Below are 288,165 nucleotides of genomic sequence, written 5' to 3'. Positions count from 1 at the left end.
GAAACTCCTTAAATGGGCTCATCTTGGCGTTGTGAGCCCCTCATATCCTGCCACTATCATCCATGTCCTCCAACTAATCATGCATCTTCACACATCTGTATCTTGGCATATGCTGCCATTTTTCTGTTTGGAATCCTATTTTCTCTTTGCCCAACAAATCCCTTTCTATAACAAAAACAGAGAGCCTCTTTCCTCTGTGTTCTGGCCTGTCTTTAAGACCTAGCAGGAATTTCAAATTGTCTTGACTCTTTCCAGCTGCTGACATAAAGATCATTTGTCTTCCTGTGCTCCCTTATCCCTTTGTTATTTAAGAAAAGAGTAAACTTTGAATACCAAGTGTTGGACACTAACCATGTGGAATCCTTGGTTACCAGGACATTTCATAGCCTTACAGGTGAAAAATCAAGTTATCTCAAACTCAATGTAATATACTATAAAAGATAAAATAAACTATAGTAAATGTGTGTCAAGTAATTGTGTATCAAGGACTTTCTGCTGAAACGATTTCATTTCTTTGAAATGGTTTTGTTTGGCTAAGAATTTCACATAGGAGTTAGCATTTGACTTGAATTTTTGCATGAGCAAAGAATTAACTCAAAGTTAGCGCTCACAAACCATTTCTGAAAGAATTAAAGATCTTTTCCACCAAAAGAGGAATAACAAAATATCCAGGGAACAGGAATACGTGTGATATTGTGATTTATAAGAAGAAATATATATTTGGTCTTAGTCCCAGTTTCTGGCACAGAGCTCCTAAAACTCAGAATTTCCTAAGTGATGGGAGTGATAAAGGTGTCGATATTTGTAACAAACCCCTTTCAACCACATCTGAGTTTGTCAATGAGGTGACTTTTGGAAAGCATCTAAGGATGGGGGCTGGTTTCCAAGGGAACCAATCATGTGATTAGAGGGTTGGAACTTTCAGTCCCACCCCCCTGACCTCCAGGGAGGGGAGAGGAGCTAGAGATTGAATCAGTCTCCAATAGCCAATGATTTAATCAATCATTCCTATGTAAGGAAGCCTCCATGTAAGGAAGCCTCCATAAAAACCCAAAAGGATGAGATTTGGGGAGAGGGGCATGGAAGAGGGCATGGAAGCTCTGTGCCTCTTCCCCCACGCCTTGCCCTGTTCATCTCTTTCATCTTGCTGTTCCTGATTTATATCCTTTTCTAATAAACCAGTAATCTGGTAAGTAAAATGTTTCTGAGTTCTGTGAGCTGCTCTAGGAAATTAATTGAACACAAGGAAGGGGTCGTTGGAACCTCCAATCTATAACCAGTCTGTCAAAAGCACAGATGGCAACCTGGACTTGAGATTGAGGTCTGAAGGGGGGATGGGGGGAGGACAGCCTTGAGGATGGAGCCCTTTACCTGTGGGATCTGACACTATCTCCAGGTAGATAGTGTCAGAATTGAGTTGAATTGTAGGACACCTAGCAGGTATTGGAGAATTGCTTGGTGGGCTGTTAGAAAAAACACATATCGTAATTTGTGTCAGAATTGTAATATGGGATGCTAGATACTGTTGTGGGTAAAGATACCAATCTAATGTATAAAAACAAAATGTGACTGAAAAGGTTAACATTTACAAATAAGTCCTAAATAGTAGAGACATAATTTCAAATTTCATCATTAAGATAATGCTAAAACTCAAGGTAATTTAAGTAAAACAAAGAAAAACCTGGATGAACATTTGAAATGATGACATAGGCCTTGTTTGGAGTGGAGGAGGATAGATTATAGATGTTGATAAATGTAATAATTATTTTTCAAATTGCAATATGTAATATGTATCTTTTTTTTAAGTCAAATACATAAATCATGAAAAGAGTAAAACCCTGCCCACCCCTTTTTCATTCCCAATTCTCATTCCTGAGAGGCAATCAATTTAAATGTTAACACTTTTACAAAATCATGTTATTTACCTCCTTACATCCAAAGCAGCCAGCCCTGGGGTTTAGAGTGTAAGATTCGGTGCTCTCACTGCCATGGCCCAGGTTCATTTCCCAGTCAGGGAACCACACCATCTGTTTGTCGGTTGTCATACTGTGGCAGCTGTGTGTTGCTGTGATGCTGAAAGCTATGCCACCAGTATTGGGTCACCCACGGTGTACAGGTTTCAGTGGACCTTCCAGACTAGAAAGAAGGACGTGGCCAACTACTTCCAAAAAAATTGGCCATGAAAACCCAATGAATAGCAGTGGAGCATTGTCTGATACAGTGCCGGAAGGTAAGAGGATGGCGCAAAAAGACCAGACAGGGTCTGGCTCTCCTGTCCACAGGGTCACTAAGAGTCGGAATCAACTCAAGGGCACTAACAACAACGATATCTAAATAGCACACTTACATTGTTCATTTTTCAGTTTGATTCGTTGACCTCCTAAAATGACTGTGCATATTTTGTTTCCAGATACATCTTACCTCAACACACACACTGAAACCAGGGTGTTTGTTATGTGACTAACTCATCGTGCTGATAACTATTACTTGTGCAATTTTCTGTAGGTTTTATACCTCACTAAAGAGTTTATTTTTAAATGGACGAGAATGGACTACTTGCTTCAATAATAGGACAAAAGAGAGAGGACTATAAGAAGAAATGCAAACACAGAATCAGAAAGAGAGATTTTCCACGGTAACGGAATCCAAGATCTTTTTAAACATTTTTGTGAAATGTAAGGTACCTATAGAGAATGAATTAAGCATCAATTCCCACTAACCCTAGTCAAGAAACATAAAATTATTGAAAGCAGGGACTCAAACAGATATTTGTAGACCAATGTTCATGGCAGCATTATTCACAATGGCCAAAAGATAGAAGCAGCCCGAGTGTCCATCGACAGATGAATGGATAAACAAAATGTGTTATATATGTACAATGGAATATTATTCAGCTGTAAAAGGAAGGAAATTCTGACATATGCTAAAACATGGATGAACTTTGAAGACAGTATGCTCAGTGAAATAAGCCAGTCTCAAAAGGACAAACGCTGTGTGATTCCATCATCTAAAGTACCTACAGCGGTCAAATTCATAGAGACAGAAAGAACAGTGATTGCCAGGGGCTACGAGCAGAGGGGGAGGGAGCTATTGTTTAATAGGTACAGAGTTTCCATTTAGGATGATGAAAAGTTTCTGGAGATGGATAGTGGTGACCGTTGCAAAACAGTGTGAATGTACTTAATGCCACTGAGCAGTATTCTTAAAATGATTAAGATGGGACGTTTTGTGTTATGTATATTTTACTACGATGAAAAAATTAAAAAGCAAAGAAAGAAAATTGACAACATCCAGAAATCTTTCTGTGTCCTCTCAGGTGTAACCATCCTTCCCATCCTCTCTGAAGCAACCACTTTCCTGGCTTTTGCGTGTCTGTATAATTTTACCACCCAAGCATGTATTCCAAAAGGATAAATTTTGAAATTTTGAATAAATGGAATCCAAACTATGTATTCATGTGTCTGCTTTTGCTCAACATTATTTTGTGTAAGATACACCTGTGTTGTTGTCTGTAGCTGCAGTTCATTTTCATTGTGCAGAGTATTTCATTATATAAATATAGAACTATTGTTGATGGGCACTGAAATTACTTTCACTTTTGGACAATTTTGAACAGTGCTGCTGTAAACATCATTATATTTCCTACTGTATACAAGCTTTTAGGTATATTACCCAGGAGTGGATTGCTTGGATCATAGGGTACACCAACCTTCCACATATTAAATAATGCAATGTTTTCTAAAGTGGTTGTGCCAGTTTATACTCACTAGGAATTTATGTAAGCACTGATATTCCACATCTTAGTCTTACTAGGTTTTGTCAGGCTTTTTCTTTTATTGCCAATTTTGTGGTAGTTTTCATTTCCTGGATTACTAATAAGGTTGAGCACTTTTCCATGCGTTTCTTTGTCATTTGGATTTCCTCTTTCGTGAAGTGCCTAAGTTTCTCACCTATTTTTCTATTGAGTTTTTTTTCTTACTGATTTGTAGGAATTCAATTCTGGATATGATGAGTCCTTTGTCAGTTACGTGTATTGAATGTATCTTCTCACTTACACAGTTTTTCTCTTCACTCTCTCTAATGAATGGATGCTCTTAATTTCAATGTAGTCAAATGCAGTCGACATTTTCAATCTTGTCCTTACCCTAAGGTCAGCTTGATATTCTTCTATTCTGTCTTCTAAAGCCTTACATTTTTACCATTTATATTTTGATCTTTATCTATGTGGAGATTTTTGTGTCTGTGCATTATGCACAGTGAGGTCTAACAGTGAGCTGACTAAAATGATTTGAGATCTTTCTAGAAATGTCTTCAGAGTCCTTATCAGAGAGCTTAGACTGTCCTAAGTGATGAGAAATCCGCTTGAAATGCCTTGAAAATTTTTGTCACTCTATTATTTTTAGTTTATAGAAGTAATACACACCTTGTAAATTATTACAACATGGAAGACACATCTAGAACAGTCAAAGTAGTTCCCCTTTACTACCTGCCTACCCAAAAATCCTTCCCCAGAGGTAATTACTGCTTTGGTGTGTAAAACTTGGTGTGTAAGCTTCTAGACTTTTCTCCTAAGCACAGGGAATATATCTGTAACTTCAGTGTCAGCCATTTTCTCATTTTGTGCTATTTCAATGCCAACTACATGTCAACCTGGGTACACCATCGAGCTCAGCCACTGGTTTCCACAAGAAATCCACTTAGCAAAAGCATTTCTTGATTTGTGTAGACTTCACTGAGATTAAAGATTAGGAAGATATGTTGTATGGTATGCAACTTTGTTGTCCCCCCTTCTTCCACTTTCCCTTCCTCTACCCCAAATTAGGAGCTAATTTCCTTGAACCTCATTTTTCTCTAGCATGGTAACCTCTTGTTTTCTTTCATGGCACTTATTACAATATATGACAATATCCCCAATTATGTTTTTATGCATTCAAGGCTTATCACCTCTTAAGACAAGGGTTCAGCAAACTGCAGCCCATGGTCCAAATCTAGCCCACTGCCTGTTTTTGTAAATCAAGTTTTGCTGGAACACAGTCATTTATTGTCTATGGCTGCTTTCATGCTACAATAGCAGAGTTGAATAGTTGTGACAGAGACTGTATGGCCCACATACTTATCCAGCCCTTTACAAAAATAGTGTGCTAAGCCTTGTTCTAGATGGTGGCAACATTTCATCATTTTATAAACAGCATCCAGCACCATGCCTGGCCCATTCAAAGGTACCTGCCACAGAGAATTATCTATAGTCATGAATTTCAAAGATTAAAATATCTCATTTAGGCCTTTTATTATTATTGTCAATCATGTGAAATGTTTGATGTAACCATTGGTATAAGCCATTCAATAGATGTATTTATAAACCCATTTAAAATTGGTAAACTTGAGAAATTTCATGCACAACACATCCCCAAAGACCAAATCCTACTAGTCTTGTATATGTCTTTTCTTGACCTCAAACTTTAAAGAAATACGTACTTATATACAAGGTAATTCAGTCAAATGTCATCTCCTCTTAAGTAATCACTGTAAAACTTATGTGTCAAGCAAGTAAATAATTGGTTAGTATTAATCTTGGTAGGGTCAATATTTTTAACCCTCTCTACCAGATGACAAACCATTCACTACGTACTAGCCTTCAGAAACACGTTCTCCCTCCTTCTCCAGACACAGGATCATGCAGCAGCCACGCTGCTGTCAGGTTTGGTTTGCAAGTAGCCCAGGAAGGTAGAGCAACCAGGATCATCCTGCTGCATTCTGTTATGTCACTGCCTGTACTTTTTCCTATTCATATGCTGCTTCACATCTTAATATTTTCTCTCTTCTCATTAATGTACATTTATTTTCCCAGCGAGCATTAGCTTATATTGTTTTCTTTTTTATAGAGGTATTATAAAGTTCGCTAGTTTTAAATGTATGGCTTGATGAATTTTGTTAATTGTATACAACCATAACCACCCTTACAATCATGTTACAGAACAGTTCCCTTGCTCTAAGAAGTTCTTTTGTCCCTATTATACTTGTTCTCCTCCCTCTGCCATACCTCTGGCCTCCAGCAACCACTGCTCTACTTTCTCTGATGATAGTTTTGCATTTGCTGGAATTTTATATAATTGGAATCATACAGTACATAATATTTTGTTTGACGTCTTCACTTAGAATTATGGTTTTGAGATTTATCCTTGTTGTGTGTACTAATATGTCATTCTATTTTTGCTGCAGATTAGTATCCATGGTAGACAATTTTGTTTACCCACTCATTAGTTGATGGGCATTTGTGTTTCTACCAGTTTTTGGCTATTATGAACAATGTCCACACATTTTTGTGTGAATATATATTTTCATTTATCTTGGATAAATACCGAAAAGTTGAATTGCTGAGTCATATAATAAATATATGTAACTTTATAAAGTACTGCCATATTTTTTTCCTCTGCTTCTTCTTCTTCTTCTCCCCAAAGCCCCCAGTACATAGTTACATATTGTAGTTGTGAGTGCCTCTGGTTGTGCTATATGGGACGCTGCCTCAACATGACCTGATGAGCAGTCCCACGTCCGTGCCCAGGATCTGAAGCGGCTAAACCCCGGGCCGCTGAAGCAGAGCGCGTGAATTTAACCATTTGGCCACGGGGCCAGCCCCCGCCATATTCTTTTCCAAAGTGGTTATACCATTTTGCATTCCACCAGTAACATAAGAGAGAGTTCAAGTTTTCCACATTCTCACCAAACTTTCATATTGTTGCCCTTTTTACTGTAGTCATTCCAATGGATATAAATTACTATCTATCTCATTGTGCTTTTAATTTGCATTTTGTTGATGACTAGTGATGTTGAGCATCTTTTCACATGCTTATTGGCCATTCCAATATCTTCTTTTGTGAAAAGTCTGTAAGTTTTGTGTCTAGATTTTTTTAAACCTGAGTTGTCTTATTATTAAGTCATGAGTGTTCATATATTCGAATATAAGCCCTTTATTGAATATATGTTTAGCAAAACATTTTTCCCAGTCTGTGGCTTGTCTCCTTATGTTCCTACGTCTTTCAAAGAGAAACTATTTTTAATCTTGATGACATCTATTTTATTGTTTTTTTTCTCTTAGAGTTTCTGTTTTTGGTGTTCTGCTCAAGAAATCTTTGCCTTACCCATGTCACAAAAATTTCCTCCTATGCTATCCTCTATAGTTTGATAGCTTTAGCAATTACATTTAGGTATTTGATCAATTTTAGTTAATATTTACATATGGTACGAAGTAAGGTTCAAGGTTATTTTTTTTTAACACAGATATCCGGTTAGTCCAGTACTATTTGTTGAGAAGACTATCATTTCCAATTGAATTACCTTGGCATCTTTGTCAAAAATATATTGATCACATAAGTGGAGGTCTATTTTTGGACTCTCATTCTGATCCATTGATCTGTATGTCCATACTCACATCAATACTCCACAGTCTTGATTACTGTTTGGCTTGTATTTGCAAAAGAACAGATGCTAAAACCACTTGTCATTTAACAACTGCTTCACATTCTATAGTAGCCCTCGATCTACCTGAGTACTTCCATCTCATCGGTCTTTCAGAAGACCAATAGAGAACAAGCATAGCTGAAAAGCATGTGTCATCCATAGGCATAGAAGGAACAGACTCAACACTTTGAATGTCAGTGACAGCATGCAACACTTTGAAGCAATAGCAAAGTCAGCAAAAGCTGTTAAGCCTACATATTGCAGTCAGTTCCCAGAAAGCAACAGCTGTGCAGAACTCTATATTCAGGGCTTAGTAAAGCAAGACTTTCCAACAATTTCTGGATTAGAGCTAAGGTCCACTCCAGGCAACATTAATCAAGCTTGCAGTATTTTTAGGAGAGTTTTAGCATAAAGTTATATTGCCGCTGAACTTGAAAACGTTTACCAAGCATTTAATAGTGGACATAAAGATTAGTTAATAGATAGATATGAAGGTATGAATATGAATAAGAAAAGGTGTTTATGGTCAATTCTAGGAACAGACTGATAAATTTCAATGACATGTTAAAGTAAGGGTAAGATATAGGCAATGGGCCACAAGAGCACAGAGAAAAATAAGTAGCCCAATCTGATGATTTAAAGAATGGTTCCTGGAAGAGGTGAAAACTGAGATTAGGCATGAAGGATATGGATGACATAACCATGAGAACAGAGGTAAAATGTGGCTTTCAGGGAGAGGGAAGAGTCTGAGCAAAGAGATCGAAACAGCCTGCATGTGCATCTCTAGGGTGAAAGCTGCAAAGCAGGGCATGGTAGATGATGAGGTTGGAGATATATCTGTGTGAGATTATGAAGGTTTTCAAGAGCCAGCTTCATTGCCATCTCCTCCAGGAAGCCTCCTTTTAATTAGCTTCCTCTCTGCCCCACACCACTTGAGCTGGGTTTTACACTTCTCAGCCTCACTGCTGTGCATTCTCTTAGTGCCCACATCATGGCCTGTGTCTACATTACTACTGTGAGACCCATAAAGGAAGTGATGATGGCTTTATCCTAACATCCAGGACAGTGCCCAGATCCAGCAGAATCGTGAAATGTGCTTCCCACAATGGTAATTGCAGTTCGTTGGAAAAGCAACCATTTAATAAATATATACCCACTTACTATGTTCCAGAAAATCATCAGAACAGGTTTGAGGAAGAAGTTAGGCAGGTGTTAGGAAGAGAAGTTAAAGAGACATGAGTTCTAGCCTTAGCACTACTCTCTTATTTGGTTGTTTCAGACCTCCTCTGATCTGCCTAAGTTTGAAGAAGAAACTGCATTATTTTCGCACCTTAGCATCATACACCAAATGGCAAGAATATGGTAACAATATCAAGATACAGATAGTAATAGGATGAGTTATGGGGACTGTGTCTCTGAATAAGTTCTATTACAATTCATAAGATTATAATTCTTTACAACAATGGATACAGCTTCAAGAATAATTGAAACTTAAAGTTAGACTTCTATTAATATATAAAACAACATAAGTTTGTCACAGTTAAAACTAAGTTAATGTCAATCGGAAACAATCGGGCACCTGAGATTTTAGTATATACATCTTTGAACATCTTATAATGTTTTAAGGTACATTTGAAAAGTATTCTCTATAAATAGTGAAGCTGGATCTTGCACCTACCTGTTCATCCAATCACTTCTAATCTAAGTCCTTACCAAGTAAGGAATGCCATCAGTTGAGTTAGATATTGTAAGCAAGGTAACTGTAACAGTTTTCCAGAGACAGAACCAATAAGATATGTATAGATATATGAGGAGATTAATTATGAGAATTGGCTCTTGAAGTTATGGAGGCTGAGATATGCCACAATCTGCTGTCTGCAAGCTGGAGAACCAGGAAAGCTGGTGTTCTAACTCAGTCTGAGTCTGAAGACCTGAGAACCAGGAGCTCCAATGTCCGAGGGCAGGAGAAGATGGATGTCTGAAAGTGGTGCAGGCATTTCTCCTAGTGTGACTCTTCATAATCTCTTTTAGCTACAAGACGGTATCTTAATGAAGGGATTATTCTGCATTATGCAACCTGCTAATGACTAAATCAAGTTGGACAGTTTAGTTATGAAGGAAAGTGCTGCTTCACCTGACCTGCAGCCCAGTCGCCTTGTTTGGATGACGTTCAGCTTCCAAGGACCACGTCAAGCTCTTTCCTCCTCAGGGCCCTTGCGTTAGCTGCTCCCTTAGCCTGCGATGCTCTTCCCCAGGTCTCTTGTCAGTTTTCAGATCTCAGCTTCCATAAGGCCTCCTGTGTCCACACATTCTGAAGTGAGTCCCTCCTTTTCACCTCCATCTCAGTGTCTTACCTCGTTCCTTCATAACACATTGCAGTCTATAATCGCTGTCTTGATGTGATTGCTTCCAGGGATCTGAAGTCAGAACTCTTGTCTATCTTATCCACTATCTCAGGCCCAACATTTAGAACAGTGCCTGGCACATAGTAGGAGTTTTGATAGACAGTTGCTAAGTGAATAAATACAGGTGATAAGGATGTGTAACAAGTGCTGGTGGAGACAGAAAAAGAAAAGAGATTATTTTTGATTAAAAGCTTCATGGAATCAAATGCCAGATTTGGTCAGTCATTTTTAAGTTTTACAGCCATGTATTTTTAGCTATAAAAATACTTTTATTGTTAAAATTTCTACAGGGGGAAGAAAACTTTGTTATTGCAACTCTGAAAAGCTTTAGTATCTTATTTCCCCTTCCAATGGAAGTAATTATTTCTATAGTCCACTTTTTGACCATATGAAATTCATTAAGAATGCCACATTATTGCATAACAGAGTAAAATCCACATAAAGTCCCTTCAAGACACTCCCCTCTTCTTCTGAAAAGAATTATAAAATTCTCTGGATTTTACCTGTCACCTGAAAATAGGAATCAGAGTGTTCAAGAAGACTTGCTTCTTATTTGAAATTAGTCTCAGGACCTCATTTCACGAGTTTGGGGTATCGATGGCTAGATATGAGCCCATGATTCAGCAAATGTCACCTTGCACAATAACTGTTGCAGTGAAAGGTGGTGTGTGTGTGTCTGCGTTTTCCAACTCAGATCACCTAACTCTCTAGGCAAGTGAACCCGACAGGGAACTATTTTGAACAAGATTAATCCTTTTTCTAATTTGTTTGGGCATGTGTAAGCGGCAGGGGGAGGGGCACACCTGGAGTGATTTGAAGCATTAGAATTATCCCCTGTTTTTCATAGTTCTTCCCTCCACACTTTCTCCAATAGATCTCATTTCACGCTTTCCTGGACACCATAGTAAACGCTGTGCGGATACTGAAATAAATACCAGATAGTCGTCACTTTCCTCCAAGCTCTCAGAGTAGATGGGGGAAGGCAGACTTCATGTAACCCTGAATTGCATCAGAAGTGAATTCCTCTCTGTAATCATTTACAGATTTTTCATATCCATGTGTCACTTATAAGTATGTTGCTCCTGGGAACAAGGAACGTAATAACAGCTACCTTTATTGAGTGCCAGCCACTGTATTACGTATTTCACATATAAGAAGAAGGAGGAGGAGAAGAAAGGGGATTCTGGGGTGCTTATTATGCACAAGGCTTTACATACTATATGTTGTATATCTCTGTAATAACCCAATGAGATAAGTACCATGTTCCCACTTTGCATATGATAATACCAAGGCACAGAGAGATTAAGTTACCTACTCAAGGTTACACAGCTAATAAATGATAGGTGTGGGGTTTTGAGCGTAGATCTCTCTGACTCCATGGACCATTCTTCTAAGTGCTACATTGTATTATTATCTCCCACAAGATGAAGAAATTGAGCCTCAGAGATGTAACATAAATTTCCCAAGATCACAGTGCTCATACAGCATGGCAATGGTATCTGAATCCAAATCTGAAAATTAAATACTTGAGGACAGAAAGAAGAGACAGAGGGAGGTGTTGGCGACCACAGGCATGTGTGTGAGGCTGGATTTGAGGCTTAGGTCTAGTCCAGGATTTGTCAGTTGTAGTAAGAGCAACATTTATTGGGGATAAAATAAGTGTCAGGAACCATGTTAACTTTATAGCATTAGCCAACCTAATGCTCACATCAACTTTTTGAGGCAGATAACACTCTCACCCGTTTTACAGATGAGGAAGCGGATGCTAAACATCAAACAACCTAAACATGAAAAGGATTTAAACACCTTTTCAAAGCTGCGCTGTTTATACTGGCTTTGCTTCATCACATTAGCCTTCAAGTTGCTTCTCACAAATGGGACCATTTGTCAAGGGTGGAAATTGGAACGGAAATCTCCAACAGTTCCAAATTGCATGACAGTGAGACTAAGAACCCACAATAGGGCCAGGTGCATAGTAGGTACTCACTTGATGTTTGGCAAATGAATTGAGTTAGACAAATAAAGACTGAAAATTGGCAATTTTCTCTCAAATGGACTGCAGAAGAGAAAGGAACGTCATTCAAATATCTCCATTGGAAATATATAATCAGTCCCTACCGAACAGAAATAAAAAGGCAATGAAGTTTCTCATCAGTGTCTTCTGGCCCTTTTTCTTCCCATCCCAGTCTTTGCTGTGGTTTCCTCCCAGTCATGTCCCACCCCCAACTTCATTCTATCCAAGGCCCTCCTGCCACACACCCCAGTGGCAGCCTCTACTCGTCCACCCTTCTTCCACCTTCCTTTCAAAGGTACCCCTCCCGGGATTGCCTATAAACATGATGATGATGATATTAATAAGTGGCTTGCTTACTGAAATGCCTACTCTATGACAGGTACTAAGTTAAGCACTTTATATTCATTAGGGAAAAAAATCCTCATTCATAGATGAGGAGACCAAAACATAGCGAGTTTAAGTAACTTGGATAAGATCACACAGAAAATGCTAGAGCTCATCTTGCAAAGAGGCTGACATAATAAATGAATTTACCAAAGAATCTTAATGGTTGATAGTAGCCTCCTTGAACCCTTTGCTTATACAGTAATTCAACAAATGACAGTGAAACTCCTTTTTGTGTGCCAGACATTCATTGGTACTTTCACATGCAATCTATTACTGAATACTCACACTTGAGTTAGATTCTAGTTGGATCACACAATTGTAAATAAGGGAATGATTTCAATATAATATAAGTTGTGTTGGTTCATATGTTATTTCTTAGGCAACAGAAACTGGAATAAGAGTAAGGAGAAGAATTCTGTCCTTCAATAGGAATGGGGAAAGCTATTTGCTAGACTGCTGCACAGGCGGAAACTCTTTCAGTTCTGTTTTTATTTTATTTTAAATTAAACTGTTTATTTTGAGATAATTGTAGATACACATGCAGTTGTAAGAAATAATACAGAGAGAGTCCATGTGCCTTTTGCTCACTTTCCACTCATAGCAACATCTTGCAAAACTAGAGTACAATAGCACAACCAGGATATTGACACTGATACAGTCAAGATGCAGAACAGTTCCATCGCCACAAGGATCCTTACCTTGCCCTTTTATAGCCAAAACCACTTCCCTCCTGCTCTTACCTCCTCCTTAAGCCCTGGTAACCACTAATCTGTTCTCCATTTGTGTAATTGTGTCATTTCAAGAATGTTCTATAAACAGAATCATACAGTATGTAACCTTTGGGGACTGGCTTTTTTTACTGAGCATAATTCTCTGAAGATACATCCAGGTGGTTGCTTCTATCAATAATATGTTCCTTTTTATTGCTGAGTAGTATTACATAACACGGATGTGATACAGTTTGTTTAAATATTCATCCATTGAGGCACATGTCTGGGTTGTTTCTAGTTGTTGGCTATTACAAATAAAAATTCTATAAACTTTTGTGGACAGGTTTTTGTATGAACATAAGCCTTCCTTCTTTCTCTGGGATAAAGCTCAGAAGCGTGATTGCTGGATTGCACGGTAGTTGCATGTTTAGTTTGTTTTGGTTTTTTTTACTGCCAAATTGTTTTCCAGAGAAGCTATATCATTCTACATTCCCATCAGCATTGTATGAATGATTCAGTTTCTTCACATCTTTGCCAGCATTTGATGTTGTAACTATTTTTTATTTTAGACATTTTGATAGGTGTATAAAAATATATCCTGTGGTTTTAATTTGAATTTCCCTAATGGCCAATAATGTTGAACATATTTTCATGTTCTTCTTTGCCGACGTTTATCCCTTTGATGAAATGTCTTTTCATGTCTTTTCCCCATTTTCTAATTGGGTGGTTTATTTTTCCACTGTTGAGTTTTGAGAGTTGTTTATATATTCTACATTCCTAGTTTTTCATAGGATATATGGTTTGCAAATATTTGCTCCCACTCTGTAGCTTGACTTCTCATCCTCTTAACAGGATCTTTCACAGAGCAAAAGGTTTCAATTTCGAGGAAGTCAAATTTATCAATTTTTCCTTTTAAGAATTTTGGTGTCAAGTCTAAAAACTCTTTGTCAAGCTCTAGATGCCCAATATTTTTTCCTATGTTTTTATCCTAAAAGTTTTATAGTTTTACACTTTACAGTCTGTGATCTATCTTTAGTTAGTTTTTGGTTAAGAGATGAGACTTAGGTCTACGTTCTTCTTCTTTTTGTCTGTAGATGTCTAATTGCTCTAGCACTATTTATTAAAAGGCTGCCCTTCCTCCAGTGAATTGTTTTTGCACCTTTGCCAAAAATAAGTTAGACATATTTGTGTGGGTCTATTTCTGGGTTCTCTAGTCTGTTCTATCGATCTCTGTGTCTATCCCTCTGCCAATTCCACACTGTCTTGTTTACTATAGCTATGTAATAAGTCTTGAAATCGGAAGACAAATTCCTCCCACTTCATTCGTATTTTTCAAAATTGTTTTAGCTATTATAATTCCTTTGTCTTTCCACATACATTTTAGAATAATCCTGTCTATATTTATAAAACATCTTGCTGGGATTTTGAAAGGAATCGTGTTACACATGTATATAAACTGGGGAGAACTGACATTTCACTACGCTGAGTCTTCTACTTCATAAACACACTATGCTTCTCCATTTATTTAGATCTTTGGTTTCTTTCATCAGTGTTTTGTAGTTTTCAGGATACAAGTTCTCCACATGTTTTGTTAGATTTACACCTAAGTATTTCTCTTTTTTTATGAGTGATTGTAAATGGTACTGTACCTTTTATTTCGGTGTCAACGTGTCAATTCCTAGGACATAGAAATGAAGGTGACCTTTGCATATTTATTGTGTATCCTGTGACAGTGTTGAACTCACTTATTGGTTCCAGTTTTTTTGTAGCATACATGGGATTTTCTATACAAAGAGTTATGTCATCTGCAAATAGAGACAGTTTTATTTCTTTCTTTCTGATCTGTATGCCTTTTGTTTCCTTTTCTTGCATTATTGCACTGGCTAAAACTTCCAGCATTTTCTTGTACAATGGTGGTGAGAGTGGGCATCCTTGACAAGCTCCTGGTCTTAGAGGAAAACCATTCGGTCTTTCACCATTAAATAAAATGCTAGGTTTTTTTCTAGACGATGTTTTTCCCGTTGAAGTTCTCCTCTATTTCTATTTTTCTTCAAATTTTTATCACTAATGGCTGTTTAATATTGTCAAATGCCTTTTCAGCAACAATTTATTTGATCATGTGATTTTCTTTAGACTATTAATATGGGGGATTCTATTGATTGATTTTTGAACATTGAACCAAGCTTGCATCGCTAGATGGAATCCCACTTGGTCATGATGTATAATTCCTTTTACGTATTGCTGAATTCTATTTGCTAATATTTTGTTCATGATTTTTGCCTATATATATTCATGCAGGATATGAGTCTGTAGTTTTCTTTTTTGTACTGTCTTTGCCTGATTTTGGTATCATGGTAATAGTAGCCTCAAAAAATGCACTGGAAGTGCTCCCTCCTATTCTATTTTTTGGAAGAGATTGTAAAGAATTGGTGTTAATTCTTCTTTAAACATTTGGTAGAACTCTCCAATGGAAATTTCTGGGCCTGGAGATTTATTTTAGGGGAGTTTTCAAATTAAAAATTCATTTTCTTTAATAGTTATAAGTCCATTCAAATTATTTATTTCATATTGAGCAAGTGTGGCAGTCTACGTGTGTTTTCAGGAAGGGGTCCATTTGGTCTCAGTTGTCATATTTATGTGCACAGAATTATAGTCTTTTATTACTATCCTTTTGATAGCTACAATGTGTGTGGTAATATCTCCTGTTTCATTTTTGATATTGGTAATTTATGCCTTATTTCTTTTTTCTTTATCAGCCTTAATAGCAATTTGTCAATTTTATTTTTCTTTCCAGAGAAATTCAGCTCTTTAATTCATTGATTTTCTCTATTATTTTCTGTTTCCAATTTAATGGATTTGTGTTCTAATTTTTATTATTTTCTTTCTCCTGCTTGCTTTAAGCTTATTTTGCTTTTCTTTTTCTAGGTTCATGAGGTGAGAGTTTATGTTATTGATTTAAGAATTTTTTCCTCTTTTCTAATGTAGGTATTTAGTGCTATCAATTTTCCTCTCAGCTCTGCTTTAGCTGTGTCCCAGAAATTTTGACATGTTTTATTTTCATTTTCATTTGGTTTAATGTATTTTTTTAATTTCTCTTGAGGCTTTCTCTTTTCCCATGGATTATTTGATCGTTTAGTTACCAAGTGTTTGAAGATCATCCTATGGATTTCTACTTTGATTCAATGGTGGTTGCAGAAGACATTCTGTACAATTTTAGTTCTTTTCAGTTTGTTAAGATTTGTTTTATGGCACAGGAGATGGCCCATTTTGATATATATTCCATCACCACTAGTCAGCTCTATTTCAAGGATATTAAAAACAAGCATCAATACTTGAGACTCCCTTGCCTGGTTCTTGGCTACTGGCTTGTGGCAGGTGACACCTCCTTCTGGGCCCACCTGGTTCGGAGTTCCACGACCATCTGCACTGTTCCAGTGCCTCAAAAGCCAGCATTCCAACTCTGTTGTTTTCTGCATTTTTAACATCCTCTGAGTCAGCCTCCAGCCTCACTGAGGTGCCCACCAGAGGACTAATGAGACATGACTAATACATATATTGTGGTATCCTGGATGGGATTCTGGAACAGAAGAAGGACATTAGGGAAAAGCTGAGGAAATCTGAATAAGTATGGACTTTACTTAATAATAATGTTTAATATTGGTTCATTAACTGTGATAGATGTGCTGTACTAATGTAAGATGTTAATAATATAGGAAACTGGGTGTGAGGTATAAGATCTTTGCAATAATTCTGTAAATCTAGAGCCCTTCTAAAAAAAATCTATTTAAAAAAAAGACATCTACTCCTAAAAATCCTTCTGTTCTTGGTTCATATCTGCCTGTTTTTATTTCATAATTTCTTGGGGATTTTTTATAGATATTGTGTCTTGCTTCATTGTTTTGATGATTTAATCTGTATCATTTAAAGTCCTTTTTAGAAGATGGCTCTAGTACTTAGAGTTTCTCAGCAATAAATTCTGTTCATTGGGTTTATAGCCAGTCTTTCTTGATAATTGTTTGGATCACAGACTGAATTTTTGTTTTCAGATTCATCTTGAATAGTTTTTTATGTTTTTTTTCCCTCTCTGATTCTCAGTATTCTGGGTCTAGGGTTTTGCAGCTGCCACCCCTTGGAGTATTGGGTTCCCCAGTGCAGAACCAAGATTTATATTGGTATCTCAGGTCTCTTACTCAACAGAGTTTTCAGGAATGGAGTTAGTGGCTCAGACCCCACTTTTGTGGGCCACCCAATAGGAGCTGTAACCTTAGAAAGAGCGAAATAAACAAGCAAGGAGGGAGCCAGAGGAATAAACACACAGTATATGAGACCTCTGGTACACCAACACACACACTCTTGCCCTCACCTCTGATCTCAGCCTCGGCTTTGGTGAGCAATTCCATGCAGGTTTTGACCTGCTTCATGATGACAGCGCCTCCACTCATGTGCATGCTTCTCTTCCCTCATGTTTTGCCCCAGGTCTTCTCTGATGCCTGTGACAGCCTGCTCAGCGCTCATTCATGAGAAACACAGAAATGTGGGGGCAAGAATCAGCCCATGGGGCAACCTTCAGGTAGTAGAGACTGGAGACGATGATTACTTGCTTCTCCCTTGCACCGGTCTGGTGGAAAATACTGAGGCATGTTCTCTTTTCTTCTCAGAACCACTGAGCTAGTAGAAGTAAACACTACTGTTCACTGCAGCAGTCAACTCTCAGGTCCTTACATTGACTTTGTTTCTTTCCTTATTTTATTCTCCCTCGTCCTTCACTCCTACTTCCTATTATCCCTCCCAAAATAAACTACCTGCACATAAATCCTATTCTTGAATTGCTTTTGGAGGAATCTGGGATAAGACATGCCCTTATCTCATTAAAACCAATAAGAAATCAGAGGGCAAGGGTGCCCACTGATGCAGTCCATAACAGTCATCTTCTTCGGTCACAGAGCAGGGTAGAAGAGGTTTAAGGGTGCATCTGGAGGGGAAAATGGAAAATAAAAAGAATACTCCCCAGAAGTGTATTACCTCCTGTCTTAGGATGAAATAAATAAATTTTTATCAACATGACATGCTCTTCTCATACAAATACTCTAATTCAGTGATGTATGAAGACTACTGCAAGAAAGTGATATGTCCACCTAGTTCACGTAGAAAGAGCTTTCAATCAAAATGAGGTTGTTTGAAATTGTATTAGATAGCTTATGGACTGAATTAAGGTAGAGCAGGGTCATTACTTGGCCGTAACATTGCTGAGCACTCCAACACATCAGAAAGGAGGTCCACAAGATAGTCTTTGAGGACCCTTCCAACTCTAAAGTCAGTGCATAAGTCTCTACTAATAAAATGAAAACACCCTCCCTCCACGGGGTGATGTGAACAGTACTTATTAAGATGCACTTAAGTTTTCTGGAAAGAATGTGTTTCCAAACAGGCACTACGAACAGAGTTTCTCCCAACCAACAGGAAGGTCCACCCCGCAATGGCAGAGGAAGAGAAGTTTCGAAACAGAGCTGCAGTGTGTGTGACAGGGTGTGGGGTCAGGAGAAGTTTGTAGTCTGTATTCTCTGAAAATATGTACTAAAGGGAACAGAGATGCAACCTGGAGAAACCCAAAACAGAATTTGACCCTTGGTTTCAGCTCTCCAGTGGCAGGACCTAAACAGAGCCTTTGTTCAATATTTGGCACATTGTTCCCAAGGCAGCAATGGCCCATTTTGGGGAGACATATGACACCCTCAGGGAAACTGGACTTGGAAGAAGCAGAAGGACCAACCCATGCAGGAGAAACAGAGTGCCGGTGTGTTCTTTCACCAGGCAAGGCTGCTCCCGGCACACCAGGATGCTTTGACCAAACAAAGGTCCTTTGGAAAAGAAAGAGCAGCTCCTCACTGGTCTTGGTTACGAGCAGACTCTTTTATGTGCAAGGTAGCTGTGAGAAACTGGCTCCTATTAAATGTCAGATGACTCTGTTGATTTGATTTTGTGGAGCAGCATAATTTTACAAGAAGTCAGGTAAGTAACAAAAACAGTATTTACTTTTACGTTTACTTAGAGCCAGAAGGCCTGGGAATGAACCTCCATTCTAATAATAATATCAGCTTTACTCATAATCCCACTTAACCCTCAGAGCAACTTCACAAGGTAGGTGCTAATATTAACCTCATTTCATAGATGTGTAAACTGAGGCACAGAGAGGTGAAGTAACATTCCTAAGATTACAAGCCTGTCAGACCTTTAATCATTACACTCTGCCAACTGAAGGGCCTCAGCAAATTCACTTATTCCTTTTGAGGGCTAGTTTCCAAATATTTTAAACATACCTAACAGTGCTTATAGGATTTATGGGAGGAGCAAATCTATTCAACAAGCTTTCTGGAAAACCAGTTGTGTTCATTCAGGACATTGCACATCAAAGAAAAATTGCCCAGAACGATGTCTGATACATTGATGTGTTTATTTAGTTGAATATGAAAGCGAATATGCCATTCTTTGCCTGTCACAGCATTTAACCCCCCTCTGCCCTCAAACAGCCCTTCCACTCTACACATGCTTAATCTCCATTTTAAAGGATCCTCCACTGACTGTAGACTTGGTGGCAGGCAGGACCTACTTCCCACTATGGAAATTGATTGGGACGTATCTTCCCTCCCTCCGCACCACATTCCCCACCAACCAGCCAGTGCCAGGCGCATAACAAGCTGAGATAACCAGTTCCACCCTTGGGCAGCTAATGGCCCTTTATGATCACTGCAGCCAAGGCGTGGAGACCAGGCTCTTCTGGCAGTTCTGCCCACTTTCCCAGAGTCCCCCCAGCATTCATCCACTTCCTGGCCTCAGTCAGTGCTGATGGGTCCATGTCATCCTTCCCCTTTTCGGTGAAAGGGAACACCTCTCACTTGGGTTGCAACAGCCTCTGCACTTCTCTCCCTCCTTCTGCTCTTGCCTGCCCCACTTTCCAGCCAGCATTTAAAATATAAATCAGATCAAGTCACTTTCCAGCTTGCTATCATTCACTGGCCCCCAGCATACTTAGAGGAAACCCCAAACCACTCCCCACGCCCATAAGGCTATACAGGCTCTCATTCTCGCTCACCTTGAGACCTTATTTCCTATCACAGCCCTTCCTCACTCAGCTCCAGCTACCTTGGCAAGCATGTCCCCCTCAGAACCTCCATGTAATGTCCCATCTGCCTGACACCCTTTGTCGCAGGGCTTGCTCCCTGACTTCATTCAGGTGTGTGCTCAAATACTATCTCCTCAAAGAGGTTTACCCTGACAATGTTATTGAAAATAGCACCCTGTCCTGTCCACTTACTCTCCTTTATCTTCCTTCGTAGTATGTTTCATTGCCTAAAGTTCTATTGTTTTCCAGCTATTATCTGTTTCACTCTCTAAAATGTAAGTTCTATAAGGATATGGATTTTGTTTTGCTGTTTCTCTAGGGCCTAGAACTCTGCCTGGTACATATTAAGATCTTAAGATCATATATATATATATATACATATATGTATATATATGTCCAGTCATGTGTCACTTAATGACGGGGATACGTTCTGAGAAATGTATTGTTACGTGATTCATTGTTGTTGGAAAAATCAGAGTATGCTTACACAAACCTGGATGGTATAGCCTACTACAAACCTAGGCTCTATGGTACTAAACCACCGTGTATGTGGCTCATCATTGATGGAAATATACATATACATGTAAACACATACACAAATATATGTACATACATATAGATATCTATGTAGATATAGATAGATATAGACAAAGATGTATTAAGATATACATACACATATGTGTATATATTGAATCATCAAGTGAACTAATTAGTATACTACTACTGTGATGAAAGATTTAACACCAGTGATCGTTAATTTTATGTGTCAACTCGACCGGGCCATGACATGCCCAGATATTTGGTTAAACGTTATTTCTGGGTGTGTCTGTGAGGGTTTTTCTGGATGAGATTAACACTTGAATTGTAAACTGAGTAAAGCAGATTGCCCTCCGTAACAAGCCTGGTCTTCATCCAGTCCTTTGGAGGCCTGAATAGAACAGAAGGCAGAGTAAGGGAGAATTCACTCTCTCTATCTGACTGTTTTCAAGCTGGGACATTGGTCTTCTCCTGCACTTGGAATGGAATTCACACCAGGGGCTCTCCTGCTTCTCAGGCCTTCAGGTATGGACTGGAACCACACCGCCAGCTCTTCTGGGTCTCTAGCTGACACACGGCAGATTATGAGACTTCTCATCATCCATAATCACATGAGGCAATCCTTTACGATCAATCTCTCTCTCTCTCTCTCTCTCTCTCTCTCTCTTTCCAGCAATAACTCCTATTGATTCTGTTCTTCTGGAGACCCTGACTAATACAGCACCTTTAACATTTTTGAAGGGAACTACTCTGATTTTTAAAATTATTCATTATAAAGGTAGTATTTTACAGAAATTTAGACAGTTAAAAAAAGAAAAAAAACTTGATAATCGCACTATTTAAATCCAACTATTATTCATATTTTGTTGCATTTCCTTCCAGCATTTCTCTACACCTACAGTTGTTTTTCAAGGTGTAATTATACTGTATATAATTTTATGTCATTTTTTCACATTAAATTATAGACATTTCTCATTCTTAATTTAGTCTTCATAACCATCATTTTTAAAACCTACACAAGAGGAGACTATATGTGTCATAATTGACTTAAATTCCCTCTGCTGCTTGCAAATCTAATTTGATTCCATTTTTCATTATTATAATAACAAACATCTGCCTGCATAAAGCATTTTCCACATTTAGAATGATTTCCTTAGGATATATTGTCAAAAGTGTAATAATTACATCAAAATGTGCAGATTTACTTAAGGCTCTTGCTACAAACTTCCAAAAAGTTTTCTAGAAAGATCTTTCAAATTTATATTCTGCTCAGAAGAATATAAGAGTACCCATCACACGCACATTGACCAGCACTATGAATCTAGAATTATTTTTCAATTTTATAATTAAATGAAACAATATATATCATTTCAGTTTGCGTTTCTTCTATTGCAAGTGGGTAATGAGGTCTCTTCCATGCTTTCCATTGTTATTAACCTGTCATATATACTAGCATGTGGACACAATAAATTACCTATTGTGGCTTTATACGTTTAACATTTTATAGGGCTAGTCATATTAATACTTTCTTTCCTCATTAGTTTTTTATTGACTTTTCTGTTTATGTTTCTAGATGAATTTGGGGATCATTTTGTCAAATTCCTAAAAAGTATTCCCTTTGGGATTGTGGTGGGACTTGTTTTCAATAAATAAACTATTCCCATTGACACTCAGTAAACTCTCTCCCAGGATGAAGTCACACAGTTGCATATACTAGTAGTTTCTCACCTCTGGAAGTCTCAGGAAGCGTCATGGTTTCCCTTTCTGGCTTCCCCACTGCATCCTGATCTTTTCTGCTCCAAGTAACGGAACACCCACCAGTGAAATAGCCTTAACCATGGGCAGTGATCATCCCCTCACCAAGAGGAAATGTTGAGGCAGAGCTCTTCTAAGTGTAGCTCATCAGCTCCACAAAGTCGCCACAGCTTTGCGTTTTCCCACTTGGTCCATCCTCAGTGGGTCAGCCATGTAGCTGCTGCAGTCGCAGATCAGGGGACCACGTCATCCTATCACAATCCAGAGCCAAGCAGAACAGTTCTCCCTTTTTTTTTTTAATTAAGGAGGAAAGCTCTTCCCGAGAAGCTCCCAGCCAACTTTACCATACATCTCATTGGCCAGGTGGGTGTCATGTGACCATGCATTCTTCAATCAATGGTACGGGGAAGGAATTGCCATGATGGTTTTGGCCAATGAACGGTCACATATTGAGGCTTGGGCGTGGCCACCTTTTCTGAGTGCTTAAGAGGGTAAACATAAGAATAAAATCCTGGGAATTGGGAGGCAGGAGGGAGGGTATTGGCTGTTGAGTAACAATGGATGCCCTCCCAAGATTTTCTCAAACTGTATTTTGGGAATCACTAAGTTTAGAATTTGTCCTTGCTCGGGTGTGGATCCAAGCTTTGTGGGGAAGGTTATGCGTTTGGGGAGATAAAATATCCTATACAAAATTAGGTATGGAAGTACATTCATTTTAAATGAGAAAAAATGTAGCAAATTATATATTTTGAAAATCTCACAAGTTACCACAAATATCAAAAACTCTAGAAAAATAATATAATATTTTCGTTGTCTGCCCTACCCACCTATAATACATTTTAATTGGTAGAACCCATAATTCTGAAGAATATACAAAATTGGGGCAAACAAAAGTAATTTGAAGCACTTTACTGAACTGCATAATTACGTGTAATTAAATTGCTGTTGTGTTACATCACTGACATTGATGTACACATATGGAATTTTGGTCACTGAAACATCTTTATCTTTAGATGACTTCAGCTCATCAATGGCAATTTTGAGTGCCATTTCATCTGGAATGTCCAGTTTCATCAGGGCATCATATATCATATCTGTGCATGTTGGAAATGCCTAAGATGTGTGACTTCTCACTCTGATGTATTCACTATGAGATACTTGCAGTAGTTTTCTATTGCTGTGCAACAAATTACCACAAACTTGTAGCTTAAAACAACACAAGTTCATTATGTTATGATTTCTCTAGGTCCAAAGTCCAGGCACAGAGTAGCTTGGATTTTTTGCTTGGGGTCTCAACAGACAGAAATCAAGTGTCAGCCAGGATGGCAATTCTCATTTGAGGTTCAGGGTCTTCTTCCAGACTCACTGGTTGTACCGGTTGTTGACAGAATTCATTTGCTTGCAGCTGTAAGACTGAACTGTCATCCTGAGGCCACTATTAGCATCAAGAGGCTGCAATTCCTTACCGTGTGGCCCCAATAGGAAGTTTACAGCATGGATGCTTGCTTTCTTCCAAGCCAGCTGGGGTGAATCTCTGTAACTTTCTTTTCTACTATCAGCCAGAGAAAAACTCCCTCCTTTAAAAGGGCTCATGTGATTAGGTCGGCCCTCCACCTCCCCTGGATAATCTCTATATTTAAAGTCAACTAATTCTGTAGCTTCATCACACCTGCAAAATCTCTTAACATCAGTAACTAGATTAGTCTTTGATTGAATAACTGGAGGAAGGTGTGTGTAGAGCAGGGCCAGGAACTTAGGGGAGCCATTTTGTAATTCTGCCTACTAGAGGCTTTATTCCAGGTTTTTTCCTTACAGATTCATTAATTCTGACATTTTATAGTGTGATCCCCTTCCAGACCATAATTGTATATACTATGTTATCATATATATTCCCGGCAGAAAAGCTTCTATTTGACTAGGTATTGATGATTACTGAATAGTCTGTTGGTGATTTTACATGACAAGACTGAAAGAATTTTCCAAAGATTAGCTTCTGGCTCTACACATTTCAAACTTTGTATCTTCTTCACTACCTTTGTCTAAAAAACGTGTTCTCTGGTCAAATGAGTTTGGGCTGCATGTCAGATCTCCTTCCAGCGTACAACATATAGAGGTCCTCAATTTCTCATCCACAATTCTGAAATCCAGGAAAGTCTTAAACCAATGCTTTACTTAACTCAGATGGTGGCAATACCTACCTTAAACTGAAGTGGGGCTACTTATGGTCCTTGTTGATCTCAGTATCAATTTTCATATGTATCTCTGTAGAAGTATCAGTGATTGGCTGTGAGGTGCTGCCCAGACTCTGCTAGGGGTCTTAGGGCACAACTTTCTAAAAGTTCTAAATTCTGAAAAAAACAAAAAAAACCCTCTAATCTTAAAAGGATTTCAGATAAGAGAGTGCACAGACTATTATTAAAGATTAGGAGGGGCCAGCCCCATGGCCGAGTGGTTAGGTTCTTGTGCTCCGCTGAGGTGGCCCAGGGTTTCGCTGGTTTGAATCCTGGTCGGGGACATGGCATCCCTTGTGAAACCATGCTAAGGCGGCACCCCACATGCCACAACTAGAAGGACCCAAAACTAAGAATATACAACTATGTACCAGGGGGCTTTGGGGAGAAAAAGGAAAAAAAATAAAATCTTAAAAAAGAAAAAAGACTAGGAGACATTGTATTGTAAAACTGTTTAACAGACAAATAAACACAATTATTAGCTCAGGGAAAGGTGTTTTCCACCTATTCTGACACCAACTGGTGTACTGCAATTCCATTCTGGCACAAAACAGCCAGAATTAGTGCAGACCCTCTAAGTTTAAGGGCATGGCTCCAACAAGACTGTCCTCACTTCAGACACCGGCCACAAGTGAAGTCCCCAAGCCAACCACACTTCTGACCAACTGGGTACAACTTTGGGGTTCACGTGACCCCTTCTGGTTTGACAGTTTGCTAGAAAGACTCACAGAACTCAGGAAAGAGAAATACTTACAATTACAGTTTTATTATAAAGGAAACAATTCAGGAACAGCCAAATGAGGAGACAAATAGGGCAAGGGCTGGAGAGTTCTGAATGAAGAGTTTCTGTGCCACCTCCCCATGGAATCAGGACATGTGACTCTTTCAGCACATTGATGTGTTCCCCATCAAGGGAGCTCCAATGAGTGATGGTGTCCACCTTTTTTGTTGAAGTCTCATTATGTAGGCATGATTGATTAAATCATTGGTCATATGAGTAAACTCAATCTCCAGTCCTCTTCCCTTCTCCAGAGGTCAGGCTGGCTCAAAGACTCAGCCCTCCAACCATGTGGTTGGTCTTTCCAGTGACCAGTCACCATCCTGACCACTATCTAGGAGCCAACTATGAGTCATCTCATTAGCATAAATTCAGGTGTGGTCCAAGGGATTCATGAATAACAGACACTTTTATCAGTCCGGAAATTACAAGGGTTTTAGAAGCTCTGTGCCAGGAACCTTCGACAAAGAGCAGACAAATTCGTTATTATACACACCATTTTATGTCTGTTAACATCCCTAGAAGTTTCCTTTACCACTAGTGGGGCCCCTACCTAAGATTAATGGCTCAGTTTGTGACTTCTGTTCTTCTGTTGATGTAACATCTAATAGAAAGAAAGACTTCTAGGATGCCCCCACTGGGTTAGTGCTTAGCACCAATCCCTTTTCTGCTCCTGAGTGGGGACCAGGGAAATTTCTATTCAAATTGAAAGAATATTCTAGTAGAGATGTATAAACATACACAATTCTTCTAGTAAAAATTATCGCTTGATATTTTATAATTAACTGCCATTCTGCTTTTGATTTATATTTTTCTTATGTTTTCAAACTAATAATTGCCAGCTTAGTGGAATGCTACTGATTTTTATATATGTATCTTCCCTCTGGCCTCTTTTATTCATAAATTCTTATTAATTCTAATAGCATTTTGGTTGATTCATTTGGATTTTTATAAGTATTGAATCATATCATCCTCACATAATGATATCCCTTTTTATACTTATAATACTTCTTTCTGGTTAAGGCCTTATTAGGACATGTAGAACACAATTAAATAATAATTGGGATGCTAGAAGCTTAGTTTTAGTCTTGATTTCAGTGGAGAAACTTCTGGTGTTTTATCATTAAGCATAATGTTGGCTGTTTTGGATTATACTTTGTCCTGCTAATGATATAGTCTTTAAGTCTTTACATATTTAGCATTTTTATTATTAATAGATGTTAACTTTTATTTATGGCTATTTAACATCATTAACTTTTTGCATATTGTTTATTTTTAGGAGACTAAAAATCTGCTTTGTGTCTTTTGTATACAAGTATGCCGTAGACTTCTTATTCTAGAATGTGGGATCATCTGTAACAGTGAATTCTGTCTTTTTTATAAAGTCTCAGTTAGAGAACCTCTTCAGGTGTGTTTATAGATATCTTTATTGCATTAGCACAACCCGACTACTGGGCTCAAGATTCTGATGCTCACAGTGAGTAAAATGCATGGTCTTTTCTAGCACGTTGTAAACAGTCAGTGAATAAAATGTAAGGCAACATCACCTGAGCTGAGTTTTAGGAAATAAATGTTCTGCTATATCAGGAGTCAGGAAACCATGGCCCGTGGGCCAAGTCCTACCCATTCACCACCTGTTTTTGTAAATATGTTTTTTTTTTCCTGAGGAAGATTAGCCCTGAGTTAACATCTGCTCCCAATCCTCCTCTTTCTGCAGAGGAAGACTGGCCCTGAGCTAACATCTGTGCCCATCTTCCTCTACTTTATATGTAGGATGCCTACCACAGCATGGCTTGTCAAATGGTGCCATGTGCACACCCGGGATCCGAACTGGTGAACCACGGGCTGCTGAAGCGGAACGTGTGCACTTAACTGCTGCGCCACCGAGCCGGCCCTGTAAATATGGTTTTATTGAAACACAATCATTTGTGCTTATTTATCTATGCATCGTCAATGGCTGTTTTCCTGTTATATGGAAGAGTTAAGTAATTGCAACAGAATATTATGGCCCACATAGCCTAAAATATTCACTATTTGGATCTTAGGGAAAAATTTGCCTACCTCTGTTCTCAACATAAATCAGTATTCTGAGGAAAAAAAAATGGGAGGAAGGGATTCCACCATCAAATAAGTTCAAGAAATGGTGTATCTCTTCTTGGAAGTTTCTATTTTACTCTAACAAGTAAAAAAAAAATCTCAAGTCCTGTGTAAGTACAAGCATACATATATGTAGAAGCTCACACATATATATCAATTTGATTTTACACCATTATTTTACCAACTTTTTTTTGAGCTACAAATCCATTTTTCATTGAAGAACTATTCACAGTACACTACTATTTGTGTATGCTTGGTGGGAGATGTTATTTCTTGTTATTGCCGTACGCTTGTGTATTTCTGCATCTCATCTCTCCCCTCCCTTGATCTTCTGATCTGGTTGATGGCTTTTTTTAAAATTACTTTTGAAGTTTTACCTCTGGTTCCTTTCTGATCTATCTGCCTCAACATTTATTTGTAGTGACCGTGAGTGCTGCTACAGTCAGGTTTTTTTCATAACAATGATTATTAACCTACCAGCAGCATTCATGGGACTGCTGTGTGGGAGGCCACAGGTAGTAAGGACATTTCTTGGGAGTCAAGCAAAGGAGCAGTGGTCCCACCTGCACGTTGACCTTTGGCAAGTTCCTTGACTCTATCAGCTGACCTGTCCTCTTTTATAAACTGGCAATAAGAATACCGTCTTTGCTGGATTAGGAGGGTAACGTGAGTTAGTGTTTGTGGGGTAACCAGCCTGGTTCCTGCGACATAGCAAACACTCACTAAGGGTTGGTTCTCTACTATAAAATTGCTGACACCTTCAAGAGGTAGTTTTACACTGAAGCAATCCGTAGGAGACAAGGTATTGCAGTGGTTGAGAATGTGGATGCTAGAACCAGAGACAAGTGGGTTCAATTCCCAGGTCCCCGTTTTCCTACCTCTATGACACAAGTGAGTTTCTCAACCTCTCCTCCCACCTGGAAAATGAGGACAATCATGTGACTGTGCAGGGTTCTGGTGAGGATTTAGTGATATTGGCATGAAAGATGCTTGATACCCAATATTTAGGAATTACTATAAGTATTAACTTTATGGTCATAGAGGCATCATGCTATAGTACAGAGAACAGTGAACTGGGGGTTGAAGGATGTAGCTTCTGGTCCTAGAGTTGGCTACTACCTTACTGTATGTCCACGGTCTGGTTATTTAACTTCTCTAAACTTCCATCTTGTCATCTTTAAATTGTAGGTTTGAGCTAGACAATATTGCTACACATTTTAGAGCATCTTATGGGCCACAACATATTTTCACAGTGTTTCACCTTGTAATTGTAGCGGTGTATCTAAGTTTCTGTGAAAGAAGTCTTTATGATGACATATACCTAGATCACCACCACTTCTTCCTTTAGCTCTGGACCCTTCCATGATGCTGTTTCTGTAGCCAAGTCATTTCCAACGTCCACAAATGGGGGTCCTTGTTAGGCACTATTTTTATTAACGAGAAAGTGTTCCAAGTTAATTGGCTTCTGGGCTAATAAATTTAATTTGACAAAGAAATTAGTCAGTGCTCACTAGGTTTCTAAGTCATTCCTTGCATCTTTGTGTTTCCTTGGTCTTCATTCACCGTTCCACATGCTGGTGACCCTGGGGTTTCTCGAGCCACTGCAGATCAATGGGACAGACTCAATCACTAGCCTCAAGGCCTCTCTTGAGTTCGCAGTTGGGTTATTCCTATGCTGAACTAAAGGTTTCACTGGCTTCTTGCCCAGCCTCCAGTGTAGCCACCAGCCCCTCTATGGGCTGGGCTTCTTTGGTCCTTTAAGTGACTTTAATATGAATGGAAGCAACTTTGAGGCACAGGAATCTGGCCAAGAAAAATCACCAGGAAAGAGCGGATTTGCCAATGGTAAAGGCAGACCAGTGTTAGCGGTTCCAAGTGAAATTTGCCTCTGAGGTGGCTCAGGCCTGCCTCGTCGTCACACCTGTTTGCTCTCACCAGCGGTCATCAGAGCCAATTTGAGACATCTGTTGGTTCACTTGGTCCACGTAGAATATCCTCTCCCAGAGTCGTAATGTGATGCTAATTTGCAGCGGGGAAAGATGTGAAGATGGCTTCAAGTCAGACTGATTTTACTAAGTGAATCTTTTGTTACTTTTTTTCCCTGCTACATCCCTTTGTTTTAGAAAAGAAATTCAGGGAGTTATTGTGAAATGTAGAAATTTACTTAGTTTTTTGGTTTTCTATTTTCTGTTATTACTATTATTGTATAGTACTTTAGGGTAGCAATTCCACTTCTAAGAATTTATCCTAGGAAAATAATCATATAAAAATGGTAATAATAATGATAACTAACAATTCTCATGCCTAGTATTTGCCAGGGATTGCACTAAGGGCATTATCTGTATCATTTATTCCATCTTTACAATAAGTCACTGAATTTAAGAATAGTGTCATCCCCCATCTTATAGATGAAGAAAGAAGTTTGGAAAGGATAAATCCATTGCCAAAGTCACACAGCTAGTTAAGTATGGAAGAACTTCTGGTTTATCCAACTCCTAATTACTTTGATACATTAAGTTGCATAGAACTGTATACTGTATATTCAAATATAAATATAGAGAAAAAAGCTTGAAAGGATATGCACTAAACTGTCAATCGTGTTAGGCTCTGAGTGGTAAGATGGTTTTTACTTCGTTCTTATTTTCCAAATTTTACCAAATGAACTGCATTCTATTGCTGCAACACACACGTACTCTCTCTCTCTTTAAATGTTTCTCCCCAGTTCTTCTCCATTTTGGCAAATGGCTCTCCCACCTACTCAAAACAAAATAGAGAGTTAGGAGCTGTCCTTGATCCTCTCTTTCCCTTGACCTCACAAGCCTCATCAACAAGATTATATTCCCAAATACGTCTGGTATTCACCCCTTCTCTCCACTTCCAAGCACATCACTGTCATCTTTCCTGGCTACTCCTACTGTCTTCACCATATGGCAGCAAGAGAGACCTTTTGAAAATATAAATCAGAAGAAGTTTCTTCCCTTCTTAAAATGGTTGTGTGGCAAGTGGAATAAAATTCAAATTAAATCCATGTTCCCCACCCCATCCAAGCTCTCCATGTGTAATTGATTCCTACTTCCTTCTCCAAATTCTCCTCCTGCCATTTCCCCATCACTAGGCTCTGTCAGGGCTTTCCCCCAGGTCCTCAGACATGCTAGAACTTTCTCTCACAGGCTATATCGCACATGGCTGTTTTCATGACCAGGGCTCTCATGCCCTGCCTCTTGAGGGGATGACTCTTAGTCATCTCCTGTTCATTCTTCATGTTTCTGCTAAGAATCTTCCTCCCCAGAAAGGGCTTCCTGGCCATCCTATCAAAAATGGGCCCCGCATCCTATTATGCTCCTGAAGAACTCTGTTATTTTCTCCTTCAGAACATTTTTCACTATTTGAAATTGTGTTGTGTTTCAGTTTGTTTTCTTGTTCCTTGTCTGACTCCCTCCAAAAGATGGACATCCCATGAGAGAAGGGACCTTATTGTCTTGTTCCAAGACCTGCACAGAGCCTGGCTCCCAGTGGGTGCTCAGTAATCACTAATAGTTGAATTGTATTGAGTTGGAGACACGAACTGACCCTGAAGTGAGCTCAAACAATTTCAAACTATTGCAAATTTACTCTTAAAACAAGGGCATATAGCTAAGTCTCTGAGACTCAGGGACCAACTGGACACCCAGGAGGCGTCTGTGTTAACTGTTGTGTAGAATACATCATTTATTAAAGAACAAGGAATAAAAATGAGCTGGTCTGAAACTTGCATATATATTAAAACACAATAGTAACGACAGAATTGTTTCCAAACTTCAGCAGCAAGAGATTTTTTTCAGAACAGAGTATTTGATCACTGACATTGTATAGTATTATCAGGGCATAGTGGTAACAAAAAACAGACTCATTTTCACCAGTTTTAGGTTGTCTTCAGATAATGGACCCTTCTATTGCCTGATCTAAATTGAGCTCCTCTCACTGCCGAAATGGACTTGGTACCCACAGGCAATACACAACTTCTACCACCTTTGGCAACAGCTGTCTCTATCCTGACTGTGAGTCCTTGGATGTCATCCTGACTCTTACTTTCTCTTTTATGAAATGAATGTATTAATGGCTTCCTCATAGGATTCTTGTGAGAATTAAATAAGCATGGAGTACAATATTTTAAATGTTTGGTCATGGCATATATCATTATTACCGTAAGTGTAGAGGTGATCTTGTTCATCTCTTTATGTCCAGCAATAAAACAATGGCAGGCGCTTCATTGACATTTTTAAAAAAGGTTGAGTTGAATTTCTCTCTTTCGTCTCACTCGCTCCACAGATGGTGGTCCTTAGGACCTCAGAAAATGTTTGCTCACAGACCTGGTGAAAGGTGAGACGTTGTCCCCATCCAACCTTCCCCCAAGTTGTCCTTCAGACATCACTGAGCTTCTGGGTTGGTTCCTAGGTGGACAATAAGAAGGAAGGATTTTCATCTCGAGTTCTGTTCTGGAGAGGAGCCCCACCACCTCACTCATAGTGTCTGCTTTTGTAGTAGTTCAGCTTTCTGCTGGAAAGGCCAGGTAGACAGAGTAGGGATCTGAGGACAGCTGGACAGGAGTTCCAATCCCAGTGTCTCTTCTTATGGGCTGTGTGATTTTGGGCATTTTACTCAACATCTCTGAACATAACAATTCTGGCCCACCAATAGGGGTAATACCCTCCTTCTCATGGGATTATCATGAGAAGCAAATAAAATAGCATTGCATACTCAACTTGATATCTACCGCACAGTCAAACGTTCAGTAAATATTAATTTGCTAATATCTTCTTTCAAGCCTTTTTGTGTTGTGTGGGAAGAGAATGGGAAAAGGAGGAAGAGGGGAGAAGAGAGAGAGCGGCTCGAAAGACAAATCACATGGTGTCTGTAGAACACAGCAGGTTTCTTGGAAAAGCCATAAAGAGCAAGAAACAACACTCTGCCCAGGCTGTGTCCATGACCACGGGCTCAACCCTGCAGTTTGCAGATGGGAAATTCTGGAATGGCAAATATTAGACCGAGGCAAACGTGGCTTTTGTGGATTTCTCCTGGGCTGCTTTCTGAGAAGTGTCGCTTTGTGTGCCAGCTCTCCACCTCTGCCTGTTCCCTGGCCTCCGGAATGTGGCCCCCACAGCAGAGCCTGAATCGAATCGTTACCAGGGTGATGAAGATGTCCTTGGCTCAGAGTGTGCTGATTTGGGTCTGAATGGCTGGTCAGGACTTAATGACCAGGGACTCCTGATGTTCAAGGGCAGCTTTGGTGTCAAGATGGCATGGAAACTGGCAGCCGCACAGAGGCTTGCTCACACCCCCCGCCCCCAATTCGGATTTCAATTTACTTTCATTTCCAAGGCATCCAGTCCAGGGGCCACAGGGCTTTTGATCACAGTATTTGGTGACGTATCTCTAACTTTGGAAGATCCTCCTGTTATGTACTGAATGTTTGTGTTCTCCCAAAATTCATACAATAAAGCTCTAACCCACGCTGTGATGTTATTAGGAGGTGGGGCCTTTGGGAGGTAGTTGAGTTTAGATGAGGTTATGAGGATGGATCCTCCACGATAGGATTGGTGTCTGCTCTCCCTCTCTCAGCCATTTGAGGATAAAGCAAGAGTCAGCCTTCTGCAAGAAAGGTCTCACCAGAAACTGAATAGACTGGGACCTTGATCTCGGACTCTCCAGCCTCCAGAAGTGTGAGAAAATACATTTCTCTTGTTTAAGCCGCATAGTCTATCGTATTTTTCTACAGCAGCCAGAGCTGACTAAGACACCTCCTTATAAACGTGTTTAATGGAATCATGTATGCCCAGGTTCCAATCCCAGCCTGCTACTTAGTTATGTGAACTTGGATAAGTCACTTCACTTCTCTGAGCCTCAGTTCCCTTGAAGAGTTAGAATAGACAGAGAAGAAAGAAAAGAGAGTGTTCTATTTAGCTCTTTACTGTATAACAAACCATCCAAAACTTGGCTTAAAACAGCAATTTATTGTTATCTCTCATAGTTCTATATGTTGACTGGCCTCAGTTGGGCAGTTCTCGCTTGGGGTGTCTGGAGCTGCAGTCATTTGCAGGCTGGACATCCAAGATGGTTCCTCACATGGTTGGTATTTTATGTTGGCTCTCATCCTGCAGCTCAGTTGGGGCTGACGACTTGAGAACCTACATGTGGCCTCTCCATGTGGTATGAGCTTATCACAGTGTGGTGGGTGGATTCCCAGACAAAATGCAGCCAAAAAAAGGGCGTTCCAAGGAGCTCAGGCAGAAACTTCAAGGCTTCCTATGATCTAGTCTTGAAAGCCCCAGAACATCACTTCCGCTATGTTCTCTTGGTCAAGCAAGTCACTAAGGCCAACCTAGATTCAGAGAGAAAATAGACTTCACTTCTTGATGAGATAGGGGCAAGATTACAATGCAGAAGAGCATGTAGGATAGGTGATATTGGGGAAGCCATCTATGGAAAATATAGTCTACCACAAAAAGACAAAAAATATGGATGAGATTGGTCCCATGTCAAAGTCAGGAGATAAACATTGTCATCTCCTGGTTCAGTTTGATTCTATCTGCTGACAGACACTATTTATAGCTGTATCAATGGTGGATGTGGTTTTAGTCATATGGTCCACATCTTTATTCACTGAGCACCCCCTTAGAGAAAAACGGTGGTGTCTCTCTTCAGCCTCTGCTAACAGTCCCCCATCCCTTCACCAGACATGGTGTCTCCTCACTTGGTTGCCATTTGGGCCTTCTCTCTGCTCTTGTCCCTTGCTCTAATTTCCAATGTTTCTTCAGATAGAACTCAGGAGCCACCAAGATGTTCTTCCCCTTTTCTGAGAATTGGAGAGAGCTGGGGACAATATCAGGGATGCCCAAGCACATTGTACCATTGTCTAGAATCCATAGGTTCCCGACCTGAGAAAGCTTCACTTGGGAAACGGGCATCAATAACTACAGGGTATGCTTGCCTAGCTCTTAAATATCTTCCTATGGTGTTTATTAATTTTCTATGCTGCATTAAAAATTACCACATTTCAGCTTAAAACAATATCCATTTATTATCTCACAATTCTGTTGGCCTAAAATTCTCTGCTCAGGTAATCACAGGACTGAAATCAAGATGTTGTTGACCAGGCTGAGTTCTGATTTGGAGACTCTGGGGAAAATCTTCTTCTAAATGAATGCAGTTTCTTGTGATTGTAGGACTAAAGTCCCCGTTTTCTTATTGACTTTCAACCAGATTTACTCGCACCTTTTAGAGGCTGCCTGAACGCCTTGCTACGTGGCCCCCTACATCTTCAAGCCATCAATCAACAGAAAACTTCTCATGTACCCAAACTCTCTCATACTTTGAACCTCTGACTTCCCCTGTCTCTGGTCTCTAGACCCAAATGTAAAGGTGTCATGTGATTAAGTTCGGTCCAAATAACCTCGCCATCTTAAGGCAGATTGACTTGAGACCTTAATTACATTTGAAAAATCCCTTCACACAAGAACCTAGATTGGTGTTTGATTGGAGAATGGGAGAAGGTGTGAGTACACCAGGGTCTGAGAATCTTGGGGACCATCTTAGAATTCTGCCTGCCACACCATGCTTCACTCCTCTCCAGTTGCAGCACCAGGGAAGGCCCAAAGGTTCTGCAGTTCAGTGACATCCAGTCGGCAAGGGAGGTACCCTCTGCCCCTGAAGTGATTCTCTTGGGGCGCCTCCTCGCTTGGCTTCCAAAGAAGGGAAGTGTCTCATCCCAAACAAAGGTGACACTTCCCACAGCTTCTTCATCTTCTGTGTTCCCCTGTCCTCTGTCTCACAGCTTTGGGAGTGTTGTGGTACAGTGGCTGGTCAGGGGCGGGCCAGTGGCTAATTCTGCCACCTCTTAGGAATCCTTAGGCATGATGCTGGATCTTGGCCTCCGTTGGAGGTTTTGTTCAGAAGGTGGAGTACTGGGGCATCCTTGTCCTCCAATTGCAGGGTTCAGGAAAAGTCTCACTCAACATTCTGTGACATCATTATTAACTGGAATAATGACTACTTTAGAAATGGTGTCCAGGGGAGCAGCAAAAGGATCATTGTGCCGTTAGTGCACCTCAGGCCTTTAGAATAATAGCCCATTTGCTTTGCTTTGGAAAGTAACAAACGCCATCAGACAATACAAGCCTATACTTGCTTATTCCCACTAGAGAAGGTTCAGGAACACTGAGCTGAATTTTTGTGCTATGTGGCGCCCTAGGCCAGTCATTTCTTCCCACTTTATCTTTTACTTTGTGAACAATATTCCCACCTGTCATGGAGAAGGGTGCCACTTGGCAAGAGAACACAGGGAGCCCCCGTTGTATTAGCAATGCTTCATTCCTTTAACTGGGTGTATGATGTTCATTATTAATTTTTTATACGTTTGTGTATGTCTAAAATATTTCATAGAAATTTTTTACCCTGGGAGAATGTCTCCATAGAGCTCTGTAATGTTATATTAACCTTTTTAAGCTTGTTTTCTCTACTGAACTGAAGAGCCAGAAAGCAGGGCAACTCACTTTGGTGTCCCCAGCTACGTGCATGTTGCCTGATACAGAGCTGGCCATGAAGATCTGTTTGTAAACTAAGAGCAGGATGTCCTGGTACTTGTCAAGCTGGCTTACATTTTTCCTTCTCATTCTCCACATTCTACCCAGGCATTAAATTGAGCTCAGCACCTCCTCTCCCCTGACTCTTTCCTGAACTTTCAGTGATGAGTACATTCTTCATTGACATCCCTCTGAACATCTATACTATTCACAGTGTGCGCTATAAAAGAGGGAGAGAAAAGAGAATGGACATTTGATTGAGCACTGAGAAGCAGACACAATTTCATCTCACTTCATCCCCCAACACTTCTGTGAGGTACATTCACGTTATTCTCTTGTTGGAGTTCGTTCCTGATAAGATAATTTAGTGAGCGCTTGCTATTGACCAGGTATTGTAGAAAGCTCTGGAGATACAGCAATGGAAACAAAATAGAGGAAAATGTTGTCCCTTTCTTCAAAGAGCTTTTAATCAAAATAGGAAAATAGGAAACAGGCTCAGAGAGGTTTGTGATCTGCCAGCACAGCCAGGATCTGACCTTAGTAACACAGCTCTTATGGTCTTTGCTGTACACTAGGCACTATGCTAGGTGTGTTTCCTCTGTTACTTCATTTATTCTCATGACCCAATATTACATATTACAAATGAAGGAACTTGCTTTCTGAGAAACTTGCACAGCTGGTAAGAGATTGGGCAGATTGAACAGTGCTCCTTAAAAATTCGTGTCTACCCCAAACCTCAGAATGGGACCTTATTTGGAAATAGGATCTTTGCAGATGTAATTAAGATGAGGTCAAATGGATTGAGGTGGGCCCTGTATCCGGTGACTGGTGTCCTTATAAGAAGGCCATGTGAAGGCACAGAAGGACACACAGGAGGAAGGCCATGTGATGGTGGCGGCAGAGACTGGAGTGACGCAGCTGCGAGCTGAGAATACGAGGATGGCCTGCAAACACCAGAGGCCAGGAGAGAGGCAGGGAACAGATGCTCCCTCAGAGTCTCAGAAGGAACCAATCCTGCTGACACCTTGATCTCAGACTTCTAGCCTCCTGAACTGTGAGACAATAAATATCTGTTGATTTAAGCCCCTCGTTTTGTGGTAATTTGTTACACATCCCTAGCAAGTTAATGCAGAGACTGAGGCCAAAGTCAGACCCACACTTGATTCCAGAGTCCAGGCTCTTGCTGGCTGCTCTCTCCTCCCTCACACAAGGCTGATGAGAGACTGAGCTGAGATGAGAGAAATATGCTTTGCAAATCTCAATGTGTTCTTCAAAGGTTGTGGGGTTTTTGTCATTATTATTTTAAGAGACTCTGTTCCCAAAATGACCTAAGAATTCAGTAAAATTCCATTAGTAAATAAAATGTGATACAGGACGCAACCCCTTCCCACTATTAAGTCAACTCTTTAAAATGATATTCCCAGAATTCTTCCTGCTTTCACTCTGCTCTTTCCTCTGTTCACAATAATGCTGTGGGTCTTCATGCCCTGAACTGTGTCAGAAAGCCCATGAGTCATACTTTACAACCAGTCCATTCTCAACTGGAATAAATCACACTGGAACGTTCAGGGCACCTACCTCTGGATTGGGACAGACATGGGCATCCCAGACTTTCCAAAATTATGTTGTATGTAAACTTGATGTTAGAGTCTGTTGTTGTTCTTATCGTCTAACAATGACTTAAAAAGTCATCTTTGCATGTATTCAGGTTATAAGGAGAAAAGAACTGAGTCTGCTCTCTTAAGAGGATTTTCTTAAGGATGAAAATGGGCTTGAGTGTTTGTGTCCCCTACCACAGCCACACACACACACACACACACACACACACACACATACACTCCCTAAAAGGAACTATGTGCTCCACATTTCCCTGTGACCTCGTTGTCTCCTTTGTCTCTTCGGGGTGGCTAACCCCCCTTCTACTGATCTGTAATAACGCTAACAATGAAAACTGTATTTCCGTAGTGTTACTATATGCCAGGCACTTTTTAATCCCCACACTACAGATGTGTCAGATGAGGCACAGAAACATTATGCCTTCTTTCTACAATGCTTCTCTACATGTGCTCATGCCCTCCTGGGATTTTAAACTCCTGCCATGTTGATGCCTCCAGGATGTCTATTTCCAGCCCAGACTTTGTGCAGCAGGCTCACATAAACAATGGCATAATTGCATCCTCACTTGAATGTCTCAGACATCTCCAATGTAATGTACTGGAAACATAACTCCCTCCTTCCCCCACACACCTACTATAAACTGTTCCAAAGTGGTTCCCTACCCACCCCCAGCTCTTTGTCTCCCAGTAAACACATCCCTCCACACAGTTGCTCAAACCAAAAACAAAGAATGTGCCAAGATTTTTCCTTTTCCATCTCCCCCTCCCTAAATGGCACACATCAGCAACTCCTGTCAGTTACACCTCCCAAGTGTAGCCCTAACTGAGCTACGTTTCTCCAACTCCACTCTCATCACTCTTGCCTAGGCCAGCTGGGAGGCGAGGGTCTCCTGACTGGTCTCCTCGCTTCCATTCAGTCCAAGGGGTCTCCTTTAAACCAAAATCCGGTCAGGTATTTCTGAGTGACACCCTGTACATCACGTCATCCTATTAGTTTTTAGAAAATGGGCTGAGAAATACCATCAAACGCTGCTTTCAAAAACCTTGTGGCCACCAATTTGATAGCTTGGAAATACTAAAAATAAATCACAGCCCCAATGGCAGGGGACGGATGAACTGTCAATTTGCTGCCAATTCATTAGGCTGCCAATTTACATGTCCCTGGACACCAAGGCTGTGTCTGATCATCAAGCACCTCCTCGGGCATTAAGCCCTGGTCAGCATACTCAGAGCCAACGACTTCCCCATCACCCGGGGGAACACTCCAGGCTCTGCCATGGTCGGCCTCATAGGTCGTGGTAAATGGTTGGATTTTATGCCAAGTAGTGAAGCAGGGAGGGGCCCTGTGTAATCCCCCCAAGTGCAAGTGAGCAGTTTGCCTTTGAGGTTTAGTCTTATGGGACAGCAGAGCCACAATGCCCAAATCTCAGCTCAAAGAGCAGGCTGAGGAGCAAGCATGAAGACAGGATCCCGGCATCAAGACAACCAGTGGCAGAGTACAGAAATGGCAGAGTACAGAACATGCCAGAATGGAGATGTGGCAAGAGCTCAGAGGAAAGATCACTTCAGTCTGCCTGAGACATGTCCGTGGGGAATCTGATGTTTAATCCATCTTTAAGGAGATCACCAATGAACGGAGAGATGACTTTCCAGGTGGAAAGAGCAGCCTGTGTACAAGCTGAAAGAGCACGAACACGTTAGTAGAAACCAGAGCCCAGGGCCAGCCCAGGTGTTGGGTAAGTTTTGATGGGTGCCTGGAGCCCGGGACTCAAGTTCAGTCCACATCCTTGGCGATGTTCAGAAGGAGTCAGACTGAAGTGGAGAGACATATGTGTGGAGTGGGGATGCCACCCTGTGACAGGAGGGCAAATGGGTCCTTAAGGGGAATGGCACAAAGGAAGATGGCTCAGAATCCACTTCTGAGATTTCCTGTGGGCCTTAGGGGCCTCTCCCCATGTTCCTACAGCGCTCTGTGCTCACCTCTCCTACCACACAATCTACTGCCATCATTCCACATTTACGTTTATTGTTTCATGACGTCAGAATCTAGCTTTCCTTTTAGGAAACTCAGAACATGGAGACCAATTAAATTTTTTTTAAAAACTTGAAAAGCACTCATAATCCAATCACCCAAAAATAACCCTTGTAAACCATTTGGTGGATGCCCTTTGGTCATTTTCCCTATGTGTACATTTGTGTGTATAACCAAAATTAGGTTCACATATATATATATATCTTTCCTAGCCTGCTCTTTTCAATTCCTAGCATCTAAACTATATTGGACCTATATTGGAACTATATTCCAATGTCCGTCCACATCCATCTATATCATAGTATTTCATAGCAGAGTTTAGGTAACCTATCTGTGGTCTTTGAATATTAGGCTGTTTCTAATTTTTCACTTTTATAAATAAGCTATGGTGAGTACCCTTATACTCATACTTTTTCACAGTTGTCTAAATATTTCTTTAGGATAAATCCCCAGAATTGAATTTTTTTTCATTAAAGATATATACACTTTTAGGGATTTAAAATACGCTGCCAAATTGTTCTCTGGAAAGTTTATCTCTATTGAGCAGTATCTAAAGGTGCCTGTTTCCACACAATGTAGCGAACACTGGGATTTACTGTTCTCCTTTTTTCTCCCAACAAACAACGGTATTGATATTATTTTATTGTAGGTTAGGTTTCCTTCATTCTTGATGAGATTAAATTTCTTAGTATGTTTATTGATCATTTATATTTTTTCCCTTTGAACATGACCAGCCCATATTCTCTGCCTGTCTTTCTATTGGGGTATTTGGCTTTGTTTTCTAATGATATGAAAATATTTTTATAAAGGTAAGCTTTTGTCATTTATATTGCCAAAAGAAATATTCATTCCAGTTTGCTTTTGACATTTTAACTTTGTTTATGGTATCGTAACCATTCAGAATCTGTTTCGTGTGAAGTGGCCATATTTAGTCCTCGTTTCTTTTATGGTTTCTGCCTTTGGGGTCACGCTTTGAGAGTCCATCCCCACCCTGTGATTAGGCAAATACAAACCAGATGTCAGCGCAGTCACTCCAGCTGTGGCATCTGCAGTCACCGGCTCTGCATGTCAGAAGCTCGGCCCATTCACCAGTTTCCACAATAAATCCACTCACACCAATTGTTTTGTTGAGACTAGGGGGAGGGCGGGTTTCATGATGAAGGACACATCACCATTAAGTACAACACATCTCACCATCTTTTTCTCTTCTTGCCTAATCTCTTGATTTCTCTCTCTAGTGAGCATCAAAAGTTCTTTTATTATGCAGAGCAATTAGACATCTTTTGATATGTAAGCATTTCTTGAGGGTCCTGACCTACAACTCAAGCAACTTATCAAGCATGTCTTCCAAACAAATATACTACTGTCTTCCAAAAGATTTTGGTGAACACATATTTCTCCACCTTATTAGACAAATATGTTGCTATATTTTCTTTTGGTAATTAATAGTTGTGTACTTAAAATTTGAATATTTAGGCTAATTGGAAATTTTTTTTGTGCCTGAAATGTAAAACTGCACGATAACTATTGGGATTCTTGTCTCCCCCATCTCCAATAATCATCACTGGACTGGGAGTTATAGGAAGGTAGCAGATGTATTCATTCCTCTTTGTATCCTCGGTTCAGTTCACAGTGCTGGATGCATAGTAGGTGCTTAATAAATACATATTGAAGCTGGGTTATCTTCTCCTCTGAGTCGGGGAAGTTTGTCTGGTAGTGTAGAGAATGGGTGCGTGTGTGTGAAAGGTAGAGAGAGAGAGGACTGATTAGGTTACTTGAGCCCTGAATTAACTCTGAGAAGGCAGCTTGGTCCTTGTGATTCCCATTTATAGGAGGCAATAAATCTTACTTGTCCTTAAGCAAATATAGGTAGGACCTCTGCTAAAACAGAAATGGTCCAATAGGTACAGTCTCTCAAATTTTTAAGGGGCTTTGTAGATGAATATTACCCTCCCCTAACTCCTGATGAATTATGACTATCTGCCAGAGTGGAAGGCAGCTCATTTCTCTCATTCGTTCATTTTGTAAATTCTTATTGAGGATCTGCCCTGTGCCCACATGAATTAATTGTTTCTGCATTGTCTATGACACTAGCCTGGTGGTCTCACTTGGTCACTATGAGTCCCTATTTGTTGCTTTGTAAATCGGTATTAAGTATCTCTGACTTCCAGGATTGTTGTGGTTACCAAAAAAGACTCGTGGTTTGAAAACTCTGAAGTGCTTTATAAATATGAGATGATAGTGCTATGTTCTGGGAATCTGAGCAGGAAACAAGACTTCTACAATATTGTAAATGCTGATTTTACAGCTCCTTTGGGGAGCAGGTAGAATATAATGGCTAGTTAAAACGTCTATGGGAAATTAGACTTACCACAAGGATTCCATATATGAATCAGCACAGAGTGGCGCATGGTGATAAACATGTAAGTCTGAAGTTGTCTATTGATTATGTGAATTATTTCCTAGGCTTTCTAGAGTCTTGCACAAACTCTTCCAAAGGCAGAGTAAAACAAGAGGAACACATTTGTTGCCATCATAAAATAAGGTAGGACGTGGTGAGCATAATAATAAATTTAAAAATGGACTAAATAAGCACTGACTATGTGCTAGGCATCGTGCCAAGAACTCTGTTAATTTTCTCAGTTAAACTTCACACTACCCTGTAAGTTTTCCTCATTTTGTAGCTGAGGAAACTGAGGCTCAGAGAAGTTACATATCTAGCCCCAAATCATAGCACTAGTAGAAGAAAGGGCAAGTCCAGAGTTAATTTGGTTTTCTTACTGAATGTTTCTTGGGAAGCCTCTGTAGAAGGTACAGTGTGGGATGTGGGTGTTTTTGAGTAGGTGGAACTTGGATGTGGAGAGGTTGGAGGAGAACAGAGAGCATTGGGAGTAACGTGAACAGTAGGAGGAAAGATATGGAGTTGAAAAGAGGATGTGTGAATGAGAAACAGAAAGAAAAATTAGTTGGGGAATAAGTTGTTTGAAATTACAGTAAAATGAAGATTGAAAAAATGGCTTAGGGAAAGATTATGGAAGACTTTGAATGGCAGGGTCAAGAGTCTAAGCTTATTTTATAGACAATGGAGAAACAAAGTTAAAGCCAGGAAACGACATCATCAAAGTGCTACCTAAGGTGGCCATGCTGACTGCCATGTTCAGAGCTGACAGAAGAGAATGATCCTGGGGTCAGAGAGACTGAGTAGGAGACTACCTCAGTACTGCAACAAAACAGACTTCATGTCTGCAAAGGAAACGTGAAGAAGAAATTTGATTGTCAATGCCAAGGAGACGTCTTTCTGATGACCTATTTAAAATGTTTTGGTTTTGTTGTTGGCTTTGTTTTTGCAGAGGATCAACTCTCTGGCTTAAAGTCTAATAAAACATGGGATTGCCTTCAAGATTTTGCAAACACATAAGCAGAGAAAAGACTACCCTCCTTGCAGCTTCTTGAGATTTTCTCATCCAAAGCCTCTCTCCCCTTGCCAAGAATGTGCATGACTTAAGCCAGCCGTTTCTGGCAATGTTCCCTTATTCCTCCTGGAGCCCCACCCCCAGCACAGCTCTCACTGGAGCCCACGCTGCATCCCAAGTTAGAAAGCCTGCCAACGCCTCCCAGCCTCCCAGCTGATCCCATTCCCTTCCAGTTCAACAAGTTTGGCCTTCTGGCTGAAAACCGAATATTTTGGACTTTGAAGAAAACATGCTCTGTTTCCCCTGATGGCATCTCCAGTATACAGGGAAATAGACTGGCCTTTGTTACTTTGTCCACGGTAGAAGATTACTGACGGTCCCCAAAGCTGGGGGCGAGGGTGGTGGCAGGAGGTAAGGTCTGGTCACTTGACTTAGCATAAGGCCTTATTGTTCTGGCGGCCTCTTGGAGAAACAAAATTCTTCAAGGAGCTGAGCAGCCCACTTGGGCTCAGAGCCTGGCAGGTTTGATTACCTAGCACTTTCTCATGAATGTCCCTCATCTTCTAGCTTCTTCTTGGGCTTTGAACATAGCTACCACATTGACATGCAGGGTGGCATCATCTTCACATGAGGTGTTTTGTGAAACAAAGGTAAAGCAGAAGAACCTCAAAGATCTTAGGCTATGTGTGTAGACAGCTAAATCTTAAAGACAGGAACATAGAAAGCCACCATTAGTTAGCAAGCACTTATGAAATATCTGCTATGGGATACACACTGTACTGGACATGGCTTGAATTTGAACCTAAGACCACCTATCTTGAAACTCCACGTTCTGTCCACCAACCCAGTGTTTTTCATTTTGTTTATCTTGGTTTAGCAGTGAAGTCTTGTTTTCAAAGAAAATCTTATATACAGTTCAAATATGCAAACTGTATCTAAAACTATCAATGGTGTGCTAAATGTAAACATAACCTATTTGTTTAAACTCATAACATATATTTGAAGACAATGAAACCAATGGGTCATTTCTAATTATACAAAAGATTGAAGTTGAGGGCACAGACAACAGTTACAGTTTTCTGTAAGCTTCAGAATTTAATGTATTTTTGGATTTTGTTTTTGTTGGACAGAATTAAACAAACTTCTTTTCTACACAGATATGTAACTGCAAAAGATTGGCAGTTCCCAAATAGCTCATCTTGGAGTCTCTGTATACTCACTCTTCAGTAAAACTAGTTCAAATATTATAAAGCTGAATTGCTACTAATATTTAACTACAGCTCCACGTTATTTTTCATAAACTTAAATGTCAAAGTCAGATAGGCAGCCCTTAAAATGTACAGTCATCTGAGAAATTGCTTGTGTTGGAATTGTTGTCATGACAGCATGTCTTGCATTTCAGTTTTCCTTGCCTGGTATATAATCATGCAAAGTTGTACTGTACAGGGTTTCTTATACGTACCTTTTTACAGGAGGGGAACTAATTGAACCTAAACTAAAGAAAACAAAAGAAAAGAAACAAACAAAAAATGACAGACATTTCAAATTAATGCTACATTCCAAAAAAGTTCAGATACACACATCAAGATATCAGGAAAGCTTTAATATAAGGCTTCCCCAAAGCGAGATAATCTGGCAAGCCAAAGTAACTCATTCTTGGCCTCAGCTGAGTTAAAATTTAACCTGTAAGGCATTTAACTGTGTCTTACTTTATATAAACAGTTTAACAGAAGCTTAAAAATGTGTAAAAAAACAATTTAGAAATACATACTTTAGGTATTCCTAAAGTATTTTTTAAAAACTGCTCTATACCCCCAAGATTTCCCTCAGGGTCTCCAACCTGTTTTCACACACAAGCCCAGGAATAAGCTGGAGACCTGGGCAAGCGTGGCGTAAAGTGCAGCTCTGAGCACATGAGCATTTATTTAACGATCGGTTCCTGAACAATCAGGGCAGGAGCCTTACGTCACAGCAGGAGCCACGTTGATGCACAGGTGAGTGGACACAGTCTCTTGGAGCTTAAAGTCTGGATTTATCAAGTCAAAAAGCAATTATTGAACACCTTCCATGCGCTAGCTATGGCTTTAGATGGGCATTTAGAGATGTAACAGTGAACAGAAGAAAAAAACGTCCCTTTGCTCATAGTGTGAAAATTCTAGTTGGAGGTGCCAGTGCTTAAATTCTGGGAGGGCAGGTGCGAGGAGGAGATACAATAAAAAACACACACACACCCAGACTGGTAGAAAAACAATAAAATATCAGGCAGAGATAAGTACTGGGGAGAATGAAAGGAGGATGCTGTTTTAGCAAGTAGCTAAGTAGCTACTTTAGACTGGGCAGTGGGAGGCCTCTTGGAGAATGTGATGTTCAAGATTTTACACACACTCACACATACATATACCTTTTTATTATGAAAATTTCTAAGCACACACAAAGGTCAAGGATTAATATAAGGAATCCCATGTACCCATCATCCAGCTTCAATAGCTATCAATGTTTTGACAACCTCATTTGTTTTATCTCACTGACACTTCCTATGCTCTTTTGTTGTTGTTGTTGGAGTATTTTGTAGCACTCATTTATATCATTTCTCCCATAAACACTTCAGCATTTCTAACAAATAAGGACTAAAAGTAAAAGAGCAATAGCAAATTCACAATACCATTCACAATACCCTTAAAGAGGACTAAGGACTCCTTAATATTACCCAATATCAAGAATGTAGTCAGATTTCCCCTTCTTTTCTCAACAATGTCTTCTTCGTTTGGTTTGGTTGAATCAGGTGAGGATATGGGATCTAAACTGAGATTCAAATGCAAGAGGGAGGCGGGTAGGAGAAGACATAGGGCAGGGCCAGCAAAGCACAAGGAGTAGAAAATGCCAAGGCCTGAGGTTGGGGAGCATTTGGTGTTTGTGGAACCAAAAGAAAGCCCGTGAGTCTCAAGCTGAGTTCACAGAAACCTGATCTGCAGTAAAAAAAAATGTAAACCCTAAACTAGAAGCCATTAATTCTTTGGGGCAAGATTATGATCAGTATCATGAATAGCTCAAGGTCAAGGTCAAGGAGACTGGCATGGCTTATAAAGGGGTATAAAGGTGCAGAGGAGGGAGACAAGTCCATGAGCATTGGAGAGGATAAAAATTCCATAAGACTTCCTGAAGAGGTCTTGAAGATTTACAGGGCCATTCTGCCACCATCCATGTGTGCAGAGAGCCTAAACTCACTTACTTTCGTGGTCTCAGCAAGTAAATGAGTGAAGGAGACCAAGGGCAAACAAGAGGGCATGGTGGGGACTGTGGAGTACTGAAGCATTCATGTCCCATCAAAAAGGGGCTGCCAACCCTTAGGCTCTGACCAACTGTTGCCAGGAAGAAATGCTGTCCCAGGGTGGCAGCGTCCTTTTGTTGTTAATGTTTTATAGCTGGAAATCCAGAATCTTCAGTAAAATATCCTGAATTTTAAAAAGGTAGGCAACTAGTATAATTCTATAAAACTGTTTATTCCGGTGAAGACTTGATCTACCCTTCTTGCCATTGTTTTACCATCTTTTGTTGCTGTGTAAAACAGTGGTTAAGATCTTAGGTTGAGGCATTCTGCCTGGGTTTGAATCCTGGCTCTGTCACTCTCTGGGTGTGTGGCCTTGGGAAATCTTCTTAATCTCTCTGAGCCTCAGCAAAACGAAGATAACAACAGTCTTTCCATAGTAGGTTGAATGGTGGCCATCCGAAAGATACGTCCATGTCCTATCCCCGGAACCTGTTGATGTGACCTTATTTAGAAAAAGCATCTTTGCAAATGTAATCAAATTAAGGATCTTGAGATGGGATCATCCAGGATTATCCAAGTGAGCCCTAAATCCAGTGACAAGTGTCCTTACAAGAGACAGAGAGAAGAAAAGGTGGTTGTAAAGACAGAGGTGGAGATTGAAGAGATGCAGCCACAAGTCAGGGAATGCCAGCAGTTGCCAGCTGCTGGAAGAAGCATGGAACAGACTCTCCCCTGGAGCCTGTGTAGAGAAGCATGTCCCCATCGACACTTGATTTTGGATTTCTGGGCTGCAGAACTGTGAGAGAATACATTGCTGTTGCTTTAAGCCATCACGTCTGTGATCATTTGTTATGGCAGCCATAAGAAACTAATACACTCTCCTTCACAGTGTTGTGAGGATGAAATTAGATGCCGGCACACAGTAAAGACTTAGTAAAGGGTAAATCTCTTTACCTCGTTCTCTTCTGTGAAATGATGTGAATACTAACCACCTGGAAACATGGCTGGTTACAAGCAGAGGATTTCCTGTGAAGGTAAGAAACTTCTGCCTCAGGCCCCTCTCTTATATGATCGCCTTATAAAGGGTTCTTCGTGTCATCAGTTTTTGCAAAAGTTGCAAGTATAAGGCATCTTTGCATTCTTTTTCCCAGAGGGCCTACCAAATTGTAAGCCTTGGACCCCACAAGACCTGGAACTGGCCCTGGTTGTGGGTCATGAGGACTAAAAGCCTGTGGCTCTCAATAGATCATCAAGTAGGTATTTTTTGTGCATCTATTATGTGACAGGTAACGTGAAGCTGTGTTTACTGAGAGCTGGAAGGGGAGAGAAGAAGAAAAGGTGGCAGTTCTACACATTACTCTGACTTTGGACCCAACTCTCATGCTCCAAAGGGCTGTACTTGTTTATATCCTACCTCATGCCACCAAAGATGTGAGGTGGCTTGCAGGAAATTCAATAAAACTGTAAACCTCAAAAGTAAGAGTGGAGTCAATAAAAATATCAAATTGAGCAGGAGATCTGTGCACGTGGCCAGTACCTTCACTCCCATCATCTGTGAGGGCCAATAGGAAACCCCAAAGCCAGCATGGATGGGAAGGACACTGCACGGAGACGGACCGCTAGGACCAGGAACACTGGCTGGTGCATGGAGCCTGGGATGTCAATCAGAGGGGCCACACAGTGGTCACTCTGCCAGCGAACTGGTCAAGGGTAAGAGTTCATGGGCCATGGACACCTGCTGTGGAACTTGACTTCACCCGTTGGATCATGGGAGCCACTGAAGGGTTGTGAACACAGTGTTGACAGGACTGGATTTGCTGGTGACATAAGGTGACTCTCAAGACTTCATTTGTGTGATGTGATTTCAGGGTGCTCAGAAGGCCTTCCATCCTCCTTTTATGTCTTTTCCTACATCTGGTTGTCTTACCTTTATGCCTCTTTCTACAAATGTAACAGATCCTTCTCTCATAGCCCCCAGGGTGGACACATGACCCAGGATCAGCCAACATTTTCTCTCTCTTGGGAATTTGAATATTAAGTTGAGACACAGATGTGGAGGGGATGGACAGAGCAAGCTGAGTTCTCTGATGGCAGCCACAGGAGAGGGGGTTCCCCTGTTCTTACTTCCCAGACCCTGGGGCTACCCTGGTTCAGGTATTTCCTGAGGATCTGGTGTTGGTCTTCATTTCTGTGAGCTCCCCCAGTGTTCTTCAAATGGATTTATTTTGTGCTAAAGTTAGAGGTCATTTCTAGTAGTGACTGTCAACCCATGGCATATGTACTACCAAACCTAACCCTTAATCTCTCCCCTACAACTGGCTAATGTCCTGACTCCACAGTCCATTAGCGAGCTTTAGATTTTATCATTTACTAGTAAGCAATGGCTCTAGGCAGAGAAGACTGTGGATTCTTAGAAGTCATTTACATGATAGTATGAATTATTATTAACCCTTCATTCAAGGAGTATTTTCAAAGTGATAAAAAAGACAATAGAGGGAGCATGGAGGATGGGGAGAGCATATCACTGGGCAAGAAAGGGGAAATGGAGGTTCTAGAAAGCATGATTAACAGATTTCAGAGTTTCATCTAATGTTAATCCCATTTTCCTCAGATCCTTCTCTCTCTTATTTCCTCATTCCTGATAACTCCAGTTCTTTTCAGCACTGCTGGACATCTCTAAGAAATTCCATGAGAAGTCTACTTTCAAATAACTTAGATTCTCCCCTGCACAGAGCCACATCCCTCACATCAAGTGCATCTCTATAGGTGGACTCTCCCAGATACAGAAAGCCAGCCATTGCTCCCAGCAGTCAATTCCTTGAGGGTTAGTGTTGCTTACACAGAGTTAAATCCAACTTCCTGCAAGGTCCACCCAGAGGCCCTAAGTTCTTCTTCTGAAAGAGGCCTGCTCCATCGTCCACATTTAGTCTTTTAAGCATTTGAAAATAGCAATCAAGGGAGGTTAAGGATTTCTCTGAGCAAAATGTATTCAGGTCTCCCAAGGCACACTTTTGCATTTGCTGGTGAGCTCCCTGTACTGGATTATTTCCCCACCTTGTCTTTTTGAAAACGTAAGGCCTAGAATTAAACACAGAATGAACTCCAGATAAGGTTTAATCAATGCAGAATAATGAAGGCTTATCACTTCCCCTGATCTGGAACTTAAACTCCTAATGACATTGCCTATTTTGTTAGCTTTCTAAATAGCTGTTTTGTTTCAAGCTTGGTTTATTCGCAGGAAAGGCAATTATGGAGTTAAGAAAGGAAAGCAGATAGAAAGAAGTCACAGAGGCTCATACACTGTGCTAGGGTGTTTTGACTTTTGCCTGTAGATGGCAGAAAGCATGTTCTGTAGCTAGACTAGGTCTTGAGTCCCCTAAATGTGTTATTCCCAATTGAATTTTTGAACCAAAATACAGAACTTTCCTTTCGCCTTGCCTGGATGAGGGGGCAAGGGAGTGCCCCCTGTGGGGTTTGACCCTGTGGGAGCTCCTTGCTAGGGAGGGCTGGATCATTACTAACGCTATCTTCCTCCGTCCAAGGAGGTTTCCATTTCTTATTTTTTAAGCATAGCTATATATATTCATTCATTCTTTCTTTCTTTCTTTTACTTAAAAAAAACAAACCTGAAATGGAGAGTCTTGTGTTTACCCATATCCAATCTCCTGATGCCAATTTCGCCTTGACTTTTGTCTCTCAAGGTCATTTTGAATTTTGATTCTATCATTTACCTTATTATCTTTCCCTCTCGAGTTTGTTTCACCTTCAGATTTTCCCATAAGCCCTCCATATTTTTCCTAAGGCAGAGGAGCCTGGCACAATTTAAGCACTTCAAAAATAAATAAATGTGGGGAGGGCTTTGGAATCCCACTGGCCATGGCATTATGGGATTGGAATCAAGTTACTCAGATTTCAAGGGGCAGTGGGATCCCAGATGATAAGTGGGTCACCCTTGGGAAATCTGGCTTCAAACAGAGCAGCAGAGCCAGGCTGCTATGTACCTCCTGCTAGGAGACTGTGACCATGCTGAGGCCATGGGGCTAGAGAAAGGAGAGTCACAAATATGGAGGCAGAGTGAAGGGACAATGAAATCAGACGCGGCTATTCCCAGGTCCTCCGACTCTGATATTACTCTCCATCTAGCAAAAAGCCCTTCTGCTTCCTCTCCCTCCACGCTCCAGAGAACGGAAAGATCAGCATTCTCCCTGTGCTGATGACAAATTTTTGCTGTCGTGGATTAAGAATGTTCTTCAAAGATAACTGCCCTGTTATCTGTTATTGCCAGGCTGAACAGCCTAAGGTCATCTATTCTAAAACCAAATCCCTTTTTGATTTTTTAATGGTCTAATAAGATCTGCTCAGGAAATTCTCCAGGCTAAGATCATAGCATCCATGCACTAGGGAAGTGGGAAGTGCTCTTGGGCCAGTGCGGGGAGGTTTGGGTGGGTCTTCATCTCCTCAACCACAGTGATTCCACTTCTACATGTTCTCTATATGGGATTTCTGCATTGCATTTTACCTAAATAATAGTTTCTGCATTTTAAAAAGGATTTGAAAACATCTGTTCCTTGGCACTTTAGGAACTCATCTAGCTCCTATTTGTCTTTGAGTGGGAGCAGAGGGAGATAGATTCTTTGAGGAAAATATTGACTCTGCCCATAGACATTTCCTTGATTCACCTGCAGGTAGATGGGGCATGGCTATCTGTGTCTGTGAATTGCAAGAGAAAAGAACTCTCCTCCAGCATACTTAACAACAAGGAGCATTCACCGGCTTATGTAATTGGAAAGTTCAAAGGATTACTTGCTCCAGGCATGGCTGGATCCAGATGCTTAAAGGTTATCATCAAGCAGCTACCTCTGTTCTCATTCAGCTAGGTTTTCTCTTATGTTGGCTTCTTAATTAACCAGGTTCAGGTGACCAATTTTAAACTAATCACATTGTTCCAAAGATGGAGAATGCTGACTGGCCCGCCTGTCTGTGGGGTGTCTAGTAGGTAGAAAAGGGGTAATCTCTGAAAAGAAAAGAAAGAATCTGTTACCAGAATAAAAAGAAATGAATATTGGATGGACAAAACAATAAAATTTATTCATCTAGTTGGAATAGAACAGAGATCCTCGAAACTAAGACACACATATATAGAATCTAATATGTGAATGGGAGTAACATGACAGATCAGTGGGGAAATGAGAAGCTACTTATTAAAGGGTATTGGTAAATTGGTTACTCGTATTGGGAGGAAAAAAGGTGAAATTGGATCACTACTTCATACGATACCAAAAGTGAATTTCAGATGAATTAGGGACCCAAGTGTCATTGCAAGAACTTTCAAACTTATATGTTATATATTGAGGAATATCTTCCTCAGTTTAGGATAGAGAAGGATTTTTTTTTAAGTTATAAAAGCACTAATTGTAAGAGATTGCCAAACCTAAGTACATTATAATTAAGAAATTCTGTTGCTCAAAAAAAGACACATCAAGGAAAATGAGGAGTCAAATTGTAAACTGGGATATATATACTACATATAACCAACAAAGAACTAGTATCAAAATATAAAATATCAAACAAAATATAAAGAACTCTTACAATTTAATAACAATAGAAAAAAATGGGCAAAAGACGTGAAAGACACAAACGAAAACTACATGTAATGAATAAACTTATGAACAGTTGCTCAACTTCATTTGTAATCAGGGAAATGCAAATCAAGATTCTAAGGAGATGTGATTTTATATTCACATAATTGACAAAAACATAAAGATCTGACAATAACAAGTATCGGTAAAGATGTGGAGCAAAAAGTATTCATAGAAACTACTGGTGAGAATGTGAATTGATATAACCATTTTGGGAAACAATTTGGCATTATGTTGCAAAGTTGGACATTCACATGTTTTATGAAGGAGCAGGTCACTCCTGAGTCTATTCCCAAATGAATCCCTTACATACATATATCAATAGCGATGACAAGATGCTCTTAATGGTGCTGATTTTAATAGTAATCTAGAAAGAACTCAAATGCCTGTTGACAGGAAAATGGATAAACAATTGGTGGTATATAGAGACAACAGAATATTATATAGCAGCAGAAATGACTGGATGAGGCTATGCAGAAAAATATGAATGGATCTTAGCAACATAATATTTAGTGAAGACCACACACAGCATGACACCTTTTCAATACAACTGAATAACGACTGAAACTAAAAATCTCTCTTTTAGGTGTATGTATACATGTAATAAAACTGTGATAAAAAAAAACAAGAAAAAGACGAATGCAAAATTTAGGATAGTGATTACCTCAGGGTGAAAAGGACAGGAAAATGAACAGGTGAAAAGCACAAAACTGGGTGTAAAAAGATCTAGCCCTGAGTCCTCGCTCTGGAGTTGCCCTGTGGGCTCATGGGTGTTCATTATATGGATTGACTATGACAGTGTGTAATGAACCAAGGATTCTCATTTATCTAATTCTGTGCTCCAGAGATCCATTTGGTTTTTAAATGGTAAGCTGTTGGATATATGCATGTAAATTTGAAGGCAAAGATCAGTACTAGGGAGATAATATTTAAAGCCCTGGGAAGAGTCAAGATGAAGAGGAGGTGGCTGAGGAGAAAGCCCTGTGGTCACTACCATTTAGAGACAAAGCAGAGGAAGCTGAACCAATTGGGAAGGACTGGCCATCAAGGAAGGAGGAAAACCAGTGGAGTGTGGTGTCATGGAGCCTAAGAAAAGAAAGTATCTGAAGAAGAAGGTAAAGTGGTTAACTGTGTCAAGAAAGGTCAGGTCAAAGACGTGACCATAGGATTTGGCAAGCTCAAGATCTTTGGTGACCTTGAACAGAGAAGTTCCTGTGGAGTGAGGGAAGATGAAACCTCTTTATCTCATTACCACCACCTTAGTCAGACCCTTCTCATCTACCTCCCTAGTGACACCCTGACCCCAATCTTGTCCCTTAGCAGACTATCCTCACATCTTCACCATATTGGGCACAGGCCCAGCCTTGACTGTTCCCTACTTCATCTGTTGGTACCACATCTTATGACAAGGCCCTTCTCAGTCAGGCCCCAAATAAGCTGTGTTGCCCCATTTCCCACACCGTAGTCTCATCACTCTAGACTGTCTCAAGTTTCTCAAGTCAAGTGCCAACCTACCTCTACACGCACGACCATCTAGGGCCCTTCCACTGCAGACAGTTTCTAAGACTTCGCTCATTCAATCCACATAGTCTTCTCAGACCTTCCCTGGCCCTTCCCACTTCTGCTCACGTGGCAGAACTGGGGGGGTGAAGGAGTGGGCAGCACACTGAGACATGTGGGCACCTCACTTCTGATTCTGGCTTTTCCACTAATAAGCTCGGTGACTTGGAGTAAAGCCCTTCCCTGCTCTGGGTCCCAATGTCCTAATCTCTAAAATGAGGGGGTTCGACTGGGAGGTTTTCAGCACCCTTCACCTGGAATATTCTCTGATTCTGGGGGCAGGGGTATAGATTTACATTCTAGACTTCTACTGCCAAACTTGTAGAAAGAGAAGCCATTATCCTCCATCAATTTGAAACTCACCTGGTTTTTGGCTAGTGGAGAAGTCGGTGCAGGAGGGGTGGGGAGGTTCTTAGTGAGGACCTCTATGTGGGATCCAGTTTGCTGAGTGGTTTTCTGTACCTAGGATCTGGACTATGATGTGGCAGTTTTGTTTCCCTCTGACAGGTAAATTTGGCCAGCATCCAAGACTGGCTAATGGACACTCACTGAGTCCAACATGGCCAGATCTTGGTTTCAAATACTTCTTTGGATTGCCACAGCTTTGGGGATTGAAAGAGAATTTTGTTTTAAGCCATTGTCAGGCGACAGTGAAAGTGTTCCTCATTTTGAAATGCCTAGTGACGACTGGTTTTATTTTTATACCGACCATTTCTTTGCGAAGAAATTAAACAAATAAACAGATGCCTCCCTCTCTCCCTTTCTCCCTGTCTCTTTTTTGGCTTGGGTCCACAGACAATACAGTGCTGTCTGCACCATCTGCTGGCTCTGTAAAGGTAATTAACAAATGCACACTATTCCCAGCTGAGGCTGGTCTATAAAGGACAAATCATGCCAGGCAAACGGGAGAGGGACAAAATAAGACCGCGGCAGGCAAGCTCGGCGGCTGCAGTCCTGGACTCCACTGGAGGGTGTTGTTACAGCTACTTGTCAAATTTTAACTCCTGAAAGTGAATTCAAATGGATTTAACTATGGAAATTGCATTTCACCCCTGCTGGGAGGCCCTAAAGAAGGGGTGAGGACAATTTCAGGGTGTCCAGGACTTTTGTCTCTCAGATCTTATTTTCTGTATTCATTTATTGTAATTTTTTTTAGGAGGGAGAAATAAGAAAAGACATCAACGAAAGCTCAAGATGTGTCATCATGTGGGACACTGAACTGTGGCTTTGGAGGCAGGTCAGTTCTGTCATCCACTAATGGTCTGAACTTCAACGTGTCGTTTAGCCCCTCTGTGGCTCTTTCCCGCACTGTAAGTTGGGAACAATAGTAATACCAAACGTTCAGCGTCATTGTAACCATGAACGAGATAACGCATTCAGGTCAGCAGTGTTATCCTGTGCCCAGCTAGGACCAAGCCCATCATTAGCGGTAGTTGTTGTTAACAATATCATTATCAGGTGAGGGTCCATGACAGATGGCCTAATCCACCCTTGGCAGCAGGGAATTAATAACCCTTCTAGCCAGAGCCACATTCTAAAAGGGACAGAAGCACTGTAAATAAAACACTAGAAGAGTTGACCTTAACAAAAGAAGTAAGTCTTAAAAAGACGTGTTTGGAGCAAAAGATACAGTTACAACCTCTACATATTCAAAATACATAAAAACCAACAAAGCAAGTGCTCATTTGGACTAAGATTAAAGGGTTGGAGTAGGAGATAAGTGGTATAAATCTAAAAAATGGAAAAAAAAAAGGTTAAAAGATGGGTTGCCATAAGATTACAATATGAATTCCGGAAATAGAGAATTATCTTCCCAGGACTGAGGAAGTCCTTACTTGCCATACTTAATCTCAGATAGGACCAAATAGGACAGGGTTCTCAGGAATCTTCCAGTAGCTCTTAGGGGATACAATGTGCTGTTGCTGCTGAAGATGATGATGATGAGGATTGCTTCTTTGTTCTCTTTGCCTCTGACTGACCAACTCGGAGCTCAAAGAACCTGCTTCTAGTTGCCCAGAGAAAAACATCCCAGATAATGCTGTTTTATGAGAGTGCTGGGGCTGCTCAAGGCAAAGTTAGAAGGTTGGTGTTTGTTTTCTAATGGCAACAAAAGATGTCCCTAGTCAGGAAAATGATAACATGCACAGTCCACAGTCCCCTCCCTGATGGCTGGAACTTGATATTTCTAGAAGGAAAGAATCTTAGTAAATATCAAATTCACCCACACTTGCCACCCCTGCCAGATCTCTTAAAATGTCAACGTGCTGAGGCACACCTGGCTCACTGCCAGGCTAGCCAGCATCCGGCAGCCCTACCTAGAGCAACAAGAGACATCACCATCCATGGTTTATTTAAGGGACTCTGTCTTCTTCCTACTCGACAGTCTTCAATATTGACATTCTCCTTGGCGACAGCTGAGAATTCAGGGCACAGTGACCTAAATGCATCCAGTTCTTCCTTTGAAACCCAGCTCAGATACCATCTCTTCCTTGTAGTGTTCCCCAAGACCACATCCAACCGTAGAGAGAAAAATGTTCCTCTCCTTGTCCCAGCTCATGTCTGGGACATCCTGGTATCATTGTTCATCAGATAAACCTTCTCATAAGAGAAGGAGCAGTTACAGTAGACAGTACAAGGGTGTGGGTTGGTTAACGGGGCATGTGATGGCTCAGAGAGGCTTCTTGTAAGGGAAAACCCTTGACTTTGAGGTACATGTAGGGTTTTCTTAGATAGATAAAGGGAAAAATGGAATTCCAGCATAGAGACCCAAGGAAGACTTGATGGTGAGGCCACACCCATCATCCTGTTTGCTTGGCTGGACTGTACAGGGGGTATTGATAGGGATTTGCAGAGGTAAGGTCAGAAAGGGCTTTGCATGGCACGTCAGGGAAAATAGACTTTATCTTGTGGACAAAGAAAGCAATTTAGAGTTTTAAATAGCAGTGACATGATTGTATCTGTGTTTGAAAAAGTTCATTCTGGTGGCCATGGGGAGGGTGGACTGGAAAGCAGCAACGGAAACCAGGGTAATGGTGTTTAAACCACCTCTGTGAGAAATGATAGAGGCTTGAAATAAAGCAGCCGCGGAGTGGATGGGGAGGGGAGACAGGTGTGCAAGGAGGAGTGTTTGACCACCGCAAGGGTAGTTGGCAGGAGAAATGTTTTTAGGTTTCAAGGTTAGAATTCTTACTGAAAGCTACTGAGTAACTGGATGGCCTTGAGCATATTTCTCTTGATGAGCTTCGGTTTTAAAATCACTGAGACAAGATTGTTTAAAAGATTAAATAAAACAGTACAGGTACAGAAACTAGCCAGTGCCTTTCATCTAGAAAGTGTTCACACGGCAGCATCACTAGCATTGGGAGTGGCGGGGAAGGAATCTCAGCTGATGTCCAGGTTGCCCTTTGCCATGTTTGTTCACATCTGGAATTCCTCCATCCACCAGGGAGGCGTTTAAGGACAAGGCTTTCCTCATTCACTTCTGCATGCCCAGTGCCTACTTTGGTGCCCTGTGTATGTTTCTCGAATTGAACTTAATTATTGAATTTAATCGAGTCTTCTTTGGAGTGGTGGCAGGAGAAAGAATCAGGATGGCAAATTTAGTGCCTGGAGAACGATCCAGGTGCCAGCACATAGCAAGTACTTCATACTCTCAACATCCGCCTTCCCAGGCCAGTTCAAGACCACCTCCCCCATGTCCCTGATCACCATGCAAAGCAATCTTCCTCCCCTCTGCCTCCTAGAAAAATGATCAAGCTGAGATTTATGGAGCTTTTCCTATGGGCCAGTATTTACAGGATAATCTCTGCTGATATGCACCACAGCCTTATGTAGTAAGCATCCTTATTACCTGTATTTTACAGTCTTAGAAACTAAGACTTGGTGAGGCCTGGTAACTTGCCTAGGGCAAGGCAGCTAAGTGGGAGAGGGTGGATTCCAATCTAGGCATTCTTCTACAGGGCCCACACTCTCAACTGCTATGCTATGCTGGATCTGAGGACATACCTAAAGTGACATTCCTGTGAGACTCCTCCTAGAGTGCCTCGTACTGCTGAGTTCAACTCAGCAGGCACTTATGGAGGCCCTGTCATGTGTCAGCAGTGGGCACAGAGAACAAACATGAGTAAGGCAAGGTCCAGTCGTAAGGAGCTCGGAGTCAACTGAGAGCAGTACAGGCACACGAATCAATGGCATTCAACATTGCAGGTGTGGCAGCTGAGCTTGCATGCAAGCGTGGTCAGTGTCAACTCAATCTGGGGAGGTCAAGGAGGGCTTCATGGAAGAGGTGGTCACACGTCTTCCTGTGATGCCCTTCTCGATAACCGGCATTTCTGGATTGTCCCGTACGTTTCAACTCTTTTTATCCTTCTCCTCTCACCCTTTGTGGGGAGGAGATTTTCTTATAATCTTGGGCTGTTATAATAAAATACCATAGACTGGGTAGCTTAAACAACAGACATTTACTTCTCACAGTTCTGAAGGCTAGAAGTCCAAGATCAAGGTGTTAGCAGATTAATTTCCTAAAGAGGGCTCTCTTCCTGGCTTACAGACAGCAGCCTTCTCACTGCGTCCTCACATGGCAAAGAGAGGAAGCTCTGGCCTAACTTTTCCTTTTCTTATAAGAGTACTAAGTGCACCATGGGGCCCCATCCTCATCTAACCTGAATTAATTCCCACAGGCCCCATCTCCAAACACCATCACCTTGGGGCTTTGGGCTTCAACATTGAATTCTAGGGGAACACAAACATTCAGTCCATAACAGACGTCTTTAATAAAGCCAAATATTGGACAGGATTCTGTTGGCATAATAGCACAGTGAAGTTATACAATGAGAGAGAGGAAATTAGCAAAAGGAAGATATCTATCTGTGCGATGGATGCTCCCTCTGTGAAGAATCTGAAGGATCTGAAGCCCGGAGGATCCAGCATCACGGCTCCGGGCTGGAGACAGAGAGCAGGCAGAGAAACTGGAGGTTCTGAGGCAGCCCCTCTGGGATGCAAAGACAGATGGGCTGTGGAGGAGAGAAGAGGAAGGTTCCTAGAGAGGGTGAGACACTTAGCAGCCCTCCAGGTGGAGTCTGCATAGAAGGACAGGTAAACAATAGAAACTCATACATGTTTTGTACCCCATCTAGACTCCTCAAGTGAGTGTGACCAGCAAGGACTTTTTTTCTAGAATCAGACTGATCGTGCCCAGGTGCCCTTCCTGACACAGTGAGCATGAGGAAAGAGAGAGAGCGTCTTCCTGAAGTCAGGAACCCTGTTTTACTTTGCTCATGGTGGGTGCTCCACGTTACTTTTGTACCTGATCTTCGTGGCTGCTCCCTAAGCATTTACTGAGTGATGACTGAGCACTCACAACCAAGAACCCTGCTCATGCCCTCTCTCCAACGCCCCTCCATTTCCTCTCTTTGATGGTTGATTTTATTACTAGACTTTCCAGCTCTACACTCTATACTGAGCCTCTCCCACACTCAGCAAAGGGTCACCACTCATCTCCCTCTCCTCTGTTATGTCTCTTCCTTACAGTTTTCAAGTTTGAAACTTGCAAGATCCAATCTTTATGATTCTTTCCCAGGGGGCTCTTAATTCTATGTGTTTTTCTCTTTTGGTGGTATGGTGCTCCAAGCTTTGGAGCTCAAAGGACATCTTTACTGGGTGGAACGGTAAAAAGATCATGGACTTGGTGTCATAAAATGTTCCATTTCACACTCAGCTCAGTCACTTCCTGGCAGGGAGATTTAGGCAAGTGTCAAGCCCAGGCCCCCTCCTCCCAGGGTTTTGGGAGGGTCACCACCAGAGCTGTGCTGGTCCCACTGCGCACACTACCTCCTGATAAACAGGGCCGAAGTGCGACACCAACACACCATGGCTGGTGAAAAGAGCCCTATCTGAGGCTCTGTTCACTTGAGAAGGAGGGGGAAGGGGTGCAGCTTCGGGGACTCCAAGCCCTTCAGGCAAACAAGATGATATGAACCTGAAGGCTCTTTCCCAGCCAGTTAGGAAAATAAAGGTTTCCTTTAGGCTGCACCCTTCTCCCAGGGTCCCCGAGCCTCCTCCCTACTTCTCAGAACCTCCTCGGGAACAGGTGGCCCTTGAACAGGTGCTACAAAAAGTTAGGATCAAAGAAGCTGATGACTCATTGGAGGTCCCTGGAAAAAGGGTCAGATCTCTATCTGGGTTCTGCTCTCCCATCACTGCATCTGTTCCTCCCAGCCCTATGCCCCATCTGCTAGTTAAGAATCTGCTGGGTGAAGCAACAGCATTTATGAAACTCCCTTTGTATGCAAAGTGCTGTTGAAATGTGGTTCTAAGGGAAGACTTCTTGGGGGATTTTGCAAGCTGCTCAGAGACAAGGTGACAGATGACGTTTGACCAGCCCTGCATGGTGCTGGGGCTGTACAAAGCAGGTAAGACTGAGTGGAAAAGGTGAGTCTGAGTAGTATTGAGAAGGAGGGCGGAAATCATACGATACAGAGAACATGGAGGAGGCACATTCTTGGAGCAATCTGCCAAATCAGGGAGGTGGGGCCTTGGCAGGTGTGGATCTGGCTACCAACTGCCTCTCTAGGGTCGTCTTGCACCATCTGCCCCCCTGGCCCCCCTGGAAACCAGGGCTTCAGGTGTACTTGTTGTTCCTGAGCATGCCAGGCTCTTTCCTGCCTCCCTGATTTTGTACATGTAGTTCCCTGCTCCGGAGTTGCCCTTTCCTCTCACGTCCACCAGAAGAAGAACTTGGCTTAAGTCTCCTCTTCGATGAAGTCTTTGCAGACTTCTGTCGACAAAGATGACTGCTCCTCCTTCACCCTTCATCTGAATTGCAGTAAAAATAACGAGTTCTTGAGGGCTTAAGGTGTGTGCGCATATGTGTGTGAAATGTATATGTGAAATATACAGAGATAAGTAGACAGATAAAAATCCCATTCAATTCTTAGAGAAACTCTGCATTATTATCTGCATTTTACTGCCAGGCTTCCTGAACAGAGGGTTGGAAAGTTTAAGTAACTTGCCCAAGATGAATCAGCTCCTAAGTTTGGACCGAAACTCAAACTATTGCTTCCTCTCTCAGACACTAGGAAATCCTTTCTGTGTTATGATGCCTATGACATCTGACTCATTTACCTAACTGCCTCCCCTTCTTCAGGGCCTGGCTCTGGAGCAGAAATCCAGTACACATCTGTTGAATGGAATTGATTTGAAGAGAGCTGGCAATTAGAAGACTTCAGAGACGGCGCTGGTGATGGAACAAGGTGCTTCAGAATAAAAGATGAGTTAGGTAAGCAGAAGCCAATTAGGAGAGGATGCTCCAGCCTATGATAAGGAGCTTTAATTTGATAGGAGACAATTGGGAGCCATTCATCGTGGAGCTCGGAGAAAGGCAGTGACAAGCCCCTAACGACACTCAAGGGCCTTTGAAACCTTTAATTGCTGCCTGCAATTTTGCTATTTCCATGCAGAAGTGACGTGACACAGGAGGATAAGCTCACAGCTGCCATATGCCCCAGGTCGCACTGCCCACAGCAAGGTCACTGTGAGAACAAAGTTCCTTCCTTATGTGCAGAGTGGGAACATGCAAAGGATCCCAAGTCACTGTCCCTGCATGTCCCTGCATGGCCCTGAACCCCAGATCAAGGCCCTCCCTGCCTCCCACACCCCCACACCCTGCATGGGTCTTGGGATAGAAAGAGCCTGCAGGGGCCCGCACACACCCCACCCCATCTCGGCCAGCAGTCAACATCCCTGTTAGCCTTTCTGCAACTTCTGCTCCCTCTGTGTCTCACTTGTGAACCCTTCCTGGTCTCTGCCCAGAGAGAACATTCACGGCTTCCCAGAATTTCAATTCCACAGAGGCAGGATGCATCCTTACCTTTCCCAGGACCACTTTAACACACGAATGGAAGGACCAGGATGGGAAGAGAGGAAAGAGGCAGTGGAATTCTGCTCACAGGGAAGTCATGGAAGGCTGTTTTGTTTTTATCTTTTATTTTCCCAAGCTTGGGAGCTCTTCGCTTCTTCCATCTGGCGCAAAACCACTAGGAGCCCAGTGGCTGGGCCTGGCTTTTCCAAAGCCAGTGAGTGCCAACAGTAGAACGGATTCCAGACGCACAGGACAATGGCCTCTTCAAGCCACAGAAAGCTGCCAGTGTTGTATTGTTTGCATGTGATGCAGCTTCTTGAACACACACAAACACTCCTATTTTTACCAGCCCCGTGACGGTGATTTAATTACTGCTGAAGATGTTGGGGCTCATTCAAACTGCAAACCTCTGTCCCCACCCCCACCAAAGAGGGAAGAAAACAAAACCAAGCCCCACCTATGAAAAAGAAAAGCTGACCACTGTGCAAGTGCAGGATGGCAGCTCGGAGGTGGGCCCCAGGTGCGTTAATTACACTTAATTGCACACTGGTTTATGACCGCGGTCACTTGTGTGCTATGCTCCGGCCCAGCATCTGTGCCGAAGGATAGCTTTGGTATTTCAAGAAGCAAGATGAACATCGGCCAGATGGTGACTTCACGAGGACATAATTCACGTAGCGTTTTCCTGCCCCAATGTAGATTTCTGTGAAGGAATCTTGAATGCCATGCTGAACCAAACAGAACAAGAAAACTCAACCCCACAGAAGAGGCAGCCATGAGTTGAAGATTAATGGTCTCAACAGCGACTCCGACAGGAACCCAAATGGTAGTCAGATCTCAGGCTCCAAGCTGCACATTGTGCCAACCCATCTTCCTGTCGCTTGCAGAGTGAAATGACATCATCCTCGGCGTCTCCAGTGCACTCTGCAGGGGGAGGGGGGGCAGGCCCCAAAATGACATGCTGCAGGAAACTGGGTCACTTACCTTTTTTTTTTTTTAATTAACTTTGTGTAGTGACAGGCCTCGTCAGCACCTGCTAGCTTGGTAATTTGATTTTGACGGTGACAGAGTGAAAAATGTGCTTTTGGCTTCAGCCTCCAGGACTAGTTCTGGGGGGCTGGAAGGGAAAACTGAAAGAAGAGCAAACCTGTCTTCTTGGAAACTCTTAACAAGCAACACCGGGAAGCCTTGGTATTATTGGGCCATGAGTTAGCAGGCAAAATAGCCCAGTTCTGAGTTGGTTTAGGAAAGTTCATGCTCTCTAAGAAGTAATGTGTATCTGACCCACATGGAGTTAAAAAAAAAAAAAGTAGGCGTTACACACCTGTCAGTGGCATTTTGCATGCGGTAATCCTGTCTGGAATCTGTGCAATTTCTACAACCTACACACTTGAGTCCTGAACCACGAAATAAGGACATGCAGACGGAAGGTCATGCTGCTTCAAAACAAGGTCAGCCCAAGACAGTTCTGAAGCAAATATAACCAAGGTCAAGTATGTGGCCCAGCTGTGTCCTCACCCTGTGGTCTCTGCCCACAGACCCTCCATGTCATCATGATGTGTGCACTCAGAGGCAAGACGAGTCCTCGCCTCATTCAGGACCAAAACCAGCCTACGAAACAACGCTGCCATGTTGTGTGTTTGCTGTGTTCATTTGTTTTAAAGGAATAAATAGTAGTAGTAACATTGACCAAGGTCGCTTCTTGCACACTTGCTGCATATGAGACTCACTGAGGCACATGTCCACATCAGCCTCTGCAGCCTCCTGCCAGGTAGACCTATCACGAGAATAGACCCTGGTGTCAGATGGCCTGCTCCACCTGTGTGTGACCGCACACCAGTGACTTAACCTCTCTGAGAGTCAGTGTCCTTAGGGGTTAAACAGGAAGAAGAGAACCTAGCTCACAACTCAGTAAAGGATGCTTTGAAAGCTTGGTAGGGAGCCTGGCACATGCCAAGTTCTCCTAAAAGATCAGCAATTAGGGCCCAGCATGTGTAGCTGTAGCAAAGAAAGAGAATCTCCAAAGCCCCACCAAGGACACAGCTCTCTTAAGCGATAAAAATAAGATGGGAACCCACCCCCCCTTGGCTGTTGCTTCCTGCTCCATTCCATGGACGGATGCAAATTTATGGCAAAAAGCCCAGTGACAACAGTCCCTCCTCCACTGGCATGATTTGGCACCCAAGCTTTGGCAAACAGCCCACTATGCCCATAAAAAACCTCTATTGTTTCTTCCGAAGGCTTTTTGCTTGATCCCCCCAAATAAAACGTTATTTGCCCCTCCCTCCACCCTAGAAGAGAAACAGCTCCAGGGGGAGCCGGCTCCTCCTGCTAGGAACCTGGGGGCCGGACCCCAGCCAGGCGAGGCTGGGCAGGGTGACTCAGCAGAAAATGATCTGCTGCTCAGAGCCCGCCCACCCTGCCACCCAGTCAAGGAAGGCCTCTGTGAGGCAAACAGAAAGGACATTGCTCAGGTCTCTGGGCGCAAAGCGTCCTTTGTCCACAGGGACTTCAGACAGGAACCGCCCATGTTGACATTTCAGCTGGCAGAACAGGCCAGGCCTGGCTTGGAGAGGCAGGAACCTCGCTCAGATGCTGGGAAGGATGGTCCACACTCTGCAGCCCTGGCCATAGGCCACTGTCCTTGTCCTGAGTTCTTTATATACATTAATTCACTTAATCTCATAGATGTGAGTTGTTGATTATTATTCCCATTTTGAAGATGGGGAAACTAAAGCACAGAGAGGGCAAATAGCTTGCCCAGGGTAACACAGCCATTAAGTGGAGGAGCTGGGCTTAAACCAAAAACGTCTGGTTTCGAAGTGGGTGGCCACAGTGGCCAGGTCTTTCCTGTTGACTGCATGTCACTCCCTCCCTCTCTGCTCTGCTGCTTCTGGGAGAGCTCAGAGCTGAAGGCCAGCATTCTGTGGTTTCTTGAACCTGAATGTTTCACTCCATCCCCACTACACCTGCTCTGTGACAGGTTTTACTCTCTTCCCTGCATGCTGTCACCACCTCTTAACGGGTTCTTCATTCACCCAGGTTCCCCGCTCTCGGCCACCCTGCCTCATAGTTGATGCTCCAGCAGCAAGTTTTGATTGGAGGGCCTGCACACAAGTGCTGGCTCCACCTGTCTTGGCTCATGCTGTCCTTACTGCCAGGAACCCCTTTCTTCCACCCTCTTCATGGTTGACAGCTCCAGTAGGACTCACCTTGGACACCACCTCCAGGAACCCATCCTCCTGCCCTCAGGGTGGATGAAGTGGCCCGTTGAAGCCCACATACCATCCAGCGAGTATTTCTAATGCAGCGCTCCAGGGAAAAGAACTTGTTTATGACTTTGAATCTCCCTCGATGGGCTCCATTCCTGACATACCTCAGGTGCTCAGTGAATGCTTGTTACACAAAGTGAAGACGGTGTCTCCATTCCTACAGCAAGAGTCAACGCACCACACTTGCATGGATCAATGGTGGGGCCATGTGGGTTTCTAAGGATTTCCAGCCCTCTGCCTCCCAGGTCCATGGTAGGATGGCACTTCCCAGCTCCATGAGGTTGCGGGAGGGCTGTGTGGTCAGTTCAGGCCAATAAGTCATGAACAGAAGTGAGATATGTCACTTCCGGGCTGTGCCTTCAATTATAGGGGGAGACCCTCAGAGCACAGTGACCAGTACATTGGAGATGGCAGCTGCTCCATCAGCCTGCGTCTCCGAGTGACTGTGAGAAACACAGCCCTCAACGAACACATAACATGAGCAAGAAATACACCGTCGTTGCTTGAAGCCCCAGAATTTTTTTCAGCATAACCTGTCTTATCCTGAAGGAAGTAACTTGAATCTATTATTAACCTCATGGATGTTATTTTGGGCATTTGCCAAGAGTGGCCTTTCAGGTAGAAGGTTGGCTGCAACACCTAACACAAATATTAGTAAACATAGCAAGAGCTAGCAAAGTTTCAGAAAACGGTCACGTACCTTCTGTGTGTTCCTCATCACTACATCGATGGACTGCTGTCCTCTCAACCCGTGTTTCTTTTACTCCTCACCACAGACCTAGGAAAGGCACAGGATATGCATCATGCCCTTCACTTATGGAGAAAATAGTGGCTCAGAGAAGTGTTACCTGCCCAAGGTCACAGAGCAAGAAACTTGTGACTGGGATCAGAACTGGGATTTTTGACTCCCCACCTAGGATTCTTCCACCTGGACCAAATCCCCAAACACTTGAGGTTTTAAAATCTTATGTACCGGGAAGCCAAGTTTGAGCCAACATAAGGAAAAATCAGATGCTGCATTATTTCTAAAGGGCATTAATAGCCTTTTGTTTCTAAATCATTCCCAAACAGTAATATTTATTTTTATTATAATCATTGTCATTTTTTTATAGCAAATACCTGGCAAATACCAAAATGGTGAGTACCATGAGATTAACTGCCGTTTAGTTATGGTGATGGGTGGCGAGTGGCCCTGGCCCACACTGTTGAGGGCTGAACCAGAGGACGGTGGCTGATGACTTGAGAAAATGTCTGGGAACTCGAATTGAGTGTCCCACTAGCCCTGGTCTTCACTGCTCCTGCTCAAATGTAGTGATTAGAAACACACAGAAGCATCGATGTAGTGATTAGAAACAACAGCTTTTATCTGGGGTCACCTAAGTTCAGAGTCAAGACAATGGTCCTAAGAGCTCCATCTGGGGCCCAAAGGGCTTTAGAAAGGTGTCCAGCACTGACCTCAAATGAGACCTAATTCAACTGAGGGTCAGAGATGGGAGGGTATTGGGAACCACGGTTCTTCTCCAGAAAATATCTCTTCGTCTTCTTTCCCCTCCTCCTTCAGGTATCATATGGTCCTTTTTCACCTTCTCTCCAGGCTTACCATTGGTCTCCGCTTTCTCTTGTCCACATGACAGCATTGTTTACTAGACTTGCTTCTCTGTATCTTCAAACTACCGGCTTCCTCTCCTCTGTGGTTTATGGTTTCTACTGGCGACATGATCCACTAGTTGAAGCTTACTTTTTCCACCTTTACCACTTCACTCTGCCAGGATGGTGGTTCTGAATTTCTCTCACCAAGGACTTAATTTGGCAATATCACTGGGGCACAGGAAAGCTTTTATAAGAAAATAAGAGGCCTATTTTAGAGTCTTAGCTTCATAAAACCACACTGTTCCCCCTCCCTTCCTTTCTCTTTCCCGCTTTTTTCCTCCCTCCTTCTTTCTTCCTCTGTATACCTCTCCTTACCCCCCTAACCCCACCTCTCTCCCTGTCTCCTTCCCCTTCTCTCTCTATTTCCAAAAGGTAGTCATAATAATATGGACACTGGTGTCCATTATAGGGTTGGGTGTTTGGGACAAGCTCTGCTCTTGTGTTTGTCCCATCTTGCCTTTTTATTACTATTTGAATGGTAAGACCCCAAGGAAAGGCCCAGGATCAGAGAATGAGATCAAGCAATAAGGGCCGATGTGACTGCTGACCTTACTTTGCCCTTGGTGTTGGATAGGCTAGACTCCCAAGTTCGCATGCTTGTCATCTGTCCTGGTGCATCAGCACAGGGATTCTCCAATGGGATTTAGAGTCTAAGCACCTTAATAATAAACTTTGTGGACTGGCCCAGAGTGTCCTCTCTGCCAAGCCTCCTGTGTGACCTCTGGCAACAGTAAACAGTTGGTTGCAATTTAGAGATTTATTATTCCAGTCAGTCCCTGGACTGGAATGTCCCTGTCATTCCAGCCCAGTCCCTCTCTCTTCTTTTCAAGATGCTAATATTCTCAATTATCACTGCTAAAATGACTTAAATATCTTTATTTTTATTTCTTGCTAAAGTTGAATGCTTTGTTTCTTGCTTTCAAGATTAGTAGAGAGCTAGATTTAGAGATGGAGACAGAGAGCATGCACTTACGAAATGTCAATCATTGTACTGTGCACTTTATATGTTTTCCCTTACTTCATCCTCACACCCATCAGATGAGGTAACTGATGCTTAAGAGAGGTTAAATAACTGCCCAAGGTCACACGCTAGGAGAGGTGGAGCTGATAGAATCCTGGAGGCAACCTCCAGGACTCATGGTCTTAACCACCACACTATAGACACCCTTTAGGTCTACCTAATACCCCACCATCCCTACACACTCAACCTACCAACAATCCACCTGACTCCTCCAAAGTGCTTCTCTTTAAGGACTCTGGTTTTCATCATGCTGGCTGCCCACCAGGCTTCACACCTTGCCCTCCTTCTTAGCTCCTCTCTCTCCTCACCCACATCTGCTGAGTCACTGAGGTTTGTTTCTTTCTTTGTGTACCTCTTCATACCTTCCTTTCCTTTTTGGTCTCACTGCCACCCCCAAGTCCAATACTTCATGATGTCATGTCTGAACTGCTGTAATTGCTCCCTACTTTGTTTTCCTGATTCCTCCCTGCACCCTATATTTATGACTTGATTAATCTTCCCAGAACATTACTCAGCACACATTGGCTTCTCCATCCTTAAAATCTTCAGATGTGCCCCATTTAACAAGGCCCAACTCCTCCCCTAGCATCTCCAATATTATCTACCTCAACTTGTCAGTTGAGAAGGAGTTGTTTCTTTAACTTTCTCCAGCTTTCCACATATATTGTGTGATTGCCCAGAGAGTTCTCTCTGTAGTGAATGGCATTTATCTCTCTCTCCACGTACCAGTTCTCTAGCCTCACTTAGGTACCTTAGCTACAATCCCCTTCATGGAGCGTTCTCCAGGAGCTCCAAACTTTCCAGACTATTACCACCTTCTGAATCCTATAATACTGTCTGGACCACGCTTTTGGTTCTAAGCCAAGGATGCCTTAGTCACCTTTTATGAGGATATCTGGTCTCAGCTTCTAGCTTATACTCCCAGAGTAGATATTAGCTTGACTGTGAGCAAACATCTCTAATTTTCCGGGACAATTTGGAATCAAAATATTTTGTTTGTTGTAAGAGCATAAGCCCTGATTTTAGCTTCAGAAAATAGAGTAGAAGAAGATCTATATATCTCATTTTTATCTCCAGGGTCTAGCTTAAGGGTATGTAATAAAGACTGTTCAACTCTTTAGCTATATAACCATACATGAGTCTCCTTCTTTCTTTTGGCCAAGTGTTTAACATGGTGGAATCAGGTTAATTGAGTGGTTGTCAGAGTGTAAGCCTTAGAATTCTTAGAGTTCTAGAGACCTTTTCAAGAGTGTTCTGGAGGGGAGGTCAAGGAAAGAGAGCCAAGCAGGTAAGATTCCCCATCTTCCAGGTCCTCATTCCTCAGAGATACTCCTCTTGGATCTATCTCGTAGGTTTATGTTTCTGCATAAGAATTTCGTTTCTACCAAACATTCTCCATGGCCTTGAAATGTTTGAAAATTACCAGACTAGATTATTTCTAAAGTTTCTTTCAGCTTTTCCATTTTTTATCTGTTGATGAAGATAAAGGAGAGTAATGGTTAACATGTGCTGAGTCTTTACTATGTGCCAAACACTGAGCTAACTACAGATATTCTGATTATTCCCATTTTATAAGAGAGAATAAGGACTTGCATTAGGCCCCACGGTGGTGAATAAAGTCAAGGTGTGAGTTGAAGTCCATGTGGTTTAACTATTGCACTGCCTTTTTGAGTTGTCTAGGGAGAAAGCTTAGGAGCTGGAAATTTGCCTGCTTTGTGATAGGAAGATAGCGCAGAGGACAAAGCAAGGCATATGGCCTTTGCAGAGCTCTTTGGTGAAGGTGGGTCAGCCAGCTGGTCAACCTTAATCTCATCTGCAGGAATGAAAAGCTTGTATCGGGATGTCTGTGATATCCATGGCTGGCCAATGTTCTTATCTTTCTGACCGTATTGTTTGGAGTCTGGAGGAAAACTGGGCTTGCAGAGATCTAACCAGACCTGATCTTCCGAGAGTTTAGTGTCTCCGGCAACCCCACTGACCTCTCCGGCAAACCACAATGTGGCTCAGAACTCAGGGTGTTGAATCGATCTCAAAAGAACCTTCCCTAAGCTAGCCCACAAACCCAGATACCCAAGGCAGGTGTTTCTAGCCAGTGAATATCTTATACATAACTATGCAAATCCAAGACTTTACTGACACTGAGAGACACCAGAGTGTCTTTAATAGAAAATACAAACAAAAGAAACTGGCAGTTCTATTCAGAGAGAACTAGTTATCGCCTGAGAGTGGTTCCAAGACAAGCAAGATTTACCCACAGCCAGATCATTTGCCTAGGAACCTTCATCAGGGACTAAATCACACAATAAAATCTGTAAGTTCCTTGTATCCAGTGTTGCCAAGATGTCTGAGAGGGGCTGGCCCAGCCACCCAGTCAAACCCTTCAAATGATTTTCCCCTCTGCTGACAAGGGTTCTCTGTGTGCTGTGGCCTGATTGGAAACCAGATTAAAATTTAGCAAAAGCTGCTCCATGAAGCCGATTTTCCTGGAGCCACAATGTCATTTCGCTCAGAAGTTGTGAGCCTGATTTTGAAACTGTTGATATTGTCATGGAAATTATCACAGCGCTTGATTCCAATCAATTTTTCTTTATCACATGAGAGCAGAGGAATTGAATGAAAGAGGAAATTAGGCCTTTAACAGAGAAAAAACACAATAGAGCATTTCAGAGGATGAATACAGTAAATTATAAAGCTTAAAAAAAATAAAATATGGCATTTCTCTCCACTTCTTGCCCATTTCCCACCTCCTCCTGCTCCTCCTTTAAGACATCTCCCTCCTCCCCCGAACACACATGGAGGCCTCAGTTTCAGTATCTTTTGTTATGTTGCTTCCCTAGGTGGAAGTGGTGTGACAACGGGGTCTCCCAAGCCAGTTCTTGAGGACAGATAATAACTCTTTGTTGGCTAATGTTCCACCTTTCTTCTGAAGCTTTGAATGGCCTAAAATAAGGCTCTGCCAAATCAGTACAGCAGATGGTATTGAACTTCTATTTTTCTAAAGGAAGTAGCACCCTAGTGGAAAGGCCACGGCTTCTATTTTATTCATTTTTAAAGCCAAACTTGAGGAGTTGTCATTATGTGTATTAAAAAAAAAGGGGGGGGGAGGGGATAGGGAGTTCTGTAATAATTTCTTAAGAAGAAAGCAGTGATTAAGAAAAGAAAGAGAAAGGAAGGAAGGAAGGGGAGAGGAGAGGAGAGAAGAGAGCAGAGCAGAGTACAAAAAATAAGCCAAGATTAAAATCATTCACTGTGAATGAACCCAGCAATGTAGGTTTTTTCCCCTACAGTATCTGTAGTTTGAGAAAGAATATAGAAAAATAGACATGGCCCCATCTTCTGGCAATGCGAAGTAATAGCAGTAGCAATTAGATTGATTTTTCATGTGTCTTCTGTTTTGCTTTGTTTTGTTTATATTTTAAGATTCTCCTCAAGGCTTCTTTCCTCAAGGTAACTGTTATCAGAAGATAACTATTGCCTTATCCATATTTTTATTCCCGAAAGCAAAAACAGGGGACAGTTGAGTGGCTCTGAAGGAAGCTTCGGGATCTGACGCACAGGCCGGGCATCCGTCCAGGAGTCTATGTGAGAAGAGTTGCTGTCTATGCAGAAAAGTAGACAACGCCCTTTGGATTAGCTGACTGAAATAGAGAAACACATGGGCCTGAATGTTCTAGAAAGATATTTGGTGAGCTGGTGCTGGTGCCAGCCTCCACCCTGCGGCTCCAGCATAACTGGATGGTTCTCGAGTTCTCCAAGGAGGATGGGTGATGTGCAGAAACGTGAATCTCACCTGCTTCTCAGCAAGGATTAATCTTCCTGAAGACAAAATCTCAGAGAATCAAGACTCACTCAGGGCTCATTTTTGACCCAGAATTCCATGAAGTGTTTGTGTGGGGCGGGACGATTGAGGGACAGAGCAGTGGTGACAGAAAGGTACGGTAATACTTTCTTTTTCCTGAGAGAAAATAAAGAGAAACATGAGAAGTAGCTGGCTGTGTCTGAGGGTTGGACAAGCACATCGCTTGGATTTTCTTCCTCCGAAGGGGTCTGAGCCCCCCAGGGGTGCCTGACTGTAGACATTGTAGTGGAATGAACCACCAGGGTCTTCCCCACTGAGATGGATCTGGATGGACAGCTGAGCAAAAAGACATGCTCCTTCTCCCGACTAGTCGCACAGGAAGGGCCCCAGCATCCCATGGAAACAGCAACATGTGTAGAGGTCAGAGAATAACAACACTGTAAAACCTGAACCAGGATGGTGGCACAGGTTGTTAAGGATGTACGTGGACTATAAAACCAAGGACATGAGTCTCTTTGTTGTGAAGCCACGGAAACATCTCGAATTTCATATCAAAGTACAAACTAAAACCAAGAGCACCTATATGTGACATCTTGTGGAAACAATGGCCACCATACCTCTAGAGTGTGCTGGCACTGGCTTTCCATCTCCACCATTTAGTCTTGCTCCAGTGGGATTGGGGAACACAGTCAACATAATCATAATATTGGCGACAACAATAAAAATAACAGCAATAGTTAATCTAAATTGTGCTCTTACTACACGCCAGGTACAATGTGAAGCACTTTTCATGAATTGTCTCATTGAACTTTTAACACAAAGCTATGAGGCAGGTATACTTGTTATCTCCTTTTTATAGATGAGAAAAGACAAGATCAGTAAGGGCAAGAACACACAAAAGATCATCCAATTCTTTTTTTCCATATATTCATTAATTCACAGTTTTTTGTTGAGCTCCGATCATGTCAGGACATATTCAAGGCACTAGGGACCCAGCAGTGGACAGAATATAGGCAGGTTCTTGCCCTCATGGAGCCCACACCAGACAGATGATAAAAAGACAAATATGGCATGCCAGAGACTGAATTGTGTGCCCCTAAAATTCATGTGTTGAAGCCCTAACTCCTAATGTGAGGATATTTGGAGATAGCGTCTTTATGGAGGTTATTAAAGTTGAATGAGGTCATAGGGTAGGGTCCTAATCTGATAGGATTGGTGGTCTTATAAGTAGAGGAAGAGAGTTCTCTCTCTCTCTCTCTCTGTCTCTCTCTCTGTCTCTCTCTTCTTCCCATGTGCTCAGAGGAAAGGCCATGTAAGTAAGGAAGCGATCAGACAGCCATCTACAAGCCAGGAAGAGAACTCTCACTACAAATAGAACCCAACCAGAGATCTGGAATTTCCAGTTTCCAGAAATATGAGAAATAAGCTTCTGTTGCTTAAGCCACCTTAAGCCACCTTAAGGTCTCCCAGTCTGTGGTATTTTGTTATGACACCCCAAGCAGACTCGTATATGTTATAAGCTCAGTGGTGATAAGTGTTATAGAGATTAGTATTTTATATTTCAGTGCTGGGAATTTCCATTTTATGTGGGGGTTAGCTATATCCTCTCAGATAAGGAGACTTTAGGGAATAAATACAAAAAGAGGTGGAGAAGCAAACTTAGTGGGTAGCGGGAGAAGGAGTGATCCAGGCAGAAAACACTGACATAGGAGGATATTTGGAATTTGTAAGGAACAGCAAGGACGCCATGATTAGAGCAGAATAAATTAAACGGAAGTAGTAGGAGATGGGTTGGAAAGGAAATGAGTAGGATTTACACCCAGGCAGCCTGCTCCAGAGTCTTGCAAGGTCTTAAGCAATTCACATAGACTGGGTGCCTGGCTTCACTTGTTTATTCCTATTTCCCTGTTAATCTTTGTCCATTCCTTCATTTGTAGTTCTTTTAAAGCACTCATTTAAAGATAGTCTCTTCCATACAGTATAGAGTTGGGTTTTGCTTTATAAACCAGCTTGAAATAATTTTCTTTTAATAGGTGAATTAACCCATTCACATTTATTGATATTACTAAAATGTTTGGTCTCAATTTTGTCTTATTAACCTTATATTGTGATATATGTATATGTTACGTTATAGTTATTATGTTTCCTTCTCTATTTGGCGTGTTGCCTTTTTTTTTTCTTTTTGTATTTAGAAGAATTTTCATTTTTAGTCTAGTGTTCTCTTGGTATTAATACTTTTTATAGTTCCACTAATTTTCTAATTTCTTATTTAACCTTCATTATCTTCTATGTCAGTTTTAAAAAGTATCCTTTTATATCTAAAAGGTTTATTCTATTTTTCACTACCTCTCTTCTCTTCCTATTTTAACATTTTTATTTATTTTTAACTGTTTATTTTGAAATAATTAGTGATTCACAGGAAGTTGCAAAGATATTAAAGAAAACTCTTCACCAAGTTTCCCCAATAGTTGCAACTTAAAAATTATAGCACAATATCAAAACCAGAAATTGACGTTGGTAGGATGTGTATTTTTCACATGTGGATTTGTATAATCGCCACTGCAGTCAAGACATAGAACTATTCCACGTCACAAAGATCTCCCTCGTGCTGCCCTCTATAGTCACACCCACTCCCCTCCTCCCCAAATCCCTGGATACTGGCAATCACTAATCTGTCCCCCATCTATAGTTTGTCATGTTGAGAATATTACCTTTCAGTTATTGATATGTTGAACCTAAGCCTGCCATATTTTTTTGTTTTCTGCTTATCTCCTGTTTTTCAATTCTCTTTTCTTCTTCCTGCCTTTCTGTAGATCCCTTCAACAGTTTTTAGAATTCTGTTTTGATTTAGCTATAGTGCTAGTATATTGGGTACAGTTTTCCAACTCAGGGCCTTTGCACATGCTATGTCATCTGACTGAAACATTCTTTCCCCCAGGTTTTGGCAAAAGTTTTGTACTGTATCTCTTTGCATAGCTTTTTTAGTGGTTACACTAGGGATTGCATTATACATGCATAACTTATCATAGTCTGCTGATGATGACGCTGTATCAGTTTGAGTGAAGTGTAGAAAAGTTCCCTCCCTTCAAGTCCCTTTGCCTCCTTGTTCATAATAATATTGTCTTATATGTTTCTCCCACATTCATTGAGAACTACATGAGATAGCTCCCCAGAAACTCAAGAGGACAAGGAAAGTCTATTGTATTTACCCGTATTTTTACCCTTTTTTTGGTCCTTTCTTCTTTCTGAAGTTCAAAGATTCCTCCTTTTTCCATTTTCCTTCTCTTTAGAGAAGGTCCTTTAGCCGTTCTTTTAGGGTAGATCTGCTGGTGACAAATTTTCTTAGTTTTCCTTCATAAGAATATGTTAATTTCTCCATCATTTCTGACGGATATTTTTGCTGGATACAGAATTCTGAGTCAATGGTTCTTTTCTTTTAGCACTTGAAAAATGTTGTCTAGGCTCCCCACTTGGTCTTTTTCTTTTGGGAGTAGAAATGGGGCTGTGTTTCCTTCTGTGATGTTGTGCTTGGGTAGAGCAGTCACTGTCTAAAAGTTTTATGTCTTTTGGGCTGTTCTGTTCTTGGCCTTTTGACTAGAAAGAGCAAGTTTTCTTCAGAATACTTTTTCCTGCACTCAGTGACATTCCTGGCTTGTTGGTTTCTCCAGTACCCAATCTGAGATATATGAGGAAAAAGAAAACCAGGAAACTCACTACTATGTCATTTCCTGGGTCCTGAGATCCCTAGAAAGTCTCCCTTCTTCTCTCCACTTTTCTGTCTTCTTATGTCACTTTATACATAATGTTCAGGTTTTCTCTCTATGTCATGTTAGGAATGTAGAAAAGTATGTCTTCTCCATCATTCCAGAAGTGGAAGTCTCCCATTTTTAAAGTTGCATTCTTTCTTCTTTGTCAGAACATGTAATGTCTACATATTATTTTTAATCAAGCCAGTTTTTACTGCTGTCTGTTGGTTGAATGAAGCCTCTTCTCTAATAGAGAACGCTGCTCCACCGTTGCTCTGCTTTGTATGCTGTTTTTAAGAAGTCAGGTGTCAATCTAATTCTCTTTCCTTTCTAAATTATTTTGCCTTTTAACCTGGAGGGCCTGAAGATTTCCTCTTTTTCTTTCGATTCTGTTAATTTTACTAGTCCACATCTCAGAGCTGATCATTCAAAGTCAGTCTTCCCTGATACTCTTTGACCCTATCTATGTATAGATTCAATTCTTCTTTTCTTTCTGCAACTTTTCTGTGCTTGCAGTTTTAAATATTACTTCTGTTCTGTTGTTTTGATTTCCTTCTTTGGGGTTTCCAATCATAGGCACGTTGGAGCTCCTTTGCCAATTGCTTTGCATTTCAACCACTTTACTTCTAATACTTATTACTTGGTTCTTTCTCTCATTTCTATTCTTTTGATTGTTTATTTTTCTTCAATATGTTTTATTAAATTTTTATTTGACTCTGTCCTCCTCTTGAGTACTTTGTAATTTCGTCTTCATTACTGATATTATTTTATCTTTTTCTCCGTTTCTCTCCCAAGTCTTCTCCCAATTAACTTTCACTCATTTTCTTTCTTTCTGGGTTTTGGAGGGAGTCTTTTGGGGTCTATTTCTGGTCTTAGTTTTTGTATGTCTGATTCAAGATATTATTCAAATCCCTAAATTAATTCACTTTGGAGTGTTTCTTTACAATTGTTTTAGAGTTTGCTTCTGATTTTTAGTTGAACTTCCTGGTAACAATGTCCATCAACAGAAATGCTTTGATTCTCATGTTCTAATTTTTTACAGTAGTTTTATGTGATCTGCTTTTCTGGATTATTTCTTTCATGAACAGTGTTCTTGGTTTAAGAGCTTTCCTTAATGTCAGTTCTTCCCATGTCTGTGCAGTTTCTTTTACGGATAATTTTAGTTACTGTGGGGTGGGGGAAGGAGGTCTTATTTCTCTCAGAGAGTTCTTAACCTTCCCTACTTATTTCCTTTATTGATTGGTCTCCAAGGTGTGTCACCGTTCTCTATGTATCTGTATCTCCCCTAGAAGTAATGCTTCTCAAATCTGCCTTTCCATGCTCTCACACATTCAAAACCCTTTCCTGCATCCAGTTCTGTGAACTTTCAAGGTACAGCCTGGGTTTCGTATTTCAGCATTTAAAGCTGGACTTTCTATTTCTGGGGATATTGTATCTGTGCTTTAACTAGGTTCTCTGCTGTCCTCTACCATTCTCTTAAGCCTCCTCTTTTGTACTCTCTCACCTATAGGCAGGGACTGTGTTGGAATTCATCCTTTCCTCAACTTGCAGGTAAATTAAATTCCAGGGTGCTTTTGTCTCTTAGTAACACCAAAGGCGTGAGCATACGTACTTTTATTTGCTCTCCTTGTTGTTTCTATGTGTTTCCCTTAGGGGAGGGTGTGGTGAAGTCTTGAAATCAAGAAGCCTCCATTGTTCTCTAAGGCCAGAAATCTCCTCTGCCTGGATTTATTTGAGATAGTCAGCAAAGCGACTGCTCCTACCTAGCTCTAGCCCTTACTCAGTCACAGATTTGGTGAGACAATGTGCCCAAAGCTCTGATTGTCTATTTCTTCTTATTGTTTTTATTTTTCTCAAAAATATATAATGTTCTCAATGATTTTGTCTACCTAGAAAGAAAATCTTATTGACTAAGTAATAATTTCTTTATTGATTCACTTATAGCTAATGATATCCCACCTGACGGCAATATTAGCAGAGTTGATAAAATAACCACCAAGCAAAGAGATGTTTCATATAGCCAGAGCTAAACTCTTAATGGTAGATGTTTGGTATTCATTAAAATTATTTAACATTGAAAATAACTTGTGAATGCTACTTATTGCCTTTGTAAATGTCTGGAGGATCAGTGGTCCCTAGGTTGAGAATTATTGCCCTGCCCGTTCAATGTCATTTGAGCAGCAAACAGTTACAGGCAACTATGGTTACAGAGAGGAAAATTCTACCCCAGCCCATGGAGAAAGTCTTTATGGATAGGGGGAGACAGAGAAGCATAAATTACTATATATGGTTATAAGCACCTTAATAAATGTTTGTTCATGGTATAGTGGGCTCAAAAGAGAGAAAGGATCTAGTTTGCCTGGGTGAATCAGAAAAGGCTTCATGAAGGGTATGCCTAAACAGGTCTTAAGAGGGTAAGAAAGTTTACAAAATCAGCTTGTTCCAGGAACCAGTGCCTCTCAAAATTGCCTTCTAAAAGCAGTGAGAAAAGCAAGTTAGAAGCCACCTCCACACCCTCACTCCTCAAATACACACGCATATACTCCAATACAAAAATCAAGAAAAGTTGGATACATTCTGTTTGTTTTTGTTTTTTTTTAAGTGATAGTTTTAACTACAGGGGTATATCAGAATTGTCTGAAGACTTTTCTGTTTCCAAAACAGCTCAGCAAGAGGCCTCCCTGCTCATAATCTTGCATCGCCTTCAGTGTGAATTGGGGTTGGGGCATTCATTCCCAGGCATCTACAAGGGGCATTCACTGTGTAAATTCAAGGTTTACACAACTTTGGTCTCTAATGCAGAGAGAATTAGGCTAAAGGACCCCTTGTGCACCACTCTAGATTTCCTCAAGGAGCAAAAGACTTCTCCTCACAGAATTAGAAGACTCTCCTACAGAATACAAAGCCACATCAGTCACAACATCTTTGAGTGTTTCCAGGGTAAGATACGAGAAGACTTCAGTTTTCAAAGAATAAGTTCTCGTCCTCCAAGGCAGGGGGCAGGGCTATTTCCCCAGTCCCCTGTAAGGTGATTCCAGTGAACAATACTATCTGAGTGCCCTCAGAAAAACAGCAAGTCACCTCTCCTCATGCTTCTTTCTTCCAAGAATATACCAACCCATTGAGTTGGTTGGTAGGTCAATCCATTTTGTTTGATCAAAGGGAACAGGCAGTCCTCTGAGAAACCTCTCTTAGATGGAAGGACAGCTGACTGCCGCCCATTATCCACCCCTGCTCAGTGGCACCTAATTGTATCCTGGTTAAAAGTTATGGAACTTTATGAGTCAATCTTCCAGTTTGGCAAGACAGCCCTAGAGAAATGATGAGCAGTGTGTGGGCACATATCCCAGGAAGATGCTTAGTATTTTAAACTCAGGAGCTTGTTTTTCAGCTTCTCAAGTCTAAGTACCCTGATTGTCCAAGTGGATGGGGGAGTGAGGGGAGAACAGGGGTCAGAGACAAGTTGAGAGTTGGGGAGTGCTCTCACTCTCAAAGCCTGGACCTTTTGCTGGAGATTTGTCTGCAGCTGTAGCCTTTCTCTCTAACTGCCTCAGGTCTCTTTGAAGACACATAAGAAGACATCTGCTGCTTTTCTCTCCTTTAAAATCTTAAATCTGGCAGGGCTATCAACTTTGCGAAGGAGAGATGAAAAAGCACGGGAATTAACAAGGACCCATTTATCGAGCACTTACTATGAGCTAGCTACTGTATGAAGTGCTGGGGAAGTACCAATGATGAGACATAGTCCTTACCTTCTTCAAGTTCCCTGACTGGGAAGAGAGCTAGACAAGGACACAGCTGGATTATAAATCATTCAGAATTATTGCAGAGCTCTAGGCAGGAATCTGGGTGTCCGCAAAATCAAGCATCCCAGGGATCTATGAGCAGCCCTGCTCATGTCCCCAGCCTCACCTCAAACCACTCTCCCTCCTGCTCACTTTTTACTTTGTTCACATTTATCTCCCATTTGTTGCTCCAAATTGCTAAGCACCTTTCCAGCTCAGGGTCTTTGCATTATCTGCAACTTCTGCCTGAAACAGTCTTTCCCCAGCTTTTGGCAAGTCTGCCTTATTTTTATCCTTCAGCTCTTGGCTTAAATGTCTCCTTCTCAAAGAGAATTTCTTTAGGTCTCCTCAGGCTCAGAAACTATACATTTTACTTTTACCATTCTAATTCTTATCTAAAAACTCTTAACAGTGTTAAAGAAAAATAGGGCCGGACTCTCATTAAAGAGAACAAGACAGATTTTATTCAGACTACTGCAGCGGGGGAGAGAAACTCCAGTACAGACTGAGCTCAACTCCAACTAAGACAAAGGTGACTGAGGTTTTAAAGGGAGACAGAGAGGGAACAAAAGGGGTTGTAGGAAACTGTAAAAGAGAGGAAAAAGAGACCAGAGGGACTATGGGGAAATGGAAAGTTACAGAAGGGGAGTAAGTAGAGAATTACCGAAAATGGCTTGGCAGTATAGGTTGCGACAATGTATATTTTGTGGTTTGGCAGCACATGTGTTTATTTTTGACTCTTTCTTTCCATCTATTCTTTGTGTTCTTTTCTTCCAGAATCCCTCTTAGAACTTCTGATTTCTTTTTCTAGTTTCTTAATTTTTCTTTCGTGTTTTCGTCTTTGCCATTTTACTTTGTGTTCTGAGAAAATCTCTCAATTGGATCTTCCATCTATGACTTCTCTTTTCAGTTCCATACATTCTGCCACTCAGTACATCTAGTAATTTTTAATTTTATTTCAACAACTTTCTATGTCCAAGGTCTCTAGTTGAATCTTTTATTTGAATGCACTGTCCTCTCTCATTTCTCATATTTGCTATGTTAATTTGATTTCCTTCCTTCTCAGAACTTGTGTTGGTTGAGTTTGCTGACTCTGTTTTATTAGATTGACTTTCTTAAATGTTGGATGAGTCTTGGTTTTGTGCTAGTCTTTGTGTCTTTGATTCTCTGTTTGCCTACTTGAGAGCTGGATTATTCTGCCTGTTGCTGGTGATGATAAACCAAAGGTGGATGTAGTGCTGGCTGGGATGGTCAGTAGCTAGTCTTCCGATCATGGAGACTCTTTATTTCCCTTTAGTATTACCAGCCACCCAGGGGAGTATTCTGCTTCTCAGGTTCAATGCCTCCACTTACTGCTCCTGCCTACAGACAGACCTTTCTGCTGCTGCTTCACAAGTGTGGTACATATGGTAATGGTGAGGGAGAGGGCAAAAGCCATCTGTTCTCTCCTACTATGGTATTGTAGAAGTCACCTTGACTGACAAGAGCTCCCTCAAGCTGCCTCCTGCTCCAATATCAAGCCCTCAGCATTTAGACAGAGTATCTGAAGCCAGTCCCCAAGGGGAACAGGTTCCTCCTGGGTATGTTTAGGGAGATGGCTTCATCAATTAATCATATCCTATCTGCCTCAAGCTTTTCGGGAATTATTTATAATTTCTGGTCTATGAAGAATAGTCCTTCTTGTTTTACAGCACTATTATGGATAATTTTTTTTTTCTCGAGAAGGATTAGTCCTGAGCTGACATCTGTGCCCATCTTCCTCTATTTTTACATGTGGGACGCCTGCCACAACATAGCTATGTTATGGATAATTTTATTCTATATATTTGGGGTAGGAAAAGGACATTGCATCATATGCACAGTTTGTCATCTTAATAGCATCTCTTGTATTTAATTTGCAAATTTGTTTTTGATTCATAGCTGTACAAGAACTATAAGCATAAGGTTATGTTTCCAATTTGTTTGTACACATTTAAGTTATGTTCCAATTAAAATAATTGAGCAACACAGGCAAATCACCTTTTTAAACATCTTCTTGGAAATGGTATCTATATATTATCCCTGTTTAAGAAATATTGTTCTGGGTTTTTAAATGAGAATTTACTTCATTAGACCTGATTCAAAAACTACAGAGGGAGAGACTAAAAACAATACTTCCCCTACCTCAGCCTTAGTGAAGCCTTAATGATAGAAGCTTCTGGAGCAACCCCCATCTTCAGGCTATAGCAGTAGATTTTGGTCCTGTCAACCTGTGGGTCAAGCATAACAGGTGAAAGGAAGGGAAAGAAAGCTGAGACATAAATGACAGGGCTTCTGCAGTATTGTTAGTGTGTCAACCAACATTCAAGCATATTACATTGACTTGTCCTGACAATAACCTGGATGTTTTAATGTTAGTGGATTGGGTGTTGTCTCCATTTTACAAGTGAGAAAAGCACTGAAGAAAATGGTAAAGTTTGGTCAGAGATTTGTGGATATAAAGGTGTATTTTTATTTTCCCCATTAAAGTTGACAGATCTCCTGAGCTCTACCCATAGATCCCAGATTAACAACCCCTTGGTTATTGGAACCCAGAAGGAGAAAGTCATGCAGAGAGGCCACCTTGAAAAGAACAGTGACCTTTAGTAGAGGGACACACAAAACACACAGCCAACCTAGGAAAACACTGCCAGGAGGGAACTGGACAATAAATATCACAATGTCCTTCTCCCCCTTCCATCTGATCTCATGCAAGCTCTCTCCACTAATTTAGTCCATATGGATTGGCTTCCCAGGGCATAGAACAGAGTGAAGAAGGCTGGAGAGTGAATCTAGGGGCAAGCTGAAGGCAACCAGACTTCAAAATTCTGTCAATCTGCCAAATTCTTCCCCTCATCCATATGCTACCCCTTTGCTCTATGTAGTTGCAGCTGACTCATTATAGTTCTAGAAAGCGCTCAACTCCTTCCAACTTCAAGAGACACCCCCCAACCCAAGAGAATTTTACCTAACTACCATCTGTATCCTATTATGCATTGTCATTGATTACTTTAATTCTCATTCAATTAAAATAAGTGTATCATTCATATAAGTATTTGTTTAATGTTTTCTATCAATGGGAATTATATTTGGCTGCATGTAACAGACACCAAAAACAAATAACTTTGATTTAAACATATGAAGAATTTTGTTTTGATCATGTAACGAGAAGTCCAGAAGTAGGCAGGACAGGGATAACATATGGTGGCTTATAGTTGTTGATAGAGATCTTGGCTTTTTCTATTTCTGCTCCACAACACTTAGCATGTGGCTTCCATTCTTGAAGTTGTCTTATGGTTACAAGATGGTTGCTGGAATTCTAGCCAGTACTCATTGAGGCAGGAACAGGGGATAGGGCAAGGGGGAAAATTTCATCTCATATTTTTGGAGCTGGAGGAGCCACATGAGACAGCCTGCAAGATGTTTGAGGGGTGCCATTGGAATTAACTGTGTGGAAGGAAGTGGAAGGGACTCGAACTAGAAGAACTAGAATGTGGAAGAAGTAGAACCTCAATGCAGGTTCAAAAACAGCCTTAGCTGATTCCTTGAGGAGCTCTCCAGCTACAATGGCTCTTCAAAGTTGTCCCTGTTGGGTTGAGATGACCAGTGAGACATCTGGAATTCTTTGCTATATCTGGTCCTGTCCTAGATGGTGACCTTGATGATGCAAGGAATGAGTTTGAGTTTCATTAATGAGTAAGCACACTGCATGGACTATGGTAGACACCTAAAAAATGTCTGACAAAAAATGAATGACAAATGAATGAGTGAGTGAATGAATGAATGAATGAGACTTAGAGATCATGCATCCAAGACCTGTGTTTTTCTCCCTGAAAGAAATTGAGGTAGGCCATTTTTGTTCCAAGATGTGCCCTTAATCCTCTTATTTGAGAAGCAAGGTGTAGACTGGGTTGGTTTCATCTGAGGCCTCTCTCCTCGGCTTGTAGACACCTGTGTCTTCACTTGGTCTTCCCTCTGTGTGTGTCTGTGTTCTAATTTCCTTGTCTTATAAGGACACCAGTCAGCTTGATTAGGATACACCCTAACAAACTTATTCAAACATAATTACCTCTTTAAGGAACCTATCTCCAATTACAGTCACGTTCTGAGGTACTGGGGATTAAGACTTCAAAATATGAGTTCTGATGGGACACAAGTCAGCCCATAACAGAGAGTATGTTGTGAAGATGATGGGAGTCCTGTTTCAGCAGAAATCTTCATCCCCATGAGTTTAGTTCCTAGGAGTCTTGGTATTTCTTCATCTGCTTCAAGATAGTCCTACCCAACTTACAGCAGCCTGGCAGTCACCAATCTGACTGTGATGACACTAATGGGAGTGATGGAAAACCCCATCCCAGAGCCCAGGGAAAACAGCTTTTCTCAGAACTGTCTTCCATTACAGTGTTCTTCATACTGACTGTATTAGTTGTATTAACTAATCATTGTATGATGTCTCTTTCTTTGAGGAAACTGTAATTTAAATTGTTATGGATATACATTTGTCTAGAGTTAAGAGGTGGATTCTAGAATTAAAAGAAGTAGCTTTAAATCTCAACCTTTATACTTGTAAGTGCACAGTTATCGAATTCCCTCAGGTTCCTCATTTTACTTATAATTACGTAAAAAATGTATATTCATATATGTAAATACATATATTTTATGTATTATATAAATATATTTTATAAGTTTTATAATATAATATTTATATATAAATACTAATATGTATTATACATAAATATAGTCATAATTATAGTTCCTACATCGTGGGTTATTGTGGATAATAAATGAGGTAATGTATTTGAAAGTTACATAAATGATAGTTGTTATTTGCTAACTATGTTGAATGTGTACTATGTGGTATACAACAGGGCTATAGAAATAAAGGTAACGAAATCCATCGTTTACAAGGGAAATAGCCAAATCATTGTGACAAGTGCTATGCGAGAAGTAAAAACAAGCTAGCAGGAGAATACAAAGGGTGAACATTCACGCAGATTCAGAAGGCTCCCTGGAACAGATGACCTTTTTGCTGAGCCTTGAAGGAAGAGTGAAAGAAGAGATCGCAGAACTTTATAGGCACAGGGAACACTGTATGCAAACCTAGGGAGACATGAAGAGTTAGCCTTCGCAGGGAATCAAAACAGGTTGTTATGCTGAGAAGATAAAGTGTGGTGAAAGATGAAACCAAAGGTGGAAAGTGAAGGGCAGCAGGTCCTGAATTTCTGCAGTGGGTTGGATCTGCCTTCAAAGGGAATGATTCACGTGGGAAACTAGGTCAGAACTGTTTCTGATGAAGGTGAGGATTAATGGAGATCTATGTGTTACTGTTCTTGTAAAAAAAAATTAATAGTATGACTGTCTTCGTGTAGGTCTGATGCATGCATATTCCCAACTTGATCTCTCATTTAATTACCTGCAGAAGACGCGAGCACCAACACGATTCTGCCTCCACCTTGTTTATGACTCAGGATGGGAATTCTGAGTAACAGGTCCTTGTCACTCTGAAACCCTACCTAAGATTAAGCATCAGGAGAGACATGATGGAAACAGTTGGTGCCAACACCCTTGTTTATCTACATTTTCTCTCCTTTTAGTCTCATTTTCTCTCTTTCCTCTTCCCCTATATTTTCATCTTTCCTTCCAACCATACTTTGGCCCTCCTAAAAAGCCTTTATTAGTCTTTTCAATGTGACTTTGAAACTAATGAAGATTTCCTACTGCTTATGATAAGCTGAGAATCAGAATCAACACACTGGTATTAAACACCTCCTTTGTGCTAATTTTTACAAGTGCTCTGTCATTTCCACTTTATAAATAAGGAAACTGACTTTCAGAAATATCAGGTTCTTTGCTCACCAATATCCATGTTCTCCTTACTTATTACACTAGTTTACCTTTCCCAGCCCGTTCGCATCTGGGTGGGGTCGTATGACTAGTTCTTACCAATGGAGTGTAGTGGAAGCAATGTATCACCTCCAGCCCAAGGGGGTTGAAAGTGCATAGGCCTTCTCTACAGTCTTGCTTTTCCTTCATCACTTGGTGGGATTCACTGAAGGACTCCAGGGCTCGAGCAGAAGGCAAAGAAATCCATGAGGGGAAGACTCTGATCCCCAAATGGCTGTGTGGAGCAGAGAACCCCCAACCTCATCCTCTTTCCCTGACCCGCTAGCAACTTACATTGGACTATGACATGAGCAAGCAATAAAACTCTATTGTTTTATGCCACTGAGATTTGGGTTTGTTTGTTACAGCAATTAGCTGACTAGTTGGGGCAAGATTTGTGTCAATCAACTAGTATTTGTGGAATGCCTTCTATGAAAAGGTGCCATCAGTGCAATTCAGAGCATTATATAATAAATTCCAAGTGAGTGGCCCAGACAGGATATATATGATTAGAGCTTGGAGAGATGGCTGCCCACAGGATTTCCAGAGCAAGTGAGTCATGAAGGCTAGGTAGAACTTCAATGGTGCCCTCAACTCCACACAGGCAAAGGTTTCTATAGTGGCCAAGACCCTGCCTCTGGAGCCAGAGATACTAGATTCAATTCTAGATTTACTCCTTACTAACTGAATGACCTTGTGGACTCTGAGCCTCAGTTTTCCCATCTGTAAAATAGGGCAAATAATACCTTTCTTCCAAGGTTATTATGGAGATTAGATGAAATAATGTGTGCCACATAGACATAAAAAACCTTTGGTAAATGATCATTATTATCACTGTTATTGATGTTATAAACATAAGGAGAACTTCAGTATCTCACTAGCTTAGATGCAACTAGATTAATTAGTTACCTAAGTATTTTTTTCTCTGCTATTGGATAGTAGCATAGATGAATCTACCTCAGTTTATGTTTTTATTTTCTCTAAGAATAACCAAAAGTTTACCACATAAAATATTCTACGTACTTTGGGCCTCACCTAATTCCATCCTCTTGCTTTGGATCACCAGTTTATTACATTCAAAACAGCAATCCTCCCAAGGGGGAGTCTGGCCAAGAAAGCAGTTGTTTCTTTGTGGCATGTATATTTTTATGCAAATTGGTGTTTATTTCTGTCATTTAGGTTTATAAGATATTATAGCTGACAAGGACTTTGGAGGGTGTCAGATCCAACTTATCATTTTCCATTTACAGAGGAGGAAACTGAGGCCCAATGTTCGTGTGTGACAGATGTTAATGTGCATGCTTTTTCCTCTCTCCCCCATCTTTAGGGACTCTAGTAATTTAACTCAATGGTCTAAATCTCACCCACAGAGTTTGAAAGAACATCCATTAATCAAATTGCATGGGAAATGAGGGGCCATGGCTAGTCGAATTTTCTGATTAAGTGAGTTAACAGACAATATGTTCTCTCTCTCTCTCTCTCTCTCTCTATATATATATATATATACACATACATATGTATGTGTGTATTTTTTTTCCCTAAAATAGACTAGTTGCTCTTTCCTGACTTATTTAGGACAATCTGGTGAGCAGAATCAAATGTCTCTTTACTTAGCAGTGAAAGGAACCTAGGCTTCATTTAGTCCATCTTTTTCATTTTTCAGATGGAAAAAATGGTTTTGTAATCTTTATAACTACCTTTCAAGACTGCCATTGGGCGGGCCCATGGCCCATGGCCGAGTGGTTAAGTTCCTGCGCTCTGCTTCGGCTGCCCGGGGTTTCACCGCTTCAGATCCTGGGCACAGACATGGCACCGCTTGTTAGGCCATGCTGAGGTGCCATCCCACATAGCATGACCAGAGGACCTACAACTAAAATATACGGCTATCTACTGGGGGGATTTGGGGAGAAGAAGAAGAAGAAAAAAAGGAAGAAAGAAGATTGACAACAGATGTTAACTTAGCTGTCAATCTCAAAAGAAAAAGACTGTTGTCATTTCCTCCGTGATATAGATGAGAAAACTAATGCTCACAACTATTGAATGATTTCCTCTAGATCATAGGACTTACAGCAGAGATAATGACACAGGCACCAAAAATAGCTATCTTTCTTTCCGGGCTCATGAGCTACATTTCCCAGCTGCCCTTGTAGATGGGTGTGGCCATATGGCTGAGTTCTAGACAGTAGAATGCAAGTGGAAGGGATCTTTGTCACTTCCTGGCCGGGTTCATGAAAGCCTCCCACAAGTTTCCTACATATCTTTTCCCTTTTCAGTGGCTAGAATGGATATGACCCCCAGTGTGAACCTGGAAGCCATGAATTAAAGATTATGCAACCACAAATTGAAGAGAGCCTAGGTCCTTAAGTCACTGTATGGAGGACAGCCACTCACTGATAAATAATACTTGCTTTGGACTGTTAATAATCTTCTATTATGTTTGATCCATTATACGTTTTGGGGTTTGTTTGCTGAAGCCATTAGCATTCCCTTAATCAATACATACTTGATAATGGCAGAATCAGAAATACCTACTGCGGGTGAGGCACTATGTTTGTGTTAAAAGATATGAACATGAATTAAAACAATTTGGGACCTTGGGAAGCTTTAAGGCTAATGGGATCCTGAGATATGGACAGAAATGGTGTAATACAGAACAGAAGTTGAAGAAGATATCTACAGAAAAATAAGCATGAAAGAACATAAGAATTAACAAAATTAGTTGTGTCATTGTATAATGAAGGATGATTTTCAGGAGGAAGGTGGGGTCTTTGGACTGGAAGATGAGTAGCATGCAGAAATGGGATCATCAGGAAATGAAGAAACGAAAACAAAAAAAAAGCATGCACAGTGAGTTGTTCAGTGGGATGGAGATGGGGTCCATGAACAAATGAAATGGGGCCTCATAGTGGGAGACACTAAATGCCAGGTTAATGACTTTGAGCATCATTTATGAGGTGGTTAAGGGTCGTCATTAACATCTGTTGGCTGAAAAATCTGGAAAATAAATGGCAAAGCCATGCTCTCAGAGTTTGATGACCTTTTACAGTGATGGTTTATCCATACCCCCTGGAGCTCAGACCACAGAGAGTTTTCATTTCTGAGAGCTGGGCACCTAGCACTGAGGTAGACAGCGAAGGTCAGAGATTGTCAGGGTCTAGGTCAGGAGACTGAAGAAAGAGCATACAGAATCCATCCACCCTGGCAAGGTTCCAGACTCTGAACAAGACTGAAAATAAAACAGTCTGGGACCGGCCAGGTGGTGCAGCGGTTAAGTTCGCACGTTCCGATTCAACGGCGCAGGGTTCGCCAGTTCGGATCCCAGGTGCGGACATGGCACCACTTGGAAAGCCATGCTGTGATAGGCGTCCCACATATAAAGTAGAGGAAGATGGGCAGGCATGTTAGCTCAGGGCCAGTCTTCCTCAGCAAAAAGAGGACGATTGGGAGCAGATGTTAGCTCAGGGCTAATCTTCCTCAAACATAATAAATTAATTAATTTAAAAATCTGAAGAGTTTTCAGTCTTGTTCCATTTAAGCCTTGCTCAGGGAAGTATGTTGAGAGACTTTTCTCCCTAGAAGTACATATATACAGAATAACAGGGTTGGCATTGGATGTCATAGCCAAGAAGGCCACGCTGGAGAAACAGTGTGCTTTGCAATCAGGTCACTTAGAAAAAATTCCTGCAAAGTAAAAGCTTAAACGAAGCTAGCAATTTAGGTACTTTTCACAGCCTGACTTATTGGTTCTTCTAACTAAAAACTGGGAAAGGCTCTTTCTGGGTACATATCTATTTAAAGTTTGTTTGAGTATTTCTTTCATTATTTTTACAGTGCTCACATAGATTTCAAGCCTTAAGTGTCCTTTTTATTACTGTGGCTAGCAGCAAAAAAGCTATCCAGCTGCTCGGTCTGTTTGTGCCAAATCAGGTCTCTTCTGAACGCTGCAGTTCTCATCCAGCAAGATACCCCAGATGAACAGAAGGTCAAGCAGGAAAGAGATAGTGGCAACTCTGAAGTTTCACTCTTTTTTAAAGATAAGTCACTTTTTGATATTAGATTCTTCTTGGCTGAGGAAAACACTTGTCCTTGTCCCCCAGGTCATGTTAAATGTCACTATAGAGAGTAGTCACTGTCACCACATCATGTTTATGTAGAAGAGAGAGCTAACCTTTATTTAGCATATTCTATCTATTACATACTTTATATTCATTATTTAGTCATCAAGATAACCCTATACTACAGGAATCCCTTCTCCAAACTTCTACAGAATGGGAAACCAGAGTGCAGTTAATTTAAGGGACACATTCAAGGTCATGTAGCTGTAAGGGACAGAGATAAGAGCAAATTTGTCCTGACTTGAGAATTCATGCCATTAAGTTGCTTATAATCAAATATATAATCGAATCATAGAGCTTTCATGAAATGGCCTAAGAAGATAAAACAGGCTATACATACATAAGCGCTAAATGACACTGTGTTAATCTTATCCATAAATATTGAAGAAAACTAATGCAAAGTAATAACCAAGTAAGATTATTTTAAGAATGTATCCAGGAAGAGATGAAACTTGAGATTTGAACCTGCTTACTTATGGATACTGTTAATTTGTAAACATCATTACAATATGAGTATTGCAATACAGAATATTAAAATATTTTGCCGTGAAAGCTACTGTCATGCTCTTTTCTCTCTTTTTTTTGTTTTGCTTTTAAAGATTGGCACCTAAGCTGACAACTGTTGCCAATCTTCTTTTTTTTTCTTTCTGCATTTTTCTCCCCCAATCCCCCCAGTATATAGTTGCATATTTTAGTTGTGGGTCCTTCTAGTTGTAGTACATGTGACGCTGCCCCGACGTGGCCTGATGAATGGTGCCATGTCCATGCCCAGGATCCGAACCAGAGAAACCCTTGGCCACCGTAGCGGAGGCCATGAACCTAACCACTCGGCCCCAGGGCAGGCCCCATGCTCTTTTCTTAATGCATTTATTTCAAAAGATACTCTAGAGCTCATTGCCTTTAAGTCTGAATAATCCTAATTAAATATGATTCTTGACAGATTTATGCACAAAGCTCATCCCTATATGAATTCACCAAACACTTATTGAATATCTCCCAGGTTAGGATCAAGATGCTGAAGCTTTGTTTCCAAGAAACTTAGAGTCTCATAGTCAGAAGAAAAATAAATATACAGTCATAAAACAACAGGGCAAGTGCTATAATAGAGATTCTGGATGAGGTATAGGATCAGGATAGGGTGTACTTATCTCACTAGGGAGAGGCTTCATGGAAAGGGTGACACCAAGCACACCTCTGAAGGGTAAGCAGAAGAGAGCAAGGTGGACAGGATGGGGGGGTGTCAACCTCAAGGCAAAAGTGTGTTCAAAGGCTCAGCGAAGTGAGAGGATGGGTGGGGTCCTGTCTAGTTCATTGGAGAATGGCAAGGGTGAAGCTGGACAAGTAAACTAGAGGCAGACCAGAAGAGTGAGTTTGAGTGCCATGGGGTCCACTAGACATGTTGAAACTTCCCTTTTTTTCTCTACATTTTAGAGAAAGGCATCCATGTGTTTACGTATTTAAGTTCTACTTTGTCTTTCAAAGTACGTTCTCTCTCCTCCCTTCACCACAATTCAGCTCCTTCTGACACGGGTCATTACCAGAGAATCAGAACTTTACTTACTCAATCTTCTATTGTGTGTTTTTGCAAGTGAGGGTCTCTGGTCCCTCTCACAGAATAGACGTGACTATGATGGTGGGTCGTACTTCGTTTCTGCTGAATATTTCATAGTAAATACATTCATCAAGTACTAAAGGAATGCCAGAATTTAGAAAGCACTTTGTGACTTATGAGGATAGTGGAATGCTGTATGTGAAATCCCGCGGCAGGTAGCTAAGGGGCATTGAAAACAGTATCCTTCTCCAGAGAAATTAGAAAGAAAGCCAGGTCATTGTCACCTTGCACAGTCTTGTCAGAGAATAAGAATTAAGGCTGGACACATTGTCAGGGTCATTTCAGATCCTATTATTCCACTTCTCTGATGATAATGATAATAAAAATAGCACCTTTTATTTGTGACTTGCACAATTTTCAGAGCTCATTCACCTCTGATCTCCTCTGAGCAGCTGATGGGGAAGGCAAAACGTGGAAGACCAGGAGTCCTCCCAACCAGACCTCAAGGTTAAATAACATTTTAAGTGGGTAATGTGAGATATTGAACACCTTGTGATCCATCCTTCTGCTTTCAATACCAAAAGATACTTGCATGGAAGGCAAAGCTGGCCTCTACATTTCTGAACTTAAAATTTAGGGATATTCCAAGAATATTCTATTCTTCCTGTGTAATCTATCATTTATATTTGCTTACAGAAAACATTTAAAGATACTTAAATTTTCAGCTTGTTTCTGCTACGGAGAAGATTCTTTGAAAACTTGCCATCTTCCCCGATCTACTTTGTTTCCCTTTCATTTGTAGTAAACTTACCTTTGTATAAACGCAAGTAGTATTCCATAGTTAATTGTGACGTCACTATTAACAGAGAGAATGTGTTTCAGAATCATAGTCATTTGAGAGAAACCTAATGATCAGAGACAGAAATGATCTAGGAGACTTGCAGGAACTTTCTGGAAAACAATGGATGAAACCAAGAACTAGAAATCATACAACATGTTTGAGCTATGAGGAAAAGAGAGAAATGAACAGGGCTCAGGTAACGGTATCCTTTCCCAAAGTGTGTTCTGTGGAACCCATTTTGCCAAGTTTCTCAGAAGAAGATTGAGGTCTTATGGTCAAATAAGTTTAATGTATTGCCTTTGAGGGTATGCATATTAGCCTAACAAAGCCTCTAAGAAGTCCTGCAATACAGAAATTTGCAAAACTTTATTTAACCAGAGTTTTTAAAACTTTTTGACCACAGTTACTTATTTTTCCCATATAGCTCTGGACAAGGGTTCCATGAAACACTTTGAGAAATGCTGCTTTAAAGTTAGGGAAAGTGAGAGACTGACCTACATTTTGGCAGAAAACGAAATCTACCATCACTCCTATCAAATACTGAAGCTTATTTTGCAGTGTCCTTCTCAGAAGGTCTTTTAAAAATAAAATGGCGTGCATGGTGAAGTATCTGGGGAGAAGTGACCTGATATCTGAAATTCACGTTTAAGTATATCCAAAAACAGCTGAATGGATGGATAGAAAGAGGGATAAATAGGTAGGTGATAAAACGAGTCTAATAAAATGTTAATTGTAGAATCTAGGTAGTAGGTGCATTAGGTATCTGCTGTAATTTTTTTAACATTTTTGAATATTTGATACATTTTTAGACAAAACATTGGGATAAAAAGAATACAGATCCAATCAACACTTGCATAAAGTGTGGCTTAGAAGGAGGTAGAAAGATGAGTTTTCAACTTTCCATCATAGTTCCCGTCTGTTGACCAATGTACCAAGAACTATGCCAGATACTTTAGATACCTATGTTATCTCATTTAATATCCAAACCAAACCCAAGGAAAATTTGGGGAGCCTTATTTTAATGATGAGCCAAGTGAGACTCAGTAAGGCCAAGTGTCGTGACAAAATTCACCCTTGTCAAGCCACGTTTTTTATGCCAGGTGTAAGAGATGCCCAAATTACCATTCCTTTCTTCCCATCTCAATCTCCACTCAGGAAAACTTGGCAATACCCATGGTAATTTTCCCCTCCCTCCAACCTCCTATCCCTCCCTACTCTTCAGTCTCGTTGTGTAGTTATTTTATAGTTCAGTTGTGGGGAGAAGCAGAAAAGTAGAGGTGAGTTATCTGGCCCAGAAAGAGTCAAGATTTACTGGCTGGGATGGGGGGAGGGGTGAAAAGAAAGAGGGAGAGGAAGTAAAGAGAAGAAAGAACCTCTAGGGGACACATGTGGATTGTGGCGGAGCAGATGGAAATGAGGGAGAAAGAAAAAGGCTTCAAGGCAGTTTGGAGAGGTAGTTGAATGAAAGAAAGAAATTTTTTAAAATGCTGTGGTGGCATATAAATGAGATTTTTCTTTAATATTCTTTGAGAGATGCAGTATAGATTGAGGTTACTTTTATGTCTTTGTTTTCTGGACTAAATTTCTCTGAGTGTGATATTTCTTGCCCCACCTTTTAAGAAGTGTGTATAGGAAGCAGATTTTTGTTACTGTATACACCTCCAAAGGAGCCATATCTCACATAGACCCACCGCATCGCTGATCCCATGACTTTCTTCATCACCTGCTGGGGAAAACCCTGGATTAGATGCTGGAAGGGATGAGTGTTGATAAAGTGCAGGCAATGATGTAGGCTGACACCCTCCTTCTGTTCTTACCATGTGTGAATTCAAACAAGTTAGCTAACCCCTCCACCCTCAGCACCATTACACCAATCAAAATGGTCTTCATCGCAGAGATCTTTGGCTAACTATTTATGGGCTTCCTAGAGTCAACATAAATGACAGCCTACTGAAGTGCTTCTTGAAATATGTAACTAAAAATCTGAGAAAGAGATGTCTGACCTTAGCCATCAAGAAAGATTCGGCTTGGCTTTGGTTTCTGGCTGCTTCAGCCCTGCAGCCCCAAAAGATAAAGTTTCTGGCTCAGCCAATCAATGTCCATGATTTTAGATCTTCAAGCTGAGCCAGTAATTTAGAACTGTGTGCTTAGTATCATCTTTCTTTAAGGTGTCCACTTCCATTAGAAGCAACCATCCACTCACACAGTCTTAGAATTTCTTATTCCAGGCTCTGTGGTGCTTCCCACCAGTTCCCCACACCTCACCTTCACTGGGCACCTTATTACAGTTGACCATGCATGAAAATTGGATCACCTGTTTTGCCACTTTCTGTCATGTTGCCAGAGTCCCATCCCTCAACTGGCGCTGGATTTTCACTGTCCGTAGCCTTAACCAGGCCAAATAATCAGCCCTAGTTTCACTCATTTTCTGAGAGCCTGCTGCTGCAACCACACTATACGTCATCAGGATTCTTCACCTCTAGAAGACGATGCTGGATACTAAAATAGAAAACAAATTTATCAAAAGCATATTGGTTGACAGTGGGGGAGGCTGTGCACACGTGGGCAAGGAGTACATGGGAAATCTCTGTACCTTCTGTTTCATTTTGCTGTGAACTTAAAACTGCTCTAAAAAGATAAAGTCTATTAGAAAAAAAAAAAGGCTCTTGGATAACACAGGCTTTCTAGAGAAGTCAGAGAACCAGATTCGGAGGCTGCACAAGGAAAATGCAAACCACAGAACTGGTCCCCAGGCTGTCATTGCCCCTGGGTGGACACAGGGTGCTGCAACTAGAAGCTCTCCACGCCACTTCTGTAAGCCAGTGTAGCTGGTAGTGTCACTGTGTCTCCTCATGGCCAGAAAGAGTGAATATGGTCCCTGCCTTTGAGGGCCACAAACCCCTTACTCAAAGTCGGGGACAGTTCTGAATGACACCTAAGTCCTTTGCTGTCTCAGAGTGATTTCTCCAGAAGCAGATTCTTAGACAAGGATTATTCTGCAAATGATTTATTAAAGAAGAGCTTAATAACATATGATATAAGAAAATATATTTATAGAAATAAATAGAAATAAAATAATCTCATCCAGATTTAATTTTTGCATTTGAGAGTCAGCGTAGCATAGTAGAAAACTTTGCAATTAGAACAACTTGGGTTTAGATATGACACAAACAGCTGTATTAAGTAAGATTGCCAGGAAAAAATGTGAGATATCCAGTTAAATTTTTATTTCAGGTAAAAAACAATTTCTTTCTTAGCGTAAGCATATCCCAAATATTGCATAGAACGTGCGTGTACTAAAAGTTATTCATTGTCTATCTGACTTTTATATGTAGCTGGGCTTTCTGTAATGTGTTTGCTAAATCTGGCAAGGCTATATTTAAGTCACTTAACTTCTCTGATCATCAATTTCCAATCTATAAAATGATCTTCTGTCCTGCAGGAGACACTCAATGAGTAGTTGTGACTTTAGATTTTCTAGAACAGTTTACTCCTAACTAACGCAGCAGCATAGGAGGCAAGATAAGATGTTGAAAATGCAAGAGTTAAGGTATTTTTATATTTTCTTTCCTCTGTGAAATATGATCCAGACAAATTGTTCCTCTAACAGAGGGAAGCCTGTAAGACATGAGCCAGTACAGTCGCTCAACGCATTGTCTTCGTTACAGCTGACTGCCTCCCCAGCTGGTCAGCTGGTCGGCATACAGTATTCCCTGGGCTCAGTTTTGCTCTCAGCTTGCAGCAGGCGGCCGATGGCAAGATTGGGATGCTCAGTCCCTACTTTCTTCCTGACAGCTCCTCCTCCCCTTGCCTCTTCTGTTCACGCATCAAAAAAAATTTCACCACCTCCACTTTACTGAGCAGCTGCTTCTCTGGGGCCTATTCTCTCAGGCCAGAGTTGCCATGGGGAAACCCACAAAAAACAATGCTTAGACAGTATTGCACACAATAACCACAGAACTCTGATTTTTTAAGTTGGAGAATAATTTATTGAGCTCATTAATTTTCAAAATGTTTCTGTTGTATCATTTCTAGGGATTTTTGGAAAAAGGGGGAGGCAATGTCATGTGCTGGGTCAGTGATCTTAAAATGAAATCCAATTGCTTACAGTAGAGCTTGTGAAATGTTTTCTGCAGCCTCTCATTTAGTCTGCCTGATAACTAGAAGCAGAGCAGGGTATAGTCTGTGCCTGCCCCAAATACGGCATCGATTCACAGCAGCTTGGAGCTGACTGGCCAAGGTCAAGTGGCTGGTCATTGGCAGAGCTGGGAGCACAGCCTGCCTTTCCCATTCCTGTGAATGACCTCTCTCCACTGCTCACTGCTGCCCCCAGGGACACAAGACACTGTCTGTGTCTCCATTTTCTGCTCTGTTCTAGTTTGATCTTGGTCTTTTCCTCAAGACTCTCACGTGATATGGTGAGGGCCTGGGCTCCTTGTAAAAATATGGTTCATAATCTCTTAGGGAAGTTAAGTTCACAGCTACCGGAAAGGGCCTTGCACAGAAGTTATTCACTTTCTGTAGCTATTGACCCCTGAACTCTATTTTCATTCATCCATGTATCAGCGAATTATTGAGCTATGTCTTCGTTTGGAGTCTCCAGGATCAGACCCAGAGAGAAGGATATGTATGAAAATGACCACTGAGACCTCCTGTTGAGGGGTGCAGAATTGATCGGCGGCCCCAGGCTCTGCTCTTCCGGATCCACCTCCAAGTCAGTGGTGAGGCCACGCTTCTCATGGGCTGACCATTGAACACAGTGGGATCTTACATAGGCCTTTTCCCATGTGATGTGAGATTCCTCAGGCGAGTGACTGCGGCACAAGGACTCCCCATCTGCCTGGTCAGACCTGTCATCTAAGACAGTTCTAACTTCACTGCAGCCCAGCAAGCTTTCCAGCCAGCCCTCCTTCCTTCCCCTCTCCTTCCAGGGGCAGATCTGCATCTCCATCGCAAGATTTTCCCTGCTCACTCCCGCTCCTCCTCTTTTTCCAATGCAGGCATTTCCCCTACTGAGTTTCTGTGCACTTGTGCCTGTCTTAGCATTTGCTTTTCCTTGGAGGATGCAAACTCAGATGCCACCCCAGGAAGCATGGAGAGGGGCTGAGGAGGAGGGACAGGGAAGGAAGGCAAGCTGATAGAGAGTGTTGACATGGCTACAGTGTTGACACTGTGGGCCCCCAGGGGCTCAGCCCTGCCTGGAACCTTCTGAGAAACTCTGTGCAGCTCACCTCAGAATTATATCATCAAGGGGCAAGAAGCCTGGAGTATTTATTCACAGCTCCTTCCCCTCTGTGCATGAGGGTCACTCCAGGGCCGTTAATTGTCTTGCAGTTAGTACCTCCAGACGACTGCACTGCCTCTTGGAGTGACTCTGGGTTTGGGTCAGGCAGTCAGATTTCTGAGCCCAAGCTCTTAATCACTAAGTTAGGCCCCTCAAACTTACTACAACATTTGAAACTTGAGTTTGAAACCAACATAGTGTCCATTGGATACTTTTTTTGGGTGGGGGGGGCGTCACAAATTAGGGAAAATTTGAGAGTAAATATCTCGTACTAAAATATTCCCTATCGGTAGAGTGAAAAATCTATCCAGCTAGCTGTTAGAAGACCATGGCTACTTGCTGTCTGTGTGATCTTGGGTAGATTATTTAACCTCTCTGTGCTTCAATTTCTTCTTAGATCAAAAGCAGATAGTAGTCCATCTTGCTGACTGCACAGAATTATTTTGAGGACCTTTGGCATGCATGTATATGAAGGAGCTTTATAAGCTGTAAAGTGCTATCCAAGTGGAATGGATTATGCTTGTTGAATAACCTTGAACTTTCTCCCTACTTCCCTGCTCTGCTGTGTTTCTGAAACAAATGCGTACATTGTCTTGTCCGGCCTTCCCCCACTCCCACCCCCACTGTGTTACAGGAGCCTTCCTCTGATTACAAAACTGGTTTCACAATCTCGCCAGTACAGGATGTTTCATTCTATTCCAACATAGCTTAGATAACACAGATTTAAGAGTTTGTAATTCATCCTTCATTGATCCGTGATCTTGACTGTGACACGCTTTCCTGAACCCCATCCCATTCGGTTGTAACACCAGAGGCTCAAGAACAATGAATGGTTTCACGTCTCTCTCGCTTCAGTTAGGCAGCTTTTTCTTAACCCTCTCTCCCTAAGGAAGTCCCTAAATCTTACTGGGTCATTCACCTCTGTGAGGCTAATGAAAGCTAAGGCTTCTCTCCTCAGGAAAAAATAAAAATCAAAACGTATAAGCCTATTTACACACACACATTAGTACAATTTTGCAGAAATTCACAGTCCCCCTGAAACCCAGGGACTGCAGCTCCTTGGTAAAACATTTGGTCTCTGATGTCATCTAGATCGAGTTTTAAATACTGGTCGTGCATAAGTATCTAACAATGATGCCAGTCCACAGTAAGCGCTCAATAAACAAGAGCTGCCTTTATGATGAAAGTAACCCACCTTCACCAGAAACAGTGCACAGGCCCAGGAAATGTTCCAAAAAAACAGGCTGGGCAGCTTAAGACAGAGATTTCAGTTTTCTAAAGGGAAGAAGTTTGTTCTCATCTGTGGCAGAGGCCAGTGCTGGTTCTCCCTCTGCTGGCCCGTGGTTAACACACACTCTGTTTTGCTTTTGAGTGTCAGTGCGGTCCTGGGGAGAAGATAATGGGAGCAAAAGGGGACTATGGGGAATTAGGGGGCTCACGGGTTAGTTCTGAGCCAGGGAACATATTGGAAAAGCTAAGGACAGGGAACTGCGTCTGTCCCTTTGTTTCTCTCTTTTCTTATTAAGCCCTAAGTATTGTATTTGCTGAGCAAATCCTTTCTGGATATCTGCTCTGGGGACGTGTCATGATCTGACATGAAAAGATACAGCCTGATCCAAAAATGCTGGGTGTCCTCATCAGGAGGTTTGCCTTTACTTTCTGGTGTATGGTTCCAGTTGAAATCAGAAGGCACAGATTTACGCTGCGTGGGGTGATGTTTAAGAGCGAGAACTTTGAACTCTAACTCACAACTCTGCCCTTACTGGTAGAGTGATTGATTCACTGGAGCTTGAGCTCTCTGAGCCTCAGTTTTCTCATGTATAAAATGGGGCTAATCATAAGCCCTACCTTATGGTATTGTTGTGAGGATTAAATAATGTGTTGGGTGCGTAGTGGAGCGTCTACCAATAAAAAGAATATTAGCATTATTTTTATTCTAACTTGGGAACAATATTTTTTAAAGCTTTATCATTTTTAAAATTCCACAATAATACTTTCTTGTTATATAAGGTCAAACCACTTGAAATTGCTAGTGTTCAGTCAGTTTTGACCTACAAACTCAGCAAATTTTTATACAATTCAGCTTAATAGAAGAATTGAAAAATTCATATTGAAAAGTAGAAATGATCCACAGCACCACCATCCAGAGATACACATTTGGGTGTATCCTTCTGACTTATTATCTATATTAAACAAATAATGTTGATTGAAAGTTGGAATGCAATACTGATCAGATCAGGTTTTTTGAAAACTCAGTCTAACTGGTGAAGGAGGGTCAAAGCGTCCCCAGAGGGAACCATGATAAGGGGGCACAGACAGTGGGGACACTGCTAACACCCACTCTGTTTGAGGGAGATGCTGTGTGTTCTGTTTCTGTAGGATTCTCGGCAGCAGAGGCCAGGCTGTCTGCCTGTCCTTCCGCCTGTCCCCTCCCAAGGGCAGAGTGCTGACTCAGCAGGTACACTTGACCCTGGCCAGGGAGGGTTAGATATGGCCTTGACAAGCGAATTCATCAGCTCCTTAAGTGAAATGAATTGTTGCTTTGACTTTATAATTTCCCAACCACTTTGGGCAATCAAGGTTTCTGCTAGAGCACAATTACTTATTAGAGGAAAACTGTGGTAGAGTTCAAGCTGCCATGTCTCTTTATTGTCCCAAGCTTTTTGCTGACATAAATAACACCTCACTGCTTTTAGAATGGAAATGTAGCTACCAGGCAGTGCACAGCTTAGTAGGGCTTAGCAATGCAGATGGAGAGTTTTCTAAATGTACTTCTGCTCCCGTTAAGGGAGAAGAGGGAGCTGGGCCTCGAAGGGTCTGCTCTTTCAGTCTGCTGGCTTTGGGACTGATGAAACTCTCACTGATGTAGACAGTTTAACAACTGTGCTGTCACTTCCCATAGACACTCACTCTGTTCCCACCACTCCAAGTTAATGAAAGAGTGAACGTGGCTGTGCAAGAAGACTTGGCTGGGAGATGAGAGACCTTGGCCTTAATCCTGACTCCGCTGCTCACTGAGCCCATGACTCGGAGCAAGCCACCCATCCTTTCTGGCTTGTAGTTTACCAGAAAGAAAAACTGGGGGCGTTGAGTCAGGCTAAATTTCCTTCTATTATAGTTTTCAAGCTCTTCATATATCTAATGGAAATCCTATCTCTTCTCATTCCATGAGTCTGTGAACCAGGAAGTAGACAGCATCCAAAGGTCCAAGAGAAAATTAGAAATTATGGGAGTTTATTTTGTTCATTAAGAGCATTATTGAGAAAATGAAGAGGCAAGCCAGATTGTAATGCATATATCTGACAAAGGATATATACCCAACATGTATAAAGAACTCCTACATGTCAGTGAGCCAAAGGGCAGACAATCCAACAGAAAAGGGCAAAATATTCTAACTCGAACAGATAGACAAATAGTCAATAAATTTGTGGGAAGGTGCTCAACTTCATTAGTCATCAAGGAAATACAAATTAAAACCACAAAGAGATATGCCTACATGCACACCAGAATGGCTAACATTAAAGAGAATGATGAGGCCAAGAGTTGAAGAGGGTGTGGAGTAATTGGGACTCTGTACACTGCAAGTGGGAGTATAAAATGGTACAACAATTTTGGAAAATGGTTTGGCATTATCTATGAAAGCTGAACATATATTTAATTTATGACCCAGTAATTTCACTCCTTAGGTATATACTCAACAGAAATGCATACATGTCTCTCAAAAGATTTGTGGTAGCAAGTAGCACCATTCCTAAGCAGCGAAAAACTGGAAACCACCCAAATTTCCAACAACTGAAAAATGGATAAATAAATGTGGTGTATTTACACAGTGGAATTCTAAACAGCAATGAGAATGAACAATCTACTTCTAAACATAACTTTAATGAATTTTAAAAAGTAATGTTGAGCAAAAGAAAACAGACACACAAGAGTATATATGATATTGTTTCATTTATATGAAGTTCACAAATAAGCAAAATTAACCTCTCCTATTAGAAGCCAGGATAGTGGTTTCTCTTGGGAGTAGGTAGTGACTGGAAAAGGATACAAGGGGCCTTCTGAGATGCTGGTAATATTCTGTTTCTTAATCTGGGTATTAATTACAAAGATGTGCTCAGTTTGTGAAAATTCACTGAGCTGTGCACTTATGGTATGTGTAACTTTGGGAGTGTGTATGATACATCGACAAAAGTGTTTTTTAAGTAAAATATAAAAAGGTGTAAATTTCATGATACTTTTGGTATTCTTTCCCTAATACCATCCCCAGAGGCTTTTTTAGAAAACCATTCTCGTTTCTATTGATCATCCTCGTTTCCAAACTTTCTCTGCCTCATATAACCCAGGATTTGATAATGGGCTATCTTTTTTCATGGTTCTCTGGTAATTTCATTTGCTTTAATCTTGTCCTGCCAATTGCATTGTGAATTCTAGAACATGGAACTTATGCTTTTTACCTTTGGATGCAGGCAGAATGTAAAGAATGTCAAACCTGCCAATGTATTCCTCTGATCCCATTATTTAGTGGGCAAATATTTCCATGCCATAATACAGTCCTCTGGCTTTTTCTGTGCTTAGCCCATGTGTTTATAAACCTGTCAGTTCAGCCCATCCTTGAACTTCCCATTTAATAACCTGCCCTTTTTTCTCTGGAGTGCTCTGGCTTTACTGGTTCAGTTCTGCATAAATTCAGCAGTTGATTCATGCTGGATACTGTACAATGCCCCAGGGATGTAAAGATCACGAGACTGAGTCCCTGGCCCCAGAAGCTCCCAGGATGGCCAGAGAGGACAGACTCAGAAGTGGAAAATGTCCATGGATTCATTAAGTACATGGAGACAAAAAGGAGAGATATCCAACCCAGCCACTGGTGGCTCAGAGAAGGCTTCAGGAAGAGGGAGTCTTCTGAGAATTGAGTCCTAAAGGACAAGTAGAAGTTGACCTGCTGAAGAAAGAAGAAAGTCTTCTCAGGCAGAGGAAACAGCAAGTGTAAAATCACAGAATCATGAAACAGCACAGCATCTGTATACGAGTGTGCATGTGTCTGTATGCGTGTATGCATGTGTATATATGAGAGGCGCGGGATGGAGTTATTATAACCAGTTGTGTATCTCTGGGTTCTAAGTGGAGGGGCAGGGAAGGTGAAAAGCAAGCAATGATAGTATATGAAGCTAAAGAGGTAAGTAAGGGCTAAATGAGGGGCCTTGAATTCTAAGCTGAGGAGCTTGGAGCTAGTAATATAGAACAGAGGTTGGCAAACTATAACCAGGAGCCAAATCTGACCCACTATTTGTTTTGTCAATAAAATTTTATTGGAACATAGCCATACTCACTCATTTATGTATTGTCTATGGCTGTTGTTGCCCAACAATGGCATAGTTAAGTAGCTATTACAGAGACCATACAATCCATGCCTTCACGACCTCCAGCGTAGAAGATGATGAGCCATTGAAGCCTTCTGAGCAGAAGGTAGAGATGATTCTGTGTGTGACAGGAAAGTCACCCTGACATAGTCTTGGTCCCTGCTGTGGAATGGAGACAACTTATTTTCCTTATGTGCCACAGAAGTATTATTGAGGGCCTTCTCGAGTCGAGCACCATATTTCTTGAGCCCAGGACTATAGTGAGCCCTTCTCTACACCTGTAGAGACTGACTGACATAATGTATGTGACCAGTGACGTAATTGGACCCCAGGAGACTGAACAGAAATTGAACTGAGGTGGAATCTGCCACCCTTGGGATACTGTTCTCCAACACGTAGGTTGAAGTTATGGAGCTAAATGTAACACACTGTTTCCTCTTCTGAGCTTGGAAACCAATTAGTAGAAAATCCTAGGAATCAAATAAATAGAAATAAAAATATTGCCTTTATTGTTAGTATTTCACTTCTGAATAAGACAAACTTACCACCTCAAGGACACTGGCTGGGCTGACTGACTTTAGATTTCTCCCTGTGAAGACTTGTTCCTGAATGTTCACTTCTGCAAACAAGCTGTGACAGAGAAAGAAGACAGAATGAGCTCCTTCTCAAAGCACACCAACCAGGTAAATCACTGCTCTGTCCCTGGAGAGGGAATGAGGTAAGAGGCCAGGAGCATTACTCCAATGGAGCTCTTGTCACGTAGATGCATGAAGGCAGACGAAAGGAGCTGTCTTGCCCCCAGCACTGTGGCATTATTTTCCGTTGAAGAACTATGTCTTCCAGGGATGTTCAGATGTTAGACTCTCATGGGATCATCTCTTTTGGGCCATTAGTCCAGACTAGGCACCTGTGGGTAGGGGTTTCCCTTATAGGGAACTAGGATCCTTGCTGTCAGTAATCCTGGGAAGATACCAAAGCTGAGAAGAGAAGCAAGGGCCAAGCATAAGTTTCAGACTAGATGAGGATCTGTTTGGCCCAGAGCCTGAAGTGTGGAGGTGCCTGGATTGTTTGTGGTGGTGGGGAGTCACCTGGAGGGGCAGACATGTGGAAGACAGGCTGCCAGACAAAAAAGGAGGTGGTCTAAGAAGACACTTTAGGATGGCAATGAGCCCCTTGAGAGGAATTATAAGTTATAACCCACCTTGGATAGCCCGTCCATCATCCCTGAAACTTCAGTGCAATCCTGTTCTACAGCGCAATCCCAGTTGTTTGCTGGGTATCGTATATGGTCCTGTCCTGGGCTTCAGATGGAGTAGAAAAAGGAAGAACAATGCCAACCTCCCCGATGCCAGAATGGTAGAAAGAGTAATAACTACTAGGAACTACTATTCCCTGAAGAAAGGCCATCGCACCAGCCACTAGAAGCAAAGGAGGCAGCACGGCGGCAACATAGGAAACCTGTGCTGGAATCCAAGGTTCGCATCCCTGAGCATATGTAATCACCTGGACCTGTCAGAAATGGCCAGGGATGCCTTGAGAAGGGCTACTTCCCAGAAATAAAGTCAGTAGGACTTAAACTGGCATAATTTGGGCATAAAGGTAAATGAGGTGCTGTTTTGAAGTCACAGGAACCCATACAAAACACTTAGCCCATTTGCCAGCTTATAATGCACAAGAACTACTCAACAAACAAGACCTCTTGTCATTTTTATTGTTATATTATCGTGATCTGTGCTTCTTGGCTTTCATTTCCCTGGGGTGACTGATGGATGGGTCTCTGTGGCTTCAGAGTTATTTGGGGATCCCCAGTCAGGCTCTTGACAAGGCTTTGTGAGAGGGAGATTCCAGGTTGTGCTTTAAGGCCACTAGGGACTCAGCTTTGCAGACAAAAGCAGGAGCTCTACAAAATGTGAGGCAAGGCTCTGGAAGCTGGGCTGTCTTGGGGGAGGTTTGGCAAGAGGCATTGCGTGCAAAGGGCCGGGGGAAGCTGGGAGTCAGGGGAGGAGGAAGAGAAGCAGGAAGTTTACACAAGGTGATTTTGTAGAAGATCAAACCTGACATATTTTTAGGGCCTGTATAAAAAATGCAAAACAGCCATCTCTTTTAAGAACCATCTTCGAAATTGCAATAAATTCTCCTTGACAGAAACTCAGTCAAGTCCAGCATGTAATCTCCCGCTGTCAAGAAGAGTAATGTCTAGTGGTATATGTTCTTCTGCTATTAAAAAAAAATAGGAGGTTGCTGGCCTGGGAAGATGGAAGTTAATTTGCCAAAGCTGCTTTCAAGGCTCTGCTGCTCACCTTATGGGATCTCCTTTTTATCAGACTTGTGAAAAAATGAATATTTTTAAGTCCTCTTTGGCCAATTCTTTCGAATAACACATCTCCCCCATGAAATAGAAATGAGAGGATCTGGAATTAGATAAATTAGGGCGTGAAACCTAGCTCTACCAGTTATTATTAGCTATGTGGTCTTGAACAAGCTGTTTCCAATATCTGAGCCTCAGTAATCTCACCTGCAAATAGAAGTAATCGTGCTACTTACCACATAAGCCTCGTTTTGAGGAGCAGGTGAAGCTAGACATGTTACATGCTTATACTAAGATTAGGTATTCAGTAAGTGCTCAATAAACATCTCTTAGTATTGTCCTCATCACCACCATCATCGTCTTCTACATTATTATTGTTATTCCCCTCCATCTTTAGGTATCACCTAAACCACCCCGTCACCTTTTTTTTCCAGTATGTTTCCCTCATTCAATGTCAGAGCCTTAGGGACCAATAGTCATGTTCTGGGGGCCATTGTGGAGAGTGAATTTGAGATGGAGAAACCAAATGGGCTTTAATGGGCCCTTTCCCCTCTGCTATTTTATCCTGGGCAGTTCTGCTGCGTGTGTGTGTGTCTCTGTGTGTCCCCTCCTCATTTTATTTCAAAAACTCTATTCTAATTCAATCATTCAGAAATATCTGTGGAGAGCTGCTGTGGAGCATCCTTGTCAGCATACAAATATCTCAAATATCTAAGTATTTCAAAGATAAAATAACCTTTCTAGACTGCATATTGTCTCCCAACCACTGCCCATTAATCTGCTCCTCTTCACAGCAAAACTCCCCAAAAGAGATATCTTCAGTTACTGTCTCCTCTTGTTACTGCTCTTTTTCCTTCCAATGCATTCCGACCAGGCTTCCTTCCCCACTATAACTGAGAGTGCCCTTGTCGAAACCAGCAATGACCTCCATATTTCTAAATTCGCTGGTCATTTTTCTCTCCTTGTGGTACTTGACTTCCCGGCAGCGTTCAGTGGAGTTGATCCTCCCTTGTCATATAACACCAGCTTCTTCTGGTGTCCATGTCCCTACATTCTTCAGGTCTTCCTACCATCTAGCTGTACCTTTTCAATTTTCTTTGCTGATTTCTTCCCAATGGTTAGAAATGCCCAGGGCATTTCCAAAACTCCCTTCTCTTCTCTAGATAACCTGTACTCTCCCTAAACCTTCTCATCTAGTCCAATGGCTTTAAGTCCCATCTACACAACTTTTAATTCCAAATTTTACCTCAAGGTTTAACCTCTCTTCCTGATATATACATTAACTTCTATTAAATGTCATTTTCTTGTATGTATTTTGTTCTCAGTATGCCAAAGGAGAAATTCAACCATGTCATAGCCTTATTTAAAAATCTTTCAAAGATCTTTAAGATTTGGCCCCTGCCTCACTCTCTAAGCCTCATCTTTCAATATATTCAGACCCTTCTTACTGCTAATACTCACCCTATGCCATATGACCAATGCAGTTCCCCAATATATTGAGCTATTTTAAACTTCCTGCACATTTTTCTCATGTTTCCCTTTTTGCAGGATATGGTTTCTCCCTTTCTTTGTCTGTCTCCTACTAATTCATAAAGACACAATTCAGGCATTATTTAGTCATGTATTCAGACTTAAATACCCCTCCTTTCTGTTCCCGTGGTAACTTGGTCACTTGTCAAGTACTTATCATTTACTTATGTTGTGGTTTCTCTTTACCTATCTGCCTTAAAACAGTTCAGGCCGCTATAACAGATACCATAGACTGGGTGGCTTCAACCACAAACATTTATTTCTCACAGCTCTGGAGGCTAGGAAGTCCAAGATCAAGATGCCAGCAGACCCAGTGTCAGGTGAGGACACTCTTCCTGGTTTGCAGTCAGTCGTGCTCTTGCTGTGTCCTCACATGGCTGAGAGAGAAAAGAAGCCAGCTCTTTCATATCTCTTCTTACAAAGCCACTGATCTCATCATGAAAGCTCCACCTTCATGACCTGATTATCTCCCAAAGGGCTCATCTCCAATTACCATCACATTGGGAATTAGGCCTTCAACATAAGAATTTGGGGGCCGGGGGGACACACACTAACCTTCAGTCCATAGTACTGCCTCTTTCCCTCACCAGGATGTGAGCATCTCAAGAGTAGGGTCTGCGTCCTTCAGCCATACAGTCCCAGCACTTGGCATAGTGTGTTGCAAACAAAAGTAGCTGTGTCAGCAACAACATTTAACATTTTCTGAGAGCTTACTGTGTACCAGGCAGTGTACCAAGTGATCAGAGGAACGCTATTGTTAGGGAGAAAGTTTCTTCCTCGTTCTTGATGTTTCCTTCCATGTAGAGGGAACGCTTAGTATAGCACTTCTATCCTCTCCTCCCCAGGGAAAAAGGAATAATATTTCTGATTGGAGAGTTTAGAAGGAATAATTGGGCATATGTAGTTCAGCTCCATCTTCTTTGGTTTCTCGTAAGAGCAAGTTGGTTGCAATGAGCATTCGCTTCTCTGTGCCAACGATGCCCCATGACCAGAGGGATCAGTCTTTCTAACCCTGTGGGGTTTTCTATGAATCCCACTTTTCTGATTTTCCAATACCAACTTTATCAGTTTCTTGCAAAGTGACATATTGGCCCCCGAATAATGACTCTTTTTATATTTATTTCTTATTTGGTTCAGAGCTCAGCTGAGGGAAATGGAAACTATTTATTGGGTACTCATTCAAAGATCCCAACACTTATGAAGTCTTCAATATTATTAGCCCACACAGTAGATTCTCAATAAAAGTTGGTTGAACTTAAAGGAAAGGAAGTCCAAAATATGTATGAGTCAAGATAGGGTAGGTTATGCTTCGGTAACAAATTAACCATGAAATTCATGACTTCACAGACACACGCTAGTTTATTTCTTGTTCATGCCATGTGTCTGATACAGCTTAGCAGGGGAGACTGCTCCCCAGAGACTCTCAAGAACCCAATCGTATGGAATCACCACCATATTATGATTATGTCATATGTCATATGTCACGCATGTGACTTCAGGGTCCTCTCAGCAAGAAAGGAGTGTTTGGAAGCTTACACCATCTTTTACTGATTCCAATTGGAAGTGGCACTTTCATTCACAACTATTTGAATGGAACAAGTATTATGGCTGTGTTGTAACTACGAAGAAAGCTGGGAAATGTAGCAGAGCACATGGAATATTTAGTAAGCCTTACTGTCTCTGCCACAGGGCACTTGAATGTCATAAAGCACAATGTTTGGAGACATGGGCCTCTCGACTGGACTTCATGGTCAGTGGAATGCATATCGTATGCAATGAGACTGATGGAAAGGGCAGATCAGAGATAATGTACCGGAAGAGGTCAAGTAAGTGGCACTGGAGGCTTCCCTACCCAGTTCTCAAATCCAAGACTCAGTTTCCTTATTTCTGTAATGAAGATAATATTTCCTGCTTCATAGGGTGTTGTGAAGATTAAATCAGATAAAATATATAGAGTGCCAGGCATAGTACCTGGTTCTTGGTAAGTGTTCAAGAGATATTGCTTTCTATTCCCTTCTTTACTTCAAGGTCATAAAACCCCTTCGATTTCCACTATCTACTACATATAACTAAAGATATGAGATATTCCCCCAAAAAATTGTTCCTCAGAACAAAGGAAGACCTGTTTTCAAGGGCTTACAAAGTCCTTCATATTACAGGAGTCCTTTGCATTACTTTATTTGTAACAAAGCAGAACTATTTGTCAAGATACGTTAGCCTGAAATGTACCCAATTAATGTTAATTTTCAAAGGGATGGAGGTCACCTGACAGTGCTAGATTTTTAAAAGGAGGGAAAGGAATTTGACAGAGATTTAGCCTTATTTCTAGAGAGGGGTTATGATTTTCCAGATAGAAGCACTGGTTAACATTTTAAACAGATCTTTTAAAGATGACTTTAAAAACAAATTTAAATTAAAAAAAGTAAAATTCTGTACATGCTACAACATGGATGAACTTTGAAAACATAATGCTAAGTGAAAGAAGCCAGTCACAAAGAAGCATATTGCATAATTATATTAATATGAAATGCCCAGAATAGGCAAATCAATAGAGATGGTAAAGAGATTAGTGTTTACTTAGGGTTGAGGGGTTGGGAAGAATTTTAGAGTGACTGCCAATGGGTACAGAGTTTTCTCTTGGGGTGAGGAAAATGTGCTAAAATTGATTGTGGTCATGGTTTCACAACTCTCAGAATACTCTAAAACCATTGAATTGTGCACTTTAAATGGATAAACTATATGGTATGTGAATTATATGCCAATAAAGTTGTCATAAAAAACAATTTAAGTGATTACCATGTAAATATTACACATGAAGAATAAAAGAATAAATATGCAAATGGATAGTGATGGCTTGAAATGGAATTTACAGTGACAGTATCATGAATCCAAGAAGTTTTGAATCTCAAACAACCTAGATGGGAGTGGAGTTGATGTAGTCTAGACATCTTCTTTGGATGACTCACAAAGTGAATCTAGTGACGACCAAAAAGAGACATCAAGGAGGTATGTGGAGAATTAAATAAAGTTGTTTCATGAAAAGTAACAGTAGAAAAAACATTTTAAGCTAATATATCATTTTATGTAATACTGTTAATATTATACAATGTTGTGTGTATATTAGTGTGTAATATATATATTATGTAACTAAACTAATAATGTAAATGTTGTGAGTAGACATTTGGCCATGTCATTAACATCCCTAACATTTATTTAATCGGATTGGCCAGATATTTGAGGACATCTTCATATTAGAAAAATGGTGATTCAACTGAGAGTAGTAGCACCTTCGGATCTGGAGTTACATAGAGCAAGGGAGAACCCGAATTGTATTGAGGAATCCTGCCAGCCCTATTGACCACATGCTTCTCCACATCATGAGATCAAGGCCACCCCCAGGTTCGAGCCTGATTTAGAGGGAACATTTCTTGGAGGCACAGACTGCCTAAACCAGTGCATGCCATAAGTAAGCACTGTTAAAAGCCAGTTGTTCAAAGAGTATGACACATATAAATACTGCTCACAAAGTATTAAACCCCTCATTGCTGGAATTGTTCAAATGAAGACTGGATGACCAAACACCTACCAGTAACTCTGTAGTCCCGTGTTTTTAAAACGCAGATTGCAACCCATTAGTGAGACATGAAATCAATTTAGTGGGTGCTCAACCAGCATTGACATACATCTTACATACTCTGTATCTCATGTATATGTAATCAGAATACAATAGAAGAAATTAGAATAAAATTGAATTTATTGATAGACATTGCATATGGTAATGGTAAGTATTGTTTCTGGAAAACATTTGTAAGAAATGTGCACATGTCTGTGTGTGTGTGTGTGTGTGTGTGCACATGCCTGTTTGCCATGTAAAATTTATTTCTTATGTGATTTGCAGTTTAAGAATCTTTGAAATACACCGCGGTAGGAGGAATTCCTGCAGTGGGTGGGAAGTTGGATGCGATAAGCACTAAGTTTCCATCTAATTCTTGGTCAGGAATTCTGGAATTCTCTGCACTGAAGAAGAGAGAATGTCAGGCTCTCCCAAGACGGAGGAGATGGTGTGTCACTACACTGCTGAATCACACACATGAAAAACAAGCCCTCCAACCATGTAGTAATTACAAACACATTGCATGACAGTGTTCGTCAGCTCCAGCAAGTAGTCTTCGGAGAAGCAAAATCCGGAAACTCTTCCACGGTTACAACAGGAAAGTATTTCAGTGGTTTAAGTCACAAATCTAAGGAATGTAAATGGCCAGACTATTTAAATTTCTAGACAGAGGAGATTTGTAATCAGTAAATTTCTTAGCCTCAGTTCCTCCTAGGGGCCCTCATTTGTGTTAATATAATTCTCAACAGTAAGTCCCTTACCACTGATAATATTTTCAGCAATGCACGGCGCCAACTCTAGGCTATAATGCAGCAGTACAATTGGAGACATGAGTACAATCTGACCACAGAACACTGGAACATCTCTTAAAAATTCCAAAACAAGTTTTAAAAAACAAATTGGAAATTTTTCCTCTTAAAGGATGAAGTGTCGCCACTTGGCAAGAAGCTCTGTTAACAGTATGTTATTACAAACATATTTAGCCTTCTTGGAGTAAAGTGACTGAAAAATGAAACAATCTGGTTAAATCATTAATTCTGCAACTGTTCAGCCCACAAAAGCAATGGTCCAACTTAAGAATAAGTTAACATTTATTGAGCACAAACGATGTACCAGGCGTTGTGGTAAGTTCTATAGGTTGGCTGAAAAATCTATCAGACATAATTCCTGCTATGTCAATCTCAAGGATATACAATTTAATAATGAAAATGAGATGTACCTAAAGAACAAAAACAGAGGTCAGGCCATGGTGAGGATTCATCTTTTCTGGGTCAAAACCTTTTCAGATGTGATGAAAGCCATAGGCTCCCTCACCAGAAAAATGCACATACATATACACACACTCTGATGCTTTTGCTTGCAATTTAATTCTGTGTGTGGATTTGGGGTTTTGAATACTTAATTTAAGAGAAGTTCAGTGAAAGTCCTATGGAAGAGTAAACAATAAATTCACAATGGAAGCCATCTTATCCAACTTCCTTTTCACCAAATCACTAGCTTAACTAGTGCTCTTCATTTCCTTTTTAAAAGATACCAATTGATGCTGAGGTATGCTGAGTACCCTCTCTCTATATATAGGCTGCTCTCTGTATGTATTTCTGTTCCCGTCGTTTGGTGCTACACTGACTAAGTGTCAGAGGTATTTGTTCCTGTCGTAGCTCAGGCTGTCATAACAAAATACCTTAGACTGAGTAGACTTAAACAACAGGAATTTATTTTCTCATGATTCTGGAGGTTAGAAGTCCAAGATCAAGGTTCTCAACAATTCGGGTCTGGTGAGGTCTCTCCTCCTGGCTTATAGATGGCCACTATCTTGCTGTGTGCTCACATGACCTCTTCTTTGGAGAGAGAAGGAGAGAGCAAGCTCTCTGATGTGTCTTCTTATAAGGTCACTAATCCTATTGGATCAAGGCCCCACCACTATGATCTCATTTAACCTTAATTACTTCCTTAGAGGCCCACCTCTGAATAAAGCCACACTGGGGATTAAGGCTTCAACATATGAATTTTGGGGGGACTCAAGCATTCAATCCATAACAGCTCCCAAACCTGATTTACACTGGCAATTATGTAATTTGCCTTATCGAATGCAAATCAAGGTAAAACAAGTATGAGCTCTGCAGTAGGCAGAATAATGGCTTCCCAAAGATGCTCACATCCTAATCCCCACAACCTGTGAAATGTTAGATTACATGACAAAGGAGAATTAAGATTGCAGATGAAATCAAGTTGCTAATCAACTGCCTTTAAAATAGGGAGATTATCCTCGATTACCCAGTGGACCCAATGTCGTTGCAGGAGTCCTTAAAAGTAGAAGAGGCTGTCAGAAGTTAGAGAGATGGCAGCATGAGGAGGAACTGACCTGACTTCCCTGGCTTTAAAAATGGAGGAAGGGGGGCCCAAAGCCAAGGAAACTTCAAGGCAGGGAACATATTCTCCCCTAGACCTTCCAGAAAGTATCACAGCCCTACCTTCATTTTACCCCAGTGAGACCTGTGTTGCACTTCTAACCTACAGAAAAGTAAGATAATAAATTTGTGTTGTTTCAAGCCAGTAACTTTGTGGTAATTTGTTACAGAGATAATAAAAAACACAGAAAAAATTTAAAAATTGAAGCCCCAAGGTTTTTCTTTTTATAAGAACTGGGGTAATGCTTTGGAAAAACTTCATAAGTTGAGTCAAAGTAAACATTTGCGGCCATACTACATGTGAGACAGACAAAGTTTAAAACATTGGTGGAAAGAAAAATGGGGCAGAAGCAATATTTGAAGAACTGATGACTGAAAATACATTTAAAAACTATGGAAAGACGCTTAGCCACAGGTTCAAGAAACACTATAAATCCCAGTCATACCATAACAAAATTGATGAAAACCAAATAAAAATAGAAAATATCAAAAAAGAATGGATTTAAAATATGTATTATCTTTAGCCGACTCTCCCCAGAAACAACAGATTCTGAAAAACAGTAGTACGATGTCTTTAAAGTGCTTGAGAAAATGACTGCCAACTCAAACTCCTACATTGCTATTATGTGCCATCAAGTCAGCTCCAACTCCTGGCAAATCTGTCAATGAGTGATGTCCACAAAGTCCTGTTCCCAACAGCCCTACTCAGCTCCTGTAGACTCCTGCCTATGGCTTCCTTTATGGAGTCAGTCCATCTCATACCTGGTCTTCCTCCTTTCCTGCTGCCTTCTGCATTTCCCAGAGTTATTGTCTTTTCCAAAGAATCCTGTCTTCTCATGATGTGCCCAAAGTAGGACAGCATTAGTTTTATCATTTTGCCTCCAGCGATAGTTTAGGCTTAAATTGCTCCAAGGACCCACTTGTTCATCTTTCTGGCAGTCCAGGGTATCCATAGAGCTCTCCTCCAACACCACATTTCAATGAATCAGTTTCTTTCCTGTTCACCTTCTTCACTGTCCAGCTTTCACACCCAGACATAGTCACTGGGAGTCTGAGGGTGCAGATAACATTGAACTTCGCCTTTAATGACACTTTTAACTCCTATACCTGGGGAAAATACCCTTTAAAAATAGAGATAAAATGAAGACACTTACAGACAAAAATGAAGAGAATTTTTCACCAACAGACTAAAAGAAATACCAAAGAGAAGGAAAATGGTCCCAGATAGAAGCTCAAAGTATATGGAAAGAAAAATAATTAGCATATGTAAATCTAAATAAATATTGACTATATTCAATAAAAATTCTTATGGGGTTTGAGCTATAGAGAGAATTTAAATAACCGATAACAATTACAGATACGTCAGGAGTACATAAATGCAGTTAGAGAATTCTCTCGTCCTTGTATGTATTGGACACGATAAAAGCAATACTTTATATTGGACTTTAATGTCATGAAAACACATTGTAAAACTTAGAGTAACCAATAAGAGAACATGTCAGTACATTCTTTAGTAATACTAATTATGTATGTCTCATATAACAATTTTAATATATATAGCACAGTAAGTTATCACATAGTAAGTAAATAATAATAATCTGCTAATATAAGGGAAGATTAGAATAATTTTTTAAAAAAAGAAGACAGTAAAGAAGAGAAAAATGAATATGGTGGGACAAGTACTTAGATGGAGTTGACTCCAAAGAGGCAAGAAAGAACATTATGGGGTGATGGAAATATTCTGCAGCTTGATCGCAGTAGTGCTTACATAGCTATATGCATTTGTGAAAACTCATTAAACTGTACACTTCTAAAGGGTGAGTTTTATAGTATGAAATTTTACCTCGATAAATTGGATTTTTAAAAAATAGCTGTTATGACCTAGCAGACTTTAAGGCAAGAAACATTACTAGAGCTGCAGAAGGCTATTTTATGAGATAAAAGCTTTATTTCACCATAAAGATGTAGTATTTATAAACAAACATGTAACTAATAATATGACCTTAGGACTTCTAAAGTAGTAATAATTAACAGAGCTAAACAGAAAAATATGCAAATCCACAATCATAATGGTGAATATTAATACAGCTTTCTCAGTAATCATAGAAAAGTAGACAAAAGCAGTACAAATATGAAAGATTGGATGACATAGTAAACACAATCAACCTAATTTACTTACATAGAAAGCTCCATCCAACACCTGCACAATATACATGCCATCAAGTATGCATGTGGAATATTCACCAGTATCTTAAAATAAAGCAAGTCTAAAATATTTTCAAAGGTTGAAATCAGACAGAATGTATTCTGACCATAGCAGAATTAAGCTGGAAATTAATAACAAAAAGATAACTGGAAAATAACCTTATATTTAGAAATAAATATTCTTTTGAATAACTCACAAGTCAAAGAAGAAATCACAGTGAGAATTTTAAAATATCTTGAAGTTAATGATAATAAAAATATGATATATCAGAATTTCAAGAATGCATATAAATTGTGTTTAAAGGGTAATTTATAGTCTATTAGAAAAATATAACCAGTTAAAAATCAATTATCTAAGCATCAGTCTCAAGAAGTTCTTTTTTAAAAAACAGTAAGTTAAATCCAAAGAAGAGAATGACAAAGATAAGAGCTGAAATCAAAGAAACAGAAAACAAACACATAACAGAGGATCAACTGTGTCAAAACTTTGTTCTTTGAAAAGACTAATACAACTGATGAACTTCTGGCAAGAATGGTAAGACATAAAGAAAGAAGGTTAAATAACCAGCATCATAAATGAAAAGGAGGACAAACGTAGAAAATTCTAGAAAAGAAAAAATGTAATAAGATCAGTGGTTGCCTGGGGTTGAACAGAAGGATGCTATTGACCAGCAAGGAGCTCAGAGAAATGTTCTAAAACCTGTTTGTTGTAATAGCTCCCTAGGCACATATATTTGTCAAAGGTCATTGAATTGCACATTTAAAAGTCATTCATTTTATTGTATATGAATTATACCTCAATAAAATTTACTTTAAGAAAAAAAAGAGTAACTATTAGGAAGGAAGGAAAAACTGCTATTATTCAAAGATATAATTATGAATGTAGAGAAGCCAAAGGAACTATACATAAGCTGTAGAATTAATAAATGGACATAGTAAGATTGCTGGATACATGATCAATATAAGAAAATCAACTCTATTTCTAATTACCAACAACAAACAGAAAATGAAATTCAAGAGAAAATACTATTTATAATAGCGTAATAGTATGCTCTATGGCTTAACTGTCAATAGAGTTTACATAGTCATTGTAAAATATCCCTTGAATATTGATGTTAGTTTCTGAGCAATTATGACAGAATTATAACGGTGGGTTAAGGGAAGATTGATGACAGCAGAGGAGGGGACTAGGAAGAGCATAAAATACTCATATCCGGTACTTGGAAGTAAGAGGGTGATGACTAAAAGAGATCAAGAAATGACAATATAGGTAGTTTATTTAAAGACATGGAAGTAAATACAAAATAGAAATTTGATTCTTAAACTATGTGCATATATAGTCTTGACAAAAATAAAATAACTTTAAAATGAAAATACGGACTTTGGAATCAGACAGCCCTGAATTTGAAATGTGTCTCCCCTATTTTCCAGCTGTGTAACCTTGATGGAATCACAGAATCTTCCCAAGATTTTTCTTCTGTGAAATAGGAATAACAGTACTTACTTCATATAGTTGTCATGAAGACTGAAGTAGATAAAAGTATAGTCAGGAAGAACAAAATGCTTAAACCCAAAATTGATTGTAGCCAAAAAAAAATTGATTGTAGTCAATTCTTCTTTCTAAGGAGCAGACAGTAAGGAGTGGGGAGACAGAGGGACATAATTTAGATCAGTGATGCTAGCAGTCTCTATCCAGGGCAATTTGTCTTACAGAGCATGGGGTGGGAGGATGGGGAAGAGAAAAGGAGAAGTAGAGAGAGATGCAGAATAGACAGCTTTTCATTTACCAAAGCATTTTAATGATTTATGGTGGCCAGTTATCATGTTATTTGGTTTTCTGGGATCTTGAACTCCTTCTTATGTGTATGGGTCCCAGTGGGAGGCAAGGCAGCCTACGGGAGCAGTGGTGTCTCCGCAGACCCTTGGTGGTGGTGGTGCCAGCTGGGCCACCCACCATCCAGCAGTGTCTCCATGATTTCACTTTGGTCTCCCAGACTCCCATCTTTGCCCATTTCCTGGGCCTGATTTTCCAGCAGCCATAGATTCTTGAGTTCCTTAATTTTCCCTCAATAAGCTCTCCTGCTTAATTCGTTCAGAATCCACTTTTGTTACCTGCAACTAAGAACTGGTGTTGGATACATGAGTCTTTAACATATGAAAAGTGGTCTGGATTTGAACTTGGTGGAGGGAAAAGGGGCTAAGAATGAGTTGGGTAAGTCTGCCAACGGAGATGGAGAAAATTTTGTCTTTTTTTCCTCCTGAGAAGCAGGAGACACGGAAAGGGAAGAAGAAGTAGGAAAAAAAGAGAGAAAATAGTCAAGCGGCATGACAGAGTGGCTAAAGGGACATTTAAGAAAAGAATTTTGGTTACTAATATTCAGTTTTGAGTTATTTGCATTGTGATTATATAATCTTTATCTCCCTCATGCCCGACAACCAGTGAACTCAGATGTAGTCACATGGGTCCTGTGTGGATGGAGATGTTTGGTGGAAATCAAGGAAGGAGGTGGCTCAATGTGGAGCAGAACAAGGATAGACTGTGCCAAACATTGTGACAATTTACAAATCAAACTAAGATAAGAGGAGGAGAAGATTTAGAGATGACTGGAAAAGCCTTAAAGTACCTCGTCCCACCCCACCCTTGAAATCCCTTCAGAGCCTAGAAAAGATGAACAACTCTCTGTATACAGAACGGGATTTGAGTCTTTTCATTTGAATCCCCAAAGACAACCTGTCTCAGATGACATTTGAGTTCAAAACAAGAGATGGACCAGAAAGAAATAAATTGAATCTGCTTCAAACATCATGTCTGAAGCATCTGCAAAAGCTTGCAATTTTTCTCTATTTTCTGAGCTGGGGTGAGAAGATGGGGTGAGCAATGAGGTGGCCTGTGTCCAGGCTCATCCAAGTGGCTCAGTGATTGGATATGAGCCTACAGTCAGAACAATACCACCAGGAATAAACTAAAAGGAGGAAAGGCCAATTTTCTTAGAAAGCACTAAGGGTCAAAGCCAAGGAAGCTTCAAAAAGAAAACCCAACCTGAAGGCAAGAAACAAAGCGAGGTGCCCTCGTCAGGAGCAAAACGAGGAGCACGTGGACACTGCCGCACCTGGAGAGAAGATGCTGGGGCTTATTCTGGTTGCTGCCTGGGAGGTTTAGGCTGACCTGGAAGTTCAGGTTGAACAAGATACCTGTGATGTATGGTGAAATCTCCATCACCTATCAATACATATTGAATGCCCCAGGCAAGTTGTCCACTTAAGTTGGCTCACGATCTGTGGCGTCTCTATCATTCCCCCTACTTCTTCCTGCTTCCATGGAACAGTTCCTCAGCCTGGTATAACTTCCTCCTTCAAAACCAGTCTTACAAATGGATTAATTCTGCTCTTTCTTAACTGCCTTTATCTATATTGTCTTAACATTTATATGCTGCATTTTTCCACTTGTATATTGATGTGATATTTGCCAGGGAAAATTGTGAAAGATTTTGAAATGGGCAGAAAATATTCTTGGTGACCAGTCCAATATACCCTTCTGGATTCTCTCTGTCTTTCATGTTCTTTCAACTATTTTACTACTCTGTAAATCATAGAAAACTGATAATGATGCATATTCTCGTCCAGAGAAGTACAAGTGAATTGTATCCAGTGGAATGCAATTAATTCTTACCCTTTGGATACTGACCAGTTTTCATCTATTAAGCAAATTTATTTCCGCATTCTTGATTACCTCAGAGTAGACACTTTAAAATGTTTGTTGATTGAATGACATTGAAGCTTAAAATATAAACCATAACAACTCACCAAAGTCCTTGATTCTTAGAGGCAAGATGGCATTAATAGTGTACCATGCATCTCTCAGCTGCTAAGGGATGTTGTCCACGATGCGTCCAAGTCCTTCACCCTCCATGGGTTCGGCTGCCCACTGCTGCTAACTGCGCTGCCATCTCAAATGAGAGCACTCTCACTTGCCGTTTCTTTTTTACCAGTCTTTGAGAAACCTTGCATGGACGTGATCTTTGATCTCCTGTTGATCAAAAGCCGCAGGCAACCTGGAAGGGAGAGTTTAGGGTTACAACAGGTACACCTTGTTGTGAAACACTACACAACAATTATGGAGAGACAGAGAGACAGAGTGGAGGCAGATCAATGTAGAACTTATCCAAGATGTGTGAAGTTGGGAAAAGAAAATCCAACTGCAGAGCAAAGTGTTAGTATGATCCCATTTTTTGTGTAGCAAAAAATGAAAAAAGCAGAAAAGACAGCAAAATTTCCCTCCTAATGGCTTTCAAAGTACTCTCTGACAGAAATACAACTGGAAAACTGTGGGCGAAGCCCATCGATAGGGAATTTTCACTGTTTGATAGATTGTTCATAGTTTACAAGGAACGTCATGCCAGAAATACTTCAGGAACCTAATGCCAGAAATAATTCATCAGATAAGACCATATCACTTACGAATCTTGAATGCTTTCTAAGTTTGTAAACATATTGATGTTTAACAAGCTTGCTTTTAAAAGCATCTATTAAACACCTAATAGGTGCCTGGTATTCTACCAGTTTCTTTCATGTACCTTTTCTTACTTATGTGTTGATTAACCTTATTTAGTAGGCATTCTTTTTCTCCTTCTTTAAATTTTTTACTTGTTTATTTAATGAGGAAGATTGGCCCTGAGCTAACATCTGTGCCAAGCTTCCTCTATTTTGATTGTGGGATGCTGCCACGACATGGCTTGATGAGCTGTGTGTAGGTCTGCGCCCAGGATCCGAATGCACGAAGGCGGGGCTGCTGAAGCAGAATGGGTGGACATAACCACTACATCACCGGGATGACCCCTCTCTTATTTTTTTAAATGAGAAACAGAGGTTCAGAGAGGTTAGGAGATTTTTCACGAGTCCAGTCAGTGACGGAAGTGACCAGATTACCAGTCACCTTGATATGAAGTAAAATGCGGAATGTGTATATAAATGAAATACAAACTCCAACTGGAAGAACCACAGTGGGGAATAAACACAAGTCCCTCATTTCGTGGAGGACTCACCTTGAACAACTGGATCAGTTTCCCAGCTATTTGGGTCTGACGCTTCCCTAAACATTTCGAGAATAGGGTTCCCAGGCAAAAGTCCAGAGGGTCCCTGAACTCCACACATGGACTCACCAGGAAACATTCCTGGAATCCTGGGACTAGGATTTAAATATCTTAGGTTTCTGAGAGTGCTGATCCATTACAATCACTATAAACTTGTGAGGAACAATATTTGAACGGAGATGATCTGCTCTACCATAGTGAAAATAAAATGCCCTATCATTGTACTGACTTGTCTGAAATAGTCCTCACTTCATATATTTTAGCCATTTGTCCTTAAGGCCATTCTATTCATACTTTTGGATTTGACGGATGTGGTCACCACGCTGCTCATTTAATCCCGATAGTCCAGTGATGGTGGCATATGCCCCACTGGCATATTTTATCTTAGAGGTAAACAAATGTGGAGTGGTGGCTATATTTTTATACCACCACCAGGGAGCAGCAATGTGCAAATAACGCCTCTAACTGCTCTGGGCCTCCACTGCTTGGCCCGGTTTGGGAGGAGAAAGTGGCTCTCATTCCCCTAACGTTTTTCAGATTTAAAATAATAGCAATATAATCACTTCAGTCCTGCTCTGGGAACCGTCAGAACTAATTCATTTCAGATGAAAATATACTGACTGTTCACATATGCATCCGAATCAGTCTTTTCAGGATTCAGACTCTGCTCATTCAGGCATCTGTTCATCCAACTTTTACTCAGAACCTACTGAACACCAGCACTGCCCTGGGATGACCTGTAGCTCCATCCATTGAGAAAACAGACATTCAATATCCATACCACCTGCGTGGGGCGGGCTTTCCCCGTCACCCCTCCCCTCTGTCTAAAATCACAATCCTCCTTTCTTGTTCAGCTTCTTTTAAGCACTTACTTTCTTATGTTATCTTGTTGTTTTGTTTGTCTACCCCATTCCTTGAGAGCTGAGATATTATCTGTTCTGTTCGTTCATGTATCCCCAGCTCCTAGAACAGTGCCCAGCACATAATGAGGGCTCAAAAAATATCTGTGGAATGAACGAATATAAAGTTATTGACACATGCTGCAACGGAGGGGACATGAACGTCTTCATCTGAACTAGATATTGCTAAATTGCTCACTTGAGTGATTTTCTGTTTTCATCAGCAGTGGATGAGAGAGATGCTCAAAGGTAATATTATTTGATGTTAGCATTTGAAGGAACTTGGGTCATCACCTAGACTCTCCTTTTAGGGAAGAGGGAATTGAAGTCAAAGTAGAGGCAAGATTTGCCCAAGGCTATGACGATCTTGAATGGTTGAGTCAGGTTCCCACCAGGAGTCCTGACTCCCACCCACCCTCCTGCCTACCCAATTTTTCATTTTCCTTAAACCTCGCCTTCTACAACAATGGACTGCATATATTAATAACCTGATTTGCTTACTTGGGAATTGGCAGAGATAAGACTTGGGCATCTACTTCCTGGATCCCCAAACCAACACTCTCAAGGGCACCTGTGGTCAGCCGCTCTGCATGAGACACAATATGTATCTCCTAGCACCTACTTCGTATCAGGTCCTTCAGAAACATCTGGTCATTTGATCCTCACAACAATCCTGTGTATGTGATGTTATTATCCCCAACTTACTGATGAGAAAATGTAATAATGGCATACATGGCACTTAGCATGGATTCGGGACTGTTCTAAGGGTTCCATGACTATTAGCTCATTTAATTCCCTTAACAATATTTGGGGTACCTACTATTGCTGTTCCCTATTATAGATGGGGACACTGAGGTCAAGAAAAGGTAAGAAGTTTGTCTAAGCTCACTCTGCTAGAAAGTGGCAAGGCCGCCATGTGTTTCATTACTGTGCTCTGCTTCTTTGCAGAAAATAGGGGTTCGGGACCGTGGAGTGCCCTGGCACCATCTGACTCCACTTTCCTGTATGGTTTTCCCACAACATCAGGTGGCAGTTTGGGGCCAGAAGATCTTTACAGAGGTCTGAAACTCAGCAGAAAAGAGAAGACAGTAATATTGCAAATGCCACCCAGGCTGCAGACAATATTTCCTCCCTGGAACTGTCCTCCTCTAATTTGGCGTCATCCGCCAGGATCCTTCTGGGGTGCCGCAGCTGCTCACACAGAGCCCTTTTGCATTAACTGGCAAGGGATGGGCTGGACTTTCTGTGTCCACCCTTCAATCTGGGCATCCAGATGCTGGCTCTGCCGTGGGTGTGGGGTGCTCCCCGGAGCTTGGCCATTCCAGTCGAAACTGGACAGTGAACTGAAGTTACCTCATGGTGACTTGGAAGGGGTGTTTGTGGGAATGAAGCTGGTTCGCTGTGTTATCCTGTTGAACTAATCTGGGCTCCGAGCCCCTTTTAAAGTCATCAGGAGAACACAGTCTAGAAAGATGGACAGGAAGTAGATCTTTTGCTGGCTGGAGGTGTTCTTGCTGACTGAACTTTTACATCTGGTGTGAAATAAATAAGCAGAAAAGGCTTGACTTACTAATCCTCTACCCTTAGCTTGTCTCAGATGTCTGTCTGGAGTTCTGACCTCTGGAACTGGAACATAGTGGTAAATCTCAGAGCCTCTTTCCAGTGGTATAAACAACATGATGAACAAAAGCTTTGAGGTCCAACGGACCCAACATGCTCCACTGCGCACTAGGTGTATGAATCTGGGCAAGTAACTGAGCCTCATCTATAAAATGAGTCATAATAAAGCCTTTTCCATGGGGTTGTTGTAAATATCTGGCAGTTCGTATACGCTCAATAAATGATCGCATGGTGTAATAAGCAACAAATGAGCAGATCTGAGTCCTGGCTCTGCCTCCTGCTAGCCACGTGGCATCAGATCCAGCACTTTTCATTTTGCAGAGCTGAATTCCTCCTCTGCAAAGTGAGATTGAAATATCATCCTCTCTGGAGTCTCTGACTACTCTATAAGTGTTCTCCAACCAGATGACCACTGCCTCCCATACACACCCACTCTGTTTTTCTAGAGTTCTCAGAGGAGGGTTGGGGGATAACACAGAGATCACCGGCATCTCCACTGCCAATCTCTGGGAGGGAGACAGTATTTACTGAAATCTCCTAAGTACCAACCCTGATCCAGACACTGTTCCTCTGTTCTCCCACTTAAACCTCTCAGTAGCCCTTGATGTGGATACTGCCATCACTAGTCTACAAAAGAGGAAACAGGCTTAGAGAGTTTATGGCTTATGTGACCTTTCTCAAATCACACTAGCTAAGAGTGGCAAAATCTATATTTCTACCCAAGTCTGCCTGTGTTCCCACCACTCACCCCCAGATGATCTCAAGACATTGGAGAAATGAAAATTCTCCTTCTGTAAAGGTCAAGAGCCTTTGGTCTATGAAGAACTGACAGCAAGTATTGCTACTGATAACAGCTACTTTTCCAACTCCATGGTGAATGCTCAAATGGGAAGCAAATACAAGGGGCATTCCTAACTTTTTGCGATGGACTTATTTACAATTTAATTTAGCCATACTGGTCTTACAGAGTAATAAATCATTTAAGAAGAAACTCCATGGTAAACAATTCCAAGTAGTCGTTGGAATTCTCCCCAGATACAGTGGGTTTTGGATTTCCCATATTTTGTCTGATTGTCCCAGCTGGAGTAACATTGGCCAATTCATTGCACGTGGCAGAAGAAATGGTAGATATCAATCGGAGCAAAAAAACAGAGACGACAAAATGAAGTTGTTCTTGTTTTGGTTTTACCCCTCTTATATATTTTATCATACCTTAAAGAAACGACCAAAAACAACTAGGAAACAACTTGATGTTTCCTTCATTTCATATGCCCTGGGTAGCAGCTGACGGGATGGAGAGAATCAAATTGCTGAAATGCACGTGGTTGTTGGCTAATCAGGGGAAGCATTTTCTGTCCCAGGGTTTGGATGTGATGTAGCTGGCCCACTCTACAGGGCAGAAACCTATCTGTTCTTTCGTAATTGTTAAATTCCTCTCTTAAAATCCTTCTCCCAGGCAAAACTTTAATTTAGAAAGGTCGTCAATAGGATCCTCTGCCAAAAACAGCACAGGCTGGGAGAATAGACAATAGTTTTGCCACAGCAATCATTGGCCACCAGACCAAATGGGAATAGCTTCTTTTTTTTCCCTTCCTAAGATGCTGTTTTTCTATTTGGGTCATTTTAGTGATAACAGCATGTACCAGATTATTAGACATCAAAGCCAATCTGTTTCCTTCACTGAAAGAAGCTCCCTCAACCTTGAACACACTCACACACACGCACGCAGACACACGTCATTGGAAAGATAATATTTAAATGAATATTTCTGTCTAAATATGTACTTCTTGGTAGAATTCTGTTTTAGAATTGGTCAAATTTCTCCCAGGAGAAGCACCAGTCTAGAGATTCAAGGAGGCTGGTATGGAGCCTCAAAGTTTGGGGCAAGTGGCTGTATTGTATTAGGGGAGATCAGCTGCTATAACAAACAGCCCCCAAATCTCAGTGGCTTGCCACAATAAAGGTCTATTTCTTGTTAATGTCACATTCCAGTGAGTCAACAGGTAGGGGCACTGTGTTTTATTTAAAGACTAAGGCTCTTTCACCCAGTGACTCTCCTATCATTTAGGGACTCAAATTCCTTCATCTACTGGCTCTAACATCCCTGAGGGCCTTAGAATCTGTCACTGGATGCTCTGCATCCAAATAGTTAACAAAAGAAGAAAGAGAGAGCATCGAGGTTAGTGTGGGAGATTTTACGGACTGGGCCTGTTAGTGGCTTACATCTCTGGTGCCCACATTCCCTTGGCCAGAACTCAGTCACATGGCTCCACCTCACTGCAAAGGAGGCTGGGAAGTGAAGTTTAACTATGTGCCCAAGAGAAAAAAGGGAATAGGAATTGATGAACACATAGCAGTCTCTCATTACCAGATGTATTGAGCAACTACTCCACAGTTTGGGTGTGTGACGTTTTCTCAGGACAGGTGAATTATGGCTTCTTGTTGCTGAGGACATTTAGATATTCTAAGCACTTTACTCAGAAAACCACTGCCCTTTCATATAGGGGGTAAGGAAATTTGAGTTAGGAATGGAGTAAAGGTCAGGAATGAGATGAAGCTGAAAGAAAGAGGGATATCCATTTGGCACATAACTTGGAGATTTTGTTAAGGTTTCATTTTAGGTGGCATCTAAAAGGGCATGTTTGGGGATGTGATTTCCTGAAGCATGTAGAGACAGTGTGTGAATGCCACCTTCCAGATGGCAATGATCAAGGGACAGTTCTGGAGATGCCAAAGTACCGTTGGTTCCAAGGAGAAAATATGGGGCCAGGAACAGAAACTTTAGTCAAAAGGAGTTAAGAGCCAGGAAAATACAAAGTCAAAATAGGATTGAAGGCAGTGACCAGGAGGAGCCAGGAAATTCTGCCACAAACATTTATTTCCTCCATTCTCTGAATGTTCATTGAGCACTTTCAATCTGCCAGTTTCCATGTCAGAGAATACAACAATGAAGAAAACTCAGTCCCTGCCTGTAAGGAATCCAAAATTCTCTTTGGGTGGACACTGGTCACATGGTAAGTGGGTGGGCTTGTCTGACCTAAAGTCCAGGGTCAAGAGTAGAGGCAGGGATCTCCATGAAGAGATATGAAAAAAATGGCACCTTTAACAGCTGCTTAGATGCCTTCACACACTGGAAACAAAAGACCCTCCTTCTGATGTCATTTTCATCCTTCCTAAGAATTCTAAAGTCATCCCGTAGCCAGCCCACATAATGGAAATGCTGAATCAGGGAATTTTAGAGTTGAAAGAGGTCTCACAAATCACTTAGTTTGTTTTTTTGGTTTTCTGCAAAGGGAAGGAATCTGTGGTATGGCAGTTCCAACCCACAGAGACTCACTTTACACCAAGATCACGCAGTCTGCCCCATTCCCTTGATGTGCTATCTGCGTGGAACAGAAATGATTAAAACTATTCCACTTCACAAGCATGTATCAAACTCCTGCTTATAAGATCCACACACCTTCCTTGATGGTTGGCCTTCACATCTCCTTCATGCCTTTTCCTTTAAATGTGCTGATAGATTTCACTGAAGTTTCTACCCAGACCTCCTCCCTGGAGCTCTACGGAATGTGTATGATCTTTCCTCCATTTTAATATGTGTAATTACATTTTACCAAACAACTACTGCATCCGCTAGACCTCAGCAAGGCAGCGAGAGCACATTCAGATGGAGCCATTGAGAAAAATAATATAAAGGACTTACATATGTCTGAAGTCTTGGATGGGGTTAAAATCCAACAGTAGTGCGATGCATTAACCAGAGCTAGCCACAGAGGGGAGCTATTACCACCTCTACCACCAGAAAGGGGTGGGGGGAGTGGTTAACTCCAGGAGAGAGTCAAAGACTGAAGCTGTGGCTTTGGGTAGAAGGATTCCACCACCACTCTTTGAACTGCCTGGAAGGAACAGAGGAAGGAAAATACACCTTCGTCTTCTCCTGCCTGCACCTCCAATTGGCAGAACATGACCAGAAGCCGGAGTTCGGGGGAACCTATTGACACAGTCAATGAAGGTCAACTTCCCAGCTCCAGAACAGGATGGAGAAGAGCTGGGTGGGTGCAGAAGGGCAAGTGTAGAATCCGAGCCCTCCCTCCACTGCCAGGGATGCTGCCACCGAATGGAGAGGAGCTGAGAAAACAGTCTCGGCCCTCGGCTTCACAGACTTAACAGGGCAGTGAGGGAGAGAGAAAATAAACAAGTACGTGCACTAATGAACTTTGCTGTGTGTACGAAGGAGAGAGTGGGCACTATGAGAGGTAAACATAGTAAGAGATCAACTGTAGACTGGACCTCTTTCTGTGGATGCAGCATTTAAGCTGAGACCTGAAAGATGAGAAGGAGCCAACCAGGTAATCAATGAGAGAAAAGCATCCCAGACAGAGGGAGGGCTTTGACACATGGCAGCTGTTCAGATATCTGATTCCTTGAATTTAAGTTGAATTTCTATGAAATATATAGATGTTATTTCTTAGGAGTTGCCCCCAGAAGTGCCCAGATCAGATGAAAAGAACAGCGCCCTGGGGGTCAGGAGGCCCTTTTCACCAGCCCTGCCTCTGGCCCTCGCTGTCCAGGAGATGTTGCCCAGGTCGCTGGATCTCTGTTTACCTCCCTTTTTTATCTGTAAAATGAAGATAGCTTGCTGGCCTCCAAAGTCCCTTTCAGTTCTAAAATCCAGTGTTGGCCATGGACTTTATTCATCTTTTTAAAGATGCTTTTCGACACTTTTCAAAATTCTATTTTTCACTAAGTGAATGCCCAAGAGCCAGTTAAATTTTCTTTAGATCCTCAGATGAATGATAGTTGAATGAGCTCTGTGCTGAACACGAGCTGAACTCCATGCACAGCTCTAGAGGGATTAAATCATATTCTTTGGTATTTGGCCAAAGGAAAAACACAAAGTCACAAAACTATGGGAAGAGGCTCTAGCTATGGACTTTGGTTTGTAGGAAAAGTGTTTTAAAGGATCAGAGAGTATCTGGGTAATCTCTCTGACTCCCTTCCAAAGCTCAATTCCCCCTATGGCCACCCCACCATGCTTACACACTCCTGGGACAAAAGTGAGAAAGGCCATGATGTCCCTGGTCACCTCTGGCTTCACTGAATGTCCCATCACATCAACTTGAAATCTGTCCCCAGGACGTTCCTTCAGATGTTCCATCACTCTGCTTTGGGTCTTATGGAACTGGATGCTTCTCAAAAACTCCAATTGCCATGTTCCCGCTTCCCTCAAGATTTTCAAACACTCCATTCCATTATCCTGCAACACTGTTCTCTTCCTCCCAGAAAACCCCCAGCTTTTCCCTCAGCAGAGTGATACTTGAGGTCTCAGCAGAAACGTCTTTTCTGTGGGGTAGCCTTCCCACTCTCTAAATTAAGGCAGATACCTTCTTGTCAGTCACGCGGCGCAGCGGTCTGTCACACACATTTGCCTTATTACCTCACTCCCACCTTGACTCACTGCTCCGGAAGAGCCCAGAGCAAGCTGGCTGCTCTATTCCAACACCTAAAGCGGTGAGGGACATTTAGATAATTTCCCTTCGAATGAGGGATTTTTGAGAAGACCTGGTGTTTTGCTAGAATTTTGGAGTCCACAGACAAGAATAAGAACCAGGAACACCTTAGTACGGAGGTTTAGATAAATGACATATCACAGGCATAGGGTGTCTCCAGCTGTCTGTCTCCAGTTGGTGAGAACACTTTAAATGGTATGATGAAAAGCATAGTCTCCATTCTGGCTGAGTCTGAATTATTTTCTGTGTGAAATACATTGCAAACAAAGATATATTGTTAAGCCAAAAGAGCAAGTTTCTGAATAGCGTCCACCGTGAACCTTATTTCTGTGCGAAAAGGCTTATTCACACACACATACACAGAGAGGAAGATCACGGTTTTTGTAGATCTATAGCGGTGGGATATAGAAATGTTTAGAATCTTGCCATAAAGTTAAAATAATGTAACTCCATCAGAACTTTTAAAATACTGTTGGAATTCAAAGAACTTGGGATCTAGAGGTCTGAGCAAACGCTAGTCTATGTTTATTCTATGACTAGGGCCCCCTTGGCTGCTAATCAGAAATACTCACCATCCTAGGATCCACAAGGCTGTCTACACTAGTGCTCACGTGAGGGGTTTCAGAGACCATCACATCGTTAGTCTAAGACACTCTTTTTTTTGTTTTTGTTTTTTTTAAGATTGGCACCTGAGCTAACAACCGTTGCCAATCTTTTTTTATTCTGCTTTTTCTCCCCAAATCCCCCCAGTACATAGTTGCATATTTTAGTTGTGGGTCCTTCTAGTTGTGGCATGTGGGATGCCACCTCACCATGGCCTGGTGAGCGGTGCCATGTCCGCTCCCAGGATCGAAACCAGCGAAACCCTGGGCTGCTGAAGCGGAGCGCTCGAGCTTAACCACCCAGCCATGAGGCCGGCCCCTCACTCATTTTTTTAAATAGTTTTTATTTTTATATCCTGAAACAATGTTGACAAAACTTTCATCAGGCAGTAATACAAGATTGAGGAAACTTTTCTAAAAGTCAACAACTTTGGAACCAAATGTTAGATGCAATTAAGTGTTATGAAGAAGGCCATAATATTGCCTGAAATGATACACTGAAGTGTGAATTTTGGAGTGAGAAACACTTGAAATGAGACAATGGTTTATCAAAGTCATCATATAACCAGGAAAGGACAATGAAAAACTTGAGGGAAAAAATCTGGTTAGCTGGTCACCAGATGCACATTGCAAAGATGTCCTTCACCCTAAAGGCTGTAGATGCAGGTGTTCCAAGAACACATCCCCTGCTACCCTATCTTTAATTCCTATGAGAGAATTGCCTCCAGAGTTTGCTATTTTTAAATTAGGTGAGCTCTTTAGGACTCCATCCCTCAAATCAAATGGAATTATACAGATAAAATCTGGGATGATATACATTAAAATATTAAATTGGGGGGGTTGGGGTAAAATTATGAGTGGCTTGTATTTTCTTCTTTATATTTACATATTTTGCCTAGTTTTTAAAAAGTAATACTTATTGTCTGTAAGTAAATAAATGAAGTGTTGCATAATCTGTTTTTAAGAAAGAACTAACGTCAACAGCAGTAGACCGTTGAAGCCAGCAGCATCTGCAGCATGGGGAATATTTCCTTCATGCCAATGTGTCACGGCCTGACACAGCACAGATGTGGCCCGGTATCCTTCTTGTTGGAAGGAATCTCATCGTCACCACGAGTAGTTGGCTCCTGAGGACACCTGTTATTCATTACACACATCATTGAATGGGGGAAAGAAAAGGAGAGAGGGCGAGAGGGAAAAACAACCATTCCAAACATTTTAGGATTGTTTCAGAACCTAAGAAGCTGTGAATTGGTGTGATAAGACCTTCAAACCAGAAGATTTGAGAAACCATTTTTATTCCTTCAACTAGAAGGGAGACTTCGTTTCTAAGTCCTTTTTTTCCTTAAAGATTGGCACCTGAGCTAACAACTGTTGCCAATCTTGTTTTTTTTTTTTTTTAATTCTTCTCCCCAAAGACCCCCAGTACATAGTTGTAGATTCTGGTTGTGAGTGCCTCTGGTTGTGCCATGTGGGACGCCACCTCAGCATGGCCTGATGAGCTGTGCCTTGTCCACGCCTGGGATCCAAACTGGTGAAACCCTGGGCTGCCGAAGCAGAGCGCACAAACTTAACCACGCGACCATGGGGCCAGCCCCTTTCTAAGTCCTCTATCTGAGACAAATCTCTGACTAAAGCTTCCACGTCAATGTCCATCTCCGAGGTTCAGGTCTGTATTATCCTTCTGTCTAAATTTCTAACAGATATCTCTGGACGGTTCCCTACTCCATGAGATCGCATAGAACAAATTGCTAATAGTAAGAACAGCCAGTTCTGGAGAGGGATGTGGCCCTCTAGGGACTTTTTGGTGATGAAGAAGAAAGATGGAAGGAAAAGAAGACCTCTTATGAGCTGATGTGTTGGGAATATGATTTTGTCTACATGACCATTTCTCAAAACATTCCTCACCCATTCTTATCCCTAGCTCCAGAGATGAGCAACAGACCAGGCCTGGCCAGTCAGAGATACTTTCACCTTCTGGCCACAGTGACTGGCTTAGGGATGGACATCTGAACTAGATCAGGTCAATCAATTATTCCCCAGATGTTTTGCTGAGATTATCTGGAAAGAGATGTCCTCTTTTCTCTGGCATCATGGTCTGGGAAGATGATCCAATTCCAGAGATGTAGGTTGGTGAGGGTCATGTGCTGCTGACCCCCAGTCTGCCTCTTTATTCAGAACTCCCACTAGCTCCTTCAGCTTCCCTGATCTTGACCACCACCCTGTACCAAGATCTATGTGCCAAACATTTCTTAGAATCCCCTGTGTGATCCATTTAAGTTTCCAGAACTGTCCTGATCGTGGACCTCAGGCAGGCATTACCTAACAGGTAAGCTTCCCTAAGCACTTATTGATGTTATTTGTTTTGAACTGCCCTCCTCAGTCCGTTTATCCATCCTGATTCTATTCTGCTTCCCTCTTTGCTAGTGACTTGACTAGATCATTCACCAATTCATGTGGTTCTCCTTCCATTTAGAGATGGGGCTTGTTCCACCTGCCCAGCACCAGCTGTGGCTCCTGTTAAGTGATGCTGGAAGAATACCCCTCCCTTGTTGACTTAGCCCTACTGCCATCCCACTCCAGCCAGCCTCACAGATGGTCGTTGTCCTGGGCTGGTTCTCGTAGGATCCACAAGCAGCAGCCAGACAATTTAATGTGAATTCCGGGAGAAAAATGGGATGAGGCAATTGGCAGGTGTGTTAGTCTAAGACCTCTGAGAAGCAAATGACAAGACAGAATTAAACAGGCCAGGATTTTATTGGAGAAATGCCTGTGTAAGAGAGAACAGGGAGGGAGCCAGGAAAGGGTGGAAGGCTGTCAGAAAATGATGAGAGTCTGACTAAGTGAAGGAGAGAGGGAGATGAGGTTAGGTAAGCATCATACCTGCCTGCAGTCGAGTCAAAAGAGGATTCAGCAAAAGCATCAGTGAGTCCTTGAGATAAAGTTGCCCATCGGAGAAGTCCCTTAGTCTCCTTAACATCTCCATCATGCTTAGTTCTTGGCAGGAGCTGCCTGTGGGAGGCACAACCTGGGCACAAATTTGACAGTGGATCTTAAAACCCAGCAGCTGGGCCCTCATTGGGCTCTGCTCTCAGTGCTCTCTGGAGGTACCTTCTCATGGCCCCCAGGCAGGCAACTCTGGGTAAGATGGAAAGGTTGTCATGGTGGAGTATACTCACTTTTATGTATGAAGTGCCCATGTATATGTTTGCAAATATGTATGTCCAAGGCAAATATGCATGGAGTACTTATGTCCCAGGTACTGTGCTAAGTGTCAAAATCAAGGCCAGTTTTCTATGCTAGGCTACGCCATAGATCTTCAAGGCTAGAAAGTCATTGGAAACAAGCCTCTTGAAAAACTATGGGTTACTTCAAAGCCACTAGGATTAGCCTCTGACTCTTTAGACTCTGTGAAGGCAGTTTCTACATGGAGAGTGCAAAACCTGGTACGCTTCATTGAGTAATACAGAAAGGCAGCTTGCACTGTGGTGCAGTGGTTTTCTAGCTCTTCCAAGAGATCCCCAGGAAGTGAATCAGTAGCATCCCTGAGAATCAAGGGGAAGCTGATTTGGTGGGACTCCAGATCTATCAACATTATGTCAACCAGAGCAGCTGTCCATTTAATATTTCATACTCTGAAATCACGAGTAGGAACCATTTGTTTAAACGAGCATAGAGCTTACAGAATTTTTTTTTTGACAAAGAATATTTGCCCTGAGCAAACATCTGTGCCAATCTTCCTCTATTTTGTACGTGGGACACCGCCACAGCATGGCTTGATGAGTGGTGTATAGGTCTGCACCAGAGGTCCGAACCCACAAACCTTGGGTGGCCAAAGCAGAGTGCGTAAACTTAACTGCTATGCCACTTGGTCGGCCCCGAGCTTACAGAATTTTAAAGTCTAACTTGCAATGGAACCAGATGGATCAGATTCTCGTTCTTCTCTATTTCCCCAGATCCTAGCACAGGGCCTCAGAGAAGCACTTGGTAAATGTTTCTGTTATAAATTAATATATGAAAAAATTAGTGAATGAATGGAGTTGTCCCTTGTAAGCTCATTCTCAAAATGGCTTTTTTAGATAGTTATTATTGTACCCATTTAACTGAGCACAGTAGGTGTTCTTAGAGCTTACGTTAACTGATCATGGTAAAGAGATTGCTTGGTAGGAGCACTGAGACTGAAATCCAGATCATTTGAGTCCAAACCTGGACCTTTGTACTGCACTCCTCTGCAGAAACTGAGTTCCAGGGCTTTCTTAAAAATCCCCACTCTGTCTCAGGAGTGTTTAACTGTGGACAGACTAAGGCTCTAACATTTCCAGTTTTTCATTGTTTTTCTCTGTGGGCCATTGGCGACAGCTACTCTCTCTTCTTGGTTGTCAGCAAGCTTAAAAAATAGTCTGCACTCTGCCTACTTCTACATTCCTCAGAAGACTTTCAAATGCTCAGAGACTATATGCTCTCGTGTTACAGATGGATCACAGGCCTGGGGCGAGGGAACTTGCAGCCTCATTGGTTCTCTTGTTATGAAGTTTTGTCTGTATTTGAGAATGTGCACCATGCCCAGAACAGAATTATTAAACTTTTGGGCTGCTGCTGATGATGATGCAAGAGACTGCTTAGTGAATATGGTGTTTTTTTGCTGTGGCTCTTGAGGAAATAGATCTTCTTGGTACTTGAAAGCTTGGATTGTGTCTTTGATGTGTAATTTACATGAAAGAAAAACCTTGGACAATTGGGCTAGCTTGGAACATTGAAAATAACAATAGTAATAGCTACTCTCTCTGGGAGTCAGATGCTGTGCTAGCACTCTACAAAAATTATAGATTTCATCCTCCAACAGCCCTAGCAATAGCTACAGTTGATATCCTGGTTTTATAAATAAGGAAACTGAGTCTCAGATAGTAACTTGCAAAGGAAATACAGCTGATAAGTAATGAAGCTGACAAGTAAATCTTAGTGGAGCACAATTAAGAACAAATGCAAGTATTAAGGGCAGGATTCTGAATTAATGCTGATCATATTCTATATACCATAAGGAACAAGGATGTTGCTGTTAGTGCATTTTAAAGTTTTTCTTAGATTAATTAGACTCCAGCTCTTAATGACAATAAGGGTGTTAGTCAGTATGTCACATCATTGGATTACAGGATGGTTTTAAAGAGCTAACCGTAGAGACCTCATTAGAGTCTCTAACTTCCCAGTTTCTGAAAGCTTTTACCATATTACAACCATCCTATTTGTCGACATGAAAAATGACTATACTTTAATGAGCCTCAATTCCCACATTTGTTTCAGTTCTACTAAATCCACACAATTCTTTGACATCTTTACAAATGTTCTTGAAAAATGTCTGTTAATGAACTGTAATAACAAAAACTCCACTCTTAAGATACACTGATGTCAGAATATCTCATCTGTGGAGTTCAATTCCTCATTAACACTCTCTTTCAAAACCGTCAAGCCAGTTATTACTATTGCTTCCTTGAGTTACCCATAATAGAACTCACTATATTCTGCCTGGTGTGTTAATATATGTTTACTTTAGTGTGGCCTTCCATTAGGACTTCTTTTTTAAAATTTGTTTATGTATATTTCATCTTTTAGGCCCATACAGAAAAAAGGAAAACATCCCATCAGAGATTCCTTTAACACGAGGTACAAGAGAGATTCCATGGAAGACAACTCCTATTAAAGATGAACTCATATTTTTTAAATTTACGAAGCACCCAATTATTAAACTGTTGCAATGTTAAAGGAGAGAGCCAATAGACTCAGTAGACAGGATAATTTATATCTAAACAACTAGTATAACGAAGTAGTATGGAAAGGAGTTTAAAATACATAAAGCATGTTTACATAGTCAAGGAAAGAAATTAAGGGATAAGATAAAGCAGGATCTTTTGAATAAAATAGAAGGAGATTTTAAAATGAACCAAAAAAATCTAGAACTGAAGAATTAGCATAGATGAAATAAAAACTCATCAAATAGTGGACCTGACACAGTTGAAAAGAGAATAAGAAAACTGCAGATTAGATCTGAGAAAATCAAGCAGAAATTAGCACAAAGAGATAAGGAGATGAAAAACACAAAAGTGAAGTTAAGAGATATGAAGGAAAGAAGACAAGATTGAACAGATATCTAATAAGAGTTCCAGAAGTTGAGAAGAGAGAAAACAAGGAGGGCGATATGGAAAAGAATATTAGAATACTTTCCAAAATTAAAAAAAATAATTGAGTTCTCAAAAGAAAACAAAAAAGCACACCAAAAAAGCATACTCCTGAGCAGGATAAGTGAAAATATACTCACTAATCACATGAAATTATATAACATCAAGGAAAAATGGAAAATCTTAGATTCATGAGACGTCATAGTCAAGCGGCCTTCAAGGAAGCACAGTCAGGAGTCGACTTTCCATGGAGACGACAGATAACAGAAAATACTCAAATAACTTTCCCAAAGGGCTGAAGAAGAAGAAAAACTCCCCAAATCAAGCTTTTATTCAAGAGTAAGAGTAATATTAATATAGTCTCAAACCAAGATGTTCACTGAGAACTTTATAAAAAGATGTAATTCAGTGTATCAGTCAGGAATGCTTTTTACAGCAATTTTGGAAAACTCCAACTGTAAGTTACACATACAGGTAATCTTTCTTCTCTAACAAGAAGTCTAGAGGTAAATAGCTGTTGATTAACTTATTACTCATTCCTTCATTCACTCAACAAATATTTACTGGGCACCCACCATGTATCTCTTATGTGTCCCCAATGTGGAGCTTACCTTCTCTCCTGAGCACTCTATTTATAATTGAAACTAACCTCACACCCTTTACTCAGGAGGCCTCTTCCCTTGTTTTACTTGTTCTCTTTTCACGGCATCTATTTCTTCCTGTATAATTGTGTTATTTCCTATGTTTTTTGCTTAATGTCTGTCTCCATCTGCTGTCTGCTGAATTATAAGCTTGAGGACAAGAATCTTTGTCTATTTTGTTTATTAATGAATCCCAAATGACTAAAGCAGTGCCTGGCCATAGTAAGATAATAAGTGCCCAGTGTGCATGTGTCATCTATATATATATACTTATAGAAGTCAGAGTAGGTTCTGCAAATTTCAACTTATTTTTCATTGGCCAGAACTAAGTCAAATTATTATTCTAGCTACAAGAAAGGTTGGTAAATTAATAATTTCTCTTTTGCAGCCTCTATAATGGAGGCAGCCATAGGAAATGGAGTTGAGTTTGGAGCTTGAGTGAGCCAAGCTATATTTGAACCCAAGAAAAAAGGAGAGGAATGTAAGAAACAATAAAAAACAATCATAGAAACATTATATCTTAAAAAGAAAATAAAGCAAGAGCTTTTTTATTTTTTATAGTATCTCAAAGGTCATTGTTTATCATTGTAATTCACAGTCTAAAGAAAGACATAATGACTGGAAAGAAGAGGTATGAGGAGGAGTAAGACGGAAGAGCGGAACGCTGTCTACGATATCATGGCCATCTCACACAACAGCTGGAAATGTGGTTTCTTCTCAAACTTCTTTTCCACCCAACTTGATTTCACTCCCAAAAGGACCAAGGCCCTCAATTACCAATAGGCAGAGGAATCCTTCCTCCCACATCCAGATAAAAATTGTTTCCTTGGTGTCAGCAGCACAAGCAGGCCTAAGACATCAAGATAAGAAGAAACTAGCAGTTGGGACGGAAGACAGGATACCACTTGGCTAGACAGCTAGAGTTGACACCATTCTCCTCTGGGTTGCTGAGAGACTGGGGAATGCGGTCTGGCCTCATTCATGAGTGAAGAGGTTGCAACTGTTGACTGAGTTTCACTTTTAATGACTTTTTGGGAATATATTTAGAAGTAAATACACCGTACTGGCCACTCATACATATGGGGACCCAACGAGAGAACTATGTGAATGTCACAACATGTCATGTAAATGTTGCTTTCTTAACAGCGCTTATTAAAAATCTGATTTTAAAAGAAAAGAGGCTGAAATGTCTCCTGCTAGGAGGAAAAGGATGTTGAATTGATGTTCAGAGGTCTTGATTTGAACCCAGACCCTGATCAAACCTTCTCTTCCCTGCTTTGTCTCTGCCCCAAAGTGTCCTCCCTAAGTCAGTGCTGTGGCTCTGGTGACCTGATCCTGGCTACATTAGAGGAGGCTGTAAAGGGGTTTGGGAGAGAGAAAAGAAAGCCTGCACCTGACTTAAGACGGATCTGCTTGAAGGCAAGTCATATCAAGGCTTAGATGAAAATGCACTAACAAGAGAAAGAAACCCACGTCAAAGCCAAACTGTGAGAAGTTGGAGCCAGAGATCTGCTTGGGCTGCCTGCTGGGCATCGGCCATCCCGCCAGAGCCACAGCGAATCCCACAGCGGCAGTTTCTGTAGGTATTCCTTTGAAAAACTGGGTCTGGGTAATTTTGCAATCAGCCCTATTTTTCTCACTACGTTTAAACAGGGAGATGCCCTGTGGCTTTGAACACTGGATTCTCTTTATGTAAGTGAGAGAAAGTCATCCTATAGTGGGAACTCTGGATTTCCTTCCATACCATCCAGAATCCACCCTTTCTCAAAGGCGTTTTCAGCATGCAGGGTCTCTCTGCAACCCTGCACTTTCTATTCAGGCAGAGTTTGTTGCTGTTTTTCTATTAAATCTAAAGAACAGTTGTTCCCTTTCCATGCACACTCCCTGCAAAGCAGGGAAAGGGGGATCAGCCCCGTGGTGGAATGGTTAAGTTCACAGGCTCCACTCTGGGGACCTGGGGTTCACCAGTTTGGATCCTGGGAGAGGACCTACACACTGCTCATTCAAGCCATGCTGTGGTGGCATCCCACATAAAAGAACTAGAATGACTTACAACCAGGATATACAACTATGTACTGGGACTTTGGGGAGAGAAAAAAAAAGAGGAAGGAAGATTGGCAACAGATGTTAGCTCAGGGCCAATCTTCCTCATACACGCAAAAAAACTACACCTTAAAAAAAAAAAGCAGGGAAAGGATGAGGTGTATTACTGAAGAATGCAGTGGTGAAAGGAGCAAGGCTTTAAAACAAGCTAGTCTTGATTTTAAAATCTAATTTCTGAGAGTTTCTTCATTCTCAAGGATAACACCCATCCATCCTGCAGTGTTATCATGAGAAGTAAAGACAATGTATCTAATGTTCTCAGCATGGTGCCCTGTATGAACCAGGTGCTTAATCAATGGCTCCTACGTCCTCTTATGTCTATTTTACTGGGCTTTACTCTTTCCTGTTACCTCACCAGCTTCACAGACACAGACACAGACACACACATACACACCCGTGAATTTCCACATCCCATCAGGTAGACAGGTTAAGAAAGTACTGTGTACATATTAGCTATGTTGATCCTGAGTTGCTGCCAGGTTTTATGCTACAGAAAATGGAGTGTGAATTGGAAACATACTTCTAAATCATGTTGAAGAGTATCCAATCCCGTATAATATACTCATTTGTTTAATCGTAGAGGGAACAATAATGGACTGAGGGTCTGGGGTTATGGGCTTGCTTCTGCCAACACCATATATTATTTTTATATCAAGAACATACAGTGTGGTGGGCATCAACCAAGAGCATTATACGTAGCACCTCATTTAAAGGCCCCTAAACGTAAATGGTATCTGAACACACAGGGCCTTTCTCCACCTGTCATGTCCCCTTCCCAAGGGAGAAAGAAAGATTTCCCTAATGTGTGGCATTGAGAGAAGGAATTTAGCGACAGCTCCATGCCCCACCCCCATTAGTGGACACACATCTCTCGGATCCTGGATTTGGTGAGCTTACGGGGAGCACTTTGCCCCTTCCTGGGAGGTAAGAGATTCTTAGGCTCCACCTGGAACTAACAAAGGAAATGCAATTCAGTGAGAACATTTTAGGAAGCCTGTGTGGTTATGGAGTTACACCACATTTCTTCAACTCAGACTTAGTGGTAATAAAACTGAGGTTTTGATCTTCACCTGCGTGACTCTTACAGCTGCCTTTCAACTGGTTCCAGATACATGGAGACAACATGGATGTTGCTTAGTGGTCCCCTTAAACCCATACAATAGGCATTTCCATTCCCATTTTAATATACGAAGAATCTGAAGCTCAGTGAAGTTCAGTAACTTGCCCAGGGCTGCCAAGATAGCAGGGTCGCAAAGGCAGAATTGAACCCATGCCCCTTTGGCTTCAAAGCCTGTGGCCCCTCCACACAATGCTGCCACCCTAGAAAGTAAATGTTCCACCCTTGAGTTAGCTTGATCCACCAATTTTCTTTTCACAGCACAGTCTGGGTGAATTCTTCCTCTTGCTCTCGGTTTTCATATCAGCAAAATCAAGAGCTTGGCCTAAACACCAGGTAAGTTCCTCCCAGATCAAAGATTTTTCTTCAGTTCACATCAGTTCTCCCACTATATCTTCAGAGCTGTGACTCCACAGGTTTTCAACCTCTGACAGCAGAGGAAACTGTTTTATTATAATGAAATGTATAAACTTATAACTTATAGATTGATGATTTTTAAAAATAAAAATAAAAGCAGAGCTGGTCCAGTTAAAGTGGCAGTTGAGCATGTGTAGGCAGATGTTTCTGGCCATCACCACCATCTCATTAGACTTTGAGACATCTCAACACAAATCTAAAGCACTCTGAAACTCAACTAGAATTCACTCAAATATCAGGAATAACATGAACTTTTGGGCCAGAAGGCCTGAGTTTGAGTCTCAGCCACTACATTTATGAGCTGTGTGCTCTGGACAAGTCATTTAACATTTCTGAGGCTCGGATTGTCATCTGTAAATTAGGATACTTACTATCTTCACGGTAGCCATGATGAAATTTTTTTGGAAAATGTCAAATATGGCACAAATGTTAGTCACTAGTGCCAATCTGATAGTATTGTTTTATCATTGATAAAACCATCACTTCCTATGAAAATTACCAGGAATGCCATCTTAGAGAGATATCGTAGAGACTCAGAGAAGCTTTGTGGAAAATCAACAACTCAGCCAAAGAGGATTAAAGGAAGTGGGATTGAAGAGGCTGATCCCTGGGGTGGTGCTGAGACAGTCTCTTCCTGGGGTTGAGCTGTTGGCAGGGAAGGAATAGACCTTCCAAAGCCCGCAACTTGGAAGCTCCTTAAAATGCTAACGCTCTCCATGAAATTGCGTAACACATGTATTTCAATGTCATGCAACTTTGTGCTGTGATTTGAAACTTTTGTGTGAGGCAAAGAGCTCAATTTAAAGGTGGAATGTTGGGATATTAGTCACTTTTCTTCCTTCTACTGCCTTTAGCAAATTGGACATAGTTTTCCTCATGAACTTCTTGTCAACTCTTAGAAAGTGCACCCCCTTTATGACCCTTAACCTTCTCAAAGAGAATTGATCACTTTCACCCTCTTGGTGTTTGTATTGCAACTTGTATTCTTGTATCTACAGTTGATTCTCATTATTTGCAGGAGTTTTTCAATGCAATCCCAATCAGAATCCCAATGACATTCTTCATGGAAATAGAACAAAGACTCCTAAAATTCATATGGGGCAACCAAAGACCCAGAATTGCTAAAGCAATACTGAGAAAAAAGAACAAAGCTGGAGACATCACAGTCCCTGACCTCAAAATGTACTACAAAGCCATAGTAATCAAAACAGCGTAATACTGGTACAAAAACAGGCACACAGATCAATGGAACAGAACTGAAAGCCCAGAAATAAAACCACACATCCATGGACAGCTAATCTTCAACAAAGGTGCCAAGAACATACAATAGAGAAAAGATAGTCTCTTCAATAAATGGTATTGGGAAAACTGGACAGCCACATGCAAAAGAATGAAAGTAGACCATTATCTCATACCATAAACAAAAATAAACTCAAAATCGATCAAAGACTTGAAGATAAGTCCTGAAACAATGAAACTCCTGGAAGATAATTTAGGTAGTACACTCTGTGACATGGAACTTAAAAGGTCCTTTTAGAATACCATGTCTTCTCAGACAAGGGAAATAAAAGAAAAAAAAACAAGTGGGAGTTCATCAGACTAAAGAGCTTCTGCAAGGCAAAAGAAACTAGGATCAAAACAAGAAGATAACCCACCAATTGGAGAAAATATTTGCAAATCATACATCCAATAAGGGGTTAATCTCCATAATCTATAAGGAACTCACACAACTGAACAACAAAAAACTAAACAGCCTGATCGAAAAATGTGCAGAGGATGTGAACAGACATTTTTCCAAAGAAGATACACAGACGGCCAATAAACACATGAAAAAATGTTCAATATCAGCAGTCATCAGGGAGATGCAAATCAAAACTACATCATTTTAGCCATTTTAGGCTATAATCACTAAGACTAAAAATAACAAATGTTGGAGAGGATGTGGAGAAAAGGGAACCCTCATACACTGCTGGTGGGAATGAAAACTAGTGCAGCTACTATGGAAAACAGTATGGAGAGTCCTCAAAAAACTAAACATAGAACTACCATACAACCCACCTATCCCACTACTGGGTATCTACCCAAACAACTTGAAACCAACAATCCAAAGTAACATACGTACCCCTATGTTCATTGCAGCACTATTCGCAATAGCTAAGAAGTGGAAACAACCCAAGTGCCCATCGACTGATGACTGGATAAAGAAGTAGTCGTACATATACACACAATGAAATACTACTTAATTGTAAAAAAAGACAAAATCTTCCCATTTGCAACAACATGGATGGACCTGGAGGGAATTATGCTAAGCGAAATAAGCCAGACTGAGAAAGACAAACACCATATGATTTCACTCATATGTGGAATAGAAACAAACACATGGACAAAGAAAACAGTTCAGTGGTTACCAAGGGAAGTGGTATGGGGCTTGGGCACAGGGGGTGAAGGGGAGCACTTATGTAGTGACAGACAAGAAATAATGTACAACTGAAATTTCACAATGACATAAACTATTATGAACTCAATAAAAAAAATTATTTAATCATTATTTGCAGGAGTTTTTTTCTGTAAAGTCACCACAAACACTAATTTGGTGAATCCTGGGCCACTGCTTTTAGGGGAGGTAAGTCTTAGGTTCCTGCAAGCCTCTGGTCACAACAGTTTTCTCAACTGATCAACACAGAGCCTTGTTTTATGTATGTTTCTGTTTAAAGATGCCATATCTAATGTATTTTGTTGATTCACTAATTCTGAATTCATGGCCAACAGCACTGCAACTTGTACTTGAACAAAGCTTATCTAACAGGTATTTTCTCCAAAAGGAACATCACATCTTATGTGTTCTTGTACTTAGGAACACTAGACAGCACTTCAGCACTGTGCTTGAGGGCCGTTTTAAACAGCAAAATCACCACAAAAATCAAAAAACATGGTGCTAAACAGACCAAGGAAAGGATGCTTGTCTACCGTATGAGAGCTGAAACAAGAAGGCTGAATAACAACTTGTTCAACCTCAGCTGGCATCGTGTGTTGGGCAACTCAAATTTTTCACTGCTCTGTGCATATCTGCAAATGACCTGGAAAGTGCCATGCTTTGGGGATTACAAATAAATTTTAGCAATACTTACAAAGTTTTTTGCAAAATGTTGAGAACCACAAATAATAAGGATAGACTGTATTTATTGTAGAGCTGTCATAAATTAAATCACCCAAACTGGGTAAAATGCCTAAAACTTCAAATAAGACTATTTTGCAGGTACTTTGTACACTTCCTTAGTTCTAGCCCCCAACTTGCTCCTCAGTGCTAGATGCATGTTCCTGTTTGCGCGTCACAAAGGCAACACAAGCTCAACAAATCCAAAGCTGAACTCATCTGCTTTCTTCCTCAAGCTTGTCTTTTCTCTGTTTACTCTTTTGCTATTAATATGGATCTCTCCTTTCTGGGAAGCCTCAATGTCCACAATCGCAGAGGTCCTGGGTGCTCAGCTTTAAGGGAGCTTATCAAAGCATTTCCTTCAACAACGTAGCTCTCCTGCGTAAAAGGATTTGTTACTTCCTGCCAAGAGAATGAAATTTCTCTTTTATAATAGTTAATATTCCTTAAGAGCTTACTCAGAGGCAGGTACTCTTCTGAGCACTCTACATCTATTATTTCATGATCCTGACAAGAACCCCATGAGATAAGTACAAGTGTTATCTCCATTTTACAGGTGAAAAAGCTGGGGTATGGATTGTACAGGTACGCTGCCAAGTAAGCAGCAGAGCTGGGATTTGAACCCAGGTAGTCTGACTCCAAAGAACGAGCTATTAACTGTTATGCTGCCTCAATCTTGATAAATCTAAGTTATTTGGACAGTAATCTGCTTAAAAGTCTTGAATGACTCTGTATGTCCTGAAGAAAATAAGAAGAGAATCTCCTGGACAGAGGTTTAGGACTCTCTTGACCTTGTGCCAAATTTTCTTCCCCATTTAGCTTCCTTTACTCCCTCCATGAATGTCACACTTTCGATGACAAGGATTACTATTTATCATTCCTCCAATGTACTCTGATCTTCCTGCCTTCATGCTTTTATGCATACAGTCCCTTCCACCTAGAATGTTTGCTCCTGTAATATGGAGGTTCTAGTCCTATCCAACGATATGGACAACACATCATAACGTAATTAGAAGAAGAGCCCAACACGAGAGTCAGAGGTCGTAATGTTTATTTAGTGGCAAAGGACATAGAAAGTTTTCTGCAGGGGGAAAAATTCTCAAAGCGGGAGGCATCACAGCACATTCCCAGTTGGAGGGACAGCATCCCACTCCCCGACATGGATATTAATGAGCACAGGATTCAAGGTTCTGCCCTTCTCATTGGGTGCTGGTAGGAGGGACAAGAGTCAAAACCCTCCCGTCCCTCCTGACTGTTACGGGAACCCTGGAAGTATGCCTGCCTGGTAAGAAATGCAAAAGTGCAAAGTAACTCCTATGTATCTCTGACTGTCTGTAAAACTGGTTAGTTACAGGTCAAGTCCTCCCTATTTTTAGGTAGTTGAATAACAGTACGACCCAGGCATCCTTGAACCCTGCTTTCTCAGCCACCATCTTCACTGTCCTTCCATCTGAGTGGTGACCGCTCTGAATTTGTTTGGAGGCCCATGACCCCATATCCAGTTCCCCACAACATATTTTAAAGATAATCTTAACCGCACTTGATCTTCCAACAGGACTTTATTTCTCCAAAGACTCCAAGTTGTAAACTTGGAATCAGATGAGCGTTCTCCCTCATTTGAACTCCAAAATAATTCTGCTTAATAATATACCCATATTTCATATGTGGGGTGGGCAGCCATTTCCTGAGTGCTTAACAAAACACGGTACTGAGAAAAATTTCAAATACACTATCTCACATAAACCTCATGTCAATCCTAAGAGTGTGAAATTATATCTTTGCTTCACAAATGAGCAAACAGAGACTTGAGGAAGGCAAAAGAACACACTTAAGTGCACACAGGCAGTAAATGGAAAAGCCAGGAATTCTATCCATTACATCAAACAACAATATTTACGTGACTATTAGGTCCTAGGTACAGTTCTTGAATACTGAGAATACAATGAGGGCAAGATCAAGCAAGCTTTATGCTATGGTGGAGGAGAGAGATGTCAATCAAATAATCATAAAACCCAATGTGTAGTTGGAAACTGTGATGAGTGAAGAAAGGGGAGCAGGACTGTGGAAAGTACATTTGAACCTTGCCTAGTCTGGGAGGTGAGAAAAGGCTCTTTCTCTAAGGATGAGTTGCTTCTGCTGCAATTTGAACAATTATTTGGGGTGAACTGAGAAAAGAACAGAAAGGGTAGTAGTGACAACAGAAGTGTACAGTGTTGAGAGGTATTTAGGAGACAAAATCATTCTATTTGCTGAGTGGAAATAGGACTGTCAAGGATGACCCCAGATTTGTGACTGATCTGGAAAGACTGCTGTCATTCATTGAAAGCAAAACAGTGGAAGGGGCTTAGGTCAGAAAGCAGAAGGTGAAATCATGAGTTCGGCTTTGGACACAGTGAGTGTAAGATGCTTTTGAACCATCCTAGAGGAGAGGTTGAGTGGAGAGTTAGAAGGGAGACCTTGCCTGATAAACATGTGTGAGTCACCAACATGCAGATGATGAAATTGAAGCCATGTAGATAATAAAGTTGTTTAAGGAGAGACTAAGGAAATGATCTAAGGAATTGATCTATGATGGAGTTTAATGAGCTCCAATTTGTAAGGGACAGGAAGAGGAGAATAAGCCTGCAAAGAATATCCAAAACAAGGAATATATTGTATCATTAAAAACAAAAGGAAGAGATTGGTTCAAGAATGTGGAATTCTTCTGATGTCAAGTAAGATCATAATTGAAAAATATCCTTTGGATTTAGCCGCTTAGAGGCCATTGGTGAATTTTAGCAAGAGTTCTTCTGGTGAGTAATGATGGCCCAAGCCATACTAAAGTGGCTGACCAGGAAATTGAAATGGTGATTATAGACAACTGGTTTGAGAAGTCTGCCTGAGAGGGAAGGTTATCAATAGGACTGTAGTTGGAGGGGATGGTCAACAACAGTGGCCATGAGCCTGATCACTTCACTGTTTCACCTCCCTGTCTTAGAGTAGTGACAGCATTCTATTTTGTGTTGGTTGATTTTTTCTTCCGTTTTCAGCTACTCAATAATAAACTGAATCCTTCACTATTTTGATTAACCAACCAATTTGGTTTAGGCCATAGTCTGACACCTAGTAGAACCCCAATTATTATTTTTTAAAAGAGAGGCAAAAGAAAGGAAAGAAGGAAGAAAAGAAGAAAGAAGAAAAGGAAGACAGGAAGAACAGGAGGGAGGGAGAAGGAAAGATTTAAGAGCTATGCACACACGAATCTCTTTATTCTGGAGGGTGAGGAAATGGTGAGACAGTCAATTGTCAAAAAGAAGCATCTAGGGGCCGGTCCAGTGGTGTAGTGGTTGAGTTCACGCTCTCAGCTTCAGCAGCCTGGGGTTTGCCAGATCCCGGGCACAGACCTACACACCACTCATCAAGCCATGCTGTGGCAGCATCCCACATACAAAATAGAGGAGGATTGGAGTGAATGTCAGCTCAGCGACAATCTTCCTCAAGCAACAGGAGGAAGATTGGCAACAGATGTTAGCCCAGGGCCAGTCCTCCTGTCACTCCCCCTCAAAAAAAGAAAGAAAGAAAAAAGAAACTTCTAGACAACTAATGGCATAAAATGTCTAAATCACACTCTCTTCACCATGGGTTCCTCTCCCCAGTGAGAGAAAAAAAAATATTTTGGGAAAAAAATACCCCAAACTAATGTTTTTATGGCTATTTTTGTGATTATACTATATAAAGTAAATTTTGAAAAAACAATTCGGAGTGGACCAGCATTTTAAAAATTACTTAAGGCATTCAGAAAGAATTTTGCATTGAAGCCAAGTTCTTGAAAAGGTGCTAAGGCAATTTATGTCCATTACTGAGACACACCACTGTCATAAGGGTCCTGGAGGGCTTGGATTCTGCATGGAATGACACTCCTCTGCTCCCTCAGGCTTTCTGCTGAGCACTTGTTTCCAGATCCCTGTTGAGTAACAAATCAGCATCTGTGTGGGGGGGAAGCTGGCTCACCCTGAAAGATCTTACTCGAGTGTGCTCACCTGCTTTTGAACACTCGCATCCTTTATTTTATCGTTTCAAGAAATATGAGTCTTTGCACATAAACAATAACACACGGCAGCCAAGTTTCATATTGTTGGCTCTGTCACTGAACCCAAACATCATACCTTTGTTTATGCAGAGCTTATAAAATCTCCACACATTACTGTGTTGACTTAGCTAAAAACATAAATTTTATTCCTTGTATTTCAACAATGTTTAAATCAGAAAAACATTGTCCAGAGGACAGAATTATATTCACTGTTTGGCCAGGTGATTTGGAGTCAATTAAAATCGTCTTAGAATGTTTGCCTAACTTCTGGAGAAGGAAAATTAGTCAGCTCTATTGTCCCAACAACTTTGTAAGAACTGGTGAGCTCAGGGAAAATTGAGGAAACTGATTTGCTAAGTTGTCAATATTTGGCTGGTCATTTATCCATTGTCTGAGAAAAATACAGTGCGAATTATCTATCCAGTTGTTTTTGCTTTAAGCCATGTGGTATGCAATATAGAGACAGTCCATTTAGTGAGAGAATTAGGGAAGAACTAACCAGCTCACCTTAACAAGAGCCTGTGAATTTAACAATCCACCTCTAACTAATTCTCCAACTTTTGATTCTCAAACTGCTCTTGATTTTATCGTTAGTTTACCCCTTGTCTTTTCTCTTATTCTCTTCTCTTTTCATATGTTTAAACCTCCTCAGATGTAACAATGGAAACCTCTTCTGTCCTGACCTTCATTTTGACCTTTAAAAATTCCTACTAAATCAACAACTTACAGTGGATTCTTGGCTCAACTTCCAGACATGCTAAGCAAATACCAGAGCCCACCAGCCCAGCCCAGGAACATCCACCTCCCCCTTCACATTGTAGGCCTGGGTCTCTTCAAACTGGAAAAGGGGGCCAAACAGAAACAATCTGAGGAAAAGAGCCAAAAGCTCCATGAAGATCAACAATAGGTGTGACCTCAGGCCCCAGCTATCCAATCCACCTTCTGCAGATGAGCAAAAGGGGTCTGCCAAGACGGGAGGTGAAGCAACCTCACGCGGTGGCTGAGATGATACCCTGAGCATGCTCCTGGCTCCCCAACGACCCTCAGCATCTCCAGATTCACAGAGACAGCACTTCTGAGGGAGTGATCAGTCACCCCATCATGGAACTGGTTTTCCTGAGCAATGGAGCTGCACTTGGCAGACGGGCATGATGTGTCTCTTCTCCTTCATCTGTATGCCAGCATTGCTTGGAAAAGGAAAGGCCACATGAGAAGGGCTGCCTCCAGCACATACAAAAGCTGAGTATATGATTCTGCTCTGTACTCAGACAGGGAATTTCTCTGAGGTCCCTGAAGCTTCGAATTGATTGAATTCCCTCCCTAGGAGAAATGTACTGGAGGGAGCAAGCCCTCTACTGGAGTGAACGACCCTTCCCACCAGCATTTCTGAAAACCCTACCAATTCTGTGATTACCCTTTCCTTCTAGAGTGACTATTGTCAAATAAATGTATAAGTTCAAGTCAAATACCATTAACTATGATGCTCTTACATGAAATCTAAAAGCCAAAAATTCAACTTTTTAATGATAAGGAATGCTAACATACTCTGTGTGATATGGACACACTGCAAAAACAGAAGGGTCCCCCCCAACCCAAAATTTGGTTCAGATATTGAGACTGATGATGTCACACACAAACCAAGATGGTTTGAAAAGGTTTGTTACTTACATAATGAGATTTTCCAAGGAAAGCAGAGCAAGTCTCCTAAGCCGGTCTGAGAATGGTTCGAGAGAGCAAGGAAAGGAGGCTGGCTTAAGGGTTTTATTGTGGTTAGGAGGTGGGGCTAGGTGAGGATTTCAGAGGTTTGTAGTTTGAATCTCCCACCAGCTCCACCGGAGGGACCACCCTGGCTTTCTTATCGGCTTGCCCAGATGTGGGGCAGAAGGGGAAAAAAGGAGGGATGAGGCTTAAAAGCAGTCAACAGTCAAATATCAACAATGCTTTCAGCCTATTGCACTGAAGCAGGTTCTGTGCTAAGGACTTTATGTGTTGTCTCATTGGACTCTCTCCTCACTGTGTGAAGCAGCAGGCTAGCTGCATTTCACAGATGAAGAAGTCAATGTCCAGAGAGGGGCGTGTGCTTCCCAAGGCTAAACAGGTAGATAGTGCAGAGATAGGACTCTGACCTCTATGTGTCCACTGACAAAGCCCGTGTCTTGACTCTGAATTTGACCAGACAGCCAGGGCAGCCTAATCCAGCCCAACAACAGGCAGGGTGATGAAAGTCACAGTTGGACAGCCCCAATGCCATCAATTTATGCCTTTGTCAATATACACACTATGTGTGGAAATCATGTTTTCAGTAATGAACTTGGTGGGACAAGGTCCAGTGCTTGGGCAGAGAGATCACATGACAAAGCAGAAAGACCTCAGACATTAAAATCAGAGATGATCTTGGATTGAACCCTACCTTCCTCACTTCGGGGAGATGAGGAAACTTAATTACTCCTTCTGAACCTTAATGTCCTTATCCAAGAAATGAAGGCAATAATACTTACCTTGAAAGGTCTTTATAAGGTTTTTTTTTTTTAAGATTTTATTTTTTTTTCTTTTTCTCTCCAAAGCCCCCTAGTACATAGTTGTATATTCTTTGTTGTGGGTCCTTCTAGTTGTGGTATGTGGGATGCTGCCTCAGCGTGGTTTGATGAGCAGTGCTATGTCCGCGCCCAGGATTCAAACCAACGAAACACTGGGCCGCCTGCAGCGGAGCGCACAAACTTAACCACTCGGCCACGGGGCCAGCCCCTCTTTATAAGGATTTTAAGAAATGTCAAGTACCTAGTAAATAATGCCTAATAGATACTCATTGAAGTAGCTATCATTATTCTTATTTCTAGATACCTAAAATGGATTACTTTTAATGTAGCTTGCTAATTAGCATATAGAGCAATTTCAGAATCTAGAAGTTTCCATCGTCTTTTTCCTGCGGCCTTTGTTGAAATGAAACTTGAAAGTAGACTGCATGCTGCGTATGCCTACACACCCATTTTAGCATTTTCTATTTCCAGATTAATGTTTACTGGCAAAATACTAGAAAAATGGCATCAGGTAGGCACAAAAGGATACAGATAAGCTCTCTAAGAGCTTTTAGCGAGTTGTGATTTATGCTCCTGTTGCTAAGAGGACCTTCAAAACTGTCTTTTCTAATGTAAAATAACCTTAATCTGTCCTAATTCAATTATGGAAGGAAATCAGGAATGGTTTTTTAGTTTCAAATGATTTCTTCTCCCTCTCATTTAAAAACAATTCCTCGAGACAGATTTTATGAAGCTGCCCCAATCTAATTTAAAAAGAGAATGTTGCATTTTTCATTAATTTCATGTAAAATGCAGTCAGATAGAAGTCTCATGGAGAAACTTAGTGTACAAAAATGAAGTTGGCGCATGAGGTGTGGGTCCACTTTGGCAGCCTCATCTCCATTTCCTTACAGCTTGTGCCTGTTTACAACACGCATCAATTTAGTTGGATTTCCTGAGATGAAACTGTAAAATAGTGAGGATAAAATGACTCATAGAGCTACTCTGGCTGGGTTAGATAGCCTGGATGAGAAGCAGGATACACAACTCACTCGTCCTGGGAACACGGGTGGGTTCTTACTCCTCTCTGAACCTCCGTAGCACTATCTGTAAAATGGGAATGATATTCTTTCATGCCTACGGATGCTGTGTGGATTAAGAGAAATACAGAGAGAAAGGTGTCTACCCAATTGCCTAGCACATAATAGGTGTTTTCAGATATATCTCTTTCAATTGCAATTGACAGAAATCTAATTCAAACCATGTTAATAAAAGGTGGAGTTGATTTTGTATGGCCCTCATAACCAAGCTTCTGTCCAAGGGTGGATTCTGTGGATGGTTTCAAGCCAGGCTTGGCTGATGAAGTCAGTGCTCAAGGGAGGAGGCCAAAGCTGTGCCTTCTCTCCATCTCTCAGCTCTACTTTCCTCTGCTTGACTTCATTCCCACGTAGGTTTTCTTCACATGATTGATAAGTTGGCCACACAGAGCCTTGGACCGCCAACTTACTAATGCTAGTGGAAGGAGGCCTTGTCTTTCATAGTGCCCATAGTGAAGCACAGTAAAGACCCTGATTGGCCCTGCTTGGCTCATATTTCCATCTCTGAACCAAACATTGTGGCCAGAGGAAGATGGTACTCTAATTGGTCTGCACGAAACAGAATAGCATCTCTGAGTAGACAGCCGGGTACCCAGATCACAGAGCGGGGAAAAGTGATTTTGAAAAGGAAGAGATACTTTACCTGAAAAGGAAAATGAATGTATAACAGGCTAAAACTATAGGACACAATCTCCTTCCCTAAATAGGTGAATGAAGCCACTAATTGAGAATGTTTCCCTTCACCCTCTCTACTCCCTAGGCACTTCAAACCCCATCTGGCAGAGTGAGTTAAAGCAAATGCAAGAGGAATGAGCCAATACCCACAGAGCAAACATAACATCCAGTACAAGATTTGCTGGTAGATTGTCTTGCAATTTTCTAAGCAGCTAAATACAATTTCTTCAGTGAATTGGGTAAATAGAAGAGCAGGTTGCATTTAGCCAGAGAAATGATAGGATTTTTTTTTCCCCTCAATATTTGAAAAGTAGTGACATGTAATAGTCTTGGCCCACAAGCTTATGGAAATTCATGTAACAGTTTCCTTCCTCTCATAAGCAATTTCCTTCCTGACAGGCTTAAGTGGATGAGTGATTGCATCCCTGCTGTCTTCTTGAGGATCTGACTTAAAAGTGTCTTGGAACCAGTACAGCCATCTTAGAATGCTGTCTGCTCAGATCAATTGTAAAGATTTAAATTCAGTCATTGATGCAAACCTTTACAAAAAAACGTAAGTCTCCTTAACCTACAATTCAGACCATGGGTAAAAGTATAATTGTAGCTAAGTGGACAAATGGATTATCAAATTTATTACGACTAACATTCAAGAAGTTATGCAGCCAATTGGGAAAGCAAAGTGACTCTTTGAGCCCCAAGACAAGTAAGTGGCCGGGTCTTCCCTGGCGGATAATAGCTGACAATGCTAATGGAAAAAAACATCCATGGGAATGATGAGTGGTGTTCCAGAGAACTTGGTTAGCACTCAACTTTTTACAGCAGGTCTGGGATGAAAATGAAGATTGAACCACACCCTCTGGGGGCCACCGGAGCGTGTCACCCAGAAGCACATACATATGTGTGCTGTGTAAAAGGGGACACTATGCCAACAGGAGTGATCACGCATCCCGTGACCTGGGATGCATGTGCAGATGGAGCCTATGATCACTCCCTCAATATGAAAAGTCAGAACAGGAAGGAGGGAGCATGTCTTATGTTGTCCATAGCTTTGTCATTGATGACAAGTCACAGATTAATTTTTTCATGATGCTTTTGTGCCCCGGCAGCTCTTTGGCGTGAGTCTAACCTTACTGAAATGAAAAAACGGGTCTCAGGAAATCAGCCCAGGCTGTCAGCTATGACTGATGGCTTAGAAAAGATTTTGTATTATCCAGGTTACCATCGTAATTGAATAAAAAGCAAGAGACAGAGATGGCGTCATTTGGGGCCCTGAATTCCCTTCAGCGAGTAAGAGCCAAACAACAGATAGAGCCAAATATGTTTAAAGATCTCAAGATAATTTAAATACATAAAACAACATAACAGTAATGATTCAGTGCCTTGAAAAAGTTCTTGTACCTGGTAGGTAGTCTGTGAATTTTCGTTACATAAATGAGGGAGTATCGGTCTCTTTGCTTTGATATCATACAGTGTCCCAGAATCACAAACTGGTTTCAGATTTAAACTAATTGGCCTCTAACAACCTCCTTAGGGAGTACCAAAAGGGTCTATGAAATCCTTTCCTCTTGAGACTTGAGGAATCTGAGATATGAAGAAGCTAAGTGATTTGAAGACAACATTCAATAAATCCTGGATGAGGTTGACAGAAAACATATCTCACACTTCCTCCTTCCCCTCCAGAGAACATTCCCATTCTCTCACTGTTTCCATCAGCTTGTAGCATGAAGACAGTCCGTGGTACAACAATGCTAGTAAGAACCTTGATTTTCAAAGTGACCTGGAGCAGACCCAACTCTTGGTTCATTTAGGGATGGTGCTGAGAGAAGTGTCCTTCCTCCTTTCTCATAAAGCTAAATTTCTCCCTATGCCATCTTTGGAGATTGTTCCTTCCCTGATAAAAGTTCCTACTAAATTGGCAACCTAAAGTAGATTCCTGGCTCAGCCAGATACTCTGGGCAAATGCCAGAGTCCACTACCTTAGCCCAGGAAACAGTCACTTTCTCCTCCACACCCTGGATTGGGAGTTGTCCCAACCTGGAGAATGGGGCCAAACAAAGACAACCAAGGGAAAGAGCCAGGAGCTCCAAAAAGATCAGCAATAGGTATGACCTCAGCCACCATCTGCGCAACCTACCTTCTGCAGAGGAGCAAAAGTGGTCTGCAGAGAGAAGTGAAGCCACCTCCCCCTGAGTGTGCCGGCTCACCAAAGGCCTGAGGCACATCCAGGTTCACAGAGAGCACTTCTAGGAAGGAGTGGTCACTCCATCATGGGGATGGCTTTCTTGTGCTGCATCCTTTTTGAAGTTAAACAAGTCACTGTCCCTCATCTGTATTTGAGACAGATTGGACATCCAGATTAAGTGAAAGATGCCAATCTATGATTTAAAAAGGAAGCACTAAGTGTGTTTAACTCTTGAAAAAAATAACTCAGTAAAGAAAAGAAGTCAGGAGGTGAGGGAGTCTTCTTTATTGTTATAGCAACACTGTACTAATTGCCTTTTGAGTAATTTTCTTTATTATGGCTAGCACAATGGTTGAGCATTTGGTTTCATGCTAATAATTATTCCATCTTAGAAATTTAAGAAACTCTAGACAAAATAGACGTTTTCAAAATCCCTTGGTTCAAATACATAATAGGTGCAAGAGCTTTGGCAAATGAATTCAGAATCTGGAATTCTTCACCTGAAATGTGGTCTTTCAGATTTCCTAGGTTTATTTGAGGATTTAATGAAATCAGGTTTGTATAGGGCCAAACACAGAGATGCACTCCTGATAACACTCCAAGCTGCTGTGTGATGAAACCAAGTCAGCCCCTCTCTGGATCCTATTTTCCTTCTTCATAATGAGAGGATGAAGTTGGGCGACCTCTGAGATTTCTGTGGGCTGTGCTATCCTTCGATTCTCCCCAGAGAAGCTGTATCCCTTGGCGAGGTCCTTGGCACTTTCTGTTCCTTCCCTGTTCTATTCTTGTCACTAAATATATGAAGTATGGCAGTAGTTTTCTAATGCCTGTGGCCATGGTGTTACCTCTTTTGTCTAAAAGGCACAGGAAGGGACAACGCTGGCATCTCTTCTTCACCACATGCCCACACAGGAACTCCAGCTCAAACTGGGAGAAAGGCTCTTGGACTTCAGCCTCCACTTCAGCGAATCTTTAGTCCAAGAGCACTTGGGGATAAGGAAGAAACTATATTGCTATCAAACCAAGTGCAGAAAGCCACCCACTCAGTATTTCATTTATATTTCATGATAAGCATTTACTCTCCATAGACTGTCTGAGACCATAGACAAGAACTGTGCAACTTTGAGAAAATTACCTAAACTCTCTGTGCTTCAGTACCTGCATCTGTAAAATAGGCATTATGAGAGAACTTGCCTCATAGGGTTGTTGTCAAGATTAAAAACATTATAGATGGAAAATTCTTCCAACAGTACCTGACATATGGTAAACATGCTCACTGCTGTGTTTGCTATACCTTTTTGTTTTTGTTGTTCTGTGCCACAGTCTTTGTTTTTGACTAGCCATTGGCTATAAAATGGCCCACACTCTTAAAGAACTTGCAGCCTCACAAGACAGACAGACTTATGCGTGGCTTACGTCCATATGAGATCAGTCTGCTGGTCAGTTCTAGAGTTCTCACCGTGTGCCCAGCACTCTGCTGGGTGCTCGGGACACAAAGATGGACATGCCATGGTCCGTGACTATGTGGAGTCCGGGGAGTCATGGAGAGGCCCATGTGGAGTTGGGCCACCTTGATTTGAATCTAAAGTACCAGTGGCTAACTAGATGTGTGACCTTGAGCAAGTTCCTTAATCTCTGCAACCTTCCACTGCCTCATCTACAGGATGAAGAGGTCAATGACACTGCCCTTGAGCTTTGGATGAGATACTGTGTGTGAAGCCCTGGCACAGGACACAGCCCAAGTACCCCCAAGCAGCTTCTGCTGAGTACTCACAGCAAAGGGTGGGAAATGCCATGAAGGCGGTAGACCCTAGGTGCCATGGAAGCACAGAGGAGGGACACCCAACTCAGACAGAGATGGGAGGAGGTGCCAGTGAGGCTTTCTGGAGGAGGGGATTCTTGGGGTGACTGTTGAAGGACAAACAAGGGCTGACTAGGTATGACGCTGGAGAAGTTTCCAAGTCGAGAGATAATGAGATCCAGAAAACATAATACAGACAAAGTCGTCTGTAGAGTTTTCTCACCATGGGGGTACCTGCAGGATAAAACAACTCTCCTGACTAGTTCAGGTCACAGGAGGTTGAATTTTGAAGTTTAAAAACTTGATCTTGAGGTAATTGTCCATGAGGGACCAGTCTAGCTCCAACTGTACAGCCAAATCCCCCAGATTTGTTTATGACCCTGGAACTTAGTTTGGAGGATGGAAGGTCCATCCCTGGAATGTCATCATCCCTTGCTGCCTGCATTCGATGTGAAATTTGACACGGAATAGACTAGCTTGGCAAAGCTAGTTTTGAGCGGTTCAAAGTTGAGCTAGACCATATCCCTCCATGCTGTTCCTCAGAAAAACAAAATTAGCACAGCTAGGACACACAGCATGAAGAAGGTCAGCACATCCTCCACCTAAGAAATTAGCAGAGTTGAAACTTCTGGCAGCCTCTCCCCAGGCCCAGGAGAATCATACAGACAGACTACAACGCTGAAAGCAACTACATTTTGCAGACATTCGCTGCAGGGGGAAAGGCTGCTGTTCAACATGTCTAGGACACCTTTAAAAACAGAAAATAAGTTTTCTGCAATAACCGACCCTGGAAAACAAAGTTCTCCCCAAACTTCTGGCCCCTGCAGCTTTAAACCAGAAGTCATATATGGGAAAGGTACTTGGGGATGTCCCTGGAGATACAAACCTGTGATCTTCAGGGGATTACTCAAGAAAACATGGAGAGGAAGATGAAAAGAATGACCAATGTAGGGATGTTCTTCTGCTGCCCTTTCTCAGCTTTAAGGATGCCTCTGTTTAGATAAAAAGATATTGCGAGTTGCATCCAATAAGAGTTTTATTTTATTTATCTGTTTGTTTGTTTGAGCACTGATCTGTACATCCTCTCACTGGTTTCTTGGTAAATTCAGCTGCAGAGTATGAGGTGGCCCAGGAAAGCCCAAAGGTGGCAGCTGCTTTCCTTGGAAGTAATTCTATATGGATAAAAACCATTGGTCTCTATCACATTGGAATTTAGAGAGAAAACATAAGGATGTGCACAGTTTCTACCCAAAGGTGTTTCTCTACCATGATGGATTTTGCTGACTTCTCATCCTCCATCTAATTTTAAATGTTGCTGGTACCCCAGACTTGGTCCTGGACACTCTTTTCTACTTTCTTTCCCTTCTTTCCCCAGGTGAAATCATTCATCTCCATGGCTTTAACATATCTATGCTTTTTACTTCCATATTAGTCAGCAAGGGTTGGGATATGCTGCAATAACAAATAATCCCCCAAACCTCAGAGGCTTAAAACAACAAAGGCTTATTCGTTTTTCACACAAAGTGTACTGGGGGTCTGGATGACTCTCTGAGTTGGCTATCCTCCATGTAATGGTTCAACATTTCTCCTCTGTGTCAGATAAGCTTCCATGATTGCTAGGGTAGGAGAAAATTGAGTGGTTGAATCTCACCCAAGCAATTACTTGATTTACCTGAAAGTAACACTGCACTTCCACTTGCATTTGACCTTCCAAATCACAGCACATGGTCTTACATCATGCCTGCCTTTCCATTCTCACCTCGTGCCACTCACCCTTCTCTCACTTCTGTCCCACCAGACTCTGAAGGTCTCCAAAAGGGGCTGCATCCTCCCAAAGACTTCCCAAAGTGTGGTTGACTATTGCTGAAATTGTCCCCCAATGATTCACACCTCCCTGTTCTCACTTCCTCAGTCTCCTGTCACACTGACTTTGAGCTTGACCCCATGATTTGCTTTGGCCACAAGACACTACAAAATGTGATATGTGAAGATACTTGCTCATTAGGGTTTTCTCTCTTGCTGCTCTTTGGAACCCTGAGACTATCATGTGGAGAAGCCCTAACTAGCCTACTAGAAGAAGAGACACCACTGCAACAGAGATGAGGCATCCCATTTCAGGACCTTTAGACCAAACATCCTGCCAATGACTAGACATATGGATGGAGCCACTCTAGACCCTCCAGCCCCAGCCAAGATGCCAGCTGAGAATAGAGATCAGCTAAGCCAACCCCGATCAGAAAACTACCCAGCTGACCCAAAGAATTGTGAGAAATAATGCATTTGTTGTTTACACTGGTTTGTTAAAGATAACCAACACAGGAGCACTATTCTGTTAAGAAGGTTCTTTCTCTTAGCTCTTTACCACACTGGTTCACTTCTTGTCCTTCAGGCCTCGGGTAAAATGGCAACATTTTTGGATCCTAATCATAGTTACAGATTGATTTATACAAAATCATCAGCAATTATACTTGATTTATAGGCTTCTGATTGGCTAGGATCATCACATGGTTTTTGTTAAACTCTTTCTGTTGGTCTAGGCAACAATATTATATCCACTGCATGGTTCGCCTACATTCTCTTTATGTAGTTAAGCCACTGTCATTCCTACATTTTTACCTTAAAGCTTCTCATTTTGTCCCCCTATCTGCCATGTCAACAAATCTTCCTAAGACAGTTAATTTAATTTAATAAATGTTCCTAAGTATCTACTACATAATGGTCTAGGCACAGAGCATTTATAGATGAGTAAAGCACAGTTCCTACATTTGACATTTACAGTAATGGAGCAAACAAGAAGTGAATAAAGGGGCCAGCCCAGTGGCACAGCAGTTAAGTTCACACGTTCCACTTCAGTGGCACAGGGTTCGCTGGGTCAGATCCCAGGTATGGACCTACACACTGCTTGTCAAGCCATGCTGTGGCAGGCATCCCACATATAAAGTAGAGGAAGATGGGCACGGATGTTAGCTCAGCGCCAGTTTTCCTCAGCAAAAAGAGGAGAATTGGCATCAGACGCTAGCTCAGGGCTAATCTTCCTCAAAAAAATAAAAAGAGAATAAAGAGAATGCAGAAAGCAGGATGCTTGTATGGGCAGAAATACGAGAAGGGGCAGAGCTAGCACAGAGATAGGAGAGGCTGTCTGGGGTGAGGAAATGGGAGGAGAAGCAGCATCCATTGAATGGAGGTTATTCTTGGAGCTGCATTTTAAAGGATGAAAGACAAAGCAGAAAGAGGGTATTCCAGGCTTGAAAAATGACCATGATTAAATTAAAGCAGGAAACAACCCAGAGTGGTGAGAACAAGAGTAGGGGTATCCTATAGGTAGCTGTGTGTTACTAGAAGAGAAAGTGCGTGGGTTGACTGAGCAGGCTGGGGCCAGATGACAGAAGACATTGCATGCCATCTCAAGTAATATGGATGCTTCCAATGACCTCTTCCACCTCCCATTATCACATGAGTTATTGGCCAGGAAATGGTGAGTCATCTGTATCTCACACATCTCCACTCTGACATGAAGGTTTTCCATCTGGCTTTAGGACAACAATTTCCTCCTTCACGAATCTGTTTTTTCTCTTTCTCGTCCACCCCAACACCTCCTCCTTCCCATCAGCATATCCCCCAACACCATACACACTGTTTCTCCTGTCATTATTAGTTTCATGACTAATTCTCTTCCTCTTCCATCTTATATCATCCTATATCACAAATGGGATGACTCGTAGAGGAGAGAAGAAATTCCAGGCAGAGTCCAAGGTGTGACTGAAGGTGAGAACCAGCTGACTTAGGGGCAGGATGGAGATCAGAGGGAGAGGAGATCCCAATAGGGATTTATTTCTTGGGCTGGAGTCAAACATTCATGTTTGAGGGGCAGTGGGTGTTTGGGAAGCAGTTACTAGAAGAGGAAGGTTGTGGTCAAACTGTGGTAGACCTTGAATAACAGGCTGGGAAGTTTAGATTTCTCACCTGAAGGCAACAGGGAGCTTCTGAAGTCTCTCACTGGATGATCCTGTGTTATACTGGATGGAGGGGAGAGGAGTCAGACACTGCACTGGCACAAATTGCATGACACCAGAATCACACTGGTTACCAGAACAAGCATGAGATGAAGGGACCAAGAAAAAACGAAGAGTGACCATGCTAGGATTCCATGTCAACTATCATGTGTTGTATGTCAAATAATGTGATAAGCTCTTTACACATGTTCTCTTGTTTAATGACATTAACTCTCATAATAACCGTGCAAGTTAGATACTTTTACCACCATTTAATGGATTAGAGATTTAGAGATTTAATGAATTGGGCAAGGTTACACAATTGGTAAGGGATGGACCTGAGGTTCAAGTGCATACTTATCCTATGGAGCTTGGAATTCTTATAGGAGAAGCCCTTCAAGCCCCTTAACAGGAGGGCCTGGGCCTTAGGGGCTCCTCACAGCCCTAATTTAGATGGGCTCTTCCTCTTCTATCTGTTCAAATAGAAAAATATGCTTGTTTAGCCTCCCATCTGCAACGTCACGTCAAAATAAATTTTATTTTCCCCCTCCCCTTCTTTTGAATTCCAACCTCTATCTCTGTCATTAGTTTTCAATTTTAAATTGACTGCAGAGGCCTCCTTTGCCAAGCCTCCTCTCTCATTTTGCACTTCATTATTATGATTTACTGGCTGGGGCCTCCCTGCTGATGGTGAGAGAAGAGGTGACCTGTCTTCTTGAAGGAGTCCGTTAAAATTCAGTTACTGAGCCAAATGCAGTTATGTCCCTCCCATGACACTCTCTCTCCTTCACACCTGCAACCACTTTCTCATCCTGTCTGATAGTGTTTGTCCTTCAGGTGTCCTCTGTCCTCCCCTCCATCCATCTCAATCTAGTCTAGGGATCTCTAGCATGACTTTCTCCACCTCACACTGGACAGCTCTCTTACTTTGGTCTACTGCCCTGAATCTTTCAATCACTTTCTGGCCAGAAATGCCCAAACCTTCCACTTCTCTCAAGCCCAGCTGTAGCTATTTTCTCTCACACCTGGATCTTTACCATTTCTTACCAGTTTCCCCTTGTGATTATTAATACTTCTGTCACTCAGTGAGATTGACAGAATAATGGCCCCAAAAGATACCCACAACCTAATCCCCAATACCTGTGAATATGTTCCCTTACATGGTAAAAGGAACTTTGAAACTGTGATTAAATTAAGGATCTTGAGATAGGAAGGTTATCCTGGATTTTCTGAGTGGGCCTAATGTAATCACAAGGGTCCCTACAAATGGAAGAGAGAGTGATGCAGTGTGAGAAGGACTCCAAATGTTGCTGCTGGCTTTGAAGATGGAGAAAATGAGCCATAGGCTGAAGAAGGCAGACATCCTCCAGAAGCTAGAAAAGGAAAGGAAATGGGTTCTCCCCTAGGGCTTCCAGAATGGAATGCAGGTCTGCTGACACCTCGATTTTAGCCCAGTGAGCCCTGTGTTGGACTCTTACCCTATAGAACCGTAGAATAACAAATTTTTGTTGTTTAAGCCACTAAGTTTGTGGTAATTTGTCACAGCAGCTATAGAAAACTAACACATCACCTCAATAAATCTTTTCAGAAGTACAAAAAGGGAGCCTAGATTAACCAAGATTACTTCAGAAAGGTCTTCTCTGATTAATGGAAGGTGATCAGAAAACCCTTTTTGCTGGAAGCCTTTCAAGAGATATTCCTGAAATACTGTTTCTCCACCTCAGTGAGCTGAGTGTACTTTATATTCTTGCTACTCATTATGGTCCATAGGCCAGCAGACTTAGCCGTACCCGGGAGTGTACTAGGAAATGAAAAATGACAAGGGGCCTACTGACTCAGAATCTGCATTTTAATAAGATCTGCAGATGATTCGAATGCACATTAAAGTTTGAGATGTCCTGCTCTCCACAATTAAAAATTACACTAAAATAATTGCATTGACTGCTTTCTTGCAGTCAGTCAGCATCTGTTTACACAGGTTGCAGAATTCCTTGAGTCAAAAGATGGACAGCCACTTAAACATCGTCTCATCTGGTGGCTTTCAAACATGTTCACTGGAAAAACTTAATTTTAAAAGAAATTCTCTCAGAAGCCTATGCTATAAAAGGGATTACTGTAGAGCTCCTCACTTCAGGGAAGAGTATAAGGGCCCCAGAACCCTACCTGCCCCATCCCTCTACCCCCAGCCCCAGAGTTACCTCTGAAGAATCTCTTTGAAATCTTAAGGGGTTCACCTCACACACTTTGAAAAACACAGATTTTAAGCTAAATCGCTCTTGATATGTGTGGGAAAACTGAGACTTGGAGAGAAGACACTTATCCAGGGTCATAGGCACAATTACGAAGTTGCAAAGGTGGACCCAGAAGGCCTAGAAGCTTCTCAACATGATAGATTTGTTAATAATCACATTGGCTTTTGCACAATCACATGAATGTTGTCTCTTTAAAGAAAGTCTCTCTAGGTGGCTGAACATTCCTATTGAGGAATGATCCTGCTTTCCCTCCAAACTGACTTAGAATTCTTCTGTGGCTACCTTCTTTACAGTTCCACTGTTTCTGCCAGCTCTGCTCATTAACAGAAGAGCTTGAGACTCAGCAGGGGGAAAAACACTTTCATCTTTGGAAATAATTAAAATCAGTCACAGCTAAATCTTGTGAATCCATAAGTGATTATTTGGGGCCACAGACTCCACTCTTTCACATATCAAGTATGACCAGGGTCTGGAAACCAATTGATGTGTGAGGAATACACTCACAGGAAGGAGGCAGGCTTTATTGAGCATGTCTGTCATGGTTTCCTAGGATGTGTTTAGATACTTTGTCCCATTTGATCTTGACAGCAACCCAATGAGGGAGGGTCTATTTCCATCACGGTTATGATGATAAACTCCATTTCAGAGAGGAAGAAACTGAGGCCAAAGGTCACAGGTGAATAAAGGATGGGGATAGATTTTCCTGGCTCCAAAGCCGGAATTCTTTCTATTAAACCTTACTTCTCTGGTAGGTTTGTCGGAAAACAAATAAGTCTATTGTCTCAGAGAAGTAGAAAGCCTTAGGTCTTCTGAAGACCCTTTATTAAGTGCAGATGCTTCTCCCTGTTGTGCTTACCTATTATCAATAAGTTTTTCCATGTCTGCCTCCCCAGCTCTGGGAGAATTTCTGCATCCTCAAGGCTTAGCACAGTAATCAGCAGTACTCAGTAAAGGTTGACTGAATAAGCTAATAATAATAATAATAATAGCTAATTGTTATTGCAAGTTCACTATAGGCCAGGCACTGTTCTTAGTCTCCTGCTTTATAAAATAATGGATAGATGAATGGATGGATAGACAGTTGGGTAGATAAGATGGATGGACGGATGGGTGGTTGGGTGAATGAGATGGATGAATGAATCATTAGGTGGATGGATGGATGGAATTGGAATGAATGGATGGATGGATGGACAGATGAATTGTCAAAGATATTTGGATGGATGGTTGGATGCTCAGATAGGGGAAAATATATCTTAACATCTAGATTTTTCACCAAAATATTGAATCTGGTTGCAATTTCCCTTCTTTATGTAACTGCAAACACAATCAGCAGAGTACAGAAGCTAGAAATGCTGTTTGAATGGTCTTGATTGAACTATTCTGGGAATTAAGGAGTTCTTGCCCAGAAAATGCTTTAACAATACAGTTAGGAAGAAATATCATGAAGAAACAACAGAATTGCTGGAATCTCTCACCGTATATGCATGTCTCTCTTTTAGGGCTTTTTAAAGTGTTTTGTGTTTTTTGTTTTTTGTGAGGAAGATTGGCTCTGAGCTAACATCTGTTACTAATCCTCCTCTTTTTGCTTGAGGAAGATTGTCGCTGAGCTAACACGTGTGTCAAGCTTCCTCTATTTTACGTGGGATGCTGCCACAGTGTGGCCTGATGAGCAGTGCTAGGTCCATGCCCAGGATCCGAACCTGCAAACCCCAGGCTGCTGAAGCAGAGTGAACAAACCCAACCACTATGCCACTGGGCCAGCCCCTAGTTTTTTTTAAGTTCAACTTTGCGGGGTTTTTTTAAAGCTTATTATTTAGCTAATTCTTCCTCACAATAACTCTAAGAAAATAGATTATGATGATAGTATTTTATTCATCCCTTTATTTCTACTGTGAAGCACAGAATCTGAAATATATTGTTTCAATAAATACCAAATAAATGAATGAATGAATCACCTTGATTACTATCAGAACACAGCTGAACATTAAGAGTTTTGAAATTTGTCATTCTTTCAACAAATGATAATAAAAGTCTGCTATCCCCAAGGCCCTGTCTTGGTCACCTTGAGGGATGCAAGGTGAATGCAATACTTTCAAGGCAGACCTAATTTCACCATGGCTACGTATGGGGAAACTGAGAAATCAGTTCACTGAGTGAATAGGTACATTCATGCAACAAATATCTACCGACCACCAACAACAGGCCAATGAGTTATGGCTACTTTATGAAGAGGCTGGAACATCACGCTAAGGATTTTGAACATCATGCCAAGGACCATGTGTAGTCATTGAAGGGCTTTGCATAACCTGCTGAAATGAGAGCTGAGCTGCAAAAAGAAAAGGAAGAGAATGTGCTGCTATCAAATTGAAAAGTAGCTAAACATCTTCTCCCATAAATGCTTAGCTATGTTTGTCTCTGTTGAGTTCTGTTTTCTTTTTTAAACCTCAAAGACAAAAACTTTGTACAGCATATGCATGGTAATCGAGAACATGAACTCTCAGGTCAGACAGACCTGATTTTGAATTCTGGCTGTGCCTCTTGTTAAGAGTGTGATCTTGCAAGTAAGACTCTCTATGGACCCCACTAACCACATCTGCACAATGGGAGAAATAATTACCACTTGTACAAAATTACGGTGAGAATTAAATGAAGTAATAAATGTAAGCACTTAGCTCTATGCATGGCATAGAGTAATTGTTCAACGAATACCAGACAATCAGAGCCCAGTAGACACTGGGGTGGAGGGGGCCGGCCAATCATTGGGCACTACTAGATGTTTAAGCATGTGTTTATTCAATGAGTTCATTAAGCTTCCACTGGGTACCAGGCACTATTCTAAGGGTTAGTGCCACAGCAGTGAAGGAAACGGAGCAGGAACAAAAGTCCTTACCTTCAGAGAGCTTCCATTCTAGTGACACTGCTTAACCCTCATAATGTGACTCGGTTTCCTCATTTGTAAGATAATAATAAGAGCTGAACTTCCCTCACTGGATTGTAAAGGAGATTCAATTATTAAATATGAAGTGCTTCAAACAGCAGCTGACACAGAGTGGGGGCTATGTAAGGACTTGCTGTTAAAATAATAGTTATTATTATTATTATTGTAGGGATTATTAACTACCTTTTGCACCTTGGCACCAGCTACAGAGCTAATTGTAGGGATTATTATCCATCTCTTACAAAGAGGTTGAGTAGGTTTATTAAAATCACACAATTAGTAAAAGCAGAGCTAGAATTTAAACACAGTCTGTCTCCAAAATCGACACTCTTACTCGCTACAAGCACTCCCCAGCTCCCTCTCCAACCACTCTTGAGAAAAATTTATTTTATATACGCTGACTAGTATAAACAATCATATTACATGCTTCCTTTCCCAGAGTCATTTAAGCTCTTAATAAATGGTTTTTCATGATTTTGCTGTGACGAATGAGAGAATTAGCCGTGCTTTTGGAATTTCTACTCCCAGGTTGACCTGAGGAGCCTTGTTTATAGACCAGGCAGGGCCGACAACGCTATATCCTGTAAAACAAGGAAAAAAGGCCTTATAAGATGGGGCAGCTTGCTTTGATTACCCATTTTGGACCGTGGAAGCCCATACAGCAGTGATTTTTATTAAGTGTCTTAATACAAACCAGTGAGACAACTTTGGAATTCTAAAGTGCAGGAAGGGATGGTTTTTTCTGAAAAGTCATTTTTAAAAGTCTGTAAATTTGTTGTTCTTTCTTTCTTCCAGTAATGAATATTCTACACCTTTTCCCTAAGGACAATTTGAAATCCTCTTTAATCCACAGATTAACACCTAGGTTGGAAATTACATTCTCTCTCCGACAAAAGGGACAAATAAGACATAGATCAATATTGTGTGTGGCAGAGTTTCTCAAAGAACTAAGTTCGAAGTTAAAGCTGAAAACTTCAGGGGGAAAATATGCAAAGTATACAAGAGGAAAGTTGAAAGATAAAGAAGAAAAATATGGATTAATAAAATCTATGCCAGGGCAGGAAATCAACCTAGACATATTTTATTTAAGCCTTTGACTTTGTGTTTGGGTTGAATTCCAACAGCTTTGAACTTTTTCAAAAACATCCAAAAATATTTCTTCCAGAAGGAGGAAACTTTGTGTGAACACAGGAATTCAGTGAGATCTGTTAATTATTTTAGCTCCTGAAGTCCTTTAAAGTGTCTAGATTCTTCTGGTGAATGGAGACTCTTCTGCTGCTTAGAGTGTGCCTGAGAAGCTTAATAAACTGTAGGCTGCCTGACCATATCTGAATCCTTCTGAATTAGAAGCCCAGGTGCAGGGGAGGAGGTTGAGGAGGAGCTTGTCTTCTCAACAAGACCATGGGCGACTCTGAGGCAGGCCAGGATGCTCTATTTCAATCTTTCCTCACTGGTCTACTGGCCTATTTTGTGGATGAGAAAACTGAGAACCAGAGAAGGGAAGTAACTCACCCTTGAATTTTTACTTTTTTTATTATGGTAAAATACACATGAAATTTACTATTTTAACCATTTCTAAGGTTGTAGTTCGGTGGCATTAAGTACATTCACGCTGTGCGACCTGCACCACCATCCATCTCCAGAACTTTTTCATCATCCCCAACTGAAACGTCATATCCATTCAACACTAACTCCCCATTCTGCCTCCCCCAGCCCCAGGGAACCATTATTCCACTATCTGTCTCTATGAATTTGACTATTCTGAGTACCTCGTATAAGTGGAATCATACAATATTTATCCTTTTGTGTCTAGCTTCTTTCACTTAGCATGATATCTTCAAGATTCATCCACGTTGTATCCAAATTTCACTCCTTTTTAAAGCTGAATAACATTCCACTGTATGTATATACAACATTTTGTTTATCCAGTCATCCATCGATGGACATTGAATTTTGATTTTTAACAATCTTGGATCAAGTACATGACATTTCACTTAGAAATCTTCATTCTCCCATCCCCATCATAGGGTTGCCAGATTTAACAAATAAAAATATAGAATGCCCCATTGAATTTCAGGTAAAAGTAAAAATACATTTTTAGTGTAAGTAGGCCCTGTGCAATATTTGAGACATACTTAAACTAAAAGATTATTCATTTGTTATCTGAAATTCAAATTTAACTGTGTGTCTTGTATTTTATCTGGCAGCCCTATCATCTACATTCTGTAAAACCACAAGTAAAGAGACTCCTGTTTACGTGGAAACTTGAATTGCCAGAATTCTTGTTTTTGAAGCTTATCTTAATCAAGATTAATGTAAACTAACAAAAATCACAGTATAAGCAAGTAACATTAGTACATTCCTTGTCTGGTACAAAAGCTTTGTCTGACACACTGCACCTCCTCCTTGGTCCTGCAACTGCCATCTCCATTTTCTAGATAAGCAAACTGAGGCTTGCACGGGGGGGGAGGGGGGTTCCTAAATTGATACAGGTGGTAAAAACCAGAGGTTTGACTTAAATCCAAGGCTCCCAGATGTCAAATCCAGTCTTTTTTTTTTATTTTTTCACTCCAAGGATGGAAATATGATAGACTGTAGGGGAACTGGTACCCTCATTCAATGATAGAGGGGATGCAGAATGATACATCTCCTAGAGAGGGGAACTTGGTAATATCTGAAAAAACAATCCTAGCATAAAGCATTTATCCATCAACCCAGCAATCCCAAATTTAGGAATTTACTCTGAACATATACTTCCAAGAGTATGAAATACATATGCATGTCATTACTTATTGCTTTATTTATAATTAAAAATATTAGAAACTACTTAAATGTCCAATATAGGATCTTGGTTGAATAAAATATAATATATACATATAATGGAGTACTATGCAGCTGAAAAAAAGAATGAGGAGGAGCTCTAAGAATTGATATGGAGAGAATTCCAGAAAATAGTGTTAAATGATGAAAGCAACACGTAAAAAGCCTGTCTTTTTGTATAAAAAAGAAGAGGAAGTAAGAAACAAACATATATCTGATTATCTTTAAAAAAAGAAATGCAGGAAGGATAAGCAGAAAATACTCAAGTCGGGGGAGGGTGAACAGGGTAGAAGGAATGCAGGAGTGAGAGACATTTCTCCAATGCATAGATTTGACTTTCAGAAGCAAGTTCACGTTCTATATATTTTTAAAATAAATCAACAATAACGGGTCAGAAAAAAGAAAACCTAAAACAGAAAACAAACTAAAATAAGCAAACCCAAATGTGTTTAAAATGAATACGAAAACCATACTGATGGGGACTGATCCCAATAACCGTGACGCAGTATGTCACTGTGTACCTTTAGTCTTGAGTGGCGTTGAGGACTGGGGACAACTAAATTCCTCGTGGCAGGTTTGCTTTTCCCAGTGGTGTGGGTGAAGCAATTTTAAAACTACTTCGGTTATCTCACAGGACTGAGCAAATGAGTAATGTGTCATTGATGTTGTTGGGATCCAGGGTTCAAACTGAGGAAGAAGGGAAATTTAAACATGGAACCGGGGAGGCAAGAACAAGCACCCAGGTTGGAGTCAGAGGTTTCCATCAGTGCACACTCACGATTCCCAAAATGTATGTGCATATGCATCTATATGTGCAAATGTATGCATATATATGTATGTCAGTGGCACGTTAACGACAGCCCACTGGCTCAGGAGATCTCATTTTTAAATTCCTGTGAGCCCATTGTTAACACAACCATTATTAAAATTAAATTGTATCAACTTAAAATTAAATTATATTAAAAATAAAGGTAATAAACATGCAAAACTCATTACATCTTTGTCGTTTCGCTGCATTTTATTTTATTTTATTTTTTTTTTAAGATTTTATTTTTTTTCCTTTTTCTCCCCAAAGCCCCCCGGTACATAGTTGTATATTCTTTGTTGTGGGTCCTTCTAGCTGTGGCATGTGGGACGCCACCTCAGCGTGGCCTGACGAGCAGTGCCATGTCCGCGCCCAGGATTCGAACCAACGAAACACTGGACCGCCTGCAGCGGAGCGCGCGAACCCAACCACTCGGCCACGGGGCCAGCCCCTCGCTGCATTTTACTATTATCTATGCTCTTGGTGTTTAGTTACACTTATTGCACCTGTCCCCAACTCCACACTCCATGTTCGGTGACATCACACTGATAGCTTAGAATTGGCTGCAGGGGGAGTATTTACACCATGAAAATCAGTAAATGCTACAAAGCAAGGTCTTGTTTGCTTGTTTGTGGATCTGGTTGTAAACATGTACCAGGATACATTGTGTGTATGTATATATGTGAGTGTGCTACATTTTTTAGTTCTATTCTTATGATGGCAACTTTAAAAATACACATCTAAGAATCCTTGGAATATGGTCTTTGTTCACTTCCCCTTTAGGATATGCCTCTGACCTTTGGAACATCCATTCTGGGAGAGCAGAACCTTGTTTATTTTGTGCATCCTTGTGTCTAGTGTCTAGGACAGAGACTGCTACCAGGTGGGTAGTTGGTAAGTATTTGCCAAATGAGTAAAGAGACAAATAAATGATTAATATTTCTTATTTAAAAGTTCAAAGGGGTCCCTAATTTATCATAGTTATGTCAGGATGAACCTACCAAAGAATCGCAAGCTTCTGGCCAAATTTGAGTTTAATAGGCTGCTCTCTGCAACAGTGAAAATAGAATGCCACATGAATTCATGGACTTCCACATACAGGCTGGTGTCTCCCAACCTCCCTCTCCGCCACTGCGGAGAAGACTAAGGTACAAGGGCTGTCATGATCACTGCCAAGTCCCCAGCTCCTAGAACAGTACCTGCCATGTAGTTGTCCCTTGATTAATGAAAATGGGATTTCTTCTGGCAGTTCTTTTGAGAAAACGAACTTGAGCCTCTCCCCCTTTTGGATCAGCAGCCCACTCCTCTCATCTTACAGGCACAGCCATCGTGATTGATCAACATCCACGTGACTTCAGATAAGTGGAGAGAAGTTATTCTTAGGGAAAAAAAATTGAGAACACAAGTATTCAAATTCAGTGAATAATACTTTTGAAATCAAAGACATTATTGACTGAAAGCAAATATAGGCCAAAGGGCAAATCACCTTGGAGAGCCAGCCAGGTCAGGCAACACAGGAGGCCCACCCTGTGATGATGTGGTCCACGGTCTGCACAGGAATTCAGACTTCAGCCTTCTCTGGACTTGGGCTCCAATGCAAACCTGTACAAATGTGAATAGTTAGCCACTCATGGGGGCTCCCTCTCTGCTTGAGGATAGCTCTGACTTCCGGGTTTTTTTCTCGCTGTTTTCTTTACAAAACTTTCAAAATCTCATATCCTCCCCCAAGAGTCTGAGGACCTCGTCCACTGCCTGAACCCTGAACTGCCTCCCATTTGAGAGGGGCCCCAGAGGCCATGCTCCCTAACTCTGCCATCGCATTGGGAGAGGAGTTTAGGGCATAGAAAAGGGAAGAACATGGCGCAGGTCCCATGGTAGGCAGCCTCATAACCCTGTGGCAGCACCACAGGCACAGGAGAAGCAGTGCTAGAATTGCCTTTTTCGCTGTTCCTTAACACAACCAGCCAAGCCCCTGACTCTTCTGTCCCACAGGAGTGTGCTCCGGGAATGAAAAAGCTTATTTAACAAACACCCCTGAGCACTTACCCTGTGTCAGGCACTGTTCTAAGGGTGTTACCGGTATTGACTCATTTTATTCTCCCAACTGCCCTATGAATTAGCCACTAAGTATGCTCACCAATATTCTCAGCTGTCTACCTTCCAGGCACTTCCTGAACCCCTGTGGTCACACAAGGTCATGGGACAGGTTCTGACTAACAAGTTGTAAGCAAAAGTGATACATGCACCTTCCAGGCTGAACACATTTGATGGCCAGACCCTCTCAGAGCCCTCTTTTCCCTCTTTTCACTGCCACGGTGCCAACTGCTCCATCAAGAAGCAGTTTCTCACACATTTTATCCTTGCCTCAACCCTACAATACAGTCTTGATTTCCGTGATAAAGATACTGAGGTTCAGAGAGATCAAGCGTGTTTCTCAAGGTCACATAGATAACTAGAGGTCCAGTTTTTTCTTTTCTTAACTTTATAAAAACAAGTTAGGTAATTATAACAATGAGCTTCTCACAAGGCAGAGCAGAGCCCCCAGCCAAGCCACTGTGAAGATGGAGTGTCAGAGAGATATAAATCTCTGCTGTTGTAAACCACTGAGATCTGGGGGTTGTTTGTTACAGCAGCATACCCTGGCCTCTCCTGACCCATTCTATGAGGCAGTCTTCCTATTGTCCTCCTTTTGAGGATGAGGAAACTGAAGCCCAGTGGTATGAAGTGGCTTGCCCAAAGTCACACAGCTAGCAAGCAGTGGAGTTGCTATTTGAACACAGACGGTTTGAGAGGGAATTCTTCTCACTGTTCTTTCAGTTGGTTTATCTCTCAGCAGGTGATGCCTCCTACTGCCCAGACATCCAGACAGAGCTCAGGACTGCTGGCTGTGAGGACCACGAAGGAAGTGTGTTCGTTTTAGGGCTGCCATAACTGGGTGACTTAAAACAACAGACATTTATTCTCTCACAGTTCTGGAGACCAGAAGTCTGAGACCAAGGTGTCAGCAGGACCACGCTCCCTCTTAAGGTTCTAGAGGAGAATCTGTTCCTTGCCTCTTCAAACTTTTGGTGGCTCCAGGTATCCCTTGGCTCATAGCCACATCACTCCAATCTCTGCCTCCATCATCACATGGCCTCCTCTTGTTCTCTATATATCTCTTCTCTGTGTATCTTTTATAAGAACACTTGTTATTGGAGTTAAGGCCCACATGGATAATCCAGTTTGATCTCCTTATCTCAAGATCCTTGACTTAAGATCCTTACATTTGCAAAGAGCCTATTTCCAAAAAAAAGTCACATTCTGAGGTTCTGGCTGGACACGAATTTTGGGGGGATGCTATTCAAGCCAGTACAGAAGGAGAATATCAGACATCTATTCAGGACACTGCCTCTACTACCTTCCCCAGGCCCAAGTGTACACTGACACCAATAAAGGCTTAAATCCAAAAGAGTTTAGAAAATTGTGCCAAAGCTGGAGAAAGTTGGAGATCAGAATCTGGGGCGCTGAATGGAGGGGGAGGAGAAAGAGTCAGGAGTTGAACCCTTGGCCTGGTTAAGCCACTCCACTCTTTGAAACCATGGAGGTAATGAGCTTTCACTGCTTAAGCCTCAGTCCCCTGGGATTCCTTCTCATCTTGGGCAAAATTCTGCAGCAATGGTCATCCACTCAATGTCATAGGTTTGTCTCCTTTTCCCACTTAAAGGAAAGAGCTGAGCTCCAGCTGGCTGTCTTCCAATATCCCCAGGAAGAGCAGACATGAGCTCTTACCTTATGACTGGGGAGCTTGTAACTATTTGGTGCTAGAGATTGGGATAGGAAACTAGTGTCCTCAAAAACTTGGACTGCATATGTCTTGTTTGGCCAGACTCTCCAGTTCTCCAGAGTAGCCTTGACTCTCCACTGTCCTGTGAACAGCCAGCTCACTTACTTATCTTCATTTTCCTAGCCCCCAAAAGCATTAGAGTTTGAGCTCTCCAGGTTATGTGAAACTGAATGTACCTCACCACCAAGAGAATTATTTTCTTTCTGAAAATTCTTGCCTGGTCCACATTAAATATTCGTAATCCTCCTCCTAACATAACTGAACTCATTCTTAAGCACTAATAAACTTAGCTTTGTTATGCATTTTCCAGTCCCTATCCTCCGTTCCAACTCCACCCTCTCCTTCCCGCCCTGAGTCACCTTAAAATGACTCCAACATTGAAGGGCTCCATGCCCCAAGAGTTTCTCTCTAATTGTTACGTTTCTCCACTCACCACAGGAGGAAAGATCTAAGAAGAGTTTCTGTTACCCTAGATCCCAGTGATTTTTGCAACCTGTTGGTACGCACCTATAGCATAGCAAGATGGCTACTGTAGAGGAAAAGGGACTGTTCCTAAGACCAGACAGATTGGGCTCTGCATTTGGCTTGTTGAGAAAGCTTGCATAGAGAAACCCCAAGTCTTAGCTCCTCCATGCCTTCATATCTAAACGGAGATAAAAGTATTCTACTTGTAAAATTTAGATAAGATAATGGAAGTGAAATCACCTGTTACGCTGTAAAAACTATACAATACACAAGATTACTGCTATTTTTCAATCTGGGCACTTCCGATTTCCTCTTACATGAAGTGATTCTTCTCTCCACATTCAGAAGTTCCAACCAACCCTTGGTTTCTTCAGTCTGCAAGAGCTGTTGATGAGCCCATTGGAATGCAGATGTGGATATCTGAGACATGACTTCAAAGGGGAGACACTAGCACCATGGTCATTGTGGTCCTGGTGTGATTTCAGGAGAAGTGCTTCCTTCCTGCCCATCGCCCCCAGCAACTGCTTTCAGGTTCCCTCCGCAGAAGGATTATAACTTGATCCCCAATTTGGCTGTTTCTGTCAATGATAATCATCTCCATCATCTGTAACTTTTGAAACCTGCTGAATCTCCACCACCACCCACCCTTGGAATAGGAAAAAGCATTAGGCACATCGCCAATAGATATGACCAAGTAAATAAGAAGGATGAAATATGGGAATCCATATGTATGAATCCTGTCACAAATTTTTTCCCTCTATTTTACAACACCATGGAGAGATACAGATTAAAAATAATAATAAAAATTTATTAATGCCTCCAGTGTGCCAAGATTCCCCTTAACCCCTGTGTATCAGTGTTCTCCAGAGAATCAGAGCCAAAGGAGATACATACGTGTGTGTGTATTTATATATATGTAGATATATATGAAAGTATATATTTTTTTCTCTATATATAGATATACACACACATATATATGTATAATTTTTTTTTTAAGGAATTGGCTCACGTGATTGGGGACTGCCAAATCCAACATCTGTAGGGCAGGCTGGCAACATGGAAATTCTGTCGGAATTTCTACGTTACAATCTGGAGCAAAATTTCTTTTTCTCTAGAAAACCTTAGTTTTTCCTCTGAAGGCCGTCAACTGATTGGATGAGGCCACCCATATTATCAAAGCTAGTCTCCCTTACTTAAAAGTCAACTGAGTAGATGTTAATCTTATCTACAAAATCCCTTTCCAGCAGCATCTAGACTGGTATTTGAACAAACAACTGGCACCACAGCCTCACCAAGTTGAGACACAAGATTAACCATCATCCCCTGTGAGAAAGGCTGTAGAGGCCCATCAGCGTGGGGAAACTGAAGTTCCCGGACATTAGATAATTTATCCATGGCCATACCACTAATGAAGAGGGAGGCAGAAGTTGACCCTACATGAAGGCCGCCCAAAGCCCTTGCTCTCTCCATTTCAGCACATTACACTCTGGAGAGACAACTGAATTTGTAAAATAGGCAAACTACAACAATGATCCTAGGAAAAAGACTGTCAGTAAAAAAAAAAAAATATGGCTATCTAAATAGTAAGAATTCATTTATTTCGTAAATGGCATAATGTTGGCAGAAAAAAGAGTTTGACCAACTTTACTGTAATGCGTATGTTCTTTAGGGTCTTGCTTCCCAATTTAATCTCCAGACCACCAGCATTGACACCACCTTCAGAGCTTGCTGGAAATGCAGAATCTCAGGCTCCATGCAAGACTTACTTAATCTGAAGTGTCATTTTATCAAGAGCTTCAGGTATATTTGTTTTCTATTTCTACATAACAAATTACCACAAACTTAGTGACTGAAAACAACACTCATTTATTAGCTCACAGTTCTGTAGGTCAGAAGTTAGGGAGGGGTGAGCTGGAGGAAAATTTCATACTCAGATTACTATGAGCCCAAAATCAAGGTATTGGCCAGGCCACTCTTACCTGAGGGTCCTGAGGAAGAATTTGCTTCAAGCTCATTCAGATTTCAGCAGAATTCGTTTCCTTGTGGTTGTCTGACTGAGATCCTTGCTTCTTTGCTAGCTGTGAGCTGGGGTCCTCTCTGTCTCTAGAGGCCACCAGCATTCACAGTGCTTCTCACATGGCCTCTTCCAAATTCAGAGCAGCAACAATATGTTGAATCCTTCACTTCCTTGGAACCTAACATCCAGTGTGGCCACCAAACAGCCAGAGGAAGCTCTGCTTTAAAGGGCCCATGTGATCAGACAAGGCCCATCCAGATAATCTCCCTCTCTTAAAGTCAACGGCGCCATATTATGAAACACAATCATCAAAGTGATCTCTCACCACGTTCACAGGTTCCAGGGATTAAGGTGTATGACATGTTTTTTTTCCAACATCACCAAGCTATTCTCCAATTCTCAGCAAACACTGACCAGGTGTCCCACAAATTTAACTCAATTCTGACACTGTCTACCTGGAGATCGCGTCAGATCCCACAGGTTAAAAGTTCAGCCTTACGAAACTGCACCTCCACCCTTTAGATCCCAATCACAAGTCCACTTTGTCACCTGTGCTTCTGACCAACTGGCTATAGATCGGAGATCCCTAAGACCTCCTCCTCCTTGGGTTCAATTAATTTGCTAGAGCAGCTCATAGAACTCAGAGAAATATTTTATTCACTAGATTACTGGCTTATTAGGAAAGGTTATAACTCAAGAACAGCCAGATGAAAGAGATGCATAGGGCAAGTTATGTAGAACGGGGCACAGAGCTTCCATGCCCTTTCCAGGTGTGCTACCCACTGTGTTCATCAACCAGGAAGCTCTCCAAACCTCATTCTTTCGAGTTTTATGGAGGCTTCATTATATAGGAATGATTGATTAAGTCATTGGCCATTGGAGATTGATGCAACCTTCAGTCCCTCTCCTCTCCTGGGAGGTCAGGGGGTGGGACTGAGAGTTCCAACCCTCCAGTCACATGATTGGTTCCCCTAACAACCAGTCCCATCATTAGGTGCTTTCCAAAAGTCACCTCATTAACATAAACTCAGATGTATTTGAAAGGGGTTTGTTACGAATATCAAGACACTTTCATCATTCCTGTCACTTAGGAAATTCCAAAGGTTTTAGAAGCTCTGTGCCAGTAACCGGGATGAAGACCAAATATTTATGTCTTATTGTAACTTACAATTATCACAGAGTGGGACATCTTTGGGAGGCTGGGAGGTCATCTTTGAATTCTGCCTACCACACCAGTTATTTCTATGCACAACATTACAGCTTGAGAAGCACTCTTTTAGACTGTTTAAAGTTGTGATTCACACTGTCAGTTCTTAAAATGTATGGCACAAGAGACCATCACAATTTGGTTAACAAATACAGCTTATTCTAGATTGCACTTGCATTATTTCATTTAATTCTTCAAACAGCTTGTGTCTGGTAACGGATACTTCCCTTCTGAGGATCAAGAAGCTGAGACTCAGAGAGCCTCAGGGTTCTGCCAGGTTACACAACGAGAGCACAGACCCTCTGGTATTTGAACCTCAACTTCTGCTTAAAGGTCAAACATGCTTCCTCCCTCTCTCCTTCCTCCAAATCATACTCCTATACATTTAGAGAGGCTGGGTTTTTTATTATTAGAAAAGCAACTCTGTTATTAACCTCATTTTTGCTGAAGCACAAACGACTGATAGAAGGACTAATCAGTTCAGTATTTAGTCAGTGACTTGCTAGTGTGTGACAGGCTTGTCCATTGGTGAACAAGACAGACTATAATCCCTGTCTTCACTGGAGTGGGATATTAACAATTAACAGACAGGGCATTCCAGGAGCTAACAGCTCAGAGTGATAGTGAGGGGTTCTAACCTGGTCTAGGAGGCTCAGAAAATCCTTCCAGAGTGACTTGCAACTTGTGGGAGTCAATTCAAATAGAAAGCACTCAAATAGCATTTTTAAGGAGCTATTTTTGGATCAGGGGCCTTTCCTCTGAAATCATTCAAACCTCACCCTGGGGTTATGTAGGCACACTGCTGAATCTGCGTGTAAGGTAAAGAACACTTACCTTGAAAGAAAGTTCAGGATCTAGAGAACACGGGTTCTCAACCTGGCATCAGCAGCTGTCATTGGGAATATCATGTACTAGCTCTGAGCCTCAGTTTTTGAAAAACCTTGGCTGGTAAAATAACTCTATGATCCTTCTGTTTGAGGATGGCTCTAGAGGCAGGAGTGAGGTGTAAGGAGGAGCTTACAAAAGGAGGTGTGAAATACCTGGAAACTATTTCTTGGAAATCATCCCAGCCCTGGTGGCCCCAGGCTCTGTTCTCAGTCCACAGGGCTGGATGAAGAGCTGGATCTAAGTCAGTGAGCAAAAGCCAGGAAAGCTGGTAGCATCAGAGTGGGCCAAGAACAGGTGGCCTGGAGGAACTCTGTTGTTGACAACTTTCTACGAGGTCCCAACTCAGGCCTGGAGGGCAGCTGAGCTCAGTAATGGTGTGGATCTCTTCCAACTATAGGACTTGAGTCCTGCTGAAAACACTGAACCAGATCCCTCAGCACCCACCATCAGCCACTTTCTCCTTTGACATTTTAATAGCTCAAATGGAAAACTCTTGGGGACACAGTTTCTAAAGCATAGTGAGTCATGTCATCAAGTTAAGTGATGCCACCTGCACACTTTGTTTCTTCTGCAAGGCTTTTGAGGTCTGTTTTTTTAAGAAGAGTCTGAACAGCTGGCCACCAGATGCCAGTCTCCATCTCTTGAGTTGTGTTGGCAGCTTATATTTGGGATAATTTAATGACCAATCCTCACTTAAGTTGGTATATAGTTACTTCCAAGCTGGACTTGTATTATTACATGGCATTTAAATCCAGGACTATGGAAAGCTTAATGAAAAGCAGGTAAAGGTGGGTCAGGAAAATAGTCCCAAGGATAGAATGGCTGGAGCAGACAAAAGAAATATTACTTTAGAACCTTGTGCCTAGATAAGTAAATATATGAAAATAAATATATAAAAATGAGGCCAGCTTATGTGTAACAATTCAAAACAAGTACCAAATCACAGTACAGTTCAAGACTTTCTAACATTTATCAGACATTTATCTATGGTGCAATGAACTGAAGACAACACAAGCCATGTTTGAACATTAATAGTCAAAATTTTTTGCCTTACTACTGTAGCATTCAGTTTTCTGAAGAGGATACGCAAGCTGAAGGCAAGAGTCAGAATTCTCAAGATAATTTCAGAAATTAAATTCAATATTTTTTTCTTTTTTAAATCAAATTTAGGTAAAATTCACATGCAATAAAATGCAACCATGTTATGTGTATAATTCAATGAGTTGTGACAACAGTCTGCCATTGTAACCACCACCACGGTCAAGATATAGAATGTTGCATTACTTCCCCAAATTTCCCTGGATCCCTTACCTGCAGCCCCTTTGCTTTCAGGTCCACTCCCACCCAGGTCCATGCAAACACTGATCTGCTTTGTCACTATAGATTGGTTTTCCTGTTCTAGAATTTCTCATAAATGGAATCACAGAGTGTACTCTTTCTCGTATCTGGTTTCTTTGGCTCAGCATAGTGTTTTTGAGATTTATCCATGTTGTTTCATACATCAGCCCTTCATTCTTTTTGGATTGTTTCCGGTTCTACTGCTAAATAGTGTTCTATGGTATGGATAGACTTCAAATTGTTTATCCACTCACTTACAGATGGATATTTTGTTTCTAGTTTTTGGCTATCATGAACGAGGGTGCTATGAATGTTTTTGTATTAACTTCTTGTAGATATATTCTTTCATTTATCTAGAGTAAATAACCTAGAAATGGAATTGCTGGGTTTCATGCTAAGGGTATAGCTAACTTTATACGAAGATTCCACCCACTTCTCTGAAGTGTCTGTATGTTTTAATCTCCCACCAGCACTGTACAAGAGTTCTAGCTGCTCCACATACTTGTCAACTCCTGGCACTGGCAGTCTTTGACATTTTAGCCATAATAGGGATGTGTAGTGTTACCTCATTATGTTTTTAATTTTCATTTCCCTGGTGACATGAGCATTTAAGACACTTTTTAAGGTCACAAAAGAGGAGATCTGGACTCATGTCCAGAGAGAGAAGGCTAATGGGTAGTTACCATATATTTCAGTGCACCTAGGAGAGTCGTGGTTTACACCTAGTGTCCTAGTATAATTATCAATAGTGTCCCTGTACTAGTCAGTTGAGGCTGCCATAATGAAATACTATGGACTGTCTGTCTTTAACTACAGGAACTTATTTCTAACAGTTCTGGAAACTAAGAAGTCCAAGATCAAGATGATGGCCAACTCAGTTCCCCAAGGAAGCCTCTCTTCCTGGCTGGCACATGGCTGCCTTCTCTCTGTGTTCTCACACGGTGGAAAGAGAGGGAGAAGAAGCAAGCTCTCTGGTGTCTCCTCTTATAAGGGCACTAATCCCACCAAGAGGGTCCTACCCTCCTGACCTCATCTAAACCTAATTACATCCTAAAGGCCCCGTCTCCAAATACCATCACAACTGGGTCAGAGTTTCAACACATGAATTCGAGAGAAGCAGATACTCCACAGCAGCCCTGTAATGTGGGTTAAGTTTTGCTGTTGAGTATGTCATGTAGTCTTTTCCATCATTTCCTCACAAAACCTTCAGTAAATCTACATTTCTCACCGATACATTTGAAGTTATATTTGTGATTGTAAGTCAGGTACCAAGAGAAGAAGTTACCCAATCAGACCCCATCACATTCATGCTAAAATTACTTTAAACTTTGATAATGTTAAAAAGTACAAGTACTATATTCTTCATATTATTGAACTATTTATTAGCTTTCTTCCAGTCTGGTATTTTGGTTTGAAAAATGAAGCTTATGCCATAAAGCACACTGCAAAATTTAAAGAACCACTATCATCAATGAAAATATATTTTTTCAAGTTCTAGCCAATTCTAAAATAAATTTGAAGATTTATCCTCTAACATTTTATTTTGACCTTTGGTGAATTTAAAGAATCACCCTCCACAATCAGGTACAAGTTTACCCACAAAGGCAAACCAAAAGTTGAGCCCAGGATTCTGTCCATCCCGGAAACCAAATCCAAGCAAAAATGTTTTCCTGACTTTCTCGCCATTTTCCTCTTTTATTCTGGCAATAAACTACCATCATGTAATAATTTCAATTTCACATAGTCTATGTCTTTCCTGTTAGAATTCACAATATGACAACATCCTGTCCCAAGGATTATACCTGGTAGCACTTCATGACTGTTTAAAAATGTATGAAAGCATGCACGAACACCTTATATTTCCTTCATAATTCTGAACACATTTTCACAACATAAGCTTTCAAATGGTTTTACCCTTATGTGGTTTCATTTAACAATTTTTTAGTATGTACATAAACACAAGATATTATGTGAGACACCATGGATAATAGAAAGTCACAAAGAAGCTTAGGACATAATCTCAGTCTTTGAGAAACTTAATCTTTAGTATGAAAAAAAGGCACTCACATAAAGAACTATGACATAAAGCAGAAAGTGATAAGTACTCTGTGAGTGAGATAAATGACCACAGCTTGAAAGCATTGAGTGTCTTGTAGGCAGGGCTTTGCTGTGCCAAGAGAACTATGCACATAAGAATAAGAAGCCAAGTGGGGAATAAAGTAATGCTTAATAGCTTTGAAAGTGCCCATTCATACCACGCCCTGGCCAGGGAGAAGAAAAACTGATCTTTTCTGATGTTTAGTGCTGAGGCACAAGGTTTCTAGATTTGAATTCAAAGTGAGCTTTGCTACTCCCCATCTCCCACTCCCAAATCCAAAAACCACTTACTTAATCAACTCTATGAACCAACAATCTAAAATAGAGTGAAAGAGTGATGGATCCACCTGCCTCTTGAGGAGATGGCTTGCCTGTTGCTATACAGAAACAGGAAATTGAAAATCACACATCTCACCTGGCACAGGAAGTGAAAGGATAGACAAGAGAATTGTCCTTGCCAAGCCCTGATGAGACAAGTCATTCCATGGTCTACCACAGAATCAGAAAAGAGCTCAGCTGGAAAAGCCCCAGGCTTTCAATGCTATGTCTCCACCCAGTAGTGAACTGTGGCCAGTAAATTTGTCTTGAACCAAGTAAATTATAACTCCTTCTGCATTACAGAGGAACTAGACAAGGAAAGAAAGATTACAGAAAGAAAAGGCAGAAGTACTATCTCTTTCTCTTCAGTGAGCTGAAGATGAGATGTGAGCAGAGGGAAAGAAATACTCTCCTTTTCCCCACAAGTGTCATTACCTTAGAACAGCCTCTTCCTGAATGTGCTTTGCACAATATTTGTACTATAATGTGTGCCTCAAAATAAGCATTCTTTAAATCAAGCATTTCTTTGGAAAACATTGAATATTTTAACCCCTCGTGGAAGATTGATTGCACCCATGGTACAGATTTTTTGCACCTTCTTGCATCCATGTCTTTTGGTAAACTCTCAACATTGACCCTGGGCTCAAGCACGCAGCTTGCTTTAGCCAATGGGTCAGTAGCAAATGATGCAAGCAAAAACTTGAAAAGTATTTGCATATTTCCCCTTCTTCTCTTGGACTCTTACAATTGCCTGAGGACGTATCCAGACTATCCTTCTGGAGAATGAGACACATGGAGCAGAGTCAGTTGTCACAGTCAAGGACATCCCAGATCAGTCAACAGCCAGCGGACTACAAGACATATGACTAAGTATCTGCCAAGACCAGGAGAACTGCCTAGTCAAGTACAACCAAGATCAGTGGAACTTCCCAGTCAATCCACAGATTCATGAGGAATAATAAATGGTTGCTGTTTCAAGCCACTGAGCTTTGTGGGGGTTTTTAACATAGAAATAGCCAAATGATATACCTTTCTTGGAGACTGCTATGGACTGAATTGTGTCACCCCAGAATTCGTATGTTAAAGCCCTAACCCCTAACGTGATGTTATTTGGAGTTGGGGTCTTTGGGAGATAATTAGGTCATGTGAGTGAGAGCCTCAAGATGGATTAGTGCACTATAAGAAGAGGAAAAGAGACCACAACTTTCTCACTGCTTGCCATGTGAGGACACAGTGAGCAAGCAGCCATCTAAAAGTCAGGAAAAGAGCCCTTACCAGAACTTGATCACACTGGCACCCTGATCTCAGACTTCCAGCCTCCAGAACTGTGAGAAAATAAATGTCTACTGTTTCACCACTTAATGGCATTTTGTTATGGCAGCCCAAGCAGACTAAGACAAAGATTCCAATAAATAATTAGTATCATCCAAACTTACTTTACCATTATATCCTTTCCCACAGAACATTTCAGAATGTGATTCCATAGACAACAGTCCAGGGAGACACTGGGATACATAAATTGTAATAAGTGCCCCAGGATGCTGTATTTTAGAGATATAACAAAGACAGGACAATCAGGATTTGACGATGGAATGTTCGGGAGAAGTAGAAGCGAGAGTAAAAGCAATGACATATGTTTAAAATCCTAAGAACCTGAGACGATTGTGGTATTAATGACAAAATTAGGCAACTTAGGAAGAGTGGATTTGAGAGAAAATAGTTTTTCTTGAGAGATATTTATTCTGAAGGGAATATACTATCTCCAGGAAGTAAGATCCAGCAGGCATTAGAAAAACAAGAATAATGCCATGGGAGACATGGGATTGGTCCTGTAGATTGTAAATGCTGAATGACCAACACACGAAAGAAGATCCTTCAGAAGGAAGGGAGTCAAGGTCCGAGTGACACATCTCTAAATGTTGTGATATAGATGGGCCATAAATACATACAGAGGCCAAGAGTGGGAAAAGGCTTTCTCAAGGCCAATAGCAGAGCTGAGACTGTAACTCAAATCATTGATTTCTTGGTAACCTTATGACAGTGCTCAGGAGTCATTTAGCCACTAACTGGATACAGGTATTGGTTCACTGGAAGGCAACTAACCAAGGTGGTAAACTAATTGAAATCGTGTTGCATGAAGAGCAGTGGAAAGAGCCACAATTGTTGAACTTTGAAAAAAGGAAGATGAAGTTGAGGGGAGGGGGAAGGCTCAGGGTTGTCCTTGGATATTGTAAAGGCTTTTATGTGCGGAAGAGGAAGCAGGAATATTCAGTTACTTAGAGAATTCTTCTCTGCATTGTGAAGCTGTGGTTCCTGTCCCAGGGAGCCATCAAGCAGAAGGGCAGTAGCCTTCCGCCAAGACTATGCAGATGGATCATGAATAGAATGAGAGAGTGAATTAGAACTCTCTTAAGGCTCTTTCCAAATCTATGATCCTGCAATCTACGGATAAATTGTTTTCTTTCTGGTTTTGACCATTTGCAATAAGTTGATCTGCTACCCCGTATCACCAAGAAAGTAAAAAGGGGCCTTCAGATTTGCACACTCTGACTAAAATCCATGGAAGGTGAGCCGGAGACTGCAAACTCAAAGAAATGGCTTCTGCCCCTTCTGTGTCTCTGATATCCAACTGTGATGAGCACACAGTAGGCATCTGTATTCCATCTGACAATTTGGAGGAGTCAACGCCTTCGGAGCAGCTTCACCTTGAAGCTGGGCTTAGATTCTTTCCTGCCAGTCTCAATAAAGAACATTTAATTTGATTCCAATCTCCAAACCTTAATAATATCTTCCAAAAGGAAGATGAAGTTTCCCATCACGTTCATTTCCACTTTGGCCTCTTCCTCGATGTCTCCACATGTTTGATAGAACTCAGCAAAGGCTTCATTATAAAATCCAGATGAAGCCACCTCAGTTTCAGGATATAATTTGAAACTTGGCTGCTTCATGCACACAAAGGAGAAGAAATAAAGTCAACTATAAGAACACAAAGCTTAATATGTGAAAAATGTTCAAACTGTATAATTACATTCAGATAAGAAAGTGCTTGTCTTCCAAGAATAACAACCTGCTGCCTCTAAGATTTTAGAGTGTCTTTCAGAAGTAATCTGTACTCTTCTCAAATGCAATGGATGCTAAGGAAAATATATGATGTAAGCATATTCTCTTCATTTGGCATGGAGATTGAGTTTTAACCAGCATTGAAGAGTACAGGTACTGGAACCAGACTAGCTTTGCTGTTTACTGGCTGTGTGATCTTAAGCTAGTCATTTAACCTCTCTGTGCTTTAGGTTCCCCACCTAGAAAATGAGGATAATGTTAGTACCTATTTCACAGGATTGTTGAAAAGACAAAATGAGTTAGTATATTTACAGAGCACATAAAACAGCGTCTCGTACATAGTTAATGCTCAACAAATGTTTGTAAGTTCTGTTGCTATTGCTTTAAAATGGAAGAACAAAAAAGGGTCTGATTCTTTTAAAAGTTTGTGGAATGAAGGAAGCCACAGTTCTAGTGGGAAGTACTCAAAATACCTGAGATAGAAACAAAATATATGAACTGTACCTCTGTTTTGAGCAGTTCAGAGCCAGTAAGAAAAACACATGGCCTGAGTGGAGAGGAACTTTCAGCCCTCGACTAGCATTTATGAGATATTTTCCCCATTTCTACTGAGGAACAGCCCAGAACAGTCAATGTCAGGACCATGGCCTTGTTCTGTACACAAAGTAACACAGATGTTTGGGTAATGGAGTTTATACTAGTTAAATGCTAAGGAGAGTACTTAACTTGCAACTTGGAGTTTATAACTTCTTTTATCCCCCACTTTGAAGATTGCTTGTGAAATCTGACAGTAACCCACTGGACAATTTTCTTAATAAATGCATATATTTTTCAAGACAGGGAATAAATTTTGTTTTCAACATTTCTTTCTGTAACTAATCTTCCCCTGGTTTCCAATTTACTTAGCCCATTTGCACACAATTTATAAACTTTAAATTTATAGAAGTATTTACAACTGGCATTTAGCTGGCTAAGTTTTGCAAGAGGAAGAAAGTGGGAAATTATGATTAATATAAAAATAACTATCATTTGTCGACCACTTATTTTTCTGTCAGGCTCTGTTCTGTATTTTTTTTACATATATTATCTCATGCAATCTTGCAAGAATCTTTCAAGGTAGCTATCCGTATTAGAGTAATTAACTCTAGCTGACACTGATGAATAAACCCCAAAACTCAGTGGGGGAACACCCTATAGGTTCGTGTATTATTCAGCAATGTCTGATGCAGGTCATATGGCTCTCCTGGGCAGCAGTCCTCTAAGGGGTGCCTCCAGGTTTGGGGTTCCTTCTATTATGGGGCTCCAGCACCTCTGAGTCTTTTGCTTCCTGCTGCATGGATGAGGGAGAGAGAGAACATGGAGTAGGTCCGCCAGTCCCTAACTGCTTCAGCCCAAAATTAACCCTATCTTATTCCTGCTCACATCCCCTTGGCCAGAAGTCAGTCACACGGTCAACTGAACTGCAAAAGAGGCTGGGAAATAGTGAGGAATATATAAACATCATATTCAGTACATATTTAGATGTTAGTAAACACAGAAAGTATCTGCCATAGTTTACTCTCCTGATCACCAAATACCTATTTCCTTCCTTCTTTCCAAATGCAGAGCACACTTACCCCTCCCCAAAGGAAACAACCTCAAATTCCATCTGGTCGCTGCAACCAGCTCAAAGTCCAGGACTTCTGGGTTATGTGAAGTTCTTGTCTGGATATGCCATCTCTTGATCCAGCGACCTGTGAACTAAAAGGAAAACAATCTGTGAACCAAAAGGACAAGTTCTCTCTCTCTCTTTCTCTCTCTCTCTCTCTATCACACACACAACATAAATAATGTAACAGCAATAGGGTAACTATCATAAAAATTCCTGTCCAGAAAAGGAAAGAACGGGAGACACAGAGCAGCCATGGATACCACGTCTGGGCAGGCATCTGTAGTAAAGGCCCTCTGCCTTGTGGGTGGAGGAGGTCCTGGGAATGGCCCTGGCTCTCTCTCTGGGCAACTCCCTCGTCCATTTTTCTCTATGACCAACAATTCTTCCTTCTGAGAGGCTCCCTTGTGCACTTCTGAGGTGTGTGCTGAAGAGCGAGCCCTCCACGTAGCCAACAGTTCACCTCCTGCTAGAGGAAGAAATTGTTTTCAGTCTTAAAAGACATTTTTAGTACAGACTTACGGTTATTTTAGCAGTCTGACTCCCTCAAAAAATTGGTAGGCTCCTGCAAGCCATCAATTTTATGTACTGTCTCTCTATTCCCTTTTATTTGGTTGTAATTTAGCCATTTCTTTCCTGGGCTCATCTCATTCTCGAAACACCTTGCCAAACCCAGTCAACAGTGGCCAACACACACAACTAATGTTTTTCCCCATCTTCTTCTCTTAGAGCTAAAAGGTTACTAGGCACATATGACCTTCCAAGTTGTCATAGGTGTCAGTTTCACCAAAGGTTTTGCCACTGCAAAAACAGACTCTTCACCTTTCTAGCCTCTGGTCTCAGTTTCCCTGCCACTCACCTCCTGACTGTGTAGGCCAATGTCACCAAGGTTAGATTTTTGTCAGAGCAGCATCCCCATTACCAATTTTGATATTAGGAGAAATAACACCAACTGCCGTGATAAATCGTAGTGACTCATACATGGGTCTTGCTAAGTACCTGATATACAAAGTGACATGCTTAATTAATATTTGGTGAATAAATATAATTTATACATATATGCAAATAGGTTGTTTTAACATATTTGTATTTAATCTTTCATAATTAAGGAAATCAACACTTAAAAAAATTAAGTAACACATCCAAGGCACATGACTGGAATGTGGTGGGTCCAGGTGTACAACACTATACGTGTTTGTGCCTCCAGATGTTTCCCCAGTAGAAGCAAGAGCAAAAATAGATTCCAGCTTTTTCTCTGCTTTCATAGCAAAGAAAATCTGAAACCTGACCATTTCCCTGTAGTTTTAGGTCTTCTCTCTGTTTACACTATTTCAATCAGAGGTATTATCCTCTATCCATAGCATAATAGTCACTTTAGGTGACTCAAAAAACATAGTGGAAAGCCATCTATTGTTTTTGAAATAAGTATGTTACAGTTTTTGAATGAGGTTTTGTCCTGAAACTTGTTTGCAGAAGTTTACACAGTGAGAATACTTAATAGATTGTGCCTGTGTCAACATTTCTGTTCCCCACCAAATGGTTTATTTATTTAACAAATGTTTTCTAGACTCATTTAGGGGATTTTATTATATCATAGCTATTCATTAAATCTGGCAAAGGCACGCGTTATTCTATGTTCGCTCTCTGTACAAGCTTTGACATATTAACCTTCCCTGATGGGAACAATTATGCAAACTAAAATTGTCAAAACTGTGGACGGCTCTGAACCTATGCCATACATTTTTCATTCAGGAAGTATTTCTTAAGCCCTTAGTATCTATCAGGTAGTGAGAAAGACCTGCTTTAAGATATACTACAAATATTGTTTAAATCACCATTTTCAGTTGACCACACTTTAAGTTGATTGTAATTTGAAGTCACAAATGCTTGTGTGCGTGTGTGTGTGTGTGTGTGTGTATGAGATTAATGGAAGTTGGGGAAGGGTGGCAAAAATAGTAAAATGGGTATCTTGGACTCCCGACTAAATGTCAGAAGATTTATTCAGCTGCATGGACAGACTGCAAAATGAGGATCCTTCCTAGAGATGAGATTACAATTCACGTACAGGATGAAGGCTAAAATAAGACCAATGCAAACAACATCATTTTAGATATTTCCCCTTTTTGAAAACACAATGTACACTAATTTAAACTTTCAAACAGATGAGTTAGGGAAAGAATTGCACAGAAACAACCGTGTTGGCAAAACTGATGTTTAAACACAATTTCACTAGTTTCATTGTTCCATAAGTTGGGACATAAACTTTTCTATGTGCTTTTTTGCTCCCAGTGAAGTGATGCCATTTGGTCTCAAGGCATTGCTTGAGAAGGCAAAGCAACTTGAAGGAAACCAGAAAGAAGAGCAATGGATAAGAGAGAAATAGAACTGTTTAGATACCTGAAACCTTTGCTTCTCTTTCGCCTCTGTCTGGGGTTTGCAGAAAAACGTCGCCCACTCCTACGTGTTCCTAACGAGAGTATATATTAAGCTCTTTGAAATGTGAGTATTATGGGAAGGATCGCAGTTGCTTTAAATTATAGAAGTTGGCAAGTGCCTGGGAGGAGCGGGAGGCTGTTTAAACTGAGAAAGACAGTTGCAAAACTTCGTACGACAGCATGAGCTCCAAGCTTCAAACGCATTCTCAGGCTCAGACGAGCACTTCATTTTTCATCAAGCTATTTTTTGTATTGTTTTGAAGCAGCTTTGAATAATAAACATATTTCTGCTTTAAATTTTTTAATGGCTTCTAAATTTATGGGACAACCAAAGCAAGAAAGCCTCATTTGGGGAGGCAAAGTTTGATAACAGCAATGCCTAGAAAAGGTAAGCTACCATTTTCACTGCATTTTTCTATTTTTCCCTCCGGTTTGGCCTTCATCAAAAATATTTACTGGAAGAACTTAAGACAGCTACTTGTAAAGAAATGGGGGAACTTGTAGAAAGTACGTCAACAAACGATAAATCAGAAGTTGGAAATGATAAATTCAGCGGTAGTGCTTTCTCCTACTTTCTATTCCGCCTGATGCACAAAGCTCTGTGAAATATCTTTGACTATATGAAAAATGCCATTTCTCTTAGGAACTGTGTGCGGCTCTTCAGCATCTCCAATCTGATGTGCCCAGCATTCACTAGTGAAGCAACGGGTTAATTTATTGCCAAGGACAGAGTATCTATGTTTTCTTATCCCGTTAAATGCTACTCAACTTCCTGAGCAATGATCTTTCTATTAACTGAGAAATCTTTCCCACAGAAGAGTTTAATATCATTCCAAAAATTCTCATAAATGTGGTTACTATGACTTCTTATAAGTTTGTTTTGCAGAATATGTTTTTAAAAGTTAAATAACCCATTTGACTTTCCTTTGTAACCACAGGAGAGGATGTTACGGTTATTATGTCCTGGGGAAAAAAGTTCAACTCCAAGTTTGTTAATTCAAGTTGCAGTTGACTGACCATGCTGTTATCTGAATAGGGTGGCTTTGCTTTCTTGACTGTGCCTCAGAGACAGGTAGGGAGCAGAGAGACTAAGATATTCCTTGTTTTTCTATGCCTTGGTCATACGAGAAGTATTTTGTGGTTTTAGGTGGAGGGACACGTAAATGGTGATGTGTTGTTCCTATTTCCCAGAGAAAGTCTCTGTTATCAGTGTTCCCATCTTTCTGAGGCAGAATTCCAGGTGCAAAAAACTAGATATCTGCTGAGATCTGCAAATTCTTCTGGCCGACTGCAGTTTTAGCAGAGTCCCACTTTCATTCCTCCATGCACACATATGAACTCATAGGCAGAGGTTAAAAAGCCCTGTGGGTTTGACGGAGCTTGAGTGGTTTAGGATATCTAGGCAACCTCGGTCTGTAAACCCTAGGTGGGTTTCTGTCTGGTACAGAAACACTAGCAAACATGCTCAATAGGCCTGGGTGAGAATGTGAGGCACTGCCCTAGGGACGCTGTGCTTGGGCTGCAAAGGGCTCTACCTGCCTTGCTATACCAGCTGTTACTCTGCTTCTGGGACATTTTTTCCTTCTGTGTCGAACTGTAATTACCTAAGGTGAATTATAGCTGCTTCCCTTGCCTTTTGCCATCTCAGTGAAAGGAAAGACGTTAAGATCAGAGGAAGGACATTATGATAGAAAAGGGAGCTAGTAGCTCAATCAGCTCATTGCCAGGTGGTCAAAAGAAACTGTTCGCTCCTTCTCCATCCATCCTCATTAGTGGTGGAAGTGAGGGACTCGTGCGTGTCTGCCAATTCATTGCCCTTCTTCCCATAGCTTCTCTGCGCGTTTCGTCTCGCCACTTCTATCCACACCCGCCATACAACATCCAGAGAGGGAGAGGTGGGTTGGATAGACAAGAGTATTACCATCTCCTCCTTCTCGTCCTCTCGGCCATTCCCAGACCAGTTGGGGAAACCCCCACCCTATTTGGAGGGGGTCTCCAGGACCCCACCCCATGACTTCATTGCAGGCAGCTGGAGAGCTGGGATGGCCGGTGGTTGCATGGCGCCTGAGTGCACTCTGGGGATGGGTGGAGCCGAGAAATGCGCAGTGTGGCATGACGTGACTGCTCAGGAGTGGAGCTTGGACTTCCCATCGCTAGCTCCCATGGAGGCTGGCGGCATTTCTGGAAGCCAGACCCGCCAGGCCCCACCTCTGGGCCCGAGAAGGCCCCAGAGAGGACAAAAACAAAAGGGCAATTAGGGTTGCTAATGAAGCCCCGAGCCAGCTGACTCATCCGCAGCGCGGCCACTGGGCCACTGGGGGACTTTGTAATGAAACCTGGACGGCGCCCTGGAAAGGACAGGTCAAGATTGTCCCAAAAAGGACACTGACGAGAAGCCCAATGTGACCTAATCGCACCTCCTCACCTCAGAGAGGCTGGGCTGGGAGAGAGGCAACATCTGCAGGGAGGGAGCGGGGGGCGGACAGAGGGAGGAGAGTGTTAACTAATGAACTGCCAGGAAGTGTGGCTTCGGGTTTGAACCAGGCTTAGCCCAGGGTGCCGGCTACAGTAGCACACCCCACGTCTGTGTACCAGGACCTGAAAAGGCCCAGGAGTAAACCCCTAAGGGGCTAGGAAAGAGACACCACTGTAATTCACTGATCCTTAATGGAATGTCCACTCTGCCAGAAACCAAGGCTCTTTGAACAGGGCCTTTGACAAAGACACAAACATTAACAAAGTAGAAAGTACGTGCAGCATGCAAAGAGAGGTGTTGCAAATTGGCCTGCTGAAATCAAAGAAAGTGCCCCACGGGGTTACACTTGAACTAGACCTTGAAAGAGGAATGAGGTGTCATGAGTGAGGTAAGCGGGCAAGAGCATCCAGGCAGAGGCCAGCAAGCAAAGACACTGAGGGGAAAGATCACGGCTGCTCCCGTGAACGAAAGAGCATGGGATGGCGAGGCTCCATTCCCAAAGTGCATCCCAAGGAATATGAGTCTCATGGAGTATTAATAAGAGAATAACCAAAGATACTGCCTGGTTAGACAAATTTGGGCATGTGGAAAGCTGTGCACCACAGTGGACCAGGTGGACCAGACTCAGGTTCTGGGGTCACAAAGGTCTGACTTCACATCCCAGCTCTACCCCTTAACCGCTGTGCAAACTTGGACCCATTCAAGCATCAGTTTCTTCATTTAACTGAGAGTAATAATTATATCTATTCTTATAGGGACATTTTGAGGATTAAATTAGAGATTTCATGTAAAGGGCCTACTATCAAAGTGTCGGCGTATAAGAGCTCAATGGATGTTAGCTATTTGTATTCTCTATTAAATCCTGGTTTCTCTACCACAGGACTTCTCACATGTTTTAGTTTCCTAACATGTCCTCTGTCTCTCCATGAGTGGGTCAGTAGAATTTAATGTTTTCCAAACTCATTAGAACATGGAACCGTTTTTTTCCAAGGAGGATCACACAGACATGGAATGCAGAATGCATGCTGGAAAATGGTGAGGTTGAGTTGGCCTGGTGATTTGAGGCCACATGGGCTTTGAGTGCATGAAGTTTCCCAAAATTTAACTGAAATTTATCCATCTCCATCACCTGTGTCACCAATTGATTTCCATACTCCTATGAAATGGAAGCCCAACAACTGGGATTCTCATACCTAAATAAATTGACTTTTTCTTTTTTTAACTATTGTCAACTTTTAGAAGGAAGAGAAAAGTGACAGTAAAGCAAATTCTTGTCAGTAATTTCACACCTGAAATGTCAGCGTTTACCTGTGGTTTGAGAGCCTCCTGTATGGAGGGCAAAGCAAAGGACACAAGCTAGAATAAAACATGGTCTTACCCTACAAGGAGTTATCAATCCGATGGGGAAAATAAAATGTGTGTTCCAATACCTGAAATGCAAAATTAGATTTACAAGAAAGAATATAAGACAGGCTCTAAGAGAATGGGAGTTCAGAGAAAAGGAGACCACAGGTCCCCGGAATAATCAGAGTAATACGTAACATTCTTTGATGTTTACCACGTACAAGGAACTGTGCTAAGTACTTTACAATATGACTAACCCATAAGTACTTTTTAAGGCTACCAAGTGGGTGTTGACTTGCCCATTTCACAGATGAGAACGCTGAGCCCTAGAGAAATTTGGTAACCTGCCTGAAGTCTTCCAGGAAGTAAGGGGCAGAATACGGTCTCCCGCTCAGGTCATCCTGATCCGTGTCCCCCACCTGGGGAAGACTCTTTGGAGGAGGTGTGGAATTTGGCCTTGAAGGGTGGATAAAGATTGGTGGGAGGGACATTCCAGGCAGAGTAAAGAACATTAGCAAAAGCACGAAAAAGAACAGTGTGGGGCGTAACAGGAAAGCCGCCCTGGCAGAATGAAATCCATGCATGGAGGGAAATGAACTCAAAAGGCTTGATTGAGGGAAAAAAAAAAGACTTGGTTGGAATCAGATCATAGAAAGCCTTGAATGCCAAACCACAATGTTCGGATTTTTTTAATGAAGTAGTCATTAAAAGTTCGTAAACAAGAAAGTAACTCCCTGGCGGTTTATTAGAACAATGATTTAAGATAATTAATCAGTGTATAGGAGGGACAGAGGCTAAAACTCCAGTTGAGAACAGATATTTGTCCGGGCGAGACGTAGAGCAGCAGTTGTCCACACAACGGTGAAGGGCTGGGGATGCACGTTGGAGGCCATTTCCTAAACCTGTTACAGCGAGGCCTTGACCGTCCTAGTGGTCTTTCAGAATAACAACCCCGAGACCTCAAGAAATCCAGATTCTACTTGGGCATCATATTTACCCCTGTAAAATGGAAGGAGGAGCTAGCTGACCTCTGAGAGCCCTCCCAGCTCTCAAACTCCATGAAGATAAAACTCTTAAGCACTTTTATGGAAATCATTAACTATACAGTTCTCTATTCGATCACTAGTTTCCAGATTTCTCATACCAAGCAGATTTCATACCAAGCAGGCGTATTTCCAAAAGAACTCTAGGGTCTACAAAAGTTTTATGAGTTTGTAGCTATGGCAATTACATAATGGTGGTATGGGCATGCAATGATTGGCAGAGGGTATGTTTTAATAGATCCCTTCAGGGGAAACTCTTATCCATCCTCCTGGCTGGCTGCCTTTTGCAAAATTCAGCTGTCTAGCTCTTGTGAATGATAACTTTGACTGCAGCTCACTCACCCGCAGGATCTTGCAGTGCTTTTGAACATAGTTATTCATGTAGGTGTCCTGTAAGCTCCTCCAGCTCCCACGTAGGTGGTAAGCTTCTAGAGAGGAGGAATTAATTCATCTTTGGATTCTCCAATGCCTTCCAACTATAGTAAGACTGAATAACCTACAAACACAGGTCTGCAAGAGATGTCACATTTCTTTATTTTCTTTAATTCATCTTGAATCTAATTCCAAGAGTCCGTGCCTATAAGAATGTTAGTTTCAGAAATTATCAGGTTCCTACCCCCACCACCTCCAGTACCAGGGAGGTCGTCCTGCACACCAATTATGCCCACTCTTATAAATCATCTGTCCCTTATGTGTCTGTGGATTCTGCTTTCAAACCATGCTTGGGAACTGGGAATCACTGTCAGGGCCAGGAACCTAGTGTCTGAGCAATCTTAGCCAGCCCTCCCCTCTGGACACACAGAGTGATCATTTCCATTTCTCACAGATGCATGGATCCCTGACCCGCAGTCTCTCCAGGTTCGGGGAAACCTCCCATCAGAGGTCCTCCTTTCCCTCCTCTCCCAGTGTATATTCTCGGGCTTGGACTTGCAGAAAAGAAAAGCAGGGTCATTTTCAAGAAACTTCTGCTTCCTGCTCTGCCTGCCCAACCTTTAAACAAGGAAATCCAATTCACTGGGCAACACTCTTAGAATAAGTTGAGGGTGGAGGACATGCAAATAAGTATTTCTGTAAGTTATTCTGTCACACACCCAATAGATATTCAATAATTGTCAGTGAAATGTGTGCCCCAATAACCAGTAAAATGGCTGGCCCACAGCTGCTTGGTTTGCCACCAGAGAAGGTATTATTATGATCAGCTTAATGGAGTCTTTTTATTAAGCACCGTGTGCCAGTACTTCATATGTGCCATCTCCGTGTCCCCATTTTTCAGATGCGGACAGGTGAGTTGTTTACCTAAGATCCTACAAGCACTAAGAGATGGAGCAGATGTTTCATCACTGTATACACTACCCACTGTATACACTGCCCACCTGCTAGTCACTTAGTAGCTGCCTCAGTTACCAGATCAACTGTCATGATATCACAGTGCTTGTGTTCAGATACCTTTATTTTACTTAATAATGGCCCCAAAGCACAAGAGTAGTGATGCTGGAAATTCGAATATGCCAAAGAGAAGCCATAAAATGCTTCCTTTAAGTGAAGGGTGAAAGTTCTAGACTTAATAAGGAAAGAAAAAAAATTGTATGCTGGGGTTGACAAGATCTACAATAACTTTAATTACAATATATTGTTATAATTGTTCTATTTTATTATTAGTTGTTATTGTTAATCTCCTACTGTGCCTAATTTATAAATTAAACTTCTTCATAGGTAGATATGTCTTGGATAAAAGATAGTACATTCAGTCATGCACTACATAATGATGTTTTGGTCAATGATGGACCACATTCACAATGGTGCTCCCATAAGATTAGTACCATGTAGCCTGGGTGTGTAGTGGGCTATACCATCTAGGTTTGTGTAAGTACACTGTATGATGTTCGCACAATGACAAAATCACCTAATGATGCATTTCTCAGAACGTAAGCCCATAGGTAAGCGACACATGACTGCATAGGGTTGGGTACCATCTGAGGTTTCAGGCATCCCCTGGTGGTCTCAGAATGTATCTCCTGTGGAGAAGGCGGGACTGCTATAGTGTGACTCTGCTTGATACAGCCATAATCCCACAGAACGGTTTATCATTCCATCTCATCATTTACCTACCAGGCCGCAGGAAGGGAGACATAATCCTTTTTGAAAGATGAGAGCAAGGTGAAGTGACTTGTCCAAGGCCACAGAGCTAGAAGAGAGCTCAAACTCCAACACACTTTGTCTGTCTGCCTCCAAGTCGAGGAGAGGGAGTTAATTCTATTTCGTAAAAGTCTAATTATAGAACAGTATTAAATATGTGAACTTTTAGGCCCTTCTTGTGCTACCAATAACAGAAAACAATGACCCATGTAGTTCCCTTAAAACGCGTCCCACCAGATGTACTCCAACAGCATCTGAGAGCTGTCATCAAAACATTAGCTAGTGGCCTTGCCAATTGCTAACATCCCCAAAGCAGCTTATTCTCTTGAATTGGTAACTAAATTTTTTCAGTTTCTTTCTTGCACCATTAATTTTTTTAGAAAAGACTTTTTATGAAGTAATTTTCATCCCATTCTGCTCTAAAATCTAATTTGACATAAACAGAATCTTGGCTAAGGAATACTTTGAATTTATCAGAATTACCTATCCATTTTATCACAGGTGTTCGTATCAGTTTCTCAGATCATTAGCATCTTCTCTTTTCTTTCACAGTAAAGACCACATTCCTTGGCATGATTTTAGGGGGACTGTGAAAATCTGTTTCTTGACCACCCTCGTTGTCCACCTTCTCCCTACTGTTCTCCATATATGGAGATACCCACGTATACGCACGGTATATCAAACACCACAGACACAGTGGCTTGAACAAGAGAAATTACCTTCCTCAGTTCTGAGGCTAGAAGTCCAAGACCAAGGTGTTAGGTTTGATTTCTTCCGAGGCCTCTCTCCTTGGCTTGCAATTGGTCGCCTTCTCACTGTGTCCTCACATCGTCTTTCCCCTGTGCAGGGCACCACTGGTATTTCTTTGTGTGTCCAAATTTCCTCTTCTTATCAAGACACCGGCCAGATTGGATTAGAGTCTACACTCAGGGCCTCATTTTAACTTCATCACCTCTTTAAAGTCCTTGTCTCCAAATACAGTCACCTTCTGAGGTGCTTCAAGGTATAAATTTTGGGGGGACACCATTCAGCCCAGAACAACCCAATACCCATGCACAGTGAACTCTTCACAATTTCTCGGGCATCCCTCTTCTCTACAAGATGTAAGTCTAAAGAATTGAGTCCATTCCCCTGCCTTTGTGGGAATTATGTTGAACCATATAAAACTGCTGACCTTCAACCATTTATTGCCAACAAAAAAAAATGGCAATTTTATATGATTCGAAAATAATCTGGAGGCTTAACAAAAACTCTCATTTTTTGAAGACAATTTCTGTGCCAGGCCCTTAAAATATCACAGAAATTGTTGATCCTCCTCCTGTTCGTCCCTGTAACTGAGCTGGAATGATATCCAAGCAGACTTTTAGAATTTATCTACACTACAAATTTCACCCTCAGCTTCAATGCCAGCAGCAGCACAAAGCTCATAGTTAATAAGGCAGCTCCTTCCATTAAAACAGCACTGGTCACCAGAATGCTCTTCTTTATTATATCAGAATATGGTCGTTTTTAATGTCTCTCAATTGGTCCTTGTTCTGCTTTTAGAAGTAGCAAGGAGAAGGCCACCTCTTTCCTCTGGTGTTTTAAATACCTGAAGGCTGTCACTATCTGCCTTTTCAATCCTCTCCTGGGTCTCCCTGCATTTACAGGGAGCAATTCCCATTGGACGCCATGTGGTTCACTGAGGGTATACATGCCCCACCTAAAGGCACATCCAGATTGAACACCAAGTTCCAGATGAGTTTCACGTCTAGTGTTAGCTCCATGTTAACTTCCCGGTATGGATAGTGACTACTTGGAGCCTTGTATTGAGAAAGAATCGGAACCCAATCTAGGGTCAGCAGGAAAGAACGTAGAGTTCAATGGGTTATATCTAGACGAGAATCAGACACTTTCCAGAGTTGTTCTAACTACCACTCTGGATATTGTCTGACAGTCCAGAGTACAAGGAACTGTCACTCTCTCTTGTTTAAGTACTCTATTTTCCTTAATGCTGAGTTTGCATCAGCTTTGCTAGTAAGCCCGTTTCATAAAAAGACTAAGACATTCAGATTATTTTTTTCACTTAGTTGTAGCAAAGCCTATTTTCACCCATGTTATGATGCTGGTTTTTTTCATAGTTAACTAAAAAGAATGAAGAATCTGGAATTATGATCTCTTTGTGTGCCAGTTTCAGCCTTAACTTTTCCTGGTTGTGTGATTGTGGGCAAGTTATTTGAACTCTCTGAGCCTCTGTTTGTTCATCATTGAAAATGGGAATAATATGTACCTACTCCAGTGGACCTATTGGCAGTATTAAATGAGATATTATGTAAGAAAAAGTCTGCAAGCTAGAAGGTGAAATACAAATGCTAATTACTGTGAGGAGCCTGATAGTTTTGGCTAGCTGGCTAATCTTGCCCTAGACTTGTTTGTTCCGGGGATTTCTTTTTGCTGGACATTGACATCTACTAGAGGATTAAAAATAAAAGACCAAGCAAGAGGAATGAACACACACTAGTTACTTAGTGAATGGACTTTCATGTAAATGTAAACACATCAAGGGAAAGAATTTCAGTCAAGATGAAAGTATTTCCACGACGCTGTCAAAGCAGAGCGATGAGCAAAATCCAGACTGGCTCTCCCTGGCTTGTTTTGATCCTTCAAGGGCTCGGATGTTTGGTTTGGGATGATTTATGCTTGCCATTGGCTCACACAATTCTATCTTGATGTCCTAATGCTTTTGTCTGCCAGGGAAAATATACCCATTTCTCAGGGACATTTTACCAGCAAATATCTAGGCAATTCTCTAAATCAGGGGCTACAACCTGAAGTCTAGGGACCAAGCAGGAAATGCGCATGAGAGGTAAACATGTGGCAGAGACCCTGGAGGCCTAGGACTGCATGCTCCACCAGAAGTGGGCGGTCACCATCCCAGGGGCAATGGGGCCCGACAGTGTCAGATCTTTACATTTTTCAAGACAATCCACACATCTGGATTTTTATGTGAAATGTTCCTATTTTTAAAACACTTGCTGGAGCCAGCCCTGATGGCCTAGTCGTTAAAGTTCTGCACATTCTTCTTCGGTGGCCCAAGTTTGGTTCCCTGGCACAGAACCACACCACTCATCTGTTAGTAGCCATGCTGTGGCAGTGGCTCACAAAGAAGAACTAGAAGGACCTACAACAAGAATATACAACTATGTACTGGGGCTCTGGGGAGGGGAAAAAAAAGGCAGGAAGATTGGCAACAGATGTTAGCTCAGGGCCAATCTTTCCCAGCAAAAAATAAAAACAAAAACACTTGCTATGTTTTTGACCTATAGAAATGGCAATTTCATATGGTTCAACTCAATATAATCTAGAGACATGAAAACAGTTCCCATTTTCTTGCTGTATAGGAAATCTCAAGAGCTCTTGCCCTTCAAAAAATTCCCAAGGGTCAGCCCCAGTGGCCTAGTGGTTAAGTTCGGAGCGCTGGGCTTTGGGACCCCAGGTTCAGTTCCTGGATGTGGACCTACACCACTCTGTTAGTGGCCATGCTGTGCTCATGGCCCACATACTAAAAAATAGAGGAAGATTGGCACAGATGTTAGCTCAGGGTGAATCTCCCTCAGCAAAAAAAAAAAAAAAAAAAAAATACTAAACAAATATGCACACACACACACTATAATAGCAACAGCTAGCAGAGCACACTCTCTATGCAGAAGGTTCACCAATAGACAGACCCTAATAATACCCCATCAGGTTGGTACTATGTTTATCCCTATTTTATAAATAAGACCTAAAGCCTCTCTATCAGTTAGTTGTGACACATGTGCACATGACTATATAAGCCCTTTGCCAACAGAGCCATTGTCCTTATGTCTCTTGGATTGGAGGAAGAAATTTAAAATGTATGTTACTGCCCACTCCCTCAGAGGTGGGCAAGTTGGAGTGAACAGCGGTTCTTCTGGATACTTATGGTAACTTTCTATCTCCATACCCCTCGTCTTAGTCCACTCGGGCTGCCATAACAGAATAACACTACGGACTGGGTGCCTTAAACAACGAAAATTTATTTTCTTATGTTTCTGAAGGCTGGAAGTCCAAGATCAGAGTGCCAGCAGTGTTGGTTTCTGGTGAAAACCCTCTTCCCAGCTTACAGATGGCCATCTCCTAGCTGTGTCCTCACGTGGCAGAGAGAGAGAGAGCTGGTGTCTCTTCCTCTTCTTATAAGGACACCAGTCCTATCAGATAGAGCCTCACTCTTATGACCTCAGTTAACCTTCATTACCTCCTTAAAGGTCCTCTCTCCAAATACAGTCACATTGGGGGCCGGGGCTTCAACATATGAATGGGGTTGGGGAATAGACGATTAAGTCCGCAAGAGGCCACCCTCCTGTGGAGAATCAACCTCTCCCTTTTCCAATCGTCACACTTAGTCCTCTTCCCACCTGGCCCGCTTCATTCAGCCATTTCTCTATTTTTACCCAATTCTTTGTGGCACGAGCTTCTTTCATTCCACACAATTGCTCTTTTTTCACTTTCAGTCTCCCCATTCTTCTCTTCTACATTCCCCTGTTTCTCTCTTTCTCTGCTTTCTCTGCCCTTCTTTTCATTCCAATCTTCACCTTCTCCCAGGTCCTTTTCTCTCTTTATTTTCTTCTCACCCTCTTCTCCACACCTCCCCCTCAAGTCTAAATTCTTTGTTTATTTGTTTGTATTTACGTTTTATACCCTGCAGTATATATGCCCCCCCCCCCATAACCAGAGTGCCTAGCACAGTGCCTGGTGCATGATAGAAACCCCATGAATGTCAGCGGGCCCCTTCTACACAGGATTCGAGGCAAGTTCAAAGAAATGTGCAAAATGAAGCAGTTTCAGTGGAAATAAAAAATCAAAGCCATGAGATGGAGGAGGAACAAAACAAGTAAACCACAAGGCCTAGTCTGGTTATTGTGATGAAGCGTGAAATCTCACTTCTTGGCAGCAAATCCCAGAGTCTTTCCAGACTTATAGTGACCCGTGTTCTCTCTGGGTGCTCAGGGTGAAGGGTACAGGAGGGGAAATGAATCCCCAGGGCCTGCCTCCAACAACTGGATTTCCCCATATGTCAGCTTTCTTTTCAGTGTTCCATTGCTCTCTCACTGGCTATCCAGTGCTGCATTGTGTGAAAATCTCACTCACATCCTATTTAAAATATTGTTCTGTGTAGTAAAGAATTCAAATCTTATAATTAAGGCAATTTGTAGTTGAAGTTATTGCTGGGACGTCACTAAAGGAAATCTGCCATCCTTGATTAATCGGGAAGCTGAGTGAGTGCAGGTTCAAGTGACAGCTGGGTGCTTTATGGAAGAAAAGTATCAGATAAGGAAAGGAGGAGGAAAGGCTTTCTGAATCCTCTTCTACTTTCCCCTAAAGATACTCACTTTCCTCATCTCTCCTTACACTGCTCTCTGTCCTCTTTCCTATCACCATCACCTTCCCTCTGAGGCCCACGAGGAGACTCGTATCTCCATCTCGGGCCACTACCTCTCAGTGAAAACCTAGTCCTTTATTTCCAATGCCTTCTCCTGAACACAGAAATCTAACCAACAGCACAAATTTTCGATTTTGTTGTGGACCCGGCCATTCTCCCAGAACACACTTGATAACTGGTCAGTGCCTAAGACTATTACCATTAGATTAGACTCTGGACGCCACATGTCAACAAGGCCATTGTCAAGCTGAACTGGGGGTAGCTTGGGTGACCAGAATATGAGAACTATTAAAACTAAAGCACACAAAGAAAGATTGCAGGGTCCTACCCTGGAGAAGGGCAAGCGGATGGGAGATGCGAGACTGATTTCAGGTATTTGAATATCTCACTCAAGTAGGACTTCTGAAGCAATTCTTTAAGATTTGGCATCTAGTACTTAGAATTCTAATCCAGAGAGGATTTGCTTTGAGTTAAAATCACAGCTCTGTCATTTTCTAGGCTCGTGTCCTTGGACAATAACTCTCTCCATCTCCATTTCCTTGCTGTTAAAAAAAAAAAGCTAATATATCAAACTCATTAAGGTTATTGTGAGGATGTAATATGGTACTCAATCAAGCATAGCTAGGATTACTATCCCTGGTACTCTACTGGAATGCAATAGAAAAGAAAATGTTAGCTATATAGGGTTGTTAAGTTGTTTGGATCATAAACCATAAGATCTTCTTCTTTTTCTTCCCTCCTTCCTTCATTTCTCTTTCCCCAAACCATCCAGCTGTAGTTTGAACCTGCATTTAGTAAGCTTTCTGATTAACCAAGAGTGGCAGATTTCCTCCAGTAACACCATAGCAACAACTCCAACTATAAATTGCCTTAATTACAATGCTTTCATCCTTTGCTATACAAAACCACATTCTAAACAGAATTTGAGTGAGATCCTGAAGAGATTCAGAAGTATTTGGCATGTGAGAGAAACACAGCTTTGCGATATTATATAAATAAAGGAGAAAGGGAGTTTTAGCTGTGGTTCTCAACGTTAGCTGTACCTTAATAGTCAATGAGGGAGCTTTGAAAAATCCCAAAGCCCGGGCTACACCCCAGACCATTACATCAGAATCTCTTGGGATGGAATCCAGGCGTAAATAATCTTTTAAAGCCTCCAGGTGATTCTAATGTGCAGCCAAGATTGAGAACCGCTGGTTTAAGGAAAGTGGTGGCCAATGGGGTGGAAAGCCACAGAGTTGACAAGGCTGTATTCTGTATGCGTGGTGTGAGTGCATCAATAACTTTCTAGACTCTAGAGAGACCTTCCAGGAGAGCTGGGAAACAGAAATAAGGTTGTGAAAGGAAGGAGTGAGTAGCTAGAAAGAGTCTACAGCAAGTATGGCTTAATCTTTCAACAAACCTAGTGGAACCTGGAAGGAAAGAGTGAGGAAGACACTTGAGGAGTTGACAAAAGCAAAATAATTCATTTTCAGAACATCATTTATTTTTAGAAGATGGGAGACCTAAATATATTTGAACCAAAGATGAGCCTACCATATCTTGCATGCTTGCAATTTAAATTTTGGAAAATAGCGAAAAAAAAATGTTTTCATTGATCCAGTAGATTTCATCTTGATGATTTCAGATTTATCACAGGATCTTGACCAAATATGCCCTCTGCTTTAGGCCTCACTACTCATTTCATTTTGATTGCCATTTGCTAAATTTCCTGCAGTTTGTCAAATATGTCAGTTGATTAACTCTCTTAATCCTAACAAAATCCTGTAAAGTGGCTGTCTCCCATTTTACAGACAAGGAAATTGTTCAGACAAAATCAGGATTCAAGCCTGGGTCTATATGACCCCAAAGCCTACAGTCTCTTCACCTGCCACTGTGCCTCCAGATAAAGCAAAAGTCCAATCCTCAGAGAGCCGTCTGCCTCCATCGAAACTTGCAAAATGACCAAAACTATGCCCTGAAAGGTAATGTCCCAGCTCCAAGGGCTCTGAAAGAAAAAGTGAAAATGTATCAGAGGTTACAGTTCCTACTTTGGTTGCCGAGGGGCTTAAGCAAGGTACAAAGCATTTTAGAAAAGGGTGGGCATGAGGTCTTTGCCGTCCTTGACACAGATGCCTAGGAAGGTAGTGGAGGAGCAGCCAGACCTGGGTGTGCCCACGACTGACACTAATCTGAAAATGCAGCATCCTGAGCTGCATGACAGGTGTGGTGGGGTTCGAACAGGAATGGCCACTCTCAACACTGTTCCCCTCCACCATCTGCCCACTCGTTCCTCCTTCCCTAGGCACGGAGTCCTTGCTGACTTCTGATTGCCAAATCAGCCAACATGTGCCAGCTCATTTGGCCATCATCTCTCACCAAATCTGAATCTCCACAGTCTTTGATTACCCCTAAAAACTGATTAGTGTCTATTTGCGAGCAATATCTTCCTCCTAGTACATCCAGGTATATGTGGTCCAGAGGGCTGCTTTCATTTCTGGAATATTAGCTTAGAGGAGAATGAAATCCAATAAAAAAAAAAAAGTATAGGATTAGTTCCAAATAGTTGCATAATGTGTGTCAAAGAGAGATTTTCATTTGGGCTGCCATCTGTAGATATTATCGTTAGTTATCCCTTGTACTCAGAGGGGGGAGTGAGCAAAACATTGCTTTCCCTTCCAATCAAAAGGCCTGGAGATTGCTGATGCAATGTCTACATGAAAGAGCCAGTGACATTTTGAGTTGCCTTTTAAAAAAAATTTTAGTATTGTATTTTAAAAGACAGAGGCCAACAAGGTCATTCCAGGACAAGTTTTAGATTCTTTGAGAAACAAGTCGGATAAGACCATAACAGAGACTGTTTAGTTTGGACAGACAAATTGCCAACATACCCACAAAAGGGAGGATCGGCTGAGCATTTTTCTTTTGGCTCTGATTTTCAGATTTTCTTCAAAAGCTAGTCTAACAAAAATGTGAGAGAAACCATGTGATACACCCATAAAATACAAAGACCTCAAACAGAACTTGTGTCTCAGACCAAATCGGTGCATGGAGTTTGCGGTGATTTGGGCAAGATTCCTATCTATGATGTCCCTAGCTGATTATGAATGTCACTAGAAGAAAAGAAAGGTGGGGCATTTGCCGACTGCCTGCTGCGTGTCTGGCATGTGTCCTGCACCCTAATTAGGTGCTGGACTAACATGATCTCATCCAGATCTCCCAATTAGCCCTTGAGGTTGGTGTTATTCCCATTTACCAAGAAAGAAAAAGAAGCTGAAGAAGATGAAAGAACTGAACATGGCAAGTATATGGGCAGGATAGGAGTTGGAGAATGAGATTGAAACTATTTGTTCAAAATATGTTTGAATCAATGAATGAATTAATCTTAGAAGGTAATAAAAGAAATATATTATACAATGAATCTATAGGTCCTGTATCCATTCCAAGCCTTGAAAATTGGAAGCTGATGTTTCGTGTGTCTAAAGCTTCAGTCAAGGTGCATCCCAATATTCGTGGATCTCCATGAAGAAGCTCCATCCACCTCCTTCTCCACCGCTGTTTTGTAGCAGCCTGGTCATGTGCATTTAATCCTCATCAAAACCCTCCTTCCAGCTAGAGACAATGAGGCTCAGAAGTCTCAAACTTCAAAAGAGAGAAGTTTGGACAGGGTCTTGAAGGGATGAGAGGACCCACATATCCAGTGGAGAACAGGGAAAAAGAGACTTTCATATGGAGTCCTTGGTGAAGGCCAAGTAGCCCTGCTTGATCAGAGAAGAATGTTCTGGAAAGAAAGTAGTGACATAAAAGTTAGATAAAGGTTCAAACTGGTGAAGGACTTAGAATACAGCACAGGTAATTTTGACTTTATTCTAAAGGAACCAGGAACTCATCAAAGGCTTTTGAGAGAGGAAGACATGTGGGGAGTAGAGTTTTAGAAGGTTAAGCTGGCCATGGAGTGGGGGAGGGACTGGAAGTGGGGAGACCAGATGGGGACTCTCATCAGAAGAATTCTGTGACACTCAGGGCTGTGGCTGTTTGGAGGCTCTGCGTGCCATTTGGGCTCTGCTACATTCCTTTCAGTCGAAGCAGGCATCTTCAGGCTGTTTGTGCTCTGCCTAATGGGCTCACGGGGAATGATCTAAACCCAGTGTCCTTTGACATAGAAATGTCATCCTAACAATGAGTGAATTCTAGGAACTCTTCCAGCAAAGAATACCCACTAAAGAAGGAGGCCCCACACTACGTGAGTGTTGACCTTACAAAGCAGGACCTTAGGAAGAGTGTTCACCTGAGGAGAAAGCCACTGGGGCAAAAAATGTGCTTGCCTATTAAAGAATTCTTCCCAATGCTGTAGGACACCAATTTAAATTATAGGACCCAAAGCAGAAATGTCAGAATGTGAAGGGCTCCCTTGAACGTTGTTAATGCTCAAAGAACGATTTTCCATAGTGGCATCACCTCACCTCACCTCACCCCTGCTCAGGTACACACACTGTATCACTGGACTCTTGCTTTTATCGAAGCAATCTCCAGAGATCAATGCATGAGGAATATCCTAGCCAGGATTTGCTTTTGTGGGGGTAACAGGTCCATGCTGTTACGGGTTGTAAAAATTCAAGAAGACTGGGAGAAGAGACTAAAGAACTAGGACTGAATCTCAGTTCACTTAGCCATTTGATATTGGGCAAATTCATTCACTGCAGAGTAGTAACAAAAACATGAAGACCAGATGAAGTAATTTAGATGACAGCATCATACTCAAAGTAAGGAACTGACACAGCAGTGAGCAGAGTCATAGATCAATGTCTACAGGGCCGGGAAGGAGACGCAAACAACACAGTGGGTTGGGTCAAGACCTGAGAAATTAGAGCCTGCATGCTCTACCCAAAGATGGTACCAGCTACACAGCCCCACTCAATTTATCTCCTAATTTTTAAATAATAGCGACTAACTCAGATCATTTGTTAAACTCCAAACAGAGCAGTGGACCAAATTTGGCTGCCAGTTTGCAAACATGGACTGGTAGCTTGAAGCTGTTATGCTCGAACCCCAGTTCTGCCACTTGCTAGTTGTGTTTAAACAAGGTCCACACCTTCTCTAAAGCTTACTTTCCTCATCAAAGAAATGTGGTCACAGGACAACTGCAGAGATCAGTGGTAGAGGTTCACTGAGATCCAGTGCCCAGGGCCTCACCAATCAGAAGGAGGCTTGAGCAGGAGAAGGAAGTCCCCCTGCTGTGACAACATTAACCCTTTGGTTGCTGGTCTGCATGGAGGTCTGGTGGGTGGGAGATTGGCCCAACAGCTTTGACCAAAGCGCTTCATCCAGTTCTCAGTTCTCCATAGGGTTCAATGAATGACAACAGCTGTTTTTTAGGGCTCAGTTAAGGTTTGTCTCTTGTATCTGCACCTCACCATCTAGAATGGTTTTCATGCCACTTGAAACTGTGCTCTGTGTTAAGGTGGATAAATATGATAAAGACACAGGCCCTGACTCTTAGAGGATATATGACGTTCAAGTGACTCATCACAGGACAGGGCAATGTGGTTGGACATGGGCTGGTCCCTGAAGCCTGCAGAATCTTCACTGCTTGGGTTTGGCCTCCTCCATCAGGCGTCTGGCAGGAGTAACAGCAATGGTCCAGTCGACAGAAAATGCCTTCAGGGATCTCCCCTTGGACAGTCAGCCATCCTCTGACTAGCCAGGACTTTGGGATTGGGGCGGGTGACAGGCACTTGGAAATTGGGTTTTATGGGCAAAAGTAATCCATTAGTGCTTTAAAAACACATACAGTCAATTCCTGCTATTCACATAGATATAGTCTTTATAAAGTCATTCCAAAGACTAAATTAGCAAACACTGAACCATTGCTCCTAGGAGAAATACAAGCTTAGGGTCCTGCAAGCCTCTGGTCACAGCATTTTCGGTAATTGATCAACATATAACCTTGCTTTACATGTGTTTCTGTTTAAAGACACTTCATTTAGTGCATATTGGTGATTCATTAACACCGAACTCATGGCCAACAGCACTATAACTCATGCCTGAACGAAGCCTATCTAACACACATATTTTCTCCATCAGGCACATCACAGTCCTTTTGCTCTTGGACAGCACTTCTATGCTTGGGGATCATTTTAAACAGCAAAATCACCAACAAAAACCAAAAAGCGCAAAAAACATGGCACTAAACAGGCTGCAAAAAGGATCTTTGTTTACAGTATGAGAGCTGAAAGAAGAAAGCACAGTGTGACCTTGTTTGACCTCAGCTGGGAACGTACATGCACATCTGGCGACTCCAATTTTTCACTGCTCTGTGCATGTCTAGAAATGACCATGATAGCATCATGAGTATTGATTTTGGGGTTACAGACAAATTTCCACAACTAGGTGAGTTCACAAATACAGAATCTGTGAATAATGAATCTTGACTGTACCTAGAAGTCATTCACACACTTTTATATCAGACGTAACATTTGCACTTAAACTCAGCCTGGCAGGGCTCCGGTCAAGTGAGATCAGCTCGATTTATATTTAAGACCTATACGCCCAGAGGATACCATGGTTGTCAAAAGAAAATAAAATATTCCTTCACAGTTTGGTTTTTTTCTTTGAAAAAACGTATGCCCCAAATGGAATTATTCCTGAAACATTTTTCCAAGAGATTACATCAGCCACTTGCATATTTTAGCATTAAATTGATAGAAAATCTTCTTCCTGTTAGGGTAGACTCTCTTTCTGGAACTTTTGCTAATTGATCCTAATTCTGTCCTTGGGAACTACACAGAACAAGGTCAGCCCTCCTTCCACGTGAGGTCTCTCAAATATTTGAAGACACTACCAGTTCCTTCTTCCAAGATGGCAATTTCCCACCTTTGACGTCCCCAGGCCCTCATAATTTCCCCAATTTCAACATCTTTGTCTCTTTCTTGGAACACATTCTAATCTGTCAGAAATTAACTACCATCTCCTGCTTAGGCTCTAGAATAAAACAGGTAGCCTTAAACCCTGCTGGTAAGACAATTAATTTGTACAACTTTACTGAGGAGTAATTTGGCAATATATATGAAACTCTTTAAAATAAGCATATCCTTCCATGTCTTAAAATTTATTCTAAGGAAAGAATCATGGGAATGTGCTTAAATTTAGTCATGAGGATGTTTATTACAGGATTTTTTATTATTCCAACATACGGAAACAATCTAGATATTCTAAACATCCAAAAATAGACTAACGTTAAAGAAATTACGGCACATTCGTACAACCATTAAATACTATGTAGCCATTAAAATGACAGTGTGAACAAATCTACAGTGATTTACATAAGGATTCATATAACTGCAATAGAAAAGAAAACTATATAAGAGTGGGTATAATCTGATTACATTTTTATTAAAACATCTGTTTATTTAAAAATAGAGAAAAACATTCCCAAGAGATAAACGGTAGCTGTCTAAGGTTGATTCAATTTAAAGTGTTTCTCTTCTTCTTTACTTTTTCTACAATAAGCTATTACGTTCACAATAAGGGAAAACAATTCTGTTCAGTGTTTTAAAAAATCAAAATTAGGGGCCGGCCCCGTGGCATTGTGGTCAGGTTCAGCACACTCACTTTGGTGGCCCAGGTTTGTGGGTTCAGATCCCAAGTGCGAACCTGCACCACGTTAGCCATGCTGTGGTGGCAGTGACCCACATACAAAATAGAGGAAGTTTGCCACAGATATTAGCTCAGGCCTAGTCTTCCTCAGCAAAAAAAAAAAAAAAAAAAAAAATTAGAATTAAAACAACTTCTTGGTAGTTTCCTATTGCTTTCAGAAAAGAGTCCAAACACCCTGGCTTGGGTCACAAGCCTTTTTATGATCTTACCTCTTAGGTCTCATCTCCTAACAGGTCTCCTGAGCTCTTTCCACATCGGTCATAATGAACTAAATAAAATTCCCCCAATTTGTATCACTGATTTCCGCCTCACATTTTCTGCTTGAGATATCCTCTAGGTTTAGAAACTGGTTTGGGGAGATTGTCCAAAATTACCCAACTAATAAAATGGCAAAACCAGTCCAAGCAGTCTGTCTCTAAAGTCCATGCTATCTCCCCAAGACCAGAATGAAAATCCGGGATGATCAATGTGATATTTTCCTACGTATCTTTGTACCATATTTAATCTAAGCATAGGCAAGTTAGTCCATTACACTGTTTACAACATTATCTGGGGGAGAAGAAAACCCTGAGATACAGTCTTTTCCACTGACATATATAAAGAGGGCCAAAATGATTCCAAAAATGTATTTTTCCCTTTTGAAGGAATGGTCCAGGGTTTTTGGAGTAATATTTTAAGCAGACATTAAAGCCCAGTTTGCAAACACATGCCCTGTGTAGTCAGCTGGTGCTGATATAGTCTACTCTGACTTCTTCATTTCTTTCCTTATAAGAATTTAATATTGAATTTCAAAACTCAAATGGCATAAATAAATTCCAGATGTCTTCCCAGATCCTTAAATCTCACATTAGGATAAAGAGAGACATTGCTATTTATGGGTAGATGGTTACATTTTAATTTGCTGAAAGGATCTCAGAGCAATTCTTCAGCCTTTCTTCCATGAAGAAAACACATGAACTCCTCAGAGTGTCATAAGGAGCTGAGTCCTCAAGATTCACTGCCCGGCTCTTTGACATGTGCTCTGCTTTATTTCTCCTCTCAAGGGATAAAATAGCATCTTCATGAATGCAGAGGCCAGAGGCCAGGCTGCCTCGATTACAATCCAACTGAATGACTTTGGGAAGTCACTTAACCTCTCTGGTCCTCGGTCTTCTCATCTGTAAAACAAGGATAATTATAGTACCTACCTCATAGCACTGTTGTGTAGACTAATGAGTTCATAATGAGTTAAAGTGTTAGCACAGCGCAGGCCACACAGTGAAATGTTTGCACTCATTATTGCCTAAGAGGTATGTGTGTCAAGAGCTGATTTAGGAGGTCCTCAATGGCTAGGAAATTCCTTTCCTTTCTTTCCGTCCAGATAAACAGGGCTAAGTCTCCTGAAACTTAGATCAAGACTCATCCTGTGAGTGACTAACAAGCCAACTTCAGATCCCAGACCCCTCCCCACAGACTGGACCAGCCAGGACGTCCCCTATCTGAGCAGCCATTGCTGATCCTTGTCCCTGAGCCATGCCATTCCACTAATTGTGTGTCCAGGATAACTCTGCTTATGAAAATGTAAAAGCTCTGCCCTCAGAGGACGGTACATGCAGTTTCACGTCTCCAATTAACTAAAGGAGATCATATCTGTAAAACACCAAAGTGTCATAATGAGTCTCAAAAAATGAAAGTTTTCTTCCTTTCCCCCCCCACCCCTATTAATGATCGGTACCTATGTTTGCAAGAAACTCTCAATTATAACCATGAAAGACTGTCATTGCCAACCTTCGACAGAGAATTTACAGTCTGCATATCCTTCAGCATCTCAGTTTCACACCTCTAGACCATGCATCAGTGCCAGATGGCAACAGGACAAACTTGGCTATTTCACACGTGACATAGCTTTTCACCTCTCAATAGCAATGAAAGCTTGCAGAAGATTTTATTGTTTACAGATCCCTTTCACGTGCATCATCTTACTTACTGTCTATATCAACTCTGTAAATAGACATCATCATCATCATCATCATCATCATCATCATCATCATCATCATCATGATTTAGCAGTGTGGAAAACTAAATCCTAAAACATGCAGCTATAACTGACTCAATGAGAATGTGAACCTGGGTTCTCTGCCTTGAAATTTTGTGCTTTTTGCTAGCAAATTTCACTGCTGAAGTTATAGGATTAAAGAATGCAAACCTTATAAGAAGCCTCATTAATTCTTTGCCTGCAACACTTCTGTTGGATTTTCTTTTTTATTTTAAGCTTTGATTTTTCTGTTTTCTCTGATGTTGCCATGCCTGGCAAAATTGAGCTCAGCACAGTCATTGAGCAACGTTGGAGCTGTTTCTGTAGGCTACAATGATTGTGTGTTTGATGGTTGGTTTAAAAAAAAAAAAAGACATGTTTAGTTGGTATTTTATTTCAAGCAGAATTTTGTTAGATTGTAGCCAAATAATGCCTCATCTAGAAAGAAAACTGGACTATTCCAGAAAGTTTGTTCAAAAAGAAGCCAAATATTTTGAAACAATGAATTATTATACACAAATCTGAAAGTATTCCATATTGAGAATAGAATGGAAATGTGGAGTAGAGCTGTGTCAGTTAGGGAATGTGTTTGACTTCATGGAACAGAAACTCAACTTTTGGCCTAGCCAAAAAGGGATTTATGTTTCTCATCTAAAAAGTTAATTTGGAGACATGCCGTCAAGTGTTGGTAGGATGGCTTCACAATATCGTGAGACCAGGGTGCCTTCTGTCTTTCTGCTCTTCCATCTTGGTATGTGGCTCTCTTTATCATTATCACAAGGTGTCTACTCCTCCTCAGTGTCATGGCCGCACTCTGGGTGAGTGGCAAAATACAAAGAACAAAATCTAGACAGGTGACACCAGCTGTCTTTCCCCTTCAGGAAGTTTCCCAGCAACCCCTTCCATCAAACTCTTCTTACATATCATTGTCCCTACTGGATGGATCACATGGCCACAGGGAGTCTGGGAAGCTGGGTATTTGCCCAGTCCCATTGCCTCCCTAAACAATTGAGCCCTCTGTTAGTAAGAAAGTAGGGCCATATGCATATTGCAAAGCAACTAACAGAGTCACTACGAGAACTACCATTCATTGAGGGCCTGCAATGTGTTAGGCACAATCTAAGACAATGCTAAGAAAGAGAGGACACTAGGCCTGCATTAGACATAAAGAAAGTGATATCCAGGGAGATGTAAAGCGTGAAATGACATCCACTTTTCTCAGAAGATCACTATGTCGCTTTTTCTCATGTAATAATGCCTGGCACAGAATAGACACTCAAAAATGGTTTCAAATGTTTCCCTTCTCTTTATCCTGTCTCTCAAATGAAATTAGAGATGCAACACCAGTCTTCACTTGGAATGTCTTTATATTTGCATTGTCTAATTAATCTTGTTATGATCCAACTATGGCTACTGTTCTGGGCAGTGTATCCATATCCTCCCAATGCCTGGCAAGCATAGCACCATTGACTTTATTAGATCATGTCAAATCTTGCCTGCTTGCTATGTTCCTGGTTTGGTTTGGTTTTTATCAGCTTCTTCATAGTGCTTGGCACTTAGTAGGAACTCAATGATATGTGTTGAATGAATGAATCTGAACCTCACCATTTGCTGGCTGTGTGATTGTGGGCAAGTTTCATACCCTTCCATGGCAAGAATAAAATAAATGAGAGTTGTTAAAAGCCACTGAAATTTGGGAGTTATTTATTATGCTGTACATTACAGCTGCAAGAGCTGATCACTACAGCCTGTCACCACATAGTGGGGGAGGGAAATTAACGGAAAAGAGATACTCCCTGGATAATGCCAAAAATATTTACTATAGAATGGTATCCATGCTGTAACAAGACACATTGTTTCTCTAGCATTTGTTAAAATTAACAGACAATCCTGAATTGTAATAAGCTCACGTATAATGAATCTAAAAAATGACACACAAACTTCTCCAAGCATACTCTAAGGGTTTTAGAGCATGTATAGAATGCCACCATGGAAAAGAAATGTTTTCTGGGCAAGCATCATTCTGTTGAATCAGTGGGCAAGCACACTGAATGCCAACAATAAAAGAAAATACCCATAATGCTTATCTCACGGACACAGCTGCATTAAAAACATGTTGGATTTGAGTTATGGGAAACAATTAAACAACCTCTTTGTACAGAGAGTAGAATGGGTAAAGAATCTCTCCTTTGTGAGGAAAAATTACATCTCGATTGTCAGTGCAAACCAAAGCTGGAGTAAATTTGGAAATCTGATGTACGATCTCCTGGAGCTTTATCCTGACAAAAATGTAAATACACACCAGGGTAGAATGAAGTTTTCCATCTTGCTTTACACACTCATGTATCTGACTTCCCTCCATGAAACACCCAGTGAAACAGGAATATTGGAAGCAATAAGCAGATGTCTGGTACCTTATGTAAGTCCATACATAGGATGCAAGCCACGACTTAGTGTTTTTTTCAAGGCAGTTGTTAGATAGCAAATGGTAGCTCTCAAGAGGTTTCTTTTTTTCAGGCAGCACAAAAAATTGGAAATGTATTTGTGTACCTTAGAATCAAACGGACCTTGATTTGAATCCGAGGTCTGCTATCTAATAAATGTGCAACATTAGGCATACTACTTACCACCATTGAGTTTTTTCCTTATCTGTAAAGTGGAAATAATACTTAAGTTGAACCAAGTGAAATTGCCATATTTGTAGTTAAAATAAGTCAAATATTGGCAATTTCATATGGTTTAACCTACATCTGTTTCACAGAACTGAGTCCAGAATAGGAGAATAAATCCAGGTATATCTACTAGTCAGAACTCTCTTGCTGCACATGACAGGCATTCAACTCAAGCTAGCTTAAGAAAAAAGGGAATGCATTAGCTCATGTAATCAGTCAGTCTAGGAACGGTGTTAGCATCATGCATGGCAGGATCTAGGGCCTCAAATGATGCTCTGGATCCTCTCTCTCACTTTCTCTTTCTCTGCTGCCTCACTTCCTTCTGTGTCTGTTGACTTTGTCATGCGATGGACAGCAGGGCCAATGATAGTCTTCATTAGAAGCAAAAGGGACTTCTCTTTCCCAAAGTCTGTCTTTTTGGGTTACATGCTCACGCCTCAAGTACCCACCATTTGCAGATATGTCATATGGCCTACTATGCTTGGCTCAGCCTGGTTGACTTTCTCGCCTCAGGGGAGGCAGCAGGAGTGAAGGGAACTAAACATGATAGACCAGTTAGAACCACATAAGATAGGGAAGGAGTTACCCAAAGAATGTCGGGGTGCTAGGCAGGCGGAAAAAAAGGTGTTCACTATAGCGTGTACAACACTTAAACACAGATCCTGCCACACAAAAGATGGTTAAAATTAGCTGAAGAGTTTCCTACACAATACTCAAAGGACATAAGAAATAAGATTTACTGTTTCACCCAAGGATAAGGTGAAGAGTTTTTCTCAATCTGCCCAGGACTTTCCTGATGTTGGTGCTGTAAGTCTCATGCCCTGCAGAACTCCTCAGTCCCAGGCAAATCATCTTGGTTTGTCTGGACTATCCTGATTTTGAAATGAAAAGCCCCACATCTGGGGAATCTCTTCAGACCCAGGCAAACCAGGACAGCTGTTCACCCTACCCAAAGATGACACTTATAAGTGTAAATCTTAGCTGCAGTTGAGGTCTTGTTAAGTCAGTTTATTAGTTACTGCATCAATAGAAAAGTGATGTGATATGGTATAGCCAAAACTCTATAGAGTCCCATAGAAAAAAATGCATAGACCACGTCTGTTTCATGTTGAGTTACAGGATCTGTCCCTTGGCTTTGCCTTTCCCTCTACTTTCTTTGTCTTTGTTTCACTGTCTTTCTTTCTCTCTTTTCATCTTTCCCCCCCTTCTCTCCTCCTCTCCCTCCCTCCCTCCCTTCCTTCCTTGCTTTCTTCCTTCCTTGCTTCCTTCCTTCCTTCTTACCTTCCTTCTGATCTTCCTTCCTTCTCTCTCTTATTTTCTTCTTTCTCTTTCACTTTTTGTTTGGCAACATATTTACCTTTCAAATAACATGTGACTTAGATTGTGTTTGCAATCTTCAAAGGAGCTGGTATGTGTTGTTCGACTAAAATAAGCCAGCCTCAGTAAATGCATGTATCCTGGATAATCCACCAAGTAAGAGAAAACTTAGCTGTTGATTAGGACAAGAAGTGTAGGTGCTATCGCTGTGGGTTTGCTGAGACAGCATGGTCATGATGCTAAGCATGAAGAATGAAAAAAGGGAGGGGAAGAAAAGCAAAAAATATGGTGATGATTGTCAAATGAGAACATTGGATATTGGAAGGGCTTGAGATTGAGTTCTTTGGAGGGACATTGTGGTTTAACTGTTTACATAAGGGTTTCATTTACTAACAAGGGAAATTCCTGAGATTTAGGATCTCTTTCTTCTTTTGAATCAATATTATCATTAATTAAGCAATGTAAACCAGGAAATCCTTCTTGGGTACAAGCTATGCTTTGAAGCCAGGCCTGCATTTGAATGTTTTCAATCAAATCTTAAAATAAAATTAGAAAGAAAGCAATTTCTAGTCTTCAAAGGACAGCTATCATTGGGGAAAACAGAGTCTTCTGAATTATACTTTTAAGAGTGATGTGAATTTTGTTTGCCATTATTAAAGTGCTAAAGTTCTAAAGAATTAACTCCACCTTGAAGGTAAATCCAAATGCTGTCTCATGACAAAGTTTCCATCCACAAGTCAGGGTCATATACTTGGGACTTCCACTACATTTGAGTTTTCCAAAGATCAGCATTCACATCATTTCCACAATTTTTGTCATTACATAGTACCACCTGTGCCATTTATTTACCTAGTATGTTCCTAGAAATTGACTTTTTAAATTAGATAAACTAAGCTGATGCAGCCAATGCAGTTTATTAATGCTCATGCATAGCAGTGTCCAGAGGACTCATGCTGACGCTCAGACCCTAATGTTTTTTAAACCTTTGTAGGAAGGAAAGTATTGTCACCCACAAGAAAAGCAGTATACTATGGTGGCATTGAGGAAAGGCTTGGTTCTTATCTTGATTTTACCTTTTGACAGCCTTGAGATTTTGAATAAGTGACTTCAATTTTCTACCCATATGGTTGTGAGGATTAATTGAGACAATGCTTAGAAAAAATCAATGAATGGTGCTAGCCCATAACAAATGTTAGCCAGGATTCTCTTCTTAGTCCATTAGTAGAGAGAGGGAAGACTTGCATAGTCCTGCAGGGCAGACAGTTCATTTATTCTGTGAAAGCTAAATAAATGGGGGATGTAATGCCACAATCACCTTCTGAACTATGTGATTTCAGGATATTACCTTACCTTAGGGAAATAAAGTTAAAAAAAAAAAAGTTAAATTGAGCCAGAGGGCATCTCTGCAGACTGCAGAACTTTTGGAACTATGTCTTACTGGGAAGGGACAAAGGAAACGACATGTCCTAGTGTTTGTTTCTAAGCTGGCTTCCCCCAGACCAAATTTTTATCACTGTGGCAAGTCAGAGGTAAAAATCAGAATGGAAAAAAGATATGTTTTACCAAGATTTTGTGAGTCCTTCTGCAAGCTAGGTTGATTAAGGGCCCAAGTGAGAAAACACCACCCAAAGTTAGGAAGAGACTAGTCTCCCCTTGCTCTGCAGAAAAGCCAACATAATTTTGCTATCACAAGGATTTTAGATGATTTTTAACATTCTATTCTCTGATTATTTTTGGTATATTAGAAAGCTATTTTTAGTGTATTTTTTTATCTGGCAACCATATTGAACATACGTTATTTTTAATAGCCTTTTAAAATTTGCTTGCATTGTTTAGGTATACATTTGTGCTATCTGTCAATAACTCTAACTTTGCTTCCTCCAATCTAATTCCTATTCCTCTTATTTTTTGTTTCCTGTCTTATCACATGTAAATTATTTTACCATCATTTAGGAATGATTAAAATAGTATTACATTTTTGACCCACCAGGTTAAGGATGACTTTGAGAATGTAACAACTAAAAGCTCAACAAATACGTAAAAATCTGTTGCAGTAATTTATATGCAATGTGACAAAGACAATAGATAAAAACAGGAAAAATATCAATGAGCAATATTTTAATTAAATGAATGAACATAATAGAATGTAAGTAACAAAACTTGACTGCAAGGTTTCAAATGGGAGATAACACCAGGAAATTATCAATCATATCAGTCAGAATTGAGTTAGGAAAATGAAAATCACTCTAGGAAAGGATTTAAGATGAGGAATCAAAGCCTTAAATAACCGTTGAAAGAAATATGGAGAACCTATACGTGGGATCAAATTGCATTGAACTACACAACAGGCAAATGAAGCCACGCAAAAACTGGTGAATGTGTTCTGTAATCTACTTAATACTATTGTGCCGATGTCAGTTTTTAGTTTTGATATCATATTACAGTGATATAAGATGTCACCATTGAGGGAAGCTGGCTTTTTGTTTCATTTGGGGTGTTTTTTGCAACTTCCTGTGAGTATATAATTATTTCTAAGTAAAAAAGTTTTTTTTTAAAGGGGGCTATGGAACCAACAGTTGGAGAAAACTCACACTGTTTTGCTGGAAACTTAGAAGTGCAGGCTTGCTGGGAAGTCACACTAGAGTTTGTGATTCCAGGATCTCACCCTGAAGCTCCTGCAATTCTTGCATCACTTGACTGTCCTCATTCTGACTGCAATTGCCACTAAAGAATGTCCTGTCATTCTTTTCTGCCCTTCACATCCCTGTGAGTGCCATTGGTTGACTCTAACAGGGGACCCTGACTACGAGGGGCTCTGGGAAATGTAGTTCCAGGCTTCCAATCCCTGACCTATAAGAGAGAGAGTAGAAAGGTCAAGGGACAATGCTGAGCTATAAACATATATCCCAGCTCACTGATATTTGACAGATACTATCAATTTATAACCTAGCCTGTGAAAAAGGGATTGGAAGAAGGAAATTAATCAAAATTTTTAGTTTATACATAAGAAAAATTTACAAATAATTCAATTTCCCAGCATAGTTCTTTCATCTAATATTCTAGCTATCTTCGCCCAAAAGAATTTATAATAAGCAAATTTTCTTAGGATTTTTCCAGTTTATAAAACAATTCCACATGAACTCATTGGCCAGCCAAACAATGCTAAGAAATAGATAATAATGAAAACATTTAATACTTCTCTAGCATTTTCATGTATATTATCACATTTACTTGCAACCCACCAACAAGATTGTGTTCCTTGTAGTTCTCCAAACACAACACACTGTCTTTCCATGTCTTTGCACGTGTGGTTCCTTTAGCTGAGAATGTCTTTCCCTGGTAAGAATTCCTCCTGGCAGGCCCTCAACCTCCATACATCTTGTTCCATCAGAGTCTTGCTTCATCTCTTTCCTGAAAGAGACTGAGGCTGATGGGATGTGAACAGACAGCCCCATGGCCACGCTGTGCTGCCCTTGCAGGAGTCCAGGGGTTGACCAGCAGGCCAGCAGATGTGACCCAAGATCTGTTCCTCAGCTGCCTCTACTTATTCCAGGAACTTCATCCTTGATTAGCCAAATCTAGTACTCTTATGCAAAATAGAAAGAAGAATAAATTCAGTGGTAAACAGGGGACTTAATAAAGAGACCCCTGAGACTGAGCTCTTGGGCATATGTTTGCCAGTCACACTACCGCAAATGAGTCTTGGGGCTCCTTTCTGCTACTATTTATTTTCCCTGATTCACCTTTTCCCTCTCCCCACTTCCTTCCCTGTAGGTTCTCATGTTAGTGGTCTAATGGCTGGAGGTATGTCAGTGGTCAAAACATCCCTGCCCTCAAGGAGCTTAAAAACCAATGAGGAAGGCAAACATCATGCCAATGATCTTAGAAATATGTAAATACTGTAACAGCTACTACAGCTATGAAGCAGCATTTATGAAGTTTTACAGAAGAAAAATATGTATGAAGGGCTGGTAGAGTATAGGATAAGAGAGAGCAATGGAGAGCGAGGGCACGTGGGGCAAAGAAGCTTCACTGAGGAAGGAACATGAGTTAAATTTGAACTGGTGAGGGGGGCTTAACGTTAAGAGTCTAGGAGGAAAGCAGGGAGAGGACGTGGTGAGCTGACTCTCCACAGCTGTCAGCCTAAACTCAGTGGGGACCCAGAGGGAAACCACAGAGCTTCCCTCTAATCCTTTTCCCTTCTCATAATGCTCTGGGTAACAACGTCCTGATGCAAGGCAACCGAGCTGGGAATTAGCAGGAAGGAAACGTCTAGGTTCATGGCTCAGAATCTAGGACAGAGGGAGAGGAGGAGGCAGACTGTGTCATGGAAAGAGCATGGTTCTGGTTATCACAGTTTATATTTAGACACTGCCACTTATTAGCTTTGGGAACTTGGAAAAGTCAATAGCAACCTCTCAAAGTTGTTATGAAGATTTAATGAGAAAAGGAACAAGTAGGGCTTTATACCCAGTAAGTACTCAGTAAACATTAGCTCTCTTTTCTCATTTTTCCGGGTTTGCCATGGACTGAATCGTGTCCCCCCAAAATCCATATGTTGAATCCCTAACATATAGGGTCACCATGACTGTATCTGAATATGTGGTCTTTAGCAGGTAATTAAGGTTAAATGAGGTCATAAGGGTGGTGCCCTGATCCAATAGGACTGTAGTCTTGTCAGGAGAGGAAGAGAGAAAGGGAGAGCTCTCTCCCTCTCTTCACCGTGTGGCGACACAGCCAGGGGCGTCCGTCTACAAGTCAAGGAAAGGGCTGTCACTAGGATTCTAGTGACCATGCTGGCCCTCTGATCTCAGACTTTTACTCTCAAGAACTGTGAAAAAATATTTCTGTTGTTTAAGCTACTAATCTTTGATATTTTGTTATGGCAGCCCTAGCAGCCTAAGACAAGGCTCAACTAGAAAGTTGCTCTTACAGATGAGAGAGTACAAATCTTAACTGCAAGGACATTTAAACAATGAGTTTATGAAAGGACAAAGAAAGTGAGTGGAATAATCAAACACAAGCTGGATTTGGGGCTTAAGTGTTTTCAAAAGTGAGGCTGATCTCAATTCCCTTGGTGGTGGGTTGTGACTACTTCCAGGATAAAGACAGCCTCATCTGTGTCAGAATGCTACAGATGCTTTTCTACGTGGTTGAGCAAAATGTTTTCTCCTTTTTTTCTTTCTGACTGTTTCATGAGAAACGGAAGGAGACTTAAACTCTAAGAAAGAAAACTAGTAGTGGTCAGCATGGGGAGATGAGCGCCAAGAGATGAGATAACAAGGGAAGGAAGGTGAAATGGGGAAAAGGAGGATATTTGGTTCCAATTCTTGCACTAACCAGCTATGTGATTCTGGTCAAGGCTTGTAAGCTCTGGGCTTCATTTCCTTCCATTGTAAACTGGAGAGGCTGAACTGCATGGCCTCTAAGAACATTCTCTAAAGTGGCTGGTAAGAAAGCAATCACAACATGCTTTGAAAACCAGTCAAAGGTGCCCTGATTTCCCCTGGCAAGAAAAATGAGAAGACATTCAACTTGAATTTCACGCTTCTAAAACAAATATTGTCCAGACTCTTTGCGCTGTTTCCTGAATACAATTCGGAGAGCGAGCCAACAGATAGAGGAGGATATTTATTTTTGTTCGTGTGGTCAACAAATACTTCTTTCAGGCTCAATCAAACCATTAGGAAGTCTGTGTAGGCCAGGGCGTCATTGCACGTCATGGGTCTTGCGTGCTCCCTCTCTCCCAGCCACTGCTCAAGGCCTGGGAGAAGGTTTTTGAAACGAATCAGGAAATTACTTATCAATCTGAAGCCCCAAAGAGTTATGAGCACTCCTTGCTGCCAAAGGGAGGGGGATTTCAAGTGAAAGCTTCACATCTGTGCGCAGTAGGGTTCTAAGACTCCAGCTGTTGGAAAGTCTTGCGAGCAATGTAAGTAAACAGTCCTCTCTCCCTATCGAAGTAAACTTCTTCAGGCTTTTTTTCTCCCAGAGATGAGTCTTTTGGCTCAGGTTGGTGTTACTCTTTCCCTCTTCTTCTGTGAGGTGTGGGGGTGTTTACTGACTGGGGCTTACTCAATGAAACATCTCCTCTGGGGGATGAACACAAGAGAGAAAGCGAAAGTCAGTGGTCAGAATCGGCTTTGCCTGGGAAGGGTTAGTTTTGAAAACAGTCCTGGACTTGGCGATTACGCTCTTTAATAGCTATAGATCCATCTTCAAGAGGATCCTGAGGCCAACATGGACACTGTGGGGGTAAACAGAAGGGGCTCCGTAGCCTCACTCTGAAAAACAGAATTGTCATGTAGTCTGCACCTCTGTGATTCAAGCTTAAGGTGTTTCTTTCATTTTGATATAATGTAGGATTTTAGTAGAGGAAAAAGAAAACATTAAAGCTAGTACTGTTCTGTGGAGATTTCCTTGCAGTAGTATAAATCTTGTGCTTATTTTATTTTTGGTTAAGAGTGCTGATTCATTTACTGTTTATTTTATTCAGCAAATGTGTTTGTCACTCCACATGGCTGTGCGGGGATAAAGCATTCATTGCGATATAAGAATGTAAACATCTAGACTGTGTTGGCAAAACTATGGGTTTGTATTAACAGTAACTATAGGAATGGATTGCATAATTTCATAAATAATGCATTGTACTGGAGTATGTTTCTTTTACAGGTATTTTAAATCAGATTGTGGTTAAGGACTAGGAAGTAATTGCAGAGATATAGATAGGAATATAGGAAATAGTTTTGTGTCAATCACCCTTTGTTCTGTGAGACACTGCAGCTTCCCCAGGAACTCGAGTGTCCTTTTCCAGGGTCCCTCATCAAGAGCCCTACGGCTGCAGGGAACTTGTGTCCCGAGATCTCACACTCTGCCCCATCTTCAAACTACGCATCTCCCAATATGTCCTGATTCCTGACTCGAATAAGAAGCCTTGCGTCCTCAGCCTGCGTTGAGTTCTCCAGACTCCCTGGAAAGCTCCCAAATCACAATAATAATTGCCCTTAACTCTAGTTGATATCTGACTTCCTTTCTTCTCTTTGAATAATTTTGCTTCACACTTTGATGTCCTGTGACGATAAAACTGGTCTTGTTCCTAATATGTTAGTAATTGTCAGCACGTGTGTAAGGTGCCTTAGAGGGTCAGGAGGCTCCAGGTAGAAAGAGATTTCAGTTACTGGGAATTTATAACAGGCTGTTTCCTATGTAGCCCTCCATTAAGTAACTCATCTCTACCTTTTGTATGGGGTGATCTCTAACCTTTCACGTTTACTTAATAAATATACTGGCATACCTCCTTTTATTGCGCTTTGTTCTAGTGCAGATATTTTACAAGACCCTCCACCAACAAAAAGATCATGACCTGCTGAAGGCTCAAATGATGGTTAGCATTTTTTAGCAATAAATATTCTTTAATTAAAGTATGTAGATTTTTTTAGACATAATGCTCTTGCACACTTAATAGACTGCAATATAGTATACAGTATTACAGTATAGTATAAACATAACTTTTACATGCACTGGGAAACCAAACAATTCGTTTGACTTGCTTTATTGTGCCATTCGCTTTATTGCGGTGGTCTGGAACCAAATCTGCAATATCTCCAAGGTATGCCTGTATATTGTATTCCTAATGTGCTGAAAGCAATAAAAACAAAATGTAAGACAATGCTCCCCTTCTAGTATAAATATGTTTGTAGTTTATACACCCAAGAGAGTTTTCATTTTCGTGGACAATAACAGCATCTGGGCGGTGGCAGTTGGACATGTGTGGTGCAATGGATCATAAAACAGAGGGATACACGTTTGGAATGTGAAAGGAAATTATTCAAATATTGGAAGACATTTACTGAGCATTTGCCATGTGCTTGGCCCTCTGCTTGCCATGCCTCATGTGGTCTTCGGAGCAGGCGGCTCACTGGTTAGGAGAAGTGGCTCTGCAACCAGAGCACCTGGATCCACAACCCAGCTGGCCTCCGTGAGATCCACAGTTGGTTACTTAACTCCTCTGGGCCTCAGTTTGCTTACTATGAAATAAAGGAAAAAACAGCAGGGTTCATGTAAAGATTGAGAGTTAATGTAGGTAAAGTGTTGTTTTTGTCTCTCATAAAGGAGAAATTGAGGCTAGAGATAACTAAGGAACTTGCCTACAGCCACACAGGCGATGGGATTTGGAAGCAAATGATCTGGCTTTATCATAGTGGAGAAAGGCCACATTTTCAACCGCCGCCTCCTTCCCTTGTGGTTGTTCCGTCTTTCACATGCATTCCTTTATCCAGCTCTCACAATGGCCTTCTAGGTAAAAGTTATTGACCATTGACCATGCAGATTTCAGACAAGGAATCTGAAGCTCAATGATGTGAAGTAACTCCCCCAAAGTCACACACTCAGAAATCAGCAGGGCTGGGAGCTAATCAGAGGTTATCTAGTTCCAAGGTCTGCGCTTTGTTCAGAACCCCACACTCTTGAACTGTTGGGCCTATACTGCCCCCTGCAGAAAAGAGGGAGGTAGCAAAGGATGCTAAGCTCATCATCAATTAGGTCCTCACTCTGTCTGGCCCAGGGCCTCATTAATTAAAGCAGGTACCTGGAACCCTTTGTTAGTAATTCTCCAGAGGGTTTGAATGTGCATCAAAGTTTGACAGTCACTCTTCTCAGCATGTCCTGTTATCTGGGAAAAAGTGTAGGTTGCTGTGTCCCACCTGAAGAAGGTAAAAAGTTCGGTTAAGGACAAAAGATGGGAAATTTTCTCCCATTCAAATTTTTGGATTACCCTGTGGTCAGAATCAACACTATTTCAGAGTTATTTACTGTCTTGTTTATATCCCAGCGCTTTCTTCATCTTTTGGCACATGTCACTTTCTAAGCCCTGTGACCATCTGAACTTTTTGTCATCAACCCCTTTGATTGCATCAGGCTTCGATGATCAGCAGATGAGTAGATTTCTTTCCCTTTGTAGACTTTTTGTTATAAATCAGTACAACTCAGTGGAATTCATCACCACAGTAGAATAAAGTGAGCTATCATATCTGTAATATGAGACATTCACTCAGTAAACTTTACACAGAAAAACCAGCAACATAGAGCATGGACTGTGTTGAATAAAACATAGTCAGATTGATTTCTCTGAAGACTACTGCAACATAGATAGACACAAGCCAACAGGGGCATGCCAAAACATGTACTGGGAACTCGAGATGCCTCAGAAAGAGGTCACGGAGGGTGTGGTGGAACAGGAACCACTAAACTTTGGAAATAATTTCTTGTGGTGGCAAGTGTCAGGATTTGAGGTGAAATATTTCTGGCTTTGAATTCTGGCTTCACCACTTTCTCTCTGTAAGATTTAAAGCATGTCACTTACTTCTCAAGCGTATGCAACAGACATAAACAACTCTGCGTAGCACCTAGAGTAATAAGTGCCCAACACACGGGAGTTCGTTTCCTCCTTAACTCTGGTCCATCCAATCCACAAATATTTATTGAGCACCTACTATGAGCCAAGCATTATTCCAGATATAGCAGCAAACAAGAGCCGTAGTCTTGCTTTCATACCTTAGAGAGGAAACAATAGAATCATGACCAGAATGTATCTTTGGAGACTGATAAGTGCTACAAAGAAAATAAAATGTGGTAATGAGATAGAGTGCACAGCAGGCACAGGAAGAGGATACTTCTTTAGCTAAGGTGGTCAGGGATCGCCTCATCAAGGAATTGTCATTTAGCACAGACTTGAATCAAAAGAAAAACACAAAAGCCGTGGTTAAGCCGCTGACTAACCACGTTAACACCAGATGAGTCATAGAAACTCTAGGCCTCGTTTTCACCACCCATAAACTACAGAGCTGGAGGTAGTCTATGGGGCTTCTTTTAGCCCAAAAAGTCTTTTCTGTCATTTTCTTTCCTTGTCTTAGTATCATATGCCATCAGTAATTGTATGAAAAGAAGAAAAAAAAATCTCTGAGTCAAACTATACTACATTCATTCCATTTTCTGGGATTTTTTTTTTCAAAATATTCTTCCTCATCAAAGATAAGTTAGTTGGTCCTAAGTGAATGAAGATTAATTAATGATTCGTTTTAAAAAGTTCAAATCATCACAATTCCTAGGGATTACATTGTTGGAGAAGACAAGAACCACTGCATGGCAGATTTTTAGGGATGAATTGTGCAGCTTCACAATGACTTCATGTGTGGCTTCGAGTCTGAAATCGTACATATATTAGTGGAGCCAACGTGCAAAGCTGCCAGAAATCAGTCGAGCCAACACTCTATCAGCCAAGAGTCCTGTGTACAGCTTTAAAAAAAACAATCCAAGGTCTGAAATGTTTCCTTTCTTAAAATGGTGTGGCAGATCTCACTTGGGTCTGAGACCGCGCCTATTCAATGTGAAGGTCGCAACGCAGATAGCTTATACCAGAGGAGTCTTTGTCTTTCAATCAGCCAAATACTTGTGGCCAGAATATTCTTGGCTGTACCAATCCAGATGATTGTCTCATTACTCCATTTTGCCTTTATCACCATAGTGTAAACCTCAGTTATGGATCTATAATCTAGGAGGAGAATTTTGCGTGCACAGCAACATAAAATGCACGCGTCAATGTTTTTGATTTTCAAATGCTGAGATTTTTTTGCTTAATTTATAAAAATGCTGTATCTCCAAATTGCAAACATGTTTTTAAAAATTGTTTTGGAAGCAAGGTCCAAAGACACAATCCAAGAAGTAAAAGATAAGAGCAAAGAGGATGAGATAAGGACCTTGGAGTTAATTGGCTGGTAGTAGAGAGAGTTGTGGGGCAATTCAGTAATGTTCCCTGGGGCTCTAAAGCTATTTCACCCAGAGAATGGTGGTGAGCTGCTGTCCAGTGGGGAGAGTAGGGGAGGACAAGGGAACTGCTACTGTGAGCTTACTTTTATGCAAATAATATTCCCAGCATTTTACATACATTAGCTACTCACCATGACCCTAGTGTAGTGTGGCTACTACTCTGCTTATTTTTACAGATGAGGAACTGAGGCTCAGTGCAGTTAAGTAACAAGGAAGTTCGCCAGCTAGGAAGTGGCAGAACTAGAACTTGAACCCAGGACTGCCCTATTCCACAACCCACTAACGTTCCGCTCTACCACTCTGCCTTAGAAGGATAATGAGGTTTTTCTCCCACATGCAACACACATCCTATTTAAGTAAAAAAAGAATTTACTGCGAGTTTTTAAATGTCAAAACAACCTCCTGAGGGAAGAGGCTGAGGAATTGTCTTCTTTGGAGGTCTATTAAAACCAGATCGGTTATCATATACATGTGGTGTGACATGAGTGCTGTCCTTCCCCAAGGTGAAAAGATAAACAAAATGATTCCTCAAAGTCTTCTCTAGTTTTTCCAACCAAAGGCCAAGTCTACATCTAAGCAAGGCAAAATGGTGGTGACGTGTCGAATCCAGCCGTCCTACTGTCCCTCCCTGACTCCATGCCGGTCACTTTGGCTGAAGTGATCTCCAGACTTTCTGGAAGAAACATAGTCACTCAGATCACAGGCTCTGCTGGCCATTTTCCCACAACCAGGGAGGGGACACAAATCTGTTCCAGTTTGTGCCCAACCAGATGAACATTGTACCAATGAATCTATTGCCTAATTTGATGGCTGTACTTCCAATGTTTCAGAACTATAAATCTGGACCAAAATGGCTTAAAAATGGAACACTGTTAGAAAATAGGAATGTCTTTAAAAATTCTAGCTATCTTGTGTATAAGTTAGGATTGCATTTGCCTGTGAGTATTGGAAAGCCCAGTTCCTTTCACACATAAGGGGTTTATTTTTCTCGCATAACAAGAAACCCAGAGGTAAGTGACCCGAAGGTAGTGCAGCAATTCAAAGATGTCACCAGGAAACCAGGCTGCCTCTATCTTCCTGCTTCACCAGCGTTAGCAAGTGGCTTCCATTCCTGCCATGGAAAAACAACTGCTGTACCTCCAGGTGTTGAGTTCATATTCCAGGCAGGAAGGTAAAAGCCTTCTCCTTGTCAAACTTTGCCTTTTTATTTGAGAAGAGAAATTCTTCTGGGACTTTCCTTGTGCATCTTATTGGCCAAACTAGCTGCAAGGGAATTTGGAAGTTTGTGTATTCTGCTTTCCAATCTTTAATACAGAAAAAGGCAAGGGAGAAGTGCATTGGGATGAGTGTTGAGTGAGTCAAACTACAGTACTTGTCAAAATATGCCATAAATTCCTATTTCTGAAAGCAATAAATTTGGAATTTGATACATTACATAAATAAGACTACATTACATAAACATTTTCTAGCTGCATCTATTCTAATACTTAATTGTGAACATGATAATAGTTCTAAACCAAGACATAAGGGATAGGTAGAGACAGGATTCTACCTGAAGTAGCACAGAGTAATGGAAAGAAGTGCTCTGGATGTCAGATCAAGATCTGAATTCCAGCTCTATAACTAAATAGATGTGGGATGTCTCTGGATCTCAATCTCTTTATTTTTAAAATAGGAGTAATAATAGTTACCCATAGAATTGCTTTAGAATTAAATTAAATACCACATAAAGAGTCTGACACATAACGGGCATTCGAGGAAGAGTAGTTCTTGCACCTTTTATTCAGCAAGTGCGTAAACCTTCATGAAACCCAACTCAGCCAAGAGCTGACAGTTGAAGAATCAACTCTTTGATTGCAAGAAATTAGGACAAATCCACTGAATGGTGTGTAGCCTTTCTCTATCAATGCATGCCAAGATTCTTTCATTTTGGGCTTCATCACATTATCTTAGCAAACCAGACAAAAATGTCTAAGCGATTTTGTTTTCCAAACTGCGCCGTACTCTTCAAAGTGCCATCTGGTTGTGACTTGTTACAAAACAGAGTCAACAGAGCCATTTGGTGACATGTTAAAAAGTGACTTCAATGTTTGTTACCAAGGAATATAATTCCTAGAATTTGTGCAATTTGTTCTGTGTTGTTGAGATGTGAAATAAAGCCTTCACAGAGACTTTCAGCTGTTTCAACACATTATCCTCATCTTAACCCATGAAGCCAGGTTTTGAATTGGGTTTCTTTCCATTTTAATTATCTTCCCATGTCACTCCCACTTTTCCAGTCAAAGACGGATGCTTAAAGCTTATCACCTGATAGTCGCCATTGCAAAATTAAAAAGAGAAATCGAAACAAACAGAAAGAGTCTGCAGATTCACAGAGTCAAAATCTATCCATCAGCCAAAATCTCATTTTCACATTATGGTAAGGTGAAAAAAATGATAGAACGCAATTCAAAGCCATGGTTCTTGTGCCTGTATGAATTCTGTGATCTTTAGCAAACCATTTAACCTTATTCTCTCAATCCTTACCTGTAACAAGGAATGAACATACAAGCCCCTTCCATCTCACCTTGTAAATATGGAGATCATTGAGATAGCATACTATTTTGGTATTTCCCATCTCTAGTAGTACAATCTGCACCATGTTGTGGGACATAATAAATCCCATAACCTTTTCAGACTTCCATCTGACTTCTCTCTTTGTTTTTATAGCCAAACTTTCTTGACAAGAGGGCATTCCTCTTCCTTCACTCTGTCCTCCATATCCTGAGTCTGAATTCAGCCAGTTCTTCTTGGTTTCTAACCAATTCTAGCTGTTTAGACTAAATATCTAGCTCTCTGCAGGTTGCCACCTTTTTCTGGCCTGAATGCAGCCAAATTCATATCATATTCAATGAATATATTTATTTATTTATTAGACCAGGAGCGATCCAAACAGACAAAAATCCCTGTCTTCCTGGAGATTATGTTTCATTCCTCTGGCCTCAGCTCACCAGCCTGGGCATACTGATAAAGACACCCAAAGGTCAACAATCTAATGTCATGCTCTCTCCTCTCACTGAGCTCCTTCTCCCAAGTGTTTCTAGGCTGTGCCCACATGTGCTTATGAATTCTTATGCAACAGTCATTATGCAAATTGTAGTCCAAATCATAGTCCACTCTGTAAATCATGGACCTTAATGGTGTCCATCTTGAGAATGGTAACATTTATATGAAGGATACAATCTTCTGTTTTCCCCAAAGTTGATCATCTTCGTGCAACCAGAGAGTTGCTAAGTTCTAGGCAGAGAGGAAGAGAAAGCCACCTCCCTACCTTAAGTCACCTGGCCCCAAAGTAGTTGTGCTGATACCCAGAGCTTTAAGTCTTTACTGGAAATATCTTCTTGAAAAGTTTTCCTGGAAACATTCCTTTCAGCATCTGACATTAATAACTCTCTCCATAAAGCCTCAAAACCAGTCATTGGGCAGGGAACAGAAACGATTTATATTCTCCACTCTATCCCCTTCCCCATTCACATACTTGTGCACAGACATTCCTCCTGCCTCTCACTCTTAATGGTCAGTCTCCAGTTTCTAATTGGCCTGAAGTGGAACACTCTGGAACCCAATGAAATCTGGAAAATCTATCTAAAGTTTTGACCTTTCTAACTGGTGTAGTTTGGAAATACTCCTTACTACCTCCTCCTGAGCACAGGATGGCCAGGCACAGCTGAATGCTTTCGGGTAGCAGTTTCTGAAGCATACCTGGAAAGAGCTGATTTGCTTTCTTCATCCCTTTTTGGTCTACAAGATGCCTTTATCCTAGAAAGCCCATTTTCCTTGGAAGAACAGAGATGCATGGTGGTTAGAGGTGGGTCAAGGGAGCCAAGTCAAGGTTATTTCAGGATAGAAGAGACTTGAACATTTGTACAGGTTAAGAGCAATCAGCCCATGGTGGACATTGAAGATACCAGAGAATGAGAGAAAGTGACTGAGCCAGGTAATCTACGAGAGGCAAGAGGTGGAGCAAAACAACCACCCAGGGCGAGGGCTTGGTCTTGAACGAGCCTGGGTCCTGACTCACACCTGTGTCGGTTGAGACAGGCAGGACGCAAGTGACGATGGATGGGAATATGGATAAATTAAGGATAGTAGGGAAACTGAGGGAATCATGATGCTGCTCTCTGTTTTTCTCTAGGAGGTTAGAACTGGGATCATTGCTTAAGATAAGGACAGTAAGCTCACAAAATGTGTGCTGCAAGCACCCAGCTCAGTTCTTGTTACAGAGTAAGCACTAGAAAAAAATTCTAGTCACTTCTTTCTCCCTTTGAGACTGAAATTTTAGCAAATGTTTCTCGCTAAAAGACCTCATATAAAAATAGCCACATGACACCACCCATATATTTTGTGTTTTAAGAGAAACATATGAGCCTTCCTGAAACTTTTATTTTAAACCTTGAACTATAATGAGCCCTCTAAACTCATCTCAGTTTTGAAAATAATTTGGCCGAAGTGCAGACTGTCAGAGAAGCCCTCTGACCACATATATTCTCTTTTCGTGACCCACAAGCGTGGAGAATGTTCTGGAACCTCGCCAGCAAAGAGGTGTGTGCAGGAAGAAAACTGAACTCTTAGAGCTTTTGATTTCAGTGTTGTAAAAATTGTTCCAGACATGACAAATGAGAGGGAGATAATCTAAAACATGGACCATTTGCATGTGTGGCCTTTGAAGATTTTAATAGGCCTCAGCTTTCCTGGGCCAAATCAGGTTCTTAGCTTCCACATGTTTCAGATTTAGATTGTCTTCCTTTGATTATTTGAAATCATAAGGGTCAGTTTGGGGAAGTTTCATGCTCAGGCTGAGGGCAGCCGGCAGACACATCACAGCAGGTAGTGGCCTCTGGGGAGAGCTCAGATTTCTCCCTCCCCCTGTCCTACCACCTCTCATCCGTGCCATGATGGAGAGAAGATGAATATGGACAGAGCAGGCCCAGATTCAGCCAAGGTTTTGGGGCTCCTATGAGGAGCATTATCTTGTGAGAACAAGGAGTAAGAGTTTGGGATTTCTTGAAGGCTAGTTTTCTCAATCTCTCCCTCTCTCTGCCTCATCTGTTAAATAAGTAAGGCTGGTCTCTTTGGCTTGTCTTTTAGGACTGCTGGTTACAAGAATTCCGCACAAGACCAGTACAGTCACAGGGAGCCAGGATTAAGTATCTTCAAAGTGTCTGGCACTATTCTAGGCACATGGGACAGAGGTGTGATCAAAACAGACCAACTCTCTCCTGCCAGGCCCTCACAGTCCAGTTGAGAGGTAGACAGTCAAAGAGAGCAAAAGATGTGTGTGTGTCAGGAGGTGAAGAGGACCACGAAGAAGGAAGTGGGGTAGCAGGGGGGCAAGTGTGCTGATTAGACAGTGCGTCAGAGAAGGCTGGAGCCACAGAAAGCCAACATTTGAGCAGACGCTTGAAGGTAGAGAGGAATGAGCGGCACAGCATCTGGGAGAAGAGGGTTCTGGGCTGAGGAGTAACAAGCAGGAGAGAAGGCAGGATTGATGGTGCTTGGCTTGTTCCAGAAACAGGAGGATGCCAGGTCGCTGGAATGAAGTGCATGAGGCAGAGCCGTGAGGTCAGAAGGGAGTGGGATCAAGGGCATCTGAGGCCCGGCAAAGGCTCGGAGCTTTCTCCTGAGGGAGCTGGGAGGCAATTGCAGAGTTTTCAGCTGGAGAGTGACTGACAGTTTCTGACCGAAATTCTTAGAGACCATTCTGACTGTTCAGAAAACGGACTGTGGGGAGGCGAGGCTAGGTGGATTGCATCATCTCTACCCTTGCTCTTAGTAGGCTCACCAGTCCCATTATTGTTTCAATGACAACAGTAGGCTCACTACATAAAGAATTTACAGGCCAAAATAAAATAGACATACGTAAAAAGCGTGACGACAACCCACCTTACAGCTTATGTTCTACGTTCCACCGCTCAGCTTGAGGACAGACAAACCCCACCGCAGCACAGTAACAAAATGTAATTAATTGACTTAGGACATTTCTATTTGTGGCATTTTATTTCACCAGCCAGAAAGCTCAAATACCAGACGGTTGTGTTCAAAACCAGACCTGGAAGCCAAAGGAAAAAGCTGTCTGTTTGTCCTTGTTTTCCCTGGACCCTCCTTTCCTGGCAATCAGAACGATATTCCCCAGAGAGCACAAACGATGTCGTTGACCTAGTCTAGCTCACTAGTGTCCTGGGGTCCCACTAGGGCCTTTGTGACCAAAGCTCCAGCTGTAACAAGATGTTCCTACGTCTGGCCTGTCCATTGTGCACAGCACTCTTTCAAGGGCTGTGTGGAGGGGAGCTCACGCAGAAACCAGACTACTGAAGACTTAGATATGGGAAGGCCTGAGTCCCAATCGCATATTGTTTATCCACATTAGCAGCTGTCATTTAATTATTTCATCAACAACAAATACATGTTCCTAATAGGCACCGGACACTGTTCTAGATGCTCAGGACTCAGTGACCAGAAGCACAAACAAAAATGTCTGCCCTCTTGGACAATGCTTACATTTCATGGGAGAAGACAGATGATACAAAAATGAGTAAGTGAAATAGAGAGTATGTTAGGTAATAATGCAGGTAATTGAGAAAATAAAGCAAGGAAGGCAGTGTGGAATGGTTGAATTTGTAATTTTAAGAAGAGTGGTTAAGAGAGCCTTCACTGGGAGAGAGAAATTTGAGTATAAACCTGGAAGAGGAGAAGGAGCAAGAGAATGATATAGACAGAGGTGTGGATGTCAGTGTAGGTGCAGGCGAGTTGGAGAGATGATAGAGATAGAGATACAGATGTAAGTAGATGTAGGTGTCAGTGCAGGTTTAGGGGTAGCTATAGGTGATAGAGAGGTAGGTATAGATGATAGAGATATAAGTACAGATGATTAAGATTCTAATTCCAGTTAGAGCATGAGGAGTTATTTCCCCACAACAAGAAAGTTCCTGTGACACCAACTTTAATTCTTATCCTCATTTTTCTGCATCAAAAAACCTGATGCCTAAAGGAATTAAGTTGATAAAGTAAGATTTGAAGCCAGGTCTGACTCCAAATCTCGTGCTCTTTCTGTTGCAACAAGGACCTCATAAACACAGCAGCCGTGGAGGGAGACAAGGAGACAGGGAAGGAGAGAGGGAGGGAAAGAAGCACTCATGAGTATCTAGCTCCTTAACCTGGATTTACTTTACGCAGGAGTTAACCAGCTATTCTAGAATATTCCTTTAGCCTTGGATTGAGTGAGCAATTTGAATGGCTTTGATAAAGAAAGTTTTAGCCAGCACAAAAAGAACTGAAAATTTTAGAAACGTGCCATAGAGACCACACTGAGTTTGTGTGCTTCTATTGAAATCCCTAACCTCTCCACTCCCCCAGACAAGGAGAAACTTGACTCCATTTTTTGCCAGGAGATCGAGATGGCATGTTCATCCCATCCGTGGTCCACACCTGTGTATAGCTGGAGGCGCTTACCTCACATCACCTCATTTGCTCCTCACCACAGCCCTAGAGTGGCTACAGCCTTCATCTCAGCCCCATGGTACAGACAAGGACCAAGCAGCAGAGCCTGCATGCGAACCACACCTTCTCACGCCAAGCGCAGTGCTCCTTCAGCTGCATCAGAGGCATCTGTCCAGGAGAGCAGCCGCCCCATAAGCCCTGAGTTACGTCCATGTCCGGCCAGCCCCCAGCTCAGCCTCTCCCGGAGGCCCAGTTGCAGCCCCCTTCTACGTGTGCGGAGTGATGCCATGAGGCTCCCAGGTCCCGCAGGGGGAGAAGAGTCTGTAATAAACGAGGTGTTTGAGCCAGGAATTCTTGTGAGTTGGGCTTTGCCTCTTTGTGGGCCTCTTTCCTTTCTCCATTTCCTAGCAGTAAACAGCAATAATTACCATATAAAAGAAGCACCAACAGGGTTTACAAGAGGGATTTTAGTGAAATGAAAGTGTAGGGGTGAGAGGAACCAGAACAACAGGCAAATGCCAAAGCCTGGGGGTTTGCTATCCTTCAACAAGGAAGTAATCTTAGCAATTGCAATAAAATCCCAGAAATAGACTGTGAGCTTGCCTCGGAGACGCAGCCCTTCTAACTGAAAACAACAACGATCATCCAAACTCCTCCCTTAGGATCCATTCTACAGGCCCCTCCCATGTGGTCAGAACCCACAGGGCCTGGGCTGCTAAAGCTCCAAGCGAGGGAGGGAGGGAGCAGCCCCTCCAGGGGCTAAAACACATTCTAGACCAGGAGTTTCCGACCCTGGCCTTTCTCAGAATCACCTGGGAGCAGGGTAAGATGCAGACTCCAGGCCCTACACATAAAGATCCTGATTCTGAACATGTTGGGTGGACCTGGGCCTCTGGGGTTTTATGAGAGCCCCCTGGAAATTCTGCGGACTAGATAGATTGGAGAACCACCACTTTAGGTAACTTCCCTGATGTGTGACCTGGGGCAAGGGAGGTCACTTCTCTGAGCCTGTTTCCTCCACTTTAAAGTGAGACACACTCACCTATTCCACAGGGTGGTTCTGACCACTGGAGGACATGAGAGCACTAGCAACAAAGTAGGGCTATTCACAGTCAATACATGTCTGTTCAGGGCCTACTGTGTGCCAGCCCCTGTCCAGGACATGGGGGACACTGCAGTGACCAGGACAGAAACTCTGTACCCACCTGGACCTTCCAAAAATAAACCAGTTACCATTCCCTACATCAGATGATGACAGCACTTAGGGAAAAAATAGAGCGGGGTGAGGGGTGGGCAGGGCCAAGGTGGGGAGGGCTCCATTTCATTCAGGGGATGAGAAAGGGCACATGGATATGTGATATTTGAGCAGGGCCCTGAAGGAGGTGAGGGAGCAAGCCTGTGAAGGTCTGACATATAAGCATTCCAGGCAGAGGGAAAGTCCTGTGCAAAGGTCCTGGGGTTGGAGTGTGTTTGGAACATTTGCGGAAAGTAAGATAGTCTGGGTGGGGCAGGGGAACAAGAGATAATGACAAGAGCTGAGGTCAGAAAGAAACCCAAGGACAGATCTTGGAGGGCCTCACCAGCCTGTATAGTGTAGAGTGGGCTCTCCAGAAACAGCAGCTGAATGGATGCAAAATTAAAGACAAGCTAAATGCAGATCAGTAAGGGAATACCTAGATACATCATCTGTACTCAAACTACAGACCCCTGGGCAGGGAGAGACATTCACCAAATGTTGTTGAGTGAAAAAAGCATGCAGCAGAAAATAGATATGTCTGGATCCCATTTTTTTTTTTAAATTTTTTCTCAACATATGTACATTTGTGTAGTATAAAAAAAAGTGTGGAGGCTGGCCTTGTGGCCAAGTGGTTCAAGTTCTGTGCACGCCTCTTCAGCAGCCGGGTTTGGGGCTCAGATCCCAGGTGTGGATCTACTCCACTCATCAGCCATACTGTGGAGGTATCCTTCATACAAAATAGAGAAAGATTGGCACAGATGTTAGCTCAGGGTGAATCTTCCTCAAGCCAAAAAAAAGAGGAAGATTGGCAAAAATGTTAGCTCAAGGCTAATCTTCTTCAAGACAAAAAAGAGAAGATTGGTAACAGATGTTAGCTCAGGGCAAGTCTTCCTCACCAAAAACAAAAAAGTGTGGAAGGATGTGCACACAGGACAGTTAGTGGAAATCTTTGAGGACTAGGATTCAAAGGAGGAGATTTATGGAGAGATACTCTCATATTTTACTTTATATACTTCTAAATCGTTTTAATTATTTTACAAGTATATTTATTTTAAGATTCTCAAAAAATACAAAATATGTGTTGGATCCAAATTGAATTGAAATCTACTTTTCACATTTCGGGGATCACAGGTGAGACCTTGAGGAGTCTCTCGGGTCATGAACCACAAGACCTGGCTCTGGCACTTTCTTACCCAGGCACCCAAAAGTGCCTTAGGTAAGGACCCTGCACCCAAAGGGATTCTAATCAATAACAATTTGAACACCTCATCTGTTTCCCAAAAGGATGAGTAGGAGTGTCTCAAAAAGTAGCCGCAGAATTTTAATTTATGGAGGTGCCTGACTGATGACACAGAGAAGCTAAGACATTGAAAGATTTTTGTTACTTGCATTCTGCGAGAGGAGGAAGCACACCATGACACTCAGGAGCACATGGGGAAGCACCTGGTTTGGTCAGAAGGCAGAGGGAGAGAGAGAAAACCTAGGCCAGAAACTTTATTGGTGTGTTCCACAGGAAAGACTAGGTAGAACAGAGTAAACAGTTAAGATTGGCTAGTTTGAATGATCCCGGCAGGCTTCGGGGCACTTGGACTGTCCCTAGTTGTCTGGTACCTGGCCCCGGGGTGATTTAAGGCAGGGGAAATATTGGCTTGATAAAGGGGATGACTGGGGATCTGGGCTCTGGACTGGACTTTGCATGTGAGGGTCATGCTCCCAGGCGAGGCCTTTGTCATCTCTAAGTATTGGCTAGCCCTGAGAAGGATAGTCTCTTCCTGATCAGTGAGGCCAGAGTAACAAGAATACAGAGAGTAAGATAATATGGTGAAGACAATTGGCCCCGTGATGAATGAATGTCAAATAGACAGATTCAGAATCTAAGAAAACACAGTTGGAACAGTGACTCAACTAAAAGGGGCCAGTGTCCTGGGTCATAACTCAGACATTCTCTGCCAGGAGGCAGGATGGGCTGGGGATTAAGGGGGAGAAAGTAGAGGGCTGCAGGACCAAGACCAGGGGACCAAGAGCAGGGCAAACAATCGAAATGACACTGAAAGAACAGCAGGAAATCAGAGGGCCTACCATGTTCTGAGCAAATGCAGAGTGTCCTAAATGTATGTCTCCAACAACCCTTTGAAACAGGTGTTCTTATCTCGACTCTTTTACAGTCGAGAAAACCGAGACTCAGAGAGGTTAAGTATCCTACCCAAAGTCATCCAGCCAGTAAATGGTGGACGTAAGACTTTAAACCTAGTCTGTATGACTCCAAATTTAAAGCCTGATTCCTCATAAATTTGGGCCTCAACCTAGGAAGATGCTGATCTCTAAAGAGATTGATTCTGGTGAGTGGGAGGAATGAATCACGCTCCAAACAATGATTGTTCCCGGTCAGGGCATAGCTGCCAAGCAAGTAAATTAGTGCAACTGAGTCTTTCCCAAGGATCTCAGGGCAGCTATCATTCCAAGCCTGGCCAAGAAGCAGGAGTGGACGAGGGCTGCAGCCTGAGGGCACCCAGATGTGAAGACTTGGCCACTTATACTGCATCCTGGGACCCATTAGTCCAGATTCCCACCAGGTTGACCTGAGCCAGCCTCTGTCAGGTTTGGCAACGAGACTGGAGAGGGCCTGGCTGTAGATGGGGGAGGAGAGCAGTGCCTCCAAATGGGAGGGTCAAAGGGCAGACAGGGACTGACACAGAGGATCATGAAAAGCATTTGGTAGCAGGAGAGGCCCCACCCAGAAGTCAAGTGAATTAGCCCACTTGCACTATGAATTTTCTGTGAGCTTCCCATATTAATCATGATCTGGGGGGAGTGGAGCAGATCTCATATATTCCACCAGTATTTATTGAGCACCAACCATGTACGTGACACAGTGTAGCATACTTTGGTTTTCCCAAAAGCAAACCGTGAGACAAAGACTTGGGGGCGGTTCATTTGTGTGCATAAAACAAAGAGTGGGGAAAGTGAGACAAAAAAAGGAGTGAGTGGATTGACACTATGGGCAGCTGTGGCCTCATCCCTCTGGGGACCCTGAGGAGCCACGTAGAACACATGTCAGAGTGACCTCATCAAAGGTGGGGAGGTTGAAGTATACATCCACCAACCACGTCCCTCCTGGGGTGAGGGTCAGCCCTGGGGCTTCCCAGCTCCAGCTTCCTGGCAGCCTACACTCTGGCTGAACAGGCTTCTGTAGCTCTAGCGAAGGACCCCCTAGGCAAGGAAGCAAATGGCCATGGGCAACTCAGGGAGCAGCTGTCGTGTGGATGGGGACTTCTGCAGCTGCAAGTGGGCTCTGATGTGGGTCAGGGGCCATGGAGCAGGATAACAACAGTTTCTGGTCCCAGACAGCCCTCACAGACTCTGTGCTTCCACACTGAAGTACCTGCAGTTACCTGGCACACTTGCAATGCAACCAGGCCCATGCTCAGGACTCCGCCACCTGATTGGGAACCCCCTAATTATACTTCAGGGCTGAACTCAGGCATCTCTTTCTCCAAAGGGACTGTTGTGACCATTCATCCTTAGGCAACAGCTATGAGTATCTTAGAAGCACCATAGATAGTCGTTAAGCACACACGCTCCAACTCACAATGGGCTTGAAGACATTAAGTCATGGCCCTTGTCTTCAAGGGGCTCACAGTCTGCAGAACGAGAAGACCTCAACACCATCTGGGCTGTGAACACTCCCAAGAGTGTTAAAGGCGTCACTTAGAAACATGCTTTCAGAGAAATGAAAACAAGCAGCATTCTTTGGAATCAGCTTGACTCTAGATCCTAAATTAGTCATAAGACACCTAACAGGCCACCTAAAAAAGCCCTACCCACAGCCAGGGAATTGTATTAACAAACCACATGGAAATCTCCCACTTGATGCTCACAACTACATGGTTCTACTTCCAAGAATCCCCAAATAATCCAAACTGTTTTTGAAGTTGCCAGAGCACACGGTGGGATAGACTCCCTCCACACTCACTTCCCATGCCATGCAGAGCCCATCCTCAACCAGACCAACACAGGGGCACTCCCACAAATCTGGACTTTCTTGCTTTTTTCTTTACCTTGGTTACTATCATTAACCTACTTACTCATTCATTTATTCATTCACTCAGCCAGTACTTCCTTGAGTGCCAGTCATGGATCAGATGGTGTACGTGGTTCCAGCAATGCAAATATGAATGAAATATGGCTCTGCATAAAAAGGAGATTATAGGCCCTAGAGAGGATAGCAATTTTATTCTTCTACACCCAGCTGGGAATTTTTAGACACTTGTGGTTATCAAGATTTGCTAGAATCCATTTACCAAACACTAACAGCAAAGCCAATCATATTAGACTCATACTTCACAACTATCATTGGTCTCTCATCAGCGTCCAAGCTCCTTTGCTTGACATCTGAGCATCTTCATCAGATTCAAGCCTTGTCCTCCAATAGTGAGCCTCACAGATTCTGTGCTCCCAGTACTTCTGTTCTGTGACCTTCTTTGCCCATGCTCAGGTCTCCTCTGAGTGGGCAACGCCTACTCAAACTTCAGGGTGGAGCTCAGGCATCACTTTCTCCGAAAGGTCTTTTGTGACCATCTATCCTGAGGCAGCAGTTTGCTTCCAGCTTCTATGAGTATCTCCAGAGATGCTATAGATGGTGGTTAAACACATGCACTCAAGTCACACTGCCTGCAGTGGCCATTCCAACTCTGCCGCTCTGTGGCCTGGGCCGGTTTCTTCACATCTCTAAGCCTCAGTTCCCTTCCCTCTAGAATGGGGATAATTATAGTGATTTATGTAGAATTGTTGTGTGAATTAAATGAGATGGCACATGTAAAGACTTAGCGCAGTGCTTAAGCACATAGTAAGCACTCAAATGCTAGCTATCGTAATCTCAGAATACATATGACAGTTGATTTTAATTGTTACCTTAATTTGATATCACCTCCTCACAATATGTCTTGCATAAGCATAAGTAACCACATATGTGTTAAGTACATGAATGAATCATCTGAAATGCCACTTGCAAAATTTGCAAGGTGCTTTCAAGCTATTACGTACTGAGTGCCCACTTGGGGCCAGGCACTGCTCCAGAGGCTCATTTGCTCTTCCCAATATTCTTGTGGGATTAAAAAGTCTACTGCTGTTATCATACTTTTACAAGTGAGAAAATAAACTCAGAAAGTTTATGCAATTTTTCCAGGGCCACGTCATTAAAGAATGGCAAGGAAGGGATTTAAGGCTGGATTGTTTGGTTCTGGGGAAGACATGACACTGTGCTGCTATTAGGCATGCTGGATTTTAGGGAAACAAGACTGGAGCTAAGACATCCTTAATTGTCTAAGGGCCCAGTGGTAATTCAAAGATGAGTGGTTTCATTCTTACGAATCATCTAGGATTGTACACTCATTTTTTAATTGTCAAGAGGAGGAATAACTTGATTGAAAAAGAGAAAACACTATAGACTGTAAATTGCAAGCAGACCTGAAGGCGGCAGCTCCCATGGCTTTTGAGGGATAGATGATTGGTGTAGCTCATCAGAAATCAGCCAAGTTTGCTCAAAGGTAGTAAATGATGTTGTCAACAGAAGTAAATTTAATGCAAAAGAAGATATATGAAAAGAAGCAGAGAAAAACAGAAGAGGGTTAGGCTCCATTGTTTTGTTTCCTGGTGAACACAGGAAATCTAAAACTCTTTGCAACAAGAAAAGTTAACTTTGCAGATTCTACAGAATTTCCCCTCCAACATTCAAGGACGCCACTGAAGCTAATCAGTGTCCTGGACGGGTGATGAATGGTCTGGTCTGAATCCAGCCAGTCCTCCCAACCTCCTTAACGTCCAGGCTTCCTAATGTTTAATACAGAGATTGTTGGCTTTTCTTGCTCTGTATTAGTCAAAGAGGCTAGGTAATGCAGGAATAACAAGTAAATCCCAAATCTTGGCTTAAACAAAAAAGATTTATGTATTGCTTATTGTTATTACTATTGCTACATATTGTTGCTACAATATTGTTATTGCCACCTGTTCAGCCTAGGGCAACAGAGTAGGCACTTGGGGACTTGGCCAACTTTGCCCTCTTGCCATACCACCATCGCAGCATGAGCCTTCATAGTTCACCGCGGAAAAGGAAGAAAGCATGAATGTGATTCACGTTACTTCCACTCACATTTTGCTGGCCAAGCAATTCATCTGGCCATGCCTAGCTTTAAGAGGTGAGGAAGGGGGGCATCTCAGAAGAGGATAGAACCGGAAAGACTGACGGGCATCGGTGCTATGTATCTCACACAGGATAAGTCAGAATATCCCTAAAAATATCTATCTCCACATTGCATACCAGCCAGGGGAAGGGAGTGGCAAATAAATGAGGAGGAACCAGGAAGACATACCATGTTTGTTGCTTAGGAGCAGTGTCTGGTTGGGAGAGCCTGTCTGAGGTGAAAAGGAATGAATAAGGCTAGGGAGGGAGAAGCTGGGAGTCCTAACTGTAAGTGCTTCATGAGCCACACTCAACCCCTGGAGACCAAAGCCTGAGGGAGACATTTCAGCAGGGCCCACTGAGTAGGAGGGCAGAGACCACACCCTATCTGGAGCCCAGGTAACTGCACCGCCCCCCGCCCCGTCCCCTCTGCACTACTGTTGGTCAAACAGCTGGATATACCTATTTTATTTGAGCAACACCTAAGCAGAAACCAGATGGCGAGGGCCCCAGCATGGGTACTGTTAGAGTGGGAAAATAGGAATAAAAAACAAATGCTGACAGCACATTAAAAAAAAAATACATAAAAAATGATCTATTCCCAAGAACAAAGAGATTAGTTATCTTCAGTCTTAAATGAATTGACAAAATAGCTTTTCAGAAAAGAAAATTCTAAGAAGAAATAGAAGTAATCAAAAAGAAATAAGAAGAAAACCAGTTGAAAAGTGAGCTGGCAGAGCTCAGGAAATAAATGGAAGATAAAAATAAAGCAATTATAGAGATAAAAGTCAACTTAGAAGCAATAGAAAATAGACAAATACTGTTGAAAGCACAGGCCAAGCTTAAAAAATCGCAGGAAATGAAATAGAAAGGAGAATGAGATAAAAATGATTACAGACAAGACAATATGAACTGAAGAACAAGTGAGGCTGACATACAGAAATTAAAGTCTGAACAGAAAAAAAGAGGAACAGGAAAAAACTTAAATTCAAAAAAATTTCTTGAGGTAAAGAAAGCTAAGTGTGTCTAGATTTAAAGGACATATTGTACCCCAGGGAAAATAAGCAAAATCAGCAACGTCAGGATATGTGCTGTCGTTAGGATGCTGAAACTGAAGGGGAAACGTCCTGTCTGCGTTTTGCAGAGAACACAAATCACAGATTCCTCTCAGTCTCACTACAACAGTCAACACTAGAAAACACCAGAACAACATCAACCAAGTTCTAAGGGGGAAGAAGTTGACCGAGGGGTTTTCTTCTCAGCCAAATTGTGCTGTGCCTATAAAAGAAACAGGCAAACATTCTTAAACATGCAAGAATTCAAGGACCATAGTAACAAATTCCTTCTTGAAAAGTATTCGATGATGAAATCCAGCTTAGCAAGACATGAACCAAAATTAAACACCCAGCCGTGGAGAAGCCACCATAAAAGGACAGCAGTAAGCGTTGGATCCGTTTAAACATAGAACTGAGGCTGGGCAACAGTGGGAACGAGTTGACAGAACAGAATATAAATGTTATAATTCCAGGCAATCCAAAAATAATAATGTAATGAACAAAAATTGGGAGGCTGGGGGTGGAAGGGAAGAGGAAGTGCATAAAATCCTCTTTCACAGTAGAAAGTAAACACACAGCAAATAAAGTTGAAACATACAGAGGTTTTACAAAGCAAAACAATGCCAAACTCTGTATTTTTTTCACAGTTGTTTTTTAATCTTAGACATATCTTTTAGGAATTAATATCGCTTGTTATGAACAAATATTTATCTGAAGTTCAACGATTCCTTCAGTTTGATGCTAGTTTCTTTTTCCCCTGGTAAATTCAAGCAGACTTATGATTACAATTTAGGTAAAAATAGCATGCATCGTAGGAATCTATTTCTGTAAAATTATATCTACCGAGGCTTCTGGCTAAATATGTGCTTAGAGACAAGCTTGGGATGATGTTCATCAATGTTGGCAAAATGGTTTCTGAGAGGTGGAAGTTTTGTTTTGCCTTGCTTTTATTCTTGCTCTTTTCTGAAATTCTTTGAAACTTTAAGAAGTCTCGCCAAAGGAAGCACTCTTCTGCAGATAGTATCGCCTACCGACCCAGTCCCTGAGCTCCACGCTTCCCCAAAACCCTACACCAGACTAACCGCCCCCTCCCTCAGGGGGAATGTGCCTGGCCAGCACAGCTCTTCCTTACTGTTGCAAGGAACATGTTTAGCTCTGTGTTTCTCATTTCAAACACTGAGCGTTGGCCTCATCCTGTCTCATCTTCTTACATGAGTAATGTATTCATTTCCTGTGGCTGCTCTAACAAATTACCACAAACTTGGTGCTTCAAACTACAGAAGTTTATTCTCTCACAATTCCGGAGGACAGAAGTCCAAAATCAAGGTTTTGGCGTGGTTTAGTTCCTCTCGAAGGCTCTGAGAGATAATCCAATCCATGCCTCTCTCCTAGCTTCTGGTGGCTGCCAGCAATCCGTGGGGTTCCTAGACTTTTAGACACATCCCTCCAGTCTCTGCCTCCATCTTCACGTGGTCTTCTTCTCTGCATCTTCTCCCCTTCTCTTCTCTTCTAAGGATATGTTGGCTTTTGGGCCCACCCTAATCCACAACGATCTCATCTCAAGATCCTTCACTTAATTATGTCTGTAAAAACCTTTTGTCCAAATCAGGTCACGTTCACAAGTTTTAGGTGGATTTATCTTTTAGGGGCCACCATTCAAGCCACTATGAATGCTTTCTGAATGGTATAAATACCAAAACTCTGTGCTGCTGCTTCTATATGGCTCATGGAAGCAGTAAGCAGCCCTCTAGATGAGGGTTTCACACAATATCTAGGGGCCAAGGGTCCCCAAATAATACAAGTTTTAGAACCGGAATGATCCAAGTGCAAGTTCTTTTTGTCCACTGACTTAGCTATATGAGTGTGGGAAAATGATGTAACTTTTCTGAGTCTTGATTTTCACCAGAAAGATCATCTCTAGTCTGCAATTCATGGTGAAGATTAAATGAGGATTAGAGACAATGTTTATAAAGTGCTTCATAAAGTGCCTAGAATATAGTAGGTGCTTATTAAGCTAGTATATTATAAATTACACTTTAGAGGGATTATGCCAGGAGGACCCACCTTCCATTTCACCATTTCAAGAGAGAGTGGCTCAGACTCACAGGTATTTGCACGAATCTGTGACTAGGATCACTTAGTGTTCTCTGATCTCAGATGTGCACTTGCGACTTTAAAGTGGCATAGTCAGAACAAGCCTGCCTGGGGTAGGGGTGCCATTGCATCCTTAATGGGAACCAAACAGTCTGAGAGAGAAAGGAAGCCCAATCATCTTTGCACCAAAGCCTTTGCACAGCTCACCTCTCAGCTAAAGGAAGTCTATGGAGCACTACAGAGATCATTCTTATGTGATGTGGCATTTAATAGCACATCCCTATAGCATCAAGATCATGAGCCCTAATCCACAACACACAAGTCTTCCAAAGTTGGGTTCAGTAATTGCTTCAATTTTAATACACATTGAAATATTTGGAATTTTAATGATTTGCATAATATTCCATGGAATTACTAATGGAGTCAATTCCTACTTTTCCTAAGTGATAAATGTATCAGTTAGGAATGCTCTGGCTGCAGTCAACAGAATACCTGAGTAACAGTAGCTTAAACTAGTAGAGGTTTTTATTTCTTGGCATAACAAAAAGTCAGGGGGTCGTGGCATTGGTTCAGGTGCTCACTGAAGCCATTAGAGACTTGGGCTGCTTCTCTCTCCCTGCTATTTCATCCTTAACATGTTATCTTTCATCCTCATGCTTATCGTTGAATGATAGCAAGATGGCTCTGCTCTTGAGACACCACCTCTGTGTTAGTCATGGGCAGAGGAGGAGGTGGGGATGTACCAGTTGTCTCTGTGCCTTTCATCAGGAAAGCAAAAGCCTTCCAGAATTCTCCATACAGAGTTTGCTTATACCTGACTGGCTAGAATCGTGTCACAAGGCTCCCAATCCCACCTGCAAAGGAGGCTGGGATATTGCCACCCAACAAAATTGGAACTCTGATAGCAAAGGTAGAGGAGGAATAGATATTAATTTACTAACAGTATCTGCCACAAAAAGAAACCTGGAAAGTTCAGAGAACCTTGTTCATTCCTCCTAGCCAACACCTGTTGAAGAGTTATCACTCTCCCTGCTGAATGTTGACCATCTGGATAATTTTGGTTTAGGAACAGATTTGAGCAGAATGATCTTTAAAGATGAAATCCAGATCATGGGCTGTCCTGCTTCCTTCAAGATCTTCCCAGTGAATGTCAAATAAAATTGACCTTGGAGACCAAGCGTGATCTAGTCCCTGTCCGGACCTCCAGGTGTCTCCAACACCCTAGCCCTGGCTCTCTCCCTGTCTCGTCTCCTTCCTGCTGTCCCGAGAACAACCCAGATTATTCCTGCTTTGATGTCCTTACAGTGGCTACTCCTCTGCAGGGACCTCTCGTCCCCCCGAATTCACTGATCACAGCTGTGCATCATTTAGATCTCTACTCAAATGTTGCCTCCTCTGAGAAACTCCTCTGATTTCCTCCCCAAGATTTGCCATCCTCCTAACTGCTTTCTAGTCCTCCCAGCACTTACCGCTATTTGAAATTCCCACCGCATTTATTCCCTTGGTCGATGTCTGCCTACCACTCCCTGAGGGCAAGAATACCCTCTATCTTATTTGCCCTGTTCCCCCAGAGCCTGGATCCATACTTTGCACATCATAGGTTCTCGATAGGCCATTGTTGAATGAGTGAGGGTATGGATAAGAGTTAAAAACCCGGACTTCAAACATCCAAGCAGAACCAGCAACGGGGACACAAACTCAGGTTAGCACACTAAGGGTCGAAACACACGGAGGGCCCCTGACAGTGCTATGTGTTCAAGAGGACATGGGGAAGATGAACAACATGTGCTGGCTGCCCTCCAAGGAGCATACAGTCCACTACATGCAGGCACACACAGTACAGGGAACTCTGCAAAGGGAAATAAAAGAAAAGGAGGCTGTGGGCCAAGTAAGACAGCTGCCAGCTTCAAATTTCCGAGTTGGAGAATGGTGAACCAAGATTTCACTAGCAGGATGCATATTGCAATGTTACTGGCAAAAACAAAAATTAAAAACAACCAGACCATCCAACAACAGGGAATTAGCTAAGACAATTTTAGTACATCCACACAATATAATTTTAAAATTATATTGCAGAATTATATTTAATTATATGTAAATATGAGTAAATATAGAGTAAAATGACAATAAGATTCCAAAAAAAAAAAAGTAATGCATAGAATAGTGTAATTTAAAAAAAGATCAACAGAGAGAGAATATGTGTCTTTCCAGAAGTAGATCCCAAAATGATAATAGGATTATTTCTGGGTGGTCTGATTACAGCTGATTTCTATTTTCTTCCTTTTGTTTATCCATATAGTCTAATTTTTCTATGATTAATATATTAATTGTGTAATCTTTTTTCATTTTGAAAGAACTGAATTAGGATTCATGTTTTAAATCACATCTCAACAGTATGATGTAAAGACTAGATATCAGAGGGTCTTTCCTTGGAGCAGGAGAGCAGGCTGCTGTTAAATACTATTCCAGGCACATGCGAAAGTTTAAAAGGCTCAGCTGGGTGTGAGGACGAGAGTGCCAGGAGGGCGGCACCAGTGGTACAGCCATGCTGTGGCCTAGGCAGCCATTAACTTGAGGGCTAATAGCACCTTATGGAGCTGGGAAAAAGCCACCACAGCTGAAACGCCGCTTACAGTTGTATCTTGTGCCAAACTCACCTTATCTTCAGAATGTTCAAATTAGGTATTACTCTCCCATTTTACAGATGAGACTTGTGAAGTTCAGGGAGGTTCAGTAAATTGTCCAATATCCTCCAGAGAGTAAAAGTTAGACCAAGTCTACCTGACTCTAAAGACCTTGCTTGTTCCCTGCATCACAGCTGAGCAGGCAAGTTTCTACCTTTATACGCCAGCCACGTCCTCACCTTCATCATTCCACAAGAGCAGCTCCTTCTTTATGTATGTATCTATCTCTATCTATCAATTATCTATCTATCTATCTATCTATATTATCTATCTTTTTAGTATTAAACTCCAGACTTCTCAAATTTCACCAGATTTTCCACTAACGCTCTTTGGCTTTTCCAGGACCCAACCCAGGATACCAACTTGCTTTTAGAGTTTTATTTGATTTTGCCTCAGAACATCAGCCTCAAGCCCAAACAAGTGGAAGACAACTAGAGGGCAGTTAATCCAGTGGATATCAAACATTTCTTGTTGTTGTTCTTCAGGAACCATTGGTTTGAATAAAATCTTATCAGAGGAAAAATCAAATAAAACTCTAAAAGCAAGTTGGTATCCTGGGTTGGGTCCTGGAAAAGCCAAAGAGCGTTAGTGGAAAATCTGGTGAAATTTGAGAAGTCTGGAGTTTAATACTAAAAAGATAGATAATATAGATAGATAGATAGATAGATAATTGATAGATAGAGATAGATACATACATAAAGAAGGAGCTGCTCTTGTGGAATGATGAAGGTGAGGACGTGGCTGGCCTATAAAGGTAGAAACTTGCCTGCTCAGTCACCAACACCTCCCTCCGTCTCAGGCCTAAAGAGAGCTCAAGGCTCCCCTAGGGACCATTTTGGATGCCTTTGAGCTGATCTAATCAGCTTGCCTTATAGATGAGGAAAATAAAGCCGGACAATCAAAGCAACTTGCCCAAGAGCACTCAACTGGACATTGGTAGAGTGGACTAGGAGCCCAGTGTTACCGACTGTATGTTCATGTTTCCCCCACATCCCTATGTTGAAGCCCTAACCCTTAATGTGACGGCATTTGGAGGTAGAACCTCTGGGAGGTAGTTAGGTTTAGATGAAGTCATGAGGGTAGGGTCCCTGTGATGGGATTAGTGTCCCTATAAGAAGTGGAAGAGAGACCAGAGCTCTCTCTTGCCATCATGCGAGGAAATAACAAGAAGGCAACCGTCTGTAAGTCAGGAAGAAGGTCCTCGCCAGGAATCATATTGTCTGGCACCTTGATTTTGGACCTCCAAGCCTCCAAAACTGTAAGAAATAAAATGTGTGTTGTTTAAGCCCCCAAGACTATGGTATTTTGTCATAGCAGCTGAAGCTGACTAAGACACTCAGTCTCCCCCAGGCCAGTGCTCCTTCTAGTACGTCAGTTGGGGTCCAAGGACACATGGAATTTTCAGATCAATTTTCAATTCCACTTCTGCTCAGAAACATTTCTAACTGAAATGTGCCACTCTCTAAAATTGTTCGATTTTCCAAAACCAAGAAAAGGCAAACTCATTTTATCAAACATCTATGTTCCTGAAAGGCTGTATACAAGTGAAACATTATTGACATAAACAATGCAAATTTGCTATTGTTTTCATTCTGCTGGGCATCACTGCATCACTGGAGCGATGGTGCTCAGCGCCAGGTCCCACATTCAAAAGGTCTGGGGAGCTTGTTAAAAATCCAAGATTCTGGGCAAACCTAGGAGATTCTAAGTCATCAAAACTTGAGAATGGATCCCTGATACCTGTGTTGGTTTAGTGCTCCCCATTTACAGCGGTTTCCTCAGGGAAGACAAACTGGGAAATGAGGGATGGATGTGGAAGGAAGCCGCTTTCACTACACATGCTTTTTAACATATGAATTTTTCAAACACCATTGTGTACTGCTTATTTAAAACTAAACTAAACTTAAAAATTCCCCATGCACAGCCATGGTAGGGAACTACGAATCTAGTGGAACACTGTAGGGTCCCTTAAAAATGGAGCGTTACACAGAATCCATTTGGGGGTCTCGGGGCAGCCTGGTTAGTGAGAGTACTGCATGAGATAACGAGCTGTGGAGTCCTATGGTCCAGGGTCTGAGCCTGCCTCTGCCTCAACTAGCGTCACTTTTCTGAGTATCTCGTCTGCAAAATCCATAAAATAGGACCTAGCTAAGAGCTTGTGAGGATGAATGAAGACAGTAAACACAAGGCACTCAGCACAGAGCTTGGCACAGAGTGAGCCCTCAATGCGTGAGAGCTGTTCTTCCTCTTTTTTCTCTCCATAGCCCCCGCGCTGGAATGGAGGTTATTGATATGATCAGAACTGAATAATTTTGGAAAGCAAACCTCTTCTTTGTTTCCTGAAATCAAATCAGTCGGCTTAAAGCAAGAAAGTGTGTGTGCTAAAGCAGTCCCCACATACCCTGCGAAGTGCTGATAGCCAAGATGTCTCTCCCCAGTTTTCTTGCATCAGTACCAATCTAGGTAATCAGCGCTCCTTAGGGCATTTTCATTTGGAGTTGTAAACATGTGCATTCATAATTTTCTGGGACATCTTCCATGCTATTTTGAAGCTTTGGCTTATTGGTCCACATATTTTTAAACTAATTTTTTCCTTTGATATCTAAATAACTATGTTACTAAATATTTGGAAAATGGAGAGAAGAAAAAAACAATTCAGAAGTCCACCACCTTAACACAATGGATGTTAGTATTTTGTTATATTTCCTGCTAGACTGTTAATGTGTGAATTATAACCATTATAAACATTGTATCCACACTGAATACAATTTCATCTTCTGATTTTTCTCTTAACAGTATATTGCAAATATTTTCCCTATTATGGAAAAGTCATTATAATCATACCTTCGACTAGGTGCATAATATTCCACCACAATATATTTAGCAATTCCCCTATTATCTAACATTTCGATCTATTCCAATTTTTTTGCTGTTTTTAGTGTTGCAATGAATATCTTTGTATGTAGATATGTTTGTTGAATTAAGAACTATTTCTTTAGGCTAAATTCACCCAAACGGCAAGTCTTCTGTTTTTCAAATACAGAATTACATTAGAGAACAGTATTACCCTAGCTAGATAAACTTAGAAAACTCACAACCATTTCATGTGAACGTGCTTGCTCTCTGGTTTTCAGAATTACCAGGGGAATAGCTTCTGCAAAGCAGAAACAAGGCAGCCTGTGATCCGCCAGAAACAAACAGAATTGCAAAAAGTTCAAAGGGCAACATTTGATTTGGCTGCTACAGCTTCAACATCAATTTTGAATTACAACCAGGAGACAAAACAGCGTTTTGAGAAGCATCAGTGCCTGTCATCCAAATTGCATCCCTTTTGCCACATGTGAACAGGAAGAAAAAGAAACTGCCATTGGCCCCCACTGAAAGAAACTCTCTGTGGTGATGAACATGTATACTAACTAAAATAATCCTTTGATACCAGTTGACAACGGTCTAGTGAGTTTCTATCAGCACCTTACAGCAACAATTCGTTCATTTCCCATTATTCCAGGAAGACAGTACATTCATTTCAATAAGAAATTGTTTATATTATTAGCAATGTATGTTTATTAAGCACTTACCATGTGCCAATGTCCTAATACGTACCCTAAACATATGCTAACTTTCATCCCATTTTACAGAAGGTGCACTGAGGCATGGAGAGACTGTCATTCTCTCAAGATCACATAGTTAGTAGATGGTAGAGTTTGGCTTCAAACCCAGGCATGCTGGCTTCAGAAAGCCTTGTCCGCAGTCTCATTGCTGCCTGGGGCTCAGGCAGGATCTCCTGGTTTCACCTGCATTAGTTTCCCTTTGCTGCTATAACAAATACCACAAACTTAGCAACTTGAAACAACACAGTTATTGTCCTACAGTTCTGGAGGTCAGTCTAAATGGGTTCACAGAGCTGTGTTCCTTCTAGAGGCTCTGGAGGAGAAGCAGTTCCCTTGCCTTTTCCATCTTCTAGACGCTGCCTACATTTCTCACCTGATGATCACCTCCTCTATCCTCAAAGCTGTCAGATAGCATCTTTTCTATCTGATTCTGTTTCCCTCTGCTTCCATCTCACCTTGCCTTTTCTCTATAACTCCAACTCTCCTGCCTCCTTATTGAAAGGACCCTTGAGATTACTTCAGGGGACCAAACTGGATAATCCAGGGTAATCTCTCTCTCTCAAGATTCCTAACTTAATCACATTTGCAAAGCCCCTCTGCCATGTAAAGTAACATATTCACAAGTGCTAGGGGTCAGGACGTGGACATCTCTGGGTGACTGTTACTCAGTTTACCACATCTGGGAAGTAAATAAAGATAAAAGACAACGCGAAAAGTCACAAGTGTACTTGCAGAGCTACTTTTCAGGAGATGATATGAGAGAAAAACTCTTAGATTTAGCATTCCAGCAATCCCAACAGAACCAGCACTAGGAGACAGAGAGAGCACAAAAAAAAAACACATTATCAACCCCTCTCGGTTTTCAAGCACCTAATATGATCCACATGCTTCACTTACCTTAATTCATCATCACAACCCAGACAGGGAGCATCCTTGTCCCCAAAACAGAGATCAGAAAACAGAGGCTCAGATTAGTTATGTAATTCTCCAGAGGTCACACGGCTAGCATCACTGGTGGGCATCAGGCCTGTGATTAAGACCCAGGTGAGCTGACCCCAAAGCTCCGGTCCTGTCCACCCTGCCCAGACAACTGATGCCAAAATTGAGCAAGATGAACAGCACCAGCACTGGGGATTTACAATAACAGGAGGCAGCCCTCTGCATACGACTCCTCCATCTCCAGCCCCGTCACAGCATTTTATCACTAATTTACTTATTTATTTGTTTGTCTAAGTGTTTAATATCTATCTCTCCAGAAAGGTAAGGATCTTGTCTGTTGCTGACTACCATCACCCCAGCTCCGAGAACAGGCCAGGCACATAGTAGACACTAAATAAATGTTTGTGGAATAAATGAATCATGCTCCTTTGACCCGGAGAGAACCAATGTGAGCAAACTCCACCCCTTACAACATGGATGGGATGCTAAAAATTAACCAACACCCCAACAAGACTTCTCAACAGCCAAAATAAGCAATTCCAAGTCCAAGTTAACACACTATCTCTTTGGAAAACCCCTTGAGAATTAATCCAGAGCCTGTGTTCTCTTTTTGAAACTTGATTTCTAACCAATTGTTGAGCTCTTTATTGCTCTACTTACTGCTAAAAGGGATATGCTTCAGTTATAGTTACAATTAAAGTGGAAGATTATCCATGTAAAATACAGATTCCAAGGGAGACAGGTAACTGCACCCTTCTGTCGATATCATAGAATTCAAGAGACCCATCAGGAAGTCACAGCCTCTGTAGATGGAGACAGGGATTCAGAGACACTGATTCGTTACATTTCTCATGTTGCCAAGTTGCAAAGCCCCAACCCTAACATTCACGTGCTCCCCATTCAGCCCTTTTCAAGAATGATCATCTCAGTGTTCAGGTCCCATCTTCTGAGACACACAGAACTAGACAGAATGACCTGGACTCAGAGAGACAGTATTCTTTCATGCATACAGGACATTGTCATTATGACAATGTGCATTTAAGTATTTTTAAATTTTGACTCTGCATGTAAGTGCAATGACTGTTGCCTTTTTGATTCACACTTTGACCTCAAATATACATCACTGGTGGCAACTGTTCATTTCTTTTTTTTTTTTTTTTTTTTTTTTTTGAGGAAGATTAGCCCTGAGCTAACTACTGCCGGTCCTCCTCTTTTTTCTGAGGAAGCCTGGGCCTGAGCTAACATCCGTGCTCATCTTCCTCTACTTTGTATGTGGGATGCCTACCACAGCATGGTGTGCCAAGCGGTGCCATGTCCACAACAGGGATCTGAACCAGCGAATCCCGGGCCGCCAGGAAGCTGAACATGCGCACTTAACCACTGCGCCACCAGGCTGGCCCCTGTTCATTTCTTATCTATTTCCTCTCTCCCCTAGCATACTTTAAACTTCTTCACAGCACATAAGTGGCTTAATCATCTTTAATTTCTAACCTTAGTGATTGAAATCTGCCCAATGAATGAATAAATGTGTCAAATAAATAAATGTCTTTAATTGTAAAACTAGTGCATAATCATTAAGAATTTCAGAAATAGAGAAAGATAGAGAGGAACAAAAATTGTTCAATGATTATAAAAGAAAAACGAGAAACTTTGTTATATTTATCTCTGGTTTTTGTTTTTTTAATGTACGGTGCTTTTTCTTTCTTTTTATTTTTCTTCTTACAAAATCATATGCACACGTTTCTGTGTTCGGACTTTTTCACTAAACATTATAACATAAACATTGCCCCATGCCATCTCATACTCCTGAAGCTTGATTGAAACTAAAGAATGTTCTAACGTGGCTCTTAAGGGCACAAACAAATTTTATGCCACTGGACACATTATTAGCCTCAACTCTGGTGTGATCCACAGAGAACTCCGCCTGCATCCCAACTATTATAAATCAGTTCCCCGCCTCTTCTAGAAAATCTGTTTGTTTTTCCTCCAGTACCTTTTACAATATGTGACCTAAACAGAGATGCCTCCATTTCTTCTCAGCGTGATAAGCAGCAACAGCCATCTAAATCTCTCCCTAAAACCATTCAATCAGAGTCTTTTGGCAAAACATGGTGTTGGGCATTCTGGTTTTAGTACTGTTCTATTGACTTTTTTTTCTATTAAAATAAATGTTTTCATGAACTCACAAAATGTGTTAGTCATAACCATCACAGAGTTCCAGTTGATGATTAAAAAACAAACTAGGTTTGGGAAAAAATTCAAGATGCCTTCCATACTCCAAATTCGTTCCCAGTTAATAGAGAACAGGGTCCAATGCCTTGAAACCAAACATATTTTTGTGAAACCAAACATCATAAAACATGAGTGAGAGTACCCTTGCATCACTTGGGGCACTAAGATTAATAGCTACGCTGAAAGCATTTGCTTTACACTTGCTCAACTGTACAAATACATCTTTTCACAGAACAAATCCAAAACCTTCGCCAGTCCCAGATGTCTAAAATCTAAGACTCTTTGTTGTCAAATTCCTCAATGAGGAGGTGTAGAAGAGGAGAATTTGGGACTTTGACCAAATGTTTAAATCTGGCACCAGGAAGAGAAGGAGCTAAAATTTACATTAAAGAACCAAAAAAGAAAAAAAGAGAGAGAGGGGGAAGAGAAAATATACTGAGATAAATATCCACAAATAATCTCTTATATAATCAACGTTTTCTTTCTTTGAGAAAAAGGACATTCTTTTCATTTATACAGGATTTGTCCATTAGGTGGGTAGAGTGAGTCTGTTTCATTTTTATGTAGCATTTGTTGACTTTTTTTAAACCAAAAGGAAAATGCTTATTGCATCTCACAGAAAACTTGGAAAACACAATAGAAATGAAAGTAAAAAATACAAATCACCCATAACCCTCTCTACCAGCCTGGACAGCTAGCCAGTAGAGGCACCAGCTCTTACCACAACATCCAAATCCGCCTCTATTGGGCAGACTCAGCCCTCCGTCCCAACGTGTCCTGGTGTCTCTGACAGCTTCTCTTCCATCTGAGGGAGGAGGGGCTAACTATGGGAAGCTGATTTCTGCAGTGTGTTAGATCTCACGTTGACATTACATTTATCCTAAGATAGGAGCTGTGGCCCCAACACACCGCATCTGAGTCTCATGACTTCAAAGTCCCTCCTTTTACGTTAAAGTCAGAGGCTTCAGTAGAAAGAGAGTTAAGCTGACATTTGGCCTACTCTGCCCTCGTGCTCAGCTATTGCACTGTTTCGTCTTAGCTTCATTTCTCTATATGAAAGAATGTCCAACAAGAACCCAAGTAATGGTAGACTTTTTTTATTTGCTTCAGATCTTTTAAAGAAATGAAAAATTACAGTTTAGCTAAAGCTCTATTTTGATCCTTTCCTTGCTCCTCAGTTAACCATCCAGGCTGAAGCTAGTATATTTCAATCCCATGCATTATTTTTTATCGAGACGAAACTTCACTAACAACAATTCACCATCTTAAAATAAACAATTCGGCGACATTTTGCACATTAACAATGTTGTACAGCCACCACTTGTATCAAGTTCCAAAACATTTTCATCACCCCAAAAGAAAAAACCCTGTACCCATGAAGCAGTCACTGCCCATTCCTCACTCCCACCTCCACCCTTGACAACCACCAATCTACTTTCTGTCTCTATGGATTTACCTATTCTGGATATTTCATACAAATGGGTTCCTACAACAAGTGGCCTTTCATGTCTGGCTTCCTTCACTTAGAATAATGCTTTTGAGGTTCATCCATGTTGTAACAGGTATCAGTACTCCGTTCCTTTTTATGGCTGACCAATAATTGGTTGTATGTCTATACTGTCTGATTAAGCTCAGTTGAGTTCCATGCACACCAGGTTGCTGCCTGCTGCATTGTGCCAGGATTTCTAATTCGGTGATGATCTAAGGACACTGATCCCCTAATGCACAAGCCAGGTGGGAGGTGCAGGCAGGAAGTGTAGCTGGATGCTCTGGCACACGGTCTTTGCTAACAACAGACCTGGATTTGAGCCACAGCTCTAGCACTTCAGTAAAATGAGTGTGTAAAGGTAATTAGCCTCTTTATGCCTTTGTTTTCTCACCTGTAAAACCAGGGTGAAATAGTAACCACCTCATATAGGGGTGCTGAGCATAGCACACAAGATGATGCACATAAAACTTTGTCTAATGACTGACACACAGTAAGTGACAAATTCAACAAATTTTTTAAATGTTTTTCAAGCACCTACTATGTGGCAAGCATTATTTTAGTGGTAGGGATACAGCAGCAAGCAAAACAATACACAATAGAGAGCCCACAGTCCAGAGAGGAAGCAGGCGAGATAAAATGGAGTTTGCCGCCGGTTTAGTAATAGGGTGGGGTAGTATGCGAGCAGAGAGAAGGTGCACCGGAGTTAGCTGGTGTGGATGAGTGCAGAAGGGGCTTCCCACGGGACGCTATGTGTGATCCATCAGAACTTAAACAAAAATATGTTCAAAATCTCTCCGTTTCTCTCTTTATCTCCTGCCACCAGAGTGACCAATCAAGATCATCTTTTGCTGGCTTGGCTACACCAGACTTCCAAATGATTACCCATCTCTTCTCCCCACCCCTCTCGAATTCATTCTCCACACAGAAACCGGAGAATCCTTTTAAGCATAATAGATTATGGTTCTCCCTGCTTGATGGCTCTCATTGCTCTTAAGATAAAATCCAAAGTCTTCAATCCCTGAAATGATTTGACCTCACCTATTTCTCTCACATCCTCTGTTGTAGACCAGACCACCTTGTCTATAAGGTCCAATCCACTGTCCTTTCATTTTCTAGAATTCCTGAAACCCTCTCCTGCCCCAGGCCCATCACACATGCTGTTCTCCCTTCCTAGAGGGCTCCTCTCCTGTCTTCACCTGGCTGAGTCATCCTCAAGAATCCCCTTAAATGTCCCTTCCTTAGAGGGGCCTTCCCTGACCCCACGAACTAAAGTAGGTCCCCCATTTTAATCTCTATCAGCGATCTCTCTTCTTTTTCTTTGTAGCAGTTGCTGTCTTCAGTGTATGTTGTTGCTTACTGAAAAGTAGTAAATATAGCAGTTAAAAGTCTATAATTGTGTGGTCTGAAGCAAGCTACTCACCTCTTGTGCCTCAGTTTTTCGATGTATAAAATGAAAATAATAATAATATTAACTATCTTCTATGGTTGGAAGAAGATGAAGCGGGTCGATGTGTGTGAAGCCCTCGGCAGATTGCTGAGCCCGGAGCAGCACTCAGTGAAGGTCCTGACTGCTGTCCAGCTCCCTTACCCACAGCAGACTCAGAGGCCTCATCAAGTCTGCTCATCACTGTGAACCAAAGCCTGGGCACAGAGGTGAAGATTAATGAGGATTGTTTTTTAATGAGTATGGGGTTGAACTAGGTGGAGAAAAAGAGAGAAAGATGCAAAATCATGGCTCTCCAAGAGAATGAAGTGTGTATGAGGACTAGAATGGACTTGCCTAACTCTGGACCTCAGCGTGTGGCCAGTGGCCAGTACAGAGGGATGCTGAATAAATGTCAGTGGAATGAATAAACTGCCTGGAGCTGGTAGAGTTAGTTAGCTTTCAGCTGGAACTAAAAAAGTGGTAAGTTTTAGAGAGACTGAAGGGCAAAGGAAGGCCAGACTACAGCAAATGACCAGGGTAAAGGTCACCTGTAGGTCTGGGTCAGTATAGAGTCTTGAGGGGAGGGCTAGGAGGCCTCACACCTTGGGTGTGGAAGAGTTAGAAATGGATTGTACCTCCCTGGTCACATGACTCCTCCCTAGTCATGTGATTCTGCTCTCTGAGCACGGGCCCCTGGAAAGCTCTTTAAGACTGGATGGAAGAGGAGCCCCGAGCGCTAAGGGCCTCTGGTACCCTTGAGCCCCAGCCATTACAGGGGGCGACTATTCTGTCCCAACACACAACCGTCTCTGGTGTCCTGCCAAAGATGTCTACCAGGAGACAATGAGATAACTTTAACCCAGGCAATGTGTGTCATCACCTATATCCAGTCTGCCAAGGCAGGTGGAGCACTTACTGTGTGCCTGGCAGGGTACTAACTCTGTGAAATCACACATGACCAGGACTTAACCCCTTGGCTGAGGTTGGGTAGGGAATTTGGAGCCACTCAACCAAGAGACAGTACAATTGTCAATACTGCTGTGGAACAAACTTCCATGTTCTCTCCACAAAACACAACAGCAGTGGAGGTCAGCTTTGCTGACCTTTAAAGTTGCTTCCAAATCGGAGATTCTGTGCCTCTGTCTGTGTCCAGGGACTAACAGTGCCTGACTGTTAAGGAGCTTACATTCCCCTGGATTTTGTTTTCATACAGAGATGAGGCAGTGTAAATTCACACAGCCTTTTGGAAAGCAGTTTGGCAGCTTGTACCCAGAGAGACATAAAACATTCAAATCTTTTGACCCAGTAATTCTATTTCTGGGAATCTATCCTAAAGAAATAATCCTAAATAGAGACAAAGGCTTATGCACAAAAATTTTCAATGTAATCTCATTTATAATAAAAAAAGAATGGAAACAGCTTAATTGTCCAATAATAGGGAGAAGAAGATTAAATAAATTATGGTAGAACAACTTGATGGATATTGTTTGGCCATTAATGGTTCCAAAGAATAATAGAGGAGAAATGCTTGTGATATAATATTAGGTTAAAGAAAAAGAAAGCTCATGGTCCCAATCCCACTTCTGGGTATATATCCAAAGGAAATGAAAACAGTATATCAAAGAGATATCTGCATATGCATGTTTATTATATTTACAATAGTCAACATATGAAAGCAACCTACATGTCCATCAATGGTTGAATGAATAGAGAAGATGTGGTATATATAATGGAACATTATTTAGCCATGAGAAAGGAGGAAATTGTACCATTTGCAACAACATGAATGGACCTTAAGGACATTGTACTAAGTAAGATAAATCAGACAGAGAAATACAAATGCTGAATGATATCGTTCATACATGAAATCTAAAAACGCCAAACTCATAAAAACAGAGAGTAGAATGGTCATTACCAGGGGCTGGAGGGTGGGGGAAATGGGGAGATGTTGTTTAAGGGTACAAACTTGCAACTAGTAGTAAATAAGTCCTGGAGATCGAATACACAGTACAGTGAATATAGACAACAATATTGTGTTATAATCAGCAAACTTGCTAAGAGACTAGATCTTAACTATTCCCACCATAAAAAAGAAATGATAATTATGTGATGTGAGAAGGTGCTATCACTATGGTGGCAATCATATTGCAATATACAAATGTATCAAATCAACACGTTGTACACCTTAAATTTACACAATGTTATGTGTCAAATATATTTCAATTTTTAAAAGAGAGAGAAAGAAAAAGCAAACAGCAATAGTAGATGGGTAATATATATCTTTGAACAAAAGATCTATGCGCTCAGACACACCCACACACAGCACAAAAAAAAAAAAAAATTAAAATGGAAACCGTGGTTACCTGAGAGATAGAACTATAAGATTATTTAACTTTTATTTTTCTACTTCTCCTCTTGTACAAATTCTTTAAATCTAAATAAAATATGAATAATTCTATGTGACAATTATACTCAGCCTATAGGGCATAGAAAAAAATTTTGAGGTAAAAAAGAACAAATATATTTCGATGAAAAAATTTGTAGACTATGAGTAGGAAAAAATATTAGAAGGAAATTACACACACACACACACCCTGCCAAAAAAACAAAGAAAAAAAGAAACAAACCAAACCTGCTACTGGTTGTATTAGAATCCTGGTCAGTGCTTGTGTGGTTTTCTCACCCCCCCTTGCCCAAGGGTGTGATCCACCATAGCCTTTCACTCTCGCCTTCCTCCAACCCTTCTGGACATGGCAGTCCAAGAGATCTTTTTCAAAATGTATGTACGGTCTTGTCGCTCCAGAGCTTACCCTTCCCTTGCTTCTTATTGACTTTCAGATAAAGTCCAAGATCCACAACAGACTTTCACCTCCCCTACAGTCGGCCTCTCCCCAGCCTTCGCCCTCATCTCTCAGCATCTCTCCTCACATTCTTCCACTCCAGCCTCCTCACCAGCTTTCTCTCACTTTCCCCAAGGCATTCTGTTCTCTCTCAGCGCCAGGTTTTTACTCAAGCTGTTAGCTCTGCTGGAAACCACACCCTCATACTTATTTTCCAGGATGCCTCTCAGTCATCCTTCAAGTCTCAAGAAGTCATTTCCTCAGAGAGAGTTTCTCTAACCATGTAGATGAAATTATTCTGAAAACACAGATCTAGAGCCCAGAAGGAATGCCACCAAAAACACGCATTTCCTAGCCCCAGCAAGAAGGTAAATTTTAAACCTTATTTTTTAAAAAACAAAAAGAAAAAAGGATGTCTCTGACTTAGAGTTGTTTCTCTCTCAACCAACAGAAACCAATGTTTCTTGAGTAGCACAAATGTCAGCCAGTGAGATGCATTACTTTATGAATCTTCACAACAATCTTACTTGGTTTGAGCATTTTTAAATTTTTGATTTATGGAAGAGAAACCCTATGGTTCTGAGAGGTCATGCAAATTGCCCAAAGTCACATGGCTGGGCAATAATGACTTTGACCCTCAAAGCCAGCTGTCTTACTCTGCCAGCTGACACAAAGAAATGTCAGCGGGAAGGGAGAAGATGTGGAGACTCCTGCTAATTTAGATTGTGGTAACATTCCACTACTTTTGTCCTTTTTTGCTAAAATTGCTATGTTCAGCTTTCTTCCCAGGCACACTGTGAGTCACTCTTGGATTTCCCAGCTCTCTCTCCGCTGGGATGGAGTCGGCAAGAATGTTGTTTTGACTGGAAGGGGATGTGTGTGCAAGAGGTACCACCTGCTGTTAAATCTTTGCCTTTGTTGGGTCCATTGTAGCTCTTGACTCTGAACTTGGCTCATGTCCACCCATCCCCTCCCCAGAGTGCCTCACGTCTTTTCAACAAGAAGCAAAGCAGAGAACAAGAGTCTTCCATTATCTGGGTAAACGTTTAGAAACCCCAGACAGTTTGAATAGACCTGAGATGCCTGAAAAGAAGTGGGCTTATGGGTTTTCAATAAATGTAAGCTATGAGTATTATTATTATTATTACTGCTTTTATGCCTAAATCTGTCACACAGACAGTCTCAAAATCCTCAGGATAGAGAGGTTTGCATCACTGAACGGCCATGTTGCCTTTGGCATCCCTGCAACCAAGGATGGGCCTCTGAAGGGATTTCAGGTGCAAACAAGCTGAGCTCAGAGAGCACGGGACAGAGGATGCATCCATCAGTTCCTCAAAGAACAGCAGCCAAAGCTGCAGAAGTCAGGACAGTGGCGACAGTGACAGCACTAGTAACCCAGCTGACGTTTGTTGAGCACCTGCTATGTGCTAGGCAACATGTGACTCGTTTTCTATGGGTCATTGCAATTAACCTTTACAACAAACATAGGAGCTTAGCACTATCACTGTCCTCATTTTAAACTAAGGGTTTGGTTTTAGAGACAGACAAATTTGACTTTGAATGTCAAATCTATCACTTAATAGTTGTGTGATCTTGGCAAATTCTCTCACTGGGGATCCTCAGTTTCCACATCTGTGATAAGAAGATAATATCTACTTTACTAAGTGGTCAGAACTCACTGTGGCTAGCATATAAGAGGTGCTTAATAAATGGATGCTATTATTTGCTGCCTTCAAATTAGGAGTCCCGATAAACGGTGTTCACTATTAGCTCCTTGAAGAACTTTCTCTGGGCTGCCAGCTGCACCCCTTCAGATAGGACCCTTGTGCTAGCCCACTGGCTAATGTCCTGGGAGACCAGATATGTGCATCTCAGTGACCACACCTGCCCAGCAGAGAAAGAGTAGTCCTATGTAGCCACCTGGAAGGGAGACCAGATGTTTTTGGCCTCCAAGGTGCTCTGGGAATCCAAGAGCAAGATGGGTCTCACCATTCCAACCAATGCTATCCCACGTACTAGCCCATAATCCCTCTTCCCATTCACATCGGCTATGATGTTCTCTTGTATTTTCCCCCTGGCCAGGTTCTGCCAAATGGATGCCTTTGAGCTAATTCGTTATTATTCTTAACAAATTGGAGGCTATTGTTACCTGGCTGCCAGGAGCTTCCTGTTTCTTCTCCTAGCAAGATGAGGAGACTGAGTTCCCCGGGAGAACTGCTCCCAGGACAAAGGATATCCCCCAAATGTGCCGTTCTGAAACCACAGTTAACTTGCTGACCTCAGAGGCCCCCCTCCTTCCTCTTTGCTTTGTCTCACATCAGCCCACCAGGTAAAATCCCCGCAGGATTTCTTCACTCCTCATGTCCAATCCACAGTCTAGCCAGACATTTTAGGAGAAGCAATTATTGTGAGAAATCTTAGAACATTCTGCTTGAAACCAAACTCTTCACACCTTTGTTCCAACAATTACCACCTATGTGACTTGGGGCAACTTCCTTACCCTCCTAAAAAAAAAAAGTTTATATAGATATGCAATGGGAATAATAATATTCATTCAGCAGTTATTTGTCGAGAGCCGCTTATGATCCATGCACCGCTCTAGTAACTAACAAGTCCTTGCTCCTCATCCTCATGGAGCTCAGGACGCGGCACACCCACCTCCTGCAACTGTTAGGAAGATAAAATAAATATTAGGTGCTGGGACAGTGCGTTAAATACCAGTGAGCTCTCTTCTTTGTTATCAACATTAGTATGATTTTCATCATTATTGTGAATGTTTTTATGCTTTTAGAATCCAGTTCAAAATTCAAATACTCAAAATGCTTTCAAATCAGACATCTAGCTTTAATCAACACTTTAACATGGAAACTACCCATGAATAAGGTCTAAGTTCAATTAATATTTATTTATTCCTCAAGTGCTTGAAAAATACTAGATATTCAACACACGTTTGTTTACCATGTATTCTTTGTCACTGTAGATTTATTTTTTTATTTGGGTCTTAAAATTACAGAGTGAATTTAATTATTGGAATACTTTTAAATAGAAGAGTGATATTATTCATTAATTTAGCCAATATTCACTTATCAAATGCCCATTGTTTGGGTTCACTTTAGCAGCAGACTAGAGGTTGGACTCGAAGGCAAAAGACTGCAAGAATGGAGAGAGTAGTTATGAGGATGGCGCAAGAGATCAGGTGAGAGACATCGAGGCCTAAACTGAGTGGTTGCTGTAGGAAAGCTGGAGAGTTATTTGCTTGGCTGTTGATACACACCCATCAGTGGTTGCCTCCAGAACCAAATCAGCATTGGAGACTACTTTTCTTGCTCTTATTTTGGCATCTAATTAGAATTAGTCATTAAATCAACCAGCATATATTGAGCATTTGCAGATTCTGGGCCTTGGTTACATGTAGATGACGCAAAAATGAATGAGACAGGGTTCTTGCCCCAAAGGAGCTCATTGGAAGGTATACATTCTTCTTCCTGAGTCTGTATCAGGTGTAACTCATGTACAGACTGCAAAGCCCTTAAAAGTAGAGGTTGGCTTCCCTACATTTATTGGAGGCCCCGGTAAACAGTACTCCTATTCCCTGCCAGAGCTTTATGCAAATTGAGAAATAAAACAAAGGATTGTTGGCATTCATATTGTGGAAATAAATGAAGACCAACCAAATGAGAACAAGAAAAGGCTATTGATTCAGGGTTTGCTGTAGCAAGGGAGTCAGCCACCATCCCTTGCATTTCGGCAGAGGTTCAAAGGTAGGCACCCAGGAGTAAGAAAGCTTTATTGTGAAAAGGAGGGAAGGTTTCAAGTAGGTCTTGATTGGAGGCAGCTGTGATAGGAAAGCTGGAGGAGGGCACGCTATTTGATTGGTCAGAGTGCATATTTGGATTTCTTGGTTGCCCCTAAGTCAGAAGTGGGGACAAACATTAGGGAGGCTGTCAGTTATTAATCAAGTCCTGGCTATTTGGGGCCAATTGTTATAGGGGTTATTGTTTGGATTCCTGGATTGTTACTATAGATAGCAGTCTTACTTCCTACAAGTCTAACTTCTAGCAGGCTGGCTCCCTGGGGTGATTATGGTAGTTTCCTGGGTAGGTTGGTTTCCTGGGTAGGTTGCTTCAGGTTGTAGGTCAAAGTCTGTTGTAAATATGGTCTGGCCATTGTCTGTTGGAATATTCAGTCTCTCACTATGCAAAAGATCAAACCTTGGAACTAACCTCACCCTGTATACAAAAATGAAAAGGGATCACAGACCTAAACGTAAAGCCTAAAACTATAAAATTTCTAGTGAGAAATATTTGTGACCTCGGGTTTGGCAAAGATTTCTTAGATAGGAGACAAAAACACTAACTATAAAGGAAAAATGTACTAAATGGGACTTGATGAAAATTAAATGCTTCTCTTCAAAACACGTGATTAATAAAATAAAAAGTCAAATCACATACTGGAGAATATTTGCAAAACAAACATCTGATATATATCTAGAAGACATAAATTCTTAACAACCAGAAATAAGCAGATAAATAACCCAAAATGAACACAGGGTTTGAACTGAAACTGATTCTTCAACAAATAAAATATGTGGATGGCAAATAAGCACATGAAGAGATGCTCAACATCCTTAGGGCAGTGCAAATTAAAACCACAACACAATGGCAACACCAATTAGAATGGCTAAAATTTGAAAGTAAAATTAACAATACCAAGTGCTGGTGAGGATGTGGAGCAGCTAGAACTTGCATACATTGCTTCTGAAAATGCAAAACGGCATAGCCTCTTTGGAAAAGAGTTGGCATTTCCTATGAGGTTAAATATACACTTAGCACATCTGCCAGCAATCCCTCTCCTATTTACCCAAAAGAAATGGAAACAGATGTCCACACAAAGATCCGTGCATCAATGTTTATTGGAGCTTTAATTCAGAACAGCCAAAAACTGGAGACCAAATGATGTCCATCGGTCAGTACATGGAAAAATAAAGTGGAGTACTGTGTACAATGGAATATTGCTCAGTAATGAAAGGAATATGAATGGTCCTCAAAAGCATTATGCTCAGTGAAAGACCAACTCAAAAGTTCACATATTGTATGATTCCATTTATATGACATTCTAGAAAAGGGAAAATTATGGGGACAGAAAAATTATATGGTCAGTGTTGCCAGTGGCTGGAGTAGGGGAGAGTTTTGACTACGAAGGGGCATGAGGAGACATTTCGGAGGGAATGGAAGTGCTCGGTGTCTCTATTCTGTGATGGCTACACAACCATATACAGTGGTCAAAACTCATCAAACTGAACACATAAAAAGGGTGAATTTTACTCCTTGTAAATTACACCTTTAAAAATATATATATTGCTCCAGTGTGATGGCAAAGGGGCTTCATAACCCAGACTCCCTGAAATTGGGCAGACTTTCATCCCCAGTCAACCGAGCTGAATATGTCCAGTTGTTCTTCTCAATGTTCCAAATTCATCCATCCCAGCTTCCCTTGGGTAGAATAAACAAAGGAGTGGTGTGCTTAGGAGAATGCCTCCTCCTGAAGACCAAAGGAGCAGGGAAAAGGCATTCTCGTCTAACATTATTCCTGGTCCATCCAATGCTAAACTTCCAAATAGCACACTGAAGTTTCCTATTCTCGTTGCTGCTAAATGTCATGAAGACAGACTCCTGAGCCGAAATTAAAAATAGTCCTTGGATTTTACCCTCACGGGTAAGGTGACCACTTGGGAAGGGGAGAGTCTGAAGTCTTGCTCTACACCTTACCAGCACTGCCAACCTGTCCCTACCCTCCCGGGAAAGTCATAGCAGCTACCTCACGGGCTCGTGGCAAAGAATAAACAAGAAATCCATATAAAGTACTTCGGACACTGCCTTGCCATAATAAACTCTTGCCATAACAAACTCTTGCCATAACTATTTTTTATTTTCCATCATTCAAACATATGGCATCTCAGAAACAACCTAAGTGTCCATCGATGGACGAATGGATAAAGAGAATGTGGTGTACATATATGTACAGATACATATACAATGGGATATTATTCAGCTATAAAAAAGAAGGAAATCCTGCCATTTGCAACAACATGTATGGATTTTGAGGGCATTAGGCTAGGTAAAATAAATCAGACAGAGAAAGACAACGTATGATCTCACTTATATGTAGATTCTAAAAAATCCAAGAACAAAAAACAAACTCATAGATACAGAGATCAGATTAGTGATTGCCAGCAATGGGGAATTGGGGGTGGGCGAAATTGATGAAGTTGATCAAAAGGTACAAATTTCCAGTTATAAAATAAATAAACCCTGTAGATATAATGTACAGCATGGTGACTGTGGTTAATAATATTATATTGTATATTTGAAAGTTCCTAAGAGAGTAAATCTTTAAAGATCTCATCGCTAGGAAAAGAAACAATTTGTAACTATGTGTGGTGCTGGATGTTAACTAAACTTACTGTGGTGATCATTTCACTATATATATATATATATATATATATATATATATATATAGAATCATTTTGTTGAACATCTGAAACTAATATAATGTTATATGTCAATTATATCTCAATTTTTTAAAAAAAAAAAGAACACACAAAAACAAAGATATAGTGTCTCTCTTATGCCAACTAGTTTTCAGGAAAGTGTGCAAATTGAAGTCAGCACAGTCCAGAGGCATGGAGGTGGTGAAGCAAACACAGCAGATGTTTTGCTGCTATGGTCTGTCGTCCTGGTTGTCGCTCTGTGCAGGTTCCCACTTTGCCTCTCTTTTCTGTCTGTACTCCAGTGGGGATGGAGGCAGCCATGCCCAGCCTTGCTGAGATCTGCTCCAGGGCTGACAGGCTCCATCCTGTGCCTGTCGACTCTTAAGCTCCCAAGCCATCTCATATCATCCTGTTAGCCTCCGCTTTCCAAGATTCTAGGATTACTTAACATTTTAAAGACAGCACCAGTTCTCTGGTGTTTCCTAAACAATCGTAGGATGGTATGACAGGTTTGTTAGTCAAAGCCAGAAAGTGGAACACCTGGCACCAGCATCGCCCATTCTTGACGTGTTGTGGAACTGCAGACCAGCTCCGCACGGTCTTTTTTCAGAGAACACACAGACCCACAGACAGGCACATAATGAGCCTGGGTCTTCTCGGAATTTCTGTAACAAGTCATCGGAGAGCTCCCCTTGCATTCTGAAAATCCCACTGAAGAATCTTGACAGCCTCATAAAATTACATTTCAAAACTTTTAGTACACAATATAGCAATCTGTGGGTAAAGTGCTTTTAAGACATTTTTGACTTATCTAAAGTATGCTTATTTTTGGTTAAAAGGCCTCAAGGGCAAATGGAGCTGCATGTTGTCAATCACTCTCTTATTTTTTTATCCAAGATGATAAAAATTTCTCGGTTTTCCCAAAATAGTTTTGGAATAAATGATACGACGTGAGGAATTTGCTTCAAAACATACAAAATGCAGGGGTGGGGGGAAAGGGAGGATGAGTGAATGGGGTGTCCATGAAACAGTATTCCCCTTGGGTAACCGTTGAGCTGCATGGTAGGGACACGGGAACTCATTGTCCATTTGATCTCTACTCTTGTATATGTTTGAAATTTTGTGATTTGTTTTTTTGCTGAGGAAGATTGGCCCTGAGCTAACATCTGTTGCCAATCTTCCTCTATTTTATGTGAGTCGCCACCACAGCATGGCTTGACGAGCAGTGCTAGGTCTGTGCCCAGGCTCCGAATGTGCAAATCCCCAGGCCGCTGAAGCAGAGTGCACAAATTTAACAATTAAGCCATGGGCTGGCCCCTGAAATTCTGCAATTTTTAGAAAATTCCTTATGATTTAAAATTCCAGAAGTGCTGTTTTGGACATAGGTGTGAGGATCAAGTATTATGATCTGGGATAATACTATATTGTCAACTCTCAATTGTCCACAATAATGGGTATTTGTGCATATGAGAAATACTGCAGCGTCTCCTCCATGTGAAATTAGGAATCAGGTCTTGGTGAGAGAGTCTTAGAAATAATACAGGGGACCTGAGTTCTGATTTTAGCATCGTATATAAAAGTGACCTTTGGGCAAGTCACTTCTCCTTACAGAATCCATTTTCTCATCCACAAAATGGGGAAAGCAGGCTGATGCCCTCTGAGGCTGCTTCCTTCCCTAACGACATGAAATTGCCACTGGAGCGTGAGCTCCGTGCACATCTGGACCCTGTCACCCCCTTTGAACTCCTTATCTCCAGGACCTGGGGCAGTACTTGGCACATGGTAGGGATCGATGACATTTGTTCATTCAGTGAGTGGGTGAATTGCCTTTTTTAAAATATGCAAACTACTTTTCTCACAAGAATTCATATCTTTTCCTACAATGAAAGCAGATTCAGTTCAGAAACCAGATTGAGTCTCTTGTTGACCTCACCTTGAAAAGCTAGGAAAGTGGTGACAGACATCACTTCCATTTATATCATCCTCATTATCGTAACCAAAAGGGAGTTGAGGGAGAGTTGACAGTTTGACCCCTAAAACTCTGCCCACAGCCCTTCAGGGCTCCTACCACCCCCAGGATAAATACCAGAACCTTCCATGGCCAGCAGATCCCTGCCTGGTCCACACACATCCTCCTTCTAGGCACATGCAGTGCTTTGCTCCTTTCAATGCCCTTCTTTCAAAATCATCGTCTTCTACCTCAGGGCCTTTGCACAGGGCACTTTGCCTATTCCTGTTTCATATTTCAGGTCAGATGTCATTTCTTTAGGCAAGCCCTCCCTGACCCATAGTCTCAACTAGGTTGCCCTTTACATTTCCTTCAGAACACTCTCCAGACTTTACTGAATTTATCAAATGTTCTTATCTGTCCTTAATATGATATAAATAAGAAACAACTTCATTTTTCTCTCGTCACTTCTTCTAGTCAGATTCTGTTGGCTCTTTCTTCCCTGCCCTTTCATGACATCTCAGGCAAATTCCTTAGCTTTCTGATCACTTTCAGTTACACGAACAATCTCATTAGTCAATTGTGACTCATTTTCAGATATTAAAAAATCAAAACTTCAATTTCACATCCAAAACAAAGCTTGTTTCCTTTCCATGGCTTCAGCTCAGGATATGCTATGCTTTTCCACTCCTCCCCCATCTCCTACCCCTCCTTCCACTTTGGGTGTGTCTAGAGTCAGATCAGAGGGTAGGAGAATTAGAAAAACATGGCCAAAGTAATTTTACTTAACAGACGCTGCTTGCCTGATTCTCTCCTGGCACACACAGGTGTACCCCGGGTCTTCAAATGCTGGCTTTCTCTGGTTGAACACATTCCCAGGGTCGTCAGAGGCTTTCTGAGGGGCCTCCACACTGTACAGTTCCCTGATGTATGCGGTTCACTCCTTGGCTGATGCCTTGCGTTGCTTCCATACCAGCCTCAACTTCTGTACTCAGAGATGTAAACTCAACTGCTTCTTACTGGCTTCCTTATTCTAGGAGGATTCCTTCCGGGTTCAAGAGGTGCCATCTAGATGGCCAATCCCAGCTGCCATCCTCAGTACCACCTGCCTCTTAGGAAACTCATATGTCCTTGTCTCTCCAATAGCTACCCCTTCACTGCTCTCTCTTCCCCAGACAGTCTTCTGTCTTGAGAATTCTCTAGTTTCTATGATCACGTAAGATGTCAAACTCCAGGGGTGAAATCAAGCTCCTCCATGACTTGTTTATCACATTTCTCTGATCCCACGCTGAAAGGCTTTCAGTTTCAGCTCAGTTAACATCCAACTAGAGAACAAGATAAACAGCTTCTTTCTTGCAGACACCTCTAATACTATCAGTGATCTCTTAGGGTCCTTGCCACTTGGCTTGCCATTCCTACTAGTCATTCCTCCCTTCCTTCCCTCATAGCGAGGGAAGGGTGATAGCCTCAGCACTCCCTTATCAGCTAATAGCTCTCTATCTTGATGGTTCTCTTCAACCATTAATCCTTTTTGAACTTCTGGTTTTCTCTCATGTGACTTGAAAGTGAACAATGGTCAGTGTCAGATCCAGCTGGTTTTTAGAAAATATTAAATGGATGTGTGGGCACTGATTGCCCATTATTCTCTAATGGGTCCCAACTGAAGGTCCAAGATGATGGGAGGTTTCAATTAACATCCTGTTAAACATGGATCCATTATTATTTGATGAATATCTGTCTTCCCCACTGGACTTTTCCTCTATAAGAGCTCTATATTTGCCCTTCATTGATATAAGATCAAGCATTCAGCATCTAGCATATAGTAATAGCTCAATAAATATGTGATGACATAATGAATAAAAGAACAGGATGAAAGCAGGAGAAAACCAGATTTGTATCACTAAAATTGTTTTGGAAGGACTAACAAATGGGGCATCATTTCAGCAAGAATAGATACGGCAAAGATTCCCAAAGCCTGGCTACCCATCAGAATTACTCATAGGGCTTTTGAAAAATATAAATGCCTAGACCTAATCCACTGGTATGCTGATTCAATAGACCTAGTTGAGAATGAGTGAGCTAAGATGCAGGAGAGAGGTCCAAGCAATGTGCTAGGAGAGTTTGAGGGAAGATAAGGCTACACCTGGTTGAGAGCATCAGGGAGACTTTCTGGAGAAACCGATGCATACAGAGGCCAAATGTGAACACACGAAGAAAGAGGTATGGGAAGGACCTGGCTAGCAGGGAGTTGCAAGCCAGAGGAGATGATATACGGAAGACACTGAGGCCAGAAAGAGGAGATTAGATTCCTGACAGAACCCAGAGCAATGGGGAAGAGGAGGAGGAGTCAGCTACGCATTCCACCTGTCTGCAAGCTGTTTGGATGCAGGAACCTGCTCTTGTAAAGTTAGCAACACCCTAGGGAGGTGCATGATACAGTGGTTAGGTGGGCCAGTTGTGGATCGGACTGCCTAAATTCCTCGTCTATAAAAGGAGGATGATAAAATTGCTCACCACGGAGGTTATGGAGAGGATTAAAGGAGGTAATGATGTAAGATAATAACTTAGCACATAAGTGCTCATTATATATCGGCTAGAATCTTCATTTGTAAATAATTCTACTATCTAGCAAAATGGCTTATACATATTACCAGCAGTGTGCTGTCAGCTTAGACCCCCTAGAAGAGCCAATTCTGCACATACCCTCCCAACTTTGCATTCATCGAAGGTGAGGTTGGTGGCTTGAAATTGGCCACAATGGGAGTATTTACACCAAGGAAATTGACAAAGCTACAAATCCAAACCTTTTTTTGAGAGCTGATTTACTAGCACATTGTTGGATGCTCTGTGAATATTGATTGGATTGGTCTAGATTGAACTGAATTCATTTGAAAAGTGAGTTAAGGCTACAGGGAAACAAAAGCACAAGCTGAGAGGAAAACATTACCTTCCTTGGAAAGACAGAATAAAACCTTGGGCTTGGTGTGAGTGGCAGGTAAAAATGGAATTGGATTTTTTACTCTAAGCTAATTCTCCTTTCAGAATATTTTTTCTACGACCATTTTTCATCACTGTCTCTAAAATAAGTGTGAAAATAACTGAATGAAATAGGCACTAACAAGCTTTAGGAACAGCTGAGGTATGAATGCTCAAGGAAACACTTTGAAAGGTTTGTTCTCTCTGTGAAGAATAATAAATCCAGAAAGAAATAGATTATAATAAGTTATCCGAGATGAAAAAGAACACAGAAAAAAATCAAGTATTGCAGGACAGAAAAAATACCACGGTACCTTAATAATACAAGAAACCTTATCATCAAACATTAAAGGGAAATTAAGGAGGTTGTGAATGACACAGAAAAAGCAAATATGATACCCATAAATTGTATCAACGCTTGGCCAAGTTAAGGCAGAAAAAATAAGTATACCTCTATCTCTTTTGGAGGTCAGCAAACTCCATTTCTAAGCTCGTTGACAGAGATTGTGCTATTCCAAGGAAGAGAATGAGAAAAGCCCATTAAGAAGAAGTCATCACTTGTATATAAATAAATGAACATATCCAAAGGCTGGCACACCTGAAATTAAGCTTGTAAGGACTGGGATTCTAGTTCAGCCTTTTCAAAGACTTCAATGTGGAGCATGGGGAGATTCCTTTAAGTCAAATGGTCAAGGCTGTCTCACACATGACAGAGGGTTGCTCTGTGATGTTACCTTAGGAGTGAACTAACGAAAGCATTGAGCCTCAGTGACCCGCCTTGTGGGTTCAAGTTCAAATACAGTCATGCCATTTTTTTCTCTCAATTACTGGTTAGGATCTCATTTGCTTTTATTAGCAGGAAGACTACTCAAGATCTAAATCCTCCCCTTTATGAATGATCTAAGAATTCTAAGGGCTTGCTTGGTTCAAAAGGGGTCTTTCCTACTTTCAACCCAGGTAGAAAGTGAAAAGCAAAACCTTGGATTGTCCACTCTCCCCGTTGCTTTAGCTGCCACTAAATGGTGACACTGTTGAACAATAGTTGTACACAGTCCAGGAGATGCTTGCCCATTTGTATAGGAAGTCCTGGCTTGGCCAGTGTTGCCCCCTTACTAAGCTTCAAAACAATGACCCTTTTAATTCACCATCATGTGTCCAACCACTGCCCCCCAAAGGATATCTGCTGTGACATAAAGACTGAAAGCAGACAAACTCATCCTCATTCATAAAGTGTACCAAAACCAGTCATCCCAAAACCCTTTAGGCCTTTTGGCCCAGACTCTCACTTACCTCCTGGACAATTCCATTCTGTGGTCTACAGTGTCCTCTCTTCACAGCAGGCTTTGGACCAGGCCAGCCCTGTAGTCCATAACTAAGTTCCCTAAATTTTCATCATGGAGAGAAGGAGCTGGATCCTTGGTTCCTTCCTTCCCACAAGGCCCTGGATGCTTTAAGCAAATAATCTCAATTGCTCTATAGTCAAGGGTCCCTGGAGGAAAACCTTCACCAAGCCACTACCAAGTGCCTCATTTTATGTACAGCCCTGAAAGAGTCACTTGAGTGACTTCTCTCAATAGCAACAAAATATCTCCTTCGAGGTAACTTGTATCTCCACCTGCACACAAGTGTAGAAATGTATAAAAGTGGTTGATGTCATTTTTTTAAATTTCATCTCATCAGGCATAAGCACTTTGTTAGAGAATATTAAGAACTATGCGAAAACCTAGAAATAACCAAGGATTACCATTTTATTTCAAGGATCAGAAAACAAACCCAGAGACTCTATCTGATTAAGATCCTACTTTAATTTAGCAAAAAACTGTGCCTTGCTTCTATGCTCAAGGCATTGTCTGTGCTACCCTATGATGACATTTCGGTTTTGTTGGCCAACAAATTCAAAAGATCATTTCCTCCAGATGGGAGGGTGGATAGCTAAGGGAAGCTAAAGCTTATCGGAATGGGGACCCACCAATTTTCTTGGTCAAATATGTGATCAGGGTCCACTTCCCTAACTTTGGAAATATTTCTTCCACTTAGCACTCTCAATTGCTTGAGAAGAATGGTGGGGAAAGCAAGATAAAAGCATGATTTCCATAAATGACATCATGAATTATATATTGCTGTTGCTAAGGAGATATAAGTCATGCATATCAGAAGGAAACAAAGAAATTGATTGCATCGAGGATGAGTCGTCACAAGGTTTGGAGAACCATTCTGCCTCTTGAATTGTTATGATCAGATCTCTACAGCAACAAAGATGTATTAGTCTACTAAAAATACCCAATCATTTATCCATTCAGCAGAGAACAAAGAAAGCATCAGTGCAGTACTCAGAACCCTCCTTTGTCTGGCAGCATGTAGGATGAGGGGCCATTTTCCAGATATACTTACCAATGGGGACACCTTTTTTGTTATTCCATGAGACACCACCCAATGTCCGGAATCTGAAGATTCTACCTTAAAAATTCTCAAATAGGAAATGATTCCTTTCTCTAAGTTAACAACTAATTTCCATTCAGTGAGTAATTTCTTTCCCAAAACATCCACTCAGTGGAAAACAAATGAAGAGGGGAAAAATTAAGTAAACAAATCTGAAAAAGAGGGCACGACACACAGAGATGGAGGTGCCTCTCAACTTAACAAAGAAAGCAGGCACTTAAGGTTTATCTCAAACAAAACTGTGATTTTGACCCGCCCCTGATTGAGCCTCACCCGATGAATGACTTCCAGGGCCTCTGGCTCTTTGGGACTAAAGGAGAAAATTATTTTTAGCACAACTATTTGGAAACCTCTGAGAACTTGGATCGGTTTTTCTGTCTGGTACCAAAGCAAGTTTTTCGCTGAGCTCTCATGAAAGATCCTCAGTCTCTTGTGGATTTAGAATCCTGGAGCAACCCACCAACCCAGAGCAAGGTATGGTGTTTACTCTTTTTTTAGCACTTTGGCAAATGTAGATGCAATGGCCCGTTTCATTACGGGAGCTTCTGAGTTTGTTAAACAGACAGCTCTGTAAGAAGAATCCATGAAACTGAAGATCTGGGTTCAAATCTCTGATCTGACGCTCGCTTTGTGGCCATAGACAAGTTACCTAGCTTCTCTGGACATTGGTTCCCTGTCCAACCTGCCACAAAAGGGTCTTTAGGAGGATGATATGGACTTAACATTGCTGTAGACTATAAAATGTTCGACAAACGTCAGTATTTGTTACTGTTATGCCATCATAGCACTTTACATAAAGCAGCCAAAGCTTTATATGTTGGTAAAAACAAATATCGATGAATAAACATTTTTCTCTGTTCAACCTTTGTTGGGCCTCTACTGCAGGCTCAGTCTTTGTCCTAAATGTTGTGGACACAGTTGATATTTTGGTGGAGAAAAAGCGAGTAAACAGCTACAACACAATACGGGTGTGTTGTCTTGCAGGGTGAGTAGTGATAGGAGAAGGGAAGATATTTCATGGCCAACAGGAGAAGCGGTTCTGAGGAGGATAATTGGAGCCCCAGAGGCAGAGCCGAGGAAGCATAAAACAGAAGGAATGGGATGTGAACACCTAAGGTCCCCATCCTGTCTTGCTCACGGTGCCACTCCCAGTGCAGTTAGAGAAGGACAAAGCCAGCTATTGCGAAATCTCCTCCTCTGCAGGCCAAGGATTTGTCTCGTTTTGGCTGCCCTGGTTACCTATCCTCTTCCTAATGATTTCCAGGCAAAACACATATTCAACTTGAATTAATAATCAAGTCCAGCCCTTTGTAATGAAGTAATGTTACAGTTTCCCTTACATGACGTATGGGAAAACTCAAGAACTCACTTCAGATTCTGCCTGTGCCATTTCTATGGCTGTGTGAACTTGAGCCATCAGAGTCTCAATTTTCTTATCTGTAAAGTGAGGATAATAGCACCTACTTCATAAAAGTGGTGTGGGGATTAAGTAAAGACATCTTTAAAACACTTAGCACAGTAATAAGAATACTGGCATGCTCCCTCCATCCCAATTCATTTTTTATTTTCTTATTTAACTTTTCTTATTGTGATAAAACATACTTAACATAAAATTTACCATTTTTAAGTATACAGTTGTGTGACATTTGTACATTCACATTGTTGTACACCCATCACACCACCATCCATCTCCAGAACTTTTGCACCTTCCCCAATGAAACTCTACATACATTAAACACCACATCCTCATTCTTTCCCCCCACTAGCCCCTGACAACCACCACTGTATTTTCTGTCTCTAAAATTTTGACTGTTCTGGATATATCATATTGTAGAATCATACAGTATTTGTCCTTTTGTAACTGGCTTACTTCACTTGGCACAGAGTCTTTAAGATTCATCCACGTTGCAGTATGTGTCAAAATTTCCTCCCTTTTTAAGGTTGAACAATATTCTATTGTATGTATATGCCATATTTTGTTTACCCATTCATCTGTTGATGGACACTTGGGTTGATTCCACCTTTTGGCACCTGTGAGTGATGCTGCTAGGAACATAAGTGTACAAAAATCTGATTGAGTCCATGCCTTTACCTCTTTTGAGTATATACTCAGAAGTGGAATTGCTGGATCATATGGTAGTTCTATATTAAATTTTTTGAGGAATCATCATACTGTTTTTCACAGCAGCTACATCATTTTACATTTCTACTAACTATATTTTTAATTTTTTACACCTTTATTGAGATATAATTGACACATAGCATTGTGTAAGTTTAAGATGTACAATGTGAAACTTTGATACACATATGTATTGCAAAATGATAACCACAGTAAGATTGGTTAACACGTCCACCACCTCACGTAACTGTCTTTTTTGTGTGCATAGTGAGAACATTTAAGATCAGGTTTCGAGTATTTAATATAGCATTGTTAATTATAGACACCATGCTGTACATTAGATCCCCAAAATTTATTCATCTTATAACTGGTCATTTATATCCTTTGACCAACATCTCCCCATTTCCCCCACCCTCCAGCCTCTGGTAACTGCCATTCTACTCTATCGCTATGAGTTAAACATTTTAGATTCCACGTATGAGTGAGATTTGTCTTTCTCTGTCTGACTTATTTCACTTAGCATAGTGCCCTCAGGGTTCATCTATGTTGTCACCAATGGCAGAATTTCTTTCCTTTTTATGGTGGAATAATATTCCACTGTATATATATATATACGTGTATATATATATATATATATACCGCATTTTCTTCATTCATTCGTCTGTCAATGGACACTTGGATTGCTTCCATGTCTTTGCTATTGTGCATAATGTTGCAATGAGCACAGGAGTGCAGGTGTCTCCTTGAGGTAACGATTTTCTTTCCTTTGGATGTATATTCAGAAGTGGGATTGCTGGATCATATAATAGTCCTATTTTTAATTCCTTGAGGGAACCCCGTACTGTTTTCCATAGCCACTGTATAAATTTACGTTGCCACCAACAGTGCACGGGGTTCCCTTTTCTCCACACCCTCACCAACACTGGTTATTTCTTGTCTTTTTGATAATAGCCATTCCAGTAGGTGTGAGGTGGTATCTCATTGTGGTTTTGACTTGCATTTCCCTGACAATTAGTGATGCTGAGCACCTTTTCATATACCTGATGGTCATTTGTATGTCTTCTTTGGAAAATGTCTGTTCAGATCTTTATATATTTTGGATATTGACCCCTTATCAGATATACAGTTTGTAAATATTTTCTCCCATTTCATAAGTTACCTTTTCATTTTGTTGATTGTTTTCTTTGCTGTGTAGAAGCTTTTTAGTTTGATGTAGTCCCACTTGTTTACTTTGCTTTTGTTGTTTGCGCTTTTGTGTTGTATCCAAAAAGTTGTTGCCAAGACCAATGTCAAGGAGCATTTTCCCTATGTTTTCTTCTAGAGATTTAATGGTTCCAGCTCTTACACTTAAGTCTTTAATCCATTTCGTGTTTTATTTTTTGAGTGGTATAAGATGGGGCTCCAATCTAATTCTTTTACCTGTGAATATACAGTTTTCCCAACACCATTTACTGAAGAGACTATCCTTTACCCACTGAGTATTCTTAGCTCCCTTGTCAAATATTAGTTGACCATATATGAAGGGGTTTATTTTACTTTGAAAATAAAGAAAAAACATGCTATTTACAAAGAAATCTTGATGTGTGGACATATTTTCTAGAAGTTCATTCTTTGCACTGAATTATTCAGTATTTTTCCAAGTGTTTTCCATGGCTAGTTTAGCAAAAATAAATGTTCTGTGATTAAAAAAAAATTATGAAACAGTATATAATACACTCGTGCCTTACAGACTCAAAATATACATTAACATGAAGGCTCTGAAATCTACTGCATCACAAAGTAAATTTTGTAATAAGTGTTTTAAAAACTAAAAACCTATTACTTTGTAATCCTTAGAGAAGAATTGGCTAGATGGCCATTTACAATTAACATCCAGGACCAATCTGTGCAAGATTAACAGTATGTCCAGAACTTTGATTTTCTGACTCTAAAGGAGCACTACGGTGGAAAAAATGCCTTTTAGCACACGTTCTGCATAAATTTGCACAATTCCATGCGATCCTTCAAAGTGTTTTGTATGGGGAGTGACTGCTAATGTGTAAGAGGTTTCTTTTTGTAGTTTTGAAAATGTTCTAAAATTAGATTATGGTGTACACTGAGTTGTATATTTTTAAATGGCCAATTTTATGCTGCATAAATTAAATCTCAATAAAGCTGTGAAAAAATATCTTAATGTTTATAAAACCATGACCCACATAGTTCCATCCCAGCCAAAATAACCAAATTCATTGCAAACCAGGGACAAGGGGTGAGGCACGAATTATTCAATATGAGGCGTTGAAAATATAAAGTTGAATCTCTATCTCACACTTTTTATCAAAATTAAATTCTAATGGGTCAAATTTCTAGTGTGAAGAAATGAAACAATGAAAGAACTGAAAGAAAAGTGGGATGATTCCTTTTATTATCTTGAAGGGAGGAAGGCCTTTTAAACACAATAAATTGAACCTCAAAAAATGTTTTCATGATAAAGATATTTTTTAAATACACAGACAAAGGGAAAAAACAAAAAAAAAGCTATATGTTGCTCATTTCATAAAACATGTGCAGAGAACATATATGTGCGTGTGTGTGTATGTATATATCTCCATATGTATATATGGGTATTCATTGAAGTATTGTTTATAATAGCACAAGAATGAAATATCCCAAACATCCACGAATAAGAGACTGGTTAAATACAACTCATTTGTACAATGGATACTCTATAGCCACTAAAAAAGAATGAGGCAGCTCCATATGTACTGATATGGAAAGATCACCAAAGTGAAAAAGCAAGGTGCAGAAAGCTGCATACAGCATGCCAACATGGGGAAGGAGGATACACAAGAAACTAGCACCAGCGGTTGCCTCTAGAGTGGGAAACTGGATGTCTAGAAGACTGGGAGGAAAGAGAGAAGGTTTACTTTTTATTACATACTCTGTTTTTTTAACTTTATGAATGTGCATGTTCTCTCTGTACAAAAAATATTTAAAATATTTTAAATACTCTAGACTATGCAAAATTAAAACAACTCAAATCTTTTATTTGTATTTCCCAAACACTCCAACAGGGACCCATAGACTTCAGGAAGATTTCTTTAAATCCTCTCTTTCCTCTTTCTCTTATAATCTTCTCATATTCCATAATTTCTCCCTAGTTTTTTTTCCTCCAAAACCACACTTCCCCCCACCAAAATCTACTCCTCAGCCCCCAGCCTGAGTTTTTTGTGGCAGACACTGTTCTAGGTGGTGGAAGACATCAATGCCTAAGACAAAGATCTCTGCCGTCATGGAGCTCACAGTCTATCACATGGAGACATGCAATATAAAGAAAGCATAATAGAGATGAGAACAATCTAGTGAGTTAGAGGGTGATGAGTACCACGGAGAGCAGGAAAAAATAGAGCAGAATGAGGGAGGGTCAGGAGGTAGGAGAAGGTGGATCACAATGTTAAATCAGGTGGTAAGAGTTGGCTTCAGTGAGAGGGTGCCATTTGAGCAAAGTCTTAAAGAAGGAGGTGAGGGAGTGAGACATGCAGACATTTTGGGGAACAGAATTCTAGACAGAGGGAAGAGACAGTGTGAAGGCCCTAAGGCAGAGCATTCCTAGTGTCTTTGAGGAACAACAAGAAACCCAGTGTGACCAGGGCTGAGAAAGTAGGAAGGAGAGTAGTGAAAGATGAAGTCAAGGAAGTAAGGAGGGTGGGTGCCCAATCAATAGGGCCTTGTAGACCCTGCAGCACGAGGCTTTTGATTTTTAAGTGAAATGGAGAACCGCTACAGGGAGATGCCACAGTAGTTTCCCATTATAATCCACACTCTCTTATCATTCTGATAAACTGAGTCCCAAGACTTGCTTGGGCACTCACTACCATGCCATCATTGTGCATCAGCAACCACAACATATTGTTCCTCAATTCTGATGAGGGTCGTTAGTGGAAAATCATTCTGAATGCCCTTCAGAAAATTCTACCTGGGGATACTTCCAGCATTTAGACCACTGTACAAACGATATCCTTATGCCTTTGTCAATGAAATGCAAATGATTTGTTCAGTGAATGCATCTGTTTCAGTTGCTTTAATTTATTCCTTCTTTGAGCACCTTTTTGCCTGACTTGTGAAAATATTAATATCCTTTCTTTCAAGAAAATCTTTAAAATTTCTGCTTCCTTTATCCACCATGACCTGGATCCTTAGCACACACTCCTTCATGGACTGATCCCCGACTATTGGCATGTTTGTGTTTCCAGCATCTCCATCACGGTGTCTGAGACGTCACTGCCCTAAGCTCCTTGTCTCCAGATAATTTCAAGCCCCTCCTAGAACCAGCTCCTGCATCTCATCCCATGTCTAGTTAAAAGTCTTCTTATGAGTGTCTTCTGTGAACATGGTCTCCTCTTTCAAATCCCTTCTCAAAGCCTCCTCTAATCAGGGAGAACAACCAGCAATTTAATCACGACATCTTATTTAACTGTGGCGGGGGGATGGATGGAATGTGCTTCCCATTTCCTTTCATCTGAGGTGCTTTGGAAAGGCTGATATCTTTGTCAGATCTGGTGGGCTTTTCAGACAGGGCCTTAATCCCCGTTGAGCAATAGGATCAGTAACATTGAGCTTGTGTTGCATTACAAGTCAAGCAGATAGAGCATGGCAAAAACGATCTCCTTGATTTTTTTAGGGGGGATGAGGGGCACTGGTAACATGAAGATTTGGTCAAAGACGTAGAGCCCAGATTTGGATAAGTTGCTTCAGTTTTTTACCAACAAGATTTCTAGGAATCAGACTTATTTCAAAGCACAAGTGCATGCTGTGTTTTTCTCAGTTCGTCATTCCTGTGCTCTGGCAAATTTCTGCATCTAATTCCAAGATGTTGCAATTTCCCCATGGGTACCGTAAAAGTGGTACAGTGTGCCTGGTTAGTTTTCTATTGTGATTGTCAAAAAAAAAAAAAAACAAAGGAACTCCATCTGATTGCTTTTCTCGCATTTTATGATTATTTCCTTTGGGTGAGTATATGCCAGGCATATAACATTAAGCATTGTGCAGATTTCTTCTTAAAGCATAGGTCCAACTCTCCAAAAACTACTCATTTACACCACCCCAGAACCATGTGTATACCTTCTCCCATACAAGAAACTGCTAATCCTAAGGACAATTTAGCCTAGAAAATAAGGTATCCCCAGCCTACATTGCCCATCCCTCAGCTTACACGCCAAATGCCATGCTAATAAATTATCCATCATTCTCAGCTGCCAGGCTTTGTGGAGAGAAAACCCAAGTCCTGTTAGATGAAGAGACCTGTTGTCTGCTTCACTCGGAGCACCTGGCACCATGCACAGTTTAATTTCACTCAGCCCTTTAATTGAGCCCCAGTGCTAACAGCTTAATGGGACACCACAGCATTATATCCTGCAGATTTTAAATTAAAGTTTAAGACCACCACCCCTCAGGACATGCACAGTACTCCAATTAACACTAATTGGCATTACACATGATTATCAAGTGAAAAACATGGTTTTCCTGAAAATGGCACTTCCTTTCTCATCCTTTAAAAAGCCCATAAATTCTGAGAAAATGACGATGGATGCATGCAAAGATTAAATATAAGGATGTCTAGCACGATGCTTATATTGGCAAAAAACTGGAAACAAATGTGTCTATCGGGGAATTGTGTACACAAAGGATAATAGAGACAAATGCAACTATTTTTTTAATGTTACGAATAATTTTTGACGTGGGAAGATGTTCATGCTATATTGTTAAGTGAAAAAAGTTAAAGAAGTGCAGGAATGATATGATATCACTTTTCTCCATAGCGTAGAGAAAAAGGCCAGAAGGATGTATATATCAAAATGTAGAGAGTAATTATCTCCAAGAGGTGAGAATAACATGATGTTTATCTTATCATTTGATCACTAATTTTCTACAAAAAAACGCATTCTTTGGCAAAAAGAAAATTTTGTTTTCAAAGTCCGTCATTGATTCCTGCAGGAAAAAAATGTAATAAAGGGATTTATTTTGAAATTTTTTTAATCAACCCTTCATCTCCACCAACTTTTGTGTGGGACACTGAGAACGCTCTATCAATGATGTGTTAATAGTTTCCAATGGAATTATGAGCATAAACAGGGTTTTTATACATGCATGGAAGGGTGAGCACTGGAGTGAATTATTGCAAATGCCCATTCTTGTGTTCCATTATGCCAAAGCCCCCACCTGAAAGGGTGCATTTATGTCCGTGTGTTTCTCTTCCAGAGCCAAAGATGTTTGTCTTGCTCTATGTTACAAGTTTTGCCATTTGTGCAAGTGGACAACCTCGGGGTAGTCAATTCAAAGGAGACAGCTACTCCCCAAGATATATCTGTAGCATTCCTGGCTTACCTGGACCTCCAGGCCCCCCTGGAGCAAACGGTTCTCCCGGGCCCCATGGTCGGATCGGCCTTCCGGGACGAGATGGTAGAGACGGCAGGAAAGGAGAGAAAGGTGAAAAGGGGGCTGCAGGTAATGAACTATGAAGTTCCATAAAACACCCCTCTTTCGCCCCTACCTGAAAACTCCCTTTCTTTTTTGCTTTTTCTAATGAGAATTACTCCTTAAATCCCTTCTCTGCTTCACCTTCATCGATCATAACCATTTATTGCCACCCTTACTATGCTTCAGAATCTGCTCTGAATTCTTTATCTGCCTTCTTATTTCACTGTAATGGCAACTCTCTCAGGTGGACAGTGTCACGTGATATGGATGAGGACACAGAACAATAGCATGGTTCAATGAATTACTGAACGTGGACGTGCACTGCTTGTGATGGGCAGTGCTGAATCCAAGCATCTGCTGCCCAGGCCCACTGGGGTCTTCCAGCTTCAGGAGATGGCTGGATGTGCTAGGGCATGGACGGACAGACAGACAGATGGACAGGAGGGGAGATGGACAAATGAAGTAGAGGCAGAAATTAGGAGCCAAAAGCGTAAGTGCCATCCTGCTCTGCACTAATATCCTGAGCAAAGATACATAAAGAGCTTATAGATTTTATTTTCCACAGATGAAATTACTACAGTACTGTAAAGTCAACCTTTCCTAGCTCATCTCTTTCCCACCTGTCCTGTGGCAACTCAAGAGTAGATTTCTTACAGCTCTTCACAGCAACGCAATTGTTCCCCAATCCTTCAGTAATTTTCACTTTTTTTCCCACAAATAAATTGGCCCAGGAAGCTTGCCAGATTCTGCAATCCTTCAGAGTAAACTCAATTGAAATTCTAGAGAGGCTGTGTTAACACTAAAAGAGGAAGGGATTTGGAATCAATCTTTGAAAACAAGTTTCTGAGTGTAAAAGTTGGCACAAAGGATGGGAAGAAAAAAATCAATGGATCTTAGAAATATGTCTTTATCTAGTTATTGCTCCTGCTTTACTGATGTTATGTGATCTTAGAAATATGTCTTTATCTAGTTATTGCTCCTGCTTTACTGATGTTATGTGAAACAGTATCATAATATATATTCAAATTATTGGATAATAATTTATTTCTGAGTCTGTCGTGCAGAAAATATTTGGCATATCAGTAGCTATCAATCTATGAACGCTGTTCAACATTATATAAAGAATCTTTAGGTAAACGTTCAACGTCAGGTAAAGAACCTTTAATTTGGAGCCCAAATCTTATCTTTCAAAGGCTTCTATATGGTAACACCAGTGAACACAACTTACTGCTGTGTTATGATCATAAATATCCTTGAAGTCCTGTAATGACACCAGCACTATAGTTAGATGTTACTGGCCCTTTCAGTTTACTGTGTCCAGAAGCAATAATTTAGTGGTTACACAAACATGCATCAGAGTCAGACTCAGGCTCAAATCTTGGTTCCTTCAATTACTCAGTATCCTTGGGCAAATAGCCTCTTTGAGGCTCAGTTTCCTCATTTGTTAAAAGTGTGATTGTGAAGATTAAGGACAATAATACATGTAAAACACTCAATAGAATAACTGCCATGTGGTAAGCATTCAGTAAATATTAGCTATTATTTCTTATTACATTGTAACCTGAAAACAATGACTCATAACTAAGGTAGTTCCAGTGCTACCTAAAGATATGGGTAGGGAGGCCAGCCTGGTGGTGTAGAGGTTAAGTTCACGCGCTCCACTTCAGCGGCCCAGGGTTCACAGGTTCCAATCCCAGACGTGGACCTACACATTGCCTCTCGAGCCATGCTGTGGTGGCATCCCACATGCAAAATAGAGGAAGATTAGCACAGATGTTAGCTCAGGGACAATCTTTCTCACCAAAAAAAAAAAGATGTGGATATGCATTGAGATTAAATCAAATGTTCATAATTGCTACAAATTTAACCATATATAAGGCCAGATATATTCCCCGTATTCATCAATCCATTCATTCTTCTGTCTACCCATGCAGTATTCATTCAACAAGCTTTTTGTGCACTGTGGGATGGCCCTCCTGTGCACTGTAGGACATTTAGTAGCATCCCACTAGACGCTAGTGGCACCCCCACCAATTGTGACAACCAAAAATGCCTCCAGACATTGCCAACTCTCTCTTGGTGGACAGTGCAAAATTGCCCGTGGTTGAGAAAACTGTTTTAGACACAGAGAATGCGAACATGAATAAGACATTGCCCTTGCCTTGATAAGCAAGCATTTGGGTGTGGAGAACTAATAGGGAAATATATAATTATAATGTCATCATCATCGTAATAATAATAACCACTTATTAAGAACCTACTTTGTGTCAGGAATTTTACATTTAGTAGTTCATATCCACCATAACCCTCTTAGCAATAATTATAATCAGCAATAATAATAATGTTACAAGCGGAAAAATTGAGATTCAAAAATAAAATGACTTTCCCAAACTAAGATTATTTCAATCCAGTTTATACATATACACGTGTAAGGATATATAACAGTTAAGAAAAGTAAGAATGCCTTTGTGATCAATGAAGAGGAGCGCACTTCATTTACAAACATTAAGAACAGAGTCCTGGGGCTTTGAGGATAAGCTTTTAATGGGGCTGGAACTGGACACACGATGGCTGGGAGCTTCTGTTCCCTGTTTCCACCTTAGTGACACCACAAATGTCTTCTCATGCGCACTACATCCACTCCAACCAAGTGCAGGCAAAATCGAGTATATTTTTCGTCCAACTTCCCTACCCTAAATTACAAATACAGAGTTTATTATACTGGATTGTAAATTTTTTAGTAAAAATATCTGTCTCCCTCACTGGTCTATAGCAATTACTGTTGTGGCAATTTATTAACATTTAATTTAATCTTAATGCACATCCATACAAATATCTTCAAGAAACGCTAGAAGCACCTCATGAAACAGATCACGCGCTCTAGGTTATTATATAGCTTTCACTATTCATAAACTTAGTTATGACTCATATTTGCAGATCACAATGTTATAAGTAAAACAGCTAACTTGAGGGTGGGGCAGGTGTCATTCGTGTCCATGTTCCACCCAGCCCTTAACACAGTGCCTGGCATACAGTGGATGGTCAATCAATATTAGATGCTTTAGATTTATGCATACGTGTTCATACCCATAAATCCATGGATGGATAGATGGATGGATGGATGGATGGACGGATGGATGGATGGATGGATAGAAGAAAGAAAAGGCATTGAAGAAGAAATCTTTCTAAGCCTATTTCATGGAGAACTAAGAAAAAATTCCTTCTCTCCAAGCATCAGCATCTAAGCATAGCCTAACTCTTACTCCATAATTCTCTTCTCTACCCAAGCATACGTCTGGCTGAATAGGGAGAGGGAGAATGATTTTCCCTTCTTTCCATTCTTCACTAATTGTTCCTTAACATGGGGGTAAATCTTTCATGCAAACAGGAAGAATTACTGTAAATTATTACAGCTAGTCCCTGATTATCTAACTCCCAGCAGTTCGGAATATTCAATAACTATAGAAAATCCAAATCTTGAGATTATAAAGATCTTTTCATGACTAGCATTGTGAACTTGCATCTCAGTATTTATAGTTTTGTCTCAAAGAATTCTCAAGAGGATGAGACCTCAAGCAATCTATTCCAACACCTCCAGTTCAGGGACTGGGAAACTAAAGTCAGAGATGAAGCTCCTTCAGATTCACCTAACTAAACCATCGCTGAACTAGGATTTTATCCCTGGTCTGCTGAGTCGCTGTTTACTGCTTTTCCTACTAGGTTGGGAGTGGATTTAAATCCAACTTCTTCATACTACAAATGGAGCATTTGAAACACAGACAAGAAGTGACTTACACAAAGTCATAGAGGCAGGAGGATTTGAGTACATAGTGAATTTTAATGGTCAAAATTGTTACTGATGCCAAAATGTCTTTTTTATTGATGCATCAAAGGTCACTGGTGAAGACAGCAAAAGTTAAGCTCCTATTGAAGATAAAATAACAGTTTAGAAGTTGTAGTCCTTGATTAAAAAGTTAAGCGAACAGTAAAATAGTATTCCTACTCCATTTTCACCAAAAAGAAACAAACATTGAAAGATCAGACTATTGTGGCCTTATTTCAAGAAATAAATACCAGAGTGTATTCTGGCTGGGACCAGCAGAATTTCAATTTAACAAGAGCCATCTAAAGCTAGAGGACGGTCCTGTGATCAGTAATAACGCTGATCCTCGTCACCAAAAAAGGGTTGCATTCATCATTAGCATCTTCTGTGCCTCATAACTCGTTAAACTACCTCTTTCAAAAATTATTAAAACAAAATACTTGACGTTTTAAGGGTAAAGCTTAAATTCTCCTCAAATTTACATTATCCAGGGCACTTCATTGCTAAATTTGCCAAACAACTGAAAAAATGATCAAACTGATACATTGATGTGTGTGTAATATTCAAGTAAATTATATTAAAGCACTATCAAGACAAAAAGGCTTAGCTTGATAAAAAAATCTTGAGAACAAATACGTAGTTAAGAGTGAAAGTGCACAATATATCCGAAATACATTTTCCGTGACTACAAAAAGTGCGTTACAAATTATCAATAATTTGGATACTTTTTTAGGAAGTATCATTATGCAAGCACTATTTATGGAATGGATTCAGCCCTAAAATTGAATGACATTTTTAATGTTATTAGGTCATTGTTATCACATCTATGGTTTAAACATTACATGGATGTTGCTTATCACTTTCGACCCATAATCACAATTTCTCTGCATTTAGCCTATGGTTGATCTGTAGATACAATGATTTAGACAAATGGAAAATATTTCTTTATGGTGATTCTGAATTTGTTGAAATCCTTTCACAGCTATTATGTCTTTTCTCTGTGTAAGGAGACCCAGAGAAATTAAGAGACTTGGCTAAAATGATACAACCATTTAGCTGCAGAGCCAAACAGAATTTAGGATTCTTGATCCAGCCCCAAAGGTAAGAGGCATTTTGATGAAGAGGAGGCATCATTAGGTTAAGACTTGGATTCCAGTCCTAGCCTTGCTACAGAAGCAAGTTTCTTCACCTGTCCAGGACTCGGTATTCTCCTCCAAAAACGAGCCACTGCACAGTAGTGGCAGTCACTGTCATTTGGTTATTGTAGCATATCAAGCCCTCACTATGTGCCAGGTGCATTTACCATTTACACTTTAGCCACTGCCCTGGGAGATTTCAGGCTCCAGAATCAGGCAAGCATAAGTTCAGATCCTAGCTCCATCACTCGCCAGCTCTCTTTCCTTAAGCAAACTAACTTCTCCATGGCTCAGTTTCCTTATCTACAATGGAAGTAATAATAATTTCTAGTTCGTAAACTTGTTGCAAGACTTAAAGAAGATAAAGCATGTAAATAAAGCAATGTCCCTGATACATAACAAATGTTCAATAAATATGAGCTAATCTAATTTTGATTAATTCTTTTATTATTAATACTAATGGAAGTACAATGTGGAATGAGACTACATAGCCTCTAAGGATTTGTCTGGATCTGTCTGCACTCATGACCCCATTCTGGGAAACAGTATCATCATTGACTTCCTCCTATAGTGATGAGCGTCTGTATGTGAGTAATTTAGTGGTAGATGATCCATCCTCAAAATGACAGTTAATTATTTGAAATTAGTCAGGATTGAATGACATCTTACATACAGAAAAAGTTTCCTGAAATTCTGACGAAAATTTTCTATTTCCATTATAGTGCATCAGTGATTTTTTTTAAAAAATTCATTATTTAGTAGTATACTGTTGAAAGTTGACTGAAAAGACAAATTTAGGGTGTGCTTAGACTATGTGGGCATGCTGTTTGTGACTCTATTTAGAGGAACTATTAATCAAACTATAAACTCTTTTTAAAGGTTTGAGAGGTAAGACTGGACCACTGGGCCTTGCTGGAGAGAAAGGGGACCAAGGAGAGACTGGGAAGAAAGGTCCCATGGGACCAGAGGGAGAAAAAGGAGAAATAGGTCCAGTTGGGCCTCCTGGACCAAAGGGAGACAGAGGAGAGCAAGGGGACCCAGGGATGCCTGGAGTTTGTAAATGTGGAAGCATCGTGCTCAAATCTGCCTTTTCTGTTGGCATCACAACCAGCTACCCAGAAGAAAGGCTACCAATTATCTTTAACAAGGTCCTCTTCAATGAGGGAGAGCACTACAACCCTGCAACAGGGAAGTTCATCTGTGCTTTCCCAGGGATCTATTACTTTTCTTATGATATCACATTGGCAAATAAGCATCTGGCAATTGGGTTGGTACATAATGGGCAGTACCGGATAAAGACCTTCGACGCCAACACAGGGAACCATGATGTGGCTTCGGGGTCCACAGTCATCTATCTACAGCCAGAAGACGAGGTCTGGCTGGAGATCTTCTTCACTGACCAGAACGGCCTCTTCTCAGACCCAGGTTGGGCAGACAGCTTGTTCTCTGGATTTCTTCTGTACGTTGACACAGATTATCTAGATTCCATATCAGAAGACGATGAGCTGTGATCAGGACTGTTGACCTGAATGTTTCAAGATCCTTGAGGCAGACACTTTGATTTAATCTGGGGCCCTGGAATTTAGAATAAGCAGAAGTGAGATCCAAAGAGATTCCCACTCAGATTCCAGAGCATTTACAAACAGTTCTAGCAGAATCTATTAAAACAAGATGAACCACCAAATAGTTGAAACCACATCAAAATGAATTATATAAAACAATAACCCCAGATATGAATTCTATTCAATGCGATGTTCATAAATATTTAACAAATTAAAGACAATGTTAACAAATTTCCTATTAAATTCCCTGAGTGGTAAAACCAGCTGGCAATGATATTGTCTCATTAAATCTTCAAAAAATTACATTTTTTCTCGTTATTTAAGAGAATCATAAAGTCCCAGACAAAGTCTTTGATAATTCTCAAAAGGCTGTAGTAAGCCAAAAACCAAAGGTAAGAGATGCTGAGTAATTTCGAGCAAGCTAGAGTGAAGTGATATTTTTTAATGTTTTATTATTCATTCCTTCATACTTGTATATATTCACTCAACAACTCTTTACTGAGCCTGTATGAACCAGACACTATGATGCTGGGTCAGATTTAATGAGTTAAGACAAAATCCCTACTTTCACACAGGCTAGTGTGTGATGAGCATATACCACAATGCAGTATGATAAGCGCCATGGCAAAAAGATTGACTCAATGCTGGAGGTACATAGGACCTGCTATTCCTGGGGGTAGGGGCCAGTGAAGGTTTTACACAGGGGGGAACACTAGGCATGCTAAAGTGTGTGTGTCTAAGTAGCTGGGAAAGATGCAAAGGAAACAAGGAATTCGCCAGCTGCATTTTCCCCATCCCATCCTCAAAACACCATCTGTATTTGCCATCAGGAAGGGGGGAAAAGCTGAGAGATAGAGGAGGCCTGGGATGGGTGTTGGCAATGGAGAGAAACAAGTTGCTGAGACCAGCCAGTAGCTTATTCTCCTAAATCCTTTATCATGATAGTTTCCCAGGACAGATATTCGTCCTCTTAGTTTTCTCACAAATAGGAACACTGCTTTACATTGTATCAAGACATTGTGTCTCACGGATTTCCTACGTATTTAGTCAAAATAAAGCAAAGCATAAGTCTACTGATTTACAAGTGAGCTGATAGGAGGAATGAACAGGAGGAGAAGGGAGACAGCCCAAATGCCTGAGCAAAGAGCTGTCCCTCCAAGACTCACCCTTCTCTTTGTCCCACTTCTCTTAGTGTCAGCATCTTGCTCCCCCTGAACTGTAATTCCTCAGGTAATCTCATCCATAATTCTTTTGTCTGCCCCTCCCTTGGCTAATAGTAATAGTATTCCCTGATTCTCTCACTTTGGTATCTTCTAATCCTCCTTTTCATGCATTCCTCTCTCTGCTCATTCACTTAAGAAATATTTCTTAAGGCCTCCTATGTGTGAATCACTATACTGGATTCTGTGAAGGTGGGTGAACACTAAGATGAATATGGCATAGCCTCTGCCATCAAATTTCTAAGGATACAAGAAAGGAAATGACATGCATACACACACACACAAAATACCTATAATTCTGGAAATGAGCATGCTAAAATATGCTAAGTGTTAAAGTGCAGATAGAGACAAAATGCTGTGAAAGGAATGCTGATGTGGAAATGCTTATGCCCAAATTAGGAGATGAGAGAGGAGAGCTAGGGAAGTCTTCTCTGCCTCCTGGGCCTTAAGCGATAAATGGGACTTGAAGAGGCCCGAGTCGGGGAAAGGGCACTTCAGACGGAGGTAATAATGAGGACAAAGCATGAAGGTGAGAACGGAGACCCAGAAAAGGAATCCATGGGCCATATTTAGAAGAGCCTCAAATACCAGCCTGGGTATTAGGAACTTTATTCATAGGAAGGTGTGGAGCCCCTGTGTCTTGCTGAGCTGGGTGCTGCCATGATCAGAGGTGAAATTCACAATAATCAAGCAGCTCTGTGTAAGGCAATGCTTGCTTCTCCCATCTTGCAGACTATCTTGCTTCCATCATCTTTCTCTGCCTGCCATGCTTTGTCCTCTTGTTGCTCTCATTCTGAGTCGAGATGTAGGTCTGTGAGACCAAGGGCAATGAAGATGAAATAAAGAAGAGAAACCAAAGGTGGTTTGAGATAGTCACCTGCCTCTAGATAACAGCTGAACCTGGAATTCCAGGCTATGAAGCTTAATAAACAGCCAACAGAAGAAGCCAACCTGAGGAACATCAAAATATGGGCCCTTTGAAGACAGTAGGATTTGCTGGAGAAACTGGAAATGGAGAAGTTATTGCAGATGGTCATGACCCACAAGATTGTCATATAATTTAAATTTTCTTCTGATCATCATCCATTAATGTATTCTCTTTCTTTTTTGGACATTGTTTACTTACTTATCTTTCAAATGTTTCTTTCATTACAAAGCCTATTTTGAGCAGCCTTTTTAAACAGAAGTTTCCTTAGCTGGTTCTAGGTCCGGAGATGAATTTTAATTTGAAATAAGTGGTGGGATGGAGATGAGGATCAGAGAACTAAAGTGGGAAAGGAAAAGCTATTTTGGTATTAAAATGATAAACTCTTAAGCAAATGCAGGTGTCTTTTATTCCTAAAAGAAAATAACAGACACAATTTATGCACCATGGTGGATATCTGTGTAAAGGAAGTAGAAGAACGATTTTGGTTTAAAAGATTGTAAGTCTCATTCCAGTCATTCTTTGGAAGGGCTGACTTGTAATGAATATGTATTAAGAAATATTTACTGACTGTATACCATCTTGTTCCAGAAGGATTTAAAACCACTTACAAAGATAGACAAAATACAGAAAGAACACATTAGTAAGAAACAAGTATGAAGAAAAGGACACACACACAAAAAAAAACAAATAAAAACAGAGACTGAGGTTAATACAAAACTGTGTGTGCGTGACCTTGCGTGTACCTGTGTCACACACTTAGAGAACACGTGTGTTTCATTTCACCTGTGCATGCAAAAGGGCACTCCCAGCTCATTCATCATTGTGAGTGATGTTGTTTGTGGTGAAAAAAAGATTCCATAAGCTCTGAATATGCTTTTTCTGTGCCACTCTGTGAAAAAGATCAGGGACATAAATACATTTTAGATGTTAGCTACTTGTTGTTTTATGCCTTCCTCTCTCTCACCTCCTGTAGCTCCACTTTCAGTAAATGGCATCACTACCCACTCTGTTACCAAAGCCAAAACTTAAGGTACATTCTAGATGTCTTCCTTCCCTTCCTCACTGAACTTTTCTTGAACTCTTATGGTTGTAGCCCCTCCATGTACGTCTCTGAGTCATTGCACCTTTCCATTCCTAATGCCAAGGTTCCACTCCTATACTCATCATCACTTCTCTGGAAGAGTTAAAAAAACTTTAACTGACTCTTTCCTCCAGCCACAACCTTCCAACCCGTTCTCCACACTGAGTTGGATCTATCTTTCTAAAGTAGAAATGTGGTCATTTCACTCCACAGCTTCAAGCCAAGCAGTGGCC

At 41.3% G+C, this 288,165-nt stretch overlaps 1 protein-coding gene and 2 long non-coding RNA genes across 6 annotated transcripts; 1 reads left to right on the top strand and 2 right to left on the bottom strand.

Moving 5' to 3' along the window:
* Positions 1-167,224: 167,224 nt before the first annotated feature.
* LOC123284788 (uncharacterized) lies at positions 167,225-255,807 on the bottom strand. The gene is made up of 4 exons (XR_006526150.2): positions 255,547-255,807; positions 183,126-183,249; positions 167,783-167,898; positions 167,225-167,674 (listed from the first exon to the last, which is right to left on the bottom strand). It is a non-coding gene; the product is annotated as an uncharacterized lncRNA (long non-coding RNA).
* Positions 185,544-287,243, top strand: C1QTNF7 (C1q and TNF related 7). 4 transcript variants are annotated; one of them, XM_070506213.1, is made up of 3 exons: positions 185,544-185,656; positions 277,964-278,209; positions 284,021-287,243. In XM_070506213.1, the coding sequence occupies exons 2-3, from the start codon at positions 277,972-277,974 to the stop codon at positions 284,650-284,652; spliced, it is 870 nt and encodes a 289-aa protein (XP_070362314.1). In that variant the 5' UTR covers positions 185,544-185,656; positions 277,964-277,971; the 3' UTR covers positions 284,653-287,243. The 4 variants fall into 4 exon arrangements, with proteins under 4 accessions (XP_070362314.1, XP_014707303.1, XP_014707306.1 ...); XM_014851817.3 differs by lacking the exon at positions 185,544-185,656 and adding an exon at positions 185,721-185,980; XM_014851820.3 differs by lacking the exon at positions 185,544-185,656 and adding an exon at positions 217,352-217,601.
* On the bottom strand, positions 219,571-228,517 carry LOC139044893 (uncharacterized). Its single transcript, XR_011502315.1, has 3 exons — positions 228,416-228,517; positions 220,257-220,371; positions 219,571-219,696 (listed from the first exon to the last, which is right to left on the bottom strand). It is a non-coding gene; the product is annotated as an uncharacterized lncRNA (long non-coding RNA).
* Positions 287,244-288,165: the final 922 nt, after the last annotated feature.

This window comes from Equus asinus, chromosome 3 (assembly GCF_041296235.1).
Source record: "Equus asinus isolate D_3611 breed Donkey chromosome 3, EquAss-T2T_v2, whole genome shotgun sequence".
NCBI lineage: Eukaryota > Metazoa > Chordata > Mammalia > Perissodactyla > Equidae > Equus > Equus asinus.
The sequence above is the reverse complement of the archived record's forward strand: the minus strand, read 5'-3'. Positions and strand labels throughout refer to the sequence as shown.

What these genes read in the sequence shown, in the direction of transcription:
- C1QTNF7 (XM_014851817.3), top strand. An exon ending in AGGTGAAAAGGGGGCTGCAG is followed by an intron (nt 278,210 to 284,020) that starts GTAATGAACTAT and finishes CTCTTTTTAAAG; the next exon opens with GTTTGAGAGGTAAGACTGGA.